Source organism: Dicentrarchus labrax, unplaced genomic scaffold (assembly GCF_905237075.1).
Source record: "Dicentrarchus labrax unplaced genomic scaffold, dlabrax2021, whole genome shotgun sequence".
NCBI lineage: Eukaryota > Metazoa > Chordata > Actinopteri > Moronidae > Dicentrarchus > Dicentrarchus labrax.
Window position 1 is genome coordinate 25,143,639 of NW_026136721.1, and position 288,358 is coordinate 25,431,996.

The 288,358-nt window shown below is 38.7% G+C and overlaps 16 protein-coding genes and 1 long non-coding RNA gene across 25 annotated transcripts; 9 read left to right on the forward strand and 8 right to left on the reverse strand.

Moving 5' to 3' along the window:
- Positions 1-18,030: 18,030 nt before the first annotated feature.
- Positions 18,031-20,008, reverse strand: helt (helt bHLH transcription factor). The gene is made up of 4 exons (XM_051386315.1): positions 19,823-20,008; positions 19,128-19,232; positions 18,878-18,974; positions 18,031-18,603 (listed from the first exon to the last, which is right to left on the reverse strand). Exons 1-4 carry the CDS (start codon positions 19,847-19,849, stop codon positions 18,128-18,130), a joined length of 705 nt encoding a protein of 234 aa, XP_051242275.1. The 5' UTR covers positions 19,850-20,008; the 3' UTR covers positions 18,031-18,127.
- A 7,235-nt stretch (positions 20,009-27,243) lies between these two features.
- Positions 27,244-48,032, forward strand: acsl1a (acyl-CoA synthetase long chain family member 1a). Of its 3 annotated transcripts, none has more exons than XM_051386299.1 (21): positions 27,244-27,364; positions 38,058-38,270; positions 39,903-40,017; positions 40,126-40,190; positions 40,299-40,400; positions 41,138-41,237; positions 41,364-41,539; positions 41,780-41,812; positions 42,043-42,094; positions 42,186-42,259; positions 42,899-42,976; positions 43,961-44,095; positions 44,264-44,398; positions 44,653-44,748; positions 44,854-44,926; positions 45,031-45,119; positions 45,523-45,639; positions 45,762-45,905; positions 46,036-46,137; positions 46,215-46,286; positions 46,641-48,032. In XM_051386299.1, the coding sequence occupies exons 2-21, from the start codon at positions 38,076-38,078 to the stop codon at positions 46,779-46,781; spliced, it is 2,094 nt and encodes a 697-aa protein (XP_051242259.1). In that variant the 5' UTR covers positions 27,244-27,364; positions 38,058-38,075; the 3' UTR covers positions 46,782-48,032. The 3 variants fall into 3 exon arrangements, with proteins under 3 accessions (XP_051242259.1, XP_051242258.1, XP_051242260.1); XM_051386298.1 differs by lacking the exon at positions 42,899-42,976 and adding an exon at positions 43,041-43,118; XM_051386300.1 differs by lacking the exons at positions 27,244-27,364; positions 42,899-42,976 and adding exons at positions 35,310-35,446; positions 43,041-43,118.
- On the reverse strand, positions 45,157-53,533 carry primpol (primase and polymerase (DNA-directed)). 2 transcript variants are annotated; one of them, XM_051386304.1, is made up of 14 exons: positions 53,238-53,533; positions 52,148-52,529; positions 51,956-52,050; positions 51,718-51,856; positions 50,937-51,084; positions 50,752-50,848; positions 50,513-50,661; positions 50,236-50,398; positions 50,035-50,132; positions 49,797-49,883; positions 49,179-49,287; positions 49,024-49,100; positions 48,847-48,893; positions 45,157-48,723 (listed from the first exon to the last, which is right to left on the reverse strand). In XM_051386304.1, exons 2-14 carry the CDS (start codon positions 52,319-52,321, stop codon positions 48,490-48,492), a joined length of 1,617 nt encoding a protein of 538 aa, XP_051242264.1. In that variant the 5' UTR covers positions 52,322-52,529; positions 53,238-53,533; the 3' UTR covers positions 45,157-48,489. The 2 variants fall into 2 exon arrangements, with proteins under 2 accessions (XP_051242264.1, XP_051242263.1); XM_051386303.1 differs by having other exon boundaries at positions 50,513-50,664.
- A 1,486-nt stretch (positions 53,534-55,019) lies between these two features.
- Positions 55,020-57,599, forward strand: si:ch211-145b13.6 (GPI-linked NAD(P)(+)--arginine ADP-ribosyltransferase 1). The gene is made up of 4 exons (XM_051386311.1): positions 55,020-55,166; positions 55,388-55,494; positions 55,577-56,277; positions 57,109-57,599. Exons 2-4 carry the CDS (start codon positions 55,435-55,437, stop codon positions 57,179-57,181), a joined length of 834 nt encoding a protein of 277 aa, XP_051242271.1. The 5' UTR covers positions 55,020-55,166; positions 55,388-55,434; the 3' UTR covers positions 57,182-57,599.
- Positions 57,600-60,069: 2,470 nt separating this feature from the next.
- On the reverse strand, positions 60,070-65,814 carry tacr3l (tachykinin receptor 3-like). Its single transcript, XM_051386308.1, has 5 exons — positions 65,044-65,814; positions 64,063-64,251; positions 63,705-63,855; positions 60,498-60,694; positions 60,070-60,416 (listed from the first exon to the last, which is right to left on the reverse strand). The coding sequence occupies exons 1-5, from the start codon at positions 65,409-65,411 to the stop codon at positions 60,194-60,196; spliced, it is 1,128 nt and encodes a 375-aa protein (XP_051242268.1). The 5' UTR covers positions 65,412-65,814; the 3' UTR covers positions 60,070-60,193.
- A 7,016-nt stretch (positions 65,815-72,830) lies between these two features.
- Positions 72,831-79,444, forward strand: LOC127354678 (N-acyl-aromatic-L-amino acid amidohydrolase (carboxylate-forming) B-like). Its single transcript, XM_051384750.1, has 7 exons — positions 72,831-73,006; positions 75,528-75,754; positions 75,839-76,031; positions 76,804-76,897; positions 77,025-77,132; positions 78,585-78,697; positions 78,917-79,444. The coding sequence occupies exons 2-7, from the start codon at positions 75,528-75,530 to the stop codon at positions 79,109-79,111; spliced, it is 930 nt and encodes a 309-aa protein (XP_051240710.1). The 5' UTR covers positions 72,831-73,006; the 3' UTR covers positions 79,112-79,444.
- Positions 79,445-80,016: 572 nt separating this feature from the next.
- cldnd1b (claudin domain containing 1b) lies at positions 80,017-85,136 on the reverse strand. The gene is made up of 5 exons (XM_051384751.1): positions 85,034-85,136; positions 83,816-84,695; positions 82,855-82,959; positions 82,329-82,466; positions 80,017-81,545 (listed from the first exon to the last, which is right to left on the reverse strand). Exons 2-5 carry the CDS (start codon positions 84,099-84,101, stop codon positions 81,325-81,327), a joined length of 750 nt encoding a protein of 249 aa, XP_051240711.1. The 5' UTR covers positions 84,102-84,695; positions 85,034-85,136; the 3' UTR covers positions 80,017-81,324.
- Positions 85,137-86,180: 1,044 nt separating this feature from the next.
- Positions 86,181-93,177, reverse strand: glb1 (galactosidase, beta 1). Its single transcript, XM_051385368.1, has 16 exons — positions 92,986-93,177; positions 92,124-92,293; positions 91,730-91,880; positions 90,854-90,914; positions 90,677-90,771; positions 90,389-90,569; positions 90,156-90,214; positions 89,946-90,067; positions 89,252-89,292; positions 89,011-89,123; positions 88,832-88,906; positions 88,598-88,687; positions 88,350-88,463; positions 87,809-87,940; positions 87,367-87,600; positions 86,181-86,912 (listed from the first exon to the last, which is right to left on the reverse strand). The coding sequence occupies exons 1-16, from the start codon at positions 93,034-93,036 to the stop codon at positions 86,658-86,660; spliced, it is 1,944 nt and encodes a 647-aa protein (XP_051241328.1). The 5' UTR covers positions 93,037-93,177; the 3' UTR covers positions 86,181-86,657.
- A 9,605-nt stretch (positions 93,178-102,782) lies between these two features.
- LOC127355078 (polyunsaturated fatty acid lipoxygenase ALOX15B-like) lies at positions 102,783-125,747 on the forward strand. Of its 3 annotated transcripts, none has more exons than XM_051385558.1 (15): positions 102,783-102,876; positions 103,691-103,832; positions 104,098-104,302; positions 104,442-104,523; positions 104,802-104,924; positions 105,007-105,110; positions 105,277-105,443; positions 105,611-105,754; positions 106,494-106,697; positions 106,917-107,003; positions 107,104-107,273; positions 108,578-108,699; positions 108,834-108,934; positions 109,718-109,888; positions 110,551-111,241. In XM_051385558.1, exons 2-15 carry the CDS (start codon positions 103,698-103,700, stop codon positions 110,728-110,730), a joined length of 1,995 nt encoding a protein of 664 aa, XP_051241518.1. In that variant the 5' UTR covers positions 102,783-102,876; positions 103,691-103,697; the 3' UTR covers positions 110,731-111,241. The 3 variants fall into 3 exon arrangements, with proteins under 3 accessions (XP_051241518.1, XP_051241516.1, XP_051241515.1); XM_051385556.1 differs by having other exon boundaries at positions 102,806-102,876; positions 103,674-103,832; XM_051385555.1 differs by lacking the exons at positions 105,277-105,443; positions 105,611-105,754; positions 106,494-106,697; ... (4 more) ...; positions 109,718-109,888; positions 110,551-111,241 and adding exons at positions 121,239-121,405; positions 121,536-121,679; positions 122,066-122,269; ... (4 more) ...; positions 125,187-125,357; positions 125,547-125,747 and having other exon boundaries at positions 102,814-102,876; positions 103,674-103,832.
- Positions 119,604-120,900, forward strand: LOC127354239 (polyunsaturated fatty acid lipoxygenase ALOX15B-like). The gene is made up of 5 exons (XM_051384017.1): positions 119,604-119,738; positions 119,860-120,064; positions 120,188-120,269; positions 120,511-120,633; positions 120,768-120,900. Exons 1-5 carry the CDS (start codon positions 119,604-119,606, stop codon positions 120,898-120,900), a joined length of 678 nt encoding a protein of 225 aa, XP_051239977.1.
- Positions 125,748-128,061: 2,314 nt separating the features above from the next.
- ccdc86 (coiled-coil domain containing 86) lies at positions 128,062-131,713 on the forward strand. The gene is made up of 4 exons (XM_051385480.1): positions 128,062-128,712; positions 130,013-130,142; positions 130,255-130,329; positions 131,526-131,713. The coding sequence occupies exons 1-4, from the start codon at positions 128,195-128,197 to the stop codon at positions 131,676-131,678; spliced, it is 876 nt and encodes a 291-aa protein (XP_051241440.1). The 5' UTR covers positions 128,062-128,194; the 3' UTR covers positions 131,679-131,713.
- A 2,930-nt stretch (positions 131,714-134,643) lies between these two features.
- Positions 134,644-135,769, forward strand: LOC127354619 (mucin-19-like). The gene is made up of 3 exons (XM_051384635.1): positions 134,644-134,782; positions 135,022-135,074; positions 135,173-135,769. The coding sequence occupies exons 1-3, from the start codon at positions 134,721-134,723 to the stop codon at positions 135,583-135,585; spliced, it is 528 nt and encodes a 175-aa protein (XP_051240595.1). The 5' UTR covers positions 134,644-134,720; the 3' UTR covers positions 135,586-135,769.
- A 2,403-nt stretch (positions 135,770-138,172) lies between these two features.
- On the reverse strand, positions 138,173-175,567 carry rnf24 (ring finger protein 24). 3 transcript variants are annotated; one of them, XM_051384456.1, is made up of 6 exons: positions 175,043-175,567; positions 153,068-153,217; positions 149,755-149,797; positions 148,836-148,877; positions 143,513-143,592; positions 138,173-142,524 (listed from the first exon to the last, which is right to left on the reverse strand). In XM_051384456.1, exons 2-6 carry the CDS (start codon positions 153,208-153,210, stop codon positions 142,383-142,385), a joined length of 450 nt encoding a protein of 149 aa, XP_051240416.1. In that variant the 5' UTR covers positions 153,211-153,217; positions 175,043-175,567; the 3' UTR covers positions 138,173-142,382. The 3 variants fall into 3 exon arrangements, with proteins under 3 accessions (XP_051240416.1, XP_051240417.1, XP_051240415.1); XM_051384457.1 differs by lacking the exon at positions 175,043-175,567 and adding an exon at positions 174,217-174,307; XM_051384455.1 differs by lacking the exon at positions 175,043-175,567 and adding an exon at positions 156,187-156,406.
- Positions 175,568-191,758: 16,191 nt separating this feature from the next.
- On the forward strand, positions 191,759-207,339 carry smox (spermine oxidase). Of its 2 annotated transcripts, XM_051385212.1 has the most exons (7): positions 191,759-191,877; positions 197,474-197,708; positions 199,264-199,490; positions 201,643-201,816; positions 203,337-204,069; positions 205,271-205,431; positions 206,788-207,339. In XM_051385212.1, the coding sequence occupies exons 2-7, from the start codon at positions 197,501-197,503 to the stop codon at positions 206,938-206,940; spliced, it is 1,656 nt and encodes a 551-aa protein (XP_051241172.1). In that variant the 5' UTR covers positions 191,759-191,877; positions 197,474-197,500; the 3' UTR covers positions 206,941-207,339. The 2 variants fall into 2 exon arrangements, with proteins under 2 accessions (XP_051241172.1, XP_051241173.1); XM_051385213.1 differs by lacking the exons at positions 205,271-205,431; positions 206,788-207,339 and adding an exon at positions 204,346-204,457.
- A 5,652-nt stretch (positions 207,340-212,991) lies between these two features.
- fbxo41 (F-box protein 41) lies at positions 212,992-263,351 on the reverse strand. Its single transcript, XM_051385156.1, has 14 exons — positions 263,252-263,351; positions 249,425-250,217; positions 248,280-248,509; positions 233,215-233,422; positions 228,415-228,488; positions 224,832-225,220; positions 221,199-221,434; positions 220,950-221,065; positions 220,240-220,392; positions 219,987-220,082; positions 219,748-219,866; positions 219,181-219,339; positions 218,860-218,975; positions 212,992-217,590 (listed from the first exon to the last, which is right to left on the reverse strand). Exons 2-14 carry the CDS (start codon positions 249,971-249,973, stop codon positions 217,528-217,530), a joined length of 2,508 nt encoding a protein of 835 aa, XP_051241116.1. The 5' UTR covers positions 249,974-250,217; positions 263,252-263,351; the 3' UTR covers positions 212,992-217,527.
- Positions 262,573-265,482, forward strand: LOC127354873 (uncharacterized). Its single transcript, XR_007881636.1, has 2 exons — positions 262,573-263,149; positions 263,346-265,482. It is a non-coding gene; the product is annotated as an uncharacterized LOC127354873 (long non-coding RNA).
- A 13,808-nt stretch (positions 265,483-279,290) lies between these two features.
- Positions 279,291-282,702, reverse strand: LOC127355153 (early growth response protein 1-B). The gene is made up of 2 exons (XM_051385664.1): positions 282,320-282,702; positions 279,291-282,059 (listed from the first exon to the last, which is right to left on the reverse strand). The coding sequence occupies exons 1-2, from the start codon at positions 282,474-282,476 to the stop codon at positions 280,729-280,731; spliced, it is 1,488 nt and encodes a 495-aa protein (XP_051241624.1). The 5' UTR covers positions 282,477-282,702; the 3' UTR covers positions 279,291-280,728.
- Between the last annotated feature and the right edge of the window lie 5,656 nt (positions 282,703-288,358).

Consider the following 288,358-nt stretch of genomic DNA (forward strand, 5'->3'; position numbering starts at 1 on the left):
TTTATAACACATATTGCTCAGAAAATATCATCATTATGTCTGTTATCATTAAGGTGTAATGACACTTAAAATGTGAATGCTACAAATACAGAAGGATCAAAACAATAATAACACGTTACTACACCCTCAACAATTATTATTTAGCTGAAAATGATCTGACAGTTTGTCGGTCATTGTAGTAGATAGCTTAAACCATAGCTGCTCTCATTAAATATATGTTGCACCAACAATTCAAGTCATCTATCAATAGAAATACCAAACATATTCTGGCTCCATTTGAGGATCTGCTGCTTTTCTTTTATATTATTTTAATAATATCTTCAGAGTTTGGACTGTCGATCGGACAAAACGAGCAATTTGAAGACTTTTTGGTGTGTGAAGATGTGACAGGTATTTTATTCAAATATTATTGAATAATCAAATATAATTGTCGGATTAATCAATAATGGTTAGTTTCAGTCCCAGATTGTTTCCCAAGTTAGGTACAAAAACTGTATTTATGTATTTCTATTTGGTTCTGTCCTTCACCTTTACACCCTAATAAATAATGCAAAACTGAACTGCAATGCAAAACACCATCTAAATGTCACACACATTTATCCAGATGAAATGTCTTTATACTCTTCTGGTCTCTGTTGAAACATGGTTAAAGATTATCTGAAAACCTTAAAAGTAGATTACTTTTAAAAAGTCTTAACGCCTTTGATAAATCAATTTGTTTTGATGTGTGTTTCTATGTCAGTGTGTGTGTGTGCTTGCGTGTTAGTGTGCCTGACAATGCATCACTGACCCTTTGATTGGGGGATAAGTCGCTGCTTGTGCGTCCATCTTGATTTGATGGCCGGTGAGAGGGCTGATTGACCCTGCGACCTTTCTGTATGGGGCAACGCTCCTCGGTGTCCGGAGCTCCTGTCAGCGGGTTAATGAGCGACGGCTGCTCAGGGCACGCAGGGCCGTGGCTAAGTGACCGGGCCGGATGACCACCCTCTGCTCTGACCCTTACAGCCATCGGCTGCCATCAGTTACAGATCCCCTCCTCCACCACCACCACCACAACCCTACATCCCACGTCCTGCCTGCCCCTCCCAGAGTAAATCTGGGACTCAGGACTTAATCTCAGGTTTGTTCAGCTGCTGCACAGGTTTGGGATGTACATCCTCCCAACACAGGCACACACGCAAATGCACGTTACTTTACTTGAGTAATAATGTGTTATAAAGCATTTATTAACTATTTATACACATAAACAAATCGTTGGCAGGTGTCTGTTAATTACATGTGTTCATACATATTGTAATTTGTTTTGTTATCAGACATGCATTATCTGTTTATGTACCAGTTATAGATGCTACATATGCACTAAAAAACACATGAAAAACATCCTATATTTCTTCTTACAACTACATTTATAGCGTGTTATAAACCATATACAAATTGTTCATATAGCCCTTACAAATGGTAAACAGATGGATGGTTTATGACCTATAGATATATTAATGGTTAATAAATCCTTTATTAATGTCTTATAGATCAGTAAGAACTTCTGGGTTGCCAGGTTGTAAGAAATCCATTTGGGAGTTGCATAATATCCTTCAAGATAACTTACTTTGTCTTATTGACATTTACAACTCAAGACTTAATGGATTATTTTAGGGATATAAGGAAAATCCATGACCCTTAATTACAGACTTTATAATGTTTATAACTGCTGACTTGATGGCTTATTAGAAGCGAATTAATCATTACTTAGAATGAAGAGTTTCTCACCTTATTAAGGCCATCAGGTATGCAAGTGTAAATGTTATAAACTCCACCTGATTTGTAATGTGGACAGTATTTTAATAGTTTAAAAAAAAATCATGTCCTGAGATTTACTCACTGCAAATGTTTCAGATTCCACAATGTAAATAAGGTAGAAAATTAAGATAGATATTTGAAAGATATTTAATCAGGAAAGTGACATGTAACATGTTTGACACATACATAATATCACACAGATAATGTAAGACTGATAAAATAATATAATTAAATAATATCAGTAAAATACCATAATAAGCAATACAATAGCAGATTTGCAGAAACAGAATTTACAGGTTGTCATCTGTTAAATGTTCTGCATCTTATACAAGTTTAAACTTTTGCTCTTATATTTTACTTTTCTAATCTCCAAATAGGTTCTAAACTTTTCCTGATTGAATTGAATCCTCTTCGGTCAGCAGATGTGGCCAGGCGATGCAACAGGCCTGTTTCTCGGAGCACGTGAAGTCTCGGGCCGCAGCTGAAAGCAGCCCATCCCAGTGTGGACGTTTGTTAAAGTGAACAGGGTAATGAATTTTAAACTGCTATAGTAACAGCTCTCAGACATGTGGTTTTAGTGTGCGAGCATGGGTGAGTGGGTGGGCGTGTGTGTGTGTGCGGTTGGGATTTGCAGTTGTGTCTGTGTCTATGTATTTTCTATGAATGTAGGGGATATGTGCATAAATGGGGGTGGGGGCTGGGAGTCAGTCCCTGTGTACGTGTGAGTGTATGTGCTGAGGATAAAGACCTAGAAAACCAGCCTGGCTTAGTTGACAGGTGACAAGGGTTGTTGTGAATGGGGATTTTGTAATACCAACAGTGAGGAAAAAGCCGGGGTACCAAGGGACTTCTGAAAAGAGAGAAAGAGGACTTTTCTTCTAGCAGTGACGGAAGAGAGAAAGGGCCGTGAAGGCTTCGAGGGACTTAGGGATCCCACTAATCAAACTGCTCCACCGTCTAGCGCACTCATTTTTATTCAAAACGTAGAAATGCTAAATCATTCCAATCGGATTGATCCCTGTGTCAGTGCCTGTGTGGTATTTTCATTCTCTTCTTTCCGCCGTGTCCTCAACTTTGACATATCAGTCAAGCAAGGACAGAGCTGTTATAAAGAGTGGTGATCCAGAGGCAGCCTAATGGTTAAGAAGTGGCATTTTAAATGTTGTTTGTAAATTTGCATAAATTAACAGGCCCTCTTGAAACGAGCTGCTTCAAATCGGTTCGTCTACAGAACATTTTCCTGAACGTTTTTTGGGGCTTGGCCTTCACATGGTACTTTTGTGTGTATTGTTTCCAAACAGTATTGTTACATCATAATTTCATAAACAATATTATATCATAAACTGCTTAATAAACAGTTATTACAGTCATAATATACATTATATAATGCTGCTGCTGTTTACACACCAACTGACGCTTCAACTATTAACAGTCCACACACGTAACACAACTAATATCCTTTTTACAGCAAAATTACAGCATATATATTTATATTTCAAACACGGGCAAACCCACTAAAACTAGGCAGTTGACTCCTTTCCCATTGCCAGAAGATGAGTTTGCCTTTCTGTTAATGTGTCACGTTCAATGTCAGTAACACATTTGTTACTCTCCTTGGGCTACGAGCAGTGCTCAGCATTTTTGATATGTTGTTGTATATATTGTCTACCACGGTGTCGGCTCTCTCGCATAGCCAGACCTATCACCACAGTGCTGTGTCAGCGTTGGAGAAACTGGCAGCAACCTAGCTCCTTGTTTCCTCCTCCCCTTAAATCAGGAGAAACTCTCTCACCTCGCTCAAGGTGTGAAGCATTTTGCACAATACAAAGAAGAGGATTGCTTTTGCAGGTTGTTCCCATAAACAAGAAATAATATAGAACTTGCTAGAAAAGGAGCGAAGATTTGCATGTCTGCAAAAATGTCAGGTGTCACATGTTTCCATCACTGCTAATCAGAGCTGGAGCTGGTAAATACTCATGACTATAGCAGAGTCATTTGACCCAGAAATGAATGCCGATTATATCCTTTCTCACTTAAGACAAAAGCCAGATGTTGGTTGGGTTTTTGTCCAGTGTAAAAGGGGCTTTATTTTTACTCTTCAACTGTCAGTTTAAACACTTCAATTGACATTTCAACCAGTCTCACTGCTGACATACCTACTGACACTTCAACTCCTTACAGTGCATTAATACTTCAACAAACATTTCAGCTGCTGCCATTACTAAATGTAAACTGATTACACTTCTACAATTCAAATCTTTCGAACTTCCACATATACTTCAAACCCATTCAGTGCTTCAGCTTCAGCTGACACTTTAGCTGCTTTAAGTGTTTCAACTTACCCTCACACACATCTCACATTCATATATTTAACATTTTAAGACATTTTTACTCGTTTGCAGCTTTTGCAGCATAAACAACCACACTTGTTTTCCTTGTTTCCTTTTCTAGTTAACTGATTCTGATTCTAAACATTTTATTACATAATGCACAATAGCAATAACAATAACTGCCTTTATATAAATAAACACACACTTTAATAAACTTAATTCCTAACACAAAAATTCTGCCAGACTTTTTAGCAGAATCTCAATTGTCTCATGAGTTAACTGAAACATCAATGAGTCTAGTCTTTGTTTTTAAGGATAATAAGATAATAATTAAATGAATGTATTGCAAAATTCATGTATCACATCAGACTGGAAAAAAGTAGTTTAAACAGTTTATGGGAAATGTGGTTCTAATTTTGAGATCCTGTCTGTCTTGTCTTGTCTTGTCTTGTCTTGTCTTGTCTTGTCTGTCTGTCTGTCTGTGTATATGTGTGGGGTATGTGGGAGGCATAATATCTGCATGATTAATCTCAGTGGGCGGTGCTCATGTTGTGGTGAGTTCTGTGACTTTTTTGCTACTGCATGTCTTCACACTGGACCTGTCTGCCTCTATCATCCCCTGTGCCACCACCAAAGATCTCAGTAAAGGTTCACACTCTGCTTCACACACATAGCTCAGTTTACCGGTCAGGTTTTCTGTGGCTCTGGAGGAACTTTGTCATGTCTGAGAAAAAAAAAAGAAACTTTACCACGCAGGGAGAGTCAAACAAAAAGATGCATTTGATTGCATTTTGGGCAATGTAAGCCCAGGCGTTTTTGGATATTGACTTATACTATGATTATATAGTCAGGATATTCCAGCTTCTGTTATATATTTCTGTCTCCTGTGATTTTATGCTATAAAATGTTAAAGTGCTTGTGGTTATTCCTTACAGGAGTTACTTACCACTATATCTGCCATGCAGGTATATATTTTATATAGTGAACAAACTTCCCCATGCTAACAATATGCTTACTTTGTTATTATTAATGAGTTAACTTTGTGATGAACAGGTGTGACCTCAGCTAAGTTTATACCTTACGTACTCTATCGCATGCTTGGATATTCTTTGAGCCTCTTTTAAGAACAATTGAGTGAGTAAATGATAACTAAATTTACAGTTTAATAATACAAAATACAAAAATAATACAAAATCTAATGTACAAAAGCTGATCAGTGCATAATACATATGATGTACATATCTAATAAGTAGCAGTAATTAATGCATAATTACTTTGTGCATAATATCATCACACTTAATGATTATATGTCACTTTAACTTGTGTTTGACTTCTGCTTTACCTCCTTATTGTTTGAGGTCCCCCAGACCTGTTTGTGTAATATATCAAATACTGTACATAGAAAATCAAAAAGCATTGAAGTGATAACCTTTCCATTTATCATTATCTGAGTTTCTATGGATAATGGCATCATTTTTTTTTTTTTTTTTTTTTTTTTGCCCAAAAGCCACGTCACTGACATATAACTTTAACTTAAATAAGCTTTCACAGTGACATTTCTATATTTCTAGATCTAACTCTCTGCTGTACCTCTTATGAACAAACTGTTATAAAACTTCAATAACAAAAGTAGTGCTGTGTCAGATCCACACCAATCACACACAGAGAGCATACAAAGATCCAATGTGTTTTACCATGTTTTATAGTTGGGATCTTTGAAAACCCAAACAGAAGTGACGCCTAATTTTCTGTAGCAGACTTCTAAAACATTTCACCACTTCAAAATCATGCTTATAAGCAATTCTTATTAGAAAAGGTCATGAATTATTGAGCTGATAAAACAATGTTTTTGAGCAGTTAAAGAGGGCTCTGTGTCTTCTGGAGTATGAGTTGCTCCATACTGTACACTCTAATCTGTTGGTTTTTCACAAATTGCATGTTATTGGTTTAATTATCCAATTGATGCACATTTCTTTACACTTGTTATTGCATCATACACACTTCGTGCATACTTCATGCATACAAGCTTATTATGCACAGTTGTTACACTCTAAGCTCCCTTGAGTGTGATCACCTCAGTAACTGGTCTAACATCAGAGTGGATTAGTGGCTGCAATGAACAGAGAAATTGGTAATTGTATTTAAAAGGGGCAAGTTTTTAGGGTTAAACACCCCTGCTGTGACCCAGCCTGTCCAACAGGGAACATTTACCCAGGCAAACAGTGGCCTCTCCCCCTAACCCACCCCCACCTCCACCTCAACACACCCACTATGGTGGCTTCTAGCAGCCCAGGAAAGAAAAGAGGAGCACTGACTCAACTCTCATCCTCTCCACCACCATCCGAGATTAAATCATGAAATCATTTAGTGTTTGTGTGGTCTTCCCTGGCTATGGAGAGAAAGGATGGACCGGGTAGAGACACAGAGAGGAGGGATCCAGCTCGAGTCAGTGTGTGGGAACCACATAGGGAGAAATCCCTGGCTGATCCTGGCCAAGACACTTTGTTTTTCTCCCCTCCACTCCCACCCTTTCCCTCCTTCTCTTTCTCTACATCCATTTTTGGGTTTTCATTTTTATTCATAGGGTGATTGGGGTGGAGGGAAGGGTGTCAAGAAAGCAGGGGGCAGTTTGTGTGTGTGTGTGTGTGTGTGTGTGTGTGTGTGTGTGTGTGTGTGTGTGTGTGTGTGTGTGTGTGTGTAGGAGGAAGGGATTGTTAGTCGGCTGATGCCAGTGGATGTAGGTGCAGGCCTCAGACCAGGCCTGCCAACAATAGCCACAGTGTTGTTTGGGTAGTTGCGTCCAGGACTCTTGGACATTCTTCCCATGTCAGTATAATCACTACTGGGAGGTAGCTCCATTACGGATTACCATATCATTAATAGTATCCATGACTTTTGTTCAAAGGCTACTTGTGTAATGTTGCCTTGTGGATGACGGCTAATCCGCTGAGCTGCAGCTGTAGGAAAGAAGAGGGGTAGATCCCACCATCAGTCTCTCTCTCTCTCTCTCTCTCTCTCCCTCACACACACACACACACACACATATAGACACACTCACTACACATGCAAACACATATAGAGGCATCTCTCTGTCCAGGCCCACGGGGATCAGGCCCCTGAAAGACAGATACAAACAACAGTCAAATACAAAGTTCCCCCATAGAGAAAAAGAAACATCCATTCTACACTTCCCAACTGATCCCCTCCTTAAAGCCAAAGACCAACCCCCCGCCTCCCCCCTTTCTCTCCCCTCTCCTCCCCTGTCCCTGAGTTGGCTCTCGTCCTCCCATTAAAGCCCCCCGCTCTTTAGCGCAACCCTCCTCTCAGATGGTGGGCCAGATTAGGAGGGGAACAATAACAGTTTTCAATGTAAAATGTGCATCTTGTTAGTCCTTTTTCTTTCCACTCCTATCTTATGATGGGGAGAGAAAAGGAGAAGCGTAAGCGGCCATTCAGAAAGTTATCTGTGGGTGTCTTCTCCCCACAAACGATGGCTTGTTCTGTGGCTGTTTTAATCCTCCTATTTCTCAGTCTACCGCTGAATTTTAGCAGAGAATACACAAGCGAAAACCTATAGACCAGCGTTTCCATAAGCATTTCAGCTCAGTGTTCAGAAGATAAAGTTTTAAATGAATTTATCTTTATGCATTTCTGTGCTGACACTGTTTTGGAATGACAAGAGAAATTTCTTGGCACTCCTTTGTTACGGTGTAACTGAAAATCTTTGAATTTGTTCATCCTTTATGATGATTTTAGAGCAAAAAATAATGTCTTCTTCAATTTCAGCAACAATATCACTTAGTTGCAATAGTATGTTAATGAAATCAAGCATTTGCTGTTATCTCTGTGTTAATAATACTGTAATTCAAATTTGCACAGAGCAGAGGGAGAATGTCTGTAAATCATGGTAGCATTTGTACCCATAGTTTATGTTTATTCTTTACTGAACAAATGTACTAAAATCATGTATACTATGTAGTGACATTCAGGACTTTCAAAGCATTGTTTAGATTATTGATACCAAAAAATGTTATTTTCCTCTGTTCTAGAGAATCACAGCAGTAGTTTGTTTGATTGTTGTTTGAATGGAGCCCAGCCCCACCCTGGGAAGCCTGAGAGTCACCCCCGATGTTGGCATGTTGGTAGGGAGAGCTGCCAACACTGAGAGCAGCAGATACCTCTGAATGATGCACTCTCAAGCCCTTGTTTGTTTTCCTAATGGGTATTAATGTTGGGTACAAAACAAGACTCCTTTGTCTGTATGTGTATGAGTTCAGAGGTCTCGGCAGGACTGATATTCTGCAGTAAAGACTAAACTCAATATACAATAATACCGTATGCAAACTTATATTCAAATTTTTTATTTGCTAATAAATGATGAGATTGGGTAAAAGGCTATACTAATTATTTTTGTCATACTACTGTTCATATGAATGAACTTTCCCACTCAAATAGGAAAAAACTGTTTGATTGAATTTATAGATTTACCTCTAAATATTTCTAGGAGATCACTGGGAACAATATGTAAGCATAAAGAACTCAAGTACCAATAAAATAGTCGATCAATAATAATCAATACAACTTTATGAGAACTGAAACCAGAGGATAAATTATTCTAATCTGTATTATCTTCTTAATGGTTAATGTTGGGCTGATACAACGTTAGGAACAATGTCAGTACCGGCGTCATGAAGTTTTAATGTCAGTCAGCTGAAAAATTGTGTTTTGTTAGGTGTTTAATTGGAAAAAAGGTAAATCAGAGTTAGTGTAGTATTTTTACTAAACTATACATTGGAGTTAACTGTGCGCAGTAAAATAAAACTACTGAAATGTTTTAATATACATCTAGATAAACCACACAAACAATACCGATAGGGTATATGTGGATAACAGTGCTGGCTGTGGTCATTTTAAAGCTTTAATTATTAAGGTTGTAAGCAATTTAACTTGGTAAACTGCAGCAAGACACTTTAACTCGCTGCTCACTGTATCCTGAAAATTGCTTGGAGATGAACAAGGACCAGGGATAGAGAACAGGCCCTGGCTCAGGTTCTTCTCATTATTACCAAGTTTCAGAATCATGAGTGCACCCTGGTGGCCTGAGATCTGTTTTACCATCACCATGTCCTCACAGTGTCCCCAATGTTGGCTCCATGTCAGCCTCACTCACAGCCTACTGCTAACTATATAAAAGCAAAAAATGCACAACAAATACTTAAAACAAACAATTCAGAATTATGGAGATTTGCCTTAGCATACTCAAACTCTCACATGCAGAATACAACATAAAACACAAAAACTTATGAGAATTTAGTTATATATATATATTATGATCAATATATTATATTATAAGCAATCTAAATCCGTGGAATTACATTAAAAAGGTTGTTTACTGGCAGCTCCATCTGTTTCATTGGATGAATGACTTGTGTTGTTTCAAACTGATTTACTGCCTTCTGTGGTCGCTGCTCCACAGTCTGTGTTGTGCTGCATCATGTTCTTGGTGTCGGACATGGGTGCCCTGCTGTGAAGGTCACTGTGAGGTCAGAAAGGGTATGACCGCTTCGCCCACCACCATGATGACCACTGCCATATTGGACCAATATGACTGTTTAAACACTGTAAAACCAAAGGAAACTTTAACTTTAACTTTCCTTTTACCATTCTCTTTATATCAGTCTCTCTCCTATCAGTGTGTCAATGTCTTCCTTTGGTTCAGCTTTATCCTGAATAATCCTAAAGCTGCCTCCTACGCACAAAAAAAATGCATCTGAATTAAAAGCATTCAGTCACACTTTGAAAATGTATTTGCTGGCTCTTATTCAGTTTGACCACATGCAGTCACTTGAGATGAAGTCTTCGACCCTCACTGGCTGCCAATCACATTTCTGCTTTATTTCATTCCCTGGATTGGTTACTCAGATCGTGACCTCAGAGGGTGACCTGTGGAGCCCTGGGGTCCCCCCTAGCTGGCCCTACGCTGGCCCCGGACGCAGCTAAACTCAGAGGAGTGGCCATCATCTTGCCGGACAAAAGGGTGAACATACCATGCTTGCCCCTCATGAGTCCAGCCAAGCGCACAGGGAGCACATTAGGACCTCTGGGTTTTATTTACCCTTTCTTTTTGCCCTGCAAAGAGTCGACTGGGGCGTCAAGTTTGTCAGGTGCCTCAGCTGTGACCGTCTGACCACATCACACACACACCCAGCCTTTCAGATGCCCAAAGGGCTTCATGTTGCATTCTCCCGATTCACATTGTCGGTTTTCATATTCTCCGTTCGCCACTGAAGCGTTATGTTTGAGAAAGATTTCTGGCAGGAATAAACCAGCTTCAGTACAACCTAAAGGCTTTCTCAAAGAAACCTTCACACGTGAATGCAGCCTCACAAGCACGAGAGTGATTGAAGCTGAAAAGACGGCTCTCCTCATTGAATCCCCAAGATGGGAAATTCCAGTGCTGCTAGAGATCTTGAGCTCTTCCTGCAGAATAGTGGAGAAAGAGGCAAGTTAAGTGTGTGATGCAAGGAAATAAAAAGTTAAGTAACTACAGAAATGAGAGCAGTTTACAGGATAATTGAATTATTTTCAAGCTGAAGTACAGATTAAAGCTCTGCTTCTAGTCGAGTCCTGATGCATATCAAATCTGTCCAAGAACATAGAAACAGTTTTTATGAGTAGGTGTTATATCATTTAAAGGGCTGGTTGACTCAGAACTCAGAACATGAGCAGATGAAAAATATGTAATAATCAGAATTAACACTAGATATATATTCATTAGTGCATTATTATAACAGATTGACATGTAAGCAGCATGTTATAGCTCATCAAAGGGAAGCTAATTTGACAGCTTTGTACTTGTTTGGGGGGTAATCTTTAATAAGACGTGTTTTATAAGTTCATCAGATGTTCTGTATGGAAAATATTAATCTGTGAAGTAACTTTAGCTGACAAAAAAAATGTAGTGGAGTAAAAAGTACAGTGTCTCTAAATGAATGGAGTTGAAGCATAAGTAGCATAAAAGTGTTGAAGTACCTCAGAACTTACTTACTTCTTACTTAAAGTTTTATTCTAGAGCAAATGGATTTAGTTACTTTCCATCATTGGGGATTTCTGCTTCTGTCCTGATACAGTGAAGGTGAATAAATGTCTGTTTGTGGTGTTCACAGCATTATTACATTTGACATATTAACATTACATGTTTGATTGGCAGAAATCTTTTTTAAGTTTCTCCTTCAGATTGAGACATTTGGAGTTTTTATTTGACTAAAAGCTATTTTTTTATTGTGTGTCCACTAGATTAATTTCACTTTTCAAGCAGCAGGGATGTACAGAATTTGCTGCTCTGCACTGAAAAACGGGAATTGATGGGTTAAGATTAAACTTATATATATGTATTATTTGTAAACATAAGTTTTCCATTAGCTTATTTTTTTCAGCCACCCTATTTTTGTATTATTGTATTTATTTAATTTGTAATTACATCGCCTGCACCAAAGCAAATGCCTGGTAAACGTGTACTTAAAGTCTGATTCGCATGACTGATCCTGAACTGTATATAACAGTGTCAGACATCACCATGATGAAGGCCAGGTAGCCCTATAACAGTTGGTAAATAAAGCATGGTGTAATGGAGATGAGTTATGTGACGTGTTTTTGTGTGCGAGAGTTAGAAATCACAGAGAGCAACCTGACATCACATTTGATAAAGAAATAAAGAGTCAGAACCTTGACTTCCCAAAAAAAAGCAAAATGTTGTAAGAAAAAAATTGAATTTTTATTTTTTCTAAAAGTAAAGGAAAAATGAATTTTGTCTAAATGTCTTTACTACGGGTTCTTTAATTTAACACATTCTTCTAAATCTGAATAATTTATTGATGTTGTCAAATTTAATGCCATTAGTTTTAAACAAAAAGCCTTTAAATCATAAATTATGCCACTCTATTGGAGACGTCTTGTGAAATTACTCACATGGTGTTATTATTTGCCTTCTCTTTACACATACTCTTTTTATAAACACACACAGGAACTGGAATGTATGGCGCTCTTTGTCTAACTACCATGCAAAATTACCTGATTTATCTCGAGCACTTTCCGATGTCACACTGTCTGTGCTCGTGACAAAAGTACCCCTTGTTGTGGCACACCAGATAACCAAACCCACCCTCATGAAACTCACAGCACCGATCTAAAACACGCTCTCTCAACCTTTTGTCCCCCAAAAACAAAGAACTGCACTTTCTCTTGGCAAATGATGCCTTAATTGTGCAAGTTAACAAGCTTGCTCTCTTTTTCCCATGAATAACAAAGAGTTTGGTTCCAGTTTGTTTCTTTTTGTTTGTTGTTTTTTTTGTTTTGTTTTGTTTCTTTAACTCAGAGCTCTTTTCTATAGTGTGTTGTTGCACGCTTGTTGGACTGTTCCCATGCTGCTTTCTGCCTCCATATTTCTCAGATCGTCTGCTGTGGCGGCGGCCGTGCTGCACACGAGAAAAAACATAACAAAACAACATAAAAAAGACAAAGAGCAAGAAAGGCGAGGGTGAAAAGATGGCCCCACAGTTGGATACTCTGTACAGTATTCATTATGTTATCATTTATATCAGAGATGTCTTTGACCTTTCCCTGCTCTCGCGCCTTTAAAACACTGCCTCTTTTATCGCTCTATTCATTTTTTGGCTCAAATATCTCAATCCTAAATGGAGGTAGTGTTGAATAGGACATCTCCATGGATTTGCATAATCTGATGGCATTGCTGGTGAGCACATAGAGGGTTGTGCCAAGTGCAAAAAGGTGAAGCCCCTTATCCCACTGCAGGGGGGCAGAGGAGACTATTAAAAATACTCGTACAGCAACTTTCATAGTTGATATGTTTGGCCCGAATGTAATCTTTGTTTTAGCCTGTATGAGCAAAAAACAAAAAGGTTGTCTAGAAAATGATCATATATGCATTTCTTTTCTGTTTCTCTCCAGAAATATAAACTGTTCTCCATATAAAACACTCATCATCAGATCAAATATTGTCACTTTTTACACTGCGTGTCAGCTCAGTGATGTGCTCTCACCAGACAATCAAAAGGCATTGATATGTGTTGTTTTTTTCCTCCTAACAGACTCCATTCATGTCTGCTCTCTTCTTACAGTGCCCGTCATTCTTCAGACATTGCCGGTGCCAAGGCAGTAGGATGGCTGCCTCTCTCTGATGGGAAACTGTTGCTGCTCATGTGCTGGGTTGGCTGCCAAGTTTTGGCATTATTGGTAAGAGGAGGGGGGAGTAGTGGGGGGAGGTGTACAGAAAGGGGGCCCTTTCAACCCTGTGAGATAGTGGTATCTGTTGTGGGAATGATCTTCATCCCTTTCCCCCCTTTTCTTTTCTTCACACTCGCTCTATCTCTCACTGTTTCTCTCCCTCTCGTCTTCTTTCTCTCTCTCTCTGTCTCCCCCTCCCTCCCCCCTCCCCGCTCTCTGTCTCTGTCTTTTCATGCTGGAGATCAGACGACCATCCTGAGGTGAGCCGATGGAGATCCAATGCCACTGGAGGACTTTGATTACCAACCAGCACTGACTGTTGGATTTCTCACAGCTTGTGTACTTCTTTGGCTTCACTCCCAAAGCTCGACTGTACCCCTCCTTCACACACACACACAAACACACAGAGAGAGAGAGAGAGAGAGAGAGAGAGAGAGAGAGAGAGAGAGAGAGAGAGAGAGAGAGGGGCGACACAAACACACTACACCATGGTAAAGGAAAGGAGATTTGCTGTTGTACTCTCAGAAGCTTAGCTAACCGTCTAAGCCTGACTTCGGTGCTCATGGGTTCAAAGATCAAAACAGGAGCTCTCAGACACTTATGGGTCCCTCTGTGGGCTACAGCAGAGTTTCCCAACCTTTTTGTCCCTTAAAGGAATAGGTTGACATTTTGAAAATACACTTAACTCTCTTTCTTGCAGAGAGATAGATAAGAGGATTGATACCACTCAGAATATGATAGGCTGGAAGCAGGGGTAAACACCTGTTCCGTCCAAAGGCATCAAACTCCACCGACCAACGCCTTTAACACTCACTAATTAACACATTATATTTCATTTATTTAATCTGTACAAAAACCTAAGTGTAAAAATTATAGTAAACAGTTTTACGACTATTTGCAGACACCAAAATGTTACTGTTCCCAGTCAAGAAATAATTAGACACATAAATGGTTGCTGTAACTCAAGATACAAGATACAACGTGATAATTAGTGAGATTTTGTTGTGCTGCTAGATCTTGTTACCTTTGGACAGAACTAGACTAGCTGGCCCCTGTTTCAAGATAAGCTGATCAGCTGTTGGCTTCAGACATCAAACTTTTGACTTTTCAAGTCTTTATTTGAAACTTAAATTAATAAGTAATTTCACAAAAATGTAGAACTATTCCTTTGAAATGAAGAGATGTCTCATCAAAGGTTATGACCTCAGAGTGGACATGAGTCAGGAGCAGTTTTCCTTCTAGATTGTTTCATTCGAGGATTTTTAAGAGGCCTGATAAGCTGAAATCACCTAGTCTTTAACAACAAAAACACAAAAAAAGGGATATGTTTTTCTTTCATATCCCTTTAAAAATTATTATTATTTATTTATATCTACAGTTGAGTCGAAAGACCCTACTTTTCTTAGCACAGGAACTAAAATCTGCAGGTACAGTGAGAATTCTGTTTTCACAGGATATCAAACTTTTCCAGAATGATTGTCTGTGTCTTGAAACAGAACGACTGCAGGTCGCTGCACTCGAATGAAGAATGAAATGAAAATACTTGAAAGAAACGGATTTACACTGGAAAAAAGAGGAAATATTGTCTCTGAAAACTTTCCCCTGATGTTTTAATAACATAGTCTGTACGATACAAGCTAAAGGGGTACTGTTTGCTTAATCTATAAAAATGCATCATATTTTATAAACTGGTGATATATTTTGTTGTAAAATCTTAATCTGCTGTAGTGGAGTAAAAAGTAAATTACTTTCCCTGTGAAATTTAGTGGAGGGCAAATTGCCTTACAATTGCGGAGTACTTGAATAAATGTAGTTAATTCATAGTCAGTAGTTAGTTTTTTGCTGAAACTTAAATAAGAAATTAACAAATCCGGGAAAATTAAACAAATTAAACCACCTTTAATAGACACAAAATTAACCCAATATTGCACTTGCTCAAAAAAACTATGTAGGTAAATATTTCATAGAGGCAAAATGCATTTTGCATTAAATGTAATTTATTTTTATTTTCTTGAAAAGCCCCTTCAGAACCTGTGAGATTAGATCAGCTTTATTGATCCTATGCTGGGAAATTCAAGTGTGACAGCAACAGAAGTACAAAAACAGATGCAAGTAGATTAAAAAACACTATATACATTATGAAAATCTATGCAAATGAATATACTGAATACCATGTATACATAAATAAATAGTAACAATAAAGTGTTTTGTCACAAATAAGAAGTGCAAGTTGCAACAAAGAATTAAATACAAAGATTTCTATTGAGGGAATTTAAGGTGTCTTAAAGGTGCAGAGAGAAATTCAGATTAAAATGTAGTTATTGCACATGTAGCAGCAAAACAACATGTGTAATGTGAATAAACAATAAAAAACAAATAAAATAACTGTTTAAAAAAACAGTTTATTGTTAAAAAAAACTGATGTTTTTGTTAATGGATGCACAGAGCTTCTCAAAATAGTTCAACATATTCAGCATTGCTCTTTTGTTTAGGTATATTGATAAAAATGTTCATATATCTATAAAATACTAACAAATCAAAGAACAATAATGCCTCGCCATTGTTCCTCTTTCCACATGTTGATGAAACTTGCTTTTTTCCCCTCAGAAACTTGCCTTCATGCTCAGAGTATAAATTCAGACGGTGATTTGTGTTTCCCTTTGATGTACCAGTGATGAATAATATTTCAAAAGAGCGGATTGTTAATGTTCAGCATGTGATATTAATGCGAAAGACAAACATTCTCAAACTAAAGCTTTAACACTGCAGCTCAGTTTACATGACAATAAATGGTTTGGAGTCCTTTTTTATCCGTGCTCAATTTATTATTATTCATGTGAGATGCTGCAGCTGAATCTTTCTCATCTGGCTGAACATGAGTCTTTGTTTCCCCTGTTTAGAGTCAGGATTTAAACCAATATTGAGGCTGTAGGGGATCCAAGTATTCCTTCAAAGGCTTTTACTCTTTTATCATATTGTCACTTTTTCCATCTGCATGGACACTGTCTTTCATTTCATTCATTTGCTCTCTTGTTGCTTGTCTTTTTGGTCAGGGGCTGGTTAATGTGGGTTTATCCATCCATCCAGGCGATTAATGTGAGCTTATCCATGCGTCTGTCATCTACCCATCCACCCAGAAACAATTCTTCCATCCATCATATGTGTCCATACATGTCAACAAACACCAACAACACACCTTGCTTGTTGTCTTTTAGTAATATACCCAGGTATTATCACCTAAGCTGACACAGGAGAGAGATATATGCAGTGATTTTAGCTTCGCTTCTTAAAGTAAAAGTGGGAAAAAACGTGTTTTCTTGAACTCCTCTCGGAGAGAAACTTTGATTTCATGGTGTTGATTATTTTTCTTTGCAATCACTCAAGGATAAAACACAAGGACGCAGAGATTGTTCCCCTTTCAGATGCACCACAATGGGGCTCCTTGGTTAAGAAACCAACAAGGAGTTCCCCCCCTGCACTCTTTTTTAACTTCTCTTTTTACAATCAAGCACTATACAGCTTACTTCGAGAAAGACAGAGGGAGCCTGGAAGCAGTTTAATGCATGTATTGAGACTCTGTGCTTCACATATAGCAGACACAAGCTTGGCAAAAACAATTCTCTTTTGATCAGAGTAATTCCTTATTCTGTGGGAGGAAAAAAGCCCTTTCTATCAGTAACTATTCCCAATATGGCTTTCTTTTAGAAAGTGAGAGGAAAGTTTAAAAGGCTTAGGAGCTCACAGATCTCACAGACTTAATATAATGCTGCTAGATTCAACGTTTGAATGAAGAAATAACAAAGTTTGCCTGCAAATAAGCACCAGCTTTTATTTTTCACCAGTCTTTCCTGCATAACACCCGTCCTGATGAATAGTCAGCCTCATTTCCCCAAACATATGGAAATAGTAACACTTCACTAAAGTCCAGAAGCAACATATCTTGTTTTCACACTTTCTACTGTAGAAATTAATTTTATACTGAACACATCACTATTACTTGTGTTAATTTCATTATATTATAATGTCTTCTGGTCCAAAATCAGTTTTGTATTCAGTGACAGATTTGAATTTTAAGGATGGGGGAGTGTTGGGTGAATCAATGGTTTTGTTAACTGCAGGTTTGTTTAAGTCAGGAGCGGGTGGCCCAGTGGGAATCAGGCTCATGTCTGCCCCCTGGAACCCACTGTGACACCCAGTAAACCCACAGATAAGCTCACAATCAAGTATGTGGACAAGCTGAAGAAATGTGTGAAATAATTTGCTTTTTATTTAAGCTTTTGGTAAAGTTTAAACCTAGTCAGCCTTGTCCAGGTAATTCACTTTACTAAGAAAAAAACATACTCCAGTACAGCACAATTTACCACTTTTGTTTCATTTTATATCATAAAAAGATAAGCTCTTGTTTAGCTGCTGGTTTTCTGTAGAATTCTACTCAGTAATAATGTGTAGGGCAAAAATCACTAATAATTCGCTGAAGATTTTTAACTCCTTTTCAGAAAAGTTGCACATGGAGATGTTTTTTTTTATCTCTTCTTATCGTTGTTGTTGCTTTACTAAGCACTGTATTCTCACCGGAAGGTTAAAGGATAATTGCTCATGGTGTTATTTGGATTTAGACTCCACCTAAACCTGAGCTTAAAGGATGTCAGAACAAGCTGCGTTTTAGTCAGAAATATTTATTCACATCATGTACAGGATTTATTTCCATCATTCACAAATATATAAATAAAAACAACAACAGAACATAGCAAAACTATTTACATGGCATGTTGCGCACTGTGCAAACTGAACGTGTTTGCGTGTGTGTGACCGATGAAGTTGAAATAGTGGTGATCGAGTCCCTGCACCGGTGACAAGTATCCACCGTGCTGCTGTGTGTGCGCAGAGAGAGGCACTGTTGGGTACGAGATGCCCGGGCTGCGCGCCGAGCTGTGCCAGGAGAAGTGTCCCGGTGGACTCTGCTGGTACACGGAGTCAGAGGGACTATGGCTTTGGTGCTCCGGTGACGAGTGCAACTGGCTGAGGTAGTCAGACGGTTCTGGCATCGAGCCGACGGAGCCGAACACAGGCTCGGTGACCACACGGGACTTGGACTGTAAGAAGGCGAGGATCCGTGCGTACTTGATGTCTTTGGTTTCAGCCCTGTCCTCTGTCGTCAGGTAGTGCACCAGGTTCTTCATACACTCGTGGTATCCGTAGTGGAAGTAGTTTGCAAACTCAGCCAGCAGTTCACCTGGAATGAATCAAAGTCAGCAGCAATTACAACCCTGCCGAGATGAAAAGATGAACAAGTCTGACGCAGCGCGTTTGTGGTCTGATTCCGGTGCGTGAAGCTGGATTTGCTACAAAATTCTTAAATAATATTGAGGTTAAACTAAAAATGACATATATACACAAATAACTCATATGTATACCTCATCCGCATTGTAGAAACTTTCACACAATTCATTAACAGAAATGTGGACTCGGGATGCGTAAAGAGTCAGTACTCTGAAAGGTTTACTCACCCTTTTCTCTCCCACGAGGGAAATCCGCTGAGTGGAGCGCGCGCAGGTACTGAACTGTCATTTCCAAGATTTCAGCCTTCTCCAGTTTTCCAGAGTTCTACCAAAAAATAAACAAAAAATCCAACATTATAAAATGTTACATATTATAATATTAAAGGACCAGATTCTTTGATACCAATTCAATTACCAATATTGTATAAAACATGAGATATCTATAACACAAAAATATACATTACAACTTTTACTGTACCTGCTTTGCCAGTGCCATTGGTACTGTTTTTCCTAATTCGTTAAGGCAGCGATTAATGCGGTCCCGTCTTCGTTTCTCAATGACTTTGTGAGAGATGGGAGTTCTCTGTGAAAACACGGAGAGCGAACATGAGCACACAAACATGATATTTTACACCTCATTCACAGCTATTTATCAGAAATACTCAAATAAAACTGCCAGTAAGGTTTGAATAAAAAAAATGTATGCAGGGACGAAATATTTGGGAAATCTGAGGATAAGATCTATAACTAGAGAGTTTGGCGCGCCGCGCGCCAAGCTCCTCCGGAGCGCGCGGTGGACATCTGCGCTCCGGACAGTTTCTACAACTCTGAAGCCTTTTTGGAAATTGTTGAAATCTCTTTCAGTAAATGTAGCATCCTATACGCGTGTGTAACCAAACTAATTACAATATAATTGCCAAATATTCCGTAAGTGTCAGACAGGCTATTTTACATCAGTAGCGCGCCGTAATTATCCTGTAACGCGTGCCACAGAGTGGGTGGACAATAGATTCCCCCTCCACTGGCATGGAAATTACTCCAAGTTGTAGTTAAACAATATTCGATGTAAATACTGAAACACAAACTTCCATAACGTAACTAAAAAGTGTCAAAAGTGCCGCGTTGCCAAAATAGTTCAGTCCTCATGTTGGAGAGCGCACAAGGAGCGCGTACCTTCCTGTCTTTCATTTTAGATGCCATCGACGAATTTCTGTCAAACGTCTTGAAATCTCAGTTCAGCTGGAAGTTGGAGAGATGTGTTGCTCTGGCAGGAGATGAAGCAGACTGAGATTTGAGGGGAAAGCTGGTCCTTATAAAGGGATCCTCCAAGGGACTCTGGCATTCATGGTGTAAATTATTCCATGGGATTAGAGCCATGCATTGGGTAAATGTGTGCATTTAGGATCAGTTAAAGAAATAGTAAAAATCTAAAGCCATGGGCTAGCAGGGGGGCAAACCTGCTTTGTTAATCCACGTGGCTGTTCAAAAGACACGTGATTACTTTTGGAATATTATTTGCATAGTAACAACCCAGGCGGGAAATAAGAAGTGAGCGTTGGGATCGCCTGATCCGGCGGGGCGCACTGTGCGCACTGAAAACAAAGCCGGCGAAAAAAGAAACCCTCTTTCTTCCAACTCGCGTTTCTCACACGATCGCCTGTTTACAAATCCCAGCAAGCGATCTTAACTCTCATCCAAGCCCGGTCCGAGTTTTAAGGCCTGTCCAGTGTCATTAGAGTAATTAAGTAAGCCTTTAATAGGCTGTTCCGCCAAGTTCAGGGGAGATCTTTTGGAGACCGAGTCCCCCCGTTTGTTCTCGGCGTTTCTCACACGACTTGGTGACACGTCCATCTTTTATGAGAGATGGCAAGCTTTTTGTTTACATTCTTTATTTTGTTGGACTCCTCGGCAGGTGTGTGATTAGCCCTGGCACACGAGCGTCGTCTGCGTCAAGGCCAGCGTCTCCAGCAGCCTCTGGCACACGAGGGTTACCCACCACTGGAGACTCTTTGGAGAGGCTCAATTTGTATCCTATTATCCTATAAGAAAATGTCTATTCAGTCGAATGAATAGTTTCATTGGCCTAAATTTTAATAATGCTGTGAAAGAAAGGGAGAAATAAAGAAGAATGCAGCTGGTGTGAACGCGCATTATTCCCCGTCACCTGCAAGATGGGTAGCCTGGAGACCCCTATTCATTTGCCTAATTTCGGTCAACTTAACAAACTTTGGGAGAAATTATACTGCCATTGTTATGAAGGGTGAAGCTTTCTGATCGAATTAACAGCATGTTTTGATCCGGTAAATGTCATTAGAAAGAAAGAAACAATCGCGTTTAAAGGGGCCTGGGTAATGCGCCAAGTGGAGACGCCAAAGCGCAAACTGCACAAAGGCTGCTAGTAAATGCCACAGGGGACTTTTGTACCCTCACATTGCTCAAGTTTTTCCCCCCAAACAAAGGGCATTATTTTATACTTGAATACATTTCATACAACAATTGGCTGTTTTCTTCAAACATATTTTCACAGCAAGGTTAACAACAGGTTTATTGTGTGCGCTCCTCACAGATTCAAACTGCTCTCATGCGCCAAAACAGTTTGCCCCGATTCTTTTTTTTTTCCACTGAGAACGTTTTAATCTCGAAACCTTCACCGTGCTTGGATATATTTGATCCTGTGAGCGATGTCGAAGAATAAAAAGCAGCGGAGATCGAGAAAGAAAGGCTCACAAGACATCTGAAGCGTTTGGAGAGTTTTTAGAGCACCATGGAGAGAAAAGCGCGAGCGAGCGGGACGGGGGCATAAAATCCAATTACTTGACTGTGCAGTTTTAACACTTTTTATGTGTTTGTCCTTTGAAATATGCAGGGACTTGTGTGCTGTTGCTTTTTTAAAAACTGAATGAAATACTGGAAGTTTTTGCTGACCGACTTTGTAACGCCAAGTGTTGCGTCAGTAGAGGCCAAATGATGCGTCAGGATTTGTTGATTTGTGCTACTGTGATGTGAAAATTGTATTTCCGTGTTAAAATATTTTGTTTAATGGTCTGACAACTATCTGATTTTATAAATAAATGTCTGCTATATTTATATTCATAGGCTCCTCTGAACAAAATATGTGTCAAGCCTCAACCTATCTACATTTTCACATGATATGTTTATACATATTTTTTGGCAGCCACAATATGAAATGCCATTATTGGTGTAATTTAAAGCTGCTTGTTGTTTAGAGTAGTTGTTTTATGAGCAATATTAACATATATACATATAAAATATATTACATTAGTGCTAGAATTTGACAGATTTATTCAGAAAGGCTGTAATCTTTGCGCACGTGTGGGACAAATTAGTATTCGCATTCTTCTTCTTCTTTTAATTCTTTTAATGTTTGTGTTGATTGCGTTGATCTAATTGGGGCTTATAGGTACTAATCTGCACTATAGTACAGTAGAAGATTTTTATAATGAGTCGCTGCTGTAAACACAACCTGATAACAAAGGGAAAGCACTACAATAATTTATAGGTGATTATATACAGAAATTACAGTATAACCACAAAAAAATCATTTTAGTAACAATATGATGCAACAGGACATAACTATACTGGCATGAGACCATATTAACTGTTATAGATCTGCTGTCAAGAGCACCTGATTGAATAAAACCGGGATATTTATACATTTTGTTATTTTTGACGCACTATTTTGTCTCTCTGCTACTAGACTGATCCCTATATCAGTGCGGGATGTCAGTTAGGTATTTAGTTTAAGGAAATATCTTACGTAAACCAAAACACAGCAGCCAGTTTAATGAATCAGTGTTTAATTATTTTCTATGCAGCACCGAGCAAGACATATATTAAAACTATTTGTATCCGTTTGAAGCACAAATTGAAATCAAAATAATTGCAAAACTGATGTCAGCACTGAGTTTTGCGTCAACATGAAACAACTATTGTTTGACACATCAGACCACTAGATTGTCCTCAATTGTGTGATATTTCACTGATGTTTGCGGTTCTAATAGGACGTAGCCTACTGTAATCCATAACTATTATTAGAATAAATGAACGCACATGTTTATATTGCTACAGTTTACTATTGTCGCCAAATCCTGCTGTGTTGGTTTAATAACTTTTGTCTCTGCATTAAAAAACAAAACAAACAAATAGAAGTTATTGGTAATTGTCTGTTGCAACAACAATACATAAAGACGAATTCCTCTAGAATATGACTATGGACTAATTGGTGTAAATGTGTGTTTCTTTCATGGGTTTATTTTTAATCTCCGGCGGTATGACTAACGTCTGTACACCGGTCCGTTACAGGAAAACACAAACACGCCTCCAGCCAAGCCTAATTTGTGACAGCAGCTCAGTGTTTTTAACAGCAGCAGCCTCTGTGGACTCTGTGTGTGTTGTCAGGCGCTGCGCTCTGACCCGTGGTGACCTCTGAGGGTCCCGGACACAATCCTTTGGCTTGGTGCGCCACCCTCAGCCTGAACTGCAGCAGTTCACACGGTCCCCATTGAGCCCGTGGAACTGATCTAAGCTGGTTCAGACAACATGGTTCAGCAGCTACAGGCCCCCTTTGAAAAACAAATACAGCAGCAATAGATGCTTAAGTTTTATTCATTAAAGCTCATACACATAAGTAAAAGTATGCAACCTTCTCACGAAATCTAAAGTATCAGGCAATTACAGAATCATAGTGATTGTCCAGAGGATAAAACTATTAGAAACCACTATAAGCTTCTTACATACTTACAGGAATATCCCAGGGATTTTGTATCTTGAGAGATGAAAAAAAGAACAATAAAACTTTGTATTACCCAGAGACTGGAATAATGATTTAAGACACTGAAATATATTTTAAAACTCACTATTTAATCACTGGCTCTTGATAAACTCATGTGTAGTGTATGTACAATATTTCAAATTGTCTGGAAGGATTTAAATGCTGTAAAAAGGGCATATAACTAAATGCCAGACCTATGAATCTCTAATATCTATTTTTAGAAGTGCAAAACTGCTCCCTCCGGTGGTACACTTTGGAAACTTCAGTGGCCTGTTCACTGGAAGATATTCTAGAGTTAAGAAGCTACAGTGAGACTTGTTGAATATAAACAGACTTTAGTTATCTAAAACTATAAACTATTAATCTCACAGAAATATTTATGCAAATATTAGAGCATGAATCTAAAGTGACAGACAACCAAAAGCATCTCTTACCAGAGAAAATCGAGGCAATAAAGTCCTATCGTAGATCAGGTAAATCATAGTCACCAGAAAACCATAACTGAGAATTAATTTTGTAATACTGTAAATATACCATCATTAATTGGTCTTGGTCTAAATCCAGACAAAGACTTCAGCTGATGTAGGTGTACTGACAGATGCTGTGTGAAGTTTTACAGCTAAACTGCCTGCTTAGGTTTAATCTATCAAACAGAACTTCCTCAGTAGTGATTAGTGATGCTTCCTCTTGGTTTGTTTTTTTCTTTATCTAGATAAGTCAATTGAATATCAATTCTAATTTACAACACAGATACAACTCTGTCTGCAATATTAGAAAGAGATTAAACAGCACACTATATACCGTATGTACACATCAGAGAACAAGTTAAGTGTTCCAGAGAGGCAGATTCAAAAGCAGGTGCAGTGATCATGAGTTAGTAAAGGAGGGTAACAAAATGAAGGTTAGTCACTAACTGAAATGAATGACAGCTGGAGGAGGTACGGACTTTAGGAGTGTCCACAGTAATGTATCTGCTAGAACTTAAACTGCTGTTACTGTTGTGGAGATTGCATAATGAGCGGAGGTTTGGAGGGGTTTTGCCAATGGCAGATGGGATTTTCAGTGGCATTTCTCACCTGTTGTGTTCCCCAAGGCTCCATTCTTGGCCCTCTTATTTTTCTGTGTATACATACTGCCACTGGGACATACTGTATCATACATAAACAAAAAAGTTTAAAGTTATTATTATTATATTATCTTGTCTGTCAGAAATAAATGTCCCAAAACTTTCTCCAGCTAATGAAAACAAATCAGAAACAATTATTATTTCTCCTCCAGAGTACTTTAAAAAGTGCTTTATAAATTAAGTTTATAGTGACTTTAGATTTGTGATTTGCCCTGACAATGAAAAAATAAAACAGAATGAGTGTTTCTGGCACTTTACTTTCAAGATACATTAAGAAAAGTACAGTCTGACAACGTCAACCCTCAACCACTAGTACAAAAAAACAACTTTATTTTGACAACTTTAATGTGTTGGTCTCACAATAAAATGTTACTTTATAATGGAACAAATCAAGGAAATTAAATATGTTTAATGTTCAGTGCTGCAAGATCAGATTCCTTTCTTAAGTGAAAGTAGCAACACTAAGACTAGCACTAAATACTGTTAGTGCTAGTCTTATATTAAAGATCCTGTGTGTAACATTTAGGAGGATCTATTGGCAGAAATGGAATATAATATTCACAGGTATGTTTCATTAGTGTATAATCTCCTGAATGAATCGTTATGTTTTCATGAAGAAGAAGAACAATGAAGGGTTTATATCTACAGATGCTGCAGGTCGCCTTCCATGGAGTTCGCCATGTTTCTACAGTAGCCCAGAATGGACAGACCAAACATTGGTTGTAAGGGCCTTTCATGTTTTTTTGGGAGTTTCACAGCCACTGTAGTTTCTCATACATTCTTCAGTGTTCGTCCTCATTCCCAAGTCATCAAGTACCCAACGGTGTTCAGTTGGTTGGAATCTGCAACTTCACTGCTAGATGCCACTAAATCCAACACATTGGTCTACTGAGGAAATACCTTTGGAAATCAGCAGCTGCTTATAAACTCACCACAACAAACTAAACTGTAAGCAAAAGTCAACTCAGTTCTTTGTCAAGATTACAGAGTCTTGCAGGAAATATTTTGGGAAATTAAAAAAGCCCACTCCACGCTGCCAGAAATAAAATTCTAATGGAAAATACTTTATTTATTTTGTTGTCTTGAAAAATAGTCAAATTCAAGAGTAACTTTATAACATTCTGTAGTCTAAATACTGTAATATCCACCATGTGTACATTTTTGTAACAGTAGAATATAAATATCCCTAGATTCCTGGATAAAGGACATGACCTCAGTGTCCTCAGTGGTTGCTACGGCCCTACAGGGTTGTTCAATCTTGAAAAAAAGCATCATATTTTCTTTCATTTTGTATGTATATAGTTTGGTAGGCATATACTCTTATCTGTTCTCCACTACATTACTTAGGGTATCATAAAATTGGATGTAAGTACAGCCCTTGAGTAAATGCACCTTGTTACTTTCTATTACTGAATGTGTAAAGTAACATTCAGTTTGTCTTCCTCCACTGCTCTACAGCAGTGCTTTCCAACCTTTCTTCTCAAAGGACCCCTTTTCTATCATTTAGTAAACTGACAACCACTGACTAAGTGACATATTTTGTGGATATTTCCTGTTATATTCAAAACTATACAATGAACCCAAGTAGTGAACTCAGTAATAATAATATGCAAGAAGTTTGTGTAAAACAAGTGATTTGGATGAAATTTGAGCATATTATTTCCTGTTTAGGGAACATTTTATGCATTTTTATGTCTGTATCAAGTATTTTTTAAATCATTTTTAACAGTCATACACTCACTAGGCTTCTTCTTTTTTTTTTTTTTTACAAATTCAGTGTTTTCATCTCTCTCACGCTTGGCCAATTGCTGAGATACAGGCCAAATGTGTATATTTATTTATTTATTTATTTATTTTTCTAGCACGCCTTAAAATCAAGAAGGCCTCGCAACCCCTCATGAAGCTTTGACAACCCCTAATGGGGGTCCCGACCCCCAGGTTGGGAACCACTGCTCTACAGGATGGTTGCTTGTTACTTTTAACCAGCACACAGAGTTATAATACACACATTGTAAGTGAGATACGTACAACCAAAGTGTGCTTAAGTATTAGAAGTACTTGTACTCCATTTTATGCTACTTTGTACATTTTACTCCATTACATTTGTCTGACAGCTTTAGTTACAAATTATGTTTTAGCCTATCTCCAAATTTTGGGGATTTTAATTTTTTTATAAACTGAAGGATTAAGTGTTCCTTTGCGGATTAAGAAAATTTTCTGACTTAATTCTCTGACTTAAACTAAACAAACAATCTAAAAAAAAACTTGGATTACCAGGAAAAAGCACTGTCACGAAGCTGAAAACAGGGCTGTATCTGAGCTCAAGTTGACTTTTAGAGATGTGGTTCTCACAAGACACTGACGATAGATATGATATGATTATCTTATAGAATATCATGCATTACTGATTAAACTGCCCAACAGCAGTAAAATGCAACACACATTAATGCACCCAGTAATCCAAAAACACCACAGATAATAGAGAGAGACCATTTTACTGCAGAATGAGCTATGACTAAATGTTGCTGATGATACTTCAGCAAGGTTTCTGAGTGCAGTTTGACTTATAATGGAGTATTTCCACAGTGTGGGTCAATCTGAATCCTTCTTCCGACCACTTCCCATTGACCAATAACAGCACACCTCTCAACACATAGGCAAAGCAACACGTGTGCTCGCCCGTGATTGGCGGAGAGCTGCACCAGCTGAACAACATGTAGACCGCTCCTGTTGCTGCTGCTGCTGCTGCTGCTGCTTGTTGAAGAATCAGATCCGGATCTGCCTCTGCTCCTCACAGGTTGGTGGAAACATGCTCACACACGCTCACACACACACACACACACACACACACACACACACACACACACACACACACACCGCCTTTTAAGTATAAGGGAGAAGATTGGCGTCGACTATCTTAGGTTAATAACAGAGGGTTATTACAAGCGTGATGCTTAGACGAGCCCTCAGGGAAAAACAAGCTGTTCTTCCCTTATTGTTGCCTTAAAATGGACCAGAGTCAAGCCACGTTTTGCGTCTTTTCTCCACATCATTTCTTCATTTCCGTTTTTATGTCATAATGTCCCCCATTGGGCGGCGTGTTCAGTCAGCAATTGTGCCTTTTTAATCAGAATAGTGCGTTCACCTCTCTTATCCGTCGTTATCACAGAGAAAAACCCGCGTACGCATGAAGCTGATGCTCTGAAATATAATCACGCGTATGGACACGTAGCATTAAACACCGTGTGTGAGATTCTACTTTGTTTTGGAAACTTCTTGTCTAATCTCCGCCTCGCCCGGTTTTTGTATGTGAGCTGCCCTGCCCACACTGTAAGTTATTAAGATACCGAGCGGTAAAAGAGGAACAGTGTAACCATTTTATCCAGCGTATGTCTTGGCATCCCCCGCCATATCTGTTTATTTCGGTCTGTGTGTCTGGTAACCTCAAACCAATCCTCCTCAGCACACAGAAATGAGGAAGTCAGAGTAGAAAACACTGAGCCGGAGACTACCGGTTGTTTTTCAGGCTGCAGCCCAGTCCATGCATTCATCTCTTATACAGTAACCAACATTATATCAGCAAACTTGTTTGAGGTGTATAATCCATCACAGTGACAGTGCAGTTTGGATTGAATTTTAAAAAAATAAAAATAAAAATCACGACACAGCTAAAAAATAAAAGTGCAACAGAGATGACACCAACCATCTTTTAGGGTGCAGCCCTACGGTGTTAATTAAAGGTCACCAAAAAACCTAATTATCAGAGTTGCCAAGCAACCAGCAGAGACTCCCAAGAAGTAACTGATCCCAACCAAGAATTAGTCTGGCACATGACATAACCACCTGTAAAACACCAAACTGGAGAGACAGAGAGAGAGAGAGAGAGAGAGAGAGAGAGAGAGAGAGAGAGAGAGAATATGTCATTTGTAGGTGACTTGCAAACACACTGGTATGATTCTTTAAACCTTACTGCATACATTAGAGAAACGGTTGTTATTTAGATCAATGGTTGGACCGTTTCCTCTTCATATAACCAAAACCGCGAAGTGACAGGGTGGCGGTCTCTTTTGTAACAAGTTCTAGGGCGCCGACCTGCTCTGAAATGAAGCAAAGGAGGGCAAAGCAGATCATAACTAAACACTTCAATGTGCAATATGTAGTGTCTACCGCTGTATATGTAGACACCCCCCCTCTCACATTAAAACAATAACAAAAGATGAAGTTTGATGACATTGTGAACTAGCATAGGATCATGGGAGTTGTCTTGACCACCACTGCCGTCATTGCAGTCAGTTTAGGATTCATTCAGTGGTCAACATTCAAGATTTCTACCGGGTGCCAAATTATCCGCAGAGGTCTCCTCCTCTCCAAAACAAACAGACGTGGTGATAATAACCAGTAAAGGACTGAATAAAGCAGTTTCACCTTGAGAAGCAACGTTCTCCAAACACTGTCCGGCGGAAAACCGTCGCCCCGGAGGAGAGGCGTGCCGAGCTGCTGCTAGCATTAACTCAGCTTGTCTCTCTGATAACTGAAGATCCAGACGTCCAATGACCAAAATCTTCCATCTGGTTAAAATATATAGTTACAGACGACCAAGATCTACTGATGCATGCACAAAGGGGATATGACACCATCGACTGGCGGCCGGTAAAACGCTGCATTACCTGAATAAAATGACAGATTTCTCTGGGTTTGAGTATTGTTGGAAACATTTGGGATAATGTTATTCCCCCGTCAACAATATACTGATATAACATAGGTCTAGTGGTTTGACTGGGGAAATGCATATTATAACTTTCAATCAGTTAGCACATCTGGAAACTTTCCTTGTTGGTACTGGCATCCATGAATGAAAAACCTGGGGGAGAAAGGTGTGTGTTGGTGCTGAATGATGGTGCCCTTTTCCGAGGGTTTGCTTGGTAACCATGTCCACATCCACTGGCAGATTTCCTCTAACAGGAATCTGTGGAATGTAGCTTGAGTGGGTGTTTTCCTCCCTGCTAAAGAAAATGTTTAAAACACTAGGTAATGCTCTTTGGGCCATGCTGTGCGGTCACATGAGCAGTTACGCTACTGACATGGGATGATAGTAAATTAACCGTGCCGACTCAGTCATGTGTTTTTGCCCTTGAATACAGGAGCAGCTTTTATTTGAGCCAAACAGAGCGACACTTTGTGGTTCTGTGATTCAAGAGCAGACTGCCACCCTCTTGTTGTCATTTGAGAATACCAGCATCAGCCTGTCGGACTGTTGACAGTTTTTGGGGCATACAAAAGCCTGAGATAGCTGGTGTTTACTCAACAATCAAGTGTGGCTCTGACGTGGGACCTTTTTTTTTTTTTCAAAGCAGGAATTTCAGCTCAGATTTAGAAAAGTCATCCTTTTTTTTTTTGTTCCTGATGTCACTAACTGACTAAATTCAATTCAGAAGGATCATGTGAGAGAAACAAGTTGACCATCTGGCTCTATAAACCACCCTCAAATTATCATGCTTCTGCATGGAGCTTTAAGAGAAGAATGAATTACTGTGAATGCTGTTTCTCACAAATGATTTTCAAATGGAACTTCTTGGAAAATATCAGCCAGTTACAAGAAATCCCATTCTGGGTGAATAATCTGCAGTTAAAAAAAGAAAGTCATTCATCCCAGTGTTTTTTAATTAGTTTTTAGTTGTTTGAGGCACTAAAACAATTAGTCAATTAACAAAATAATAATAATCAGCAGCCATAGTGATAACTGATTGTTGTTTTTCAGGCAAAAACATTCCCAAATTCCAGCTCAGTTGTGAAGATTTGCTGTGTTTGTTTGCATTATGTGATAGTAAAGTGAATATTTTGTGATTTTGGACGTAATACACCGTTATGCTAGGTTTAAGGTTCTGTGATTGTGGCATTTTTCAACATTTTCTGTTATTTAATAGACTAAAGGACTAAACAATTACACAAGATGGTAACGGTCTGTCTTATCTGTAATAAAAATAAGCAATACAGTGTGCTGGAGTTTATACTTTTTAGTCAAAATCACTGAAAATAACCTGAAAAGAAGAGCAAATGGCATAAAGGTACCCTTGATTAGTTTTTGACCAATAGTAGCGCCACGGAGCAATGTTTGTACGAGTGGGTCCCACCTCTTTCTTCATGCACACAGGAACATGATACATTCCTGCAGATGTTTTCACACTCAATTTCACTGATTTTCACTGACATATGACCTTAAGACCTTTAAGGATACACACAAATTTAAACATAAACAAAACAATCCAAAGGGCTCCTTTAAATTTGATTTGCCCAGATTTTACTGAGAGTAACTCATACATTAGGTTCAAACTGACGTGTGTGTGTTTTCTTTGACCTGCTGTGTAGAGGTCATGTGTCCTGATGCTGTATTGGTAGCTGTTAACGGGTGCGTGACCTTTGTTCCACTTCACAAATCCCATCCTCCACCCTCCCTTCCACCTATATTTCTCCACTGTGTGACCATGTGACTGGGAGTGTGTGGTTTCATCAGGGAGGTCAGGACCTGCAGTCTTGAGTGTGATTGTCTTGTGCAAGGTCAGCTTTTGTGTCCACAAAACCAGAGTTAAATGTGACTGGAGGAGGATGGACACGAGTCAGGGTTGAGGCTGATGTCACACCGAAAGCCACATGAGCTTCAACAACCATCCAGCTGCAGACAAACGGGCGTCAGATTATTTCTTAGTGAATTGTTTTACGCCAGCGCGCCCGCCAACACTCAGCGCATATGCACTGAGAGAGTTTAGGTTGTCTCTTCCTGTTCACACGTTTATCATTTGCCTTCAGAAGGTTCCTCTTTCTTGATACTAATCAAGACTTTGTGGTCTATCGGTTGCATTTGAGCACCATCACGCCATATTCCTGTAAACCCATATGTAAGTGGTTTTACACAAGAATATATTGACTCCTCCTTCCACTTCGATTACTTCCCTTTGGGCCCACTGTGCTATCGGTAAAACTGTTGAATTATCAATGAAGTATTGGCAGCCGGACTGCAGCAGATCCAACAACAAGATCCAATACGTCAATAACGCATGAATTTCACATGTCAACATTTTGCATTTTTAGAACAGAATCGATAGTGAACCACCACACGTACGTCTACTACAAATCAGTAAGTTGTACACAAGGTTGAAGAACCTGAAAGAACCAGCTTGTCATGTTGTAATGTGTCTGCATTAATAGTAGTTGTCTGAACATGTTGTAATGTGTCTGCATTAATAGTAGTTGTCTAAACATGTTGTAATGTGTCTGCGATAGGAGCTGTTGTCTCAGCTTGTTTTCGTGTCCTGACCTTTTTTGGTGAGATATATATTTTTTTCGTTTTGATATCTCTTTCACATTATAGCAAGACATTTCTCTTTATACAGAATCTTCTTAAAACATGTATGTATGTTATGACAATAAACTTCCCCATGTTTTATTTAAGAAAAATGTCCAGTTATTGCATGAAGACATCAGAATCAGAAGCAGGTTTATTGCCAAGTACGCTTTCACATATGAGCAATTTGCCTTGGTGCATCGGTGCATAAGAATCACAATCAAGCGTAAAAACACATAATTAAAAAGATAAAAAAATAAATAGAGACAATAAAAAGGAGCCACTTTATACAAATATAAAGAGAGAATATGTACAAAATGGCAGGGTACTTAAATAAATGAGTAGAGCTGTACAGAAATGTGCCAAAAATGAAAGAAATTGTCGCCTTCAGTGGCTAGAGAAAGTGATATTTTCTGGTTAATGTTATTTCATGCTTAGGCTGAGACACAGGCAAAGTGGCCATCCATTTTTTATATTTTATGATCCTGTGCAGGTTATTACCCAAAACCCAAAGATCCATTGTTAACAATCGCTTTATCTATACTTTAAAAAAACAATGGGTTGTTGTTTCAAACAGAATTAGACAAAAAAAAAAGCAGCTTCTCATTTCTAGCTGGTGACTGTTGATTTTGCCTGATAAAATGACAAATGTCGGGCAGATTTTACCACCTGTAGCTGGCTGAGTAAGGTCACGTTAGTTCCATGAGTTGAACTCATGAAAAAAACAGCTGTCTCTGGGTGTATCCAACTAATTGGTTTAAAATGGGAAATCTTGTAAAAGGCCCCTCAAATATATGTTCTTGATGGCTACATGCCTTACAGCATTTCACCATGTGTCATCACATGTAGAAGACAGCCCCATTCTTGTATTACAGTGCAGAGCTTGTTGGTCCTAGTAATATAAGTATGATAAGGCCGGACTGTGTTCCGACATATGATTTTTAGTAGTTACTTATGTATTAGCTGGACATGCTAACAATTGCATCTGACATTAAAGCAAACAAACAGTTTAATATATTAATTATTAATATATTTCTTGCATCTCTGTGTGGATGTCCGGTATCTCTTACTACAGACCCGTTTATCGATTAATCCAGTAATTGTTTCCGCTGTGCATTGACGTATACCGGTTTACGCGGATTCAGGTAGCAGCTGAGAGAAAGCTGCTTTTGAGATTTGGAAGCGAGCGTCTTGTCAAAATGGGATTAAGTTGAAGTTTGTTTAAAGACTCCACGTGTTAATCCTCCAGTGATATGGTCGTAATAATGAGCTTAAATCATCCGACCTGACGCTCAACACCCAAGCCGACTAGCTGCTTGGGGTCACGCTGCTAATGCTTTTCAGACGTCTCCATGAAGAGGAACATTTCTTAGAAAATAAAGTGTGACTGACCAACCATGTGGTTTTTTTTGTAACTTCCTGCCTGTGGTTTGGAGTGACTGTTTCAAAACTACAGCTGTAGTCTGCTCTAAGCTCCAGGCTGCTGCCAACCACTCTGGATGTTCTGTTATGTGTCAAATGAACCAGCTGCCCTCTCCCCCTCTTTTTTCCAATGTCTTGTGTGTGCTTGGGTGTGGGGTGACTGGTGAGCTGGCTCTGCCATTGGCTTGTCATCTTCCCAGGCCAAGTATGGAGAGTTGAGGTGGTGGCGGGGACACCAAGCAGGACACCAATGACATTTGCTTGCTGTTAGCCGTCTGACATAGAATAGAGCTGCAACTAAACCCTAGTTTAATTTTCACTTGATCTGTTAACTACTCTTTTGATTAATTATTTATTCTGTAAAATGTAAAACAAAACCTAGGACTAATGCCAAAAAACAGATCAAGTTGCGTGTGCCTAATTGCTAATGTTGTAGTGCTAAAGCTACACATCCTCAGGTTCTCAAACAGCTTCTCTTTGTCATATATAACAACAAACTGAATGTCTTTAGGTTTTGGACTTCATCGTGGGCTCTGCTAAGTTGTGATTGGCATTTTTTTCACTTTATTTTTTATATTTCATAGACATAATTAATAATAAAAATAAAGAAAATGAGTTTGATATCAAACAGAAAAACACAAGCAGATCCTGAAATTTCTAAAGCTGTAAGTATCCAATGTGGAATTTGATGAAGATTTGCAGGCTTTTTTTTTTGGGGGGCAGTTATTGTGGTCTTAAGCTTTTGTAAAAAAAAAAAATACAGTGCGTGTTGTGATGTTTTTAATGAAATTGTGGGAGAAAGTCAGAATTGATAGAATAGTTGCAATTTTTAATTATATTTTGGTATAATAGCACAATGGCATAATAGGCAACTTGTTCCAGGGGGACATCTGTGACGGGTGAAACTCAAGGAAACTACAATGAATTCAAGAAAAGTGGTGGTGTTTGGACAAAAGTGCAAGGTCGAGCAGAATTAGGTATTTGTTTAATTTGCGTTAATTGTTGTAATTGCAACCTTCCTGGAGGGACTGATCAATCACTTGGATGATTCATTTAACAAAAACTGATGGTTGTATTTTGGTTGAATTCAGTAGGGGGTGGGTGATATGATGTCGTCAGACATATCAGTTAATACCATGGGTATTATTAGGCTAGAATCAGTGAGCAGCACTGCTGTATGGTAAAAGTGAATTTTGGCATCAATCTAACGAAATACCTTGATTTAAATACAATCCAGATAATACCCAGAATATCATGACATAAAATTCCATATTCAATGATAGGATTTAAAATAGGTTTTGATACATACCAGACACCACTACGTTTCAGCATTGTTTCAGGGATACGTTTCTGTTACAGTGGCTACAGTCACAGCTGATTACTTGTTTTGCTCTCAGGCTTTCTACTTTTAACTCTGTAGGAGACAATTTTACCTGGCAATAAATCCACATGCAAAATATTGAGGCGTAGTTTGTCTCAACTGTGGTTAATTAACTTGAAATTATACTTATCCATCTTAGATTCCAGGGAATCTGCACATATGTTCAGGTTTGTGTGTATGTCACTCATGTGCTCACATACTCCGGGCTTTTAGCATGAAAATAAGGGAATTTGTCAACGTATCTATTGTGTAAAATAAACGAAACCCTCTTGTAATTGTTGTGTAATTCTTCGTTTGACTAGTTTCACCACATTGGATGCTGGGCAACACAAGAATTGCACACACTGTATCCAGATAATGTGCGATAAGATATTGGTAATTCGGTCTTGAATAAATACGACTGAAAAATTCTTAAATCGCTCCGATCAGCACTCATTCATTCTGAATCAGTCTTTTCACATGGAAAAAAAAGCTCATGGCAGTAGATGAAATTGAAAATCAACCTACTACTGGTATTGCGATCCAATAAGTGGCTAGCAGTGCCTCACACGTCTGTGTTTCTGTTTGAAAGGGGCGTGTCTCTGCTATTCATAGTTATGAGAACCTCAGAGGTCTATTAGAGGTCACTGTGAGTCCTTCTAATAGCAACTGCTGCAGCAAAAGGCCTTTCAGATACTATACCTCTCCGTCTCTGGACACAGTCTCCCTGCCTTTCTTCATATACACACTGTGGGACTGTGAGTATAGAGATTTATTGTGTCATAATTTGACAGTAATCATTGTTTTCTCTCTTTGAAAATCCATTTAGCTGCATTTAAGTTTGTCCTGGTGCGCAAGTACAAGTGGTGTGATTGTTGCTCGTATTTCATAGTGAGTAATAGTAACACCTGTAAGATTTAGTGGAGCATTTATGAGGTTTAATGAGTGTTTGATTATTTATGATTTATTTATTTTTATAGATGACAAATAGAACTAAACAGCTTTTAATGAATGAATGTTGTCTTTGTTTTGATATTTAAATATAAAAATGAAGGAGGGTTTCTTTGATCTCCTTTGAGCTTATCTCAGAATATACTGTTCTTTGTTGTAATTGAGTTGTCATTAAAAGTTTATTTAGGAAATGTTTGCTATTTGGTAGTTTTTCTACAGTACTTTGTCCCAGTTGGCACTGGTCCCAGGTCATGGGCTCTGTGTTAATAATAGAAGTAGGTGAGAAGTCAATTGTTACCTCTGTGATGGTAGTTCACTTGTTCGTTTACCTACAGAGCTGCTACCATTTAATCTAGAGGTCAAATGAGACCGCCCAGTCTGATAACAAATCTGAACTAAAATCAAAATAAAACAAAAAAAAGATTAAATGTTAAAAGAGGGAGTTATTAATTCATGTATTTCCATATTTGGATGTAATGATTAAAACATGATTCCTGGTTAGATATATTAGCGGGTGAGTTTAAATAGGTCTTTCTTGCCACAGGCTCATCTGATTTGCATTTTACATTAACATCAAGTTAGAAGGCACAGACAGTTCTGGCTATCATTTGACGGCTATATTCAAATTTTTAGAGGAACTAACATATATCCAGGACTTTGAAGTTTCGAAGATTTGAAACCCAGTGAGTTCATTTCTAAAACATCCAGACTGGAAATCCTCACTTCCCTTCAGGAACCAGTCGTGTAGTGTTCAGTTGTCTGAGTTCTTATGTCTGCATAGAGGCTTGTGATCTGAAAATGTGTGTGTGGAGTCATGTTTCCTTCCTGTGTCTTTTGTTTCCAAGTGCACAGCTGTTGAATAGGATAGCACATCTTCTTTTTGTATACAACACAAACGAAACCACGCAAGTGCTTGTCGCTCAGCGGCTGTATTTCTCAACCGTTTGAGTTCATGTTCGAGGTTTGACTTCAAAACAATTCAAGTTTTTTAGTTTTATGGATTTTAAACATCTCAAATTTTAAAAGCTCAAAGACGGCTTATTCAAGATCTTGTAAAATAGACTATGCACTCCATAAGTTCTTACGATGATCATCTTTATATCACGTATCTAATGGCTTAACAGAGTTTATGTAAAGGAAGGCGTAAAACAAGAATAGCTGAATGTAGAACGAGAAGGTAAAATGAGATTCTTTGAAAAAGGAAAATAAATTAATGATGTGTATCAAAATTAAGATGAATTAATAGCAAGATCAAAACAAATTAAATGAGTACTCTTAAAGTGTTTTAAGATGTGATTTCTGACCTATTTATATTAAAGGACATAGACTTAAGATCTTCAAAACTAAGGTTGGGAAGACCTAATAAAACAATGTTGGATTTGTTTTCATTATGTAGAGAAGATTTGAGACATTAAACACTTGATATATGTGAAATCTGAATGGCAGATCTTAAAATTGCCAGAGCCAAATAATCCAATATAGTAACGTTGTGTGCAGTGGATCATCACTGAATCACAGTGCTGAACGCTGTATGATTCACTGTGGATCAATCCTTGAAGCTTTAGTTTGGTTTTATACTCTATGTTACTTTTATTATCACATCATTGTGCCAGAAATATGTACCAGTGCTGTATTATGTTAAACTTTTCTTACTGTCAACTGCTTAACGGTGACCGGAAGAAATAAAAAATCTAAGATGAGAAATAATAAGACAATGTGACTTTTGATCAGAATCTGGCATGTGGCCTTAATTGACGATTTCTTCTTAAGAACTTATTCATATTTCATATATCTCATATTTCACACATTACAACCGATTAATCAATTATCAGAATAGTTGCCGATTAAATCTCTTATCGACTGACTAATCTGTTAATTGCCTAGACATTGCAGCTGTATTGTATGTTATCCCCCGTCTCTTCCTGTTCCCTGTCTGTACCGTCACCATCAAACAATCCATTTAAGACTAAAATAATCTTTGAAAATAAATCAGAATGCATTCATTTAAAAAAAGACATTTTTTGTATTACATTGGGTATTTTCAGTATTGCATGTACTTGTGAACATGTTGACACAGACAAACTGAATGGGACCACTGTTCTTATTCTTCAGTTGAAGAGGGCTCTCATGTTGCTGCGTAGTGGTCAAAAACAAGAGACCCATTGATAAAAAAGATAAACGGCATCCTGCTGTATCACCACATCCTTAAGGAACTCTGCAGGGACAGCATTATGGACTATTTCCTTTTTGAAATAAACATTGTAAATGGCACAAAACAAAGCAGTAAAATGAAAAGGTTTGTGATTACGATCATAATGGATGCAACAATGGTTAAATTATGTAAAATAAAACTGACATTTTCCAAATATATCTCTGAGAGTCTCCAAACGTAATAATGTGATCTCTGTTTCCCTGCAGGGTCAGTGCAGAACAGTCATGCAGGCTCAGGAAGTCCTGAGACAGCTGCGGATTCCCGAGCTGGACGATCTTCGGCAGTATTTTCGAGGTTTGCCCACCAACGCGCTCATGGGCATGGGTGCCTTCGCTGCCTTCACCACCTACTGGTTCGCCTCCCGGCCGAAAGCCCTGAAGGCACCCTGTGACCTCGGCATGCAGTCACTGGAAATGCCAGTAAGTGGGATCCTGCAACACAGAAATAACTTAAATGTCTGTCCACCCACTGTCCTGTAATACTTTGTGTTAGAGGAATAACTGAAACATGATCCAACCTCTGGAATGCAAAAGAAAGCTAGAGAGCAGATCTCATTCAGCAGGAATGTTAGCGGGATCCACTCCAAAAACTTTAATGACAGCTGAAGTTCTGTATCATCCTCACTGTTTGTCACATTTAAAGTGTTAAAAAAAGTCAATCTGAGACTAGTTTAAATTTTCTGTGCTGGTAAAGTGGACTTTATAGATATTTGTTTTTCATTATTCCAGTACCGCTTTCTAATAAGGGACCGTTTATTAGTTGGAATGAATTATTATACAGGTTGTGAATAATCCCTTTGGTTGATGTTTATCCTGCATTTTCAGACAACTGTTTGTAGACCTGATGGATTAAAAACCTTTTTATTAATGACTTATTAACATTAAGAAACCCATGAGTCACGGTTAACGAACATTTATTTTTTTCAGCAACTCAACTTTTATTCTTATGAATGGCTAATAACTGATCTATAAAGCATTAGTAAATAATGTGTTAACCATTAATAAAGGCATTAGTTGCAACTTCTAAACTTCTTATAAAGTGCTTCTTATTAAAAAATATTACCTTGTTCCCAACATATTGGTTCTTTGAAAATATTTCAGGAGACACACTCAATGGAAAGTCTGACCTAGTCCCTGAGTTTAACAACAGTTTAAGGTAGTTATTCAGTTCAATTTTATTTGTATAGGGCCAATTTATAACAAAAGTTATCTCAGGATACTTTTCAAATAGAGCAGGTCTAGACCGTACAATACAATAGTAGCTGTTTGTGTATGTGAACAAAAGACACACAATGATTGAGTCAGTAGGCATGAAACGTCAGCAAAGGTTGAAACTGTCATTTTTAAAAACAAATGGGAGAAAATAAAGAGCCTTTTAGTTTTTATTTGCTGTAACATTTTCTATCATACAACACATTGAAGCTGAAACTACAACTGCCGCATCGTGTACTGGTGATGTTTGTGAACGAGTCGGCTCTATTTGCTCCTTTAAGTGAACGATGGGAGCTGAAGCCTATCTCAGAGACGATTTCTTTCTTTCCTTCTTTTTTTTGTAAATTAGGGTAATAAATGACAGAATAACAGGATGATCATATAAAGTATTTGTTAAATAAGATCCAGAAAGTCTCTCTTTCGGTAATAACATTAGGCCCAAGCATGGTCAGATTTTTGCATGTTGCGACCAACATACAAAACATACCAATAAAACATCTAACACAAAATAGTTTTTTATGTCTTTACATTATTTAAGCATAAAGTAAACAGTGTAAAATTCTGGAAATTAATTAAACGGTTTAATAAGGTTTAGTATAATTTCATTGACTAATTACTTAATAATATATGAGCACACATACCAAATATAGGTCAAAACATGGTTAAATGTGTCTGAATTATGAAAGCTAAAAGTGGCTCTTATTGCTGAGCTGAGTCAGCTATCACTATCATGTACTGTTCAAGATCTGTGTTTGTGTTGAAATATCCCAGAGGAACAGTATTCCCTCCTCACACAGGTTTGGTCAGTACTGGTCATCACTGTGATTTTGTTTGTCGTAGGGTGCAGAACGCGCAAGGAGGTCAGCACTGAACGACAGCGACGAGCCACTGACGCACTACTACAGCGACGCACGCACGATGTATGAGGTGTTCCAGCGAGGGCTCAGAGTATCAAGTGAGTGTATCTCTGGTTCCTTTTAAATATGACACTCCCTAAAAACTTAAGTCTTATTATGATTTCTTCAGTGAATGTGGATAAAAGTAACCTATTTTTCTTCTGCAGATAATGGACCTTGTCTAGGATCGAGGAAACCAAACCAGCCATACGAATGGCAGTCTTATAAAGAGGTGAGACCACAGACTCAGGAAATCCAACAGTGCACTTGTCCACAATACATAACTAACAAAGTCACAGTACATTTTTAACAAAATAGACTTTTGTTTTGTTTTGCACAGGTGGCAGACAGAGCGGAGAACATCGGTTCTGCGCTCCTCCACAGAGGACATTCTCATACAGGAGACAAGTTCATTGGTATCTTTTCCCAGAACAGGCCGGAGGTACAACAAATGTCATAATTTTTAGCACTACCATGGCACAGTAAAGCAAAGCTATATTGTCTTGTAGGCCAATCTATAGTGTAATGTTAATGTGCCTTATATAATGGACTCAAATTATCCGACTGTGCAATGTAAAAAAAAAAAGGCATACAATCAATGGCCACTAACCAGAAGTGAACTGACATCATGAATTGCGAAGAAAAAGTCAATTTAGATGATGAGAGTAATGGGTCGTGCTGGGATTTTTTCAGTGAAACAGATTATCAAATAAATCCAGTCTAATAAATCAGTGTGCTGCTCCACTATAAAGACCTCGATACAGAATAAACAGGTATAACCAGTGCCTCCAGGAAATTGTAATGTTGCGATCATAACAACTGACGCAACTGCAATCAGTCGCTGAGAATTTTTCACCCCAGCTTCTCCACAATTTTGACCGATCAACGTAGTTTCCCGCAAGTTTTTCCCAATAGTCCAGTGAGGCATACGTCACCCCCATCCCGACTGTAGAGCAAATAGTAAATACAATTTCAGACACAGCCACTGTCTCCTGTCCTTCTCCTCTCAGTTTCCCTGTAGATTAAAACTCTTTTAAAATATTATCTTGTAAACTTTTTTCAATGGAGGGCTTATATAATCAGCCTACTTTCTATGAGTCAGACTATAAGGTCATTGACTTTTCATGAGTGATGAATGAGTGATGAGCTGATGTGTTTTCTCCGTTTTCTGTCTCTCAGTGGACCATATCGGAGCTGGCCTGTTACACATACTCCATGGTGGCAGTTCCACTCTATGACACACTTGGCACAGAGGCCATCGGCTACATTATTGACAAAGGTACACAAAAGGGCACCTTCAAACGCTAACCACACACCACCTGCAGTGTTATCGCAGCGCTCTAGCTCAAGGACACTGATACTGATACAAACCTAAGTGGTTAATGTGGTGCCGTCTGTTTTTCAGCTGCCATCTCAACAGTGATCTGCGACGTACCCGAAAAGGCTTGGATGATTCTGGACTGTGTCAGCGGAAAAGGGCGAACGGTGAAGACGATTGTGCTCATAGAGGCGTTTGACACTGACCTGGTGGCCCGTGGACAGGAGTGTGGCATAGATATTCTGAGTCTGAAGGAGTTTGAGGTGGGAATAATAATAGTAATAACTTAATCTTGCATTTTTTGTTGTTGATGTCAGGTGTTGAAAAAAGGTGCTGTCATACTTTAATATTTTTTGGTGTGCCTCACCATCACGTTGTTATTCAGTCGTAGAACTAAATGGAAATTAGGCCCTGCAGTGCTGTGTGTTTCAAGCATGATTATGATCAGCACTTCCTGCAGACACACTGTATCTCACTGTTGTAATGTTTTTTATGTTTTAAAGACCTTGGGGAAAGCCAACCACCAGAAACCAGTGGTGAGTATGAACAGCCCATTATGACCTGTTAATTACATGACAAAAAGCTCTTAATTCTTACCAAATTACTACAAGGAGAATCATCTTTTCAACTTAGACAATTCACTTACGTAATCAGCAGGACTGATTAGGTATTGCACTGTTCTAATATATAGCATCTTAAACATTTCTAGTGCAACAGCAATTCAGGCTTCTTGTGCATTAGTGTAGATCTGTGATCTTTATTACAGCTCCCTAATCCAGAGGACCTTGCAATTGTCTGCTTTACATCTGGAACCACAGGTAATCACACAGCTGGTCACAACTGTAACCTTCTGGCAATGTTATTTTTTTTTAACCTGGTGTATAATCATGATGATAATTTTCCTTTCAGGAAACCCAAAAGGTGCAATGCTTACTCATGGAAATGTAATCTCCAACACTGCAGCTTTCATTAAAATTACACAGGTAAATGAACACAGCAGCTAGGTTTGGAAGATGTCAAATTTAAGTATTGAAAATGTTTAATAATGTATGTTTCATTCTGGTCCCCTTGTTTTTAAGGTGGATGCTCTTTCTTTGATTTAGTCACTAAAATGGTGTTAATATTTCCCTAAAAAGACACTAGAACATCCAAGACAAAGCAGTAAGAACGATTCTCTAAACACATCTAACATAAAGTCCTAGTCTCCTATCAATAGACTAGTATGACTTTTGAATAGGATTGATATTGATCATCAGTGATGCAGCATTTTACAAAGCACATTTTTTATTTGTTTTATTGCTGCCACTGTTACAGAACGTGCAAGAAATTTCACAACAATTTGTTATTTGCTAGATAAATATGTAAAAATGCAAGAAATAGCATCCTCCCACTTTTCTTTTGTGCCGCCTCAACTTCTGACAACTTTGCATTCAGGAGATTTGGATCAAATGAAACGTCAGCATTGAGCTATTCAATGGAGCTTGCTTACATTCTAAAATCCCTGTCTTACTCAGGTTGACCCCCCTTCATATTTTCATGTCCGTCTCGTCTCTGTTCCTCTTCCATCTTCCTCTTGTGTCTGTTCCTTCCTCCCCCCGCATGTGTGTTGTGTTGTTGTCCAGGGCACACTGAAGGCCAACAATAAAGATGTGCTCATCTCCTTCCTTCCTTTGGCCCACATGTTTGAAAGGGTGGTGGAGGTACAGTACACCATGCTTGACCTGCGTACACGCATGTGTTTTGTTTTGTGTCCTCCCTCCGCAGGTACACTGCATGCTGGACCTTCATGACATTCATGTATCCTATCTACCCCTAGCTCACATGTTTGAGAGGGTTGTACAGGTATGTGTTGGGCTTGTTTACCTTTGGAAGAATTGCATAATGAAATTATAAGTGGAGTTTAAAGAGTCATAGTCATAATTATTAGAGTTATTAAAACTATAGTTGTGAGTCTCTGGTTTTTAATAATGTAGTTTGACTTTATAAGTAGGTTTTGTTTGTAGATTATAAAAAAATTCATGTGAGACATTCGGGAATATTGACCAGTGCTCTGCTACTTGCTTTTCATAACAGTATTTAGGCTTAGTTGCATGTTTTCATGATTTCCTTCTAACTTAACTTAGAGTTAAGGGCGGGGTATTGAATATTTTTGCAGTACCAACCGAAATGCAACTGTAGAACAGAGTATCTAAAAGTTGTGGCATTAAATTATTGATTATATGGTTTAATTATTCTTTGAGTGGATATTTCCATATTTATGTCATAACTTTATTAATTTTTGATTGGTATTTTAGCTGCTTTTTATTAAAACAAAATTAGAAACTGATGGGGTTTCGCAAATGTTTTGTCAAATTTATAAAGAGAAAACATTTTTTTATTATACCTAGCCCTCTGCAGCTTTAAACAGACTGAGAGACTGTGTGTGGTGTTATGAAGTGCTTCCAAAAATGCCAAGCATGTTGGTCAACTTCATGTATTTCTTAGCTGTTGTGATGAATTTTGTGATTAATATATTTCCAAGGAATTTTTAAGTAACAGCTTCTGAATTTGTAAAATACATCAGTGGGTTTTAAATACCAAACATTGGATCTGTGGTGAATTGTTAACAACACTGCCCCCTTGTGGATAAAACGCCACACTGATTTAACTTGCACAGTAGGAATAAGCAGATCTCTTTTCGTCAGGGAGTCGTCCTCATCCATGGGGCTCGAATCGGCTATTTCCAAGGGGACATTCGACTTTTGATGGATGATTTGAAGACTCTGCAGCCGACGGTCTTCCCTGTGGTCCCTCGTCTCCTCAACCGCATGTTTGATAAGGTCAGATAAAATATACAAGCCTACAAAAGACATGGCAAAGAGAAATGCCATCTGATTCATCTTCTTCTTACATTTTCCAGGAATTTTTCTCTGGTCCGCCACTTGTTTAATATAAGATGTGATTCTCTGTGGCAGACAGGCTCTTAAAATAATCTCCGTTCTCAACAGGTATTTAGTCAAGCAAACACACCGCTGAAGAAATGGGTGCTCGATTTTGCTTTCAGGAGGAAGGAGGCAGAGCTTAAAAGTGGTGTGGTCAGAAAGGACAGCATGTGGGACAAAATCATCTTCAAAAAAGTACAGGTAAACACGGCTGGCTCTGCAAAAGCATCTTATGTGTCTGTTCAATTCGCAACATTGAAACATGACATTACTGATATTGGGCATTCTTAGCTTTGAATGAGGCATGGTCTGTATTTGTACGTACGTTCCTAGTTATTATAGGTCAGATAAACACCAACAAAGTTCCTTACAGTAATTTTCATCATTCGTTTTTTATGATGCATCAGAAACAGTTTGAACATTGCAGGTCTTTCTGTTCGTTTCACTCTTTGCAGGCGAGTCTGGGTGGCCGTGTGAGACTCATGATCACAGGAGCAGCTCCAGTGTCTCCAACCATCCTGACGTTCCTACGAGCTGCACTGGGCTGTCAGGTGAGTCACATCCACACATGCCCCTCTCATTGATGAATAACTTTTGTTTTCATGACTCACTTAAAAAAAATAAATAAATAAAAAAACATGCCCTGCACTCCCCAGTTTTATGAAGGCTATGGCCAGACTGAATGTACAGCTGGGTGCACCATGTCAATGCCCGGGGATTGGACAGCAGGTAAAAAAGCTACGTCAACCTGCTGCTCATGTATTACGCCCTATGTGTGAAATGTACACAGTTATTTCTCTGAATCCTGAACAGTGATTCTTTTGTGGCTCCAGGTCACGTTGGGCCTCCTTTGCCCTGCAATGCTGTCAAACTGGTGGATGTGGCAGAAATGAACTACCTTGCAGCCAACGGAGAGGGAGAGGTAAGGAGAGGCTTCAGTGACAAACAAATACACACAGTGGGTGGGAAAATGTATTTATTTGCTTTGTATTCAAAAACAGAATTTCCTATAAATGCTTACTAAAATACTTAATAGTATTATTTTAACTTATTAATATAAACAAAGATTTCCCTTCAAAGACCAAAAAAAACAGTGAATTTATCCTACAAACAACAATTATTATTATTGTTGTTATATTATTAAAAGTAAAACACACTTGACTTCAGAGGAAACTAAAGAAGCCAATTTAAATCATGATGAACACAAGTAATACATTTTAAAGCCTGTAAAGTCAACCCACTAGCATAGATATAAATGTGATACCTTTACATGTGTGTTAATGTAGATGCAATTTTTTTTCCATCCATGTTATCTGTCCATCTAGGTGTGTATCAAAGGACCAAATGTATTCCAGGGATACCTGAAAGATCCCGAGAAAACAGAGGAGGCCATTGACAAGGACGGATGGCTGCACACAGGAGACATTGGGAAATGGCTTCCTGTAAGCAAAACAGACTGAAGGGCACTATTGATCTTTGATTATTGTTATTCTGGGTAGATCTATTAAGTCTAGTGGCAAATCATCAGTTGCAACCTTAATTTATAAAGTTGTGTTTGTTGCAGAATGGCACCCTGAAGATCACTGACAGAAAGAAACATATTTTCAAACTGGCACAAGGAGAATACATCGCCCCTGAGAAAATAGAAACTGTCTATAATCTCAGTGATCCAGTGGCCCAGATATTTGTTCACGGTGACAGTTTACAGGCAAGTTATTAATGTAAAACTGGTAACGCAGTGAATGTCAGATATTCTTATCATAAAACACAGTGCAGTTTGTAGTTTGTTAAAATTTGCACGGCACTGATCTTCCTGGTATCTGTGTTGTCTTTTTCAGGCATGCCTTGTGGGGATAGTGGTACCTGATCCAGACTTTTTACCTATTTGGATCAAGAAAAAGGGGATTGAAGGGTCCTACTCTGAACTGTGCAAAAATCAGGTGAGATTCATTAATATCAGCAGTCCAAACACACACAGTCCCACATGCTATGAATGCTAACACTTTTCTGTTTTTAGGATGTGAAGACTGCCATTCTGGAGGACATCTTGAGGTTGGGCAAAGAAGCAGGACTCAAGTCTTTTGAGCAGGTGATTGTTGCCGTGTTTGAAGTTTAAAGTTCTAAATTTTTCATTCTGCTGCATTTGATCTGGCAACAACATATTTGACTCAATAATGATTGAAATTAGAGCTAAAATATCTATTTTATTGACTGACTGAATAACTAACCAACTTCTTTGATAATCTATTAGTAATTTTTCAAGCAAAAAGCTTTTCTTCACTTCATTGGTTACACAAACAAGGAATTTTAAGCCAACACCGCGGGCATTTTTCACAAGTTTTGGACACAATGAAACAAATGATTAATCAGCAGATTAATCACAATTATACTCTTTGTTCATATATATATCATTAATTTTTTGTTATTTTTTTTTCGTCTGCAGGTGAGAGACATTGCATTACATCCTGAGATGTTTTCTGTCCAGAACGGCCTGCTGACACCAACCCTGAAGGCCAAGAGGACCGAGCTTCGGAGCCACTTCAGAGAACAAATTGATGAGCTCTATGCCAAAATTAAGATGTAAACTGGGATCGAGGAGTACTGTAGCACACAGCCAGAACCAAATAGTGTATCGAGGGGAAAGTCAATTTATTTTTCTACCAGTCACAGCCTTCACAATTCTGTGGGGATTGCTTTCAAACAAACTGAATAGTGGATATTTATCTGAAGTATGTATTGTTCCAGCTAAATCAAATAATTTTTCCACTGAATTTGCCCAGCTACACCTGGCTAATTAGTTCAGAATATCCCAGAACATGCCGTCATGTTACTGGTATAATTTATCCAAGGGTTAAAAAACACAAAAGAGGAAATGTGATTTGCTCAACTGCCATTAAGTCTGACTACTTCATGGTCAGAAAGATCCATCCCTTGAAAACATTTGTGCTAGTTCTTTTTTTAAAATTAATAATTATTATTATTTTATTATTATTATTATTATTATTATTATTGGGAGCTGCAGAGAAAATCCTATAAACATGCGTTCACACCGGTGACAAATATTGAGTATTTATATAGCAGACTATTTAATGTTTTGGTCACCTATTTAAGTTGATATTTAATGTAATCATTAAACCTGTAAATAGTGTATCTGCTAAAGAGTCTATTTGTATGCAGAGTATCGTGCCTTCCCTGCATTCCCATGTTTCTCAATGCTGTAGGCTAAAGGACAGATAAAACCGGTGTTAGTGCACAGTTTAGTTGATAGCATATTGGGAATCTTGTTGCTTGACGAACTTCTTGTGCCTTCTTGGTTGTTTTTGTTTTCCTTCAACATTGCATGGAAAGTATTTAATGTTACTATAATGTATACATGAATTTCCTCCTTTTTAGATAATCAGATTTCTGTGCCACAGGCTGTTGGATAAAAGCTGCATACTGTCATTTGTGTAATGCACAATTCTTCAGGGTTGATATTTGGAACACTGGTTTCTCAAGGATCATTTAAAGAAGCCGGTTTTTCAAAATGAATTAAATGTCCGTGCCAGCATTTGCCATTAACATTTCACTGATGGTCCATGAAAACCACCAGTCTTGTGTGAACCAGAGCAGCAATTCAGCTGTTTGACACAAAGTTTGGTTGAATTTAGATGTTTTGACTGAAATATGATCAATACACACTAATCATGTTGAGGCCACTTGACATTTCAAGCCATATTGTTCTTTTCTTTCTTTTTTTTTATGATATGAAAAGGGCAAAGGTGCAGTTTTGTGCTGGATTTAAGTACAGTAGCTTTGTTTGTCAAGTGTACCAAATAAATACTTTCTTCCAAAACTTTGGTATTCAGTTTCTGTCTTTTATAATGGGAAATTGTCAATAAAGTGCATTAATCTGTGTATCTTGGCAACACTTTAAGGGCCTATACTTATCATTTATAAGCACTATTGAAACGTTTAAGAAATGTTTTATAACGCTAATTTAGTAATATAAAGCTTAAATAATATTAAGTGTTAATGTACATAAATTGTTAACGAGTGACTTCTCATTATTACATATTTTATATTATTTATTACATAAATGTGTTAATATATTGTATTTTATTGTCTGGCTTCACTTATTTATGCCCACAGGAGAGTTATTGACAAATACATAAAATAAACTCTTGTAACTGCTTCCAACCAGTGTTATAAACCATTTGTTTTATGCTGCTTAAAAATTCTAAATAGGAGGACTTAATGGTAAAGGGTTACCATTTGCTGTACAGCCAGTGCAAAACATCAAACCTCACCGTCTACTTGGAATCAAAATCTTCCAAAGATTTGAGCAGAAGCTGATCAGAGACATCCCCGTTGTTTTGTTCAAAGTCGTCCAGGCTCTCCAAATAGTCCTGGTCATCCTGTCCGTCTCCCCACACATCAGCAGGTTCCTTCTCTGGACACACTGGGCTCTGTGGGACCAGGTTTGGTCTCTGGCTGGGTTCAATGTTGCCAGCATCGTCCATTAAGTAATCCTGGTCTTCATCATCCTGTCCGTGAACAGAAGACACAATAATACAACGCTGAATGTTGTGAAAACCACCATGTCTCGGAGCTTTTAAAGAAGACAAACAGGATTTTCTAGGACGCTAGTTAAAATAAATCAAACAAACCAGGGTCATGATGTAGCCGATACAGATCTCCTGGGGCAGTGGGTAACCTGTAACAGTAGAAATGTTCATCTCAGACCAACACTGTGTGATTTATTACCACACAGACTGCATCATTTGCCCTCAAGTGGTTTTAAATATTAAAAACTCTGATTGGCAGCTCGTAGGGTCATAACGTACTTGAGGACCTGAAGTTCTTGCATTCAGGATCGTGACACTTCTGGTACCACACTTCCTCTTTGAGATCCACAACGATCCTGCAGAGGAGGGAGAGACTAAATCACAAGAGTGAAGCACACTTGAAGACTGTCTATAAAACTTAAAAACATACGTACATGATGTTGTTGCTTTTATGAAACCGTTTCACGTTCTCACACCAGCGGTATTTTGCGATGTCGTAGACGAGCAGTTGTTCAGCAGCAAAGTAGTTCCATCGTCTGATGCCTGTTGAAGTAAACGTAACAGACAGTACTGACATTACTTATACTAACTGTTACAATCAAATCTGTCACATTTTTGACCATATACAATTTTTTGATATTTATTCATTATTTAGTAATAGTGAGTTTATTAGGTACACCAAGCTAAAACGCATGCAGTTGGCAATAAATCCTATATTAATGGCCTGTTGTATTAGGCTGTGTTCATTTAAGTCAGGTGTATCTAATAAACTGGCATCTGAGTGTATATTATGTGCCAATTTGCACATTAAAAAAAAGTGAAATCTGAGATATCTACAGTATTATCACATCCTGATGTCAGTATTAAATGGATACATTTATGAGCTCTTAAAAGCTTCAGGAAATCGTGACATGTTTTCTGAAATTTTATTTCTAATTGTCAACAGATTAATCGAGAATGAAGATGACCATTTCTTGCAGCCCTAGGTCCCAAACTAGACATGCAAATGCTTTGAAAGTGAAAGCATATCCTGTATCAGCCCCAACACTTACTTCCATGTATGCCGTCCTTTTTAACCACAGTTAATACAAAGCTGTCCACTTCTTGATGAGGGGACGACAGGCAGCCAGAAAGTGAGTCTGCCAGTGAAGGATGGGGAATAGTTACATAAATAAAAAGTAATTACATTGAAAATATTAATATTAAGATAAAATATTGATATGCTGACTGATTCTATAATACACTATGTGTATATGCACAATATAGAGAGAAGCCTCTGTTGTCTGTTACCTGGATTTGTGGATGATCCCTGCTGGCAAGGGGACCTCAATGTTTTGGCTTCTTTTGTTTCTGGTACGTCCCAAGTAAGAATTCTCTGACCTGTAAAACTGATGATACACAGACAAAAGATGCAATGCTGTGGCTTCACGAAGGTAATTCCTTTAACACACAGAAAAGTTGAGAGAAGAGTTAAAAGGTGTTCAATGTTACCTCAAATTACAGACCAAGGAAGCCAAGAATACACTCTCCTCCACAGAAATTCCCTTCTCAGGTTTGGCAATAAACTTGTTGTCGTCCGCCACCGTAAATGCAGCATTTTTCCCCACTTTTGAGGACTTGTAAAGGCGGAAATTTCTGTTCTTGGTGTAAACACCTGTTTTTGGAAATTATAACCATAATTACATACTGGCAAGATTTACAAAGGGGTCCAAGAATGTGCATGTGTCTGATATGAGGGTAAAAAAATACATTTTGTGGTTTCTCTTACCAAGATCAACAAAGAGACTGTCTTGGCCATCCTTGTTTTTCACCAGGAGGAACCCGAGGTCTCTCTCTTCCAACTTGCGTTTCTTGGTCTGTGGACTTTCAGGTACCTCACCGGCCTTGGCCGACTTCCCCCCAGAAACAGCATGCGTCCTGCTGACAGAACATAATTGTGTAAAATTACCCAAAGTGATGACAACAGATATATAAAAGCATTTATTTTCTCTGGTCTAAAAAACAAACCGTGTTTCACCGTTTTCTTCTAATGAATTCATTCCAACATCTGGGGAACTTCCACTTTTGCTCAGGACTGGTTGAAGTATTGCATGGATAAACCTACCTATTAAAATTTTTAAAAGTTGCATATGAAAACTGTATTGTTATATATGAAAACTGTATTTGTTGCCTCCACACAACAAGAAACATACCCATATGTATGTTGTCTTTGAAAGCTGCATTTCTGAGATTGAAGATGAGATGTCGACTGAACTTCTCTTCCGTGCTGGAGTCAAGATTGAGGACATTTTTTGTGGTGCATTCAACCCCATAAACTTCCATCAGCTTGTCACAAATATACTGTCAACACACAAAACACAGACAGGTAAATATACAAATTTTAGGTAAAAACGTAACAAGATATCTTCATATAATGCATCCAGATGTTCCTCTCATATAGGACAGATTCCAGAAGCAACTGTAACTCTGTCACTTTTTCACAGTTTAACATTTATGTCAATACCTCTAATCTAGAAGCAGACCCTTTACTAATTAGACTTGGCTCCTCTGAGTTAACCACAAACTTTACTATCCCTCATTAGAAAAAATACATATGCTCACATACCGAAAGAAAAGTACAGTCACCCATGTTTATCAAATGTGTTTGGAAGATTTAATTAATACCCTAAATTAAGAGAAGATTGCTTTAAAAACAAGCTCTTTCAATTTAATAGAATTTGGCAAACCCCTAACTGCAGAGGTACATCTTAACATTAAAATAATATAGGTGAATTATATACCAGAAATGGGTGGATTTCTTTCCTTTGGTTTACTTTTTTGTTATTACTGCTCCTATAATCTTACTTACCAGTTGCGTGTCAAGTGGATACTTCTTCTGCTTTATAAATGTTAAACTTAAGAACATCTGAATCATCAAGCAAGCTGCTCTTGTAGCAAGATACATTGTCAATGAAAATGCAAAAAGGATTTCACCTGGATAAGTGAAGACACCATTGTCTTCCCATCAGCTCCTTTGTTTGAGGGCTTGTGGAACTCCAAGTCAAAGTAAAGCTTACAAACAGCACCCTCTGGTATCACCTCATAGCAGTGCATCAAAGACTGTGTGTAAGTCCTGATAGAGACAAATCACCATCAATGGATTTCGATACGTTGTTTTCCAAACACACGTAAAAAGGTGCACCTTATTTTGCTATGTAGAACTGATATTTACCTGTAGTAATGCCACAGCTCACTGTAACTGGTAACCAGGTAGATCCTTTGCCCCAGGGGGGTCTTTTCTTTTTCAAGTGCAAACACATGTACGGCCTGTACACAGGACACAAATAATTTTTTTAAAGTTTTTTTCCTTAGGATGTAAAATTTGAAATACAGACTAATGAGTCCAGAATCAGAAATGTCTTACCTCTTTGCAGCTCTGTGCGAAGCTGATCGCCATAATTTGGCGAGGGAAAAGCTTCCATACGGAGGATGGCTGGCACGGCCACAGCCGAGGTTTGTAGTGCGAGGCCAGGGGATTCAGCTGGAACGACTGAGCAAGCTGCTCAATCTTCTTCAGTCTGTCGCCCCACTTCTTCATCCTCAAGAGCTTATAAACAACTTATACTGTTTGTGACCCTTTATTGCACCCACAGTAACATCTACTTCCAAACCAAGGTTGGAGGTCAGCTACAGTGCAGCGCCCAGGAGATGTTAGAAATTCAGTGACTTGCTCAAGGACACTTCACAGATGTATCACAGTGGATACTTGAACTGTGGTCCTCTTGACATCCTACACCTAGAAAAACCTGCATTAAGGAGAGAGTTATTTAGCCTCACTGACATAAATGGGGTAGAAAAAATGAAAGAAACGCCTTGTGTCAGTACAATTCAACAGCACAACAAACAGCTGAACCAACAACACTCTAACACAGTTTCAACAAAAACTGAACATTATAAGCTCCATGAAGGTAGGACTTATTGCAGGACTGTTGTATTAGACTGCATTAGTTTGTGCTAGGTGTAGCTAATAAATGACAATGTATCATCAATCAGTATATAAAATACTATGTAAAATATGATTATAAAACATAATTGATCCTTATAGATATCCTTAAACAGTATATAAATAAACTGGCTCTACTCTACTACTGGCTACAACATTTAAATGTTATTAACATTAGTAGAAATAATACAATAATATAACAGCTCTTGTCTGTGTTATATTATTATTATTAACTTACATATCATAATATTTCATGATGTTTTATATTTTTATTATAGGTTTTCAAATCTGCAAAGTAACTAACGTTAGCAACTATGCATTTAAAATAAAAGTAGAGAATATTTCCCACTGTCTTTAAGCATAAAACTGAACTTTTGAAGCACCTTAAAGATGTAACTTGAGTAATGAGGTCAATGTTAGACCCTAATAAACACAGCTGAAACATCAATGTGTCAGAGCTAACTCATTTAGAGCTAGAGTGTCTTTAAGAGTAACGTTGTCCATAACTCACCAGTAGTTCGGGTTAAAGAGTAAAACAGTCCAGAAGTAATGTTACATTCACGTTTGTGTTCTTATTCTCTCTCAGTGAACAGGAGGCTGTAACAGAAACAAACTTCAGTCTCGTTTTTCTTTTTGGCGCCTCTGGAACCGGAAATGCTGCTGTTTCCGGTCAAAAGTCGTACAGTCAGCAGACAAAATTATTGTCCCAGTTTAGATTAAAACCTGTATTGTTTATAAGAAATAACAGTGTGACCTAATGATAAAAGAAAGTTGACAAGCTGTTTAAAGTACAAGCAGTGTAAACATCAGTACGCAAGACCGGAGATCTCCGATTTACGACTTCCGGCTACATTTTTCAAAAATAAAAGCCTTTTACTATAATATGAGTGGATGTAACTTAAACTGTCAGTGACATAAACAGACAGTAAATACAAGAACAACAGCTGCTGTGGTTGCTTTCAGAGCCATTTAAATCTCAATGACTCTCTGGTTGCTCTCAAAATAGAAATATAAAAGCGCAGATATGACATATCTCATAGTGCTGCTTGCATATGTCATTGCATATGTCACAAATTCTATTAAATTGAAAATTGTAGGGTATTGATTTAATCTTCCAGACACATTTCAATGGTTGTGTTTTCTTTCAGTATGTGAGCATATATATGTCTTTAAGCATTAGTAGACGTGAACATTGCTGTTGGGTCTGCATTACACATTTTTCCGTGCAGTTAAAGTCGTGCATAATGGTGTTGGATGTGTTGAATTCTGTTTAATGTAAGCATACTGCTGTTTTGGCTACTTCACAAGTAAAACACACACTTGCAATAGTCTACCTGCTTGTTGTGATGTTTTACCTCCATGTAAAACACCTGCAACATAAATGAAATGTATCTCTACAAAATTGTACTGCACAAAATAAATTGAATCAGAATGGATATGTGTGGTTGCCTGTTTGGTCCCTGTGTATGCAAGTAGTAAATATATTTACATTTATTTATATATTTGTATAGGCCTACTATAGTGTTTTCTTCCAACCTATACTTGAATCAAACACCAAAAATGTTTATATTTAAGTCCATAAACTGTCCTCCTCTTGCAGAGCCTGGCACTGCTTGGATCTAGAGAGGATGGCATGTTGTCAATACTGCTCCACCCACTTAAACTCAACACTTATCAATGCTCTTCAGTGGGTTGTGTGCCAGCAAAAAGGGAAGGAAGTGAGAGGAAGTCAGGAGGTGGGGTATGACCTTGCAGACCTGCCCAATCTCTAAGGGACACCAAAGAAAACAACACCATATGTAGCATTTAGTCATTACCAGCACAAGGGCACATCCATTAAGTTGCTTTAATCAATGAAACTGGTAGAAAAAGTTTTGCCGGGATATTTTTTCTATGTTAAATATAGAATCTGTATCAAAGCATTTTTTTTCTGTACTTTACATGTATGTCACAATGTGTGACCAAAACCTGAAGACTGAAATATAATCCAAAGCATTGTTGGAATTTAAAGAAATGTGAAATTAATTGTCTGAAAGGTCCAAATGCACTGCACTGCACTGCTGAAGAACCTGGAAGGTGAAATATAAAACAATCAGAGTTGGAAGGTGAACTGCACGAGTCAGCATTCACAGTAATAAAGACACACACAAAAAAAGCAGCACAACACATTTATTGCTGGGCTGGACCATTTATGTTTATCTGGTTCGTAATAACATCTGTACAAAGCAGCAAGAGCTCACAGTAAATCAGTAGCTCTAGCAGAACATAATCTTGACATGAGGGGAATGTTATTTCCTTCCACAGGAAACGAAAAGGAGTTGCCTGGTGAGATTTTTGACTTCCTCAGTGGTAGCGTTCTGCAGAGAATGACCCCACCCCTGCAGTTTTACATATATGGACTTGATTTTTTGAGTTACTCCCAGAAATTTCTTTGCTTGAGGTATGTGCCTTTCAGTGTTTTCAACATTTCAACATTCATTTAAGTGTTTAATCATTTGTGTTTGTCTTTGCCATATTCCAATGAAGGAAAACTGATAATGTTAGCTTGAGGGCTTGTCTAAACAAAGTATCTGGGCAATAAACCAGATCATGCCATTTTTGGACTGCGTATGGCATTGTGGAACTTTTTATTCAAGTTTGGTCATGCAGATTTTATTTCAGTTTCAGCTGTTTGTGCCGATAGAAGACAAGAAGAAGAAACCTTCAAAATGTGGGACAAAATAAAACTGCTTCTAGCTGCAATCATTTTCACAGCTCTCTACTGCAAAGTAAGTATTGTTTCTCTTATGATGTTTTGATGTTAAAAACAAGTCTCTTCTCTTGAAACTATTTTAAATTCTACACTCAAAGGTGACTGCAGAGAGACCAATACTAATGGACATGGCCCCAGATTCTGTAGACAACCAGTACAAAGGATGTCATCAAGAGGCCTTGAAGAAGATCCAATCAGGCCTGTTACAACAAGAGCTCCGCGGCAATGAGTTATTCCAGAAAGCATGGAATGCAAGTATCCAGTGTACAAAGCTGATCCCTGGAGGAATAAAAGAACACACTGCTGCACTTTTGGCATATATCGATGGGGATGCACAGTTTATAAGTAACTTTAACAATGAAGTGAAGGCAATGGGCGTAAATGTTAGCACCTATGAAGACCGCTTCGCTTTCAAGTCTCTCCATTTCCTGCTGATGGATTCGATAAAGCTGCTGTATCCAAAGAAGTGCAAGACTCTGTATCTTCTCTCAGATGGACCATACACCGTAAAACAGGGCTCAAATGTGAGAGTTGGGGGGTTCACCAAAGTTCATTCAAACTATAAAGAGATGAAATCAATGGAAGATATGGATGGCCTGGTCATTTTTAACATCACTTCTTGCTTCTTTGCCAACCTTGGAGACAACATTTGCAAAGATGAAAATACTGCACTCTTATCTCCAGCTGAAGTGTTCACTGTGGAGTATTTAAATAAAACAACTGATCCAGATGAAGGGAAATACACAGAAGTTGTATTGAAACACTCAAAACTGGACAGCTCGCTCAATTGTTTTTCACGGTAAGACTCACATCCTCTTGATTTGAATATTTTGCTCAATCCAAAATAATAAATTTGGAATTATGAGAGTTATATATCAAAACTGTGTATGATCTTTGAATCTAACAGAATTAATGAGTAATTACTTAAAAGTGTCAAATATGTGAAATAGATACAAAGACCACATAGTTTAATGAAGAATAATATTTTAAAGTAATGAAGTCAGAGATCATCTAGCAAATAATAAAGTATAATTGAATTGGTTATCATGCTTTCCATTATAATATTAATCTACCAGAAATTTTAAATGTAGCCTATCTACAAACACATACAAAACATGTATGTTAGATTAATTTCTCCAGTGAGTGCCCTCGTCCAGAGACCTGTAGTTGGTACCCGGGTGCTGTACAGTGGCTGTAGAAGTTTTTCACCCCAAAAAGCAGAAGAGGAGCTGTGGGTTTTTTTTTTAGCCCTGAGTGTATTGCACCAACAACCTCAACCAAGAAGGCAGGACAGCTGTTGCCAAAAAAAAGTTACTACTGAGTGCACTGTAATACCTGAAGGAAACTCAGATGAGCATTTTAATGAACTTAAAGCTTTTGGATTTTGGTGGTTGGACAGAGGACACCGTTCACTTCTCTTTTTTTGAGCGGGGCAAAAATAGGAAAGAATGTGTGTGGGTGTGGTTTATTGACATTAAATCACTTTCATCAGATTTTGATTCAGATGTTAATTCCTGATTGGTGCATGGAAAAAGCAAAAATAAATTTTAAAAAGTTGATGGAGGAAATAGGTTTTCAGGGCATTTAAGATGTTTTGATGTTAATGATCTCTCTGTGTTTTTGTCTCTAGGTCCCCAGCTGATGTCTCCACCCAGTGGCTTGTGTTGGTGCTTGTGGCTTTCTCTCTTTTCTTCTTTCACTGAAAAAACAAAGAATTACTTCTACCGCATTTTTTTAATTATAGACTCTATCTATCTATCTATCTATCTATCTATCTATCTATCTATCTATCTATCTATCTATCTATCTATCTATCTATCTATCTATCTATCTATCTATCTATCTATCTATCTATCTATCTATCTAGTTTAGTTTAACATTTTCAGGGTAGTGAATGTATGTAGGTTAAACCAGCTTGCACTGATCTACAATGTAGTCACATTTATTTGCAGCTTGCAGAGTACTGACAGAGCATAAACCTGTCAACCTCACTGCTCACAGTCACAGCATCCAGCGGTTCTTGATAAAATACTGTACTTCAAGTGTTACTGCTTCTAAAACCACAATATCTTGATTTAATCTTTCTTTTTCCACCATGTTAAATAAAAACATGCAAAATGATTTATGATTGATTGATTTAAAGATACAGTGTGTAACATTTGGGAGGATCTACTGGGAGAAATGGAATAGAATATAATTTAAAAAATACGTCTTCATTAGTGTTTTCATTTGTTCATTATATATTTACTGAAACCTTTTGATTTATTTTGTTTCACATGAATATAAGAATCGTTGAGCCATTTTTATTTACAGAGTCTTCCATGGAGGCAGCATGTTGAACCTCTATGTTTCTACAGTAGCCCAGAATGGACAAACCAAACTTCACACCCATAGTTTCTCCAACACATTTGAAATGCTCGTGTAATCAAATGATTGCAATCTGCAACTTTACCACTATGAAGGCCACTGAATGCTACACTCTGGTCCTTCAATCAGACTCAGATCAGAGTAACAGAGTAATAGTACATCGGTGTGAACCGTTGTTGGTCAACGCCCCACAGAACAGCACTTTTAAGTTCACTTCCTGATCTGATAAACTATCATTGTAAGTAATTCAAATAAAATAAAACAATCTGGTTGATTACACACACACAGCCAATGTGATCTTTTATTGTCATTTTATGTCATAAAACAACAAAACAAAAACACAAATTCACCATAAAGGCAATAATTCATATAATTTGTGTCTATGTGTGTTCGGCACCAACATATTCTAACACATAGTACATACACTTAAACCACAAAATCATACTTACAGTAAAAACTAACTTTTAAACAGTCCAAAAATCATTGGAAAATGGCACATGTGTTCTTCAACTAACAGAAATTACAGCAGCAAGCACTTGTGAACTTACATTGTCATAAAATGCAGGTAACATTCAACCAGGATCATTTAATATCAGTGTCACTGTAATAGACTTTTCTGTTTTCTCTGGTAGAGCAGCATTAATACTGTTACTGCAGTTATTGTTGATGAAATCTACTTTAATCACCACTTTAATCAAATGCATATACTACTATGTTATATAATAGCACACTGAGTGTAACATCAAACAAATGTTATTACAAAATGTCAAAAGCAGCTTAAAGTATTTTATTCATGATGCTGACAAAGTATCTTAATTTCTTGTGGTGAACAAGATAATAAAGAGATTTATGACTTTGAGCTGTTTTACCAACAGATGTGAATAAGCAGTCACAAATATTTTTGTATTTGTTGTCTTAACAGAGAAGTCGATAAGAACCAGTGATTTATTGTGGACCATTGGTTTTTGACAAAAGTAAAAAAGATATAAATCATTTTAAATACTGTATATCAAAAACATATATATTTAAAATATACATATAACATTATCATACAGACATTTAAAATATCTTCAAAATGTATTCTACCATCAATCATGTTTTACAACAGAAACATCAATAGCTGTCAAATGATTAAACCCAAGAATGTACATAAACATGCAACATCCCTTCAGGCAAATATTCAATTAATTTAGTGAATATATCAAGGAAATGGCGAACACTTAATACCAATGTTAAAAATGTACATATACATTAATCAATTGTCTCTCACTGACTGGTTGAAATAATCCTTTTTTGCTAAATAAAATTTTGCCTCACATTATTTTGTCTATTTACACAAACAAGCCCACGAAGATACATTTTAGGATACTAAATAACTAAATAATAAATAAAAATAAATGTAAGATTGCACATAAAATGTTCAAACTAGTCGTCAGCAGCATTTTATCATTTAAAACAGTTGAACCTCTGAAATGAAATGTTCAAATTAATTAAATGAAAGGCATTAATGTCAAAAGAAATCAGATATGTTGCTGTATCTAATATAACAGGATAATTTGCAAAACTGAATCTTGATAAAGTGCTCCACCACTGCTGACATTACTCACTCAGCTACAGAGACAACCCCCAACCTTGTATTTGTTTACATTTTGGCAAATTGGCACTACTAAGATTATTAGCAGTTCTTGTTTGAAATGTACCCATCGATATAAAAACAACTATCACTGAAGTACTTTGATACTGAAAATGAAAAGTGAAATGGGTCAAACTACATGAACTAACGTCTCGTTAGAGCACCAACATATATCTGTCTCTTTCATGTCATGTATGCAGTATCTTTACTTCATGTTCTTCCTCAACTTTCACATTCCTCCGTTAAATTTGACAAATCAACGCTATGTCCAGATTTAAAAACGTTAATTTCCCCTTTCCTTTAATGTGTTATATAGCTTTTTTGTGCCTGTAGAAGGTCTGCAAAGTCCATGCAAAAGGGAGTTACTGTTTCCCACAGAGAGCACTGCTCCTCAACTTTTGACATGTCTCGTTTGTATTCTAGCTCTGAAAATATCCTTGTTAACAAAGCCCAGGGTGATGTTGTGTTTAGGGTTAGGGTTGTACTGAATTAGGGTACTGGCACCTTTTTGGGTCCAATTCAGGCACTGATGTAATATTTTAAAACTGTAATTATAGGTTTACACTCCCAACACAAGAATACGAATCTGAATAATATGGCCTCTTTAATTAACATTTATCAGCTCTATAAGTGAACAAAAAACAGGCCAATCAGCATTTGTCAGCTCAAAATAATGTGCCAAAGCACTAAGTTGGAGTGTGTCCAGTGGAGACAACTAATTGTCTTTATTATCGGGCTCAGAGTTGAGTCTTGACCTGTTTCCACGGGAACAAGTGCTCTTGTCTTTGCTGAGGATGCTGGTGTCGACCCGAGAGAGGGTGCACATGCTGCTCTGGTGACCCGGTCGAAGTCTTGTGTTTTGGAGCTCCAGCTCATCGTAGCTTGAGACATGGACAAAGGGACACCAGCGGAAAGCCCGCTTGAAGCCAGCCCGGAACCTGCAGCCAAATCAAATCATGTACATAGACAGTGCCTACATTTGTGTTTTGAGGTTGTGGGGGAGACTTAACTGTACTCACCTACTGTTGAGGCAGCAGTAGATTATGGGGTTGTACATGGTGGAGCTCATTGCCAGCCACAGCACTGACAGGTAAACCTGCTGGATGTATTTCCATTTGCTCAGATGCTTGTTGAGACCCGTCACAATGAAGTAGACATGATAGGGCAGCCAGCAGAGGGCAAAGGTCACCACAACGATGATCATCATCTTCACCACCTGCAAGTGAAAGGACAGAATAATTTAAAACTATTAGCAGGACAGCATTAGATACCTTTCTTCAGTGTTGCAGGGAAGCACAGGTGTGTTTTTGAACCCTAATGAAGTTCAACAATGTAGCCAATAGCAGCTGCCTAAACTGAATTTGGGTATGTTTTTTGGCACCTCTCATATCATAAAGTTGTTATGGTCAACATGGTAACAAGCTGTTTATTATTTACACATTATATTGCACACATTATTTCATTTTGCACACATTCATTTGGAGTTGAGCTTGTATGGACCTGATGGATGTAAATCCATTTTAGCTCTGTTTTTGGTCTCAACAAACAAAAAATATCAGACTCTAAATGCTTAACTATGGTAGCAAGTTGCTAACTTTGTATGCTGGCTGGTAGGGAACAGTGAGTTGGAAGCTGAAATGCGGTTGATTGAAGTGCTGAGACTGCTTGTCTATCGATCACAAAGGTTAGAGGTGAAGGTTCCTCTTAACTTTACTGGCAAATAACCTCTGATAATGCTCTGTTGGTTTGTTCTTATTCCATTTCTACCAATACATCCTCATAAATGTTGCATAAATTCAGCTTTTTTCCCACTGACTCATAAACCATTGTTTTATACTTCCAAACAATTCCATCCTGCATCGCGTCCACCCTCTGCAACGGAAAAAACCTCGAATTACGGAAGCAAAACATTGTCTAAAGGCTAATTAACTGTGATTTTGAACATCTGAAGCCATGGTAGCTCTTCGTATGCACATTCTCTTGAAAGTTACGAGTGTGTTGTCTGTTTTCCTTCTTTCTGATCACAATAATGTCCATTTTAATGAGTTCAGAATGACTGCCGTATGAAGAGAGGGAAAGGTCAGTGCTTACGCACCAGACCCAGCAGGTCCCAGATAGGACGGATGAGAGAGCGGCACAGACCTCATCAGCGTGTCGCAGCACAATGCAGAGCTGTGGGGGGTTAAAAGGAGCAGGCAACTATTATAACATCAGAAGAAGCTCATCTGCTAGACGGAGATGACAGAGACGACTTCCTCTTATCTCCGGCCCAGATGTCACCCTGTCAGCGCGGGCTTTTGAATCAAGCCTGACATTGTCTTGTAGCTTTGTTTCCTGACATTTATAAATCCCTTTTATCTCTCACAACTCAATTTTGCCAGCAATCTGAGCCTCTGATGATTTTTTGTTTTTCTAAAGCCCTCTAAAAGATTGTAAATGGCAAACCATCACCTGTCTCTATTTATGTGCACTGAATGGTTAGTGGTACCAAAAAAATAGGTCTAGGGGGAAAATCTATTTTCAAGTTTCTATTTCTGTTGTTTTGTTTTGTAGTTTATATTCACATTTCTTGTAAATATTAGTTTAATTGGACCATTGTTAAAAATAAGTTGCTCACTATGAAGGAAATGAATTCTTAAAATGTGATCCAAAATATCCTTTGACACTGAATACTTCCGCAGCCTAACCCTTTGACCCTTTAAATAATCCGACATGTTACCCTGCAGCATTTATGATGTATTTTGTGATATTTATCAATATTCTTTCGCGGTAATCTCAGGGTTGTCGTGATAGATGCTCTCCATGACAGCTGTGATGACCTTAATCCCTGGTTAACCCGACCTCGCTCTCCCTGAGTATCCGCGGCAAAGCACACTGTGTCTGACTGATGACGTCTAACTACATGGGAACAAGTGCCTCTGGATGCTGTTCTCTTCTTCTAGGCTGTAAAAGCCTGTATTAATACATGGCAACATAAAGTGCACTTAAACTAACTAAGGTGCATTTCTCTGTTTTCAGATAGTGAAGTGTGAATTCCCCTCACAGCACTGAACTAATGTGTTTTTGCAGCTCCGCATGACACATTTTATTGATCTAAGCTGTAAGTGGTCCACGGTGTGTTGTCACACCACAGAGACCTGATAGCATTTGTTTTAGCTCCCTGCATTATGTGTCTCGCTTCCTCTCCACCAGCAGAGGTCTTTCTAAAAAAGTCATCACTGACGTCATTGCTGTTGTGGACTGGTGTTCATGCTCCCGGGAGAGTACATTAGAGTACATTAAAGACCACTTAAGCTGGCAAGAGGTTCAGATACAACTGCAACAGAGCAGTTTTTGTCTTTTCTGTAACATTTTATGCTTTTCATTTTAAAAAAATGCTCTCAATGTGAAGATGCTTTCAAATAAATTGGCTTGAACCTCAATCATTTATCTCTCTATATGTTTGATTTATTCTGGTGACAATTTATAGTTTATTGAGTATTTGTAACAATTGAACTGTTTCGCTTTGTCTAGATGTTTAACAGATTACCTACAAAGTATTAAAGACAATTCATGAACCAACTTAACCAATTTATTTTTGGGCCTTAATTAAACATTAACCACAGTGGTGTAATATCAGAAACGGCTGTTGAATCTCAACTAATGAGGTGAAAATGTTACAAATACTCTACAAACTATCGGTAGATGGACTACACAAATATTCTTTCATAAAGTGGTTACTAGTCTTCCAGGGGTCCACACAAAGACAAGCAATAGAAATAAAGAACAATTTAAAACACAGCATAGATAAAACCATGAAAGGAAAACCAAAACAAAATGTCACAAATACACATAAACAAAAGGAAAATAAAAAACAAAAAGCACAACAATAACAAAATAACGTGAAATTCATCATATCAATTTTATTACACTTATATTCAATTATGTTTTTTACTTGTCTTTAGGCAAGTAAAGGTAAGTAGTTAAGTAGTTAAGTAGAAAAGTAGTAGAAGAAGAAATGTGTAATTATATCTGCCAGTTATACACAATTTTTTTGTCCTTTTAATAAAACTGTAAAAGAACAGAATCTTAACTTGATCCATAAATCACATTTGAAACCTCATGCACATGTGTACATAATCTGGTCACAAATACACCTCTCAGTTTCCCTTCTAAAGACACAAACTAAATCAAGAGAAAAAGTGTCAATATAGAAAGTAAATGTATTAAATAAAGGTGGTGTTTACCTTCCGTTTGGCCCTGAGCTGTCCGTGATAGTTATCAGATGAGTCTCCTGGGATCTCGCCTCCCCACAGTGTCACCCCCACGATGGTGTAAGTGATGCCCATCACCACTAAAGGTAGCACGTACACCAGAACTGTCACTATGATGTGATACCTGCAAATGTTGAGAAACATATGTATTTTAACTGGTGTGACTGAAGTAGTTCACCAACAAGTAGGATGAAGAGAGAGTGAACCAATGCATACAGTATAGAAATACATACTGTACAAGGAACAAGATTGCAGCCCAGTTTTGCAATGATAATGATGATGAGGTTTGACATAAACTATAAAAAAAAGGAGGGTTTGTCAGTGTTCTCACATGAAGGGGTCGTCGGCCATGCGGGGCCAGGCAACATAGCAGAGGGTCCTGCGGGGCAGAGCTCGGGTGGTGGAGAAGTAGCAGAGAGGGAAGGCCAGAACCACAGCTAGACTCCAGATACAGACGATGACTCCCATAGTGGCTTTCGCCGACAGACGAGGCTTCAGAGGATGGATGATAGCCATGTACCTGCAGGTCAAAGGTCACAACACTGGCATTTATGCTAGTAACATAACACAACAGTTTTGGTATGTTGCACTTAAAGCGACCCTGATACATGAACTTAAGGGGTTTATAAGCAGGGCCATTATCACAGCTGACATTTTGGAGAATGGGCTACTGTGACTCACTCACTGTATTGCTCAGATGAATATCTGTGTAAAGAAAGTTCAAAGCTGCTTAATAAAATGGGTCAATGGTTCAAGAAAATGTCTTCAGAACTGAAAAGACCATTAGTGATGATACAGTTCTTTTAGTCATCACTAATTTCCCACTAAGGTGTGCATCTTAACCTCTGAAGAGCACTAGATGATTCTTTTCATTAATAAAGTTAAATCAGAAAGTGACTGTTTTTTTTTTAAATGAGCATTGCCTCATTTAGTTTTACATTTTTCCATCTGAATATTAGACCAGATTCAAAGTAAAAACTCAGAGTTCCCCCCTAAGTAATTAGGGTCATACTGTATATATGCATTTGATCCTCTATATACAGAGGTAACAAATCCATTCATTTTCATTCAAAGCAATGCAATCTGCAATGCAACAACCATCTTCGGTAGAAAGATGGCTTCAAACTCATGTAGGCTATTCTTAAATAAGTAAAAGTAAACTGACTCAAATATCTGAGTTCATGAATTAATTATTGTAAAATGCAAAATATCTCACATTGTAAAATAAGTTATTAATATGTTAACTTGAAATAAATACTAATAACACTTCCCTGCCTGCTATATAATAACATCTTCCTCATACAGTCACTACCTGTCGATGGCTATCGCGCTCATGGAGTAGATGCTGGCGAACACCGCAGTGACAGGGAAGAAGTTGTGAAACCTGCAGTACACTTCTCCAAAGTACCACTCTCCGTGAGCCGCGTAGATGAAGTTGATGAGCGTGTTGAACGCGGCCATGGACACATCTGAGAAAGCTAAGTTCAGCAGGAAATAGTTGGTAACAGTTCTCATCCGCTTGTGCGCCAGAATAATCCAAATCACAATCAAGTTTCCAAAAACCGCCACAGCCAGCACGGTGCTGTAAGCCACCGACCACAGCGCGATGCGCCACGCCGGCTGCACGAACTGGTTGGTCAGATTTCTGGTTGTGTTGGATGCATCCCGTTCAGAGGCCATTCCTCACGTATCCTTAGTCGGGCTATGCTTCAGTCCGCAGCTGGAAGGGGACATAAATCACTTTGGCACCTCCGATGCACAACATACGCGCATGAGTGTTAACATGTGACCAGTGAGGCAGAGAGAGTCGTCCTGATGCAGCTGCTCCCTGTCACCACTCACACAGACGCAGTGGAGAATAAAATCTCATGAATTCAGGTTGAATCAGGTTTTAGCCTTGATCAGATACGTCTGTCAAAGGCTGCCAAGCTGATATGAGAAGGGCACGTAGGCTGTTTTAAAACAGCATTTTACTTTCTTCTGTTGTTATTTGATATTAGCAATTTCAAGATTTGTGTTTAAGCAGTTTTTGTCCACAACAGTGGTGGAGTGGAGGAGGTATTCAGATACTTTACTCAAGGAAAAGTAGTACTAATAGCCTTCCACACAGTAAAGATACTCTGTTAAGTAAAGTAAAAGTCCTGCATTGAAATGTTTTACTTGAGTAAAATACTTAAGTAGGTTATCAGGAATGACCACTGTGACAGTTATACTATATATTAGATTATTATTCATGCATTAATGTTAAAGTCGAATTTTAGTGTTGTAATTGGTTGAGGTGGAGCTCATTTTTTTGTATAGGACTGCAACTAATGATTATTTTCCATTATGGATTAATCAGCTGATTATTTCGATTATTCAATTGAATTAAATGGTTTTCTGAATTAAAAATGACTTCAAAATAGTTGCCAATTGAATTTTTGTCACTTGACAAATTGAGTAATCGATTAATTGTTTCAGCTCTACTTGTACATGTTTATACTGTTTGGTAGTTTTATTTATAACCAAGTATTTTATAAGCTCTTCACATGCTTTGTATGCATATACGATTTAGAAAGTAACTGTAATTAAAACTGTCCGATAAATGTAGACGTAGGAAGTGGCATAACATGAAAATACTCAAGTAAATACCCTTAAAATCTATACAAGTACAATACTGAATTGACTAAATTTGAGATTGCATTACATTACAGAACATCCATTTGGCAGTCCAAACGAAGTTACAATAAGTGCATTTACCCTCCTCCTTCAGCCTGATGCGAATCCAAACCTGATCAACAGGTGTGTATTGTGGTTGTTTCTTCTTGCCAGTCCAGTTCAAATGAATTTAATATAAATAATGGCTTTGACCTCAGAACCCTCGTAAATTTCCAAACCATTTCATTACAAAGGGCAGAAACTGCCCCGTCCTGTGTTTGAGCTGTCTAAGGCATTGGATGGGTCGGAGTGTGATACAGTTAATCCTTAATATCTGTGCCATCCAAATAAAGATTAGAGCTTTTATGTAAGTTGGACTGTATTATATAACCATAAGCTCAAAAAAGATCAAGTGTAAAGGCCATTAAGTATTTTGATGATATGACTCTCTCTGAATGTAAGTCAGACATCGCTTTATGTTGCACCTTCAACATTATCTGCAGAATATCCACAGTCTGATTTCTCACTGCGGGGTGAACAGACTCATAACAGACAGAGGAAAAAGGTGACCAGAGATCTGTTTCATTTAGGTTTCAGCACAACACTCTGTGCACACATTTAGTTAACTTTCTTTGTCAGCTTTGCTAATATTATAAGGTTTGTTAACTTTAACTTTAATTTTCATGAAATTAATTCAGTTTTCTTTGAGTTACCAGTTCCTGAAGGTTGCTGCTGGAAGTGTGTTGCCAACTAGGATTGATCTTGAGGAGTGATCTTGATTGCCAATTGGACTGCAACTTCCCCTCCACATGATGCAGGAGAACAAGTGTTTTCTAGTTTGAGTTTTGTTGTTATTTCTTTGACATCTATGCTTTTCATATGATTGTTTCATTATTTTTCCATTGTTAATATTAGGTTGCGTTACATTGACATGTTTAGTGTATTTTGTGGTTAGTTTAAAATGTTCTGCCTTAGTCTATTCCCTTGTGTGTCTGATAACTTAGTTTCCCCATATCTCAGTTTGTTTAGTCGGTTCAGTTCAGTGCAATTCACTTAATGTTAAGTTAACAACACCTGAGTTAAGTTCTGTTTAGTTTAACTTTATTGTATATTTGTATATTTCTGACTGCTGTCAAAATATAAGGGATTGATAAAGGTTTACCATGTGAGACATAAAAAAGGAAAGTTTTTAGTACACAGAAATGCTTCCAAAACCAACTTTTTTACTACCTTCCCAAAACTCTCAAGGGGAGTGCTAACATTGTTCCACAGCAGCCACAGACAAGACATTTTTTGTTTATCTGCCTTTCGAGACATCGGTTGATTATTTGTTCTATCACTACCAGAAATCCCAAATCAGATTCTGGTAGAGTTGTTATTCAAACTGAGAGCAGTGATGGCATCTGTCTCACAGAGGAAATACCCAGTTAGTATCTTTTTTCTCCTGCTGGGTACTTTACTGCCAATTAGCTTAAAATGTACCTGCTGTGCTTATTTTTATGAGCTGTTTGTTGTTTCATGTCCATGCTCATATTGTCACATCTGGTGTTTATGCTTTTTTTTTTTTTTTTTTGAGAACTGGGACTTATAAACTAGAGTTCATGGATCAGTCTCTTTAGAGCTCAGATCCAACACACAAACACACACAGTACAAGCTGTGGGCAAAGACCACAAGAAGATCAAAAAGTTGGTTTCCTCTCAGCAAGACCTCATTACCCACAGGCCACCTCTTTTGGGCCACTCCCTGTCTCAAATGTCACTGTTCAAACCTTTTCTAAACACGCCCTGTCCCCCATACTAAAAAGGTCACAAGCTATTAAGAAACAGCTTATAATATCATTAGCAGCATTAAAAACGATTTCCCCTCTATTTCATATGAATAATTCAGGCATCATTTGATCACAAGGGAGGCAACAGCAGGGGAGATGAGCGTGTCTCTTTGTCTGGGTCTGGTCTTTGTGTTATAGGATGACGTTTCATTCGTGTAAAGCAGTGAAATTGACTTGAATTGACGAGAGGAGTTTGATACAGCAGTGAAGTCCCGTCAATACAATCCTGTGGAGAAAACCTGTAAGGATGTTTGTATCATTTTATGTCCCTAATAACAACTGTGTAGAAATGTAGATAACATTCAATCTGTCCTGTCGAGGCTGAACTCATACACACCTCCACCAATAGCTGTCAAGGTCTGTCACGTACAGAGCGGTACATTTTCAAGACTGTTACAGAAATGACACGCTCCATATAAATATTTAGATTCTGTCCACTATGTATCTTGTTGTACATCCGAACTACATTTGTTCAGTGGAAATGTTTGTCTAAGCTCTCAGGGCACCTATGCTGTTAAATTGGATGGTTTGTCTCATCCTCTGTCTGCTCATCAGTGGCAGAAAAAGTTTCACAGTCATGCAGTTTTATTGTCAAAACCTTTTTTCTCTCCATTACACAAACCGGCATTAATAAAGTTAAATATAGTACTAAATTTCCAACCTATAGACAGAGAACTGCAGTGGTGGAAAACTTACTCAGATCCTTTAAAGGGACCAGTGCAACAATGTAAAAAGCTCTTACAAGTAAAAATCCTGCATTCGAGATCTTAGTAAAGTAAAAGTAGAAAAGTGTTATCAGCAAAATGTACAAGATTATAATCAATATATAATCAGCATTTTGCGGTTGAGGTGGAGCTAAACTAAACACTTTGTCCAGGGTCGGGCCCCTCATAATGGTCAAAACATGAATCTATGGGGTCATAAGACGATTAATGGGGTAGGGGGAAATAATTACACAAATATGTATTTCTGTTTTCATGAAATATTGGATAATTTTATAAACAGATTTAGATTTTGATAATTATAAAAACTTCTGAGACAGTAGAGTCTGCTTTTTGCGAGGTCACAAGCCAAAAAGGTTGTGAATCACTGGTTCAGCCTTTAACAATGAATTGTATATACAAGCCTATTATATGTTTTTCTTAATGTAAAAATAATGTAAAATGTCAAAATTGTACTGAAGTACTGTATTTGAGTGAATGTACTTTTCTACCACTGGAGAGCAGTGATGTCGCTTCCTGTTGCTATTTTCTTCTTGCTCACTAAATACACGTAATGTAAACACATTTTTGAACATATTTGAGAATAAAATGGCTAAGAAAACTTACAGACTGCACCAACTTTCTCCTATAATATCTATATAATCTATTTGTTTTACATCTGCTATCAGACAAAAGACCATATAATCACATAAATTATAGTAGCTTTAAATTCCTACATTTGTTATTCTATGCATGGAGATTTTCTGGACTCGATCTGTTAATCTTATCCTGGAATTCATGTCGATTCCGTAGTATCTGAGCTATAAATACATTGTAATGCATGAGATATGTTGATTTCCAGTATACAGTCAGCCAGGAACTCAAACCACCAAAACACATATATAGTTCAGTTTAAGGCATGAAATATGGTGCCGAAATAATAACAAAGTTTAGCCCACAAAGTGAATTTTTGTCGTGGAACATACTTTTCTACTTTATTCTGCACCTTAAATAACTTACAACCTACAATGTGTCAGTTTTTCTGTATGGCAAGAAGTGCATCTTCCAGTTTATTTCTCCCTCGTATCCAGAAAGAAATGACCACAGTGAAATGCAAAGGAAGTGCTGCATTACACTACAAATAACATGGCAAGCCATTAGTTCCTCCTCTCCCAACATTATGATTATTCCATTGGGGGAAATTATGCATTTTATGTTGGGCTTGAGAGCTTTTCCGTCATCTTCTGGCAGCAAACACAAAGACAAAATACCTGCTTGTGTGTATGAACACGTATATGAACACACCCACATTTTAAAACATAACATTTAAACTCACAATTAAAAAGGAACTGCTGAATGGTCTTCCAAAATAAAATACGGACAAAATGTGATTTTTAAAAATTAATTTAATCCTTTTAACTGTAGGGCTTTGTTATGTCTCATGATATTTAAATAAAGTTCAGATATCAAGGTTAAAAAGCTGAAAAAGCTAAAAAAAAACCAGAAATCAACAGAAGAAGTACCCTTTTCATTCATTGTTCTTAGTCGCTTTGGCAATATAGATTTCATGACTTTCATGCAGTGAAAGCTTGTTGGGTTTAACTGAACTGAAATGAATTGAATTAAGTCCACTGGATTTAATTGAACTGGCAGGGAGAATTAGAGGATGAGGGACTGACAGAGGGAGTGAATGAGTGAGAGGAAGCAGCTTATGATCAAGTGACTGATCCGACAGGATAACATGTCTAAATGGAGCCTAGGACTTCTCTTGAGAGAGAGAGAGAGAGAGAGAGAGAGAGAGAGAGAGAGAGAGAGAGAGAGAGAGACTGTAAGAAATTGAAGAGACCGGAAGGGTTATATGGAGGGGGAAGATATGAAAGATGTGAGGTAATCAACATTTTCACATTTATTAGATTAGTGATTCCCAGCGTAAGGTTCAGTATCCCTCCAATGGGTCAACAAGCTGTATCTGAGGGATCACAAGAAGGTTAATGGGACAGGAAAAAATAAGAAATTAAGTTCTTGTATACAATTTTAAATCAATTTAATTTGGACTGATTTTAATCTTTACTTTTAAGTAACATATTGGATAGCTTTGCCTCTGAAAGCCTTGAACATTTATTAAAATGACACAGTCTGAAATGTTAAGAGGTGAACACTACACTTGATTCCTGTGTGAGAAGGAGTCACATGTAGACACAGCTTTATTTTAAAGGGTCACAAAAGTGAAAGCTTGGAAACCATGGTGCTAGATTGCAAAAGACAACTAAAAAAGCAAGTAATGAGATAAGTGATACCTGAACTAAGTTGTGCAAGTGTAGCTAAACTTAAAGACAGCATGTACCATTCAACAAGTAGGAGAATATAACTGTAACCTCAACAGGACTTCTCTATACAATAAAGGCTATAGAAGTATAAAACATATTTTAATCCAATATGAATATTAATTTAATTATAACAAATAAGTACAATCAAGTAAATGTTTGGGATTACTGCTGACAATTTAAATAGCCAAACTGCTCTAAAGCTTAATATATTAGGATTCATGCATCTACACCAGTTTTCTCCCATAATTAATACATGTAATAGTCTTGTTAAGGTTTGTTTTCAGGCTTAGCTTCATTTGAAACTGAACCAGTGTTACAATCTTTACTTACTACCAAACTGGAACACATTTTACGACTGGTGCCTGTAGGGCAACAGGAATAGGACCCAAATGCAGACAACAGTGACGTAGCTGGTGCAGATCAATGACTTATTAACAAAAGGAGAAAAGGTTTATAGGATCATGAGGTGAACAAACAGGCAAACAGATCCAACTACAAATAGTGAAGCAGAAGGTCAAACAGGTCAGACAGGTCAGGCGGGCAGAAACAGGTACAGGGTCAGGTTTGGGTTCTGGCTTAAACACGAAGATGTGAGGTAAATAGCACCTTTGACAAATAGACTGGTGGAAATTAACCAGTACAGCTGGGTTGATGAGGGACAGTGGGAACAGGTGAGGATGTGGGCAGGGAAGGTCAGGTGACTGGGCTGCAGGGAAAGGGATTATTGCATGGGCAAACTCGCAACCCTGGTCTGGTATCACAAGATTAGGGCAGATGAGAGAAGGTAAAAGTCTGAGGGCATCTGGTGGATGGAAGGAGTATGGCAATGGTGACAAGAAATGCATGGGAACAGGAGGAGAGGAGGGACAGAGAGAAAAAATCTGCAGAAGTAGGACTAAGGCGAAAGATTTGACAACACAAGATGGTTCTCTAAAGTGCTGTACTGTGAATATAAGTCTGCTTGCAGAACACGTAATATTTATTTCACATACATGGGATTGTGATGAGCTCAAATCTTTTCAAAACATCTGCACAGTTGACTAGAATAGCCTTCCCCTGTGCTTTTAAATGCTCCACAATTAAAATGAAGCATACAGCCAAGTTTGACCCATGGCTGTAGACTCATGGAACAAATAATTTCTTTTTTTAAAATGAAATGTCAAAAACAATTCACCATATGAAGTCACATGTGAAACCAAGTAACATAACATAACTGATAGAGAACTTAAGTTCTTAAAAATGGTAATTATATAACTTTATATCTATGAAATAATTACATGGCTGGGGTCTATCTAATTCATCAAAGGTGTTTAACAGTGTGGGTTAGTATAGGTCGAATCCTTGAGGCTTTTCCCTATTATCAGTAAAGCAACTTAACATAACATGTTGTCTTGTTGTTGTTGTTGTTGTTGCACACTCAGAGCGGCTCCTGCTGGTTTGGTAGAAAATAATACAGCACAAGTTCTTGTTACATCACAAAATGTCTAACTACTTGAAATTTGATCTGAAGAACATAAAGAGGAGGGCCGCAGGAAGTAGAAACAAGGAAGTGGGAGGGTCGGATGTAAATTGAAGCAGTCTGTCTATGTGGACTGGTTTGTTGTGGACCTGGCATTCATTCATGTTTGTGCATGTGAACGGTTAATGTCTGACTGGAGAGCTTTTGCTTGTGCCTGTATTGCTTTGCTTGCAGGTTGTGAAATACTGCACTGCTGTCCTGATACAAGTTCCCTCTAACTTCAAAGGTTGCTGAAGTTCAGTGAGTGCCAAGAAGGGCAAAGGTAAGACATGCAGCAGTAAACATAGTGTCTTGCATATATTTGTATGAACATTTTGTTGGTGGAAGTTAATTTACACGTTAATGCTTTTCTCGCTGTACTGCTCTTGTTACTTACAGAACTGCACTTTGCTCCTGTGCAAGACATAAAAAGAGGCAGATAGTCATCTGGTTGCATATTAATTTTGTTCATCTGTCCTTGTACATTTTTTCTACGTTATGGGTGTTATTAACTCTATTAAGCCAGCCTGCTGTATCTGAGCTGGTCACACAAATTTCTAAAATAATATATGTTGGTTTGTCTCCAAACGGGCCTGTTTTGCAGGATGTTTTGATGAGCATACACTCAAGTGTTCCTCTTTTTGAATGCTTGTTTATTGATATTGTATTGTGTGTTGTCTAAACGAAACCATGAAAGGAGGTGCATGCAACAGAAAGTCAATCCTACACATTGTCATCAGAAATTAATTAGTTTTTAAACTTGGTGCACACTGTTAGGCATTTATAAGCAGCGTGTAAACATTTGTAAACATTTAACACACTATAATAAAGTTATAAGCAGTTATAAGGACATTTTAAGTGTACAGTATTTGTCAGCAAGCATCACTTCTGCTATGAAGACATATTCTATACAACAGTGTGTTACCGATGTCTATACTGTCATTCATTATCTGTCAATGGGTGCCCACAGAAGGAGTTGCAGTTGTTGACAACTACATTAATAAACAGTTATATCTGTTTACAACTACATCATAGTATGTGTATGTATGTATTGAGGAGGCTAAAGCTATGTTAATAATGCAGACACAATGGGCCCAAATCAGATTTTAATTTTTTTGCTCATACTCATAAACTACACTGTTTCTTTCATGACAGTGTGAACAGCACAACTGTTATATATATATATATATATATATATATATATATATATATATATATATATTTGGGCCACTTTCATATGTGGTCCAAATTAGACACAGCTCTGTGTTAGTCATACCAGAAAAATCTTTTTGCTTGTATAACAGTAGTTTTAGACAAGGCACGGGACATGACCTAGTTTGGGGCGTCTAACAGCAGATGTGCCCTGTGGTTTTTAGTGTTGACCTTGGAATGGCGAGTAGTGTAAAGAAATAGGATCTAAGAGGCCCTTTGATGACAGCAACATTTTCAAAATGTAGCAGCCGGACTACTGACTAAAACTCAAAAAAGGCACATTTTAAATCTGGCTCCTCTTCACTGGTTTCCCATTAAATACAGAATACAAAGACACTGATAACTCTTTGGGATGAATCGGTTTAGTTTTTTTCCTGGGGGATCAGTTACCTTGCCTCAGTTATTCTCTCAGAGTACAGTGAAGAGAATAAACAAGGCTCTCAAAACACTCACAGCACAAAGTAATATCACATGTTGAAAGTATCATGATGCTAAAACATTTGGGACAATTTTTTTTGTATCTTGTTTGCAAGCTTTAAATCTTACTTTGTTTTCCGAGTTGTGCATTTGTCTTGCAAGCAGCTGGTTGATTCTCACTTGGAAACTGCTAACCACATACAACCATTCAGCTCTGCAAAGTTACAGAGGAACAGCTGTGACTGCTAGGAGAGTTAGTAACAAAAACATCATTATGTAACAGCCTTTAAAGCAGTGTAGGGTTTCTTTTTTTGTTCTCACTCACAAATTAGGTGATTGTACAGCAACAAATTAGAAACCTTTATCCCTGTCAGTGATTAACTTGTGAATTATACAGCCGTAAGAAACACTTAACACATCCACTGGCAAACAAACAACTAAAGTCAGGTTATCTGTAAGTCAACAGCCTGTACCTAATTTACTGAACTGTCCTTCCTGTTAACAATAGGAAGGACAGTTCAAAAAATGAATGCTCAACAAAGAGTTCATGACCACAGAGGTCAGGGTGAAGGATCTGTAGTCATTAGTCCTGTGGTCCTTGGTTTCTTGGTGACCTGCTGAGCTTTCGGAGGTGGAGAGGAGGGCTTTACATTTGCAGTTGGTTATTTGCCTGCTCGGGGGAACCAGAATGACTGGCTGAGAACTGATGTTTCTCAGAGTACATTTATTTAGCTTCCCTCACTTCCTTGCTAAACCTGTACTTTGACCTGTACTAAAACAAATTTAACAGTTGACATCTTTTAACATTTGATTTTACATTTGCTTACAATATTTGTTTAAAGATTAACATCCCATCTACTGGGATTTCCTTCAATGTGACTGAGACTTAGAGGTTAGGTCACTTATTAATTTAAATGACTTACTGGCTGTCATCCAGTAATACTTTTCACCCCAGTTTCTAACCAGAGGCTGAACCTAATTTCACAATCCAGTCACAGGTTAATCTTGTCTGTCTGTGTATTAAATGTTTACATTTTAAATAGGTTTTGTCACTTCATGGATGTTTACATTAACTTTTAAACTTGTTTGCTTGCTGAGAGGTCAGCGTATTAAGGGTTATAAATAAATAAGACAGGACAACACTTATTGTACAACCACTTTCTTCCTGCCAACAGATGGAGCATGTCTCGCTCCCGCCACTGTCCCGTGTTGCCATTTGTGGCGGCACCCATGGAAATGAGATGTCAGGGGTGTACTTGGTGAGAGAAATGCAGAAACAGAAGGTAGATCAGGCCGGATCTGTTTCTATAACCACCGTTCTATCAAATCCACGGGCGGTGGATGCTTGTAGAAGATACACCGACACAGATCTGAATCGCTGTTTCACAAAAGGCCTGCTAAGGTAAGTTGAAGAGGAAAAGATGTACCAAAGGAACATTTAACATTTTTAACATTTCAAGTTTTTATTTGATCTTCTGGCTTTCAGTGCCCCCATAACAGACTCTACACCCTATGAGTTGAAGCGAGCCCAAGAGCTGAACTCTCAGCTTGGACCAAAAGGAAGCAAAGAGGCTGTGGATCTGCTCTGCGATGTCCACAACACCACTGCCAACATGGGCCTTTGCCTCATCTTTTACTCCATAGACTGGATCACCCTGCACATTTACAAATACATACAGGTATGAGCTTCATGGAGTCATCCAGACAAATGTATCTAATTAGTGGTACGTTTTAACTTAATGACATGAAGCATAAAAATACTGGAACTGCAGGTCTCATAAACAACTTCAACTTTAAACACTGACTTAAAAAAAACCACTGCATTAAATCTGTATGCAACATTAAGAATATCCTAGTTATCAATGTTGATATTTATGTTGAGGACAACATGAGAAGATAAATTACAGTCAGGCTATCTGGAGTTAGCAACACCAAGGGAAGATATAATGGTTATAGGAGTGTACATATAGCCTGACCGTAGTCCTTTTTAACATAAATGCACAACAAGAAATCTTTTTAGAAAGATCCCTTAAATTTTTTTAATGAATTATGACCAAAATACTATGTTCTTAGTCAGGACAGTTTACAGTCTACAGCCATGCGTACGACTCTGTGAGGCCGTGCAGCAATAGTTTGAACTAAATGCTAACACTGGGATGCAGACAAAATGAGAAATTTTACCTGATGGTGTTGCTCGTGGAAAGGTCAGGGGATCACCACAGTCATTAGTGTTCATCCTCTGGGGATCACAAACATCTGCACTAAATGACATGGCAATCCATCCAGTTGTTCTTGAAATATTTCATTTGGACCTCTGTTCAAGTTATCTTTGTTTAGTATTTTGTCATTATTGAGTTGTATATGTTGTTTGTTCTCCATACCAATTATGGTCTAAGGCAATACAAATCAGAATCTGAAGAGCTGTAAATCATGGAATAATCTGGTTTTCAGAGCAAGATGACCTCTACACCTGTGAGAGTAATCCAGCTGGATATACCTATTTCTGAAGCTTATTCCTTAGAGTCAGTGGGCAAACATGGCTTCGGTAAGTGTATTTCTTGCAAATGCAAAAATAGTTTAGTTTAATATATTAATATTAGTTAGTTAATATTAGTTTAATTTAATTGATTGCAAGTGCAAGATGTTGCACCTGTTTCTCTTGTTCTCTGCAGCAATAGAGGTAGGTCCTCAACCCAATGGTGTGCTCAGAGCTGATATCTTTAACATGGTGAAAGAGGCAGTGGATCTCACAATCGAATGGCTTCAAGGATTCAATTCCGGTAAGAAAATACCCCTGGTATTTAAAGGGACGCATCACCCAAATTACACACACAAAAACAAATCAGAATCAGAAATACTTTACTGATCCCTGGGAGGAAATTTGTTTGTTACAGTTCCTCAAGGTGCTCACACGATGTTAAAGAATAAAAATACTAATTATATTACAATATCTAATACAATATATATATATTAATAGAAAATGTATATATAGGTATATACATATAAGTAAAAAATAAAAAATAAAAATAGAAATATAATAAGTATGTACCTGAATGAAATGAGTAATAGTAGTGAATTTTAAACATTACAGTATGACAGAAGTTACAAAGTTACTAACAGAATAAGCCAGTGTATTGCACATTGACCCGAGTATTGCACCTCAATCAGATAGTTGCACATTAATCAGAGAACATTTCTAGTGCCAGTGTAATGACCAATGACTTAGAGTTTTGACACTCTGAGGGAGGAGTTGTATGTATTTGATGGCCACAGGCAGAAATGACTTCCTGCTGAAAGTACTCCTGTGTTTGACCAGCTCCCTTTGGAGTGGGTGAGAGACATTGTCCAAGATGACTTGACGTAGCTTGGACAGCATCCTCCTCTCTGACACTGCTGTCAAAGAGTGCAGCTCCACCCCAACAACGTCACTGACCTTGCGGATCTGTTTGTTAGCGTCCGTTACCCTCTACCTGCCACCCCAGCACACAACAGCCAACAGGATAGCACTGGCCACCACAGACTCAGATAAAACATCCTCAGCATTGTCTGGCAGATATTGAAGGACCTCAGCCTCCTCAGAAAATAGAGATGGCTCTGGCCCTTCCTGTAGAGGGCTTGAGTGTTCTTAGCCCAGTCCAGTTTATTGTCAGTATATAGATCAATGAACTCCAAGGTACTTGTATTCCTCTATAGTGTCTACACTGACCCCCTGGATGGAAACAGGGGTCAGTGAAGCTCATTGCAGCTCATTGTCACATTGAGCTGCAGATGGTTCTGCTCACACCCTTAGACAAAGTTACCCACCACCACCCTGTACTCAACCTCATCACCCTTGCTGATCCTGCCACAGGAACGAGGCAAGATGTCTTCCACAGCGGGGGGGCTCAAGCTGAAGACATGTTAAAGCACAGGCTTTAAGCAACCTGGGGCTGACAGGGCCTGCAGCCTTGCGTGAGTGGAGTTGCATCAGCTTTCTTCTCCCCTGGTCAGCAGAGAGGCACGCTGTAGAGGTTACAGGTAAGGGAGGGGGAGGGGAGGAGTTGTCAGACCAGAGAGGGCAGTTAGCCTGAAAGCCAAACCTCTCTCAACCTGGCCAAATCAAACCACAACCACCTGCATGGAAAAATATCACAAGGGATAAGTGATAAAGTGCTTTATAATTTGGCTGACCTTTTTAAATGACCTCTGTAAGTGTGACCAGTATTATTACTAACACTGTATTTTGCCAACAGGAAGTACATTTGAAGGAGGTGAAGTGGAAGCATACAATTTGGTGAAGAGTGTAGACTACCCAAGAGATCCTACAAGCAATGAGATTACTGCTGCCATACATCCCCAGCTGCAGGTACAATACACACATCTAGGAAAGATGCATGTACATATAAGCTTTCATCTAAAATGGCTATAATCCATATCTTTAAAATCAGTCATTGCAGGTCGAACTATTTCTTTAAAATAATGCTACATAGGGTAGTTCCATTCGCACATTTAAATGTACATGCATGAATCCATAAGCAAGGAACCTGATTTGACTCATCCGTTGGCTTTCTCTGTCTTTCCACAGGATAATGACTTCAAACTTCTCCGACCAGGAGACCCCATGTTCCAGTCATTTTCTGGGGAGATGGTGGAGTACGAGGGAGAAGAACTCTACCCTTTCTTTGTAAATGAATGTGCCTACTATGAGAAGAAGATTGCGTTCCATTTAGCCAAGAAGATCACTTTGACCTTCCCGCCCATAAGTGTGAAGAAAGACTGAGAGTGATACTAATATATACTGCAGAGATTTTGAAGTATAATCAAAGAAAAGAAATTGTGCACTACATTAATGATCATGTTTTAATCATCTCAAATTAGCTAATGCACAAACCTATGCAATAAATGACACAATAACATGATTACCTCCTCAGTTGAATACAGAAACACTGCAACAGTACTACCTCTGTGAGGCTCATGTGTAATGAGTTGCTTTTGTACTTGATTGAATAATATTGCACAGGTGCTGGAGTTATATTCTTCCATCCCCTGTATATTAACTGGCAATAATGCAAAACACTATGTTTGAATAAATTAAAAAATAGATCACATTGAACTATTATTTTGTGTGTTTTGACTTGACTTGAACCTTTATAGTCATACGGTTTTACAAAAACTGCTCAGCTGCTATAAAATGTGAATGTCAGTTGAAGAAAATAAATATTCCTGATATATACTAAAAAAAATTAACAGTAGAATGGTTTCCCATTGTCTTCATGAGGGTGGATATATGAAAGGACGAAATGATACAAAGTTTGCAATGGTATAAAATGAATATGATCCAATAAAATGGTAAAATTAAGAATGTTTCCACGCTAAGTTTAAGCAAGCTGTGAGGCTGTACTTATGTGCTTTGAGCTAAATGCTAAAATCATCAGGCTAACATGTACTCACAATGACAATACTAACATGCTGATGCACTTTAAAAAATTCCACTCTTCACTAATTTAGTTGAGCATGTTAGCATGATATTGGTTGCTAGTTAGCACTGGACACAAAGTACAGCTGAGGCTGACAGTAATGTCAATGTTTTGCAGGTATTTGGTCATAAACCGAAGTATGGCATTGCTATCTCCAGAGCCACGTTGCTAAAAAACAGTAAGAGCAAAGACAAGACAAATACAGAAGTAGGCAAATGGCAAATTTAATATTACAGGAACAGTGTGCTTCAGAACACATAAAAACATTTACAAAAGACAGAGTGTATACACTTCAGACGAGTAACAAAACATTGTGACACAAAAACATCACAATTTTTCTAAATGAGCAATTTTGGAATTTGAAACAGAGAAAAAAAAATTAATTCACTTTACACACAAATGTTAAGTGTAAAGAAAGATTTATGAGGATTTCCACTTCCAAGGGGAGATTTTGCAAATTCAACTGTGGAGTATCACCAACAGACATTTAAAAGGCTTTATTTGAAGCAGAAACCAATATTTAGCTGTCAAACCAGCCAGCTGGTTGATAAAACCGAGCTCTAAAGGAACAGAACACTGACTGCAACCAGGATTACAGTGAAACTTCACTGTAACAAATGTAAAATGGCAGTAGTATATTTTGGGGCTGAAACATTTGAATTTAAATGTTACAAAGAGGTCACAGGTTTGCTCGAGTGGCATCAAATCAATTCAGTTAACATTCAAATTAACTGCTTTAATAAATATTAGATCTATAAACACGGGTGACAATGGGAGATGAGTGGTTAAATTTTTAGTGAGTGACATTTACTGACATTTAGTAAACACATACCACAGACTGAAATCAACAATTACCACAGATGACGGAAATGTCAGCTTAAAAGGCATGCACAGCAAAGGCTCGATATTTAGGATTATACAAAAAAAAATCCAAACAAAAAAAAAATTAATTAAATTAAAAAATAAAAAGGCTTATGTTATATTTGTCATGCACTTATAGAGAGAGCTACCCTGTCTTTGATAACTACATGTCTAAAATTTGTGCAAGTTTATAATCTATAACTGATTTAAGGGCAATGTGGTGAGCAGCTTTAGAAGCAATGGCAACTAAATAAAAAAGGCATTTAAGTACTGCACGCCAACACAGTTAACACCAGAAATAACAAATCAGCCATAATATCAGGGTGTTAACATACATTAAAGAACATGCTTTTCACAATACAGGTTAGAGATGTGAAAAAAAACAAAGGTGAAATAATATAACGCAAAAGCATTAAACCCCTATTTATGAGCACTTATGATGATTAGCTGCAAACTGGTTTACTTGCCTCTAGGTCTGTGATGCCATGTTATTGTGTTTTCTAGTTAAAGAATGTTACAAAGGAAGTGAGAAGTTACAACCAGTAGCCTCTGGTCACTTCACTAAATGTACATCCTGTCTTAACCAGAAACTTATTTTTTAATAGTCCTCAGACCAGTAGGCTGTTTTAAGGTATGCTGTTGTAGTAATCTCTCTTTAAGCTACTCTGTAAGCAGTCATGCGGGTGTAGTTTTTGCGGTGACTCCTGGCCGCCCACAGGAACAAAGCAGCTGCCATCATCTGCAGAGGGAAGGAGATGAGGGCGAGGTAGAGGGACCAGCCCAGCGAGCCCTCCACCCCTTCTGGTGGTGAGGAATACTGGTGGAGCAAATCTACCCCGGCCAGGAAACAGCAGACGGTTCCCAGAGAGCACAGGCCTGATGAGCGGAGGAGAGACATAAACGATGAACGCCACGAAACACACACATAAACACAAAAACTGTATGTGCTGTGTCACTTCTGGAACAAACAACTAAACAAAAACCACATATTAAAGTGAAAGTCCCTTCACTGAATCTTCACTGAAAATACATGATTGTTTGTTCATGCAGCAAATTATAGCAGAGGCTTGGAAATAAAGACAACCATAGCAATGCCCCCTATATTTAATGAATGAGGCAATTGTTTATAAATAACTAATAACACTGTCTGATTAAGCTCATCAGATGATAATGATTAATACAATTAATATGTTTGCTTAACCGTAATTAATCAAAGCAAAAGAAAATCTTCTGACGTTTATAAGTTTGGGAAAGTTCAAGAAGTGGGGGATGTGTGAGGACAAACTCACCTAACAAGAAGAGGCCCACAATCAGCACTTCCAGGCTGACGTTAGTTTTAAGTTTGATAATCAGCAGCTTGAAACGTGTTCGCAAAAGGCGCTGGTAGCTTAAGACGTGCATGCTAACACCCACAACTGTTATTTTCTATGAAAGCTCACACACCAGTGTCTGCTCCTCAAAAACATACCGCGGTGAATTCAACATGTGAAAAAAGGATTGTGTACATTTAAGAATTTGAGATGGTTTTTGTTTGACTGACAGGAGTCTCTCACAATCAGACATGGTGGTTGCTACAGTTCTGCCGCCCCCAAAGTGTTTTCCTGTTTACATGCCATGCCATTGTTTTTGTTTTTTTCCACGTGCATGCATTTTTCTGACCTGCAAGTAGATGGAGCACTCCCACAACTAAGGTGGGGGTGAAGCTGCGGCACAGGCAGGCGCAGACCCCAACAAGGCTGCTGAGGAACACCAAGGCCAGAGACACCAAGGGCAGAAGAAACTGGCACCTCCACAAGTCTGCAAGAAGAAGAAGACATTATCCAAAAAAAAACCAAATTAAAACCTACATAGAAAAACATTCAAATCCAATATTCAAAAGGCGGCACGAGACCAGCCTGAAGCTTTCACTTCACCATAGAGTATTTTCTGAATCGTACAGAGTATTCATTTGATATTGGATAGGTTACACAAGATTTCCAATATTACATTTTAAAATGTCCATATTTCTATGTTTCAAATATTAAATTTCTGGGTATTTGTGACCACTAATACAGATAAATGACACTGTCACAAAGTGTGCTAGTGGCCTTTCAGTCTAGTACACGTGAGTTAAAACAGAATAAGAATACACTGAAAACCTAAACCCAACCTCATGTAATCTACAGGCGGTACAGGGTGGACTCACATGTTCTCAGCAGGTCTTCTTCGTTATTGTTTCCTGGGTATTTGTACTTTGGACTAAACTGCTGAGGAAGAGTGAAGCTCACACACTGCGTCTCCATCTTTGGATCTAAAGTCAGAAACAGAGAGCATCAATTCAACTGAGCTGTCATTGTTTACCAATACACAGGATGTGATGTACAGTTGGGAACATGATATACAGTTCACCACAAGACAACAGAAATCTAACCCAATAATGATTCCCATAGCTTAAGTCTGGGTATCTACAGACAACCGGTACTTATATACCATATAGTGACAATAAGTATTAAGATTCTGTGCCACCGAAAACTGAGTGAGAGGCTGTGACAGAATTAAAGTAATTAAGAGAGCAAACAGTGAGGTTTATAATGACAACTGTATATAACGTGGATTGGTCACATCTGGCCTATACCTGCTTCACTGTGCCCCTCTACTTAAGTGATTTCTGCATTAATGCCATTAATTAGTGTCTTATTTTATTTGATGGGTGAGACAAATATAGACACTTAAATCTATGTTTCCTATCAGTATTGAAATGTAAAATACTTATACTGTGACTATTTTACCCACATCTCTCATTACTTTAGTGATGTAACCAACTTAACCATGAACAACTTTTACGTTTCACCCTCAAGTAACTTTAAAAAGGTAAACAATTAGTTTTTCTTTACTGTATCTGCTTGATCACTGAAGCTCATTATACACATTTTCATTGCTTCCACATTTTATTAAATGGAAAACTCAAGTCAAATCATTATTTTAAATTGCATTTCCCTGCAATGCAAACAGTCACATTTGGTGTTTTAAAGAGTTTGTTATCTAAACTACACTCAAAGATAAAGAACTGCAGGCATAACATGACTTTATAGCAGGAGAGCTACCCAACTGTGTGTGATTGAAGATAGTAATATTCATTAATCAGCAGGATCACAGGAAGTCTTTACCTGGCTCTTTGAACCAGTGTGACTGGCCGGGCAGCCGGACGCACCTCCACCACAGTCCCAGAGTGCCATTCAGGCGGAACATGGTGTCGCTGTAGGCCTTCTCATCAAAATCTCCATTGATGAACTCCTCTCTGAGCTCCGAGGCGTTGCTCCCCTCATGTCTGATTGGTGGACAGCTGTACTGGTACCAGTGCTGAGTTCCCACAGCCACAGAGAGATACACTGTGGCCAGCAGGCTCAGCACCGAGCCAATGACCAGAGCTGTGGCATAGCGGTTGTCTACCATGGTCTTAGGTCGTTTTACAGTCCGTGTTTACAAGGAAAAAAAACCCTCCCTCTGATAAAGATAATAAAAGTTTGTATAAAAATACACATGCAGATTGGCTTTCACTGTGTGATGAAGCCTGGGTTGTATGCTTAAAAATTATATTTCCGCTTGGTGTTAAGGCACCACGGCATGTCTGTTAACTATTGTCAGGTAGTGTCACTGAGTCCGAGTAGCACAACATTGTACTCTAGTCAATCAATCATGTTCACGTTACTGTGTGTTCATGTTACTGTGTGTTTACGTTACTGTTACTGTGTGTTCACGTTACTGTGTGTTTACGTTACTGTTACTGTGTGTGTTAACGTTACTGTGTGTTAACGTTACTGTGTGTGTTTACGTTACTGTGTGTTTACGTTACTGTGTGTGTTAACGTTACTGTGTGTGTTTAGGTTACAGTGTGTTTACGTTACTGTTACTGTGTGTGTTAACGTTACTGTGTGTGTTAACGTTACTGTGTGTGTTTACGTTACTGTGTGTGTTTACGTTACTGTGTGTTTACGTTACTGTGCTGCATTTTGAGCCCAATGTCCGAAACAGAGAGGCGTTCACAACCTGTCGGAAGAATCAAAAGAAACACGCAGGTTAATGATGAAATACTTTGATACATCATGTTTACCTGGTTAACAACTTGACACATGACAACAGCTGTAGTTATGGTTAGGGATTATTAGTTAGTTAGTTAGTTAGTTAGTTAGTAAGAGATATAACAGCGAACTGTTTCACACAGCTGATAATAACAAAGGCAGTTTCCGCAACTGTGCAACTAAAAGCGAACATCTCAGCTAGCGGACGCTACTCATAGTTAGCTAACAGTGGTCTGCATCGAGACATTTAACTGACAAATAAATGTTAAATATTTCATCCAAGGTTGTTGGGTTTGTTTTTTTTACCTCATCGCTGCACAAAAACGTCCAAATATTCGCTTTATTTATTTTGCTCCTGAAATTACCAGCAGGCCTCCGCCCTCTTCTTCTACGTTAGTATTTGTTTAGTTTTAATGGCGGTTGGCAAACCAGCGTGTCGGTGCATTACCGCCACCTGCTGGACTGGAGTGTGGCGAGAGTGGGAACTTATTACTTATACTCTTTATCATTCCTGTAAATAATCACATTTGAATTAGAAATTGTTAGAAAATGTCGTTCTTTCGATTATGTTCTGTTCTTTTGAAAAGTGTTCACTTCGGTTGTGATATATATATAAATATAAAGCCAAAGATAATTTGAAAGAAGAAAGAAATTCTGCCTGTGCCAATTGAGACTATCAATATTGTCTTTATATTAAAATCCTGGTCTAGGGAGATATGAGCAGATAGCAGCTTATTGGAGATATATGAGTATGGGTCAGTAACAATATATTGCAATACAAAAAATGCCAAAGATTTGTTTCGAGTCATTTAGAGTGTCACTGTTTGTGATCCACCGAGCAGTGACAAGTTTATTTTTTTTATTCCTAAAATGTCCTGCTTACTACCTATTTTGGTTACAGTTATAACAACACATATAACTGGTCCTTATCAAAACATATCTGTTTATATTCTATATTTATGGGGGAAATGAATGCAGGCCAATATATTATTATGTTATAATACTAATAATAATTATTATAATATATAGAATGCCCAAGTCTTATTCTGTTAAAGTTGACTTTAGTTGATTTATGTATTTATAATTTATTTAATTATTAATTCATTATATATTAACCTTGTGTTATTTTTCTATTGTGACACATCTGTTGCTTTACTCCAAAAGATTGTTAGTAAGTTTTACAGGTTGGATGTTAAAAATGAATTGCTGCCATCTACTGTCAATGAAAACAATTCCACAAAGCCCATATTCACAGATCCAATGATGTAGACAAAGAATATAATCCTGAAGTCTTATCTTCTCTGCTTTCTGTTGAGAAATGTTTTTGTCCACATTGCAAACCAATTCCCTGCTGGTATAATAAGGTTCATCAAGTCACAGCAAGAATGTCTTATAATGATAAACACATACTTCCGACAAGCGTCTCGTCACAGAAGAATGGAGATCGTTGGAGTATTATTTAAATCATATTGTTTATTTTTTTGCTTTAAAAAGGCATATGCTTTATAAGCATTATATCAGACAGGTTTAGAGTGTATGCAAAATAAGTTTAAAATCAATATAAGCTACAGATCATCAGTCCCAATGTATCTGTAGTTGTATCATAATACATAATACATTTCCCCTGATGTGTTTTCCACATAAAAAAATAAAACATTCTCTGAAATACAGGCTGCTATGATGTTTTGGCAATGCTTCAATTGTCAATAATCCCTTTGTGAAGAGAAAAAAAAGGCTTCGAATGAAAATGTCCAGTGAGGTAGAGACACTCACATACCAATGTGATGGTTAAATACAGCATTTGGCTTTCATCACTTTTCATAAAGACACATTCAATCATTGATGCCATGTCCCAGATTCACATATTACAGCTTTTTAAAAATCAAACAAAGTGCAAATTGATTTTGTGCAGCAGTGAGTTCCCTTGTTATCAAAACAAATCGTCTTTAGCGAAGAGTCTCCGGTGCTGTTTGTAATCAGACTGGACTGTTGCATTCAGGATCGGGGTGGTAGTGAACTCCACACTACATGGCCCTGAGTCGCAGGGAGCCCCCTCCAGCTCCAGGACAGTCACATTGTTGGGTGCAGCCGTGCTGAGGATGTTGGCTGGGACGAAGACTGTTACCTGAGGGCCTCGGGACGGCCAGTAACGTCCCAAGTTGAAGCCATTAATCCAAACTTGCCCCTGAAAAAAATTTAATAAAATCACAAGGACTGATTAATTAGTCCACATTTTAGGTATAAAACAACAACAAACTTCACTGAAGAGATCATGCTAGGGAATATCTGGACAGGATACACTCAAACAGCATGTCATTTATGAGCACTTTTTCCACATTTAGAGTAGGGCTGCAGCTAAAGATTATTTTTAGATTTATTCTAGAAATTGGTGGAAAGTCATGCTGATATTTTCAATTATGGTCAACATATATATTTACAACATATTGATGTAAGTGTACAGTTTTCTTTTTGACTATATCATGTGCTATGTACATCATATAATGTGGATCCAAAGGTTTGGTTCTTGTGGCCATTGTGTGGTGATGGAAATGTTGGTGTTTATGTTGATCTTGAATTGAATATTGAATATTGAATAATCATAATTAAAAATAAAAAAAAGAGGGAAAAATGTGACATGCCTTCCTCCATTTGGGCAATTTGATGTAGGTGTCCTGGGGCAGATCTGGGATGCCGTCCGGAATGATAAAGCTTCCCTCGTAGAAGGCCGGAAGGGAAAGAGCAGCAGGCTGAGGAGCATCTGTTGGTTTAAGTTCACCGAGAAGTCCCTGACTGACCGCTTCATCGATACTGAGACTGTACATGGTCCAACCGAGGAGTGTGTCTTTCCCCAGAGTCAGATTGGACACCAGGCCCTGTGCAGCAAAGAAACCAAACAGGAAGAGGACAGAGGGAGCTCAAAACAGGTAAGAGGTAAGCAATGAAATCCATACTCACATACTAAAATTGTAATATTATCTTTGTAGGCTTGTAGAACTGGAAATCCAGTAAAGCCTTGTGATACTTATGCAGACACCTACTATATGTCAAAGCACACACTTTAAACTGTAGCTGGATAAAAACCTTAAAGTCGTTGATTTCTCTTCCGTAGTTGATTCGGCCCATGTTCTCCACCAGTATGTCAACCTGACTGCCAGCTTTCCCCGTCACGTTGACAGTTATGGCTTTGTTTCTCTCGAGAATCCCCACAGCCACCTTCAGAAGAATTCAGCATGGTTATGTTTTCTGCATTTTTAAATCGAACAAGGTATAATTTTAAAACTGTTTCTATAACTAGAGTGGATATGAAAACTAAGTTGCAGTACAGACACAAAAACAATATTTTCTTTTATACTTGACTATGAAAAATATGTTTTTCTACAAATCTTTTTTAGAAAAAGAAGCTAATGTTCTTTAATGTCCAATGTTGTCAGCCGCTGCTAATCTAAATTTGGGATAATGATAATCGTGCTGCAGACGGTTCCAGTGAAGCCAGACTGAGGTTTACCTGATCTAATGAATAATAATAATAATAATAATAATAATAATAATAATAACAAAATCTGTGAAAGACATCAACAAAGCATGTCGTGTGTAATACCTGCTAAGAAACAATCAGACTCACCCCGTCTACTGACACATACGCTCTGTCATGGACGCCGTTGAGTGGAGAGGACAGTGGCGTTGGTGTGCTGCAGTCAACAGGCAGAGCCGTCCTGTAGAGCACATAACCAAAGGCCTACAGGACAAAGAGGAAAGAGATACATTTTAAAACAAATCAACAACTAAAAAAGGAAAAGAATGAATTATATTATAAAATATTGCTGTTTTGTTTTTTTTTACTACATAAAAAAGAAGAACATTAAAGGATACCTGGTTGAGTTCAGTGAAAGTCTGAGGATAGATGCTTTTCACAGGTCCGGAGAACGACAGTTTTTCTAAGGCATCCGATATTGTCTGGAGCTGAGGTGGCAAAGGGCGGCTTTTTAGTATGTATTCTTCGTGTTTTAAATCAGGTGACAAGAAGACTTTCAGTGGTGAGTTGCAGTAAACCATAAGTAATTATTTAATCAACAAGATCAACGGTAGAGGCAACTGAGTGCATACCTTTTCCATCACGACAGTCCCATATGCATACTTTGGAGTTGTTGGTGGTATGGGTCCCTCTGGTATTTTACGGTACTGTTGACAATAAAATACATTAGTTCTTCTAGATAACATAACAACAACAGTTACTGTAACAACAGTTTAATACAAAACTACAGGCCTGCACTTTCAATTCTTACCATTTTGATCACCTCCCGAATAGCAAAGTACTTCTCTGTGAGGTCTCCTGCTTCCGTGAGCGGGGCATCGTAGTCGTAGCTTGTGGGCTGCGGGCCATAAGGAGCATTGGCACCTGACATATGAATAGGCAATCAGAGGGTGAGGTTTTTTCTTTTTTTGGCAACAACCATGTGGCTTTGCTGTGAGTCACTTAAAACGATGACATCATCTCATTAAACCAGTCTGTCGAAGTGCGCTCACCATTCCAGTATCCAAAGTTTGTTCCTCCTATGAACATGTACCTGCGAGGAGAGAAGTGAAACTGAAATGTTGACAGAAATGAAGTAATTTCTGGCATTGAAAGTGGATGCCACAGTCTTATGTTGAATCTGAAATCTGTTGTGCAACTTTATTTGCCTTTATTAATCTGCATTAGTGTGTCTGAAGCAGTGGTTCCCAACTTAGCAGTGGTCGCAAGGCCCTTTTGATTTTAAGGGTGTAGGAAAACTTAAAAAAATATACAGAGTAGGAATAAATCTCAATGTAGCTCAAGTCAAAGTCAAGATTATTTTTTAAGATCTAAACTTTGAAGACCTGAACACAAACTATCCTCACAGAGCCTTCACTCTAAACAGCCATGTCAAAGAGCTGAGAGCAAGAAGAAGAAAAAAACTGTCAAAAGAGTAGCCTATTAACCATGTATGATTATTAAAAATATAAAAAATCCATCCAAACCACTCATTTTACACAAACTTCCTGCAGTTATTGTGTTCACTATTTGGGTTAATTATACTGTTTATCAGTTGTTCTGTACTGTAATTGTTATGCATCGAATCAAGTATGAAATAGTCATAAAATATGTCAGTTAGTCAGGGGTCAAATCAGTTTAAGAGAAAAAATTATGGAAAAGGTTGGGAACCACTCGTCTAAAGCCACTTACTTACAAGCTACTTACAGGTTGACATTAGCTCCAACAGCCAGGATTTCGTTGAGGGACTTGGCCACTATGGTAGATGACACGACAGAGTGATGTGACCCCCAGTGGTCCAGCCAGCCAGTGTAAAATTCAGAGTTCACCTGTTAATACAGAAGTAAACCTTATGAGCATCTGAGAGAAAATGTAGTCACACAGAAACACACAAACTGCATCAAGGGAAAAACTTACCAAAGGTCCATGAGGCTCAGCGTGTCTCTGTGCATCAAATGCAGCGGTTACATTAGCACCTGACAGAATAAAAGCAAAGATAAGCTCACTGACTGACACTCTAAAATGTGACATTAAGTCAAGATTGAGAAAAACAGAAATCTCATCTCAAGTTGCTTTCACAATACATCCGTAATTTAAGACATGAACACATGACTTAACCTTTAACCAACAGTCAGACACCTGACACCTACCAGGCCCAAAGTCAACAGTGGCGTAGAGATCTTGTATCGAGCCACACTTTAGGTAACCTAGCCCGGCTCCATCTGTGGTGAAGAGCACCACCTCGTCGCCCAGGTGAGAGCGGAATAGCTTGGACAGGTGACGCAAGTAGTTGTAGTCACAGGCGAAATAACTGCCGTATTCATTCTCCACCTACCAAACACAGACATAGCAGGAGAGGGATGTTATTTCCTTTCTGAGTTAAGAGCTGTAATGGTACATGACACACAGAAACCTGCAGAAATAAGTCCAGAACTCACCTGCACAGTGATGATAGGACCACCATTCTGGTAGAGATAAGGCTTTAGAATTGGCAGTAACTTTCCCATCCACTTGTCTACAGCTGCAATGTAATCTGAAATACACAAATGATAGTGTTGCATGTACTGCACCCGGACTATGTGTCGCCATTCATCCTGTTTTGCTTTGATTCTCACCTGGATCTGAAGACCGCAGCACAATGTCTTTCTTGTTGAGAAGCCATGCAGGCAGCCCACCCTGGTTGACAGAATAACACAAACAGTGGCAGCAGGTTTTTGGTGCAACTTAAATGTTATTCCATAATAAAACAAAAATCCTGGAGGGACTGATTATCCCAAACATATTTGCACTGCTATCCAACAGCAGAGATATACAGCGATCAGCAATAACACCTGGGTGCCCTGGTGGTCATGATGTTACCCAGTTCCATAAACAACAAACTGTGATGCACTGTGTGTTCTGACACCTTTCTAACAGAACCAGCATTAACTTTTTCAGCAATTTGAGCTACAGTAGCTCATCTGTTGGATCAGACCAGATGGGCCAGCCTTCACTCCCTGAGTACACCAATGAGCCTTGGACGCCCATGACCCTGTCTCTGGTTCACCACTTTTCCTTCCTCGGACCACTTTTGATAGGTACTGACCACTGCAGACCGGGAACACCCCACAGGAGCTGCAGTTTTGGAGATGCTGTCGTCTAGCAATCACAATTTGGCTCAAAATCACTCAAATCCTCACGCTCCCCATTTTTCCTGCTTCTAACACATCAACTTTGAGGACAAAATGTTCACCTGCTGCCTACTATATCCCACCCACTGACAGGTGCCATGATAAAGAGATAATCAGTGTTATTCACTTCAGCAGTTAGTGGTCATAATGTTATGGCTGATCAGTTTAAATGCATTCTCACTATAAAGTCTCCACATTGTTTTGAAAAGCTAGATTTGATATATACCAAATAAAACTTAGAGTTGAATATGTTCAATATTTCCTAATTCTGAATACCATCAAAAATTAAAAATGTGTACATTTACTAACAAATTCACTCACCATGTCCCACTCGGCACATATGTAGGGTCCAGGCCGAAGGATGACCACTAAACCGATGTCTTGGGCCAGCTTAAGGAAATACTCCACATCCCTGTCTCCACTGAAATTGTACCGGCCTGGAGACTCCTCGTGGTAGTTCCAGGGGATGTACCTTCAATGTGAATGAAGTGTCAGTATTATCCGAACACACACTCACTATTTACGTAGGCTGTATGTAGTATCAGTACTGCTTTACAGGGATCCCTGGGTACATTCATATATAGAAAAATAAACTGAAAACAGCAGTAACAGTCAAGTAAGTCAATCACTGTCAAAACCAGCTATTTGAGGTTTGAGAGACTTTTTTTTTGTGATAGTACAGCGTACAAAAGAGTGAGAGAGGAGGTAAACCTACGTCTGGATGGCATTCAGTCCTGCCATGTACATCTTGAGCAGTCGATCCTTCCAGTAGACTCTGGGGATCCTGCTGTAATGGATGCTTCCTGATATGTAACGAAACTCTTTCCCGTCCTTCTGAAAGCAGTCATTCTTGTAGTCCACGCTGAATGAACGAGGTACCCCGAGCTGCAGGTCAGCACATCATAACTTGACCCACAGGTGAATTTACAGTGCACTTTTCATCATTTACAGACGGACAAGTTGGTTTATATTGTGGTTAAAGTTTCATGTTTTTATGGGGCAGGCCTAACATCTCAGCTGACTTGTGTCATTCTTGACTGCCTACTAAAGTTTGTGACTAATGCTTCAATGTGAGATACTGTACCTTCCAACCAACATGTATTAAAACATTCTCATTTTTTAAAGGCCTGGGAAGTATTTTAGACCATATGAGAGTCAACTTTATTGTCACTGCAGAGTACAAGTACTGATACAATGACATGCAGTTCAGCATCAAAATGAGAAATGTATTATGTATAGTGGTAATATATAGAATAAACAGCAAGGAGAAGATATGAATCCACTAAGTTATGTACAGTATGAACATGTGGCAGCCATTACAGGAGGCAAAACACTGCAGATATACAAACAAGTAATGACAATAGTAAGTAAAAAGTATGTGAGAGCATATAGCATAGTGCAGCTAAATGTATGAACAGTATATTAACTGAAAATATGAGCCTAATTTAACTCAATTATTACAAACATTACTCGTGTTTAGCACCACTAAAATCAGTTTTTCATAAGTTTTTAATGTTATTTGAACGAGGTTGCAGGTACAAGCAGAGAGCAGAGTATAAACACTCAGAGGTACTCACTGAATGTCCAAACAGCAGCAGCAGCACGCATCCAAATCTGAGCAGAGACATGATTGAGTCCTCACATCGGTTTCAAGTGCAGAATTCAATGAATGTACCTTTTCATGCAGTGTTTCCTTGAACACAGTCAGCTACGGCACTTACTTCCCTGTGATATTTTGAATGAGTGTTGGCATCATGAGTTGCGGAAGTAAAATCATGTGATGCTGTGTTGTTGAGGTGTAAGAGCGCTTTTTAATCGGTAGGTGGCAGTATTGCACGTTTTATTTAATGGGGCATGAGGTCAAATAATGTGTAAGGGCGTCGGTTTTAGCAGAATTTGAAGACTGGTAAGGGAACAGGTGAACCTCCAAAACTTCAAAACACACAATGTTTTGTAGGCTACATAAAAATATAGTCTAACAAAAAAAGTTGCAGGAAAGTTTCCAAGAAAAGAAGAGGAAATATTCTAACGTGAGTGTAATTTCTTACTTAGTAACATGTTTTTATGAGTGCACAAAAACATGAACATGAAATGTACACAAAAAAATGGCAATAGACACAGATAATACAGCATTTTTCATGCAATGATGACACTGGATATTCAATTCAATTTTATTTGTATAGCACCAATTCATAACAGAAGTTCTCTCAGGACACTTGGAGCAGGTCTAGACCGTATTCCTTATAAAATTATGTTCAGAGACCCAACAGTTCCCACCATGTAGCAGGAAGGAAAAACTTCCTTTTAAGAGGAAGAGAGGAGCTCAGTGCATCATGGGAAATCCTCCAATAGTCTAGGCCTATAGCAGCATAACTAAGGGATGGTTCAGGACTCACCTGAGCCAGCCTTAACTATAAGCTTTATCAAAGAGGAATGTCTTAAGCCTACGCTTGAATGTGGTGAGGGTGTCTGCCTCCCAAACCACAACTGGAAGTAGTCCATGAACCAGGGGGGTTGATCGGTATCATCGGGGGGACAAATGCTATCATTGTTTTTTGGCAAGGTATGCACCCCTAGTACTAGAAAAATCACGATAGCAGTGCAGGGGTGGTAGCGAAAACACTTTTTTCAGCTCATGAAGTTACTAACCCCTTAAGATAAATTCCGTTTTTGAAATCTGGTGTATATCTGGTTCATGGTAGGGATATTGTCAATATTCACTTAATACAATCCATTATTAACAGAAACAATGTACACAAGTCTAAACTATTTTAATGTTGCTGTGGGACAAAGTGAGACTAGCCTCCAGTCAAATGCCATGTATGTAGATATGTTTATATAGTGGATCGATACAAATAACACAATAGATGTTTTGGAACTTTTGATATTTATTGCCCCTCAACAGGCCACAACTGGGCAAAATTAAATTGTGCTTGTTAAGCACTATACCATAAATAAATAACAAATATATACACTCTTTGTAGTGCAAATAAAACAAAAAAAAACTTCAGACAATTGGTAGATATACTGTACTTCAACTATTTTCTTCCTTGAAAAAGTAGAACAGTGTAACAATATGAGGTGCTTTCGATCTAACATAATAATAATAATAATAGCATAATGTGCATTTCACGATTACATTCGTTCCTTTAATTTCTTGGAGGGAAAAGTAATGGCTATACTTCCATTTAGAGAAGGCTACTTTTGGATTATTTGGGCTCGCCATACCTGTCTCTCGTTGAGTGACTCGCTTGTGTTGTTGGTTGTGTGTGCGACTATGCGTGCTTTCGAACACCCGCCCAACTCTACCTCTGATTGGCTTACCATGAAATTTTACTCAACCTCAGCCAATCGTCAGCATTTATGCGCTTGTCTCGTGCACTGTCCACTAACCAAGGAAGAACAGGAAAAAAAAGTCTTTGCCTCTCGGCTCAGAGATCTAGTTGGTCTGATAAAAAAAACAGTGCCGCATTTTTTGGCAGTAACGGTAACGGCGTTATTAAGATGGGAAGAGTAATGAATTAGATTACTCGTTACTGAAAAAAGTAACACCGTTAGTAACGCCGTTATTTATAACGCCGTTATTTATAATGCCGTTATTCCCATCACTGGTTGGCTCAAGCTATCCTTGCACGGTGGGAGTTGATGACTCTCGATTTCACCTTTCCATCTGCTTCTTCTTGTTGACATTGAAGAGTTGACACCTCCTCACTTTCTTGATATGTGATTCTGTAACATTTGTCAATCACAGTTGCATATAGAATCTTCTCCTGTAGCTTTTCTCTGTATTCTGGCTTCCTCCATTCATTCACTATGAAGCTAATGAGACTAGTTTTGTTATTGACTTTGGTCAGGAAGCTCCTCCACTGCCTCACCATCTGTGTGCTTGTGATATCCTGCAACTCATGACCAGTCTCTTCACCCCGTAGAGATCTTTCACTATTCTTGATTGAGTTCTGCTTGTATGTGTCGAACACAACATCTATTCTTCTACTCTGACTGCCTTCCCTCAGAGCCTTACCCAGGATTGTTGTGGCAACATCTCTGAAAGTAACTTCATCACCTTTCACTCGTTGGACATCCAATCAACCACTGTGGCAGAGTTTTCTGGGTGTTTCTCCTGTAGTGCTACATTTTTCTGCAAGGCTATGGCCAAAGTAGCATTGTTTGTTTTTGTCAGCATTTATGCGCTTGTCTCGTGCACTGCCCACTAACCGAGGAAGAACAGGAAAAAAAAGTCTTTGCCTCTCGGCTCAGAGATCTAGTTGGTCTGATAAAAAAAACAGTGCCGCATTTTTTGGCAGTAACGGTAACGGCGTTATTAAGATGGGAAGAGTAATGAATTAGATTACTCGTTACTGAAAAAAGTAACACCGTTAGTAACGCCGTTATTTATAACGCCGTTATTTATAATGCCGTTATTCCCATCACTGGTTGGCTCAAGCTATCCTTGCACGGTGGGAGTTGATGACTCTCGATTTCACCTTTCTTTGCACAGAAAAGGTGGTACCTGAGCTTGTTGATCATGGTGGTTGATGCTTTTGGGGCATAGAGGACACATGTAAATGCCTCCAGTTTTTTGCTCAGTTCTGGTGAGAGGTCCCATTCTTGGCCCAACTTCAAGAATGTGTCTTGTGTTTCTTTGTTGTTCATCAGGAGTGTAAGTGCCCTTGTCTTCCCTTTGCCTGCAAAAGCGCTTACAGTGTCACATCCTGTGTAGGCATGCAACCCAATGAGAGCCCTACAAGTGTCCATGCCAACAGTGGCTGCAACCTTCCTGATAGCTACCAGCCTTGTACGGGTTCTTGTGACACACTTCAGGAACAATGGGGCCTCAATCTTGTCACAGAAGGCTAAAGACATGATAAAGACATCTGTGTCTTCTGAACAGATAACTATAGATTGGTATCCCTCTCTTGCGGCATGGGCGGCATGGAGAAGTAGTCGTCCATCTGCTTCTTCTTGTTGACATTGAAGAGTTGACACCTCCTCACTGTCTTGATATGTAGAGATCTTACACTATTCTTGATTGAGTTCTGCTTGTATGTGTCGAAGACAACATTTATTCTTCTACTCTGACTGCCTTCCCTCAGAGCCAGAGCTTTGTTTATTTGTTTTATTCACACTGAGAAAAACAAACAATGCTACTTTGGCCATAGCCTTGCAGAAAAATGTAGCACTACAGGAGAAACACCCAGAAAACTCTGCCACAGTGGTTGATTGGATGTCCAACGAGTGAAAGGTGATGAAGTTACTTTCAGAGATGTTGCCACAACAATCCTGGGTAAGGCTCTGAGGGAAGGCAGTCAGAGTAGAAGAATAGATGTTGTGTTCGACACATACAAGCAGAACTCAATCAAGAATAGTAAAAGATCTCTACGGGGTGAAGAGACTGGTCATGAGTTGCAGGATATCACAAGCACACAGATGGTGAGGCAGTGGAGGAGCTTCCTGACCAAAGTCAATAACAAAACTAGTTTCATTAGCTTCATAGTGAATGAATGGAGGAAGCCAGAATACAGAGAAAAGCTACAGGAGAAGATTCTATATGCAACTGTGATTGACAAATGTTACAGAATCACATATCAAGAAAGTGAGGAGGTGTCAACTTTTCAATGTCAACAAGAAGAAGCAGATGGAAAGGTGAAATCGAGAGTCATCAACTCCCACCGTGCAAGGATAGCTTGAGGCAACCAGTGATGGGAATAACGACGTTATAAATAACGGCGTTACTTTTTTCAGAAACGAGTAAACTAATTGATTACTCTTCCCATTTTAATAACACCATTACCATTACTGCCAAAAAATGCGGCGCGTTACTATAATTGAAGCTTTTTTTTTATCAGACCAACTAGATCTCTGAGCCGAGAGGCAAAGACTTTTTTTTACTGTTCTTCCTTGGTTAGTGGACAGTGCACGAGACAAGCACATAAATGCTGACGATTGGCTGAGGTTGAGTAAAATTTCATGGTAAGCCAATCAGAGGTAGAGTTGGGCGGGTGTTCGAAAGCACGCATAGTCGCACACACAACCAACAACACAAGCGAGTCACTCAACGAGAGACAGGTATGGCGAGCCCAAATAATCCAAAAGTAGCCTTCTCTAAATGGAAGTATAGCTATTACTGTTCCCTCCAAGAAATTAAAGGAACGAATGTAATCGTGAAATGCACATTATGCTATTATTATTATTATGTTAGATCGAAAGCACCTCATATTGTTACACTGTTCTACTTTTTCGAGGAAGAAAATACTTGAAGTACAGTATATCTACCAATTGTCTGAAGTTTTTTTTTGTTTTATTTGCACTACAAAGAGTGTATATATTTGTTATTTATTTATGGTATAGTGCTTAACAAGCACAATTTAATTTTGCCCAGCTGTGGCCTGTTGAGGGGCAATAAATATCAAAAGTTCCAAAACATCTATTGTGTTATTTGAATCGATCCACTATATAAACATAATATCTACATACATGGCATTTGACTGGAGGCTAGTCTCACTTTTTCCCACAGCAACATTAAAATAGTTTAGACTTGTGTACATTGTTTCTGTTAATAATGGATTGTATTAAGTGTCCATCTCATTATAATATTCAGATTTATCATAAATAATTGAACATGCACATGTATTTTAAGTTCAGTTAAAGAGGCGTGGAGGTGGGGTCACATCTGAGCATTTAAAAATGTACTTGAAAGTAACGCAATAGTTACTTTCTGAAGTAACTAGTTACTTTTATAATTTGTAACTGAGTAACTAATTTAGTTACTTTTTGGAAGAAGTAACTAGTAACTGTAACTAATTACTTTTTAAAAGTAACTTGCCCAACACTGGAGGCAACACACACTGCGAGCTAACTATCAGGCTGGTATTTGGAGAAGATGTTTAGAAAAGGCCCCACAAGTACCAAGCCCTGTTGGCAGAGGATGGGAGATGGAGACAGAGGAGGAAGGTGAACAGTTGGTGCTGCACTGGATGGAAGGCCGGCCATACAGTTTAGGCGGAAATTGTGAGAAAATGTGTATTATTTCTGGTTTAAAGAAGTCATGTGACCTCTGTGTTTGTCAGACAGATTCAGCACTGGGCTTAAATGAAAGCCTAAAAGGTCCCCTTTCCAACGATACCAAGCACCATATTATAGAATATTGACAATATCCCTACCATGAGCCTAAACCAGATATACACCAGATTTCAAAAACGGAATTTATCTTAAGGGGTTAGTAACTTCATGAGCTGAAAAAAGTGTTTTCGCTACCACCCCTGCACTGCTATCGTGATTTTTCTAGTACTAGGGGTGTATACCTTGCCAAAAATCACTATGAGACTTTGTCCCCCCAGATGATACCAATGGCTCAAATTTGGGGCCCTGGCTCATGGACTAAAGCTGGTTCCACAAGAGTGGAGCTTGGTAGCTGAAGGCTCTGGCTCCTGTTCTACTTTTACAGACTATAGGAACCACAAATAGCCCTGCATTCAGAGAACGTAGTGTTCTAGTGGGGTAATAGGGTACTATGAGCTCTTTAAGATATGAAGGGGCCTGACCATGAAGAGCTTTATAGGTGAGGAGGAGGATTTTAAATTATATTCTGAATTTTACAGGGAGCCAGTGCAGAGAAGCTAGTACAGGAGAGATATGATCTCTTTTTCTAGTTCCTGTCAGTACTCGTGCTGCAGCGTTCTGAATTAATTGGAGCGTCTTAATGGATGTATTGGGGCAGCCTGATAATAAAGAGTTGCAGTAATCCAGCCTAGAAGTAACAAATGCATGGATTGGTTTTTCTGCATCCATCTGTGACAGGATGTGTCTAATTTTTGTTGGAGTTAGAGAACATATCCTGATCAAAGATAAATCCAAGATTCCTGACAGTGGTGCTGGAGGCCAAGGTAATACCATCTAGAGTAACTATATCTTTAGAGAGTGAGTCTCGGAGAGATATCCACATTACAGAAAGTCTACGAGACAACAGATTATTTATCACAACACAACATAGAAATAATTAGATCCAGGGCCTTCCATATGATATTGTTCCATGGAGTGGCAATGTTGCTTTATTGATTGATTGATTGATTCATTGATATATCATAACATTTTAATAAAACATTTATGTGCAATTGTAAAAAAGAGAGAGATTATTTGTGTTTTTTAGATACGCTATTACAATAGAAACACAACACCTTGTGAAGGCAGTTCACCCACAGTCAGACCAGTAGTTGGCAACCTTTAAGAGCTGCGACAAAGCAAAACAAACACTGGTGCCCCTTTTTGCACACAGCTTCCCAGTTTTCTTCAAAGTTAAATTTTGAGTTAATAATTCTCCTAAAATATGTGTAAGACATTGCTCAATTTTTCTAAGGAAATGGCACACACTGACTGGCCCTTTTGAGACAGATAAGATTGCTTTCAGTAGAATTTACTTCAGCAAACGAAGTTTGAAGTTCAAAGTCTTTGAATTTATCTTTGTATTCTATCCCTATCTGGCAGGTGGGGTAGGAAGTTTCTTTGGAAATTGCGTTGGCATAACAGAGATTGAAAGTCACGGATTGCTTTCAGTGGAATTTACTTCAGATTTATGTACATTCACAAATTAAAAATTGAAAAAGACCAAAGAGATTCTTTTACAAATTCGCGAATCTGATTATGCACAGATGGACTGAGATACAGTTAAACAACTCTCCACTTACATTTGTAAATTGTTTTGCTACAATAATGGCCCCATAACTTTGCTGCATTTTTTTATTTATCTGGGAGGGCGGGTGATTGAAGAATTTGGGTGAGCTTTACAAAATGTCTCCCCAGATGGAGTGTACATTTAACTTTTGTAGGATTCCAGCAAACAAGGACATCATTTAAACAACATTTACCCAACTCCTAAACTCCCCATGCAAGGATCAATATCTTGTTCATGCAATGACGTAATTGATCGTAAACCTCACAGAGCCTCTGGTTACACTTACACATGGTGGTCTCACAGAGTTCCCTATCAAGGGTCATTATGTCATAATACCAACGTTCAGCTCCGCCTGGTACCAGTTCTATTGAAGCCTATGGGAGATGCGAAGCACACTAAACCCCAGCATATCTGTAATTATGACCTTAAAATGCCTCTTCCAAAAGAAAGAATACACAAGAACACAAATAATACTGACTGACCACTTTATTGTTGTGGTATGATCCCTTATGATCTTCTTCAAATAATTTAATTAATTAATCAATCAATCAATCAATCAATCAATCAATCAACATTGTTTTCATGGCATGACACAAATGATACCATCGATCATGCCATGTTACTTGATAGATTACAGAACTGGGTTGGCATTTCTGGTACATCCATAAACTGGTTTCATTCCTATGAATCCTTGACTAATAGATTCTTAATGTCTGCATAAATAATCATGTCTCTCTGCTCCCCTGCTGTGTGGTGTCCCTCAGGGGTCGGTTCTTGGTCCAGTTCTGTTCTCCTCTGGGTCATTTGTTGGGCCGCTTCCATGACATGTCATACCACTGTTATGCAGATCTACTTCTCTGCGAAACCCAATAAGCTGAATCAACTGTCCTTTCTCCATGAGTGCTTAGTTGCCACCAAAGACTGGATGTCTCTTAATTTTCTCTTAATAAAATCCTTACGAAAGTGAAATCATTTTATTTGGTCCTGAAAACCTTTTCACTGCAGTTGATCAGTTTATTGGACCATTACTCACAAATATCAAACCCACTGCTAAGAATCTGGGTATCATCTTTGACCAGTATATGACATTAGACCTTCATGTAACAACACTTGTGCAATCCTGTTTTCTGCAGCTACGTAATATAGCAAAAATCAGAAGCTTCTTGTCCTCCAGTGATCTTGAACAATTAATTGACAGCTTCATTTGCTCCTGTCAAGATTACTGTAACTCCTTCTACATGTGCCTCCGTCAAGCTTCCTTAAATCGTTTACAGTTAGCACAAAATGCAGCTGCCAGACTTTTAACCAGCTGTCGGTTCCACATTACTCCTGTTCTTGCATCCCTTCATTTGCTTCCTGTAAAATTCAGATTCAACTATAGGATCTTACTGATTACATATAATCTATATATGATCAAAAACCCAAGATCTAGCCCGAGCCTCAAAGTGGTTTGGAGGCTCGTTTGTACCATCAACCACCAGACTCCACAAGGCCAAAGCACCCAGTACCTCCCACCCCCGCTGACTACGACTGTTTTTTAATTCAACCAAACGTATATTATTTATCTTAAATTGCACAGTTTTTTTGTGATCAAATTTTTATTTTATTTTAAGAGAAAAAATACATATAGGTATATATATATATGTTACAAAAATAATGCTTAAAATATATATTCACATACATACCTATACATATGCATATATACAGACACATATGATTAAACTACTAAGATATAAATAATACAAATAAAAATAAACCCCAGATATAACCCACCCACCCCCTGGATCCAGAACTCCAAATCTCAGTTACATATTACACCTGAAACCCACGGAGGATAGTTAAAAGTGAATGCCAAGTCTCTATTGCGGACTCTTTTGCTTGTGTTGCATGTTTGATTGGGTATGGTTATGCATGTACATATTTATATGTATATATGCATGTATATAGTGCCATTATGTATGTTTGTTGTTTGTTAAGCACTTTGTAACTCCCTCCCTGAGAGTCCCTGTTTCAACTACACAGTCAAATCTGCTCCTCACAGCTGCTCCTTCCTACTCCCACCTGTGTACCTGCTTACCCTCACCTCTTAAAACACAAACAAAATCACAAATGCACACAAACTACATTTACAGACAAACAAACTCAACAGGCCTACAATACTAGCATCTCTCAGGAACACACCTTACTTTACCACTATCACTCACAAGGACAACCAATCTGTCACAATCAATTCTCGGTCACTCATGATGCTGTCCAACCTACTCAAAATAAAGTTATAACATACAAATCAAATTAGATGTACCCTAAAAACATTAGCAAAATAACAACACACTAAATACTGATTCCTCTATCTCCCAGACTGATAACCAGTGAAACTGGGAGGAGAGAGGTGAAGGAGTGGTGTGCCCATTCACCACTAAGCTAACTGTGCCGAGAGCTTTCAAGTGTGGCACCAATGCATGCATGTGCTCTATGACTTAATGACCCTTCCCTTCTTTATTCCTTTCCTTGTTCCCTGTAACTATATCAGTACAGAATATGTACAGAGACACATAATGGTTGAGTAAATCATTGATAAAAGTAAATTGCTTAATGTTCTTCCACATTCCCTCCTTTCTGTAATTTGTCAACCCACAAAAATGTATCTGCCTTCATCATGTGATTAGAAAGCTTTAAAATTGTAAAATGTGAACAATGTAGATAAATGTAGACACTCCCACAGAAATTCATGTACAAAAAGAGGGATCTGTGGTGATACCTTTCACCAAGAAAGCAGTTCTTCAAGGGACCTCATTAACAGGTAAGAGAGGTGGACAGTTGGACTGTAATAAATACATAGGAAAAGACAAATGTAATGGATCATTTGTTACAATATCAGTGTTTTGATGTTTCTTTGCATGAGGGTTCATTTAGTGCAGGAGTATGCAACCTCTGGCTCCGGAGCCGCATGTGCCTTTTTAACCTCTCTCCAGTGGTTCCCTGTGGCTTTGATGAAAAAATTGCATAGAAATGAACGTAATATTTTCATTTATCATTGTTGTAGGTCTAAAGTGATTCTTACATTCTCCGATTGCAAAAAATTTGAGATGAATGAGTATACCATTATCTGTATCTGCTAAACCAACTATCTGTATCTGTGTACTTGTGGGCGGGGCTTAAACTGGACATGGACAGGACTAGCCAGAAGTTGTTAATTTAAGCCTGAAATTGATATGGGTTGATCAGAAGTTGCTATATTTATTAGAAACTATTTGTAGAACAGCCTCAGAATTGAGCTTCAGAGCAATTTGTTTATTAAATAAAAGTTGTTCAAAAAAACAGATATTGACACATTTTACTCTGATGATACTCATAGAAGTAAAAAGTACATTATCCTACTGGATTGTTTACTTGTGGTGTAATTGCTCAACCCTCATCTTGGAGGAAAATAGAGAAATTATTTTGTTCAAATCTCTTGCTCCAGACAGATTATATATTTATTTATTTTGTGTTGGCAGAAACCAGCTCTTTTCATAGTAAAGGTTGCTGACCCCATATCAAGTGGAAGGTAACCTAATCAGTGCTAATAATATTTATTATTATTCTCTGCCCACCAAGATTCTTCTTCATTCCAGAGCGAAAATGGTGGATTATGAAGTGAGCATATTCACTGGCGATCTCGCCTTTGCCTGCACTCTGAACTTGGTCAGCGTTAAGCTGGTGGGCACAGATGGGGAGAGCGAACACAAAGGGGCCTCAGCCTTCACGTGTGGAGGAGTAAGTCTGACATTTTCTTCTCTAACTCAGACTCACATGCGTAGCAACAAGATATATGCTGTCCTGCAAATCTTTCCCTCAGAAAGGTTACCAAAGCAACAAAAAAAAACCAACATAATTAGCTCAATAAAATTGGCAATTTCTGCAGTTTTATTGTGTTGATTTCAGTAATTGTATGCCAATTATATTACAGTGATATATAGTGATATTACAGCTCAGTTCTTGGTTATCAAATACGCTTACTCTTCATCTCATTATTCTCCAGGTGTCTACTTTTACTGTGTCCTGCCCTGCCTCCATCGGAAAGCTGGTCCTGATAGAGCTAGACAAACAACCATTCTTATTTTTCCCTCAAGACGATTGGTTCCCTGCCAAGGTGGAAGTGAAATCCTCCGAGGGAGACACCTACAACTTTCCTATCTACCGCTGGATCATCGACAGTGAGGTGCACCGCTTCAGAGAGGGAACAGGTTTGTGGAAATTTGCTTGTCTGACATCCTGTACACAAGTTCTGAAAGCTAGACGATAAGGAGGCGTATGTGAAGCACTTTCATGCCTGCAAACTGTCTATATCATCAATTTAAAACTTGTTGTGGTTCCTTCTTTAAGCTCTGAGAGTCTTTGAAGACAAACATCATCTTGGCAGGTACAGTCGCGAGCTGGAACTGAAGCAGCGAGGGAAAGACTATTGGTGAGTGCTCAGAGTTTATACACAGTTCAGCTTAATGTTCCCCAAAACTAACATCATACAAACCTCCTCAACATTTGGTTGAATATAACTATGATAAATGAAGATAGATTAACCACCATATGACACTGTTACACCTGGATTTACTTACACTTAGGTTTATACAAGATTGAATATATAAAAATAAGTATTATGTTTGCATACTAAATGAAAACTGCAGATGCACTGACTCTAGACTTTCCAAAATTCCTCACCACTCTGCTCTTCTCTGTTTTTCCCAGCTGGGATGTGTATGTAGAGGGAATACCCCACTGCATAAAGGCAGAAGACCCATGTTCTCTGCCTTGTGAGATCCGCTTCTCCTTCACCAAGGCAATGGAGTTTGCCTTCACCGCAGTCACAGGGTGAAGTCTTTAAATCTATCCATCTAGCCATCTAGCCATCTATCCATCACGATAAACTTACTATTCTGATTTTATTTTCCAGGCTGACTGAGCTGCAACTGAAGGGCCTGGCTGATTGCAAGGAGAACTGGACTGATATTGATGCCATCAATCGGGTGTTCTGCTGCAAACGGACTGCTATATCAGGTACTGAACTGAATGATGGTTTTGTGAAGCAGCCTTTGAAACAATTGTAAGGAGTGTCCAGTCACGTATTTGAATTCCAAACTGAAACAGTGGTGGTGGTAGATAAAGACTTTCTGGCCCAAAGTTTGAAACTCATTGAAGTACAAGTACTCTGTTCTTCTTCCAGACTATGTCCATAAACATTGGAAGGAGGATGCTTTTTTCGGCTACCAGTTTCTAAATGGTATCAACCCCATTTTGATCCGACGTTGTTCAGCCCTGCCTGATAACTTTCCTGTCACTGATGGCATGGTCTTCCTCTGTGGTCAGTGTAGCTTGGAGGATGAAATGAAGGTGATTGTCTTGCGTTTGATTGATCTTAGTGTTAGAATTATCTTTTGCTCAATGACATTACATTTTGAATTGCACCTTGTACTCACATGTTCCCTTCATATATGTAATATAGTGACTGTATGCATGTGAGTCAAATCATTTCTCATCCTCACAAAAATTTCTAACAGAAAGGCAACATATTCCTGTGTGACTACAAGCGTTTGGATGGAGTGAAAGCAAACACCATCAATGGACAGAAGCAGTACTTGATGGCTCCTCTCGTCCTGCTCCACAAAACACCAGATGATCAGCTGATGCCAATTGCTATTCAGGTGAGGTTAGCACTCAAACAAAGCTAATAGCCAAGAGTAAAACTGTAAGTTATTGATATTACTCAAACTGTAAGATTGTCACAACCTCTGACACTATACAGGTGGACCCAAATGCACAACTCATGCACAGACGAAGTTGGAAAAAAAAAAAAAGTCACTCTCTACAAGGAGTTCAAAAATACAAACAAAAAAATCTAACTTTGAATTACAATACTCACTGACGGGGAACAAGACAAACTGACAAACACAAAAGGGAGAAAAGGACTATATATACCTTGTGAGAGTGGAACCAGGTGAAAGCAGTCAGGGCTGGGGCAGACAATTACAAAGGCAGGGAAACACACACAAAGGGAGGAAGTCAGGGTTGAACAGTGAGGGAAAAGGTGACTACAAAATAAAACAGGAAGGACTAACATGAAAAACACTTAACAAATTTGAACAAAGATCTAGATTTTCCTGCGACAATTGGATAGACCTACAGTCATTCAGAGCAACAAAATGTGTGCTGTAGCATAGTTGGGAAATTAAACTTACAACAACTGTTGTGTGACAAACACATCTCTCTTATTAGCAAAAGCTTATTTTAGAAAAATACATATCATCCTATAATATGTACTATAAGGTCAGACTCTGCCCCATATTTAGAGCAAACACACGCTGACAGATTTATCTGCTTCCCAGGTGACTTAATGGATTTAAATCAACTGAATAAACCACAACCCACTTTCTTCTCCTGCAGCTGAAGCAGACTCCAGCAGATGACAATCCCGTCTTCTTTCCTACTGATTCTGAGTACGACTGGTTGATGGCCAAGATTTTTGTGAGAAGTGCAGACTTCAACGAGCATCAACTCAATGTTCACCTGCTGCGCACTCACCTGCTGGCTGAAGTGTTTGCAGTGTCACTGCTGCGCAACGTTCCCATGGTGCATCCACTGTACAAGGTAACTGCAAGAAACAATAGCCTACTGAACTTACTGCAGTCATAGTTTTTTCAACTTGCAGATTTTTGTATCTTCCAATTTGGATGAACCATAATGTTTTAGTGTGAATATATTTGCAAGTACTTCAGTCTGTTGGTACAGAAGCATCATCATAGAAGCATTTTTTTTACTCTATTAACAAGTACTAGTGATACTAAAAGAGTTCCCTCTCTCCCTCAGCTCCTTATACCCCACACTCGCTACACTCTGCAGATCAACTACTTGGCTCGACTACTCCTAATATCTAAGGATGGAGTTTTCACACAGGTACATAAAGACCAACACACTCAGTAGGGCATTACCTAAACAATATCACGTACAGTATTTGTCTCTAACTATGTTTCTCACATATTTGACTGTTCTCTAGTTTGCAGCCTCTGGTGGAGAGGGTATGATCACAATCCTGAAGAGATCACTGTCCTCAATGACCTACAGCTCCCTCTGCATGCCAGATGACATTGCTGAGCGTGGGCTGGAGGGTGTCCCAAACTTCTACTACAGAGATGATGGACTCAAACTTTGGGATATCATCCACAGGTATTAAAGGGACTGTTTATAATAATATGATATTGGTGCAAAAAAAGTTGAATGTTTTAATGACATGTACAGTAGTTGCCATGTTATACTATATACTTACACCGTTTTAGGGTTAGAATGCATTTAAAGGCCATAAAGTAAACTCAAGGGTCTGACATCAGAGCAGGATTTGTTTTCCATTTCCACTTGCAGGGAGTTGTTAAGCAGAACTATCTTCCTTAATGTTACACACTGGATCTTTGCTCTAGCAGGGAGCACCAATCTCTGCTATAAAGCAACCTGAAAATAAATATGTAGGATTAGAGGGTATATTTTATTCCATTGAGTTAATCCACAAATTGTGCTCCATACTCTGGTAAATGATGCCTACAACAAGAGTCTAGCCTGTCACGTTCTAAAAGCCACCAAGCATTTTAAAAAGGTAGTAGTCACTGTAAACATTTGCTCCATGAGAAACATCTTGAAGAAACCTGTGCCACTTTCCATTGATCAAAATGTGGCCAATCTGGTTGGTAGTACAACCATCAAGTGACTTCCATGTGAGTGTTTGAATTGTTCTGTGTGGAAAATGGTACAATCAATGACATAGTCATCAAGACGTCCAAAATGAGCTCTATCACTCACTGTGTGTATTGATCATCGTGTGTAGTGCAGAATAAAGGAGCGTTGCTCATCACCTCGCATTCAGAGCCAGTCCTTCGGCATTCATTATCCCCAAAATGTCCAGCCTGTATCTTTATGTATCTATTATTATGACCGACATTAAAATATAGTAGCACAGGCCAACTGATGTTGAAAGAAAAATATTACTGGAAAGGTAAAAGATATTTTAAATTATTTCAATGATTTCAAAGTATGTAATAGTATGTTTTGTAATATTTTGACACATACCATAGTTTGAGAACCACAAGAAACAAAAGAGTTACAGTGTGTTCATTGGTAAATTTCAGAGGTGTTGTTTCATATTTGAATGTTGTTTCTCCCTGCTTCCAGTGTTTATGCTAAGCTAAGCTAGTTGCCACCTGGCTGTAGCTCCATACTTAACACACAGATATGAGAGTTGCATTGATCTTCTCATCTAACTCTCAGCAAGAAAGAGAATAGGCATGTTTCTGATAATGTAAAGTTTTATGATCCACTGTGTCCACATGTCAAATACTGCACCGAAAGTCTTAAACATAACAGAAGTGGTCATTCTAAAGAGATGCCCATTAAAATGTGTCTTACTACATCAGTGTGTAGTAAATAAAATGAAAAATTCATCTAGGAATGTGTTCTACCAAACCTATCCACATTTCTCAAAGGTTTGTGCAGGGAGTGCTCAGCTACTACTACAAGACTGACGCTGAAGTCCAACAAGACTCTGAACTCCAGAAGTGGATTCGGGACATTTTTGAACAGGGATTCCTTTCCAATGCAGACACAGGTAGGCTTAAAGAAAAGTTCCTCTTTATGATGATAAATGTGCTCATTTATATACCATTATATTATCATGATGCAAACATGTATCAAACTTTATTTTATTCTTTAAGTAACCCTGTTTATTCTGTCAAATCTCAGGAATTCCACAGAGCTTTACCACCGTGGCTGAGTTGGTGAAGTTTGTCACCATGGTGATCTTCACAAGCTCAGCACAGCACGCAGCTGTGAATGCTGGACAGGTGAATCCTTTTGATGCTGTTTTAATGCTGTTTTGTGGAATGGATTGATGAGATTTTGCAGTTTTCTCTGAACTGGAGAGATAGTATGCAAATTGTTTACCAGGTATGATGTTCACTAGGCCATAATCTTAGTCTACAGTTCCTAAATTGGCAGACAACAATACAGCTTAAACTGTTGTTGTTTTTCTGGTATTTGGTCATAAACTGAAGGATTGGATATAGATTTTGATATGATGATGGCAGTAAATGAAAAGTCAGAGGATCAATTCAATTTTCAATTCAATTCAATTTTATTTGTATAGCGCCAATTCATAACAGAAGTTATCTCAGGACACTTTTCAAATAGAGCAGGTCTAGACCGAACTCTTTAAACATTAATTACAGAGACCCAACAGTACCACCATGAGTTGTCACAGTTCATCCTGATGTCAACATGAATGCTGGAACCACATTTAATGGCAATCCAGCAGAAATATTAAGACATTCATTCAACACCGCAGATGTGAACTTCATGATGGCACTAGAGGAAGATTTAGGGAATCACCAAAGTCATGAAGAGTGATCCTCTGGGAACAATAAATATCTGTATAGATCATCCATTAGTTGCTAAGATATCTCAGTGTGGACTGGTGCAGTGGACTGACTGACCAACAGACTGACATAATGCTAACACTAATAAAAACAAGCAGCTTTTGGCTGGCTTAAACATAATAATTGTATCATGATCAAAGTGATGTGCTTCAAAAAGGTATTAATCAGAAATCTGTCAATCATTCATTGCAGTTTGACTATGGTGGCTGGATGCCCAACACTCCCATCTCCCTGCAACTTCCTCCACCAACCACAAAGGGGACAACAAGCGAGGCCACGATGCTGCAGACATTGCCTGCTGTCAACACAACAGTTCAGGGAATGGCCACTGTGTGGCTACTCAGCAGACAGTCCTCTGACTTCGTAAGTGACTTAATAAAAAATACAATTGTGTAAATTCAGTTATTACAACTTCCTACAACTGTAAATTAAAGGCACACTATGCAAGATTTTTACCTTAATATAACAGCTTCAAAGTCATTTCGATGGTCAAAGAACTCGTAGTATAGCAAATCATCCCGATAGCAAAGCAGGAGAGGGACGCCGTCGGCAGAACCAGGAATGCAAGTCTGAAAGGTGGCACCCTTCCAAATCTCGCGAGAATCACAAATTGCTTTATAGCGCGACGTCACATACATCAGCGACATAAGAAGCAGCCTCAATGGAAGACACTAGTAGGCATTCACTCAGATGTTACCTGGTCAGTAGACATCTTCGGAGTCTATCTTTGCCTGTTTGATGTCCGACGCTTCCATCCTACTGAACATGTACCGGTATACAGGGGGGAGGGGATCAGGCCGTGAGTGCAGAGACGCAGAGCCATATATAGAGACGACTCTGGTGAGTGGTATTTACGACAGTTAACGTTAAATACAAGTACTCCGCAGCGACTCTAGGGGTAGCTGTTTGACAAAACCGGAAAACTGCATAGTATGCCTTTGAGTTGTCAATAGCCTATTTTTGATAAATGTTTAAATGTTAGTGGAACATTTTATTTTTTTTAAATGTATTATTGATCTCATCAGGTCCCTCTTGGCCATTACCCAGAAGAACATTTCAGTGAGAAGATTCCCTGCAAGCTGATACAGGATTTTCAAGGAGAGCTTGAAGTGTTGCATGTAATCATCAAAGTCAGAAACAAGAGTCTGGAAGTTCCATACACATACATGGATCCATCAGAGGTAGAGAATAGTGTGGCCATTTGAATATCCGGTGGTGTGTTCTCAGTCGTGGGCCAAATTCAGCTTCATATTAACAAAAGTGAGAAAGGGAGGAACTGCATGTTGTTAACTGATACTATAGTGGAATCACTGCATGTGATCATTGTATGCCGATCTGTGTCTCTTTTTTTCAGCCTAATTAATTAACTGTGGTGAAAATATACTGCTTTTCTAATACACACTAACACACATGTTCTTTCATGAACAACAGCACTTATGCATATGATTACAGAATGAATGTGACTTATTCGTCATTTAATAAAACCCTCATTCAACACAGTGCCAAATTGATTTGCTTAGATTTTTTAAAATTTAATTTAAATAAGATGTTGTATTAGATGATTTGTCTCACTTATCATGTTGGGTGTAATGTTTCTGCATTTAATACTTTCTCTGTGTGGCAGTTGATTTCTGATCACTACTGTCCACTCACACTGAGGTCTACTATAAACTGAGACCACATTCACTCATCAAAATAAAACTTTGGTTGACATAATATTTCATTGTTAGTGTTATTATTTATAGTGAGGGACACTCACAAACAAAACAGTAAAATATGCTGTTTCACTGTATTCTCCTTTTTCAATCTTTGGAGCAAGACATAACTTAACAAGAGATTTAACAAAGCAAAGCTAACACAACAGAACATAAAGACACTGAGACAGTATTACATAACCGTCAGACAGACAGAATATAGTTATATATATATATATATATATATATATATATATATATATAGCCTACTGTATATAGACTATAGTTCACTTTTCTTTGAGCTTTTCTTGAACTTTGGCTTTGACCTCAACTAAGAGAAAAGACAGACCGTTTATATTGCATTCAGTCTGCTCTGTTTTTTTGACATTATCAACCAGTGTTGTGTGATAATTCTCTGTGTCACATTGACTGTATAAAGAATAACAGACACTCAACACACGACGGACTAACTCACTGTCGGCTGCAGTCGAGTTCAGAGGGGCAGTGTAGGAGCTTGTGTGTTACAGTCGCCACCCTGTGGTGTTCAGTGGATCAGGCACTTAAGGACTCCACTCAGTGTTGTGAGATATATTTATGAGATATTCAGAATTTCCCACTGATCAACAAACCCAGTTTCAGACCATATTTTTAAAGCATCTTTAAGTAGCCTATCTAACAAATGGACTAAAAACCTGTAAATGTTTAATATATGTATTTTCCTATACAGCCTCTATAGCCATCTATTTCTGTTTGTTACATTTACTTGCTAACAAAAAATTAGAGACCTCCTACAGCCTCTTAGCCCTCTAAACATGACCCAAAGCCCCTAACCCTTATTCTCCAGTCCTGAGTTCACCTCCAGCAGGCCTATGCAAACCTTTCTGACCCTTAGCCTTAACCCCATGTCCTCTGCTGGAAAACCCTGGGTACCATGCCCAGCGCAGAGTGCCTGTTCTCGGCTGTCTTCTCATGTCCATACCCCAACACCCAGGGATGTGACTCCATGACAAGCACACATCGTCCAGGTTCATACATATAAATTGTCTGGAGTAAAGAAGCCGTTTTCTCTGATAAATCCTGAACTTCATAAAATTTTTCAGCAGGCAAAGCTGATCTGCGCAGTTCCCTTCAGCATGGATTAAAAACACAGGATTGGGCACATACACCCTGGAACAATTTAGAAGCAATTAATAAAAATACTGCTGACCTAATGTTAGTGCATGTGTTTTATGATTGGAAATACAACTGTCCCTCCAGGTCTCACCTATTTTGCTGTATTCCTTAACTTTGGGTCACTGCTGCTTCTTTTGGTTAAATCCATCCATTGCTGAATTTCAAGGCCCATTATAGCCATCACTGGATAAGAGGTTACATTGCAAACAAGACATTGCTGTCCTCTAACCATTCCTACTAAGCTCAAAGGTACAAAAGAGGGAGAAATATTTGGCTGTGTTTTTTGGAGGGGGCTTGTACCCCTAATTTATCTTAATTGATCACAAAGAACTCCCTGTAGTCCACAAATCCTGCTGATTGTGGGTGGGTGCACAATGGTATTTTACTTGTATTTCCAAGGTATGTGTCATTTTTGTGATGATTTCATTTACAAAATGAGTTCCATTATCAGAATGAATCTTCTTTGGTATTCCAAATCCTGGTATTATTTCTCTACACAAGGCTTTTGCTACTGATATAGTGTCTGGGTGACCTACAGGAAATATTACTACCCAAGATGAAAATTTGCATATTTGCAAGAGCAAACTTTTTCCCTTCACATTTTGTCAATTCAATAAAATCAATTTTAATAAGTTCAAAAGGATATGGAGGTTTAGGAAAGGAGCCTGGTTTTGTCTTATAGTTACTCTGTGGATTGTTTGTTGCACATATTAGGCACTGGGAAGAAAACTTTTAAAAGTAATTTAATTCATATGCTGTGTATGTTTGTTCTACTAGCTTTACAATCCCCCCTGTGGAGACAAGGCAAGGCCCATGGCTCAATATAGCAGCAAATCTGTAAAAGGATGTAATCATACCTCTAGTTTTCCATTGTTGTGAAAAAACAAACAAGGTTAGAAATACATTTTGGCTGTCAGTATAGATAGTAACTTTCTTGTCTTTTTCTAACTTTCATGCTTCAGTTAAGGTTCAGTTCAGCAGCTGGTGCTGATATGTATGATGGTAGAGGATCTGCTTTCAATATTGATGTCAGAGTTACTACAGCATATCCTTTACTTGCAGAACCATCTAAAAACATGACAATGTCTGAGTCACTGAGGGGTGTGTCACCCAGGTCAGCTCTTCAAGGATAAAACTAAGGAGGAGGTTGGTTTAAACATGTCGATGCATTTTCTAATTTCTTGAGAAAATATAAAATAGCCTTGAGCTAATCATAATAATGATTTTTTTGCCTTTATAAGTGAATGCAAACCAGAATTGTGATTTAGAATTTTCTATCAGTCCTTTTATTATCATCTGCTTCAGGTCTTAATAGGTATGTTCTTACAAAAGGTCTGTAGTTATAATATAACTTTGTTGGTTTTGTTCATGGCTCTATAGCCGTATTTCCAGTTGCAGATAAGATGTTTACCTTTATTAATCCCGTAGGAGAAATTCAAATCAGACACAGCAGCATAGGGGAATGTAGTGCAAAAAAGTACTTAAATGTAAAAGTACAATAAAGAATCACAAAATAAGAATACTATAAAATATAATAAAAACTATAAGACTATGATGAAAAATATATACACTAGGCCTATATGCAATATGCAGTAAAATGGTATGCAAAACCTAGTGTATGAACTAAAAACTAAACTGTATATGAGCAATTTAAAGACAGTAGATACTAAACTTAATTTCTCTAATGATGCTTGTGAAATTCATCTTCTGATTCAGTGCCTGAGTTTGAATCAACATTGTCGTGTGAGCGTGCATGACCTGATTTTTCCGCGTCCCTGCACCGTGACGATCGTCCTCATCTCTGCGTTGAAAGTTTTCACGCTAACCCTCACACCTGCAGCCTCCACACCCGCATCCAGCCACCGGCAACAGGGCTTTGCAGTGATGAGAATTCCGGTTCTTTTTAGTGAGCCAGACCGTTTGGCTCAGCTCACCAAGAAGGGCCGGCTGTTTTCATACCAGACCCTCGTTTCTCTCTGAAACCACCCAATGAATGCATTAACTTGCTTATAGTGCCACTCTGCTACACAAAGCAGATAGAAAAACCTGTAAAAACTTAAGCATGAAAATCAATAAAAAAGACAGCTGTTGACATTTACATTTTTTATTTAAACACACATAAATACAGGACTCAAGTAAATGTGCTTTGTCAATGGCCACCACTGACATCTGGACAAATAAAACCAACTGCATGCATGGAGCACCCGTAAGACGGAGATCATCATATCGTTCTGCCTTGCATTACTTAACAACAAAAGCGGACGGGAGCCGTATACCTGTACAGGATGTTGGAGCAGAGGAGCACTCGGGACAACATTTGTATCATCGTTACTGTTTTCTTTCACTTTTTCCATACTCAAACCTTTCTGCTTGTTCAAGTCATATTTTGACATCTTCTAGCCCCCCTTTTTTCTCTTTTTTTCATCTCCCTTGCACACTTTCAAAATCTCTTCAATCAGTTTTTTACATCAGTCAACCTGTAGTGTACCTTCAAACCCATACCCTTTCTTCCATCTTTCAAGATATTGAACACATGAACTTTAAATCCCCAGTGAGATTCCCATTTTCTTCTTTTCTTTGACTTTTTCTCCTAACTTACTCTTTTATTTATAATTCTATTATTAGAAGTTATTGTGTATTATATTATTATTATATGTTTTAGTTTTTGGTAATATTATATTTTTTGTATTTTTGAAGTCTTATTTTTTGGGGTATTTTTACTAAGTGCAAACTTAGAATGCTACGACCATTTTCAGCAGGGAGTGCCACAAGAGTCAACACGCAAGGTCTTACACAACCCGATGCCTAGGACCATTTTCAGTGGGTCTTACACAACACTTCACTTCTTCACTCCCTCACGGAGCAGGGAAAGAAAGGCGCTCGGGACCTGGCTCAAAGGACCAAGTTGGTGGGTGAAGAATCACGGCCAAAGAGAGTATCTTAAAGTCAAAGCGTTTCTTTATTCAAACAGTGCACAGAATCTCACACAACCCAAAGAGTTATGGGAGAGGAGCTCCCCGAAGAGAGAAAAACATCAGTATTAAAGCACGATACAAGTTACACCCAGTATACGTCAACTGAGCCTAGCAACAGATAAGTTGTATCCAGTTATTAAGGTAGCATGGGAGAAACATCTTCTGGCCTTTACTGGTGTGGTATGTTGATAAGGCAACAGTCCTCGTAGGACATCTGGAAAAAGTAAAATTATTTTGACCACTATGACTATGATGATGGTGGCATTGTAAAATACATGTCAATACATGTAAATGCTTTTTTCTCACAAAATGTCACACGTAGATTGGAAGTAGCATTCACAGATAAGCAAACCTGCTCCAACTTGAGGTTTTAACTTCCTTGAACCAACGTTCGTTATTACATGGAATAATGTATTTACAGGTGGGACTGGAAAGTTCTTTGGAGCTTGGTTTCATATGACGGAAACTGGCAGAACAAATATGGTTGCTTTTAGTAGACTTTAATTCATGAAACCTGATCCATCTGGAAGCTTTCTGTTACTTAAACTTGATAAATCTTGTATTTTACACTTCAACTAAAATGGTAGTGAAGATGTAAAACATAATTATATAAAAATATAAAAGCATCAAATCAGCCTCAGCAGAGTCATCATCCACCACCACCAGTGTCTCGACTCCATGGGGGTACTTATCTTGCCACCGTTCTGGGAAGACGCTCCTTGATCACAAAAATATCTCTGTAAAGTCTAAGCACCAAAGACTTGAAGTAAATTTTTAATCACCACATGTGTGATGTTCTAATAAACAATTATCTTTACTTCATTCACTTGTCTCTCCTGATTGCAACAGGATTTGCACTTTCTCTAGTCATCCTGTTTGTATCTGATTGTCAGCTTATAAAGATTCATCTGTTTTAACCAATTCTGCACTACCTCTTCATCTTTGCTGTTTAATTACAGAAACAATGATGATGACCATGATGAAGTGCAGTCCAGTTTCGGCAGTCTGTGTTGTAGGTGCTGTGATAAATCACAGTGGTACCATTTGTCGGTGAAACAGTGGTTTAAAGGCACACTAAACTATGTGGGTGCAATCAATTAATTTTGGCTATGAAAATCGATTAATTATCAAAAGATAATAGAATATTACCTTAATTTAAGTTACAGATTCTCAGGACACCCCCCCTTAAATAAGGGAAACAATAGCCAATAACTGATTGATTCAGTCTCATTAAATACTCTAATAAAATATTTATTTAGAAATCAGATTAATCATTAAATTAATAAGTATAACCAAAATCACTATTAATAGTTTGAATAAAAGGATGTGGAGTTCTGCATAGAAGAGGCTGGTATCACCCACTTTTGTGAGAAATCAATAGGCCAGCATGTATGAACTAAAGCATTTATTAAAGAAATAATAAAAGCAGAAGAAAGGAAAATACACAATCTGAAATCTAGCTCAGAAGGAACTAAGCAATGGAAAAATGTGTGTGTGTGTGTGTGTGTGTGTGTGTGTGTGTGTGTGTGTGTGTGTGTGTGTGTGTGTGTGTGTGTGTGTGTGTGTGTGTGCACGTATGGGGGAGTTGTGCGCCAGAAAAGGTGTGTGTCCTTTTGTCCTTTGTTAAGAGAGACAAACAGACAGACTCCCCTGCTTTTGTTTTACCAGGTAAACAAAACTGGTTCTTTCAAGTTCATGGTCCAAGTCCTTGAGTGTATGCCAGGTCTCTAAAAAGCAATGATTCCTGCATCCAAATTCAGGTTCATACAGATAAATTGTCTGGCGTTAAGAAGCCGCTTTCTCTGATAAATCCTGAACTTCATAAAATTTTTCAGCAGGCAAAGCTGATCTGCGCAGTTCCCTTCAGCATGGATTAAAATCACAGGATTGGGCACATACACCCTGGAACAATTTAGAAGCAATTAATAAAAATACTGCTGACCTAATGTTAGTGCACGTGTTTTATGATTGGAAATACAACTGTCCCTCCAGGTCTCACCTATTTTGCTGTATTCCTTAACTTTGGGTCACTGCTGCTTCTTTTGGTTAAATCCATCCATTGCTGAATTTCAAGGCCCATTATAGCCATCACTGGATAAGAGGTTACATTGCAAACAAGACATTGCTGTCCTCTAACCATTCCTACTAAGCTCAAAGGTACAAAAGGGGAGAAATATTTGGCTGTGTTTTTTGGAGGGGGGCTTGTACCCCTAATTTATCTTAATTGATCACAAAGAACTCCCTGTAGTCCACAAATCCTGCTGATTGTGGGTGGGTGCACAATGGTATTTTACTTGTATTTCCAAGGTATGTGTCATTTTTGTGATGATTTCATTTACAAAATGAGTTCCATTATCAGAATGAATCTTCTTTGGTATTCCAAATCCTGGTATTATTTCTCTACACAAGGCTTTTGCTACTGATATAGTGTCTGGGTGACCTACAGGAAATATTACTACCCAAGATGAAAATTTGCATATTTGCAACAGCAAACTTTTTCCCTTCACATTTTGTCAATTCAATAAAATCAATTTTAATAAGTTCAAAAGGATATGTAGGTTTAGGAAAGGAGTCTGGTTTGTCTTATAGTTACTCTGTTGATTGTTTGTTGCACATATTAGGCACTGGGAACAAAACTTAAAAGTAATTTGTTAATTCATATGCTGTGTATGTTTGTTCTACTAGCTTCACAATCCCCCCTGTGGAGACAAGGCAAGGCCCATGGCTCAATATAGCAGCGAATCTGTAAAAGGATGTAATCATACCTCTAGTTTTCCATTGTTGTGCGAAAAGGTTGAAAATGGTGATGATGATTGATTCCTGCATCCAAATTCAAGCAAGTTGTATATTATGGGAAATTATATATTATGGACTATATATATTATATATATATATATATGTATGTATATTATGGGAATATATATCTTTTGGCTACACGATAGTTTAAACTTTTACATTGAATATTGTACAGACAGCTAATAATCATGACCAATATATTTAAATGTAGAATGTAGTTAAATGTCTGTGTACAAAAGAAGCTCTTTTGTGAAGATAAACAATACAATACCTGAGTATATCAGGTGAAGAGTGTCTTTGTGACAGGCAGTAGACTGCTGTCCAAAGAAAAACAAGTATTTTAACAAGTGGCAACTTTAACTAAGTTAAACAAGCCATTAATTTGGTAAGCTGACAAGAAGGTATTTTTCCTTAGCTTATGAAAAATGTAAGTTTTGAAGATGGGACAGTAACATCATGTATCTGTTGATGTGCGTAGAAATGTGATTCTTCAGCTGATTCTGGAGCCATCAGAATGTAAATACTCCTGGAGATAAGAACAGTCTTCGCTACAGTCACTCATTCCATCCTACTCGACTGCATGGAAAAAATCCTACAAAGTTCTGTTTTGGGCCCACTTTCATTTTGCATCTACATGCTCCTCATCGTTAGGGAATATTGGCTATGATGTCATTGTTATGCAGATACATCAACCAAGGCCGATGTGACTGACTCGTCCCTGACCATCTCTGGATGTAGCACAACTTCTTAAACGTACAATATGTAATATGATCTTCATTCACTAAAGTAATGCTGCCTTAAAGGTGGGGTATGTATTTCTGGAGAAATCCAATACCCCAACAATCATTTAGAGCTTGGTCAAAGCAAGGGCTGTATACAAACACTGTCAGTTCATATAGGCCAACAGAATAAACAGCGGACCATTAACAGATATTCACAGAATTTGATAAAAAAGTGTATTAGATTTAGATTAAACTTTAAGACCCCATTATCTGCATCATCTGCCTGTGGTTTTGCAATTCCATTGAATGTTTGTACACACACAGATATCCTTATCTGCGAGGCGGGTTGATTTGTGAGATTACTGGCTTGTCAGTTTATAACATTTCATCACCCGAGTTGATTATCACTATACTGACTGGACACTCCCACAAAACTTGGATGTATAAAAATAGCAATCAGTGGTGATATTTTACGAGAGCAGTTCATCATAAGAAAACATTAACAGGTAAGAGAGATGCTATATTAAATGATTTCAGTTACAATTGGACTATAATGGATAAATGGGAAAAGACACATTTAATATTAGTTGTTATAATGCCAGCATTTAAAAGTTTGTTTGGCAGTCTAGCTCATCTAGTGACAGGTAACCTAATCAGTGTTAATAATGGTTATTATAATTGTCTACCCACTAGGATTCTTCTTCATTCCAGAGTGAAAATGGTGGATTATGAAGTGAGCATATTCACTGGCAATCGGGCCTTTGCCTACACTTTTAACCATGTCTACATTAAGCTGGTGGGCACAGATGGGGAGAGCGAACGTGAAAGGGCTTTAGCCTTCACATCTGAAGAAGTAAGTCTGCAGTTTTATTTTGTCCACCCTTCTATATTAAATTATTGTATACTAATTATTGTGATTCTGCAGCTCAGTTCTAGGTTATCAAATACTTAATCTTCATCTCATTATTCTCCAGGTGTCTACTTTTACCATGTCCTGCCCTGCCTCCATCGGAAAGCTGGTTCTGATAGAGCTAGACAAACAGCCTCTCTTAATTTTCCCTCAAGACAATTGGTTCCCTGCCAAGGTGGAAGTGAAATCCCCAGAGGGAGACACCTACAACTTTCCCATCTACTGCTGGATCACCGACAGTGAGGTGCACCGCTTCAGAGAAGGAACAGGTTTGTTGAAATGTGCTTGTCTCAGAACCTGTACGCAAGTTTTGAAAGCTTCTATGGAGTATATTCATGCCTACAAACGGTATATATCCTCAATTTAAAACTTGTTGTGGTTCTTTCTTTAAGCTCTGAGAGTCTTTGAAGACAAACATGATCTTGGCAGGTACAGTAGGGAGCAGGAGCTTAAGCAGCGAGGGAAAGACTATTGGTGAGTGCTCAGAGTTTATACACAGTTCAGCTTAATGTTACCCAAAACTAAAATACCAAACCTCCCCCATGTTTGCTTGAATATAACTCTGATGAAAAAAATTAACTATCATATGTTATATATAAAGATATAATATATATAAAAATGTGTATTATGTTGCAAACTAAATTAAAACTGCAGATGCACTGACTCTAGACATTCCAAAGTTCCTCACCACTCTGCCCTTCTCTGTTTTTCCCAGCTGGGATGTGTATGTAGAGGGAATACCTCACTGCATGAAGGCAGAAGACCCATGTTCTCTGCCTTGTGAGATCCTCTTCTCCTTCACCAAGGCAGCAGAGTTTGCCTTTACCGCAGTCACAGGGTGAAGTCTTTAAATTCTGTCAGATATCTATCTATCTATCTATCTATCTATCTATCTATCTATCTATCTATCTATCTATCTATCTATCTATCTATCTATAATGATAAACTTACTATTCTGATATTATTTTCCAGGCTGATTGAGCTTAAATTGGAGCATGTGGCTGATTGCAAGGAGAACTGGACTGATATTGATGATATGAAACCGGTGCTCTGCTGCAAACGGATTGCTATGTCAAGTACTGAACTGAATTATGGTTTTGTGTGACAATTGATGCAGATTTTCAACTGTATTTGCTGGCTGAAACATGTTTTTAATCCTGAGATTAGATTTTACTGAATTCTATTGTCTATTGTTTAATTGGCTTATTAAATGCAAATACATTTACAGAAGGATGTGTATCTAAACCTGAAGCCTGTAGATTTTTCATGGGAAAAAATAGTATTTTATTGCGTAAAATCCATACCCCAGCCGTAGCCTTTGAAACAACTGTAAGCAGTGTCCAGTCATGTCTTTGAATTCCTCACTGAAACAGTGGTGGTGGTGGATAAAAACTTTCTGGCCCAAAGTTTGAAACTCATTGAAGTACTTTGTTTTTCTTCCAGACTATGTCCAGAAACATTGGAAGGAGGATGCTTTTTTCGGCTACCAGTTTCTAAATGGTGTCAACCCCATGTTGATCCGACGTTGTTCAGCCCTGCCTGATAACTTTCCTGTCACCGATGGCATGGTCGTCCTCCATGGTCAGTGTAGCTTGGAGGATGAAATGAAGGTGATTATCTTGACTTTAGCTAATCTTAGTTTTTTCATGCACCTTGTACTCACATGTTCCCTTCGTATATGTAATATAGTGACTGTATGCATGTGAGTCAAATCATTTCTCATCCTCACTAAAAAAACAGAAAGGCAACATATTCCTGTGTGACTACAAGCGTTTGGATGGAGTGAAAGCAAACACCATCAATGGGAAGAAGCAGTACTTGATGGCTCCTCTCGTCCTGCTCCACAAAACACCAGATGATGAGCTGATGCCAATTGCTATTCAGGTGAGATTAGCGCTCAAATATAGATAATAGCTACTAGTGAAGCTGTAAGTTATTGATATTACTCAAAATGTAAGAAGTATGTTTTCCTGCAACAGGAAGCATCCACCTTGCGGAAAGTGTACTTTAGTCAAGACTCAGTGGTAGTTTATTTCTTCCTTCTTCCCCCAAGGAATGTAGAAAAAAGTTCATCACATATCATATCATATCCAAGTATGAAAGCTAGTATAAAACTAGATAATGTAATTGGGAACCTGTCAGTTAATTTTTGATTGATGATGCATCTGTCAGAGCAAATAAAACATGAGCACTGAGATTCATCTGCTTCCCAGGTGACTTAATGGATTGAATGGACTGAATTAACCGTATCCCACTTTCTTCTCCTGCAGCTGAAGCAGACTCCAGCAGAGGACAATCCCATCTTCTTTCCTACTGATTCTGAGTACGACTGGTTGACGGCCAAGTTATTTGTGAGAAGTGCAGATTTCAGTGAGCATCAACTCAATGTTCACCTGCTGCGCACTCACCTGCTGGCTGAAGTGTTTGCAGTGTCACTGCTGCGCAACGTTCCCATGGTGCATCCACTGTACAAGGTAACTGCAAGAAACAATACTGAACTTACTGCAGTCATAGTTTTTTCAACTTGCTGATTTTTGTATCTTCCAATTTGGATGAAACATAATTTTTAAGTGTGTATATATTTACAAGTATTTCAGTCTGTTAAATGGTATAGAAGCATCATCATAGAAGCACTTTTTACTCTATTAACAAGTAATCGTGTTACTAAAAGAGTTCCCTCTATCCCTCAGCTCCTCATACCCCACACTCGCTACACTCTGCAGATCAACTTCTTGGCTCGACAACTCCTAATAGCTGAGGATGGAGTTTTCACACAGGTACATAAAGACCAACACACTCAGTAGAGCATTACCTAAACAATATCATGTACAGTATTCGTCTCTAACTATGTTTCTCACATATTTGACTGTTCTCTAGTTTGCAGCCTCTGGTGGAGAGGGTATGATCACAATCCTGAAGAGATCACTGTCCTCACTGACCTACAGTTCCCTCTGCATGCCAGATGACATTGCTGAGCGTGGGCTGGAGGGTGTCCCAAACTTCTACTACAGAGATGACGGACTCAAATTCTGGCATATTATCCACAGGTATTATAGGCGCTGTTTAGAATATATATGTTATTCAAAATCATAATGGTGTAGTGACATGTACAGTAGTTTTCATGTTATACTATACACTTCCACTGTTTTAGGGTTAGAATGTATTTAGAGGCCATAAAGTAAATTAAAGTGTCTCAGATTAGGTTAAGGTTGTGTTTTTTCCATTTCCACTTGCAGGGAGCAAAGTTGTTAAGCAGAACTAGTACAGTTGATTGCTAGAAACCAAGCAAAACTAATGAAAACAAAGTTTCTGCCAATAGATCCTCCGAAATGTTACACACTGGATCTTTAACAATAACCTGAAAATACAAATGTAGGATTAGAGGGTACATTTTATTCTATTGAGTTAATCCACAAATTCTGCTCAACTCTCTGATAAATGACGACTACAACAAGAGTCTAGCCTTATAGCCACCATGCATTTTAGAAGGTAGTAGTCACTGTTAACATTTGCTCCATGGCAAACTTAAACATCTTGAAGAAACCTGTGCCACTTTCCATTGATCAAGATGTGGCCATCTGGTTGGTAGTGCAACCATCAAGAGACTTCATGTGACTGTTTGGATTGTTCTGTGTGGAAAATGGTACAATCAATGACATAGTTGTTCTATCAAAAGTCATCAAGACGTTCAAAATGAGCTCTATCACTCTGTGTGTATTGATCATTGTGTGTAGTGCAGAATAACGTAGCGTTGCTCATCACTTGGCATTCAGAGTCACTCCATTGGCATTCACTAAAAATAAAATGTAAAAATGTCCAGCCTGTATCTTTATGTATCTATTATTATGACCGAAAAAATATAGTAGCACAGGCCGACTGATATTGAAACAAAAATATTACAGGAAATGTAAAAGATATTTTAAATTATTTCAATTATTTCAAAGTATGTAATAGTATGTTTTGTAATATTTTGACACATGCCATAGTTTGAGAACCAGTTTCTTAAACAAAAGAGTTACAATGTGTTAATTGGTAAATTTAAGAGGTGTTGGTTCATATTTGAATGTTGTTTCTCCCTGCTTCCAGTGTTTATGCTAAGCTAAGCTAGTTGCCACCTGGCACTTAACACACAGATATGAGAGTTGCATTGATCTTCTCATCTAACTCTCAGCAAGAAAGAGAATAGGCATGTTTCTGATAATGTCAACGTTTTATGATCCACTGTGGCAACATGTCAAATACTGCACCAAAAGTCTTAAACATAACAGAAGTGGTCATTCTAAAGAGATGTCCATTAAAATGTGTCTTACTACATCAGTGTGTATTACAAAAAAATGAAAAATTCAACTAGGAATGTGTTCTACCAAACCTATCCACATTTCTCAAAGGTTTGTGCAGGGAGTGCTCAGCTACTACTACAAGACTGATGCTGAAGTCCAACAAGACTATGAACTCCAGAAGTGGATTCGGGACATTTTTGAACAGGGATTCCTTTCCAACGCAGACACAGGTAGGCTTAAAGAAAAGTTCCTCTTTATGATGATAAATGTGCTCATTTATATACCATTATATTATCATGATGCAAACATGTATCAAACTTTATTTTATTCTTTAAGTAACCCTGTTTATTCTGTCAAATCTCAGGAATTCCACAGAGCTTTACCACCGTGGCTGAGTTGGTGAAGTTTGTCACCATGGTGATCTTCACAAGCTCAGCACAGCACGCAGCTGTGAATGCTGGACAGGTGAATCCTTTTAATGCTGTTTTAATGCTGTTTTGTGGAATGGATTGATGAGATTTTGCATTTTTCTCTGAACTGGAGAGATATTATGCAAATTGTTTACCAGGTATGATGTTCACTAGGCCATAATCTTAGTCTACAGTTGCTAAATTGGCAGACAACAATACATCTTAAACTGTTGTTGTTTTTCTGGTATTTGGTCATAAACTGAAGGATTGGACATAGATTTTGATATGATGATGGCAGTAAATGAAAAGTCAGAGGATCACCAAAGTTATCTCAGTTCATCCTGATGTCTACATGAATGCTGGAACCACATTTAATGGCAATCCAGCAGAAATATTAAGACATTCATTTAACACCACAGATGTGAACTTCATGATGGCACTAGAGGAAGAATTAGGGAATCACCAAAGTCATGAAGAGTGATCCTCTGGGAACAATAAATATCTGTATAGATCATCCATTAGTTGCTAAGATATCTCAGTGTGGACTGGTGCAGTGGACTGACTGACCAACAGACTGACATAATGCTAACACTAATAAAAACAAGCAGCTTTTGGCTGGCTTAAACATAATAATTGTATCATGATCAAAGTGATGTGCTTCAAAAGGTATTAATCAGACATCTGTCAATCATTCATTGCAGTTTGACTATGGTGGCTGGATGCCCAACACTCCCATCTCCCTGCAACGTCCTCCACCAACCACAAAGGGGACAACAAGCGAGGCCACGATGCTGCAGACATTGCCTGCTGTCAACACAACAGTTCATGGAATGGCCACCATGTGGCTACTCAGCAGGCAGTCCTCTGACTTCGTAAGTGACTTAATAAAAAATACATAAATTATATTTATGTCAAAGTTGTGTAGAGTACATTAATATCTCATTAGAGCAAAAATACCATCAACCAAAAAAATCCAACTGTAAGTTATGTTGTCAATAGTCTACGTTTGATAAATGTTAGTGGAGAAGTTTTATCTTTAAATGTATCATTGATCTTATCAGGTCCAACTTGGCCATTACCCAGAGGAACATTTCAGTGAGAAGATTCCCTGCAAGCTGATACGGGATTTTCAAGGAGAGCTTAAAGTGCTGCGTGTAATCATCGAAAACAGAAATGAGAGTCTGGAAGTCCCATACAAATACACATACCTGTATCCAGATGTGGTTGAAAATAGTGTGGCCATTTGAATATCCGGTGGTGTGTCCTCAGTCGTGGGCCAAATTCAGCTTTATACTAACGAAAGTGAGAAAGGGAGGAACTGCATGTTTTTAACTGATACTATAGTGGAAAGAAACTTCTGTATATGATCATTGTATGCTGATCTGTGTCTCTTTTTATTCAGCCTAATTAATTAACTGTGGTGAAAATATACTGCTTTTCTAATACACAAACACACATGTTCTTTCATGAACAACAGCACTTATGCATATGAATACAAAATGAATGTATGTGTTTAGCAAAACCCTCATTCAACACAGTGCCAAATTGATTTGATTAGATTTTTTAAAATTTAAATAAGATGTTGTATTAGATAATTTGTCTCACTTATCATGTTGTGTGTAATGTTTCTGCATTTAATACTTTCTGTGTGTGGCAGTTGATTTCTGATCACTACTGTCCACTCACACTGAGGTCTACTATAAACTGAGACCACATTCACTCATCAAAATAAAGCTTTGGTTGACATAATATTTCATTGTTAGTGTTATTATTTATTGTGAGGGACACTTACAAACAAAACAGTATGCTGTTTCACTGTATTCTCCTTTTTCAATCTTTGGAGCAAGACATAACTCAGCAAGAGATTTAACAAAGCAAAGCTAACACAACAGAACATAAACACACTCAGACAGTATTACATAACCTTCAGACAGACAGACAGACAGACAGACAGAATGATAGTTCTTTTTTCAACTTGGTGAACTTTGACCTCAACTAAGAGCAAACACTGCATTATATTGCATTCTGTCTGCTCTATTTTTTTTAGATTATCACCCAACACTGGTTGATAATAAGTGTCACATTGAATGTATCCAGAATAAAAAGACACATTTACCAAAAAAAGATTTTGACCCCTAATTCAATACAATAGAAAGAGTATAATTCTGTTTGTGCTTTGAAAAACAGTGAGAATCTGAACAACTCCACACTTTGTGTCTTTCCAGTAACATTTCCTGGTTACTTTGTATGATTCATAAACCTCACTGTCAAAGTAGAGAGTAGTTCAAAATGTCAGTAGATTATCCAAAGTGGGACACTGTTTCTGTGAAGAGAGAAATTACTTGAGTTTTCCTTTAATGCTAAAAAATTAAAGGAACATTTCTTTCACCTCCACTGCTAGTGGAGAAATCTCAGATATCCCAAAACCTCAATACATAAACCCACAACTCTGCTGCGTGGGCAGATACCACTAGAGATAAGATTGTAATGTAGTGGAAGTGACCTTGACGTTGTTCCACTGGTCAGCTTTGTTGTCCTTGTGTGGTTCATTGTATCCAAATAGTTATGAGGTCAGTAAAAGCTGCTCAAGGAGGATTTCCTGTCTCATCTGCCAAAATTCTGAGCAATAACCAATCCTTGACTTCATGGAGTAAGTAGGCAACCAGCAGAGATGAAGAAGCGATTGGAGGAAGGACAAGCTATTAGATGTATGGACACAATAAATGTACAAGATTTAACTTTTTTTTTTTTTTACAACTCTACTAACATTGGTTTTATTTCATTTTAGTTTTATTTTAGTTTTTCTTGTTTTTAATCTCTTTTGCTGCTCATATTGACTTTGACACATGTAGGTTTGACGGGAAATGAGAGAATTGACGAACAGGCGGCATTAAAGGAAGGAGAAATAAAAATGCTAATAACTATCAGCAAGGTAGAAGTTTAACAAATAATCTGGGACAAAAAACAAAACAAACACAAAAAAATAAGATGGGACAGAGAGGGGGAAGGGAAGCATCTTTATAACATTCAAAAGAGTGTTAAAGAAACTTGGGTACGCAATGGGAACAGGAGAGAGGAAATAATGATGGCAAGGTTAAGATTGGGGCACTGTGCACTTGAAAAAAAAAACACTGAAAATAGTAGGGAAACATCAGACAGGGTTGCGTGAGGGATGTCAGGAAGAGGAGTCGGTGGAACATGTAGTTCTGAGTTGTAAGAGGTATGGGACAGAGAGAGAGGTGATGAGAGACAAAATGGGAGAATTAGGGGTGCAGGAAGTCACATCACTGAGCATGGGTGAGTTCATCTTGTTGGCCTTTGAAAGGGATACAGGGGGTTTCTACAGGATATGATAGACAAACGTATAGCTTAGGTTGCGTGTGTGTTTGTCTGGTTCTTTTGTTGCTTTTATAGGGATTTAGATTATAAATCTATTTTTTGACTCACACTCCGGAACAGAAGATGGCGGTAATGCACCAAAAAGCTGGATGCCAACTGCGGTAAAATAAGAAAAAGAAGATGAAGAAGCATTTAAACGTGCAGTTCTCCCTCCAGACCAGGGGGCGGCGGTAGTGCGCCCCCACGTTGTTTACCATCCGCCACAGAAGCGGATGTAAAGCAACGTACACAACGCTGGCGTGAGCACACGTGGGTAAGCAAGTTTATCAGTGATACATGTAATGTGGTGTTGGTAGTTTTATTAGAAAACATGTCAAAGAGACAGAAAGCTATGTCAGAAGAAAAGACGGGTGCTGAAGTGGGACACGGGGAGGAGGAGATCCAGGAACCGCCGCCGGAGACCAGACGAACTCGCAGCGGCCGAAAAGTTCGCACTCCTGCCGCATTGCTGGACTCGGAAGCCCCGGTGAGGACTCCCACCCGGAGGACGAGGAGGTCCGTCCTCCGGGAGCTGCCGGCGGAGGAAGAGAAAAATACGGAGGTGACGGAGCGGAGACCCGAGAGTCTGCCCGAGGAGACGCTCAGCGTGTCCGCAGACCCGGTGCACACGGCGGCTGCGGCAGATACAGACAGAGCCGAGGTCAACGGGAGCGGAGACCTCCATCAGTCCGAGCCCGCACCAGCTGAAACCGTACCCGCGAGTACCGACACCATCCCAAAGAAGAAGCCTCGAGTGGAGTCGAGTGGAAAACCGAAGCCGGTGGTTCCGCTGGTTCCGCTGGGAAAACCCAAATCTGGGAGAGTGTGGAAGGACCGCAACAAGCAGAGGTGATCAGTGTGATAGTGGAACTACATACATTTACTTAACTACAGTTTTTAGGTACTTGTGATTTTCTTGAGTACTGTCGAGTATTCTCATTATTCTATTGTACACTTTTACATTTCAGAGAGAAACATTGGCTATTTTTTATATATATTATTATTTGTTATTTCATTTACAACTTTAATTACCTTATTATTACATTAGTTACCTCTCAGAAGTAGTGGTGCCTGTTTATATAAAGCGACAGTGACATGTAAAACTACTCTTGCATATTCAATTCACCCAATAAAGGGCCAATAGTATTCATCTGGCCCACAGATGGGTGAGACCACTACATATTTATGCACTATGAGTGAGGTATTCCCTTCTCCATTCACTCATGAAACTTGCACAACAATGTGATGCCTTCCCCATCCTAGTAAAAACATTCAGCTTGCAGAACACTATTAAATGATGCACATAAGAGAGGATTTAGAAGTGGGTGTACCCAGTGCTGACTGAACAGTAAGTCGGTTTACACCGTGTATATTTGTGGATACTCTGCACTACACCACTGGATTTAAGTACCATTTCCATATCAACACATCAGTAATAATGATCCAACAATATAACAGTCTACATAATGTTTACTTTTAATTCTACATTTAGTTGCTAATAGTTTTTACTAAAGTAAAGTTTTGACTTTTACTTGTAATTGAGTAGTTTTGTAGTCTAGTATGCCACTTTTACTTAAGTATATTGTTTGAATACTTTAACCGCTGGCAGTATGTACAGTAACCATTAGGCAGGTTTTCATCTCAACCAACAGGCCTCTATGTATTAACTGTATCCTTCTCAGCTTCAGGCAATAACCTGTTTTTTAGAAAATAGTAATATGGACACACAACTTAATTTTACATATTCAGAGAGAGAGAGAGAAACATTACGTTGACCTTAAGTATTAAATTCTGCTTCTTCAGATAATAAAGTCATTCATCTGTTACATTGCTGTTGAAGTATACATTACGGTTGAATATCAAACCTCATTACTTTGGGTAATGACAGCAAATATCTAATCTTTCATGTATTGCAAGATGGATTTTTATGACATGACCAATTCCCATCAAAAACTCAGCTCTTCTCTACGTCAGCAGTCCTGGAATTATGTTCTTGACATAAAAATTATAAAAACCGACATTTTCTCAGCATTGGAATTGAAAATGTTTGGTGTATCTCCACTATATGGGAAACTTTATGCATGAGATATACTGTTGGAATGTGTCTTGTATTATCTCTGAACCTCCTATATGTGATTGTGTCTCATAGGTTCTCAGCAATGGTGAGAGATAAACCGTTGTGCTCTTCGTGGGAAAAGAAGATGCAGGCCAAGCGGGAGAAGGATCAGTTGAAACAGTATTCTGTGCAGCTTAAAGATGAGAAAGCCAAACAGAAAGAGGTAGAGCTTATATCTCTGATGGTTTAACTCTTGTAATGTTAAAGGAATTGTGAATTTTCATTGATTAAAAAAAAAAAAAAAAAAGAATAATAATAATTTTCTGGCTTTATAGGAAAAGAGAAAAAGGAGAGAAGACAACTTGAAACGTCGTGCAGAGAACGAACGCAAAGCAGAGATTGTGCAAGTGGTACGTAAACTGTTGCTGTCCAGACGAAAAGGGCTGAACACCACGTCACACACCGTTTCCAATTCATGTTATACCGTCACTGTAACCACAATTTGTTCAAACACAGCATGCTTTTTGTTCAACCCATTTAAGTCGGAGTCATGGTACAGACGTGGCCACAGTTTGACTTTGACCGCGTGTCTTTTGTGAGAGCCGTCCACAGACGTTATGGCCCCTAAACTAATGATGGGCCCAGCTTCTGCCTACACGATTGAGGCTGATTTAGAGTTGTACGTGGAGCCTACACTGTAATGAGCGTTTACTGCTAACGACACCGCCAAAACGCGAGATGGTGGTGGGGTTCCTATGCTGCTGTGTTGAGTTTTGACAGGAACCGAAACTCTCTCCTTAACCAGTCTTGTGTTTTCCTCGTTTCATTTGCCCATGAAACGAAAGGACAAGGGGACAGACAAAAGCATGTTGTGCAGCGTTTGTCTCTGCGTGTATGAGGACACGTGTATGTTTGAAGAGGGATTCTCAAACATTCACTCATCTGGGTTTTGCATGAGTTGTTTCCCATTCTCAAACAATTCACACACGCACACCAAGCAGCCCAATCACAGTTGTTGCAGTTTGCGTCAGCGCGACATCTAGTTAAATTTCTAAGGAGGTGGATGTCGTGCTACAGTGTAGGGTACAAGGCTACGCTGTCAGTATAAATCAGGCTTTAGGGTGCTGTGCTGGGTTGAAATGGTTATCTGCAACTTCACCACTAGATGCCGCTAAATCAACACACCTGTTCTTTAAAAAAAGTGTAATGCAAGGCTCTATAAAACATTGTTTAAATATGACAATTCTGTTTTCTAAATTAATAATTCTAAATTATTATTTTTAAACAAAATTATACATTTTAGAAACAGTGGAACACAGCTAAGTATATTAAACTTTTTTTCGTTTTATTTGTGATTGTGCATATATAGAAATATCTGAAATGTATATATATTTTAATATCTTTTTAGTTACACAAGATAATTTTTTTAAATCTGTTTTCTAACACATTAGAGTTGCAATAAAGTTATGATTCAGAATTGAATTTGTGCAATAAAAAGGCAACCAACTGAAAAGAAAGTTGATAATTAGCAACATAAGCACACACATTTCTTTCTTTTTGGTGATTTGAGCCCAATTTATATTCCTCTGTCTCATTTGTATCACAGATCAAAAACACAGCAAAGATCAAGAGGATGAAGAAGAAACAACTAAGGAAAATTGAGAAGAGAGACACACTGGCTCTGCTGCAGAAGTCACAGAAGCAAAATGTAAAAGCCAAAACGCAAAAAAGTAATAAGGTGGACCAAGATCTCACCTAAAGACTGTAAGATAATAAACATGCATCTGTTCAGTACTTTGCCTTCATGTCTTATATTTGGATGTCTGAAATACAGCAAACACGCCCCTGTGGGAAGGTTTGCTGTTGTGCTTGCTGCTGGTCAGGACTGCTTTTTTTTATTTTATTTTTTTGCATTATATAGATATTATTAATTTGCTTATTGTCCTGTTTTATTCTCTTAAGAGCCTGTGTGCCTGTAAATAATCACGTGAAAAACTTTTTACTTACAGGATTTTATATGAAATAAAAACATATAATAAAATCAAACATTTTTACTGTTCATGAAATTGTGACACTAATTGATGGCTGGGAAAGGGGCACACAGGTTAAGAAACGGTACAGTGATGGCATGCTGAATTTCAGGTATGTACCATTGATAAGTGAAATATGTGCGTCTCCATTGTTAACTTGAGGTGCTCAGAGCAGAGTGTACACTTAATAAATAGTGCCAACAAAACCAGTAAAATGCAGAAGAAAAATTAGAGTGATGCTGCTTTTGTCTTCAGGGTATATTCTTAAAGTCTCCCTCCACTCAAAAATATGTTTTTCTTGTTCCTGCCGTTGGATGTTTGAGCGTCACTGTTCAGAATGATGTAGAGTTCGACACAAAAAGGATGGTGTCATCTGCTTAAAGTGGGAAGTTTCTTTGTGCTCACTGACTGTCTGATGGCCCTACGAGCGTGATTTGTAACCTCACAAATAGTTTACCATAGTCAACCCTGGTCAGCTTATACAACTTACCAATACACAATACACTGAGAATGGAGTTCACAGTGAACTAGGAGCCATCTTGTGTCTAGCAGGAAAATATAGATAAACATTTGAACAGGTAGAGGGAGAAGTCTTTTTAAGGATTTTAATGCGGAAATTATAAATTCTTTGCAGAAAAAACATGTCAGACACACATTATTACTTAAGCAGACTATTTGTCTAATACATGTCCACAGGGGATCCCACCCCATTAATCAGCTTACGTTTAATAAGTGTAAAAATTATTATATTCAATCAAGAGTACAGCCTTTAAATGATGATGTAGTTTTTCTGTAAAACCCAACTGATAAATTGGTCAGGGCGATATATATCGGTCGATATTGGGTAATTGCAGATCCATATATAGATACTGGTTCATATGTCATTTGATGGTAGTAGAGTAGTAGCATTTTCTTTCTAGCTTCGCACTGTCTGACCTGTTATGAATAAATGTGTAAGAATGTACTAAACTGGAGGAGTCCCTGTAACTTTAAGCTTCTTGAACTGTTATTTGGATCCTTGGATCCCTAGTTGTTGCGGTTGTATGTTAAAAAAAGTAACCTGACAAGTTAATATTCACTAAGCTAGATAAATTAATCAACAGCCAATTTTTTTAATTTTTCATCCAAATATGACAAATATTCACTGTTCACCAGCTTCTCAAATATTCAATGCTTTTCCTTCTCTTTTATGAAGGTGTCGACTTGGGCTATTAGGATATTATAATGGGCAACTAAACAACTTATTGATTAATCAAGACAATAATCTGTTTGAGGCATTTTTATGTGAGTGTGTGGAAGGTCACATTGTTTATTTTTCAAAGCGTTACGCAAGAGGCTGACAGGTGACTGCTTTGGCTACCGACAAGTTCACAGTATACAGTGCAGACAAAGGGCAGTAAACACTCTCACTGTACTCCAGAACATTGGATTTAAAAGTAAACAATGACTACTAGATTCAATTGAGGACCACGTAACTATTGAAAAAATAAATATTCATACAATATTCCTTTTACAAATTAAAAAATAATTCATAAGAAATAAAACACAACTTTGATCGAGTTTATGATGCTTTTAGCTAAAGTTTAGCAAACTAAAGATTATAGTTTATTAGGTATACCTAGCTAAAACTATTAGATTGCAGAGATATGAATGGGATGGACAAAATAACAGAAACACCTGTCCATATAACACAATATAAAGCATCATCATAGTAGCAGCAAAAACTGAACACTACAACATGTATGAAGGTAGGATTTATTGTAGGAAAGTTGTATTAGGCGGCATTAGTTTTATCTGGGTGAACCCAATAAACAAATGAGTGTATATTACTGTGTAAATGACACTACTGAGTCAGGTCCTGGCTTCATGACTCTTTTATACTTGTTCTACAGATACACTACATTTTAGCACATCACACAAAAAAGAAGTAAACACACTGTACCTCACTATAAATAAATTATATTCCATTATCCTATAATTACCATGTGACCACAGTGGCTGCTGTTCAGCAAAGGTCAAGTGTTGACATCCACATTAAACAATAGAATATGGGGACTCTACGAACTAATACCAACTTTATTAGTGAGTTAGTATTGGTAAGAAGTGGTTCACATGGAGTGCAATGTGACTTCTGTTATTTAGCAAATGAAATGAGGCATTTTGACACCAACTGAAACATGACATTAGAGGACAGATATTGGCCATTTTGCTTACTACTTGCCTCAGTAGTTGACCTCCAGCAACATACTGGTATTGATTGTGACACATAACTTTTTAACGCAGCATAAATTAATGCATCACGAGATGTGGTTTCAGTCAAAATACTTTGTATTGTATGTTGCACCTAAAATAGCTGAGTAAATCTGGAGAGCAGGTTGCACACAAAAGACACCCTGCTTTTTCCCCAGCTTTATTTTCATTCCATGGGCTTTACATGACACATTCATTGTTAAAGTACTGCATAAGCAGCCTATGCACAAATAACTCACAAATGTATACACACTGCAGCCTTTGTGTCACACGGCAAGGCAACTCCTTCAGTTCATCCACCTGTTTGCTTAATAAATTCTTTCAGTTGCAGTAGAATAACGTGACGTCCTTTAAAATGTGCGAATAAACAAAGCAACTTGTTAAACTGCAGTGACCGGTGTTGAAGGAATGATCATCCTTCAAACATACTCAAAGCTGGTGTCTTTTACATCATTTTTCATGTCTGTCATTCACCATATAAAGACAGTGACGAACACAGAGTTTATGTTAAAGGTGCACGTATGAGGGAAGAGAGGGACAGCTCAAGTCAGCTTTTTATAAGAGTACAATCCAGAGAAGCTTTGTAAGTACAATCTTTTTCTATCTTTTAGAGTAATTGTGCAGAAAATGGCTTACTGATTTTATGGCATTATTATGTATAAAATGTGTTATTCATGTATTTTCACAATTTTTTGTTTGTTTTATATTATATTTGTTAGAAATCTCTGAGAGACTTATTTACTCTTTACTTGTTAAGTGGCAGGAATTGTTTACTAAATCAATTAAGAAAACACAAAAAAACATTTGAATTTTTTCTTTTAGATGTAACAGATTTAAAATGCTTCTGGTGATTCTGATACAGCTCCTGATCATCGGTGAGTAAAACCTGTTTCTCCTGTCACGGTGTGTTGCAATTTTTTGGAAAAGGGATACAGTCCTCTCTTATACTGATGTTTTATTTATTGCTTAACAGCATCAGCAAATGGTCAGGTAACAACAACTGCACCAGCCACGACCGTCGCAGCCACGACGGTCGCAGCCACGACGGCCGCAGCCACGACGGCGGCAGCTACGACGGCCGCAGCCACGACCGTCGCAGCCACGACGGCGGCAGCTACGACTGCCGCAGCCACGACCGTCGCAGCCACGACCGTCGCAGCCACGACGGCGGCAGCTACGACGGCCGCAGCCACGACGGTCGCAGCCACGACGGCGGGAGCCACGACCGTCGCAGCCACGACCGTGGCAGCTACGACCGTCGCAGCCACGACAAACGCCACAACCACCAACACTGCTCCCGCTGCACAGGCTGGGATTATGTACATGAGCAGTCTGGTTGTGTGTTACTTCACTATTTTTCTCTACAAGCTCCTCTTTACTGTGTAACTTGGTTGTGTTGCCTTTATCTATTTTTACACAATACAGTCACTGTTACCCACTCAGAATGTAATTTATGTTCAAATATATAACCTTATAATCGTGTTATGAAGCACTCCTGTTGATGGGTTTCAAAAATCTAGATGATCCAGTGTGTTAAAATGTTATAATAAAAGGTTGGTGGGACTCAGAAGATCTAGGTTTGTGTCTTTTTATTGTCACCGGCTTTAAAGTTATTGTCATAAAACATTTGGCAGCTGGTTTTCAAGGCTTCTTCTGCACAGTTCACAGGTATTTTTCCCCTAAACTTTTTAGCTTGGTTAAAGTTTTTGAACTGTTTTCTCAAATTACTTTATGAAGTGATCAGTTTTCCTTGAAATGTTATGACATGGGCGCACCGAGGCTGAGTCCTTGCTGCAACGGCCCGCGGTTCGAATCCGACCTGCGGTCCTTTGCTGCGTGTCATCCCCTCTCTCTGCCCCCCTTTCCTGTCTATCTTCAGCTGTCACTATAATAAAGCCAATAAAAGCCCAAAAAAATATAGAAAAAAAAGAAATATTCTATATGTAATTCATATGAAGTAAATAATCAACTTTTATCTGAAGGCCATGATTTGGAGTTTTTAAGATATCAATTAATTTGTTTATTAATTAATTATTTGTTATTTTTTGTCTAAATACAAGAAGCAAAAAAATAAGTTGATAAGGACTCCAGAAAATAACTTTTAAAATGGTGTTCTGGACTTAAATATACGGCCCATCCTGCCTGCAAAGTCTCTGTTTTATATATATTTATATATATGTATATACACATTAGAAGGAATTACATATATATGTATACTTCCTTCTAATGTCAATTCAGTTAATCAGAAAGTGACAGAAAGTTCTGATTAATGACCTTAATGCAGGTCGCAGGGTGTGTGACCGGACATCAAAACATCAAAATGACAGGTTGAGAATGAGACTAGTTGTCGTACTGTTTAATATACAGGCCTCACCCACGTTAAAAAAATTAGTGAAGACATAAAAAAAAAAAAAAAAATGTGGTTATATGATGACACATGAATTTAGGAGATACTTTAAGATACTCTGACTGGAGTCCCAGAAACCAAACAGTAGTCCTGATGTTTGCTGTGTGTCAATTAGTTTCGGGTAATTTAATTAAGCTCACATTTATTTAGGAATGTGTACTGTGTTCCTAGCTCACTATAACTGGGGGGGGGGTGAATCATGGGAAGCTAGATTCTCACACAAAGAGCCTCTCTGCAAGACAAGGCCACAAGATTAGCCAACAATGCAAGATATGCTTTAAGGCACTCATTGTTTTAGGTGAACTTGCGGGGGGTGTTTTGTGTCCTGGGTCAGTCACACATTGATGTCACATTAGTGCATTGGGAAAAACAGTTAATGCATTAAATACTTTATAATGTTGATATCATATATACAGTAGAGGGAATGGCTTAAGACAAATCCTCTCAAACTGGGGGTCCGTGCTCTAATGTGCATCTATTGTGGGGGTCCTTGACATTAAAAAGGTTTGGGATACCCTGGTAACCTCTTATACATCCAGACTGCCAGCTTTAAAGTCTGTTTTAACAAAGAGCACATAAGGTAAAACCAGGGTAAAACTGGCATATTGTGGACTTCATAGTTGCGACCTCAGACCTGCAGTCACAGGAATCAGGGTGTGCATCTACCTGAACAGGTTCAGTACCAGGGCCTCCTCCTCGTGTGACACTGAGTGCCAACAGCCAACAGAAATGAAAAGGCTGTTTTATGTTTTCCATTTAGCACCTATTCTGGGGGAGAACTACTGCATGTGAGAAAAGTTGTATAAAGACCTTAATCACCACTTGAGGCTGAAGAGTTTGAAAATGAAACAAATGTGGGGATGTGAAAGAAAACAAGTGAGTTTACCAGACTTCTCCCCCCTCTCTGCTTGTGACTACATTAGCTGCTTGGTACTTGCACAACACCTGTAACTGCTGCATTGTGGGTAATGTAGGCGACAAGCAAAGAAGGAGAATGCATGGAATAAAATATCTTTTGTTCTACTGTGTTGGTTTTGATCTTTTGTTTGTGTCCATTATGAATCCAACATTATAGGTATAAATACTAAATACTCTATGTTTCAACACTAGTTTATCTATTGACTTCAATTATAATATATCCCCTCTAGATGTCCCTGTTGTGTCAATATTGTTCTTTTCATGAAGCTGATCCACTTTCACATTATATTCAATATAGAACTGAGCTGAGCAAGTAACTAATGCTATTTAACCACGGTGGTGGTATTACACAATATTTGAATTAGTCTGTGGTCAATATGACAACATTCAAGCTATCAGTTTTGAATAAAGTCAAAGTGCAAGATATTCATTAAACCACTGAGCATATCTCTTATCAGTCAATAAGTGAATCTGGACCACAATTATTACACTCTTACTCATGTAACTGTGAGATAGAAATATACAATAACATTTTTACATCAAATGTTGTCTATCTAAATCATTACATAGCTTTCACATATTCAGGGTAGACTTTTTTTTATTTTGCTGAAAGACATGTGGACTGTGTATACAAAGAAAAACACTTCATTCTTTTCCAAAACTTGGAAATTTTATTTACAGTTCAAGTCAGTCACATGCAATATTTTCTTAAAATGAATAAACATGAAATTAGCAAAAACAAGAAAAGAAAAAAAAAATGCATATTATTTTCTCCAAAATAGCAATATACAAAAATAGAGCTTACAAATACTGTACAGCAATTGTCTCCAAAAATATTCTGCTGCAGAATTCTTAGTTTTACAATGTCTGTGAGAGTCCACAAACATAATCAGTGTTAACAAAAAGGGGTGTGTAGATGGGGGAGGGTGTTCATGTACACTGGTAAAGGTGGGAGGGGAGTGATGTGTGAGTTGGGAGGGCATTACGAGAGCTACAGAGGAATAAATAACACACCATACAGACAAGAAGATAGTTTACTTTAGGGGAGGCAGTGATAGAGATTAAAAATCCTAAATGGTCTGGTCGCTAAAACCAACCATGGAAATATGATGAAACCCTCTTCTACAGAGGAAGTGTGTACTACATTTTTCTATTTTAGTTTTTTTAATAAAACAGTCATATTCTGCCAGAACACTGAGGGGACCATCACTTAAATGGTATTCTGTTGCCATCATTCAGATGCTTTCTACTCATTTTTTTATGTTAAAAGGTGTTTCTGACATCATCATCTGACTCATATTTCATCTAAGATTGTGTCTTGTGTATTTATAATGGAGTTACTCAGAAGCAGCACTGACGGCAATGGTGATTTAAATGGCAGGAAGCTATTTATTTATATATTCATGACTGGCTCAGTTTCCATTATTTTTTGGCCATAAACTGACAAGAGACTCACACCCATGTATTTTCTTTTCTTAATGTAGGAACTTCTTTCTGATTGGCTGACACTTTGACTCAACAGCTCATTTTGGGTTGGCACTTTGTTTTCAGTGGGAATAGGACGGCACACAGGAAGGAAACGGGAAAGTTCAGGTGGAAAGGCTAAAAGTGTTTACAATCGAACACAACACTTAAGATGGCCAAATGGCAGAAGTGTTCAGCTGCCATTTAGTTTATATTCAGGAGCATTATTTGTGCACCTTATGTATAAATACAACACTACTGATACTACTGTCTACATACATTTAACATTTGTGATATCAGTGGCAACTTCACTATGCAAAATAGCATGCTTTCACATTAAATCTCATCATATTCTTTGCTGCCTCTCGTAAACCTTACATTCTGAGACGACACCGTTAGCAGGAACAAAGCTTTAAGACTTAATATGTTATTAGCGCTGAGCTACAAAATATGTCGTCTGTCTGGGACAGTGGCAGAAGTACTAGCCGTGGTATAGTTTATGTAGTGAAGTTTTGGGGATAATGCTATGAAGGAAAAGTTGGTTCTCATACTGTAGCATTTGCAGTAAGATACAAGTTCAATGAAACAATCGCAGCCTCTTCAGAACCAAAGAAGCAAAAAGGTACCAAATACTGTACATCACACAACATACTGAAGAAGTTATGTTGCATCTTTTCCTCAACGTAAAACCACAACCTCTTTACTGACAGGCCAGGCAATAAAAATTATTGATAAACTGTAGACTGAAGAGGCTGTAAGATTACCAATTAACACAGCCCTTGTTTGTTTTTCTAATTGTGGCATTTTTTGTTCAATTAAGGCTAATGTGGACAACATTGAGATTGAGACATTTTAAAAATGTTATTAGTTTCTCATTAGTGGTGACATAGTGCTGCATTAATGTCAGAGGACTGGACTTTATTAAGTGCATGGAACAACTGACTAATGGGCTACACACTGGATAGAGAAAGCCTGCTTTTGCACTCATCTAACTGCTGACATTTTCACCTTGCTGCGTGCTCTGACCCAACCACAAAGGTCACACCTGTGGGGTGTGGGCAGACATTCAAACGAGATGAAACGTTCAAACCATAGAGATCAGAATAACAATGCTTTCCAGTTATAGAAGGTTAAATGCATTGCCACTTTTTAAAAACCACCCATGTGTTGGGAACTGTGTAACTCCATGCCCATGACAGTCTGTGGTGAATTTAGTCAAATTGGAAATGTGTTTTTAAAAACATAATCAGTATTTTTTGTTCTAATTTTTTTTATTTGAGTTTGTTGGAAAATGGATTTTGTTTCTTAATTAGAATTCAAAATATATGCCTGTTTAGTTTATTTTTCCATCAGCAAAACATTAAACATGTGAAGAAGCTTTTTACAGCCAATGACACATTGTAAAATCTGATTTAAATGTTGTCTAATTGTGTATATTTGGATCATGAATTGCACCTTTAAAGATAATTGTCTGATTATCATTTGACAATATCCAAGGTGAAAGACAATCACCATCTTATTTTACTCTGAAGCACAGCTTTTTTTAAGCCACCATTTGAGATCAGCACATTTACCCACAACACATTCACCAAATGCAGCTAACAAGGGACGAGGACAAAAAAAATGACCACAAAAGCCGGCAGGGCTCGGAGTTACTGTATGTGTGGCACAAAACAAAAAGCACCCCTGTACCGTACAGAAAGGGGGAGAGAGGCGAAAGCACCAGAATACTGCTGTCAAAAAGCAGTAACCCTGTCTGTATGTATGTGTGTGTGTGTGTGTATGTGTGTGAATGAAAATGCTGCTTCATTACAACCTGCTGACCACTGACTCTCTGGCAGTCCAGGCCGGGGGCTCAAGCCCCTCCCTGGGTGCATGCGTGTGTGTTTTACAAAGTAATGTGTATCTTGAGCAAAGATATGTTGATGATATGATGAGGGCAGTGATTCTGATGCAGGTGTCAGTCCGCTAACTTGTTTGATCAATGCAGCTGTACCAAGAAATTATAATAAATTAAAAAATAAATACAAATTATCTATTGGGGTACAAAAAATACTAAAAATAACTGGAACTGCTTCATCCTGGTATCCTACTATACTGAATTATCAATCATTTTCTAGCAGGATATGTGACGCTAGTTTAAGATAAATCACCATGACTGTTGTTGCTTTGTGTTGTGAAGCAAGCCACTGTAACATTCACACAGCTCGGCTTCAATAAAATAAAATGATGCAGCAGGAGAGCAAAATAAAACTGGAACATTTATGTTACATATTGTAGATCTTTTGTTTAATATTGCCTTGTTACTGGTGTTTGTTCTGTAAAACAGCTCCATAAATAAAGCACCAGTTTATATACACTAATACTGGTTTAGATAATCACAGTAGTTGAAGTAGTTAGTCGGATTTTCTGTTGGAGAGATCCTGAATTGTTTAATGTTTGGGGTAATATATATATAGCCTGCGCTTGTCTAACAGCACTCGTGTATATATATATATATAGGATGTTACCTGGTAAATTCCTTTAATGAAAATATAATTTGTTCACTATCAACTTCCTGTACTGACAGAATAATAATAAAATATATTAACAACAGTCACATTGTAATGAATGACAAACAGATGATGAGGGAACAAATTCTATAGGCTTAGTGTGAAAGATTCTGGGTTTCAACACATTCAAACCTTTCACATTTAGTCAGACATAAAGTCTCGAGGTTGCTTTGAGCTTAATTTCTTGTGTGTGTGTGTGTGTGTGCATTGTCCAAATTTCCTGACATCTACCAACATAGGTATTGTTGTCCCTTTGAGATACTTTTTTTTTTGTTTAGAAATCAAAGTTTACTAATTAAAAATGAAAACCCATTTGCTTTGTACTGTACATAGAAATAATAGTTAATGATAAAATATAAAACATGACCTTGCTACTACGATCACAAGCAATTAAAGTTCGACTTCTCGTAAAGTGCTTGTTAAAAAACAAAACAATTTATATTTTAGTGTATTGTAGTTCTTGGCTTTTTTTTTTTTTTTTTTTTTTCTCCTGGTCTTTAGCTGGTGTCCCCAGAAAAAGTGCTTTGGTTGTGAAAAAGTTATCGACCACGTCTTGGCCAAGAACAAAACTTCTTCTACATCAACTCTTCTTCATTGTCCGCGAAAAGAAAAACATGAAAACAGTTGATTATCAGTCAGAACTGATATCAGGAAATCCTTTTTGTGAACCAATGCATGGATAAGAGAGGTGCAGATTTGCGTTTTTTTTTATGAGTATCTGCGCAGTAACTCCAGTTTCTCCGGTCTGTCCACAGACTCATACCAAAGTGTACCTGTACAGGTGAGAGTATGAGTGATGGGATGTGTGACTGTAGTGTACTGTGAGAGAGGGTTTGAGCCCGCTACACCAGGTTCTCGATCCCGGGCAGAGGCTGCTGTATTGGCACAGGGGGATCCGTGCTGCCAGCCTGCTGGGCGAGCTGCAAGACAGGCATGTTGCACAGCGGGCACACTTTCCTCACCTCCAACCACTTAATGAGGCACCTGGAAGTCAGAAAAAGCAGTGAGCTTATGGTTAAGGCAAGTGAAGGCGTACAGAAAATGTAAGCCTATTCAAAGTCCCTATTGGAGACTCTATATGTGTCAAGACTTGTGCCTGCTTGTAAAGAATCATATTTTGCCATTATATAATGTATAATAGTATTATCTGTTATTTTCTAATTAATTTAGCTCATCAAAAACATCAGTAATGTGGCTGTTGTTGGAAGTTCATCAAATAAACTGACACTTCGGGTTGTCAGCAATAACTTGATATGAGCATTAAAAGTGGACCTTATATTATTCATGCATGTAATGTTTTTACCCTGATTTTGGCAGTTTACGGATTTAAAATGTTATGTTTATAAGAAGATAGCATGCTCTTCACCACTAAATGTTTTTGGTTGTGGTCTGCTTGGAATGTTAGTTTCCTCTGTAAAACAACACAATTTTACACACACACACACACACACACACACACACACACACACACACACACACACACACACACACACACACACACTAAAAGGGGTGTTTATACAGTGAATTCAGTGAGTGGTGGCCACTGGGGGAAAAAACTAGGCCAAGGGAGGTGTCATGCTGATATAAACAACTCAGTTGAAATGGTCAGGGCAAGGGGGGGAAGTGTGGGATAGAGTTGGCTCAAGCAATCCATCATGTCCTTCACTTCACACACACTTGGCTATAGTTGTGTGTACAAAAATATATGCTTATGAACTTTGTCAGGTGATTAACGTGCACTGGAACGACTTCAAACTTGGTCTCTGAGAATATTGTCTCTCTTTTTGGTTTTAAATATATTTGTTTACATCTATTCACTGTGGGTTAATATGCTTAAGAGCAGGCATGGAAATGTACTACTTTGTAAAGGAAATCTGTACTATCCATGTGTCCTTGACTCTGTATGTATGTGTGTGTGTGTGTGTGTGTGTGTGTGTGTGTCCATGAATGTCAACAAAACCCTAATACTTACTTCCTATGAAAGGCATGTTTGCATGGACAAATCCCCAGCTCGTCTTTCTGTTTAAACTCCTCCAAGCACACGGCACATATCTGAAAAGCAGAGGGGGAAGTTAGAGATATTTTCCGAGGAAGGCAATGCAACAACTTTGAATTTGTTGGTTGTTCTCTGGTGTTTGGTTCTTTCATTCTTAATCTGAGCTTTGCGTTGGCAGATTGGAAACAAACTATTCAAATGTCAGAGGTCAGAAACCCATGGAAAAAGACAACTTTGGCCAACATCTGCAAAACATTTGACACAAACAACAGAGAACTGACCAACTATGTTCTGTTATATAACTCTGACTTAACTCACACTGGGGACTTGTTCAGCCGGTTGCCGGAGGCAACCATTAGTGACAATGTTTTGTTTTTTCAAAAAAACTGCCAGAGATCACTGTGATTGAGAACCAACTTTTTTCAAGTTTTGTTTCTAAGATATGAGACTGCAAAGACTGAAAGATTTGTAACACATTTACTGATATATAAGCAGACCCACATCAAAGCATCATAGTGGACAGGAAAATGAGTACATAAACCTATTTTACTAACGGACAATAAGTTTATGATCTTTAAGGGTCACTGAGGCAATCCTGGGGTTGTTTGTCTTTTTCTGTATTTGTTTTACACACACACACACACACACACACACACACACACACACACACACACACACACACACACACACACACACGTGTTCAACAGGCAGGACACTAACAGATGACGACCTGCTAGCTAGCATTAGCTAACTGTTGGTTGTGTGTGACATGGTAATTCATTGTAAATCTAAATATTAACTTGAACTTTTTCAGTCAAATTCTGTACTTGCCTTCCTGGAGGATCCCAGGGTGTGCCCAGACCAGATGAGATATATAATCCCTCCAGCCTGTTCTCAGTCTGCCTAGTGTCTCCTACTATTTAGAGGTACCTGTTATGTACTGTAAATCCACAGGAATCTATAATAGGTGCCCAAGAGACACCATAATCTCATAAAAGGCAGAACCACCTCAACTTTCTCCTTTTTATGCAAAAAAATAGAGGTTATCCTCCAAGCAGTTGCCAGACTTCACTCAAATCTCATTTGGGCAGCATGTAATTACAATCATATGTTTTGCAGTCACAATCCAGGGCTACTGACCACAGATGAGGACTGGCTTAAATCCACTGGTAAATTCAGACACCATAGTCTTTAAACTCAACTTCCTCTTCACTTCTGAGTCTGATACTGACACTCACATAGCTGGTGACACACCTCCGCCCCTTTCACATACATTTCACTTGTCTTTACCAAACACAAGTCAACAATAATATAACATATATCAAGAGCGTTCTGTCAAATGCATCATTACCAACTGTAACTGCAATAGTGGACTCACTCCACCATGGTGCTCGACAAGGATGATAACTGTAGAGTCTGACAATAGACAAGAGTATAGGACAACTTCTGAATAAGGAAGTGCTAATGGATAGGATGGGGGTTGCTTGTAGCAAATCAAAAGGAAAAATATGCACAAATGTCACAGACACATAGAATTCCCATCATCAAACTTCATACAACCAGTGGGTAACTGTTTCATGAAAGAGGGTTTTAATTTGGCACACTGTCTAATCCTGCAACTATTACTCCTTCAGCCACACAGATTCTCTTTTTCTCAGCTATATGGGGGGTGGATGGACAAGGAAGGATGAAAAGAACAGCACGGGGGATCTTAGCTCTCTCTCTCCTGATGTTTCTTGGACACAGAACAATTCTCTGTTAAGATGTCTGCTTTGTTCTCTTTATTTGTGAACAGATCGATGTTTTTCTTCTCTTTAATGCCTTGTTCATGGTGTCACACTCACAGTCGGGATCTGGCACCCTTCGCCAACTTTTGACAGAACCTCTTTCTCCCCATTAAGTGAATAAATCCTATAAGTTTTAGTTACAAATTCTATGCAAAACATATGGACTTCATTTTGTGGAAAAACATTACCAGATCATGGATTTCAGAGAAAACCCCATTAACCTACGCCCGTCCAAACTGATGTGCTTCAAGGTTTATGATTGTGCTGAAGACAAATCAATATATTGCCCATGTCAACGACAAAATATGTGGTACAAATGAGTTACTTAACAAATATTAGGTTACAAATTAATGTACGATTTAAAAAAAGCTTGATCTGAGAGAGCCAAGCAACAGTGAAAAGAGGAGAAGGACGAAGGCTCAGAATAATCCTCAGAAGCAATTTGTGGCCAGAATAGGCACTAGTTAATTTAAGTGGGTATTTAGACCTCTCTTTCTAGATTTCTAGTGATGAGGACATGTTGCCCTTGTTTTCTTATCTCCTGCACCACTTTTTTTTTTTTACCATTATCACCCACTTTTTTGGAACCACTTTCTGTTGTGTAAATAACTATTAACAAGTGCTTCTAATTGTCTACATCTATAGATCTGCATCTATTTACTTCCATTTTTGTCTTTCCACCTGCTCATTAAAAGTTTGGAATCTGCAATAACTTTAGATTCTGGTCACTAATTTACAGTCACCTTAAAAACATTCAAATCCAGGTGGCAAAACACACAATGCTCTACACATAAAACCATATTGGTACTATGACATTCACACATGGACAAAAAACAATAAAAAACAAGCAATAAACTTTCCACAACCATCAATTTAAAAACAAATATTTAAAGTAGGGACTAATGTCAATATACAGCAGAGATATGGCTGTTACCAATTTCCTAACTATATTAATGCATAAATATTAACAGGCCTTCGATTTAATTTAATACCAAAAACACTGTCAACATGGAACCAGTTACATTATCAAAATGAAAACGTCAACGGTTACACTGAACTTTATAATGCCAGATATGATTCTATTAACATAAAAGTATAAAATGATCCCCTCTAGCCCATATGGATAGAAAAATAAAACAACGGGATACAATCCTACCCATTATTCTTGTGAAACATAACCTAAAATGTGATTCTTAAACAAAGCAGTATGTCATAGAAGGTTTGAGGCTAATCAAAGAAATCCTACACCAGGGCCACTGCAGGGAGCTTCACACCAACAACTTGTGCCAAATCAATTAAGTGCAATTCTATGCTATATGTAATTGTATTAAAATGAGGATTGCACAAATAACTGGAGAATATAAAGCAAGTGTGGTTGATTACAGACTTTACTAACCACATTTACATAGTGCTTTATGGTAAAATGAGATTTAGATGTCATTTTACGTAATTCTCGCACTCTTTTTCTTTTCCTTGAAACTTTGTTAAGTGTAATAGATACTGAAATTATTAAGTGTAATTAGTTAATGTGTAGTGGAATCGCAGCCTTGTTTGTTTTGGAATGCAATATTAGATTGTAAGCACAAACATTTAGTAAGACACACCACAATCTCACCCACAGAATCAGGTAGGCACCAATGTCATCCTATAAACGATAGATTTTACTTGGTTACTAGAGGGCTGGGGGAGGTTGTTTTAGCACCCACTGCACACGACACACACGTACATTTGTGTGTAACCGCAATTTGATACAGTAGGTGTTGCATAATGTTAATCTTCAAAAGTTCAGCAGCATACCGTAGCTTTACTTTCATTCCATATTGTATGACATGAATTCTTTACATCTGGGACCGCTAAATGGAGATACGGGTCAAAGCCATACTACAGAAAGGAAACTGCTCAAGTTACACATCAATCAAACCTGAACATGACTTGTCCAGTAAACTAATCCCATATTAGCACTCCTACTCTAGATATTCCTTTAAAATGCTGATATTGAATCCTTGCAACTCAGTCTATGCTTTTGTCTCCAGGGTGATCCTTTGGCGTGGGAGCATTTAAAACTGGGTCATCCACCCAGGCTAGTGTGTGGGTGTATATTTTTGTCCTTAAACAAATACAGCTTGGTTGTCACAGCCTTCAAATCACATGATAACTTCTGATGCTTTCTCGCAGTTTCTGATAAAAAAAACAATAAAAGCCTGAGCCCTGATGGAACAGTGGGAAATTCCAACACTGATGTCAAGAAACTGTGTTTAGCTCTGTGTCAAAGCACACATGAAGATGCTATTATTAACATTTCATTTGCACTACACTGTTAAAGGGATAGTGTTCCTGGCTGGGGACTACTACTGCAAAGCCAGTGCTGCTGCTTTACACACTTACTGTTGGTTGTAATTTTCCAACCAGGCTGAGATGACATACAGCATTACGTAATAATAATGCCAGGGAGAGCACTCATGACTTAACCACAAAGTGCTAGCTTTCACATGACAGTGTGTCAAGACAGACGTACTGAATGTTAAATAATATACAATGTGTCATCGCTGTTGCCAAACAAGACATATCCAGAAAACTGTCAAAAACACAAGCACAAACAAAATTCAAAAGTGTTCAATCCAACTGCAAACATTACTGTGTGTCCTGACACATTACCAAGGGCTCAACATAAGAACTGCCACTTTGGGCTAACAAATCTAGCAACTCACTTGCCGGAAGGGATACACAAGAATGAAACGTACTTCTTTCTCATCTTTGTTGTACAGCTGTTGTGCAGTATTGATTGGGCACTCGGAAAAAAATGGTAGTAAAGTTTATGAGCTGAGGAGCAAGCACTTAAATTATCCTGGAGATGGGAGGTTCAATAGGGCAAAACTTCAACTATGAATAGTGCAGTTTGCTGCAATCCTGAGTGAAAGGCGGTTAAAAAAAGGGGTCTTTTTTCAAGGCACGTCAAGTTTCTGAAAAAAGTGCCATAACAAGATATCTCACTTGCATGGCAGCTAAGAGTGTCTTTGTTGTTACCTAAAAAAGGGCAAATAAATAAAACAATTTGTATTGGGGCAAGTAAAACTTGACTTTGGGCAAGAAGGTTTCTGACACTCTTGCCTGACTGGAAAAGTGGAAAAAAACAACATAAACATTAAACCCTGCATTACCCAACAGGAGTTTGTACCATTTGGAACTGAGGACATTTATGTTCATAATGACAGCATAAATTGGACCTTCAGAGTCCTGGACCCTAGCCCTTTATTTCAAATCGATCAATGGCAAAATATGGGGTTTAAGTTAAAAGGATGACCTAAGTAAATGGAAGATACTGTGGCAGAAGCGTTGATAAAATTAAGTAGCAGATGACTGAATTAGCTGATATAACAGTACAATGTGTACTTGTCAGGTTACATTACAGAATGTTCTGCCCACTGGATAGTCCTGGTTGTTTATGGGGAGCAATGTTTGGTATTAAAGGGTCATCAACTGATAATAACTGAACAAAGAAGATGGGTGCTTACCTCATGCAAATTTAGCTCTTTGACTTTTTCCTTTTGAATGACCTGAGAGGCATAATAAGAGATGAGAAAAGATTAGTCACTGGTTGGCACTAACAATGTGTTACATTAAGAGTAACCTGTTCCTGTGTAAATACAATGAAATACTTAACAGCTAATGAGTGTGTGATGAAACATTTACCAGTCAGACTGACACAAATAAAATATGTATTGTAATATAGTTTCTGTTTTATACTAAATGCATGTACACAAACGTGTGTGGGCCTGTGTGTGTTTACTATATGAGCTTGGTAGCCTTACATAACCCACAAAGAAGCTGGACAAATGTATGTTTTTAGCTGGCAAGTATTAAGATAAGTAGGGTGACAAATTACAGAGTTAATGGTCACCATAGCATCTACTGTGCTAGTGTGTGTGTGTGCGCGTCTGTGTGCATGTGTTTAACTCTGACATGTTCGGGTGTTTTTGCATGTTGGTATTACATAATTGAAGGACACAAGAGTTATGTTTATGCCCTCCATCCTTCCCTCTCACTAGCTTTGCAGGCTATACTTTGCTGACACACTCCAGCTCACTGTGAACCTTACTTGATTTCCTTCAGCTCAATTTAAATTCATCATTTTTAGTACCCTCACCAAAAACCTTTAAATACTTTGAAATGGGCTAGATCCATTGAGCAGGAAACCCCTTGAAATACCTGCAGCTGCCAGAAGAGTCAGTAAATGAATTCCTGCGCCAGCTGACCGGATATTTAGGATCTTCTCTGCACAAGTACTAATACTCTGACACATTTCTGCTTGACAGTAGCTCGTATATGATTTAATTTGGAGTGAGTGAGTGTGTGTGTGTGTGTGTGTGTGTGTGTGTGTGTGTGTGTGTGTGTGTGTGTGTGTGTGTGTGTGTGTGTCAGTGGAGTGCTTACTTGTTTGTATGCATATAGCTCTTTGTGCGCCTGATGCCGTAACCTGGGGAGACGTAAAGACAAAACATCTTTTTGATTAGGAAGTGACCTTCTCCAACTGACTGCATTTAATAGAGACAAAGTAATCATACATCCTGGAAAAAAAGAGAGAAAAATGACAAACATGGAAGTAATTTCCTCATTAAATACTTGCCTTCTGACATCAGTCTATTCTAGTGTATCATTGCGGTATCGAATGGATGTTAGAAATACAAAGCAACTTCATACTGAATATAGTAATAATTTGGCATACATCTGGCTTCTATATTTTACGAATGATGTATTTCAAAAAGAGAAAAACAAAGGCAGAGCAGTGCACATTCTTAATAAAAACATTTGGGTTGTGCATGTTCTGCATAAGTGCATGCGTTTAAGAGATGTTTCTGCCTCGGGCATACATCAGGTGACACAAATCATGAGACTACTGACTGAATAAATATTAATTTGTTTAACCAATTACAGAAAGGAGTGAAAATGGTACCTTACTGAACTCTGTTAAATATGGTTTGCTTAGTCATGCAATAGTAAGCTAAGTTACATATTAACAGATATCATTCCTAAAAAACAAAACACCCAAAATACATTGGATCAGACATTAAAGGTATTACTGCAGGTTGTCGAGGCACTTTAAACAGGCTTGCAAAACTCCAGGTACAAAAGGATTGTACCCACAGATTCAACCAATGTTTAACTCTTAATAAACATTGCTCTTGTTAATGAGCACAAATAAAACAACTCAGTGAACAAGGAGAGGACAGTAAGAGCACTGGACAAGAAAAAGAATGTAGGTACTGAGAATAAGAATAAAAAATATGTAGAAAAAAAGCAAGAAAACAAGAGAGATAGGAGAAATTCATAGGTTTGTAAGATTTACCTCCATTACAAGTAACCTTAACCTCTCGCAGCAGAGTGAGAGGGATCTGTAAAACAAGCAGCACAGTCTAGGAGAGAAACTGACATTTTGAAAGAGGTCAGCAGGAAAAGGTGCAGATACTCCCAAGGGTAGGGGACAACTGGTCATGTGTGAGGGGGTCGTGGGTAACTGACTGGAGTTGCTCAATGGCCAAGTACAATGTCAAAGTGGGCAACGAGAATAACTCGATGAAAAATTGGTATCCAGATTGACTTTTCACTCAAAGCTATCATTATCATTGAGTGCAGTCAACGGGCAATTCAAAATGTAAAATATGTGTCAGACATCATTATTGTCAAGAATGTCCAAATGGTCTGGACTACCTTGTGGTATGTCACTTCACTGAACATTCATGAGCACTAAATATAAATGTTACAAAGTGCATGGGTTAACCAACTTATAGACTGATGTAGGTTCCTTCACACTGCACATTTATAAACCTTTAGGCCACGCTCATGACTTCAGCATGCCAGGCCTCCTGTCCCTTACTTTCACAAACACCCCATGCTCAGGAAATACTTGCTATATATACACTGCATTGCATATTTCACATATATGTGTGTGGAGTGAAGACTCACTGATAAGAGGTGGTTGAGTATTTCTGCAAGAGTCTGCCCTGTGTCAAACTATGTGTCTAACTATGTGTCAATGTTTATCTTTGTTGGAATAATGACCCGTCACATGTCAACTCTACCGTAAATTCCTTGTTCCCTTCATCCACCTGCCAGTGTAAACAAGAGCAACGATGCTTACTGCACAGAAACCATAAGAGTTCCCCCTTTATGGTGGCCTTTGAGGTTTAACTAAGCTGTGGACATAACATATTTGTAAAGGAAGTATATGTATATTCATGAGTGCATATAATCCAAGTCATTTTGGGCCAGTCCTTTGGGAGACTGCATCTTTAGACGCCTTTTATGGAGCAAAAATTTGCTCTTTTTGCCTTTACTGATTAAACCCGACAATCTTGACTTTCAGTATTGAATCATGGTACTGCATCAAAGTCATAAAGTATCTCTTTAAAGTTAGATAAGGAGTTGGTGGAACAAATGAGTTGTTAACCTACTTACCATTTGCCCTGCAAGATAGGATATGACAGGGTGACGTGGGGTGAATTTTGTTGGGAACTGCTGCTTCTCACTGTCTTAGATAAAAAATGTTGGAGATTATTTATTTTCAGTTGGTCGCTGGCAGGAGAAAATCCCTGCAGCAACAGCAGCCAGGACAATTTGATTACACCAGTGGGGTTAAAAGGGGGGGGAATGACTTGTAACCACCTCCACTTTTCCTTAATGAGAAATAATTGCTGGATCACACTCATGGCTAAACCCTTAAAATGGGAGCTTTAACAAGGAATATTTATGGTTACAAAGAGATTTAAACATCCAAATGCAAATTTAATAAATTAAAAATGGTTATAACCAGTTTCTTTGACGCCAAGTGCCATGATCATAATAATGTAGCCAAGCATCTTTGGATCTCAGCATAATATTACTGTTTTTCCTATCAATTCGGATGATACATTCACCAATTGTAGTATCATAGCTACCTTCTCCAAACTGTGCTGTTGAAACATTTTGCCCTTGTGTGAAATAACGATTAGCAATACAAAACCACATATTTCTAAAAGGGGAAAAAAAAAAAAAGATTAATTAATTCAGCCTCAACTAGGAGCAATTGTGACAAGTGCCATACAGTTTGTTGGACAGAAACTACATAATTATAAGATACTGTTTTGCATTTTAGGAACATAACAAATTCAGCGTGCAGATATGCTTTATGGTAGTGCTTTTTTTAGATTACTAGATATAATAGTGCCAATAGTATTAAGCAATAAGGATACAGCCACAGTGAAGTAGCACACAAGGGCACTTTTGAACAAATAATTAATGAGCCAAAGTGACCTGAAATGTACAAGGATGTGTTGCATAATGGCAGTCTCAGCATTCAGTTCTCATTATAATGTTCAAGTCTCACAAGTAGTGGTACTGCTAGAGGTACAGTATGTTCAAAACCATCTGTCTTCTAAGTCAGGTTACACAAAGCCCTTTCTGAATAAAGTTTAAAATGTACATTTAAAAAGTTGAGCTTGCAGGAATTTGCATTTTAAATTGAATGTGTAAATTATTTTTCAGTGTTGTTATATTTGTCGAGGTGTCAAAAGGTGAGGTGATGAAAACTTGTGTTGTAAAACCACTAGATTAATGACTTGTTGCACCCAGTAAATAGCCGATGCTGCCTAACCAAAGAGACCCCTGTATGACACTTATTGCCACAAAAATCACACAGCAAAGCAATATCAAACACAAGAAAAATTCAAAACAAAGCTAAAATCCAAAGCTAAGGGTGTGTTGGTCTTACCTTATTAAGTAGCAGCAGAAGAGGAGGCTGAGGATGAAGACAAAGATGGCTGTCCCAAACACCACAATGTAGATGTTAAGGGGAAGGTTCTGGAACCCTATATTTGGCATCCTGGAATTGTAGTGCGGGAAATCGGAGCTCATGGATATTCTGCATGGAGAGAGATAAATGACATAGTATATAAGCATTTTCATTTCTGTGAAAAGAAAAAAAAGCGACACTGACACAAATGAAACACAAACTGAAAACTTTAGTTTCACTTTCAATTTTTTTTACTTTCAATACTACAGGAACATATTTCAGGGTTTGGTTTTATTTAGCCTTTATCAGCCAATACAGAGTTTACACGTTTTCAACTGCTAGTGCAATAGTCTCTGTTGGCCTTATTCTGAAAACACATTGCTATATTTAGCTTTTTTTGGGTGGACTAAACCATGGCCATTCACATCGTGGTGTATTATGCAGTTAATGGGTCAGGATCAATGGGCATTAGTAACTGTAGTCATAGGCAAATAGGCAATTGTGTAGAGTGGTATTTAAGGAAGAGAGACACCGTGCGAAGTGAGTCCACTCCAAGAAATGTGTGTTTGTGCCCACTAACATGCAACAGAACACTCAAATCACAGCATATGCGATAGCTGTACAGCTGAATACAGACATGATTTAGATCTGAAAGCCAAATCCTTTCTAAAAAAATGGCTTATACATTAGACCATCATAACACATTTTTAAAATGTAACCTGTCACGACATGAGGCACAAAGATATCCTTGAGCCAAATGTGCAATACTGCCTCATTTATTTTATTTTTTATTTTCATTTTTTTTTATTACTCACAGTTCCTTGAGACTAAAAACCATTTGAATTATCCCATAATGTTAATAAACTGTATTTGTAATAGATATGAGGGGAAGCACGGTTCCTTCGTGCTCTGGCAGCTGGTGCATCAGTTCTGATAAAGGTTAACTGGTTCACAACAGATACAAACGTGATTTAGTTCCTAGAAACACACTGATACTAAAAACACAAGAGAAATTCAATAAAAAGCTACAGAAAGTTATTGAGAAATATGCACTTCAACCCTTTATCCCCTTCCTCCCCTAACTAATGAGCCAATGGCCATTCCTGCGCAGCTGATTTACAACTCAGAGCAAAGCCCTGTTGGTCTATAGGGTTTGTTTAAATTGGTCAGATGCCAAACTCTCAAATCTATACTGAAAGCCAACAGCAAAGAAAAGGCACAAAAAGTGATAAAAGCCCACTCAGAAAACCTACTGTGACATTAAAAGTCTAATTTATTTCCTATATGAATAACATACAGCTATACTAAAGTATTCTACCACTCTGCATTTTCCATAAACAAGGAAAGAAAAGGTTTTGTTATTTGACTTACACTTTTAAATACATGCTAGTAAACCGGTAACACAGCCTATTGTGTTTCAAATAGGCAAAAACAATGTTTATAAAGGCTATACATTAACATTTATTTGCTCACATTGTCTGTGCACAGTTAACAAATGATTCATAAAAGTCCGGCCACATCTACTGGTCAAGTGCTCTTACTCAATACACCATAGGGACATGACCAGACATGTCTACGCCTACCCAGAGAACAGGAGGAGAGGACAGGAATAACTTTGGCTCTTTTGGGAACCACGTCTTGTGCCCCTCCCTTTCACTAAACACCAAGAGCTTCATTCCTCTACACTCCTCTGGATAGTGGAAAGTTTTGCAGGTTTTGCTGAGGCCATTAACAATCCTTTCCTGCTTACGATTACACCATATATGTATCACAGTGACCCCCGAAACTTGCACTCTGTTACATAACTAAGGTCTATCTCAGTATGGGGAACACACTCACAGCAGTATCCCCAGAAGCCTCTATATAACATTACACCAGCCAGTATTTGCAGTCATGATGGGCAGTACCTCCGTGCTGAGACACTTGACAGAGTTGGTAAGACAACTGGCTCATGATATCAGAGAGCGGGGCTGACAGCGCTAGTAACTTGAAGTTCTCTTTCCAACATATGTTTCAAAGTCTCACAATGACTTCAATATTACCAGACAAGCTTATTTCAACAACTGACAACCAACGCACGACAAGTTGTCAAAACATATGAGGCCTGTCATAAGCTCCATGTTATATAAGAGTGGTCCTGTGTATGAACTGAACGTAAATATCTCCAGCATGTTTGTCTTGACATGAGGCCCGAACAAGTATTAAAAGACAGCATCATCGTGTCCATGGGAGTTAGTGGTTGGGAAAATTTGTTCAGCTAAAGTTGAAAGATTCATCTTTTAATGGGACAAAGAGCTGAGACAAGGGAAGGAGCAAGTGTTCTACTTTCATGAAATGGCAAACAAAAGGGTACTAAACCAAGAAGATAACAGGACTATCATTAAAACATTATCCAACAACTCCTACGAGGCGAGAGAATTGCTGACATAAGCCACAGGAATGAAATACCTGTGATTCTGGGCCACACTTGTTTAACGCCCACCTCTTCAAGACACTGTGGATGGGCCATGAAAGTAAACAGTGGTACTGAAATTACAGGGAAGCTCAACTGTGATCAAATTAAATGCCCATAAGCTGAGGCATTTTTAAAGGAGATGAAATATCAACCCCCAGGCCAGGGAAACTAGGTCCAGTCCAGGTGCTGCTGTGGTCGGGAATTGTGTGCATAGCTAAGGCTGAGTGAGTCATCAGTTTTATATTAAATAACCACTAAAGCAGGTGTCATTTCCAAACCCTGTAAGCCATTTTAGCCATGTTAACTGTTGCAGACTTTAATCAGCTGTAGATAAATGATGCAATTACGTCATTTTGATATTCTTCACCCAATTTCAAACTCAAGCCCTGCTTCGCTGTCTATTTATCATTCCCTCCAAACACAGCCCAGACAACCTCCTCTTGCTTATCTGAACACACAGACATGTTGCAGAGCTACATGTCTTTCACACAAAGCGACTAGCACCTCCGGAAATACATGAAACCAACACACAGACGCTTCATTCTTCACAGTTTGTAATTAAGTAACCTTATGGTTACATACTTTAATGCTGACTTCTCTACAGCTAGCTTAAATAAAGGACTGGTGGTGAACACACACGTACCCGAGTGGTGCCTTCATGCTGAAGAGCAGAAAAGTCTGCATAGATCTATAATACAGGTCCTTGAGAAGTGACATGAGTTGTACTTGTGAGCCTCGTCAGTGGGTTGCCGCCTGTTGACTTGTTTGGATCATGGCCCTTCTGTGCCCAGTTCATAAAAGCTCCATGCCAAGCCCTGCTTCACTCTCTGACTCCTTCTGGTGTCTCTGCCTAAACAGCCACAACAACCTCCCCCTGCTTATATGAACACACAAACATGCAGCAGAGGAACATGCTTTACACACACACACACACACACACACACACACACACAGAAATACCTCAGGAGGAATTTGAGACTAGCACTGAAAATCCATCCTACCGAATAGATAATTAGGTAAGAACAGAGGCCTCTAAGGAGAAGGTTGGTAGGTATGATTTTTAATAGATATTGATAACCCACAGTTTTGCGAACTTACAAAATACTATTCAAAGCATATGTGGATTTATTTAGTCCCAAATACATGAAAAACTGCTTCTCCTTTATACCCTTTTACAGATATATCATTATTTCCATTGTCATTAGAGTTTACAGCGACAGCTTCTGTACTGGCCAATGAGGTTAGTGACTGCTAATTCCCATGTGTGTAGAAGCAAGTCTATAATGACGTGTGGACATTTATAACACTTCTTTGTTAGCAGCTGAGTTTTAAATAATGAGCTGTGACTTCACCAGACCTCACATGCGCCCATAGAGAAATTCCAGTTTTCTCCTTCATGTTGCAGATAGTGGTAAACAATACTGACAGTGAAGACAACATCGAGGTGTAGAAAGGCTCAGTAATCTTCTCCTTTTTCAAAGCCATTTCCACCGCAATTGTTCTTTCAGAAAAATACAAAAATACTTTGAATCACCACTCAGATCTCCAATTAATTTGTTCAGTGATTCAAATAGGTCTAGTGTTGTACTAAATGAAAACTGTTTCCCTGACAGGAGAAACAATTTGCAGTCAGTTTTTTTGTGGGTGGGATTAAAAACGGGGACGTCATCTTTCTGAATAGCTAGCTGGCTTCCAGGCTAGGCTTTGGTATTTTAATTTGCCATGTTCTTTCTTTCTTTCTTTCTTTCTTTAATTCACTCACCTACCAGTATGATAAATATATTATTCACTCCTTGGGGGCTTTTCAAATGATGATTTGAATATTCAATGTTAATGAGGCGGCCCTAAGGAAATAGCACCAAAAATTTAAAAAAAGGCAATTATCAGGTTAAAGCAATCCTTTGCAAGTATTGCTCCATATTACAAAGTGAATAAAAGCATGTAAACACAATTATTTTGCATACAGTAATGGACATATGACATGGCCTAATAATCTATGACATATTCATCTAATGTTGTAGTGATGCCATCACCATCAACAGAGGCAGCTACAGTAGGACAGTTATAGGACAGACATGTGTCATTCAGCTGGCATGAGTTTAAGAGATGACAGCATGTCATTCAATGCAGGTTAGACTGAATGACAGATTTAAAAGGTCCCTCTTCAACTAAGTCTTTTGCTCTTGGGCTGTCCCCCTTCGCTCTGTGCGACACCCTTACAGTATCAAGATTCACTGACATAGAGGATCTTGGGTTCATCAAGTGATCTAGAAATCCAACTCCTTTGCAGTAAACAACCCACATGCCACAAAAATGCTTTTGGATGTTCGAGTCCTGCCCAGGCCCTTTTCTGCATCTCTCTCTCTCTCTCTCTCTCTCTCTCTCTCTCTCTCTCAAAATAAAAGCAAAATGCCAAAAAATAAATAAATAAATTAAGTATACCTGACTGTGTGAGTGGAGAAACAAAAGAAGTGCAAGTGCTTCCATACAGGCATCGGGGTTGTTCTGTCAAGTAGAGTTCAACAGACTGCTAGTCTATGTCAAGGCCCATTGAAACTCCTCTGGCAGCCAGTAGTGGGCCTGCAGCTTAATTTGTCACAAATCTGTGTTTCATCTTAAAGTCAAATATTTAAAGAATGTAAACATTAGCCATGACATTAAAAACTAACCATAGGCTAAGCACGTAGTCCTATATTCCCTCCTTGATGCTTCCTGTTTCTAAATAGCTTCCTGTGCATCTAAAAATACCTTGTTGCCCCTCTCCCTCCTTGAAACTGAAGGGCCCACTCAGGACAAAAGCCAAACTTGCACGCTTCACCGAGTAGAAAACTAGTTCACTAAAAATGTGAATGTACAGTGAGGCAGCACTGACAGAGCTAGCTCTACTGCACAACATCTGAAGCAGAGATGTACACCAGTAAATGCGATGTTATTGTGAACACATCTCCCAAAGAGGATAATCCTATGAAGGACCAAACAGCATTCAGAGTGAATCTTCCGACTTGGCAACAAATAGCGTCTTCAGGTTGGAAAGGGCAGATGTGATTTGCATCTGCTCTCCTCATCCCACCATTTCTGCCAACATCTGCCTCCCTCACTCAGACATTTTCAGATGCATTTACACATTCATTGTCCACTGTTTCCTGAGGATTGAAAGAGCCTAAAATCTGAACATTTGCAAACAACCCATGACAAAGCTAAGAAGTTTATAGTACACCCAAATTATACTTATTATTTTATCATATTTTCTCCCACCTGTAGTGGTGTCTGGTTTTATGCACCAAGGGCAATGCAAACATCTGGACAATAAAGGTAGCCACACATATGAATGCACACAGTGGCAACTTTTAGGCATCAACACAAAGCCTACAAATTATTATCTAGAATATTATTCACTAATAAGCAAGAAAAAAAATGATCAGATACAGGGCAAGAATTACGCATAAATATCACTTATCCCTTGAATGTTTGTTTACACTCAACTCTTTTGTATTTTGGGTATGGAAGAATTTAAACTGATAGTATGGTTTTTGCTTCTAGTGAAACTTTAATAGAATAAAACAATTTTATGAGCTCCTGTTCCCCATGTGTTGGGACTCTGAGCTTCGTCTGAGGATACCATTACTTGGTTAGCCAAGTGAAACAAAGACAACACCTTAGGTATTACACTTGACTTCTCTTGGCTAGAAGTGTCACTATTAACAGCCAATTCCTATTAAGTATTTACCCAGAATACAATCACAAACATTTTAAGGACTTTCCCCTTTCAACCAATGAGTCATCACTTATTATGGCATAGGTCACAATTGTGAATTTCATAAAACAATTTAAAAAAGTGTTCATCAAACATGAACATCACAGTTCAGTTTGATATGTGATACAAATTTCATAGTTTGTAAAGCATAGGAAAAGATATGTTTTTAAGGCATATTAAACCATAAGACAACCACATATTGTACATACCAAAGAAACTCTCTCACAACAAGCCAAGATTGTTCATAATCGGACCAGAGAACCCTCCCTTTCTCCTTGCTCAGTCTTTGCGCAACTAATTCATATGCAATGTGATATAGAGTTTAATCAAACATAGTGAGCAAATAACTCTTTCACCCATTAACCTCCCCAGCTGTCTTCCATACCATATTCATAATCAATAGTAGCTGAACCATTAGTAGACACATCACATGACCAAATTATGACATTTAGACCCATGATATTTCATAAATAAAAAAGTGCAGAACTCATGCAGCTGATGATTAATAGTGCCATTTGTTTTTTCCAAGAAATAAAATAGCAAAATCCTTGACCAAAATAGGTTAATTAAATGTACCCTTGTTCTTTGTTATTTTCCTAAAGGCTAGTAGTTATGAACTCTATGCGTCTTTACTGCGTTTCTTCTCTTAAATTTCCTTGTTTTATTGTCTTATTACATATCAAATTCCCTTCAAAGGCCAAAACCATAGCTCTGCTGTTCAGGAGATTCTTGTGATCAGCCCAACATTACATTCACGAGATGCTGCCCGAAAGAGAAGTGGAAATTTCCACTAGCGGCCACGGCTGGCCATGAGATTTGCACATCTGAAACTTAATATGCCAAAGGGCAGCAACAAACACCAGGGCCTCAGAGGCAGAGCAAGAGACTCTTCACAATGTGCTGGCTGTGGTAAGTGAAATACTCACATTGGCGATGATACCAAACTTACACACCACATTTTCATCAAAACGTAATTGGTCCTAGTTAAAATGTTTTATGACAAGAGTGGCTAGTTAAATTGTCCTTTTAGCCAGAGATGAGGGAAAACAGATCAGTCACAAAGCATACAAAATGCAGGATTAGAATACAGCTGTTAGTGAGGAGTGTAAAAAGCTTTAAAAAAGCTCCTTTCTCTGTTTAAACTGAAAGACAATGCACCGTTATGTTACTTCCTGAAAAGAATGAAAACGATGACACTAATGATCACGCACCCCATTAGTTATGAAACTAGCCAACAGTGTTTCTACTTCAAGCCCTGAAATATGCATTGCAAAAAGCTTGTTTTTCCAAAGTTGGGCCAAGTTCTACAGTAAGTAGGTCGCTGTAACTATAACTCCAGTTATGGAGATGTGGGAGGCACAGGACTTGAGTGGAGCTGACAAGGTCAACCTAATGTCAGCTGTTGATAGAATTCCAATTACTGGATTTACATCTAATGCCACTGCCACGTGCCATTTACAGCTAATGCCACCGTCCAACACGTGTATACATATATTCATTCAAGTTTCTTTTCCAGAAGTGCAACAAATACTCAGTGTTGTGCTGTTTGTTTACTGAAAGGTAACTGATCTTTTGTAATAGGTGTCAAGTGTTACGTTATAAGATGAATGACTATCTACTATCTACTAGAGAATGTTATCAAGCTGAGATTTACAAAGAGTCACACTGTCATGGACTATAGTATACACCCCTGTCTAACCCTGACCTAACTCTGTACAGTCAAAACCAAATTATACATAACTTCTAGCTGTCTGTGCTAAGCTAACACCAGTAGCTGCCAGCAATAACTAACACTCAAGACAATCTGTAGCTACTCGATAGAAGGGTCTCTTAGTGTTTTATGATCGATTAATATAAAGTATATATAAGAAATATAACAAAATGTATAAACAGTGGCATCAAATTTAGAGTGTAAGGAAATTATCTATAAATGAGACAAACAGAAAAGTAACATTTGTCATCAAAATCATCAATATGGTAGTAAACTAAGATTTGTTATGACATTTTCTTTATTTGCTTTTATTTTTTCCTCCCCCCAAAGCCAATCATTCCTCAGTGGACTCTGATAGTAACACAAGCTGACACAAACAAGAGGAACTGACACACACAGCTGTCTCATAGCACTCTTGTCTCCTTGTACCCAGTGCGACTTTTTCTAGGTTTTTTTTTTCTACTTTCAGTGTACCATGTCACCTCAATTACTGTCATAGTTTTACTTTCTCTTCTTCCTCATTTTAATCTATTTTTGTGAACCGTTTGTTGACTTTGATCTAGGCTTGCTTAGTAGCCACACACACCCCTTTAAATCAAGAATAGTGAGATATTTCATTTGAAAATAATCTTTTCAAAACAATATCACTGAACAATACAATATACCTCATTATCATATTCAATCCCCTTTCACAGCCACCTACTTTAAAGAAACAGGACCCTTGGTCTGCAAAGTGCAGGGTCACAGTCACTATAAATAAAACCTGGAGTCATGTGAGGTTGAGTAAGTCAAGCTGAAACATGAAAACAACCTATAAGTGATATCAGTTCTTGGGGTCATCAGCTACTGACCTACAGTAAATAAACAAATACACATACAAAAGGTGTCAAGTTCACAAACTGTGACTAAAATATTCTATTAAATTTAATTGTCAACTTTGTTTGCCTACTTGAACTTATTTTCAACTTCAGTGAAATAGCATAACTTCTATTTGAGAAGCTTGTGTTTGAGTTGGCGAAGTGCCTGGTCCTTGAGGCCAAGAGCAACAACAATTAAGATTATGATTAGTGGATGAAACTAAAGAGTAACACAAAAATAAGTATCTAGATGCTCTGCATCAAGATAACATGGAAGGGGACCATTCATCACCCTTCAATGCACATGCAGGCTTTATGTACAACTCCAACTGTCAAACAGATATTGCAACCTTTGCAATGTACCTGCTGTGGTCACTGACGTTAGAATATCAATATAAATTCAATATAGCGTAGCATTCAGCCTTTTTGACTCCCCTCCCCCCCTCCTTTTCTGACTTTTTTTTTTTTTTTTTGTGTTTAGAAGGACAATCCATTTGTATTGGTGGGTGTCACTCTGCATAACATGTATTGTCAAATTATGTAGCAAAAATCAGCAAGCAAGATTCAAGAGTCAAATATTGAGTTTAAGTGACAACATGGGTTTGTGCAGTTGTAGTTAGGGATGTCCTGATCCAATCCAAGTCATTTAATATTGAGTATCTGCCGATAGCCGAGCCCCGATCAGACACTTCTATTTTTTTTATTTAATTTTTTTTTTTCAAATCAATGCCCAGTGCACACTTTAACTACATTAAAGATATTAAAATATAGTAGTATAAAATAACAAACCCTCCGTGATCTTTTTGCGGTCTTGTTGCTGGCCTTGATAGATGCATCAGAAAACACACAGAGCTCTGTATGCACTGCCTTGGCTAGCGAAGCTGCTGTGTATGTCCGTGGTACGTGGAGGTGTCTCAGCTCCTGAAGCGAGTCTTGCCAAGCTTTCCATTTGCTGAATTTATCTTCCAGGTAGCAGTACGTCCCACTCCGGACAGCTCAGCGGTGAGTTCCCGGAGGAGGAGTCTTCCTTGAAGTGTTACGGGGGGCCAGGAAACCCAAGGGGTCGAAAACACTATTCACCGTGGAGAGGACACCACGGCGAGTAAATGGCTTGATGTCGTTTGCCACAGAGAAGGTGAATGTGTCGCTTGCTATCTCCCACAAGAGACCCAGACTGCGTTGAGTGGGTGCGGCCTCTCCACCTAAGTCCACATCTTTCACGACTGTAGCACAGTCATGTGGTTAATTTAGAAAAGCTTGTTGGGTTTTTTGTTTGTTTTGGGGAAGGTTGTGGTTTTTTTGGTTAAGTGGTGGTGGGGTTGTTTTTAGTAGGCCTAAGGCGGCCGCCCCCGTCCACATAGAAGGGGCCCCCCACCCAAGCCCGGGGTCCCCCCCCAGGGGCCCCCCCCCACCCCCCCTGTTTTCTCTCCCCCCTTCTTGGGTGCCCCCTCTTGTGGGTCGTTAAATCCCCAAAGTGGGGGTTGGGGGGTTCAGAATGTTTTGGTTTCTTTTGTTGGTTTTTTGTTTTTTTTTTTTGGTTTTTTTTGGTATATTGTTGGCTTTTCAGGTATTTTAAGTGGTTTTTTTGGCCCTCTAATATCCCCAAAAGCCTGTGCTCTTTTTCCTTCAGGACCGCCCCCTTTCCCCCCCGGAGGGGTTTGGAAGGGTAAGGGGGTTTTGGGGGGGGTATGGTGGGGGGAGGGGGTAGTTAGTTGGGACTGGTTTAGAATACCCCCCTTTTTTTGCCTGGTTTCCTTTTTTGGCCTGCTTTTGGTGGGTTGTGTACCCCGATCCTTCCCACCTCTCCTCGTTTTGCGGCCTCCTCTGGGTGGGCCTCCACCTTGGGCCCCTCCTGGGGCCACATTTTCTTATTTTATCCCTGTCTTGTTTTTTTATTTTTGTTTTTTTTTTGGTTTTTTTTTGGAGTTTTTTTGGGGTTGTTAGAGGTTTTTTGTGTTTGTTTTTGTAAGTTGGGTGGAGGTTTGTTTAGTTTTGTTAGATTTGGGTGGAGCTTTTTTTTTTTTTGGTTTATTTTTTTGGCCGTTTTTGTTTGGAAGGTTGTGGTTTTTGTTTTTTTTGATTGTGGGTGCCCGGTTGGGGCCCTGTTGAGTGTTTTTCACACTCGGTTTTTCCCGAAGTTTTTTTTGTTGCCTTTCCGGTTTGTTGGCCCTTTTCTCTTTGTTTGCCGTTTTGTTTTATGTTTTTGAGGGTGGGGGGGGGTTTTGTTGGGGGGGGGGGTTGGTGGGGGGGGGGTGGTGGGGGGTTGTTGGGGTGTTTAGGGTTGTTGGCGCGCCTGGCCCCCCTTTTGGGGCCTACCCCGGGCCGAGGGGTGGGGGTGGGGGAGGGTTGGGGTTGGGGGGGGGTTTGGGTTGTTTCCTAGCTCCCTACCTTTTTGCACGTGTCTTTCCCCGGTAGGGAGGGCCTCTGGGGGGTGGGGGGGAGGGTTGGGAGGGGGGGGGGGGTGTTGGGTTGATGTGGGGGGGGGGGTGTGGGGTTTGGGTTTGGGGTGTGGGTGGGGTTGGGGGGGGTGGTGTGGGGGGGTTGGAGGGGGGGGGGGGGGGGGGGTTTCCCCCAAGGTCTCGACCCCCGGCCCCCGGCGTTTCCCCGGTTGGGGGGGATGTTTTGGGGTATTTGGTTATGTTTTTAGGTTGTTTGTTTATGGTTTTAAAAGGCTGTAAAAGGTTGGAGTGGGGGGTGGTGGTTTTTTTTGGTGGTTGGGGGTGGTGTTGGCTTTTGTAGTTTGTTTTTTAGGTTTTGTTTTGGGGTGTTTTATTGTGGAAACTGGGGGGACGTTTTGGCCGGTGTCGCGGGGGTCGGGGCGGTGGGGGGGACCTGGGTTTATATTGGTTTTAATGTCCCCTTTCTCGGCCGCCGTCGGGTGTTGGGGGGGGAGGTTGTTGGGGTTGGTGGTGGGGGCGGGGGTGCAGGTGCGGAGCAGGGGTGGGTAGGATGCTATTAAAGGGTTTAACTACTTTTGTAAGGTTTTTTTTTATTGGGGTAGTTGGTGGACAGGTGATAATTAAAGTTCCTTCTTTTTTTGGAGGTTCTTTTTTTTTTCCGGTGTTTTTTTTTTTTTGGTTTTTTTTTGCTTGGGGGGGGTTGGTTGCGTTTTTTGTGGTTTGTTTTTTTTTGTGGTGGGGTGGTTTTTTTTTTTTTTTGTTTTTTGGTTTTTTTTGGGTTTGGGGGGGGGGTGGTTGTTTTTGGGTTAGTTTGTTTTTTTTGTGTTTTTGGGAGTTGGTTGGGGACCTCCCATACCACCGCTAAGGTCATTGCTTTGGTGTTTTTGTTGCCCTTTCTTTTACGCTGATTACCTAAAATTTTGGTAAAGTATTCTTTTTTTTCTTTTTTTTTTCTATTTTTTTAAATCTTTTTTAATCGTTTTTTTTTGGTTTTTTTTGGGCGGTTGTGGGGCTGTTTTTTGAAGTGGCTTGGAGGGGGCGTGGAGGGGGAGCCAGGGGGGGGCCGGGCGCGCCCCCCCTTTTGGTCCCCGCCTCTTCTTTTTCTTATTTTCCCTTGTTTTTTTCTTGGGTTTCTTTTGGGTTTTTCTGGCCCTTTTGGAAGGGTTTTTTTGGTTGTTTTAAGGTGTTTTTTTTTTTTTTCGGGGGTTTCCCTGCCCTTTCGTGGGGTGTGTGTGGGGTTTTTTTGTTTCTTTGGGGGGTTTTTTTTTGGCGTTTTTGGGGTTTGCCGCCAAGCCCTTTTGTCTTTAAGTCCCTTTCCTTCGGTTTTGGGTGGGGTCCCTCTCCTTTGGGGGTGTTGTGTGTATTCTTTGAGGCGGGGTAGGTTTATGTTTGGTCTTAAGGTTGATTTTATTTAGGCTTGACCGCCTCCGGGGGGTAAGGTTGAGGTGCCGGGGGGGGGGTCGGGGGGGGGGGGGGGGGGGGTTTGGTGGGGGGGGGGGGGTGGGAGGTTTGTGGTGTGCTGTGGGGTTGGGGGGGTTGTTGTTGCTTGTTTATGCCGTTTGGGTTCTTGGTGGGGCCCCTGGTTTTTTATTTTTTTTGTTGGTTGGAGTTGGGTTCTTGAGGTTGAGTGGGTTTGTTTGTTGCTTTGGTGGGTTTTTTGGGTGTTGGGTAGGTGGAAGGGTTGTTTTATTTTGTTTGTGGGTTTAAGGGTTGTTTTTTTTTTTTTTTTGTTTTTATTTTTAATTTTTTTTCCTTTTTGTCTTGCTCTTTTTATCCTCTCCTGGTTTTGTTTTCTTTTTCCTCCCCCCCCCCCTCCTCCTTCCCCTCCCCCCCTTCCCCCCTCCCCCCCCCCCTCCTTCCCCTTCTCCCCCCTCCCCCCCCCTTTTTTTTCCCTTTTTCAGTGTCTTTTTTTTTTCTCCCTTGTCTTTTTGTTTCTCTGCCCCCCTTTCTTTTTTTTTCTTTTTTTTTTTGCTTTTTTTTTTTTTTTAGTTTAAGCTTGTTTTTTTATTACCCCCTCTGCTTTTTCCTGGGGGCGTTTTTTTTGGGTTGTGGGGTTGGGCAAGTTAGCGTGGCCTTCTTTTACCCCCCACTACTTTTTTTGGCCTTTTGTTTCTTTTCCTTTTTTTTACGTTTCCCCCGCCCCCCGTTTTTACCCTTTCCCCTCTGTTTTTTCCCTCTATTTTCCCTCCACCGCCTTTAACAATACCTATCTTTAACCTTTTCCTTTCAATTTAAGGTTTTATTGGTTTTAATTTTTTTTTTTTTTTTTTTTTTTTTCCTTCTTTCTTTTAATAAAGAAGATAAAATAAAAACTAAAAAAAATAAAAAAAAAAATATTAAAAATTTTTAAAAGTTTTTTTTTTTTCAAGTAAATATTTATAAAAAATTTTTTTTTAAAATTAAATTAATTCAATTCTTTTTTTAATTAAAAAATTTTTTAACATATTATTTAAAAAAAAATATGTAAGTGGGTACCCTCCGGGGTTGCCTCTGTGGCGGTGAGCGGTTTTGAAACCATGGGTTTAAAAACGGAATGGTGGCTTTTAAAACCCCCCCCCCCCCCCAACCACCGCTTAAAACCACCCTGGCACCCGGACCCTCCCCCCCGAAAAAAAACCCCTTAAAAAAGGGTCTCCTCAAAAAAAAAGGTCATTTGAATTTAAGCCCGAAAGACAACACACCCTTCAATGCACATGCTCCAGAATGCTGGCTGTTGAGGCAAACTTGTGAAGCCTGAGGCTTGATTCGCCAGTGATGTCTGTGTTCTGCTTAACAGGTCGATGGCTTCAGCATCAGTCGACACAGAACGAAGGCCGTCTTTCATCTTTTGGGGGGCCTTTTTTAATTCCTTAAGTGGCCCTAACAGGGGCCGGGGGTGTTCGGATTTTTTCTTTTTATTTGTTTTTTGTTTTTTTTGTTTTGTGGTTTTTTGTCATATTATCATTGTAATTTGGGTTTTTTTTTTTTTTTTGTGGGCCTTTGCATTAAAAAGTGTTGTTTTTTTTTGTTTTGGTGGCCCTTTTTTACTTACGTTTTCGTAACAAACTCAAAAAAAAATTTGTTGAGGTAATTTTTTGTGAGAGGACCATATTAAAAAAACGGGAAGGTAATTGGTAATTTATTGGGTACTAGGGTTATATGCCAGTTTTATTGGATTGTTTTTTCAGGGGTTGACAATAAAAAGGTTGTTGGTCCTGTCTTTGGTGGGGGGCCTTTTCGTGGTGGTTCTACTTATTTTTCTTTTTCAAAACATTTTTTTTAGTAACTTTTTTTTGTTGTTTTTCCAACTTTTTTTTTAAAAAAACAAAATGTTGTGGTGGTTTGTTTGCGTTTTTAAAACAGGTTTTTTGTAGTTTGTTAAGGTGGGGGGGGGGCTTTTAATTGGGTGTTAACCAACCGATTTTTTTGTTAGATTAGGGTCTGGAAGGTACCTTGTTTTTAGAAAGGTGCCGGCTTGTGTTTATTTTGTTTGCATAAAGACGTTTTCCCCGAAAGTTTGTTCGGTTGGCTTCCTGGTTTCTTTGACTTGTTTGTTGTTTCCCCAAAATTTTTTTCGTTTTCTTAAGTGTGCAAAAAACTTGTTTTGGTTTGCATAGGGAGGTCCGGCGTTTGTTTAGGGGGGGGGTGTTTGTGGGGTGTTGGGGTGGGTTGGGGGGGTTTTGTCGGGGGGGTTTTCCGGGTGGTCCCCATGGTGGGTTTTTGGGTTGGCCCCCAAGGGGGGTTTTTGGGGGTAGTTAAATGGGTGGGTTTGGGGGTGGTTTTACTGGGTCTTGGTGGGGGGGCCATCAAATAGGTTCTCAACGGGGGGATAGTTTTTTGGGCGGGGTTGGGGGGCCTAAAGGGATGTGCATGGTGGGTTGGACTGGATGGGGAGTTGGGGTTCCGTTTTGTGGGTTGGGGATATGGGAGGGATTTTTGGGGTTGGGGTTGGGGGCTTTTGTGTTGGGGGGGTGGCTTGGGGCAGTGGTGTTGAGGATTGCACCCATAAATTTCTTTTATCCCGGGTATTTTTTTGGTTCCTAAGTGTGGGGTTTGCCTTTATTTTGAAGGAGTTTTTAAGGTGGTAAGGGTAGAGGGTTTTTGCTTTTGGTCATAGGGATGAAGTGGGTTTTTTTGGTTTTCTGGTTGTCGTTTGGGTTTTGGTGGCTGGGGGAGGTTTTTTTAATTTGTACGGGTTTTCTTTCAAAGGCGGGAAACATGGGCAAAGGTTAATTTTAACCCCGCTTTATTGGTGCTGCTTTATTTCTCGCGCGGTTTTAAGTTAAGTTCTGGTTGCCTTGCCTTGCGGTTGGGTCCCGGGGTGGGTGGGGGGTTGGTTTTGGGTGGGTTTAGGGGGGGAAAAAGGGTGATTTTAAAGTGTCATAAGCAAATATAAAAATTGAAACACAAAACTTTAATAGATTAGTTTTTTGTAAGGAAAACCTTTATATCCTCCATTTTTTTTGGTTTGAAGGTTTTGCTGCTTTTGTGTTTCTGGGGCTTGCAGGGTTTGGGGCGTTTGTGGTGTTGTGGGTTGCGGTTTTTTTTATTGCTAGGGTTTTGGTGGGGGGCGTTTTTTTTTGGGTTTTTGGGTTGTTTTGGGGATTTGAGTCTTGTTTTTCGGAGTTGGGAGGTGGGCCGGTTGCAAGAAAGATTTTAAAACTTGGGGCATTTTCTTTACCAGGTTTAGTAGCAAAAAAATTTGGTTAATTATAACATTTTTGAAAATTGTAAATTATTTTAATAGTTAAAATTGTAAAAAATTTACTTCCTTTTTCTTGGAACCCATAGGACATTTTTTTTTTTTTTGGTCCGAAAGCCGGGTGGGGAGTTAAGGAAGGAGGGGGGGGGGGGGTCTTGATAGTGGCCAGCTGGGGGGTCTCCTTTTGCCAGGTGCGCCCTTCCTCCCAATTACACTTTTTTTTTTACTTAGCCTCCCCTGTTATTCCCGAAATTTTTTAGGAAACTTTTTGGATAATTAAAAGGGCTTTTTAAGGTTCTTTGAGGGGTTCCATAGGGTTCGTGAGGGGGTTTCGAGGGGTTTGTTGTGTCCATTGGGGGTTTAGGTATGACCTGGGGCCTGGTTTCTGTCCGAAGCGATTGTGTGGTTTAATTCTATTCCTTTTTTGTTGTTAAGACTACCCCTTGAGTGGCTGGGAGGTCTTGCGCCTGGGGAGCAGGATAATTTTAAGGCTGCCCGGCAAATTTATATTTATTTGAATTATCAAGTTAAAAAAAAATAAAATTCACCGCCCGGGGTCCAGTGGGTTGGTCCCGCGGTGGGTGGTTGTTGGCGGGTTCGGGGGGTGGTGGGGTTGTGGGGCCCTGGAGAGAAGTTGGTGTGGGTCTGTGTGGGGGTGGCTTATGGTGGGGTCCCTCCGGGGGAGCCTTTCTTTTGGAGGTTGGTTTTTTTTGGGCGGGGTGGAGGGGGGGAGGTTTACTCGGGGGGGGGGTTGTTTTTATGGGTGCTTGTTTTTGGGGTGTTTGGGGTGGGGGGGTTTTAAAGGGTTGGTTTTTATATGGTGATTTAAAGTTTTTTTTTTTTTTTTTTTTTTTATCTTTTTTTATTTTGGGCTTTTTTGGTTTTCCCACTCGGGGTACGTGTTGGTTGTGTTGTTTGCCCCCTCCGTTTCCCCCGCTTGGGCGTTTGCTGGGTCTCCGCCTATTGGGGCGCTTGGGGGTTCGTGGTCCTTCTTTGTTTTTTCCTTTTTTTATTTTTTTTGTCTGTTTTTTTTTTTTTTTTTGGTGGTTTTCCTCTGCGCCCTTCCCTCTCTTTTTTTTTTTTTTTTGCTTTTTCTTCAAATACAGGAAAGTGTTTTCGCGGCCTCTCTTTTTGCGCTTGCACGTATTAATGAGCTAGTGGGTGCTGGGGTTGAGGGTGGAATTTTTCTTTTATTCACCAAAATATTTTTGTTTTTTTTTTTTTCCTCCTTCTCACCATGGTACGGGGCCCCCGTTTTTATTTTTTTTCATTATGTTGTCCTCCCTGCAGTGAAGCAGCTGCAGCTTACAAAACAATAAACTCTTCCCCTCAAATGAAGACTTGAGTCGTAGTAAGGTTTTGTGGCTCTTTACTGTGGCTCTTTTTCTCTTTTTAAAAGGTGAAAGAAAAAATTTTAAAAAAAAAAAAAAAAAAATTACCATTTTCCTTTTTAAAATGTTTTTTTTTTTTAAAAAAAAATGTAAAAAAAATTTTTTTAAAAAAAAATAAAAAAAATTTTTTTTTTTTAAAAAAAATTTTTTCCAACTAAATTTTAAAAATAAATATAAAATTTTTTTCTTTTGGGGGTTTCCTTTGGGGTTTTAAGGTTTTAAAACATTGGGGTTAAAACAAAAATTTTGGTTTTTAAATCCCGCTAACCCTCCTAAAACTTTTTTTAAAAACCACCTGAAAAACGAGAACTTTCCGAGGGAAACCAAACCCTTAAAAATAAGTCTCTTCAAAAAAAAAAATTTTTTTTTTTTTTTCCGTAAAAAACAACACCCTTCAATGCCTTACAAGGCTTTATGTACAACTCCAACTGTCAAACAGATATTGTGACGTTAGAATATCAATATAAATTCAATATAGCGTAGCATTCAGCCTTTTTACTAGGCAATCCATTTGTATTGGTGTGTCACTCTGCATAACATGTATTGTCAAATTATGTAGCAAAAATCAGCAAGCAAGATTAAGAGTCAAATATTGAGTTTAAGTGACAACATGGGTTTGTGCAGTTGTAGTTAGGGATGTCCTGATCCAATCCAAGTCATTTAATATTGAGTATCTGCCGATACCGAGCCCCGATCAGACACTTCTATTTTTTTTATTTAATTTTTTTTTTTAAATCAATGCCCAGTGCACACTTTAACTACATTAAAGATATTAAAATATAGTAGTATAAAATAACAAACCCTCCGTGATCTTTTTGGTCTTGTTGCTGTTGGGAGTTTCTCTCCAGTGTTTGTTGCATCAGTGCATTTTCTACCTGAGTTACCTGAATGAATCTAAAATATGTTCATCGTCTCAACATCTTTTGCAGAGATTACATTAATGAATCACTCTTATTGGTTTTTTATTGCACTTGCAGTGGCTGTTTCGGGTACCTACCACTCTCTTCTCTGAGCAGAGGCAGCCCCGCCCACTGACGTAAAACAAAGATCGAATCGGGACATCCCTAGTAGTAGTAGTTATGGTGGACTATCCTGTCAGCAAAGAGTTGGGTCTTATTTCTAGGGATGCCCCGATCCAATTTCAAAGATCAGTATCAGAGCTGATATCAGCTTTATTGAGCTACATTGATCTTTTGTTTTATGTCAGCTGTCATACAGGTGTTTTTAGTACAGCTGATTACATTTAGTCTCGAAAAGTTAAAGACTACCCTACTACTACTACGACTACACAAAAGGTATTTTAGTTTATTGCTACTACTGAAAGGAGTTAAAGGAAATACTGAATTATGTACAATAGATTCCCCTTACATTTTCCCCAACTCTTAATATTAATTCTCCATATTGTACCTTAATTATATGTGAGCACTGCAGGTTCTGAAGAATTCACTGAAGTCTCAAATGCTGCAGCAGTCAAGCATGTATTTTCCAGGCTGAGAAACGCGTATTTGGAACATGTTCAACCAGTTCCACATGTTTTAAAGGAGACATTATTCTCTGTTACGTAATGTGGGATTTGATGATTTTAACCTTTGCCCTCAAGTTCCATACACTTCATCAATGTCCGGTAATGCTCATTTCCTGTTAACTGGAATATTACACAACTGGCATTAATACAAAGACTGTGAGAAATTACATTCCCTATAGTGCCACTGACTATAAGGATTAGGGGTGTTTACAAGGCGCTCACAGTCAAAGTCATCTGAAGTAATCCCTATAATCACAGGAGTGTGATTTTATATTTGGCAATATTTGGTGTCAACACACACAGCTGACCCCCATTTCTCTCAGACTATCTAAAGATCCTTTACAAAGCTATCTAAATACCAAAACCTTACGGTTACAGAAGTACAGCAACTACATGATGCTTTGGGAAAGGTAAGGGAAAGGTAAGGAAAAGAGAAAGTAAATGAAGGAAGGCACAGGCTCCAGTTGTTCTCTATAGGTAATACAGGATTAGGCTGTACCAGCTATTCGTAGGTACAGAAGGTGAGCATTTCTAATAATGATGCAATTTCAGTTTTCTTTATACTGAAAATATTGGCCTAACCTCTATGGAAGTAACGTTATCATTACAATGATCTACTAATATTGCTAAATAGATGGTCCATGTAATACTAGGCAACTTCTTTGGCTCATTTTTTACCCTAAACGCTGCAGGTATTAGAGCTTTGTGTATCTAAGATCAGATACTACTAGAGGGCATTCACATTTGTGCAACACTTAGTGCAGTGCAATGTTTAACCACTCCAACTCATGTCAGGTGAGTGCTAATGCTCACACTGTCAAGCATCTCTGATCTCTACCAATACCCACTCTTTTAAAACACATTTTTCAGGAGTTTTTCTTGACAATACAGGACAGAACTCACTTACAAATGGTCACATAATTAACCGGTATTAGTATTAGTCGACCTAGTATTGACACATTTATTCCTCCTTTTTTAATGATGCAGGGTTCATACATTCATGCTCCCAGCTATCAGCCAATTAAAAGAAGGAGTAGAATTTACAACATAAATCACTTTGGGGATATTTAGTCATTTTAATCAATTTCCAGCCTCTACATTTCCCATTTTCCCAAGACGCGTGGGAACCCTCTGTACTGTCTCAAATTAAGCCTTTGGGACATGGTTGTTACATTTAAAGGATGGCATTGAGTTACAGAAGGTTTTCATCTGTACTCTGTGTGCTTTTAAAACAGAAGTCATCATACATTGTAACTTCTGTTTTAAAAATACAGTTTTTCTTGCTTGCTTTGCTTTTATAGAGTTTAGGAAATTAAGCGTGACAGTGTATCAATTTTCTTCCATTTTGGACAGTCATGTGTACAGTGAAGTCAATGGTATCACTCTCAGAGGTCATTGCACAGAAGGTTTATCAAATTTGAACTTTTGGTGCAGTCCCAAGTCCATCAACTGCATTGGTGCGAGGTTGTAGCCAGTCAAATAACATGAATTCAATGCACAGTTCAGTACTGTAATCTGTTATATTCTCTCAATAGATTCTAGAAAGGGACATTTAGGACATTGTGCAATGTGTTGTGATTATTTCACAGCTGCTTCCACAATAAGACGTCACTATGAACACATTTTCTGGCACCGTCATTGCTGCATTTGTAGGGTTGAGTAACAATACTACTTACATCCGTAGGAGCCTTTTCAGGAAGTTCAACACTGCCTCTATTCTGGACAGTCATGGGCACAGGGCCATTAATGATATCACTCTCAGATGTCAGTCAACATAAAGTTTAACAAATTTGAACTCTCGGTGCAGGCCACCATGCACCATAGGCATGATACAATAAAAAAGATTTCATGTCACGATTATCTTGGCCAAAATAATTGCGATACACAATATCACTGTGATAATCATGAAAATATACTTCACACCTTTAAAATGGCACCGTCCCCCTGTCTAAAATAAAATCAGGAAATCAACACAGGACTGTATGTTGGCAAGCAAAACAGCTTTCAAGTTTCACCAAGTGTCCATAATCCACCACAAGCGCAAGACTCAAGCGAGTCACCAAACAAACAAAATCACAAATCCTACATTTGCCTCAGAGGCTTAACAATATGTGGAAGATACTTAGAACAAAGGAAGCAAAATGGTGATACAAATTAATCAAAGTTGGGATTTGATGTATGTATAACATGCTATTAACAGGCCTGGTTTTGGGGAGGACATTGTACATGTAGTCTCTGGTTACTTGACAGCTTACTTCACACAGCCGCTGTACAAAAGAAAAAATATTAACATGATTTCTGTCACCATTTAATCAGCGTGGATACCATCAGCAACTCATTTTCTGCTCCACATACCTGTTTCTTCACAGAGCACACAACCTATGCAGTCTCATGCTTGCATCGCTGCCAGCCGTACCCCACGAAGGATTAGCGTGTTGGTTGCAACCCACACAATGCTGTCAGTGTTGACGGAAACACAGAGAAAGCCCCCACTGTTTCCCCAACCATGCTGTTTTCACAGCCTGGATAATAGTGAAGTGAGTTCAGGTTTAAACCATGGTGGCTGCTCTATCGGCACACCACTGTAAACCACTGACATGACCATAATCAGCGAAAAATGTGCAATTATCACGGTGATAAGACATCATTAATGCAGGCGACTTGTGGCCAGTCACTGAGCGCTATGAGAGCTAACTGAAATGATTTCACATCACGTTATCTTACATTAAGGCAAACTGGCATCTTTACGTTGTTAGTAATTAATCAATTATCGGTGGGTGTGGGTGTGTGTGTGTGTGTGTGTGGTTTTAACATTAGCTTTTATTACAGGACGGGAGATAACTGGGCGTAGGCTCGCTAGCTAGCAGCTTTAACGGCTAACCGTAGCTACAAATGACATAGCGTTACTTAACGTCAACCCGAAGCAGCCCGAATTAAATAAAAACAAATCATATTAAACAGTCAGCGCATAAACATTTTTCCACATGCCCTTGAAAAGTATGTGTCACATTACAAAATGACTCGCATGCTAAAGTTGTTACACGTTTTGACTGGTACTGAAGACGAAATATGACAATGCTCGTTGGCACATAACGTTACAACCCAACGGTTAATAACGGTTATCGGTTAAGTTAGCAGTTAACGATGAAGGGTTAAAACAAGAGGATTGGTGTCCACTCACTGGTAGTAGTAGTAGTAGCTCCTGTTGTGTATTTCTTCACACACTCCGCTGGAAGGCTTTTCTTTTTCTTTTCTTTTTTTTTTAAAAAAGAAGCGACCCAAAACTGAAAGACTTTGTTAAGAAAAAAAACAAAACAAAAAAACGCCTTATCTTAACATAAGCAAACCAGTGCTGCTGGGCGACCTCATCACACACCCTGAGATATTGACGATGGTTGGCGGTTGTGGTAGAAAAAAAACACAAACAAACCGATAAATAAATAAAGCCGCAGGCAGCGGTGGATGAATGTATGTCGTTGTCAGGGAGGGGGGGGATCCCGAGATGGGCTTACTCGTCGTGATTTCCCTATAATAAAATTTAAAAAAAGCCCCAGTCGTTGGTAATGGGAATCGTGGTTGACAATCTGCACGGTAAACGTCTGTTAGCCCACTACCACCAGTAGCTAGATCCCACCTCCTCCTCCCTGTCGGCTCAGCATACACAGACCGATGCGTTCAATGCCGCTGGAGGTTTTGAGGACAGCGTGTACGAGGGGAGTGATGCTGAGAGAGAGAGAGAGAGAGAGAGAGGGAGAGGGAGGTAAGGAGGGAGGGAGGAGATGCTGCACATGGTCACGTAGCTGATTGCAAGTGATCCTTGACAAATAAATGGTTCAAGCTAGAACCAATAGTGGTTCTTCAGTGGCAGGGTTGGGGGGGGTAACTTTGAAAAAATATCCAATATAGTCACTAATTAATATCCTGATTAAAAATGTAGTCAGAAATAATCCAAGTAACCTATAACAATTTTAGAGTAACTTGATTACTCTCTGTTACTTTTGGATTACCTCAACACCAAATATGCAAGTAAAAAAAATGTCATTAAGAAGACAAGACCACAGAGCAATAACCTTGGAAAAGAGAATGGAAACGGAAACATTTTTAGCATCAAAAGTCCTCTGCTCAGTTTATTTTTACAGACAAACTGTTGTAATCCTGCTAAATAATCCCCATTTGTACTAAACGTAACAATAATCTGATTACCACTTTATTTCTGTAACTGTAATGGATTACAGGTACTTTTTTTGTATCCTAAATACTTTACTCAGTTGCATGTAATCCGTTACTCCCCAAGCCTGTTTGACTGTGATGCCATTAAGTAAATTCGCCGTTTACCTCCTGTTTGTTTAAGTTATAAGTAGAAAAAGCATGTTAATAAAAATATGCTTTTAAAGTGTGGGATAATTTAAACTTTTTGGATTTTGTCTTTGTGCATGTTAGGCTTTATGTACATAACAGTTTTATTGCACATAATGGTTGTATTGCGCATTCTGGGAACAATATGCTAATAATGTGAATAATAGCCTACACTTATTTAGCTACAGCATGTTTTGCCATTTCATAACTTCTGTAGGTTTGTTGTTTTATTTTGAATAGGCAATGACGTTTGCAAGAACTGCAAGTAGAAGTTCCTCATTCAAAATATTACTCATGTAAAAGGTATTATCACCAAAATGCATTTAAAGTGTCAAGAGTAATCGTTATGCAAAATGTTATCAGCATTGTAGTGTTGTAGCCAGTGAATATGGAGTTTTTAACTAATTTAAATGCTGTTGGTTAGTGTGATCTAGATGTGATACAATGCATCAACCTTTTAAAGGATGTCTTACTAGAAAGTAGAAGACCTATAGAAGGTTGTGATGATAATGAAAATACCTTAAATATGTGAGTTTAAAACACTTGTTATTTTAAGCACTTAACACAAAAAGGATAAAGGTTTTCCTTACTTAAAGATTTCTTCACCACTAAGAACCATCACTGGCTCTACATTGGACCTTTATTTTTAAGGGTAGTTTTCTGCAATACCAGCAAGCAGTGTTTATTCATGTCTGCCTACTGTAGTGAACTGTACGCTGTTGGTCTTTCTCAATGACGGTGATGGTGATGATGATAATGGTGATGTCTCTTTCAGTAAGGGGTGGATCGGGCTGAAAGACAGTCACACGTGGCGATAATAACTCAAAATTGCCTCATGAAATGTTTTTGGACGTCATGGCTATTTTTAAAGCTGTTTTTCTTCTTGTGATTTTGTTCTGAAACATGTCATATGTGCGAAAGGAACAAAGTAAGCCTGAACAACAAAGACAAACAGTATGTCCCCGAATATAAAATAATCTGAGATGTTTTAGAGATTGTTCTGGTGGACAATTCAGACTCCAACAAATGACCAATTTGTCATTTATTCTGCCATTAAGGGACAAAGGCAGGCAGTTTGAACATTGGACATTCAGCATATAAGGCTATTCTCTTAGATTTTTATCCAAAACACTCTTTTAATTTACTATTACATTCATTCTCTGTTGTAGATGACCGTTTCATTCAGCTTATTTCATATAATTATGTAGACAACATTTTGCCTCCTTTTATGGTATTAGATATAAAAATGTCTAGATTAAAGTTGTCCTTTGAGTCCAAATTAGTTTGAGCACCCAAACAGCTGTGAATGAATAATCTGCTTGGCCCATGTAGGCAGTGCAGTATCATTTATCAGCTCACAGGTAACAAGATTACCACTAACAGGCTGAGAGCTGCAAACTCACCTCTGATTTTACCAACGGAGAGCAGCACTCGTCTGGAACAAGAGGTAGGTTTAATCTACACGTTTTAGCAATAATTCATAAAACTTTGAGATGAGAGGCCTATAATTACTATAAAGTATATTCCAAGTGTTGTTATCAGGCCTTCATGGGGATATTGTCAATTCTCACGTCTCATTAACATTATACATTTCTATAGCCTGATAGTAATAAAAAAGTGTGGAACCAAGTTGGAATTTCTATATTGATGATCAATTTCACTTGTCTTTTATTGTATCTCTCACATTAAAAAGATTTGGGGTTTTCACATAATACTTGCCACCTATCACTAACACTTAAATATAACTATCCATTATAGCATCAGTCATCCCTAGCATTGTAACACATGATGTTAATCAGACTATTGGTGTATAATAATATAACAATCATTTTCTCATGGTAACTGACAGCTAAAGGTGTGGGAGGTTGATGTGACACATTTGCTGAAACTCACTGCCAACTCTCAACACACACACACACACACACGTTTCAGCACTTCCTCCTAAGAAATATGAATACCGTATCCAGGAAGCCACACTTTGGCCACCCAGCCCGGCACTTCATTTCCTTTGAAACTAGTGGAGGAGCACGGCCATTCCCCAATGCACATCACTATGAGCGCATGTCAATGAGGTGCAAATGACAGGGCTGCATTGTGAGATGGGCGCAGAGTGGGAGTGCCATGTGACACTCCTGAATGGGCTGCCGGGGGTCGTCCGGGGGGGAAGGATGGCAGCATCCACAAAGGCCCATTGAAGGATTGCAGACTAGGTACAAGACTGGCACTAGTCCTCCTTCCCTTCCATGGGATGGCAGGAGGAGGCTGCTGCTTGGTACTGACTGAATGGAGGTATTATTTCAGAAGAATTGGAGAGAGAAGGTTTATTATCACTGTGTTACACTTCCTTCAGTCTGTTGATGACCATTATGTTCACTTCTGCATTGCATATACACTACTGTCTTGTGCGATTTACCACCGCAAGTCTAGAATAGCCTGTTGTGTTTAAAAAATGAGAGTCATGGAGAGATACGATTTTTACTCTGTCATGGGTCAAAGTAATAACTGACTAATTTAATTCAGTTACAAAAAGTAATGGTCAGAAGAAGTAAAACCTGATGACAATGTATGTTTTCACCAATACTTTCTATTATCTTGCACCTCTAAAATGATAGCTGTTGTTTTCCCTCACTGGGATCCAACACACTGGTTACAGTCACTGAGAATCATCTTGTTTCATGTTAAGAACAATATTAGATTGTAATAAATGTGTGTTATCAGTCCTAAATAAAGAATGGTTGCCAAACTTATTAGACTATAAAAATCACATGTTGATGTCCACGGTTTCAGGGAAGAAAAATGCTGTTACACACAGAATTACAATACACAACATGTCTATCTAGTCCTGGAGATGATTTAGTGAGATATTGGCTTTTGTCTATGTCCAAACTCTTTGTAAAATGTTAGCTTGTAGAAGATGACTTGTGTTTCAGCATGAGATGACTATGATAAAATTGCATTCAATCTCCAAAAGAGCAGGACTATATTCAGTATACTCTTCAGGTGCACTTACTCTAACAGCACTATAACACAAGTGCAGTGCAGTTACTGTAAAACCAATCAATAGTGCAGATTATACACCATACATCTATTATATATGATTTCCTTTACACTAAACAGAGACTGTGACATATTATGTTGCTGGTTAGCTTACAGCTTCTAACCACCACTATATATACATAAACATATATATTTCAGTGACATCCTTTTGTGTGGTCAATATTTTAAGTAGACTGTTTATGTAGAATTAGAAACTTGAACAAATTGACAAACCTTAAATCACTTTGTTTCATTTCCAGTGTAATGTTTGACTGGTGCATTTGTACTAAGACACATTGCACCGATGTGTATTTGCTGTCCTCTAGTGGTGATTATAGTGCATTACAATTTTAAATCATATGCTTCAAATTCTGAAATAGGACAATGCAAAGGTACAGTATAAAACTTACATTGTACAGTCAACTAATGTGAAACAGATGAGGCAACATTATTAGGTAGGAAGGCTATATTTATAAACATAAAGTGCAACATTTGAGGTGTTCTGTGTGATTTTAAAAGCATATATTATGCTTACATGGTATATTTCCTGCCATATGGCTCGTAATAAGTCTTCTGCATGCCAAATAATCTTATATATGAAGCATTTCTTATATCATTTCTCATGTCTTCACCAAATCGGTTCAGTATGTTTTGTTTTACTGTTTTTATGTTTATTATTTATCTGTATGTTTTTCTATTTAATGGAAGTAGGCTTTAGAAGGTGATTCATGTGGATCATGCCCTGTGGGCTAAGATGCCCTGTATTAGACTATAATATATTACGTATTATTATGTTTGAAATGCACAGTCTGCAGCCTGGCCTGTAGAGGCCAGAGTGGTGCTTTTTTTAGCCCACTGTGGAGTCTCCGGAAAATTAGATCTACTCAGCAGCATTTACTGTATTACAGATGTCATGATTATGTTACAGGTATTGCACTAGTGTATTTGTGTCCAGGGTGGTTCAGTATAGCATTCAGGTAGTGTAGCTCAGTGAGTCTCACTGCTGTTAGAGTAAAAAAAAAAGCTGCTGAGTGTTAAAGAGTTGATTTTAAATTGCTTAGCTATAAATATTTAACCAAATGTTTTATCTCTCTGGTCTCAGGTCCCTGGGACTTTGCTGACAGGAATAAAACAAAACATTATGGTCTAGCCTTTTGTTTCTAAACAAGATATCTGAAACATGTTTCCAGAAGATATTAAGTCTTTACTATCTTTAAAGTTGTTTATATCATCAAAACTTACTACATTTATTAATTAATTAATTAAAACCTATTCTACTTATTTCTGCAATCTTAACTGAGCTGAAACTGCTCTTTAACTTTGATTTATTTTATGTATTTTGTTTCATTTTAATGGTCTTTTGAATTTTATTTTCAACTTCATTATATTTTATTTTTTGATATTTTTTGATATATTAAGTTGCACTTGTGTTTCAACTGTGCTATATGTAAACTTTAATTACTTATAGAGAATGAAACTGTGTGTAACTCATTTATTGAAATGTGGTACTAAATAAATTGTGTGTATATTTCTCAGATAGTGGATTTCTCAGAGAAGAATATTACCACCAAATAGTCACATTTCAAATCCACAAATCATGTAAACAAAAACAAGTTTGTGCTCAAGTGATTTACGCAAGAGGAAAGGATAAGTTGCATAATGGGGTCACTGTGTACAATATCTAGAATTGATGACATTCTTTATTGTAAAAATCATTATAGGATACACCTTTCATATATGTGACCTACAGAATATGCAGATTGTAAACTGATGTTTGTATTTTTTGCAGCACATATGCCAAGCTAATTTAGCATAGAAGAGCTATTTAGCTCTTTCAGTTATCAATACCCTTGATTACCCAGAAGTTTGAACTCTGAAATGTTTGATCGTGTTGCTGGATATGCAGTAAATAAAGTAAAGGTTTGTATTCTTAAAACATTGTTGCCTTTTATTTTTATTTTCCTCTCTACTTTTCCCCAGAGACATTAAATCGTGGTTGATTTTCCTGCCATACATTGTGTATCACTGAATTGTCTGTGTTGTGAAGACAGAGAATTACTTGTACTTGTACAGGCAGTTGCGTTTGCATCAGCTGATCGGTTATCAGCTGTTTCATTCCTGCTTTACCATCAGTGGCTCCTTGACGTGATAATGTACCTCGCCCTGATTGGCTTTCAGCTATCTAGTAACAACAAATAAATCCTGTTGAGCCAACAGCCATCTCTGACTTTTTCTATGCTAATCTGTGCTAACTGAGCAGAGGGCAGTGAATAATTATGGCAGACACAGAACAATGAGTTTATTGACCTTTTTCAGATGTATTATTGGCCCCAAGCTACTACTTTGGCTGTCTTTTTTATTTTATATGAGCTTTTAGAGATGCAACATGTCATTGTCTCTTATAACATAGTATAACATTGTGCTAATTGTTATTAATTAACTTTAACACAGAGACCCATTGGAGTCAACATTATATCCACTACAAATCTGCTGATGCAGTTACAGATAAGCCACGGACGGGACTTTGTACAATGTTTACAAGCCTGCCAGCTTGAATTCGAAATTAGACGAACATCCTCTGAGAGAGTCAACTTCTCCTGCAGTCTGTGTGACATTTAGAATCAGCGAGGTTGTGCGGCTGCAGTGTATGTTTTGTAACAGGAGATGTCCACGGTCACATAACTCCCCCAGCTCTCCCACTGAGACACACATAGCCTGTGACGAGGCTGCATATCAAGTGACAAACACAGGCAAGATGTGTTTGCTGATCTCACATGGAGCAAAGTGGGCTGTAGTACTGCTGCAAGCTATGCACAACTGTGTGTAAATGAGGAAAGGATTTGTCAAACAACTGCAAATTTATTTTAGAAGCAACACTACGAGTGATTTTTGCATTGTGTCATGATATTGTAATTTGCCCATCTGTAATGGAGACCGTATTCAAATTCATAATTCTGCAGAATGTGAGTCCTCTAGAAACATTTGTCAGTAATCTTCTAAAACAACGTGAGTTTTCATAAGATCCCCTGACAATTAGGCATTTCACTTCAACACTTCAAGCTTACATTAATCAATATTTTTATATTAACAAAGGATCAGATAACCATGTGTGATAGAAGCGGTCGCTCTAAATGATAACCCTGTACAAAATTATCAACCAACTCAGCGGTTCCCATCAGCATTTTAGCTTTGTTTTGGTTTCATTTAACTGTTTTGGTTTCTTCTCATCTGCGTTGTTTTGGTTTTCTGTTGTTTTCTCTGGTTGTTTTCAGCACCACACATTAAACAGAAACAGTTAGTGATTAGCTGGTGAACATAGTGGAGCATTTAACAGCTCATGTATTACTCAGGAGTTGGTGGAGACCAACAGAGTAAACAGAAGAGTGAATATTGAACTTATATTTGTCAGGGGTCCTGAAATACGAATCCAAATGAATGATAATGTTGCTTTATATGGCATTATTTCAGTGTCAGCTTGTTGCGCTTCCAATAATTTATTAATGCTGCTTTAAATAAGATCATTAATAAATGTTACTGGCCTTTGATATGTAACATCCTGCTTCTTCCAAACCTTTAGTCTGGGTAAGCTTTGTTACTAAAACTTCAGAGGGGTTGTGAGCACCTTAAAATGATTGCGTCAGGGTGCTGGTCTCTCATCCCTTTCCTGGACTTCTAAAATAACCTCCATGTGCACGGGTCAGGTCAAAGGGTTATCACACACTTCCCATTCATGTCCTCCCTGTCGGACCACCGGATGAGACACCCAAAGGGACAATAATGTAATTATCATGCGTCATTTTTTTTTACTTTTTTTGTTCTTCAGGCCAAAGGTAATGCAGGAAGCTGATATCATTATTTATCATCCTGCTCCTCCCTTTTGTCTATCTTCATCTGCTTCCTATACCTACTAAAAACTCAACATTCATCTTACTGCCTCTTTTTCCTTTGCTGTGTCTATTGAAAGTACTAACTTATACTTTGAGTTAGTTGAGTAAATCACAAATTGAATGAGACTGAAGTGAAGAGTATATGGGAGAGTCCGTGGACGCGTGGTGCCAAGGCAGACTTAAATCATCACAAATATCAGCGACACAAAAGAAAAAGTGTACAGTTTAATTTCTTATATTACTGTTTATGGTAACCTGATTACGAATACCATCTACATGTTTTTACTGCAAATTGATGAAGACCTTACTTCCTTTGTGTTTAATAAAGGCTCCTTCCTGGAGTCTTCTCATCACTGTGACGTTGCCAGGCAACCAGTGTAGACTGCAGGAAGCCACTGTACCCCGGAAAGAAATAGCCAGGCACATAATCCCATGAAACTACAATGTGCTTCTATACTTTGGTGTTTGTATGACTTGAAGAGCTTTAGAGGTGTTGGAAGGAGGGCTTTGTTACCCTTGTACAGAGCCAGGCTAGCTGTTTCGCCCATTTCCAGGGTTTGTGCTAAGCTAAGCTAACTGGCTGTATCTTCATGTTTACTACACAGATGTCAGAGTGGAATTGAACTTCTTATGTAACTCTCAGCAAGATTGTGAGAAAATGTATTTTGAACTATTAATCTAAAGCCTGCCTTAATTTGATAAATAAATCCAGCAACATATTTCAGCCTGTAGCAATTTTAAGTTGCTCAGGAGAAGCTCCTCCCAATCACTTTATTATTTTATTTCTTTGAATCATATTAAACACTTTTTGTGTGTACGTGGAATTGCAGAAAACATATTCAAGTGAATTCAATTAGAGCTATGTATATTGTGGTGGATTTACTCACAGGTTAATCTATGTGTATAAAAATAAGATTTAAAACAATTAAGTTTGACTAGAAGACAGAGCGACTTTTTCCGTGTGTGTTTCCTTGAATACATGTTTAATATCTTCAAGAAGAGATTTTGAATAATTTCCCCAACAATAGTTGGAATACGCTGAGTGCACACAAAAAAGACAAAAGTCATAAGTACATGTGATGTTCTTGCTGTAAGCTAAAATAACTTTTTGTTGACTGGGATAAAAGGGTTGGCCTTGAAGTGCCTCTGTCAGTGTCTTTGTCCTGTTTGCAGGTTTGTGTTCCTCCATCAAACCAGACAGCACTAGTTTAGACAACGGTGTACAAGGAGGATTGCAGCCTGTTTTGCTGATTCAGACAGTGAAAGTGGAAATGGACCAAGGAATTTAATATGCTGAGTCAAACATACATCCAGTCAAACAAATAACAGATTTGACACTGACAGTAAGAAAGTAAGTAAGTAAGAAAGAGTGAGTTTTGACAATATAGTTTTGATTTGATTTAGCTGTAAAAATACAAAATGGTGCAAAAATGTAACAGAGTGGAACCCTCCTACAAAAGCCTAAATAAACCATATAACAATAAAAATACTCATAAGTAGATAAAGGAGCAAATCTGTTGCAATTTGATGAGAAAAGTAAAAACGTTTTGGCCCAATCCTTTAGTTGTTGATTAATAACATTCAAAAATAGATTTTCTATTCATTTAGATTACAAATAATTCTCTTTTACACAGCGTAACACAAAGGAATTTGTTTTTCTATGTTTTTTTTTCTATTAAATTTGAAGAAAGTTCACTGAATTATATTTATCAGCCGTAAAGCCAGTTTTTGATTAAGATTTTGGGCAGTTTCAATTTCTTGAGACAGACGTGAACAAAGGTTTGTTATTGTAATTAAGAAGTCATTGTCTTGAAAATAAAGAAACTAATTGTTCTATGAATGACTCATTTGTTTTACCCTGCCCAGCCACATCTCAACATTTCTCACGCCTTTTGTTTTATTCTCATGCTGAAATCCTGGAGGAGATTTATGTAGGTGGTATGTAGACTCTAATAATCCTTGTTAAATTCTGCAGCAATGGCTCTAAAACCAGGTAATACAGTATTTCAGAACTTTATCTTTAATGATTTATCAAACATGTAATTCAGTCTAAAAGAGAATTCTTGTCTTTGCTCAAGTTGGTCTTATATTTAATTGACTATGGCTTGGAAAGCAGAGGTCTATAAAGCTAAATTTGGCGAGAATGTCAATGTAGTGTGGCCAAAATATTCACAATTGTACCACTGTGGTACATCAAGGGGAAAAGTCTTATTTTTGAAATGGATGGATACGCTTTTACGTAGATAATCACAGACATGCTAAAAGTAAATTGTGTTTGGAGAACAATTACAGTTTCCCTTTTTTTAACGAATATAAAGGAGGCAGGAGATTGTTTTATATGCCTGTGTATCCACATTTATACCACTCCTCAGCCTTAAAATAAGCTGCTTTGTCCTTTGGGTCATTCTCTGAGAAAGGCAATGTACTAGTTAACCGGTGTGATGGAGAGAGACTTGAGAGTGGGTGGAGTGGGGGGGGGATTTGGCCAAAACACATGTGACAGGGCTCCTTGTTACACTACAACAACAGAAAACTCAGACCTCTGGCCAAGACCTGTTGCGAAACCAGTGGTGTGAGTGTACACAAAAGGGAGTGAAATAGAGTAAGGGGCAACGTGGGTGAGGGGAGAAGTGAGAAAAAGACCTGAGAATGATAGTGAAATCCAGCGTTATTTGATGTGTTTGCTGAAAGAAGTTAACAATTTAAGTGATATAACAATTCATCATACCACACATTGTGAGTCTGGCCATCATACAACTCATGGAGCTAACATCAGCTTACTTAGGTACAGCCGATACAAGCAACAGTAACCAAGGGGAGCAGGGCTTAGCAACCCGTCAATGAGACTTGGGCTTGACCTCAATATTTATAAATCCTGGCTACAGCCCTGTTCTGCTTAATGGAGACAACATTTATTTTAACTATCAATGGTTTTTATTTGCTCCAGACAACTCTTACATAAGTAAGAATGGTCATTGTCCTGCACTGAACTCTACGGCTGATTCCCTTAACCTCCGAAGTGGATGTTCTTTTCCACTCATGGAAGACCTTGAAGTCTGACCAAGTAAGTTACACTATAACAATAAAGCTGCCATTAAGGAGTGCACTCTGATTGGTCCTTCATGGTGGTGGGGGTAATGAGTCACTCTGTAGCTTTCATGCAGGTTGCTGGTTGCTGGGGAATGACTCAGGATCATGAAAGGCAGTTGTAGCCAGCTGACTGACTCCCCTCTTCTCTGAGTTCCTGTGCATGCTCTGACTGACCCATCAATGAAAAGCCACTTTCTTCCCCCTCTCTGGTGCGTGGCTGTGCAGGAGAGCGAAAGGGAGGTGGGAAAACGATGGACAATACAGTAACCCAACGCTGGCCGGGCTCACAATGTGACGTCTCTGTGCCCTGGTGGACCAACAAACAGAGAGGCCTTTCTCATGATCCAACTGCTTCACCAATCCCACGCCAGCATTCCTCTGCACTTTAATTATGCAGCAAACACTTGCAAATTCATGTGCGAATCACGTCACCTCGGCTGGGACACCCTGTAAAGTAATTAAGATAGCAAATGAACATGTGATCGAAGTGGACCAATACGTGGAGAGGACATAACTGTCTTGCGATTGCATAATCCTGTCAATAAAAGACTGAGGCTGATTGTTTTATCAGTCTTGATGCATCTTGTAGGGGCCCCACGGGTTTCCTGCTGTGCCCATACAATTTTAGCTTCAATGAGCACAGTATGGCTCCATCCCATGTCAAAACAATAATCCTATTAATAAAAATATTCTACTTTTTTTCTGGGCAAGTGTTGAATATATCTTTATATTATTTTCACAGCTTTTTATGAAATTTAGTTTGGCTATTTATTTATATCTTGCACTGTACTGTAACTCTTTATTCTGCTTTTGTTAATTCAGTTAATTTCTGTTTCATTAATTTCTTCTTTTAAAATCCTTTTTATGTGTCTTTTTATCTTGCCTCATATCTCTGCTATTCTGTGTTTGTAGGTTGTATGTCCTATGTAAAGCATGAATTGCTTTGGTGATGAAAGGTACTAAACATATACACGTACTGAACAAATAAACTTCAAACAAACTACAAGTTGCCTTGACTTGCCTTGACATATATAGGATACCAATTAATGTACGATGGCACACAGGTGATATATAAGCATGAGTGTAGAAAAATATACCATGATATACTTAACTGACGTATTTAAGTGCTTGTATTTCATGCATTAGAGTGTTCTGCCACAGAGTTGTGCACAGGTTAATGAACTCTAATGAGCTCTTTGCACTGAACACTATAAATGCAGTACAAGCAAGTTTCCACGTGTGTGCTCAGTCCATCAGATAGGGCTCTTCCAACTATAAGGGCCTTTCACAACGGTGCACCTACTGTGACGCCAAAGAGAGCCATTCCAAAGAATGAAAGAAAAATGTGGTTACTGCAGTCTTTTTTCTTTCCTTTGCACGATCCTCAGCCAGTCAGTGGATGCTGGTACGAAATGTAAATTACATAAATTATTATGTAATTTCATGTTTATTCCAAACAAAAGCTAAGCTAGGGAAGTCGTATGGAACCAATTAATTCAAAGCATGACGATGAAGCTGAAGTAACTATATGAAGATCAGTATCTTAACACAACAACTTGAAAAGACATTGGAGAATCAGAACAACATCTCTGCCAAAAAGGTAAAGCCAATTGAACAATGAGCAACAGTTGAAAAATAAAAACTGTGGCCTCACTTGGAGAACCACAAAACTAAACTCTAACAGGGCCAAACAACACATGAATTTTGCTCTGTTGAGAAATGGAAGGCAATGTTTGTTTTTTTAAAATTGTAAATTGTAAAGTTTGGGTGCTTATATGAGAAGATGCCTACTTGGTGTATGTAAAATAATCATAATATGATTGAATTCAGCTTCCTGCAGAGGTTCAAACTGTTTTGTTTGTTAAGTTGGTACGTGGAAATCACATTGCAGGTGTGATATGCTTGCCGGATCTTTTAGATCATTAATCATATGAAAGCCGTGACACTGGACATCATATCAAAACCTACTGAGCTCATGAGTCCACGATTCCCTATCCTCAGATCCAAAGGAATATGGGACTAAATGTTGAGATTATTTTTAACTGAACTGTTTTGTGAACATCACATTTTAAGTTTATTTCGCAAACTTGTTAGCCAATAGTTGCATATTGACACAGTCATCAGCAACATTATAATTCATTTGGAGTCGTGTTTCTGGTAACTGATATTCCAATATTCAGTCTGCTGTTTGCTCTGATTTTGGTCTCCACCAACTCCTGAAAAATGTGTCTCTTTAGCTTTTAAATGCTCCACTATGTTCACCAGATAGGCACTAATGGTGTCTGTTTGCTATTTGGTGCTGAGCAGTTTCTGAGTCTTGCTTAAAAATTATGTTATATTATAAAAATATCAATTATAGCCACTTTAAGAGTCAAATTTAAAGATATCAACAACCTAGTATACTGAAACACTGTAGCTGTAGTGACACTGTCCTCAGTGGCTCGACTTGATAAAGTGACTTGTGCTATTCTTCCTTAATTTGCTCTAACTGAAGTAACAATATGATATCATACAAACACATGGGAAATTGGTCATAAAGCTGTCATTTATTTTAATATTGCCACTATTGTTTTGCTTTGGTGTAATGGTTTGTGTAAAGATCCGTAGGTTTCTATAGCAGCTTGTGCCATTCTCTGCTGATTATTCAAATGATTGTCTGACAAACATCCTTCTTTTAACAAAGCACAGACAAAGGCGCAGAACAGGAAGGGAGGCAACCTGCAAGATGAACTTCAGCAATTATTGGCCCGTACACAGACAAACGCTGATGATATCCAGGAGGTTCGCCTTACCACTGAATCATCCACATGACTTCCTGTTGATTTATGGGTTTGGACCTGTAGACAAAACAGCTGGGGATGGCCTTTCGGACAAGTTAAAGGGCCAACCCACCAAAACAAACAATGCCTGCTTCCTGACAGATTTCCTGCTCAGCAACATGAAGCAAATCAACCACAGGCACCATCATCAATTTAAAAATACTGTCTTGTCATTGAGAAGACGCCTTTTGCCCAGACTACTATCTAAACAATTCTGATTGTTATGTTTTCTGATTGATATATCGTTTGTTTTGATTAATATTTTAGTTTTTGTGTGTAACCTGTAACGAGTGGGGGTGGAGTTGAGGTCTGGTCAAATCCAAGGATTTGTCTCCAACCAACAGGATAGTGTTTATCCGTGGTTTAAAGTGACTATATATTAACCTAAGAAGTTACATACAATGTTGAGGTACTTGTACTTACTTGAATATCTATGGTTTGTTATTTTATATTATACTCCACAAAATTTCAGACATTATTGTACTTTTTATTACAGTGAATTTAGTTGACAGCTATAGGTAATAGTCCATTTCATGATCAGGATTTTACCTCCAAAATGTATGATCAGATGACAAAATATGAATGATATACCCAACAGCAAGTAGTTAAAGGCACACCAGCCTCAGTTGCACCAATAAAATGCCTCATATACACAAAAAAAGCATCATTAATAATAATAATACAATAATGCAATTCAACACTCTAAAAAGGGCAATTTTCCTATCTAATAAATACTTTTACTTTGGATGTTTTAAGTATATATTGCTAATAATACCTCTGTACTAAACTTTAGTTTTTGTGAAAAATAATTGTAATCATGTAACCATTAGTTTATCATTAATATGATATTGCAGTATTAGTTCTATGTATTTCTCTTTTTTTTCTCCTTTGAAAAATTATTTTCAGAATCAGTTTTACTGGCCAGGTGTGTGTACACATAAAAGGAGTCTTACAAGGTTTTCCAATTCTCTCAAGGTTGCACACAGTTCCAAGAATAATTTTCAGGAAAATGGAAATAGACATAGGAGAAAAAAGCTGAACAAAGACAGGTGAAACTAAAGATAGAACAATTATGTTCATAAAAGAGGGTGAAAAAATAGATGAGTATGTAAACATGTATAAAAAGCAACAATGGACAACATACATTGTCTATTGCACTAATCAAACTGTTTCTGTATATTGTAAACATGAACACAATAGTGCAAAGAGGGCTGGAATAAATATTGAATTATTAATGTAAGAGGTTACTTTATCTACATGAAGTAGTATTAGCATCACAATATCAAAAACACAAATTTTGCTGAATGGCCCATTTCAGAATGATGTATATGATATTTTTGGATTATAATAATTGATCCATTAATGTGCACATCATTTAATGTTGCAGGTAAAGTTAAAGGCGAGGATAATTTTAATTAATTTATATACTGCTGGGTAACTTGTGAATTTACACTGGGGATGAATACAATTTTATCTTATACTATAATAATAGATCATAGCATTGTTCATCTTAAGCCGCAAAGCAGCTTAAGTTGTCAGATAAATGTAGTGTAGTAAATGTGCTATATATTTTCCCTCTTTAGTGGAGTAGAAGTATAAAGTAGCAGAAAGTAATATACTCAGGTACACGCAGTGGTTGAAGAAGTACACTCAGATCTTTTACTTACATATAGGGTAAGTAGCAGTACCACAAGTACAAAGTGTCATGCATTCAAATATATAAAAGTCTGACACATCAGAATATACTTAATTTGATCTTTTGCACATCCCTACACAAACAGCTTCCATTTAAAATAACTGTCGTATCTTATTAACTATCTATTATGGTCTTAATAATATTTTTTTAAATATAGTATTGTCAATTATGCTTCCATCTTTATTCAGAATTTACTTAAGTTTATTATTATGTACCAACATACCAAGGCAGATCCCTTGTATGTGAAAACCTACTTGGCAATAAACCTTTGACTTATAAAAAGTGAAAGTAAGTATTATGCAAATGATGAATTACATTATTGGGTTATAAATGGTGAGTAAGCATCACTTGAACTTTGAAGCTGGCAAAGGTCAGGCTGATTCATTACAGATTACTGGTTAACTAACAGTAGCTAACAGTAATTTAGTAGTCGATAACATTGTGTACTATTCTACATATAACCAGTATCTGAAAAGTAACATAAGCTTTCAAATAAATGTAATAGAGTAAAAAGTACATTATTTAACTCTAACATGTAGTAAAGAAAAAACATAAAGTAGCATAAAATACAAGTACAAGTACCCCTAAAACTGCACTGAAATACAGTACTTGAGTAGATCTAGGCTATACTTACTTTCCACCAAGGATGTATACATACACAATATATATATAGTTTGTTTGTATATAAGTAAGAAGCACTGTATTATTTCCCTTTGTAGTGGAGTAAGCCTATAAAGTGGCATGTAATGAATACACTCAATTAAGAACAATGGTGATAAAATGTTAAAAACAGTGTGTAGCCTATCTATTGAGTATAACCTATAATTTACAGTGGATGTTTATATAGCACAGAGGGTGCGTCTGCGCGTGTGTGTGTGTGTGTGTGTGTGTGTGTGCAGCAGCAGCAGCAGCAGGGAGAAGCTCAGTGACAGCAGGCTGACTCAGTGGTGGGCTGGTCTTTTGTCGTCACCGCTGCTCATATTTAATTAATGAGGAGGCAGCGGCCACGGAGAAAAACTGGCTGCTTCTGGTTTCCAGGCATAAATACAAAGCGGAGCCGGTCTGAGGGAAAAACGGCACAAAGGAAAGCGGAGCACTCTGAGGTTTTAAAGCTGAAGACCAAGAGAGTCAGGTAACAGCTCTACTATAAAAAATAACAGAATTATTGTTTGTGGGACGGTGATGGTGGCGGTGATTTGTTTTTGTTTGTTTTTTGGGGGGAAATGTTGACCGGGCTGTATCAGTAAATATCGCTGGGAAATACTGTGAGAACTGCTTATTTTCTAGAGTTATCGGCGCCGTGAGCGACCGTGGAGACATTAGACTAAATGTCAGCCAGTTGCTTGTGCTGATAAAACAGGAAAACACTGCTATAAAAACAACCTGTGTAACCACACCACCGGCACATCAGATGTTAGTTACACTGATGCATTGTAGGTCGCTGCGTGTGTGTGTGTCTGTGTGTGTAACGGGACAAGCTGCTCCATAAACCGCCTGGAACAAGGTGGATTAATGTTTTTTTCGCTTGATTTTGTCCACTCTGAAATGTGTTGGGATTGTTGTTGTGTCCCCCCGCCGCCTGTTGTCTCTCACAGACAATCAGTCAGAGTAACTCAGTGAAGTTGTTTGCTTTGTTTCAAACTGCTGCCACTTTGGCATCTCAGCTTATACGTGGCAGCAATACAGCTTTCCAGCCAGGCAAGCATATAGGATGATGACATCAAGCACTTTGATCTTCAGGGTCTCTTTTCTTTTGTCTTCTCTCTTTCTTCAGTCAGATTTCTCTCATCTGTTCAAAGTTTGTGTTGTTTTTTTTTTTATTTTGGCACCACGTTCAAATAAGCCACCGTTTTTAAAGCTGGAACTAATGGCTGCATTAATCATTAATGAATCATTTACTAATGTTTTAAAGATCACTTATGAGCTAATAAAAGCTCAAGAAAGGTCAGGTTAGGTCAAGAAAAGTTCATTTCGCTGGTGTCTCATCAGTGCCTCACTTTTACGAATGAGCCCCACTTATAAATGTCATTAACAAAGGCTTTTTAATCTGTCAAGTCTGCATAACTGTTAACAAGTTGATAAAAAAAAAAGATTTTGGTTCAAGCAAGTGGTCAAACCATCCAAACAAAATTTTATAAACCTGGAAACCCAAACGTTGCCCATATTACTGGCTCAAAACAGATCTATAAACGTTTGCAAACTATTTATTAACTCCTAATAAAGACAGCTATTAGACAGTGGCCTTATTTAAAAGTGGTACCCGCATTTTATACTTCAAGGCTTCAATTCTGTGTAAAAGTTAATTTTCTCTGTCATCTTTGTGGTGATAATTTACCTGCTTTATTGTGTAATGTATGTGTTGTATAAATGAATGTATTGAGGCTTTTCTCTCAGTATGAACTTCTGTAATTGGATGTATCTTCGGGAATACTACAACAGGCTCAGGGCACTCTTTCTGAATCCAGTGTGGCGTACAGTAGCACAGCAGTGCAGTGCGTGTGTGTGTGTGTGTGTGTGTGTGTGTGTGTATGGTGTCTCCACTCCATCATCCCAGCTTGGGAAAATCAGAGCTGGGATAGAAGTGTGGAATGTCTGGCCTTTGGCACGAAGCCCCCAGGCCACACTGCAATTTTTTTTTAATGTAGGGATGCATAAATGTTTGTTACCATGCTTATCCTCACATGGGACCGATACAGGAAATACAGATGTGCGTGTAGACACAGCTGGAGAGAGCAATTTCCACAATTAAAGGAGACAGGAAAGCAGTAAAGATGAGAGGCCGGAGCTCAGACGCAGTCATTTAAGATATTCCTGCTCAAGGCCGGTCCTGCTCTTGAAAAGGCCACTGGCAGACTCTGCTGTACTGTAGATTGCCATTTCTAGGTCAGTGGTAGCCCCCTCCCTCCCTCACTCCCTCCCTCCTCACTCCACCCCACCCTGAGCCGCCTATCTACCCAAGGCCAGCCCACACAATAATCTGCAGTGGTGGTTGTGTAAAGCGTGGAATGGTGGCATGTGGTGAGTGTATTATCCAGCTGTAGAATTACAAGCAACCAGGGAGGGATGTACAATCTGTCAAAGAGGCCAGAGTGTGAAGTGATCAGCCCTGTCATTCATTGAAAATATTATGTTTCTATTAAATCAGAAGAATTTTATACTGACTTTAGAGTCTTTAAGTTTATAGGTAAAGCCCAACATTTACACATTCATTCTGAGTGACCACTGAATCTTTAAAGCTATAATAGGGAGTTTTCCCTTTAATATTCTTCAAAATGTTGTTTCCTGTATGACACAATCTTCTGACCTTATTTAACTTTAATGAACAGTAAGAGCTTGGTCATCCTGTTTTCTGGAAGCAGAAGAGGGGTTTCTGGCACAACCTCGACTACAGCCAATGTGCATAAAGACCTAAAGAGGTCCACATTATGATGGGTTTCATGATGATCCATGTTGGCAGAGTTATGTGTCCATAACTACGATGATATTTGGCATTGTCAGGAAGAGTGCCTGCAGATTGGTGAACTGTGTCTTTGCTAAAGTTTCATGATCAGACAGAGAAGAGGCTGAGATATTTATACAAATATATTAAAAATAGTGCACCGTCACAGTGATTTGACATGTTTGCACTGCATGGAAATAGTCAGATGAGCAGGAAACTCAAAGCTTACATTATCATAGAAACATAAATTAGATACACATCTTTCCATATGCAGGATTTCTATAAAAATAATTTGCCTCTAATTCAAATGATCCCAAATAGCTGCTAAAAGGTTTTATGAGGAAAAGTATGTGTTAAATGTGTTAGCAGCTGTGGAAAACTAGCAGCTGCTCCCTCGGGTCCTCCTGGCTGTAAATATTTTCACGCCATATATATTTGCATTTTGTACCTTAGAGTAATTATATAACTTCACTTACAGTACACTGGCTTTCATCAGAGCTGATTTGAATGGCTACAGGTTATAAAATCATTATTATTCGTAATAGCTGCTGCCAGTGTAAATATGTAACACATGTAATACACTTCAAATCATGGGCTTACTGTCCAGGTTGTGGATAGTGACTAGGATGCCAAAAGCAAACAAACGCAACAACAAAACAGCCAACTAAGCACAACAAATATAGTATATTACAGCAAACAGGACAATTACATCAACCACTTTATCCAGTTTTTGTCAGATATGTTGTCTACGTTTGTGGTTTGCCACAAAAAGTGTCCTTCTGTGACCCTCATCTCTAACAGCTGCAGAATATAAAAGGGCAGCTATAATGAAAGTACTGAAAACACACACTGAAAAGAAACCACAATTGATAGCATCTATCCTTTAACTAACTGCTCATGTGGCAGCACAGGAAACAAACATGTTCGTCAATTCAAGACCCCAGATTCAATATAACATGTACCACCCAACAATCTCAGAAAGGCCTTTTGTTGGACATTTGTTTGTGTGACTTTGTAAATAAGATTAATTTTACAATCAATAACCAATATCACCCTTCACTTTTCTTCGAAGCCAAAGAATTCATGTTGATGTTGGGTTAATATTTCAGGTCAGATCCGGGGAAGCAAACTGATGATTAACATCGTCCTGTGTGAAAAGATTTAATGCAAAGCATTCATGGCAGAGATCAGTTTCAGAGAAAGAAACAGAATTGAAACTCGGCTTTATGTGGTTTTTACTAAGACATGATTCAGTGTAAATCTGTTGTTTAGTGATGATGGGAAGTAGAACTTCAGTTTTAGGATTGTGCAATATTGAAAAATTATGCTATGGTTACATATCATTTTAAAAATATTTTCATGTATTATTTATATAACACATTTTGGAAAATCAATTCACAAACTGTTAAAGACGTCTGTTCAGTAAATCTGTGCCATGTCCGACCCACATTCAGGACAGGGCTCAGGGAGTCAGATCAAATCAAATGTGGTGTGCTGACCCGTCCAGATTAGGAGGTTAAATCCACATCTGTGTTGGAGGTCAGCTGAACGCTGACCAAGGCTCTGGTCGACTTTGAAAGAGGAACTTATAGAGATCCCTGTATATGTCCTCTTTAGTTTGACATCACAGTCTTGTTCTTATTTCAGCATACTTTATCCACACATCTTTCCTCGCAGAGCTGACCAGTTGTTTCCTCTTTGACTCTCTTGCTGTCAGCTCAAGTGACATTACCAAGATTGACAAGTTGCTTACAACGCAGTTTCTCAAGGTCTAACCAAGGTTCAGAATAAAGGAAGATAACCCCTATATCCTCCGTCACGGTGATCTATATTTGTAGTGCACATACTTTATGTACTTGTGGAGTTCTGATCAATCAGAGGAAGATGAATGACCTCATATAATTTAAGATAAACAGATAAGCAGTGTGTCACACAAGTGAGAGTTTGATATTCACATCCACTGAAATCTTTCTGCTGTGTGATCTCAACCTGTGAGAGAAACTCAGTGTGTCTTCTCTACATAGTACCATATATACTGTCCTGTGTCTAGCGTTGCTCTTGTAACAAAGCAGGGAGTATGTGTGCATGTGTATGTGTGTGTATTGTGTTAAATAAATAAAGTTAAATAACAGGTATAACAATATACGTCTTTCATTAAAAACTGACACTGTTTGTACTTTGTAAATCTCTGTTGGGTTAACAGGATTGTCTTATGAATAGACTCCCACTGTGTTATTCTCACACACAGCTGTCCATTCTGTACATTCACAGCAAACAGCATGTGTACTGGAGTAACAAGGTCGCTTGTGTATTCTTCACTCTGAATGTTAGCGTCCCTGAGCAATTTCGACACAATTAGACAAATCCAATTTTTGTTTGAGTGTTGTCCATTCTCTGAAATAATAGGGTTGTGTCAGGACTTCTAACTTGGCCTTCTGCTCAATAAACAGTGTCGGACAACACAGCAGCTAGAAGGAATAATGTAATCATGTCATGGAAAAAGACTCTAAATTAAATTAATTTGTTACAAATACAGCTGTAAATTCTGGTTATATTAGGGGGGATGCTTATAAGCAGCACTTATCAGCTGTAAAAGAGATCTGTGTAGTCAGCAGTTAATTAAAAACAAGACAACTGAGCTCCAAAGAGGCCAAATAATCTGCTCCAAAACTGTGCATTGGTTGATTTTTTAAAATCTGTTCAGCCAAATTATAGGGGAAAAAAGATCTCTGTTATATCTAGTCATGTCACGTTTTTAGATATCTGTCTCTGAGATTTCTGAAAATATATTTTTTATCTTAACATGTTTATATAAGTTAATTATATAACTTGTGCTCACAAGATGGATCTGATATCACGCCTGCACAAGTTATTATCACATAGTTAACATATTTCACACACAAGGCCGTAAGCAAACAAGATCCATATCTTGTGGACACAATAGAAAAATGTTTCAAACTAACCCTTACGCTGAGATTGATACATTAATTCATACCCATGACACCACAGACAAACTATGATCAGCGGCTGAAAATACTCAGCAGGGATATGATACAGGAGTGCATAGGAGGTATCATACTGTCTGCCATGCAACCCAAGATGACCTAGCCAACAGCAGAGTTTACAGTCATGAGTTAGCTACTAAGTTTATTATTTTTTTATGTGTCATTTAAAGAACAAAAATCTCTTTCTTTCACTCAATATTATCTTCTGCTGTATGAGTGTCGCCTGCTGAGTGTTATAATGGTGCCATTTTTAACTTGGGTCCTTTGCTTTAATTTGTCCTCAGACTCAATCGAAGAGGAGCTTGGACGGCATGCAAAGTTGTGAAATTTCCTCAGACAGCACTGATGATCCTCTTAGTAGCGACCTACGCACTCATCGGCAGGCTCGAATAGTAGTGATTGGTGCTGGCTTGGCCGGCCTTGCTGCAACTAAGATCCTACTGAAAAACGGCTTCACGGATGTCACTGTCCTAGAGGCATCAGACCACATCGGCGGGAGAGTTCAAAGTGTTCAGCAGGGTGAGAAGTCTGTTAAACTTTGTGTTAACCTCATTTATTAATTAAACCTAAACACTGAAACTGTGTAAAATAAGTCAGTATTAGACACCTACAATACATATAAATGCAACACATTTATTTGGTACAATACAGCTGTCTGTACATGTGTTTCTGATTTTGCAAAATGTACACGTTTCAAGTTGAATCATAAAGTGCTAACGCAGATTCCCAGTTGACCTTCTACACAGAAAATTATCTTTCCTCTGCTTTTTAATTTTTTTTCTATATACAGCAATTTCATGGGTTATTATGGATTTTCCTCTTTCACCAACCCATATTTAAATTTTATTTTAGCTCACATCTTAAAATTCCTCACGAGAAAGCAACAATAAAGTGGTCACAAACAACAACAACAACAGTGGAACTCGACACAGCTGCACACTCTTTGATTTCTTGCCGAAGGTTAAATGAGAAGATTGATACCTTTGTGGTTATATGACACTAGAACCAGTGGGTGGCTAGACTAGCTTAGGGGAAACAGGGGAAACAGCCAGCATCCAGCATATTTAGTGTACAGACATGAGAGTGGTCAAACATTTTCTTCCATCAATATGTGGGTTTATAGAAATAATTTCTTATTAGTTTCTTTGTAACTGGGGAACTGTACAATAGCTGTGGTATGCTCACAGAATAACTGATTATTTTAATAACAGGTTTTTGTTTTTGTGGGCACAACATGAATCAGAAATGTGTATCACAGACAATTTTACAATTTGCTCAATTAGATCCATATAAAGCACCGCTTTAAAGATGCTCGTCATACAAGTTGGAGTTATACATTTTAGAGCCATGCAGCAGAAACAGTATCATGGAGGCCTCTTTAATATCAAAGCACAGTACATCTTGTAAGTACTTAGAAAACAGTCCAATCAACCAGCCATACAATCACGTAATCAACTTTGTTTCCCTAAATAACCTGAATTATCAGCTGCATGTTGAGTTCCAAGAAAAATAATGGTGCTTTTCACTTGACCTGTTTGAGCAGCTTTTCCCAACAAAGTTGCCTGTCACTTACTTCCTTCAAAACAATTTCTTTAAGCTGATAAAAACAAACAGGGAACAGCATCTTCTCATGGCGCTGATACTGTATGCGTATAAAAGAGGTCACATTTAAAAACACACATATGTGAGGCATACGGATAAATGTGTCTGTTATGTAAATGCATGTTTATGCGCTTAGACGTTACGTAATCATAGAAGCATTCACCCAATTCTGTCTTTGCACTGGCCCGTATTTATTATATAAATTAATAAAAATGTACAGTGTATGATGCCATCAGCCTCAGAAAAAATACAAAATTAATGGTGCTCCAGTGGGCTTCGGCCAGTGCGGTATATTAATTGAGTTGACAATCTTCTTGAACTGTCCAGTTATTTAACACTCAAGTGTGATTGTGCCTTAACAAAGCAGACTTTTATGCCGTTTTATTTAAAGCCATGCAGGAGATGTTGAGTTCAAAGAGATCCATTTTGTGTTTTTTTCTTTCACACTGACCTGTGTTATTTTTTTTTGTAGGTAAAGCAACTTTGGAACTTGGAGCCACCTGGATCCATGGTGCCAATGGGAACCCAGTGTACCACCTGGCAGAGGACAACGGGCTGCTGGAGCACACCACAGATGGGGAGAGGAGCGTGGGACGCATCAGCCTGTATACCAAGAATGGTGTGGCTCACTACCAGACCAACAACGGGAAGAGGATCCCCAAAGACCTGGTGGAGGAGTTCAGTGACCTTTACAACGAGGTGAGGGGACACGTAAAAGCAAAGGCGCACATGTGAATTCACACTTGTATGCACAATGGATGTATGCATGTACAAGAGCACAGAGTGTTCAGCCTGCCTAACATCAAAATATGTTCATGCAAGTTAAATAATGTTGCATCGTAACCAATGGTAACCCCTAAAAAACGAAGGCTCTGCAGCCAAATATTGTTCGAACCTACAAAACTTTATTTTAAATGCTAGTGGAGATCTGAATGTTTCCAAAGATACAAAACATGTTGGGCTGAATTTGGATAAATGTGTACATAATAGCATAAAAGAGGACTTTGAATATTTTACTATAAACATTATGCAGTTTTAATAAAGAATTGGAACAGGCTGATAGAGAATATATAAGATAGTGTCAGATTGTGTAGATTAAGATGATTTTAAAAACCTCAAAGCTACTTCTACTCAGGTGGAATTACGAAAACTGGATACTACAGAAAGGTACAGAACATCCATGATCGAAATTATTAAATATATCTTTATCCATCTTGAGTTGAACCAGTAAAATGTCCACCAAAGTATGTTCAATTTAACAAGGAAAGGCTATTTTCTGTAGTCCAATTCTCTGGTCGGTAGCAGCTCCTGTTAGAGCACGATTATTACAGTGTAAGTAGGTCATGTCTGGAAAAGCAGTTACAAAGGGGAGGTATAGAACACATTTTGTTTTCGTTAACCCTTGTACATCTGTGTTTTCTGCGTAACCTCCGGGTCCACGTGCTGTCTCCTTGTCATAGATATTCTTAATGGAATTTGACGCTCCAAAGCCTAACACCTTTAGAGATACAGTTTCAGCATCCTAAAGACTGGAGATATTCTTGCCTCTCCTACATTCAGCAGCCCAGTGCAGCCAGTCATCTTCCTCCAGTTTTTTTTTCAGCCTTTGTCTTCATCATACTTTCTTTACATGTTGTATAGATTGGAAAGCTCTGTGGGACAAGTTTGCTACTTTGGGGTATATAAATAAAAAGAACGTCAGTAGACTAACAGACCGCAAGCTGACATCTCCAGCATGTGTTTTCAATAGCTCGTGTAATGAATAGAGGAAAATGAGCTTCAGGGTCACCTTACCTTCATCTTTGTGATGTCATTCAGCCATTCACATTGATGGTCTTAATGGCCAGCATCACATAAAAATGAGTCATAGTGCTCTGGGCTTTTGCCTTCATCTTCTTGTTGAGGGAATTTTCTGTCACATGACCTCAATAACTGTAACTGTTGTCTGCTGCTGCCGCTATTGCACTGCAGCTGTTATACAATCTGCCTACTTGATCTACCAGAGTGTTTTTATATGTACAGATAAAAGTTATTTATTAAGAATGCCAGTCAGAAGCCCATGTTGTAGTAGAAATTCTGATCTTTTTTTTTACACTGACCAACAGCTCAAAACCCAAAACCACATCAGACAACCTGAGGCCCGTGAAATTATGATAATTAATGATTAATCTATGATCAAAATTGTTGCAGATACATTTTCTGACATTCCAAATTTGCTATATCACCAAGTGCTATGTCAACAAGAAGCAAATTCCAAGAGCACAATGAATTATATCAGTTATGCTTCATTATCAAGGGTTATGATTCCAAAACAAACAACAACAACAGACCTTATCTTTAGCTAATGCTCCACTTTACAAACATACCACTCAAACTGAGTACATCAAGCACTTATAGTACTAACTTTTTTTTAGTTAAAGTCCAACTTCATTCACTTAAAGTAAACACAGTCACGAATCATACTGTTAATGTTTTGACTTGATGCATGTTGATACATAACTGGTGTTGTTTGACTTGATACTTTTCAGCTTTACATAAATACAACCCAGAATTTGTGTAGCATCTTGTCGGTGAAACAACATTTCTTCAAAGTCTTTTTTCCTTCTATTTTCTTCTCCTTTACAAGGCACTGCTCTTGTAGCGGCTGGCAGCACTTCCCTTTAACGTGTGGTATTTCTTCATCATGCTGCAGTTTGCCTTTTGAAACAGTCAAGTACTGATCCACCCTGAACTGAAATAAACTTGTTTCTCTGCCTTCTCTCGTTCAACCTCCTCTGCTTTCTTTACATCACACTTCCTCATTCCTCTTCCTCCTGATAAACTCCGTCTCTGACCTTTCCCCCTCCTTTAGGTGTACGAGCTGACTCAGGAGTTCTTCCAGAATGGGAAGCCAGTTTGTGCTGAGAGCCAGAACAGCGTTGGCGTCTTTACACGGGACGTGGTGCGCAAGAAGATCATGTTGGATCCTGATGATTCTGAGAGCACCAAGAAGCTCAAACTGTCCATGCTTCAACAGTACCTCAAGGTGTGTGTGTTCTCTTCTACAGTGTTCTCTTCTAGAGAGTAATACTGTATCACCTCCTGGGCTTTCTTTCTCATGCACACACACACACACACACACACACACACACACACACACACACACACACATATATGTATATACACAGCACATTTGTGAATTTGAAAGCACTTTTGCCATAACATCCACACTATAAGGACAAATCAAACATGTAGTTAGTTTATAAGCCTACACATCCCTTGGAATGAGATAGCAGATATTATCTAATCTGTATGCCTGCTGGCACTAGCTAGCTAGGGTTAATTAGACAATAATTAGCTATTAATTACATAAAGATCCGTTTGCAAATTAGATCAGCTAATTAACAGCAGGACTTTTTCTCTGAGAGCATGAATACACTCTAAAAACATCCTGCTTATATCATGATTGTGTCATCATAGAAAAACTTGCAGGCTTAACATCAGGATAAGCAATGAATAAATTATTATAGGGATGCAACTAAAGATTATCATCAGTTGACTGTTTAGCCTGTTGCTCGTTTAGTGTATAAAATGTCTTAAAATTTATAAAATAGTGAAAAATATCTGGCAGAAATTCCCGGAGCCCGCAGTGATGTGTACAAACCACTTATTTTGTCCAACCCACCATGACATTTTCAATTTTATAAAACAGAGACATTTTTTTGAACTAATAGTTTGACATTTTGGAGGTTGGGCTTATTCTTTTTCTGGGGTAGAGTTGGATAAGAAGATTGACACCACTCTCATAATATAAAGCTGTAGCTACATTAGCTTAGCTTAGCACAAAGACTAGAAACAGGGGGGACAAGCATCTCTTAAACTCACTGATTAACATGGTATATCTGATTTATTTAATTTGTACAAAAGCTGCATTTGAAATAGTACATTTCTAAAAATGTCCCAAAAAGTATTGGTTTTAATGATTCATGTATAAAGAATAAGTAATGGTGATTTTGCCCTTGCTTTGAAAGTCGTTGGTTTTGGAGTTTGGAGATCCAAGAAAAATGTTCACCCTTCATGTTTACTGTAGGCTTGAAACAATCCACAGCCATTTAATATATTTATGTGAGAGCTATATTCACTTGAGTGCTCCGCCATACGCTCCCGCCCACACACAAAGTGAAAAAATGTTGTGAAATACGGCAGTGAAGAGACATTATGGCACATGAGCCACCAGGTAACCTCAAGCATGCTGGCTCGCTATCAAATGGGGCAGAAGCAGTAACATATTTTTGCTTTTAACATATTCAATATTTTTGCTAATCACGCACCACCAGTATGGGCCCTCTAAATAAAGCATATGTGTTTGCAGCTGATGTTGAATCAGTTTAATCATGCGGATTTGTTCAGATCTGAGTTGTTCACATACATATAGTATTCATTCAGTGGGTTTAAAGAGTTGATTCAAAATCCCAAATTTGAGATTTGTGTTCACGTTTATTAGGCAGCAGGTAAAAAGGCTGCAGATATTAGGTGGAAATATAACTCTGCATGCTCTTGTTTCAGGTGGAGAGTTGTGAAAGCAGCTCTCCCAGTATGGATGAGGTGTCTCTGAGTGAGTTTGGCGAGTGGACGGAGATCCCTGGTGCACATTACGTCATTCCTGAAGGGTTCATGAAGATCGTGCAGCTCCTGGCCCAGGACATCCCCTCCCGCACCATCTGCCTTAGCAAACCGGTCCGCTGCATCCACTGGAACTACTCAGCCCAGCATCAGGAGGGGATCGCCAAGAGCAGCGACACCAACCAGGACAACAACCACAACGAAAACAACCACGGCTGCCAACCTCTGATCCTGGGTCACCCCATTTATGTGGAGTGCGAGGACGAGGAGTGGATCACAGCCGACCATGTGATCATAACAGCATCTCTGGGCGTCCTAAAGCAGAACCACGAGGCCATGTTCTCCCCGTCTCTGCCTGAGGACAAAGTGCTCGCCATCGAGAAGCTGGGCATCAGCACCACCGATAAAATATTCTTAGAGTATGAGGAGCCCTTCTGGAGCCCCGAGTGCAACAGCATCCAGTTTGTGTGGGAGGATGAGGCTCAGCTAGAACAGCTGGTCTACCCTGAGGAGCTGTGGTACAAGAAGATCTGCAGCTTTGACGTCCTCTACCCGCCAGAGCGCTACGGCTACATGCTGAGTGGCTGGATCTGTGGGCAGGAGGCGCTGCACATGGAGCGCTGTGATGACGAAACAGTCGCTGAGACCTGCACCGAGCTGCTGAGGCGGTTTACAGGTAAGGACATGCACACAGAAGGAAACAGAGCTGTGCATTGTGGACAAATGTTACCCCTCACACATCCTGTTTACCTGATTGTTATCTACACATTTCAACTTTTAGATACTTTACTTCTCTGACTGTTTTTATTTAATCGTAACCTAACCACAGAAGATATCTTGTGGAAAAAAATATTCTTTATAAAAGATACCACTGCGTTTATTATCTACCTTTTGTAGACTTCTATGACAGAAAACATACTAAATCAACTTCTGTCTTCCAACTCTTCCCCAGTTTAGCTTTCTCAAAGAATCAGTAATCTAAAACTAACACAATAGCCTTGGAAGGCTGAGACTGTCAGCTCAGTGACTCATACGAACCATGACTCGGGTTGGGTCATTCGTTAAGCTTCAGCTGTGACGTAAGTAGCTCTTTTCATGACAAAAAGGTTGACAGATAATACAGCTGAATGACTCAGGTGTCTGATTTTGTGTCCAGTGAGCAGCAGCAAACTGGTCTAGTGTCAGCACTCCAAAAGAATAAAAACACTGAGTATAAGGACTGATAATTTGTTAGATAAGGTAAAGAGGCCTTTATTTTGATTTGATCAATCCCCCTCTTTTTTCATAGGGCGCAAACACACACATACAAATGGCACGGGTACCACGTTTTCTCTGTGGCTTATTTAATGTTGTGCTACTAGTTCTTGTGAAACAGAAACATTTTCCTGGAAAAAGAAGACGTAGCTGCTTCAAGGTGATTGCAACATTAAGTGGAAATTTTCATGACTTGACTTATAGACTGACTCATTGTTTATGAATTTGGGGATGTGCAGATAGAAAATAATTTCTTGGTAGTAACGGTGACTGTCACTTCATGATGAGGTCAGTGGACTTCCTATAGATAAAAACTGTCAATCACACAGAGAAACTGCACACACACACACACACACACACACACTCACACACACACTCACACTTTGCTCATATAGGTCAGTGTGGTTTAATCCCCTCAGCTGTTGCTTAATTACATATAGACTCACTGGTGCCTCTCAGCTCACGGAAGGTCGCGAGTTGATTGGAGTTGGGCAGATTGGACATCCTTAGTTTGAACTGGTTTGGTTCCATAATGTACTGAATTGTGATTAAGTCTCTCTCTCTCTCTCTCTGCTATCTGTACTAACCTGCCTCTCTCTGTCTCTTCATCTGTCTGTCCCCAGGGAACCCAGACATTCCAAAGCCCTGGCGAGTCCTGCGCTCCTCTTGGGGCAGTAACCCCTTCATCCGAGGCTCCTACTCCTTCACCAGGGTGGGATCCAGCGGTGAGGACTGTGAGAGACTGGCCATGCCGCTACCTTATGCCAACAGCACCAAGGCTTCGGTAAGACAGCCACAAGACAGCAGAGGGGGGTGGACACAATAATAATAATAAAAACACCTCTGCTATATAATAGTGGAAAAACGCACGCTTGTTACGTTTATAATGTTGTGTGACTGTTAAAGTGAAGTTTTGTACTGCGTTAAGTCATGTCCATTACAGATCCTGATAAACTGTGTGACAATGGAGCAGAAGGTGTTAAATCACCAGCTTCAGCAGGGAAGAAGCTGCTGGCGTGTACAGAAATGCACAATATGCAGTAAAGTTAAGGCAGACATTGTTATGGGTTGTTATGGTTAGCATTGTTGTATCTGTGCATAGTTAAAAAAAAGGGTGCATCTACCTTAATTAATCACTGATTTCATGCACCAGTCAGCAAGCATGCTAAGTGGCACAACATGTGCATGCTGGGTCTGGCTAACACGCTAACGCTCATGGCGGATCTTCTACAGTCAGTGAGGTGTGAGACACTTCTGTTTATGACAGCAATCCCTGTCACATTAATGTTGGACATCAGGGCTCTGTGACATGATGTGGTTCCACTAGTGTGTACGTTGACATTTAATGTAATTTGTTTTATAACCTATAGGTGTTCTAAAGAGCCGACGCCCCCTGTTAAGAAACGTGACTCATTATTTACTCTATTTATTAGAGTACATTTAACCTGACCTGCTTGTTACTTTTACTTAAGTATTTCACATATGTACTTTTACTTGAACTTGAATTAACATTTATTTAAAGCTGTCTGAATTTCCTCTAGAGTTAGTACCAGTTTTTGATGAATTTACAGTTAGATATCAGTTCCTTTGTAGGAAATTATAGAAAACTAAGTGACCTGTAACATGAAGTCGTATGAAACATTACATATTTTATGCATTATTTTCATTAACTGCACATTTGGTTGTTTACAATTCTTGCAAACACTCTGCGAGCATCTGGCTAATGCGGCGGTGTCATCACTACCATGTCACATCGCAGCACATGCAGAGCAAATACAGCTGGTGTCAGGGGTGTTATGAAGGCTGATTCTTGGCCAGAAGTCTAGACCATGAAACCTGATGCGTTCTGGGTACAGGAGGGGGGACGCAGGAAGGGGGTGGATTGTGTGCTCACTTGACACTCCTGAAGGAACGGCATGACCCCTCCGCTGAAGTCTTGTCAAACAGGAATCTTAAGCCCTCAGGAAAGTTACTGTAGCCTCCTACACGTAGAGCACTAACAAGGGTATCAGTGATGGAAATAGAAAATATGTCAAGATGACATTAACAGATCTTGAATCTGGTTTTCACTAAGAATCTTTTTTTCTCCTTTCCTCTGCTTATTTTCCCATTTCTCCCCCACCCCCTCCTCCTTCCTCAGCCTCTACAGGTCCTGTTTGCTGGAGAGGCCACCCACAGAAAATACTATTCCACTACCCATGGTGCTTTGCTGTCGGGACAGAGAGAGGCCACTCGCCTAATAGAGATGTACCAGGACTTGCACAGAGCTGAAACCACAAAGCCTAATATGTAAAATAAAATGAACCTCTGACTAGTGAAAAAACATACAAAACTGTTGAGTTCTAAGCTTTTTATCTTGATGATTAAGTTATACTCAAAAGCATAGCTCGGGCATTATTACATTGATAACAAATGAGTATTGTTTATATTGTACTGTAGATTCGAATCATGCTAAATTTTATTTGAGATGTACTGTTCAAAAGTTGCCAATGGTGCTGTCATTTCTTGTCTTTATCATTCTGTCATGTTTTTTTAATCAGTAATTTAATGTTTATAATAACAGCATCTGTAATTTAACTTGTTTTTGTAAGTGCCTTCTGTACGTAACTTTATGTTATTTCAAAAATAATGGAAACACTAAATAAAAATTGAGAAAGTTTTAACAAAATAAAAGTTCTATCATCTAACAAAACTGCTTTTGTCTTCTTAATTCATTAAAATAGTTCACACACTGGCACTAGCCATCAGATATCTCCTCTTCATCCATTTCTCTCCACATGAATATTTTCCAGGAAAGTACAACCACAGACGAGCTGTTTCCATACTATCACCATTCAAATATCCTTTTAAATCTATGAGAGCAAAGCAGAAAGTCAGTGCACATGGAAAGAAGAGAAAAAGGCTCCAAAGCCGTAATGCCTTGCCAAAGTGACAGATGGTGTTAGAACAGACCTCAACCCAGTCCTCACTTCTGTTGGACAACAGTGTTAATCCTCTACTTCAGTGACAAACACAATCGGAGGCTGAAAAGAATTGCAAAAGTTAAAATTGGCAACAGAAAAACGGGAATGAGTTTTAAAAACCTGTATTTCCTCCCTACTTATTAGCCCCTCCTTTGATGGTTATATGGTTATAAGCAGCTTCAAGAGACATTTGTTAAGTCAAATTCTGTGAAACATCTTTTGACAGGTTTTTCTGTCAGAGGAGCAAAGTCCTGAAACTCGCTACCTGATCACCCGAAATTTGCTACAAACTTCATCACTTTACCGAGAATGTGTTTTTTCTACCTTCCTCTTTTAATATCTTATTTTCTTAAAAGTCCTTCTAGGGAAGGGTGTTGCAAATTAGCATCTGCTATAAACACTATGATACTGGCATTGCATAGCTGTTTTCAGCCTGTGTATGTTCACTGTGTCTGTCCCTATCAAATAAACCATCAATAAATTATTGCAAATTATATTACACATATTCTTAGTGAATTAGACTGTATTTGACATGTGCCAGTGGCAAAATAATGAAAAAGACTTTCCTACATTTATCATAAATAAATAATTTATCTGTCCCATGGTGCTTCTCTGTAGAGTCCGCAAGAAAAATCAAACTTTCTCCACTCATGTGACAGAGCACTCCATGTCATGAAACTGCTTACAGGGGTACTCAAGCATTTATTATGGCATTCCCATAAAGTTGGAAGATGGCAACATAAAAAATACATTAAATTAAATGTAAAAGAATGTGAGTTTCTGGTCCCCAGTATGGGCTTAGTCCTACACCGGTCCTTAATTTCCCATAATGCAACTGGATGGTGTCATTTGTCAGACCCCCCTTCCCTCCACAGCCCATGTCTGCAGACTTTCTGTTAGAAATTTCCAAGCTGAGATAACTTTCATGATGTTATCAGGGTTATTCTCAACAAGTAAATATTATGATATAACATACATATTACATATTATAGGCTCCTTTAAAGCCACATATATACACATACATACATATTATATATATGACCAGTCATTTGTTTAGCTGATGCTGAGGTGGTGATTGATCAGCATATAAATTAATCAAATCAAATAATGTTGAGGAACAGATTATTCCTATTATGTCTGATAAAGATCTCTATCGAACAAAGTTAACTGTTGCTGCAGCAAAACCTTGGTAATCCACTGTAAGAGGTAACAAGAGCTTCATTTCCTTCATCTCAAAGGGTCAAGGGCACAGAGACAGGAGATCCTGCCAACAAATTAATCTCATAGTCAGTAAGAACTCATGTTACATTTCATAGCAGAGTCTCCCCCATGAGCTCTGAATAAAGACATGAACTCATGGCCATAGCTGTGCTTTGTTACCTTGTGTTTCCCTGTTTTCCTATTTCCTTGTGTCTCGTTTCCCCCTGTTTGTGTGTGTTTGTGTGTGGTCTCTCGGGTTCCTGACTCTGCTCTGTCTGCTCTGCTCACCTGGCTGCCATCAAGCAAACTATAAGAACTCTCATAGTCAGTCCCTTCTGGATCATAGCTCCAGTTACGGTTTGCTCAAGTGCTTCGCTTCTTGTTTAGTATATTTTGGATCAGTCTAGTTAGTTTTTCTTGTCTGTTGGTGTTTTTTCCTCCAAATTAACTCTGGTTCTTGTTCAAGATTCTTGGAACCTTGTTGATTCAGCCCGTTTCAACCAGTTTTGTGTAGAACAATTGTAATCAGACGCTTCATCCACAGACATCTGCGACCTGTAGAATATGACACACCCACTTTGGTTCCCAAGGAAAACCTGCTAACTTTACAGGTTCTGACCCAGTACATTTTTGGTCGTAATGCTCTGAACGGTTCAAAACTATAGGTGGTTGAACTGGAAGGGAGTCAGTATGTCCTGTCAGTAGAGAAGGCCTAGACTTACACCAGTTTTCTCTGTCTTCAGGATTTACCTGCTTGCCTTCCCATCTCGCCATCTAAAGCCTGTCAGATCTTATCTCTGGAAATCCCTCTGCCAAGCCTCCACTCGGATTCCTTCCTCCTCAATTCCTGGCAGAAAGTCCAGCCAACCAGCATCTCACCTATCCTGCCGGTGTTACAATAAAAGACTTGTTTTCACTTTACCTGCTTGTCTAGAGTCTACATTTGGGTTCAGCTTAAACACATTAAGACAGTTAACATGGTGAGGAAGAAAATTCACATTCTCATATTTGCTATTACCAAACCCCCATACCTACCTTTCCTGCCCTTTGTCTCCATCACATTTGGTCTGATCACTAGCTTTTGTATTACTTCCCTCTGACTTCGATGTTAATCATGTAACGTCTGGTGACTGCCTGATCAATGGCTACCATTAACATACTGTCTATTGTATTGGTCCATGTATAAAAGTACCTTATTTAATTTGCTCTGGGTCCACTTACCGACTCAGACCTGCTCTGTGTATGTGAGTTCACCAGGATGCCGGCATGCTTTATTAAACTGACACCACCACAGCAAACCTGAACTGGACTTGAATGATTTTTCTTCAACAATGGGAAAAACACATACTGCTTGTATATAAGTGCATTAAACATCTAGCAGACATTAAACAAGCATCCATTCAGACTAATGTGTCTGACCACCTGATGAATGAACTTTTCATTTAGTTCTGGACTTGTCTCCACTAATTTTGATTCAACAAAATATCTGGATTTTCTATTTTTATTTTTTTTGTTGCTAAGAACATTTGTCTGAAGCAAAAAGTGGGTTGTAGAGTATTTGTGAGCTGTAGAACCAAAAAAAAATCTGTATAGAGCTGCAGACTTTCATATCATCACTGTGAGTAAGCCCATTCATATGACCCTAACACTGGAGTCATTGTTAATATAAAGATATTGATTAGTGTGGCTGTAAAACATTCATTGTTTTCATTGAGAACAGTTATGAAATCAACTGGGCTGGGGGCAGGGGGGGTTGTTGTGCATTGTGATTGTGTGTACAAGGATTTAAAAGTGAGACCTTGTTTTCTGTGGGCAGTGAATTCACCCTCCTCCTTCATTCAGACAGTTGGAAAGAAGAGAGGGAAACACAGGGACAAAGTTCTGGCAAGGGTCCCGGTCTAGCAGGGGAACACGAGAGGCTCCAGAGGACTTAACCATTCAACTACTACAGCTATCACCAGAAAGTGAAGTCATCTGTTGTCATACTGTTTTGGTGAAACGGGCAGATCCTTACATAGGGAAACAATGATTTAAAGGATGTATTTTAATTAAAAATCTAATCAGGACTTGATGGTGCTTTCAGATGGTTGTTGTCAGTTTAAGATACAGATGAGTTTCCCATAAGGAAGTTGAACTCAAACAGCCCACAAAGACATTCATTTCACAAATTCCATCATACAGTTTACATACATACAGTTGATACAGTGACATTTTATAACTTACAAGCCTTTTATGAACTAATCATTTATAAGTTGTTGTTTAAAGATGTAATTGACATATTTCTTATTTGATTATCATTAGAAGTAATTATCAAACCATTTGTAAATCATTTTTAATTAGCTAAATTTACACATTGACGAATTACTTACTTATATCTTTTGTTTCCCCAAATAAAAAGAAACCAAATCAAACAAAAACAAACTTACCTCTAGTGTCTCTTTTCATTGGGCCTTTTTTTTTGGTATTAAGTAGTTCAGAGAAGTCTGTAGATTCTTAGTTTGACTGAAAATATGTTGCTAGTTGAGTTTTTATATTATTCTTTAATTCTTCGAGCACCACTCATAAATTCCAGATATTTATTTATTTATTTGGGTAGATATTTAAAACAAAACAAAAAAATCCGTCCAAATAAAACCAAAGCTCTCTGTACAGCTCCATAAGTAGAAAAGCTGAAAATGTGTTAAGTTTGAGTAAACCAACCATTTACGTTGATAAATGATTTAAGAAAAAGGCATGAAGAAAAGCTTTGTTGTGGCTTGTAAATACAACTTAAGTTCCTCAAAATGTTTCCAGTAAGACAAGACAACAAATGGCACCTATGTGTGAGACAGAAAACAGGTCACTTGCGTCAATTTACCTGTTTGATGTTTCAAGTCACTGCACTTTTTATTTGGAACGCTGTTCCTCCATTAATTTACTTTCTGTCAGGTGTGACTCAACACTCAGTGCTGACCAAACAAACAGATATATTCGTAGGCCTAAACAAACAGGATATTGAGAAAAAAGCAATGTAGTCATGACCACACAGTTATGATTAAGTAATTTTAAGATATAAGTTAACACTATTTTTATTTAGTGTGTCTTTCATGTATGTGTACATACAATATATAAAAACATTAATTATAGATTATTTTAAGCAATGAATAAGATATAAAGCTGCATTAATCAATATCTGGCCACTAGAGGACAGACCAACTCCAAAACAAACCACAGGCTCTCAGCCCTCCATCATTATAAACCCATGTGAGTAGTGTTTCACTTTCCTTTTACCTCTCTAGCTTTCACTAGGTGCTAATTTTGTGCTAAGCAGCTAGCATAAAGTGAATTTAGCTCAGTATTTTCCTAACGGCTGCCTATAGAGGTTGATGAAATCTGCATACAGAGACAATAAACCTTTTCACCGCAGACATTTTGACTCGTCAGGGCGGCAAAAGGACAGGTGTAATCAAAACAACTGCTTTCCGTTTAAGTGAGCCAGTTTCAGGGTCCTGGTATTGTGCTTGCTGGCTCACCATCATGGCTCACTGGAGCACTTGATAGGATAACTTGAGTTATTGGTAACAAAATGTGTTTCACCTGTACCTTTCCTGCTGAGACAAGGCAAAATGTGTGGCACGAAAAAGGTCTATATAAACATGTCAAGGTTAAACCAAAGCAGTGAGCAAAAACTTGTTGCCGCTGCTACAGAGTTGGGTAATACTTTTCAGAGGGTTTGGGCTTAATCAAGTAAACACTTTAAACTTATCTCTAGTGATATCTGTCATATAGACAGTTTTGGTCTTACAGGTTTTGAGACATCTTTCTCTGAGATATCTGCTGCCACCCAAATACAGTGGAGGTGACTTAAATGTTATTTATGTTGTTTCCAGCATTCACAGCTTTATTTAATTCAACCTTATTGCATTCAACCTCAGTGTGTAAAGGCTTTCTTTCACCATATGTTATGTCTTTGGCCTTCTTGCAACTTAGCATTGTGTTATGAGTGCAGAGACTTTCTCAGAAGGTGCTGCACTGAACATTTATATTAAAGATAAACAGCATCTTGTCTTTAAAGACACAATGTCAGACCTCGCTGTGAACTGGTGCTTCTGAAACTAAGAAATAGCCCAGGAAATAAATTTGATTTTAAAATTATTTTTCAAATCATTTAAAGAAAAAGTAGCTGTAAGTATGAGCGAATATAATTTAAAGCAATTTTTATTGATGACAACAAATGAGTGAAAATGAGTTGTAAAACATTTCCATCTATTGCAGTCATCGTAGAAGGCTGATCATCTTTTGGGAACGGTTTTTCAGCAATGGTATCCATTTTGTCGTTGTAGCAACATGGATGAAGTTCGTGGATCAACTGGCGTACCTGTCGATGGCGGTCAAAAATGAAAAAAGTACAAAGACAAACTGCACACTTAATTGCCCAGATAAGTGTTGAGGTAATGTGTAAAATACTATTCAGATGAATGGGCAGAGTACAATCATTCATACATAAAATATGTACAGAGAGGTACATGAACACTCAGACACTGTTTTTCAATTGCACAGTATGATAAATGGGTGTAACTGCAACAGAGGAGGAATGAAGCCTGATTTCAAACTTTCAAATGATGAAGCACCGTGGTTTATAAGTGATGCTTCAGTTCTGAATCAAAAAATAAATTATTCTGCTTTATATTTGGAGAGGCAGAGAATGGAGATGTAAGCCAAAGATTATTCTGGCGTACTTGGCACCTCTAATCTGCAGTTTCAGAGTACACAGGCTCTGTAACGTCTTCAGCAGGTCCATTTTCACAATAAAGCAAATGCACTGTTAGTATGAGCATGAAATCTACAGTAATAATGCAAAAGCTAAAACAAAGACGGTAAAGAATACACAGGTGAGCATAAGGTCATATTGGCAATGAACCTAAAAAGCACTTCAATGTAGTTGAATCAGTTTCAATCTTTAACTTCCCAAGCGATGAGATACGAGAGATGGTGCAAGAGTAGAGAGGCTAACTGTACGTCTGTTCACGCATAGAAGTTCATATGTAATCGTTGTATTTCTGAAATCTTCTTGCCATGAGACCGAACTTGTGAGTGAACAGCCGGTTTCATACCACACCACAAAACGCCGCCAGGCATCCCGCGGACAGAAACCTGTGTGGTTTCTGACGTAACTGACGACCAAAGTGTTCAGGAAAAAAGTGCATCATATTTTGTCAAATACTGAGAAATAGCTGAACATTAAAAACAACACTCTTATAATAAACATCTGAAATATCTTCTTTTTTTTTCACTAGTGCAACAACAGACTGGATCAAATGAAGAGAAACGTTATTAACCTGCAGGCAATCAAAGCTCTTTAAACATCTAATAATTTTCTTGTCACAGTAGCAGAACAGTTAAGAAGGCAACTTAATGATTGATGCTTGAACACAAACATGCCAACATTATACACATCGCTCTTTTTTATATAGAAATAAATAGCTGAATTATCATCTTTATCCTCTTCTTAAATAATTTCCATCTCTATATGACTCTGATGCACATTTAATATAAAGTATCTAATACACAACTGCAATTTCAACACTAATGTTATACATAATATAATTCTCTATGTTTATCTTTCATTCACCTTTGGAGAGAAAATGCTTACAGAATGAAGAACTGTAAACTTCAACTTTTTCCACTCATAGTTATGACCTTAATATTATATAACATCAAATGTTGGTCCTTTTTTTTCTGGCTTTTGTTGTTGTTGTTTTTTACAAACATTATGTACAGAGTAGCTGATAGCGAAGGCAGGATTGTCTAAAACTCAAAATCAACAAGTGCTTTGTGTTTTTCTCTGTTGTGTCAGCAAAGTTTTACACCTTTCCCACAAACACATCTCCCCCAATGAAAACCGAGCAGACAATCAGTCCCAGTGTAGGATAATAATACGCAGTACTGGAAGAACATGAAGAAATGCACATCCACAACTGTTCTCACACACTGACCTGCAACATCATCACTACAATATGCAGCTACACAAGTCCTCATAAACATTTTTTTGACAATGAAGCAGAGACCACAAACAGCAGCTCATAGCTCTCCTCGTCAGTGAGTTTTTGAATTTTAGAGCCCACATGACACCTCCTCAGCATTCCTGGAAACTGTCACCTTGCTCTGTTGAAATCACCGCCCACGAATGTTAAGATGTGTTGCAGAGACAAGGCTAGTTGCCTTGTGACAAATGAAGTGTGCCAGGTAAAAACGAACAACTTGTTAAAGGACCAGTGTGTAGGATTTAGTGGCTTCTATCAGTGAAGTTGCAGATTGCAACCAACTAAAGGGCGCTCGCCTTCCAAGCATGTAGGAGAGACTACAGTGGTTGCAACATTAGTGAAAACATAAAAGGCCCTTTCTACAGCCAGTGTTTGGTTTGTCCTTTCTGGCCTACTGTAGAAACAAGGTGGTTCACATGGCGGTCTCCGTAGAGGAAGACCTGCTCCTACTGTAGATAAAAACAGCTCATTCTAAGGTAACAAAAAGACAATGATTCTTATTTTCAGGTAATTTTACATTAATGAAAACATACCTATGAATATTATATTCCCTTTCTGCCAATAGATCCTCCTAAATGTTACACATTGGACCTTTAAGCAACCTATGGTAGGCGTGTCGCGAGGGGAAGAGACGTAAATTTCTGCCTTATGTGTGAATCATTTTTCAACCTGTTTCAAAACGGTGTGCATGATTTCTTTGAATCAATGTGATTGTAAGCGTCTAACACGAGCTCTGTTTAAAGGGGTACTCCAGTGATTTTGTATTGCACTTTCATAAAGTGACTGATTTTTAAAAAACGGTGCATCAGAGGCAGAAAAATCTTGACTTTTGGTCCCTAGTGTGGGTCAAGCTACAAACATTCTGGATCCTTCCCTTCCTACTGAGTCTTTTCTATCGACCTTCTACGCCTTGTAAACACATTTTTCAAACATGTCGCTAGCTTGTAATGCAGGTTTCTGTGTTGCAAATTTGTAATTTCAAAGCTGAGATAAGACTGATATTATGAAGATTATTTTCAGACTTGACAAAGCTCCTCCAGAGCCCATAGAAGACATTTACAGCTGTTCACAGACTGAGTAGTACTCTTTATATATTTAAACTGATCTTGATTGTTGGATCTCCCCTTTAAGTTGTCTGCAGCACGAGAAGTGAACAATATGTGTCGCCATGGTAAGTATTGCTACTTATACTTATTGAGATTTTCTGCAACGTACCCTGAACTAAACTGTCGCCATGAATTGCACCAAATCAAACTCCTAATTTGAAGGTGATACTGAAGAGCTGATCCCTTGGCTTTGAGTTCTGCAAAATAGTAAAAGGTAACACATGTTCCATGCTGCAAAGAGTACAAAGTGTTATATCACACCAGCTGGTCATTGGCTGTGTAAGTGCTCAGAAAACCCAGCAGAGGGAGCCAGAGGATGACAGCTGAAAGTTGTTCAGGGCTTCAGCCATGGCAAGCACTACTTATAGGAATGGCACTGTTTAGTATGATATATAAACACTGTAACACCTGTATACACCTGGAGACCATGTTCCATATGAAACACAACAACCCTTATGTTCAGTAAGAGCTGCTTCCACTCAAGTCAAATTCCAATAATGTAAGTTAATTTTGATTTGAAGAGATTAAACCGCTTACATGGTCCCTCCTCCCTCACAAATGGCACATTGGAGAAAACTCACTGGAATGAGGACAGACACTGTTACAAATGGCACCAGTTTTTTGAGAGAAATGCATTATGGATCATCTTCCGTCTAAAGATACTACAACCATCGAAAAGTCTAGGTTTGTGACACGATGCTGTTCACATGAGGAAGCAGAGGACGGTAGAAGAGGCTAAATGCATCGCTGCCATGCAGTGGCTAAAAGACTGTCAAGGTCTGCGTGTTACAGGGAGTGCTGTCCTTGCTCTCTCCACTGGAGCTGGTGCAGCATGTTTCTGTTCTGGGTGGGAAGCAGTAAGTGTTGAAAGTTGTCCGTTGTCCTGCTCCAACACATAGTAGTTCGGGTCAGGCAGGTTTGAAAACCATTTATTAAATCCTCAGCTGTATGCATTCACACATCCGCACGCACACAAACACAAAGCGCCTGTCTCAAGACTCTTAATCTTGTACTTCTGCGGAAAGTATGTATGCTTTATAATGTGCTCCTGCCCACACGAGCTGATGGTGTTGAAGGTAGTCTTAAGTATATGTCAAGCACAATGTAGATGCAGACAGTTAAATACAGCGCTGTCACCTGGCTCCAGGCGTTTCAAGAAATGGATCTGGCTCTGTGCGACGACACGATCCATTTTTACGGTGAAAGCAAAAAAGGACTGAGAAAGAGGAATCGGATAGTTTTGTTGGGCTATTTGAGTCTGTGAAGTATTAGACGGGCCTTTTGTGTGATATATAAGTGCCATTGTTAGCCTAAATAAGCCTCCTGACTGGTTTCAGTCAACATGAGGGAGATACTGATTTCCCCTTACTGGAATAGTGAATTAGTTTTTTCTGTTTGAAGGTTGTACTTGAGGATTATGCACATTGAGCCTCGGCCCCCTGTTCATCATGGCGATCTTCTGTTGTTTCTGTCGGTGCTGCAGACGTATTCAAACCCAGCGGAGTGGGCTCAAAACAGCTGGATCTTTTTGATTGACTGGAGCCAAGATGGCGCCTTTCCAAGAGTCGAAGAATCTGCACAAAAGATGTTAGCAGAGACTGTCTGCTTTCACGTGGAGGATTTTGGAGAAGCCGGGTCTCTTCTTCAGAGCCTGGAAGAAAAAGGCAGGAAGGGATATCAGAATCAACATTTTTTTAAAAGCAATCTGACAGTGGTCCATTTCCCTGTTGCCTTCATGCCTTGAGGTTTGCCTCCATTAGCAGAAAGTGTGTACAGTGACTGATGTATGACAGAAAGCTATAAAAAAACTGTAAAGCATTGAGGTGCAGCAGGTTAAGGATGACTGTCTTGCTTCATAAGCTTCGCCTCTGCAGAACCCGCTTCAAAAAATGGATGATTAAACATGAGAGGGGAACTTTGGTTGCCTTTTCACAGCAAACTTAAAACAGGGAGGGATAAAAATAAATCGTAGTTGTTTGCAGCTTTTGGAGAGGTTACCTAACTGCTGTGAGCAAGCCCACCATCTTGAGTGTAATATCCAAGACGAACACACTGTAAACTGACTCATAAAAACAAAACACAAATAAAAGCTGGGATTTCACAGCTTTTATATCTCCGTTTGTGTGTGGTCAGCTATAAGGATGACCCAAACCTCTCACAGTAAGCCTCTGCTCGAGTGAGTTAGCACAACCAGCCATCAGTGGGACTTCACGGATTGAGTCACGGTTTAAATGGTGTGTAGTTCTGATAAATATAGATGTGTTTTATCCTCTGAACAACTATCGGCCACGCTGTTAGTCATGTGCATACAGTGGTGCAAAACCCATGTTGACATGTTGGCTGAAAAAAGACACTTAATTCACATGAGAGTGCTTAACAGAAAGGAGACCTCTGCTAACAGAGCTAACATCCCTGTTACCGTCACAAAGTCAACACTAGTAGTTTTTTCAGGTATTTGTCCTTTATTTTCCTGACAACGTTTTATTTTCCCCCTTTATTCCGCATTACTGCACACCTTCCCGACCTCAAGGCCGGTGCACGCATGACAGACATAACATGACGAAAAACAACATAACGAGGAGATGAGAGGGAGACTCGTCCCTTTTTGAACTTTCAGTTAGCTTTGCACCAAAACAGCGGGTAGAAATGTCCTTCAGAGAAACCAAGAGAGCACTTTTACTTGATTGAAGAAATTGAACCTTGAGTCTGTATCAGAATTCAACCTCTGGTTATACAGTAAAAGAAAGTGTGGCCCTAATGGTGGCACTGAGGGAGTTGGGAGTTGGGACTATGTGTGCACAGAAAATATTATTTTTTAATGTGAGGACATATGCTTTATCTGTGAATTGCTTTATATGTTGACATGTGTGTAAAACTGAAGTGTGTGAGTGCTACAGGTGCTGTAGGTGACAGGTGTTACCTGCAGCTTATTAACCATCTCATCAAAGAGTTTTCTAGCTTCAGGGCTGTTGGGGTCCTCAAAGTAGTCTTCTATACCGATCTGAACCACGATGGACTTCAGGTTGCGGCAAACACCTATGTGAGTAGAAGGACGATTTAGGCAGCATTAATTATCTGGGTTTCAACAGGGTGTTCCCATAATAAATTTGTTTTTTATTTCTATTCTTAGAAAACATAACCAAAAGGCATAGCTGCCTACATGTAACCTTATCATACATTGTTTTCAGGGGATTTCAGACAGTATGTCTTATGTAGTCAATAAAGCAGCATTCAAACTCACTATTGAAGTGGAGCAGGGCTTTGGGGGTAACTGGTGTGGAGGTGAGCACCAGCATCTCCAGACCTTTCAAGCCCTCTCTGCAAACCTCTGCTGCCACCTCCTGGTTGATCTCGCTCACATGATCCAACTCCAGCACCTGCAGGCGCATGCAGTTCCTCGCTGGGGTTGAGGGGGATGAATGGAAGTAAGGAAATGCACAGGTAGGGACGATAAGTAGGCGCGTGTCAATATAATAATTGCGAAGATCACAGTAGTACAGTCAGGCTTGTTTAAGGTCTCAACCAATAGTGCTTAAATTTCTCATTATTATAAGGAATATATGAATAGATTTACTTGAGTATGAACAAGACATTGGTTAAATGCAGTTTCTGTGCTGTCCCACTTTATGACAATAATATCTTGTCATCATCTTACCACCGTGTTTCTGTTCCTGCATATGAGATTGCAGTTGTGATGAAATACTTTAGAAATGTCTTATGTTTTAAGTAAGTAAATAAGTTTTGTAGCTAAAACCACAGAGAGGAATTACATTAGAAATGGAATAGTCCTTTTACAAGCAATATTTACCTAGAGAGGCCAGGCCCTGAATGCCACATCCAGCCCCGCCCACACCAAGAGCGCGGAGGTGTGGCCAACATCTTCCAATTGTCTGCAGGCATCGGTTACTGAAACGAGCAGGTTGTTGGCTAAAAGAGACACAATGTAGTCCACGGTCATTCATTTAATAACCCACAGTATTGATGTCATAAAATAGAATATTTGGGATTAATCAAAAGTTGCAGAGGTACAGTATTTTTCTCTTTTACCATGGGTGTAGTGGCGCCACCTGTAGGGAGATGATGTCTCTACAACCTGCTCCGAGGGCCCAGATCACCTCCTGACCAACTGGGTCTGTGGCACTCCTGGAGAACAACAAGTGCACACAATTAGTGTGTATATGTAATATGTGACACTGAATGTCTACAGCATGAGAGTGCAGACTTATGGACTCATTAAAGCAAAGTCACTGTGGTAAAACTAAAATATTTGTGCATAATACAGTGGACCGAGAAATTTTACCTATAGGTGACAGCCTGCAGAGCTCGGCAGTAGCAGCTGGCCAACCAGAGGGAGCGATCTGTCAGCAGGTTGGGGCAGTGTGAAATCTTCAATATCAGCAGGTTACTTCCTGTGGCCTTTAACAACGCCTCCAGACCTTCCTCCAGACAGCCACTTAGATGGAAACATAAGGGAAGGTCAACAAAAAAAAAAAGAAAACAGACAGACAGAGTGGAAGTAAGTCTCCTGTCCTTCACAACAGCACTTCTACAATTTCTAGCACATAACAAAATGTTCCTGCTATGTTTGAAGCAATAGATGCAGGAAGCAGTATGTCTTTGCATTGTCCACACAATTTGATGATCTTTCTTTCACACAAAACTTTAGACACAAACAACTTTACTTCTACCAATCATATCAAACTTCTACTTATCTATCTATCTTTAGGAAATGAAAGCTAGTATTTGTCATGCTGATCATAATCAAACGGCATAAAAATGTCAGCATTCAATCACTTATGTTCCTCTTGGTGGCATTCGCTCATCAATGACAAGGATGTCACTCAGTTCAATAGTTTGCAAAGCAATCTGCTCATTGAAGCCAAAATAAACAATGTAGTAGTAGTAGTACACAATAAGTATATATATATACAATAGGCATTTTGTGGGAAACTGTGTGCAGCTGTAACATCCTATTATATGTATATCTATGTCTCTGTTTGTGTGTCTCACCGTGTGCTTTTCACATAGTCCTCCTTGGTTTCCTTCTTTCCCCGCTGTCTTGGTTTGAGGTTTTGCAGGATGAGGGAGTGCGTCTGAGTGCACCACTGAGACATTATACTTAGGAACTAAGGGACAAACGTGGAGATCGGTGAAAATATTCATTATACAAAGCAAAAGGCAATACAACTAAATGCACCACATGCTACTGCTTTGATAATGCTACTGACTATTGACTGCATGCAGTATCCAAATGGGCACCTTGGAAGAAATGCGAGCATTCTCTAGCAGCACTCTGGTCCACACGGCTGGGTGACGGGCCACAAACTTCCAGTCACGGCAGACCTCAGCAGCTCTCAGCAGGGTTTTAGTATCCAGGTAGGTGAAGATACAGAAGAGAGCTGCACGCATCTTCAGGATCTCTGGACTGATCACTTCGTTGGATTTAGACGGGCTCTTTTCATGGCGGCATGGCTTGTAGACCCCATCAGACCGACCTGTGGTAAGAAAACTGTTGTTTAACCCTTTAACACAATGTGGGTTGGTTGGGACTATTATGACCTCTGCATTGAATTTGCACTTTTCAGGGTTTTACTACCATTGTGGAGCACCACACTGCTTTGATGATACCATATTTTATAATGTATATTCTGCTGTGTACTGTATTGTTCCTTGATTATTTGACTGAGTGCAAGTTCTTTCTTATGATCACCATGGGAGATAATCCAAGAGTCTGATCCATATATTCACACTCATGTAACTTTTCACACTAGCAGCCTATTCCACAGGCCCTGATCATCGACACCAACAAATCCAGTTTTCACTTGGTCCACTACCTAAACATCTTAGTTCTGTCAGAAACCCAGATGTAATGTTTGTTTTCAGCCTCAATCATGAATTTCATATTAGAAAAGTCCTCCAACCTAGTGACTACCATCTCTGGGATATTGCTATATTGTGTTCAATTTTGAGTTTCAAAAGATACTAAATCTATCACCCATGCTTTCATTTCCTCACATTTGGACTACTGCAGTTGTCTTAACTAGTATAAATCGGAAAACAATTTGCAGAATTCAAATTGTGCAGAATGCCCCGCAGCTATTCAGCTAAAACTAAGAGTAGAGAACATACTGTGTTACTCCCCTTCAAATGTCCTAAGCCTGAATGCCAGTGTGTTTTAGAATTCATTTTAGACTTTCTACTTATCAACCTGCATGCATTTTGACGTCTTCAGTAGGAACGTATTGGAACCTATTATATTTGTTTTGTTTTCTTCACCTTATTATTATTATTATTATTATCACTAGTATTATCCTTTTCCTGATTTTGTTATTTTTGCTTGATTGTCCTTAATTTTTTTATTGTTTCATGTTTTCTGTTTGTAAATTACCCATTTATTATTACTGCTACATAAATAAACTTTACTATGGTTATCATTATATATGTTGAAAACATACATTTAATAAAAGACCAAATGAATGTAACTTCGTAACCCTGAGCTTGGAGAGATGGTCTTTATTTCACTTCTATTTCTGTTAACATGCTAATTTTCTAAAGAACGAATACCAGTAAATGCCACTTAAACAGTGTTAAACAGATATTCTGTCACATGGTGGCGCCATACTTCAACAAGACACTAAATGAGATTACATAATTTTTTTTTCTTGTTTCCATCTTTTCATTCTCTCCATTGCTATCTATTGGCTGATACCATGTGTCCAATCCAAGCCTGTCTTATTCCTCTCAGCAAGATTGCTCCTAGATGACTCATTTCATCTTTGGCCTTGGAAGGCGTCTGCTCGAAACCATCGGGGCTATGAACCATTACTTACACTCTTACTCTCTCTTCCTCTTTCTCTCTTTCTTTCTTTCTCTCTCACACACACACCACCTACGCTCAAGACTGCTAAATGAACTAAAAAAGCCAAGCTGTGTGTTACATGCTGAGAAAAAACTGTGCTTGTAGATACATACCATCTGATAAAACCTGGCAGAGACTCTCCCAATAAGGAGAACTACGTCAGAGCAGAGGAATGCCAGAAACATGTTGAGCGTTACGTGAGAAAAGTCTTTGATTTAATGGTGCAGTCATAGCAGTTCATTCGAATTTGTCAGAGGGCTCTGGCCCAGTTTTGTTCCTTCCCAGACTGCCTCAGTCCACCTGGTATTTTAAAAGAAACCTGACAGCAGTTGGAGAAAAATGGAGGGCAGCAGCAGTGAGTTTAAGGATCTTGGCAGGATAGGAAGTTAACAGAGAGATGTACAATCTGTGGTGGATCTGAAGAAATGTGCGGGCATGATTGGCGGTCTCACTTGGCTCGGTCGTAGAAGCAAAGCTTAGTATGAGACGAAGAACTGAGATGATACAACGGGCAAACACTGCTCTCGTAAATACAGTCACACAGAGAAAGTGTATAGCAACAACATCAATGTATGACTTGGTTTACTCATCATCTATAACAGATGTACTGGTGGTAAACAAAACTGTGTAAAAACCTCATGAAAAAAGGACTTCATTGACTTCGTTCACTGCAACCAAGATGGATCATATTGGGTTGCATGCGTACACCCTGACCTGTATGTCTTCATCTTGTCCCTGATGGATTGTTGGTTTTGGTTGTTTGTTTCTCTAATGAGAGTTTATTACAAAACCAAAAAATCTAATTTGTTCTACTTAAGTCAATTTTATTCTCCTTTTTCTGTTTTTAAATATTGTTTTACTGCATTTATTTGACATAAAGCACTTTTTTGCCTCTGAATTTTAAAAATGCTATACTAATAAACTGTGCCTACATAAAATACAAATACTACCTAATTGTTAAGAACAGACATAATAAAATTTTTTGTTCTATCACAAACTATGAACTATACTATTTATATAAATAGTATGAGTAGTATATGTCATCATGAACACAAATATTACTTTTTCATACTGCACTTTGATTGACATTAAAGGTCCAGTGTGTAACATTTAGGAGGATCTACTGGCAGAAATGGAATATAATATTCACAGGTATGTTTTCATTAGTGTATAATCACCTGAATATAGGAATCGCTGTCTTTTTGTTACCTTACAATGAGCCTCTTTTAGCTGGACCTATTATCGTCTTTCATGGAGTCCGCCATGTTGTTTCTACAGTTGCTGTAGATAGGGATTTTTGCTTTTTCTTTGCAGCCACTGTAGTTTCTCATAAATACTTCCCAGCCTGTTCTCATTCCCAGGTCGTGAAAATACAGACGCAAGCAGTGTTCAGTTTGTTGCAATCTGCAACTTCACCGCTAGATGCCACTAAATCCTACATACTGGTCCTTTAACTCAATTATCTGCATCTATCATTCTATGCATAAAATCCCAAAACGTATTCCCTTACCTGTTGGTTATTATCAGCTTAAAACTGAAGTTCTTTTTGACATATTTTTGACCATTTATTTGCCTCATCATGCTATAAAAATCATATATGTGAGTGTTGACTGTAGAGGGCTGTAACACCCTCTATCCTTAGATGATTTGTATAACAATAACCTCCAAACATTTGTGTTAATGTTTGCGATCGTGATTAAATTACTTCAGAGTTGAAGTGTTTACACTGTTGTGTCTACACACTGCAGCAGATATGGGGCCTCTTTCCTCCATGTTTACCATATATGCTCATGGCTAATGCACACTCAGTTTGTAGAATGAGCCTTGGTCAGTGACACAGCTCCAGCAACATTACAGCGACTGCAACTCAACCTGACCTAGATCCACATCAGTGACTTATCTCATGGGAGTCATTTTATGGCCTTTATTCTGTGATTCCTGGCTCCCATGTGTCTGAGCTGCTGACTGGATCTCAGATTGGAGAGAGCGTTTGACATTTCTAAGAATAACGGGTCTGAACAGAGAGCTTTTACCTGTGTTAGGGCGATATCCCGCCCTGCCGTGGTGAGGATAGGGAGCGGCTGACTGCTGGACTTCAGCCACAGCTCTCCTCTCTTGTTCCCACATCTCCACCTCAGACTCGGTGGTCCGGGAGCCCACGTCTGACACGTCTCCTTCCTCGCCTTCAGTGCTGTTCCTGTAAGGTCGCCGCTGCCAGTTCTGGATAGCCTGTTTACGAAGCCCCCAGTTCCTTGATCCACCACCGCCACATCCAGGGGAGCGCTCATAACCCCCCTCACCCAGCCGGCATTGCATGTGATAGTACTGAGCCTCGGGACACTCCTCCATGGGATGCATCTCCACGCTGTCACTGTCATAACCTCCAGAGCCCTGTGAGACGGACTTGATCCGCCCTGATGCTCTGCAGGAAAAGAGAAGGAAGTGTACTGTTGTTACTATAAGCGATGATTTAATGCTATGTCGCTTTCTTGCAGAGAGTTAGATGAGAAGATCCATACCACTCTCACATCTAAATATAAAGGTGTTTAGCTTAAGACTGGAAACGGCCAACTTGGCTCTGTCTAAGGGTAACAAAATGCCCCTTTATAAAGTACCTTTTACAACTAATTCATTAATATGTCAAAAACTTAACTTATAAATTTACATGTTGTGGATTTACCAGGGGATACGAAATATTGGCCAGGCGACCAGTGGAGACTCCAGGAAGTCCCTGGCCAAAAAAACAGTCCTCCCCTTTAACTTTGGCAAAATCACAACCTTTTCATTTTTACACTTGCTTTCTTCTTGCACCTTTTTTTTAAAGTGGCATCGATCTTTTCACCTAAGTCTCAGAAAAAGAGTGAATAAGCATATTTGACAAAATGTTGAATCTATTCATGATGCACCATCAGCTCTGCTTTTAACAGACAAAATATCAATATGTCAGACCAGAAGAGGTCTATTATTTTTAATTTAGAAAACGCTAAACATTTTACACAGCCTCATGGAGATCAGTTTGATTCTGTTGTACCATCAATTCCACTCATATGCTTTTTACTTTTATGTATTATATTGTATTACTTGAATACATTTACACAACAATTACTGGATAGACTGACAATCAGATATTTGTATTTTATAATTTTGTTTCTGATTATCATGCATGTTTTCAGAGAGTTAAATTATATCTAATCATGCAGAAGATGAAACTCATACAACAGATGAACTGAACATAAGTATCATAACCTACTGGCACACTCACGCATACACACAATACACATAAAAAAGCACCAAAATCCTTGGCGAGTGCTTGATTGTTCCGATTATTCGTCTCTGTAGAGACTTCTGTCTCTTCAGCACAAAGTAACAAAGTAAGGTCCACTGAGGCAAACAGCAGTATTGGTATTTAATTTGACAGTAGTGGATGCACTTCTGGAACCATAATTAACCACAAATAGATACTGCATGACTGAAGGAACAGCTGCATTTCAGAAGATTTATAGTAGAATGAGGGCAGTTTTTGTACATACGTACTGCTACAGTACTTAAAATAACCTCCCAGCAAATACAAGTAATGAGCAGTTACAAATATCAGCCTCTCAAAAAGTAGGACATTTTTCATTCTTTTCTCCATTTCTTCCTACTCAGTACTCCCCCCTCTTTCTTACAGTATAATATGAAGAGTGGATGCTTCTGCATACATAATTTTAGGAATAAAAATGAAAAACAGACGATACTGCAGGTACCCCTTATCAGTACTTGCAAGGGAATAGGAGGCACAGAAGATGAAGATTCATGTCATGCCACATACTTTGAATGAACTGAGATTGTGTAAAAACAAAACATTGCTGTGTGTTTGAGGTTTCAAAAATCTAAACTGGGTCAGCGACAAAACTATGATTCATTACAGTCGAATGAGCTGGCTGTATAGCCTAATCAAACCTGTTCTAATTTTTTGTCAACATTAAAATCAATAATAAGACATAATTTGAGACAATCACAAGAAGCTCAAAATTACCAATTGCTGATTAATGTTTTCAGAGTGTGTATCCAGAATGCAAAGTGGCATCAGAGAGTAAATATAAAACAGCTTCATAATCAGAGGAAGAAACACAGTTGCACTCAGGCATTTTGGTATAAAATTGACCCGTGTTGACTAATGACTGTTGCACAAATATTTGGTGACGTCAATATCTATAAATCACTAAAACTGTTCCACGCTTAAGGTTACGACCTTTTTTATATCTAGTGGCAAAAATATTTTGTCCCTGATGAAGAGCAATAAATAACCATAAGACAGAAGGATTAGAGGGTTGTTGTTGGGTCACTTTCTGTACGTGTCGTGCCATCAATGATTCAATGGGGAAGGCCTGACAGGATCTGCGTGACGTCACATAAGGAAACACATTCACATACCAACTGGGAATGACAGTTGTGTTAGTCAGAGCACAGCCATGTGTCTGAAATCTCCAGCAGGGACCCAGAAATACTTCAGTCACACCTCATGCAGAGAGACGTCCAACCTGCACCTCACTGCTTCTTCTGAACAAGAGTCTGACTAAAAATGGGATCTATTCCATTTCATATCACACTGTTCAATACTATACGACATATGAATGTTGTAATGTGGATGTGTGAGTATGAAACAAGATGCAAGGGGACAAGACACTCAATTCTCGGTTTTAACACAAACTGCATGTAGCAAACCTGTTTTTCTGTAAGTGCCGTAGGGCTGCAACTTAAGATTAATTAATCAATTTATCAGTCACAAAATGGCGCAAAAATGTCCATCACAAGTCCTCAGAGCCAAGGGTAAAGTCTTTAATTAGCTTGTTTTGTCCACCCAACACTCTATAGTCAAAATATATTGAAAGCAGAAAATCCTCACATTTGAGAGACTGGAACACGGCAAATGATTTTGCTTGATAAATAACTAGCAATTATTATCGATTATGAAAATACATTATTTCTATGTCAACTAATAGCTTAACCTAGAAATCTAAAAAGTGCTTTAGCATAAAGTTTAGCTTTTTGCACAATGAATGAATGTAACAGAAACCTTATTTTATATTATCTGAATCTACAATTTAACTGCAGTATAATCTCTCTCTCTTACATGGATTTTGAGAGACAAAAACAATAAAACAGGTTGTAACCATGAACATTTCCACTGTTTTCATTGTTTTTTCTGCAGTGCTGTAACCAAAGGTCCAAAGGCCCAAAGGCCAGGGACAGTGAGCACAGTAGATGGTGGTTAAAAGCTTTGGGACTCCAGAGGTTCTGTTATATTTCCACATAACTGACAGATTGTGTTTTACTACAGCACCAAATTCACTTGACAGCAAAAAGACAGAAAATCTCCAGCTGGACCAGAAAACCAGTTTTCTTTCCAAACACATAGACAGAAAGTCTTCCTGATGCAATGATTTCTAATTAAACCACGTGTAACATGGCGATTATGAGCTCATCTAATCCTCTTTTTACTTCTGAATGGTTAAGTGTACCATACAACTTATACCATAAATCTGATTATGGTTCAGTGGTGGTTTATGCTACATTTCAGAGGTGTGAAGTAATCTGTAAATGTGGATTAGGAGCATCAGTGTGCTGACTTACCCTGTGCTGGGGGAGGAACGCCGGTCTGACACTTGGTACATGCCTCTTGTGCTCCCAGAGAGGCTGGAGTTTCTCTGCAGAGACACAAACATGCAGATTGGAGGGAAACAAAGAAAAGCGTTATTAGTAAAATTACTCAGTACCCTTAAGTGTCCTTAGACATGCCCTTGGCTCAAATGTTGTGATTCTGTATTCCTAAACTCTTGTGAGAGTGGATGACAGACCTGATGCTCTGGATGCAGAGGATTGTTTATCGTGATATATGAGGACATTTTCTAAAATATAATAAAGATAATACATTCAGAACTACAGCATGAGATATACAGAATTTAATTTCAAAGCAGCTGTCAAAATAAGTCAGCACTGCTATAAATATGAAAAGGGTACAGAAGGCCCAGTGAAAAGACAATAAAATCAAATGTAAATCAAAAAGTAGCCTATTTGCTGTTATCATCTAGCCTATATGTATTTCAAAAAAGGTGTGATCGCGCAGATGCTTAGCAGATAAAACTGAAACACAGCAACACAAATGATGTTCAAATTAAATAAATATGTATATTAGTTTGATCTCTCTTCAGCTTACATATTTGAGCATTGACATTATGACTGGTGACAGCATCAGCCATAAATCATCAATGGGCAAATATTTTCCCCAAACAATAATATTAACCGCTGATCATAGATCATAGATAAGTTAGGCAATAGCAATAAAGTAATAGATTACTGGGGTAATTTCATCCTGAGGGCGGTACAAAAGTAAAGCTCAAGTGATTGTAAAATGGGAAGCGTTTATTCTCTGGGGAGAATTCATATAATGAATACATTTGTCTATTTTATTGTGATATTTCTCTTTGAAAAAAATGGCCCTTCGGTGGCAGTACAAGACAGGAAGAACAGGAATTCCCACAGAAAATGTCATGGAAATCCAGTGATTAAGGTGTGACCAATAATAGCCACAAACATTTTCATACAAATGCCTACACATCAATATCTTGTGTCCAATGTTGACAATTTGTCTTAAAGGTAGCAATACAGGACAGGCCATGGATTCTGTTCTCTTGACCAAAGTGTTGGAATAACAGACTCTAAACCCTCATTCTAGCAACACAAAAACCCTCATCATCTTTCCAACATCTTCCTTTGGTTGTAGCTCTAAAAGCAGGTGAGAATTTGTCAAGTGTATTTAGTTGTGGGTGTGCAGCCTGACTCTCACTCTCTCTATTTGCCTGAGAGCTAAATCCTCCCAGTCACTCTTTCATACACCACTCAAAGCTGCCTGTGCACTAAAGTATGCTGTGTGTAGTGTTTGTACGTGTGTGTGTGTGTGTGTGTGTGTGTGTGTGTGTGTGTGTGTGTGTGTGTGAAGTAGTGCCAGGTGGGACTCTGTGTACCAGACTGGCGACGTGCCACAGAGGGAAAGCGTGCACAAACACAGACACTGTCACTCTCTCTCTCCTTCTCTCTCTCTCTCTTTCTTCTTTCGCTGCTTCTACTCACACAGCTTGTTTTTGGCCTTGTGCCACTGAAAATGGACCGTGGAAGAAACAGGCAGACACCATCCATGGCTCTCATTCCTGGCCAGCCTGCAACCAGTGAAGGCACAACAGGGACAAATCTCCCAGAAATTGTTGGAACAAAATGCATTCATCAGAAGGTAAAAACTAAATCTGGTGACCTAAGTTTGATCTTAACTCTTAACTCTTGTTGCTAAAAGACCAAAGATTTATAAAACACTACGATTGAAATAAAGCTATCTTCACCTTGCAATTCCTGTGAATAAATGCATTAGATTCAGCTTGCATTGAACTAGAGAGAGCAGGAAACGAGTCATCCATCCCTTTTCTCACTGTCAGTCCTAAAATACCTCTGTGGCTCAAAAAACCTGTCTCCTAGGAGATGAGGGCAACCTCGCTGATGCTGTGACAGAAGGATGTAGAGTGAGGTTGTGAGGGTGTGTGGTTGGTTTGGATGGGTGACATCTCTGGGCTTCCCTTGACAGTGTAACAAGGTGCCAACCACCCTGTGATTCCACACTTGTACTTGTCACGTTGATTATTCACAGTCCTACAATGCACAAGCATGAAACTGACTGATGTTTAAATCCAAGGAGAGGACTTCTAAATTTAGGTAGCAGCGTTTCAGGTCAGTCACAGGTCAAATGGGTCTCTAATTTAGCTTAAGGAAGAGAAAAAAGGTATGTATCTTTTCATCATTCTGCAACAGGTTACTTACAGGATTATAAAAGAGGTATCACTCACATTATTCACTGTACAGTATGACTATATAAAGTGACTGATCCGAGGATGTCAACAACATCTTTGCACTTAGGAGGAGAAGATTTTTTACTGAGAATCTCTCAAATAATGAGCGAAATTGAAACAGTCAGTTTCTCTCAAGCAGATCTGTGCCACATGATTCAAAATCATGTTGGAACCTTCAGCAAGAGCAAGAACTGGTTTCCATGGCAGCACACAGATTTGTGCAATGAAACGGGTCGCCTCTTTTTCCAAGAGGTGTTGGATATTAATTTGAATAAGTGACATTTTTAAGAACAGAAAGTGTCTGCTTTTACATTTTTATCCTCGTGTAATAAGGCAAAGTAAAGGGGGGGGGGATGCCACAATGGAAGCTGTGGAGAGCCTGAAGACAAAGAGCTGATCTCCAGTTTCCGGAGCACAAGGCAGCTTTTCATGCAAGTACACTCTCTGGTCAGGATGTCGTCTGCTTCAGGGCTTCACTGTTTTCCACTGTTTTGTTGCTGAATGCAAATCAGTCGGGGATCAGGCCCCTATTTTCACTTTGCTACGACCATCAGTACTAACTTTATGATGCTCTGGTGGGTAAGCATCACTTCATTACAAAACAAAATGCTGAAACTGCAACTGCCAGATCTTATCAAACAATATCAATGTGCCAATCTTAAAATTCCTGCATCTATGTGCCAAAATAATTTAAAAAGCTTTCTCAGATGATCACCAAAGAGATGTTTAACATCACATATCCCTTATATCATGTGTGATTGTCCACATACTTTTGGCCAGGTAGTGTTCAGCCAGTTTCTCAAACTTTGTTACTGGGTATTAAAAATGTTACACTGGAAATCTGATTAACTAAATGAGAGGAACTTAGATCCTTTGTTAAGTTTAGGAAAATATTAAAATCACACATTTCACATCCATGCTTTGTAACTTCAAGTCATTGATTAGTTTCCGGTTAAAAAAAACATCTCTACGAGATTTAATTAAAGTCATGCTAATACAGTCAATGAGAAGTTAACGACTTACTGATTCCTAAAACAGGAGGAACAACAAATGAGCTAAATGACTTTAAAGACCACAAACACACATTCACAATACACTTACACTCTCACGAGCTTCTGTTCTACTAACAAACCCTGAGCTTGTAGGTTTAATTTAAAGTCTCAAATTAGGCACAAACTCATGAAATGATCTCATTTTATTTTCCTTCTTCAACCAGATTTGTCTTGTCTTGTATGTGTGCAGATTTTGAGGTGATTCTAGTTTATTACATTTCACATGTATGACTAGTGCTGGGTGGCATAACCAAAGATTTCTATCCTGATTCTGGCATTTTTATGTTATATCACAGTATTATTAATTTTAAAAAATATATATTTTGAATATAAAAAATTTTAAAGTCATCATGCATGTACTGAAGGCTTTTCTTGGCCCCATAAACTGATAAAATATATGAAGGAATCAAAATGCATGAAACAGTTGCACAATGTAAACAATTTTTATTGTGCAACCTGCAACTTATAAATTAAGTAAATACAGCTTAAAAATGAAATAGATATGACATGTTTTCCTTTTCAAAACAAAATATTTTAAAGTAGTTGTATAAACACAACTGACATTAAATAATCCAAATATTTAAGTATTCAAAGAGATATTTCTCAAATGTTCTATTGCACAAGAAACGAATGAGTTACAGCAGTTGTTTAACTATGCAGTGGTATGGCGGTATATGAAATATCACATGGGAAATAAAAAACAGTGTACAGGTTCATCCGGTATATCGCCCAGCACTATGTATGAGTAAATGGAAAGGTCCTAGACAGTTACTGCCCTTCAGCTCTGTAAAGAGGAGTAGACTTGTTGTCTCTGGGGTTTTAAAGTCTATTATGGGTTTGACCTGTGGCACTTTACAGGGACATTACTCAATATAATCAATGCTTATGCACTATTCAAAAGCAAAGTAGCACTCTGAAGTGGAGTCTTTAAGTGGGGTCTTGGGTTAAAAAAGAAAATCCAAATACTGAATCACAGTGTTATGAAATCATATTGAAGGTCCAGTGTGTAACATTTAGGAGGAACTACTGGCAGAAATGAAAGACAATATTCATAGGTATGTTTTCATTAATACAGTATAACCTGAATATAGGAATCGTTGTGTTTTCGTTTCCTTAGAAAAGACGTTTTTATCTGGACCTATTATCGTCTTCCATGGAGTCTGCCATGTTGTCTCTACCGTATCTGTAGAATTGTTTTTTTCGTGAGTTTTGCAGCCACTGTAGTTTCTCGTAAACACTTCACAGCCTGTTCTAAATCCTACACACTGTTCCTTCAAGGTATTGTGATACACAGTCAGTCTACAAATGTCACACAAAATTTTATCTAAAGAGCACACTTCAACTTTCTGGATTATCATGCAGTTTAATGAGGATGAATTAAGTATTTTAAAGCTATTTGTATGTTAGAAGATATCATTATTTATGGTTGTGTGTTCTGAGCAGTGATCCAGTGGTGCAACAAAAGATAGAAGTCACGATATCCTCACCTGGCGTCCGTTGCCTTTTGAGGCCTGGAGGCTGCAGCGTCCCAGGCTGCCGTTCGGTGTGGTGCCGCAGCTGCTGATGATCTGCAGCTGTTTTTCGGCGCGGTCCGCTCGGTCCAGGAGCTCCTCAATGAACTGCTGCAGCCGCACTTTGGCATTGGCTTCACGTGCCGCCGTCTCCTGAAGGAACTGGTCAATCTGGGCGACTTCCCTGAGGGCAGAGAGGGGAACGGCAGTATTAATGGGACATTCTTTAAACCCCGTGGTACGCTCTCTTATAGTTTATTTGTAAATCTCATCAAGTCTCATCAGGGGGCAAACGACAGATCTGCTGAACCAATGAACAAATGGTCCTTGTTTGACTACAGGACACATTTTTTAAAAAAAACTCTCTCACATTCACACCAGCTGCCGTCCTGCCCTTTTTGCATGGGGACTACACACACCAAGGGTTGGTGACAGAGATAAATACACTATACAGACACAAAGGGAGGGAGAAAGAAAGAGAGAGCGAGAGAGAGAGGAGGAATTGAGGGTGAGAGAGCAGCTGGATATTTATACAACCGCAGGCACAGCAGGGCCAAGTTCCCGTCATTTTAAGGGACAGTGTGTTACTCAGATGTAGAGGCAAACAAACCAGGAATTCAGACAGTGTTAGTAGTTGTCTGCAGCCCGCTCGGCGAACTTTATATGTCTGGCGTTCCCTGCAGTGATTTTTTTTCAGTGTCATCTGATCAGAAATGGTCTGGTGATTAAAATTCCTAAACGTTCAGATGTAATTAGTCAGATCATATTAACTCAATAAGTTCAAGCTTGGATTATGAATTATATAAGTAGAATCTAATGTCCAGCACCATTAAGCGGTCTCTGCATTGATGGGAACTGGCCTTGACTTGTCCAAATCCGCCACAAGGAAGTGAAACCAAAAAGATAATGTCAATGGAATATGTTACTGATTACTTTAGTGATAGCTGCCACAATGAAACAGACAAATACACTTGATGAATGTCACTTCTGTCCTCATCACATCACTGTTTATCCTTTAAACCTGCAATAACTGATTTTTCTTTTTTATTTGGCCACTTGGGGGCAGCGGAAACAAGTTACGAATACAACACTGAAATAATAACACCTTTTAAGTTGATATGGCAAACAGCTGCTTATTTACACATCCAGCAGTTACTAATGTTCACATCCAGACAAACCTTTTCATATCTGAATATCTTGTCACCAGCCAAGCTAACATCCCACACACTCCTCTACAGAACTTTCCTTTTTCTTTTTATGCTTGTTAATGCGGAACTGTCTCCATATGGGACTTCTATAATTCCCAGAACCTGTAGACATCCTCCAGGCGTTTTTTCTCTCTAATGTATCTCTGTTTGTGTCCTCATAAACAGCCTAAGCCTTTACTCTCTAAACAGTGCAGTAAGGAGAGCTTAACAAGGCAATTCAGACATCTGACCTTGACAAAGCCAAAGGAACCATTAAAAGGTTCAGACCGTCACTGCAGACAGTGAACTGGGACATAAAATCTATGTCCCTCCAGTTTAAATAGGTTTGTGCTCATGAAACAGACCAAGCCGCTCATCAGGATGGATACTTTTATGTTCCACTAATGTCAAACATCCACTACTACTAACCACTATACAGTGCAGAGTCCATCCAAAAACAGTAACAGCACTCAAAGGGAATTTTCTTGAAATGGGGGCATTCTATGATAAAAATAGTTTAGCGTCTGGCACAGTTAACTCTTCTTATCTTCAGGCAAAGATTACAAAAATATGACTCCAAAATTAGTCTAGGTGTTTGACCGTAGGGCAGAAAGGAAAGCACACAAATATGTGAGTAAACAGTCAGTGAATCAGTAACTGATATCAAAATGAAATGGCCACAGCTTCTTCTGTGATCAATCCCGTTTAGAGTTTGTCTCTTGGTAATTGCTTATAATGTGGGATAACATGATTTTTATCACCCAAATACAATTGGCTGGAAAGTGATTGAAAGAGGCCTTTTACTGTACACTGTCTCCACTGCTGGATAAGGCACTTCTCCCTGTGGAAACTTGCAGAGAAAACATGAAGGATTTGTGTGTTTGTTTGTTATAAACTGACTCAGCTCCAAGCTCTTCCATCCAACTCATCCTCATCAAACTATGAACTCTCGTCTCTACTTCTGGCAAAAAGAAAAGGGGAATTTCAACACCCAGCCAACACATCAGAAAGACTGTATCAACAGGGTTCTCTCAGGGACAAAGTGAAGATACAGACAGGAGGCAGGGGTCTGGTTTTAACCACCTGAAGGGGCATAATGGGCAGTATCAATCAAGGCCACCGAAGCCAGAACCAACTTCGAGAACACCTGTCATACCCACCAAAAAGAGTGAAGTGAACTGAAATAATGAGCTTCAAAATGCAACAATGCTTCATAGAGCTGAGGGAAAGAGTTGAGTGATAATTGAGTGATAATTATCTTTGGGTTCATCACAATGAAAAACCATTTTCACTATAGTAATTTGATCCATTGTTAGCATAAACATATTATAGAATACAGCTTTAAGCTCTCATCATTATCCACTTTACACTTACCTCTTGTGCATTTATCATCTTTTTTAATTCATTTGAAATAAGTTTCTCTAATTTCAATGTTTGTTTCCTGTTTTTTTTCTTTTGTGTATTAAATGTTCTACACAAATAAACTAGCCTAAATGAGGGATAGAATGAAGGATAGTTGAACTTGGCACTGATAATAATTTACATGCTTTGTGCAATATAAATGCAATATTAGCTCTAATTGATAATCAGATTTACATTTACAAAACTCAAAGTCAATATCAAAACTGACACAGGATTGCAGAGATAAAACATATGAACTTCCTGCAAAAAGTTCACGCAAATTTTAAGCACTTTTTGGTGAATTGTTGTAGAGTTGAGGCTTGTGAGACTATTATGCACATTATAGGTGTTGAAGTTGTCATGTCAACATAACATGCATTAGCAAACTTCGCTGCAGGTTAAACCATTGATTCATCCTACTGTATATGATGCATCTCGTTACAGCGCAATATTAATTAGCACGAGTATCATTTATTTTGACTTAATGATTGGAGCTGTACCTAATGTATGATTAAGCAGCCTGAAGCTAAAGTTCTGCTCTCATTATTCAAGTTAATAAACGGGGAACAGTGAGACTGAGCACTGTTTTAAGTTCACCCTCTGGTATAATAACATATAGCTACCTCACAACTGCTATAAATAGAGTAGCTTGTAGGTTTGTATGTACTGTACACTAAGCCATTAGTGTTTTGGCATGCAAATTGTAAAGCATCTGCAATTTGTCTTCGCTAATTACTCAACTGTATCAGATTTTTCTTGTTACAGGAGAAAGATCCCAAGAGGAGGAACATGAAGGAACACAGGAAAGCCTTTTCTTCTCTTTCTTTGTGTAAGGAAGAAATTCACAGATACACCAGACTGCCTGGAAGCCTAACCACTCATCCTTAAGAAGAGGGAAGGGAATCAGGAATTGGATCGAAAGACCGAAATATATGTGTTGGAGGGTGGGCAGAGGGGGAGAGAAGAGAAAAAAAAATATCTCCACCAGATCCCAGGAGACATAAGAGGAGAATGATAGAAATAAAGAGGAGAGAAAAAAACAGAGGACTGAAGCTGATAAAAGCCCATGAAGAGCGGAGAACGGGCACAGAGAAGCGAAAACACTGCAGAGGCTAAAGCAACAGACAGCAAACAGAAAATCTGCAGTCATGTTGAAGCAGAAAGCACAGGAGGTTTGACAGAGGAGGGGAGAGAAATGGGATGTGGCTGCTTCCTGTTGTCAATCCTAATTTCCACACACACACAGATGGATACACACACACACATACCTCGCTCTCACAGCGTGACTCACTCCCTTACTCCGACACCTCTGAAATAAAGCCTCAAGGTGACAAACATGCCTGTTTGTTTACCCGGACGCTGAGGAAGCGAGGAAAGGCAGACCGCCATCTTTTCTGGGTGATGAACATGCAGGTTGTTAGTCCGGGGCATGATTCAGAGAAAATGACTCGGCGGTGGTTCCACGCTCATCGACACCGATCATGTTCGTGGGTGAGGGGAAACCACATATTTGTGACCCTCGTGCTTACAGTTTGCTGATGGGGCCCACAGAGTTTTGTTTCCTCTCTATTTTTGTTTCCATCTCACACACACCCACACACACACTCAACATTCAGATACTGACTTTATAATCCACACATAAACTTCGCTGTGAAGTTGTTCAGAGGCAACAGCACACAAATTCATATTTTCTAAAAACAAACCTAGCTTCAAAAGTTTGGGACCTTGTAACAAAACTATAAATATGTGGCTGGAGAAAGCAGCTTAGCATTAAAACTAGAAACAGTGGGAAACAGCAAGCCTGGCTCTGTCCAAAGGTAACAGAATAATATTATAATAATTGTATTTATATAACACTTTCAAGCAGTAAGCTTTCCAAGGTCGATTAAAACATAAGCAAGCACCTACCAACACCTCACTAATTAACACGTACTGACTGTTTAACAAGTATAAAAATGACAGTTCACCAATTAATGCAGGGTTATGTGCTGAGTAAAGTACACCAGATGCAGTGTTAAGCCATTAATTCCTTGCAGATATCAAATGTGTGTACAACAAGACTTTGGTCAACAAGGGTTGTTTTAAATGTGCTTTATACATAAATATGATTTGATTGCACAGAGGAAGCAGGTCCTCTTCCACGGAGTCTGTGTTGTTTCTACAGTAGGCCAGAATAGACAAACCAAACACTGGCTCGAGATAGGATTGTGTTTTTTCAACCACTGTAGTTTCCCCTACATGCTCGAACCGCGGAGGGGCGCTAGATGCCACCTACACCTACTAGACCTACTATTGCACAACCTACCAACTCCCCATTATCATCATCACCTCCAGGATGTTCAGGAGTTTCCATCATCCCCCTGCTGCCTTCATTCCACCACCAGCATCGGGACTCCTGGGAGATCCTGTCCTATCTCCTATCTTAATATTATTACACACTTCCAATTGATCTGTCTGTATTGGATTAAATATCATATACAAGAACTAAGCTCCAATGCAAACAATGTGCCTCACTAAATCCTCACATGAACACTAACACACAACAGTTGAGATACAATCAATGCCACTGATTAAAAAGAATAAGGTCATAGCACTACATTATAGTTTTACCGCACATTCCCCCTCAGCGCCCAAACAACTAACACAGGTCCTGATCTCAGCTGCTTTTCCCTGTGAGACTGGAATAAAGGGCTTGTTTGCCTGATATGCATTTAAAATCTGATGCCTTCTTGTCCCTTTAAGCTCTTGGAAATAAAAAAAAGTCTAGTCTTGCTAAATTTAGGCCTTGAGAGCTTGCAAACAACATTCTAAGCTACATTTTTCTATCAAACAAATTGAGCTTTGAAGACCTCAATAAATGTCCAATGCTGCTGCATGCGCTCAGAAGAAATAATGAATTACTAAGCCGGCCATGTTTCATTTCCCTACCGCTTAACAGCCATAACAAATACTCTATATAGCAAAGACATCCAGCTGTAACAGACATGATTAATAAGGAATGATCTTCTGAAGGATTCTGCTTAAATGTTAATTACAATCACTGGTCAGCCTCCTTTCACAGTTGTCATCATCTCTGGCCATTAATTCAAAATTATTCCTCATTAATATTTAAGAGCAGAGATGATTGACTGAAAGGCCTGTATGAGGAAGACGTGGCTGTTGTATGAATGCAAGCTTTCTCTGCTGTAACAAAGGACAGCTGCCCATGTGTCGTTCTGTTTTGACGCCTGGTTTTTTTCCAGACAGATTCAGTAGGCTACATTGTGTCATCATGTCATAATGTGACACATTTGTATGCATTACACACAAACACACAAAGAGAAAGGCAGCATGAGGAGATGTGTAGGGAAGTATGGCTACATGAGAGGGAGAGATGTGAGACAGACCCTTGAAAGGGTGAAAAAAAGGAATGATGAAAGAGCTCCAGACTGAAATGCACGTTTTCAAAGCAACTCGAAAAAAAAAAAAGGGAAGAGCATGACTGGTTTCCCAAGAGACCACTAATCCAGGTCTTGGCTCTGATTAATCAGGGGAAAGTACATTTTTTGTTTGTTTTTATTTTTTGTGGCTCGACCAGTCAAAATCTAAACTCCAGTTACAAATCGCAGATGTCTGAGTCACCTGGTCATACAACAGCAAGGTGGTGATGTGGAGCATTTCAACACGGATGACAGAAATTGATTCATTATGGGAGAAAAGGCAACCTGAAATTCAGCTGTCAGATTTTCAAAAAAATATCTGTTTGCAAATGATGACAATTGACATTGAGGGTTTTGTACTTGTGAATGGTATCATTTTCTGAAAAACAGACATGCAACTCGAGAAAAAATTGGTCATTAAATCTATTCAGTGTCAGAAAATAGTGGAAAAATGTGCATCATAAGTTCCCAGAAGCCAAGGTGGCGTCCTGAAATTGCTTATTTTGTCTTTACCAACAGTCGAACACTCTGGGATAACAGCAGCAAATGTTCACATTTGAGAACCTGGAACTAGATACTTTTTGGCATTTATTCTTGAAAAATGTTGCTGATTCATTTTCTGTCTGCTTACTAATACATGAATCTGCCAAATGTTTCTGCTCTAGCGTACTTTTGTCTTCATACAGGAATTTCACCGTATACACACCAGCAGCACTCATTCAACTCTATGACAGCTTGACAGCTCAAAAAAGAGAAAATAAATCATGGCAACATCGTCTAAATATCATTTCCAATAAAGAACCACCCCAGTTCCTCCTCCAAGTATCTTACACCCGTGTAATAAAAGTCCATCTGTTGACAGTGTAACACGCAATGCTTACTTCAACCTTTTATGTCAGTATTAACAAAATGAGAGAGAAGAGAACATGTCCACTGAAAGATCGGTTGTTGCAGCATCCTTCCTGTTTTTTTCTGTGTTCAAAGCGTTTCATCCAGCCTCAAGGACACACACGTCAGTTTCTTCCATTTAATGATGGACATGAACAGCCCTCCGCTCATAAATCCTGCTCTAACTGAGGGTTAACATCCACTGGATCACCCACACACTACAATCTGAGTTATCTAACATCATGCATCAACCCTTTCTTGTTATAAGCCACTTCAGATCGCTGCTGGAAAATCTGGATATCTGAATGCAGTGTCTACGTATATGTGTTTGGTATACATTGAGCATAAGCTTGTCTTATTAGAGCTCTACAATATACGTTATACCCTTAATATATTGAACTGCAGACTCTCAGTCCTAGCAAATAAGCTCTGTAAGTATGTCACATTGCAGATAGTACTTGCCTACTAATAATTGTGCCGATTTCTAGGAAATCTTCTGTTAATAAAAATATTTCACATAAAAAGGTGCATACAGTGCATTCTGTGAAAGTGTTAGGGAAGATACAGTGCCGCAATGTTTCTCTGTCATTCAAACAAATTGCTGGCGTACATGAGCTCCGTTACAACAACAAATATTACTGTCAAACTGAATTTCAGCTCCAAAACCTAAACATTCTTAGATGTATTGCAGATCACTTTCTCACTCTGATTTATTTTCATTAGAAAGCATTCAGAAGTCTTCCCATGCTAATACTACATGGCCCTCTCTCTCTGCCGTTAATGAGGTGAGTTCTCTGACAGCTTCACTCTGCATTCAAGATTTCTGCTCAGTGAAAAATTAGCTTGTTTTTTATTATAGTATATTATTTTTTTTGCGGGAGACACAGTGACAGAAACTAGCAAAACTCCTCCATGTTCTGTGGCACCTTTAAAGCCTTCAGCTTTCTTATGCTGCACAGGGTAGTCTTACTTTATCATAGCTGGTTGTAGGAATAAATCAAGCCTCAGGGTTGAGGCCTAATGCAGCAACTGTGTGTGTGCTGAATATGATATGAAAATGAGTTTTCTCTGTACTGCTCTTCTCCCTTTTCTATACAGAGATCATGAACACCTGCACAAGCTTATACAAACAAAACAACTGCAATACTGCAACATTCAGTCCATCCCCTGCTTGTACAGTATATGATGTGGGTACAATGCAAATTACGATATAATAATATAATCTGACACAACAATGCAAAAATGTACGGCTATAATAATCACCTTTCTACAAAATGGGAACATCACAAGCTTCATTATTTGTCGTGGGGCTGCAACTAATAATTATTTAAATGATCTGTTTGCTGATTATTTTCTCAGTTAATTGGTTTGGTTTGGTTTTTAAAATGTCAGAAAATTGTGAAAATTACCTATCAAAATGTCTTAAAACCAAAGTTGATCAAACATTAGTACAGTATGTAGAGTTTTAATTAAAGGCCTTTATTATTATTATTTAGTGTCCTGAGATAACTTCTGTTATGAATTGGCGCTATACAAATAAAATTGAATTGAATTGAATTGAATTTATTAGTTACATCGCTTGTTTAAGAAAATTGGAAAACCGACCAGGTTTGACCTTGGCAGGTCTTCATCTGGGTTCCAACTACATTATGACAGTATCTGGCCAATCTCCCGGTTGGCCTGCCATTAAGAATGTTTTAAACAAAACTACATGAACCAATAAATCAGACACAGAAAATAAGGTTGATTGAAATGAAAAGCATACTATACATTTTTGCACCTTTCATAGAAACATGCAGCCCAGAATGCTTCACAGAGCATGATTAAAACAAAAATAGACAATAATTAGTGTCTAATGATGCAGCACAATGTTGTTTTATTTAGTCCATATTACCTTTAGCATTAATAATCCCAATGTCATTGCTTTGCATGTCTTGTATTATGTGCTTCGAACAAATCAATGATTGGATGTGCCAAAATTCCCTCCGGTTAAACAAAGATAGAACCGAAATGACAATTAAAAGCTCGTGCTCAGCTTCAGTCGCTAACATAAACCAGGCCAGAAATCTCTGTGCAGTCATGGACTACATTTTAGCATTCACATAAAACAATTATAAATTTAGCCTATAACCTTAATAATATATCAAGAATTAAAGGGCTTGTCCGTGTGTTTATCTTCAGTAGGCACCACTACTGTAACACCGTCTTTACAGGTCTCTCTAAAAAGCAGATAAGACAGCTGCAGCTGATTCAGAATGCAGGAGAGTGGATCCCTCCAGTTCTCAGATCTTTACATTGGCTTCCTGCTTGTCAGAGAATTGAGGTTAAAATACTTATGGGTTATGAAGCACTGAATGGTTTAGGGCCACATTACATTTCTAAAGTGCTTCTCCGTTATGAACCGTCCAGACCTCTCAGATCATCTGGGACAGGTCTGCTTACTGTCCCCAGAGTTAAAACTAAACATGGAGAAGCAGCATTCAGTTTTTAAGAAATTTAAACAGTTATTTTAAATCAAGGCTTAAAAGGCATAATAAGCAGTTTTCCGGTTTTGTCAAACAGCTACCCCTAGAGTCGCTGCGGAGTACTTGTATTTAACGTTAACTGTCGTAAATACCACGTACCAGAGTTGTCTCTATATACGGCTCTGCGTCCCTGCACTCACGGCCTGATCCCCTCCCCCCTGTATACCGGTACATGTTCAGTAGGATGGAAGCGTCGGACATCGAACAGGCAAAGAGAGACTCCGAAGATGTCTACTGACCAGGTAACATCTGAGTGAATGCCTACTAGTGTCTTCCATTGAGGCTGCTTCTTATATCGCTGATGTATGCGACGTTGCGCCGTAAAGCAATTCGTGATTCTTGCGAGATTTGGCGGAGCGCCACCTTTCAAACTTGCATTGCTGGTTCTGCCAACGGCGTCCCTCTCTTGCTTTGCTATCGGGATGATTCGCTATACTATGAGTTTGTTTACCATCGAAATGACTTCGAAGCTGTTATATTAAGGTAAAAATCTTGCATAGTGTGCCTTTAAGACGTTACGTTTTTTAGGTTAAATTCTGGATTATTTATTGATATCTTGCACTGCACATGTTTTAAACAGTACCTGACAATGTAGTATAATGGTGTCCTGTATGATGTTTATTAATATTCTATATTCATATTTTAATATTACTCTGCATGCTTGAATCATTGAAATGATCTCAATAACTTTGTGATTTTAATTTAATATTCTTTAGAGTAACATCTATCCAGGGACTACAGATGAAAACTAACTGTGGCACATTTACAGCAGTGTTTATTAATGTGCGCTGCCCCTGTTAAATAAACCAATAAATAAATAAATTCTTAAATAATCAATTGCTCTAGTTTGCCTTCTAAATGATGTCTTCAAATTGCTTGTTTTGTATGACCGACAGTCCAATACCTTAATATAACAGTTTATATATACTAGTACACTATAAATACTAGTATACTATACTGTACACTATACTATACTGTCTTTTACTGTACGATACTATACTATACTGTCTTTTACTTTTCTATACTATTCTCAGTCTATAGGGACTGCACCACAGTACAGAGTGTGGTCCAGGTGTGGACTGGCAGCTGGAGAGGTGCCAGTTCCACCTCCTGTGCACCGCCGAGGTGAGCTTGAGCAAGGCCTAACCCCTAACTGCTCCCGGAGCGCCACTACGTGGCAGCCCGTCACTCCACCATCTGTCCACATTTGCATGTCTATAAGCTCTGTGTGTACATGATTGTATTTATGTGTAAAAACATTGGGTGAAAATAATTTCCCCATCTGGGATTAATAGAGTAATTCTTCTGTCTGTTTCTTTGTTTAAGTTATTTATTAATAATAAATATTCCTTTGACTAATTGTGTAATTAATAATCAATAATTTTAACTAAATTTTTTTAACTGGCTGGAGTATTGGATTGTAAATCATAAAAAATAAAAACTGTAAATACTACAAAGGTGTAAATGATACTGTGTCAACCCCTGCACATCTCATACTAGCTTTTCCCACGAGAAGAGAAACAATTAAGTATTAAAAGAACAGCGGCTGATAATCTGGCTGCCACTGGAGCGCAAAGCATTATGTCCTCCTGCAGGAACACTGAGTGAGGCCAGCTATCATTTCCAATGTATGACACGGATCACAAACCGAACTGCAGTATTAAATGTTACTGACAAGATCAAAGTTAATTAGAAATAGCTCTTCAAAATGATGTACTGGAACAATAATAAGACAATTGGCATATAAGTGATTGTAATAATTTCAGAAACTAAATAAACCTTGCCGTATGTCATCAAGCAGTGATTAATATCTGGAAAGATTATGGCAATGTTGGACATACTTCTGCCGCAGACACAAAATGAGGCAGTTTTTCTAATGTGAGTGAATCTGTAGCACGCTGAAATGATGGAGATAACCGTCCCAACATTTTTCATTTCTCCTCAGGCTCCAGTTTTCTGCTGATTACAGCTGCTTTCATTTATTCCAGCTGCTATTAAACCACTTAGCAGCCATGCTTGAGGAACTCTGTTATTCATTCAGTTTTGAGTGATGTTTATCGTTATGTATTTTCAGTGACTGTTACAGAACATGCGGTGTGTTTTGTTGTTTGTGAATTAATTTTGCTACAAACTGAACTGCACTGCTGAGATTACAATGAAGACCAACTGTACCTGAGGCATGCTGTATTCTTGTCCTAATTATTTACAGCATTTTGTAAGTGCAGAATAAATTATTAGGATGTTATATTTTTATGCATAGCACTGCTGGTAGCAGAAGCCAGTTCGTGGGAGTTTCCTCTGGTTGCATAGCAACAAACAGTGAGGTGACTCGCATATTTTAGCATTTGACACCACTGATGTACAATGTGATGCATATCTCCTTGAAGGAGTTCCACAGACTCTCCAAAGTCACTCGTGAGTGAATAAGGTTGTTAGGCAGCCATGTTTGAGCCAATAAGCTGCTCTGTGTCTGTTAACTACTGCTTAGTCATCAACCCTGCTGAACATTCACCGACTGTGATGCTCTTTTTCCACCTCAGACCGACTTTGTATTTTAGAGTCTGAATGAGCTTACTGTTTGACTGCCAGCTTCCCCTCAGAGAGACAGAGACAGAAAATGTATGTGTGTGTGTGTGTGTGTGTGTGTGTGCGTGTGTGTGTGTGTGTGTAAGAGAGAGAGAGAGAGAGACAGAGAGAGAGAGAGAGAGACAGAGGGCTGCTGGCATAACTAGGAGGCAGTCACACAGTACAGGCAGGGATTTTAAGAAAGTATCAGTGTTAGAATGACCTTCCCAGTCTGATGCTGCCAGGTTTGGGGAACATGACCACTTCTGTGACCTTTACGACAGAGGCAGTGTAAATAGAAGAAAAGCACAGTTGTCTTCTGCTCATTCAACCCAATGAAACACTGTTTTGTATCACTCTATCACAAGATCAGTCATGACAACTTCTCTTACATGTTTAGCTGTCACTGTCTGACTGGAAGAATACAGTAACTTTGTGATGATAACAGATAACAAAGAAATTGATCTAGATGACCTACTACATATGTAGATATTTAAACAACATTGCTAAATACACACGAATTGAGGAGGACTGCAGTGCAATGGATGACTCAAGTGTTAAAATAGTCAAAGATTTGATTAGTTGACCGACAACAATTTTTATCAATTGATTACTCTTTTAAGTAATCAAAATCTTTGCTTGATAAAAATGTAAAATCTAAGAGTGCACTCTAAAAAGTACTTAACTGTGAGGAATGCTACATCTGTGAAGCAGAAAAGGACTCCAGACAAGAGACTGAATGAACCCTGGAGACAGACAACATGAATTTTCTGTGGACATCAGACCAGAACCAAACATAGACTTGGAACCGGTCAAAGTATTCAACAAGGTCCAGAGAAAGATCAAGGAGGACTTAACCCACCGCCAGGCATCCTTGAACAGAAGCAGTGGTTATGAGCTTCCCCCACATATACTACAACTACCTGTTAACAACTAAACCACCTGCATGACACTGATGAAGGCTTTCATAAAAAAACATGCAAATGGACCTTGTGATAAGAATTTTTTGATAAACTTACAGTAATTACAGTGGGTATTTTTACTACTCTTGAACAACTTAAAGACTAAACTATACTAACGATTGTTAGTTGCAGCCATACCTGGCACACATAATAATGCTTCACTATTAATACCCATGAATAAGCCGAAACATTGATATGTATTTTAGCTTTGTGACATTTGTTGCTGCTTTTACTAAGAATAAATTCACATTCACGTACACACGCAGTGACATGTGCAGTTGTGTGTTTGTACTGAGATTAGAGGCCTTGGAAAGCGCCTTTCTGTCTCTGACCTACTGTTGACACTCGGACCTGATAAAGACACTGAAGAGAAGTGATAAGACGAGGCTGGCTGTCCTGTCAGATAAAGACACGGTGCAGACACCAGATGACTTTAATATGAGCCTTGAATGACACTTATCAAAACGGCACTTTAACAAAGAATATATGAGCAAACACCTTGTGTTTGTGGCTGCAGAGGCTATTATGCCTTTATCTATACAAGTGGGCAGAAACGAAATGAAAAGATTTTAAAAACCTTCTCTTGACACTTTTATAGCCTAAAATCAGATGCTTCACTTAACACAAAATAACCAATTTTTTGCATTCGGCTGTTTCCAGAACCTCCTTTTCTAATTAGACTGGTTTTGTGCCTCAGTTTCCTTTTGTAAACACTAATTAAAAATAAAAAAGAAACAGTGTGACTCTTTGACATTGGTAGAATATTAAAATAGGAAATAACACATTTTATGCATTGCTTCTAGCCCGTCAAACTAAAAATAGCAACAATGTTTGGAGCACACACTAAATTACGCTGGGATTAATTTTGATGAAAGCTCTGCAGATCAGAAAAAGAAAAGCCTGGTCAGTCTTTGTGCCATGTTGTTGGAGAGCTCCAAATCATGTTCATCAGATTCAGAGCCAGCAATAACTTGCATCACCCCTCTGTGATTTATATCCAAGCGCTCCTTCTATTTACAGCAGCCGTGGTTTTAACTAGTTCATGAAGCAGCATGGCAGCTTTATGGAGGGGCTGGCCTGAGAGAGCTGCTGCTCCCAGCTGCTCCTGTCTAACTCTCCATTCAGCATGAGGAGCTAACCTGCCCCGGAGGGCACTGGTATACGGGGACAGCAGCGGGACAGATGCTGACCACATCTGGTGGGCGGATACGACTGAGAATTACACTATCAACAGAGAGGCAGAGGTGAAGGAGAACAGAGGAGTGTGTGTGTGTGTGTGTGTGTGTGTGTGTGTGTGAGTGTGTGTGAGTGTTTGTATGCATGACAATGTGTTTTCTAAAAGGCAGAGAAAGGAATAGTTACGAGCTATCTGTATTGAGGTCAAGGGTGGAAAAATTGGTATTCAAGGATGTTCATTTTTTACTTATTTCCTGATGCTACTTTTCATTCCACCACAGGCCCTGTGGACGATAACCTTAGTATAAAAAAAGAGATTTGGAGGCACAATGAAAATCAGGGCTGCAACTAAGGATCGCTTTATGGATTGAAGGAGTTTTGTGTGACATTTAGTGGCATCTAGCGGTGAAGTTGCAGATTGTAACCACTTGCATCTGTATTTGATGAACTAGGAATAAGAACGGGCTTTGAAGTGTGGAGGAGAAACTACGGTGGCCACAAAACTCGCAAAAAACACAAAACCCCTATCTACTGCCAGTGTTTGGTTTGTCCGTTCTGGGCTACTGTATTAACATGATGGTCTCATTGGAACACGTCATCCGTAGACAAAACGTCTCTCAATGATTTCTATATACAGGTGATTATACACCAATGAAAACCTATGAATATTATATTCCGTTTCTGCCAATAGGTCCTCCTAAATGTTACACACTGGACCTTTAAGGTCAGATTTCTTCTTTTGTCCAACAAACAGTCCAAAAACCAATATTCAATTTACTATTATAGGACAAAGAAAACAAATAGTCACATTTAAAAAGCTGCAACAAGTGACTTTTTGCCATCTTGGCTAGATAAATATCAAAAAATGAAATGAATTACCTGTCAATAAAGCAATGAAACACTCAGTATCTCACTTACTGTTGTTTATGAGTAAGCTCCTCCTCCTTGTTCACCAGGTCCTGTTTGAGGTTGGCTAGCATTTCCACAGAGACATCCACCTGCCGAGAGAGCTCGGAGGCCTTGTCCTCCAGGTCTTGTTTCTCCTGGCTCAGCTGCTCGCTCTCCTGCTTGGCCCGCTCAAGCTCAGAGCTCTTCCTCTCCAGCTCTGCCTGAAGACGACCTACGCGGGCCGCTATTTTCTGCTCCACCTACAAGACATTATAAGAGAATTTAGCTAAATCAGAAATTGTTATGCTGGCCTTGACAATATACCAATATTAAAAGTAATCAAATTATAAAACAGCTTGTTTTTTTATGTATGTCGGAGTGTGAAAAAAACATGACAAATCAGTGGTGCTGTCGTGCCTATTCTAACCCAGAAAAAAGAAGAAAAGTGAAAGAAAAAAAGAAAGAAAAGCCTTCATTCCTTGATTAATGTTATTCACACTATATGCTCATTTTGGTCAGCATATAACTTCCTGATTATAATTATGCAGCTGCTAAGCTCCTTACAGGCAACATGTTATTCCCATTTTTAGCTATTCTCCATTGGTTACTGATAAAATGTAAGATTTTTTAAGTGTAACTGATCAGATTCGGTGCATGCCTGAGACGAGCTCATTAATTTTCGCTCTGCCGCTGAGCTCGATGTTCTCAAAGCAGACTGAGGATATCAGGAAGAGAGTGGCTTGTTGTTTAATGTCTGACCTATTAGACAGCGCCGTTTTTCCTTCACTGGGCAACAACCCTGTGGAAATCAAACTGGCAACAAGGAACAACCTATGTATATAGTGTTACAATCTTTGTGTGTCAGTGCTATCTAAGTATTGTATTTTCTATATTTTTCTTTTAAAGCAACTATGTTGCTAAACATGATTTAGCATCACTCTGTTTTTAGACAGGTGTGTTGCTTTAATTTTGCTCATACAACCACTAGTGTACTAAAGTGGGAAATGTTCAAATTAAAGGTAAAGCTTTGTAAATAAAAAGTAAAATCATTTTAAATTTCCCTTCATCACAACTCTGTAGATACAGAACATAGTGACAATCTAAACTGTAACTACATGTATAGTTTGCCTAACTAAGTATATTTAGCCATATTTCTGTATAATGACCCTATTTACCTCTTCAGACAGCTTCTCCAGCCTTTCATCCAGCTCCAGCCGCTCAAACGCCCGTGCCTTCAGCCTGGCCAGGCCTTCCTCATAGGCTGCCTCCACTGCACTGGCCGCTACATTGGCTGCCACTGCTACAGCTGTGCTGGGGTTTCCATGAGGACCTGGGTCTGCGGATGTCATGGCTTTCTTCATAAAAATCTCCCCCAGGGGGAACTCCACATTGGGAATATACCTGGCTGCAGTGTTTGAGTTAGCCGGGGTCAAACTAAGGTCGTCCGCACAGGGAAGCTCACGGCAAGGGAAGCGACGTTCCTTTAAAGCCGAAGGCCGAAGGGGTTCAAAGGGGTCGTTGTTGTTGGCAGGTGTGAGGAGGGCTCCCTCAGCCACTAGTGGCAGCAGAGCAGCAGCATCACACACACTGTTGGATTTGGAGAGGACGTAGAGGGTCTCGTACGTGTGGTTGTACTCCAGGTGGGCACGTAAGGACGACAGGCTTCGGAAGCGCTTGTGCTCCCCGCAGCGAGGACAGCGGTATGGCAGGTCCAGAGAGGCCATTCCGTGCAGTAACTGCCGGAGGAGAGGGGGCGCTCACGCGGCACAACAATGGTGCCAGTATGAGGGCACAGAGGTCAAGCACCTGACAGATCGTCTCATGGTGAAATTGGGGCAACTACGGCAAGTCAGTAGGAGGAAGAGAGATCCCATGTGGAGGAGCCCAGCTCAATCACACGACCACACATAGTGGCAACATTCAACTGGTCGTTTCACTTCATCTTTCATGGTTCCCCAGCCTGAGGTCCTAAAAACAGAGCAAGAAAAATACAAGTGAGTTACAGTACTTTATACTGTGAATTTTGGTATAGCTGGAACATAATTAAGTTAAAACAAAGTTGATGACGAAGAATAATCCTAGTGCAACTGCAAAACAGATTCTTCTTTTCTGCTTCTACTTTTACGGACTCTTATGATTAAAACTTTCTTCTTTCATTTGAGCAGAAAAGTTGAAAAACTGACATGCAGGGAACCATTAAGTCAGTGAAAGAAAGCATACATATTCACACATTTTTATGCAACTGTCATCCAACTGTGAAGAGAAATCTTTCATAAAATGAATTGCGTGATATTAGCATTCTAACACATTTGTAAAATGTGATTATTGGAAGTCCATCACTACATGTTTACTACTCCAGCTGTCTGAACACAGCAGACATCACAGTCTGCTGAGTCCGAGCTCTCTAAGTAGGAATATTGATCTATAAGTTCAGTGGTCAAGAAACATGAAACCTGTATTTCACAAAGGGTTAAAAAGTACCCTCACGTGTACCCTGAAATACTCAGGGAGGAAGTGTGTGGAAAAGGAAATGGCTCCATTAGTGAGAGTGCTTGAAAGCACCAACATCCATATTCTAGTCTGAAGTCTACGAGGTCAGCTGGACAATACTCTCTAAGTCCTTTACAAGAGGATCTGGTAACTCACTCTAGGAAAAAACACATTCTGCTATCTGAATTGTGTCCTCTTCGTCCAGCCTTTGCCTCTCAAGTTTCTTGTAAATCTTAAACGCTGCCTTATATTTTTAAAAGTGTGCCAGTAGAAAAGTGAAGAAAGTTTACATACCAAAAATTAAATAAAGACAAATAAAGCATGTAATTCCGCTATTTCCCTTGGAGAAGTTTCTCAATAACAATGGTCCTTGCTTTCATAATTCACTCATAAGACAGGAGTTTGGTGGCAAAAAATATATTTTTTAAATATATCGTCATACAATTTAGCGTTTCCATCTGCTACTCATATGCTGAGTAGAGTACAGCAAGAACATTGCATCACTGTTTATCCAATTACCCAGCCCTTGATGCCACTGGTGTAATAAAAAATGCATCATGCCAGCCACAGTTAATTCCATTGCACCAGGCCCTCTAATTAAAGTGAAATTATCTGATCGAGTAAATATTTTTGATATATCTGGCTAAAAAATTAGAAGAAAACTGCTGAAAACTTGGTGAATAAGTAGCAGTAGCACACCAGCAAAGGTTGGTTAATATCAATACAACATCCTCACACGCTTTTATCACATTATACTCAACAGCAGCTTTATGTTCTGATTGAAAAACGCCTCTTCTGAGAACAGATTCTTTTTATTGTTTAAATGAGAACAATTTAATATGGGCTGCTGTTATATGATATATGTTACAAGGTAAAAGAGCCAGGTCATGTCATGTGGCCTTGACCATTTCTAGCAGTTTGTTCATCTGCCAAACTCATCATACATCATGTTTAGTGTTGCTCAGCCCAATGAAATGAAGATCCTGACTCTCAAGTACTGTTGAATATCGAACATACCTCACCTAACAAATGACAACACTATTTGCCTCTTTTTATATATATATATATATCAGCAGCCTAAACCCTTGCACTACAACGCCACGTGGTCTGATTATCAAGTGCAGCCCAAATAGTAGAGTGAGCACAGTCTGTGTTTCAACATGGACCATTTGCGATCTTACAGCTGTGGCGTTGTACAATCCAGGACTAAAGCTTGAACCAGAACAGACTTTCTATCAGAACTTTGTACAGCAGCTATTGATGAGAGAAGCAGCGGGCACAGGCACTGGCGGTGTAATCACAAATCACAGCAGATGCAGCCCCTTCTTCACAGAGGGCTTATACACTGGAAATCCCCAGAAGTCACTGAGACTGTTATTAGACGTCTGGTGAGGCTGGAACAGGGAGTGTACTGGCAAGCCGTGCCCACTTATTAAAGAAGGAGGATCTCACAGACGCAGTCACTACACTGCAGACAGCAGGCGTTCCCATCTGCTTAAAATTACTATGTGAGGTATTTAACCGTGCAGGAAATGGAAGGAAGTGAGGCTGTTTGGTAGCCACATGTCACATCCTGCCAATGGAGCTCAGCTGAGGCATCCCAGAGGGCTGCCTTCAGTGTTTTGTTGTGATTAGTGAATAGTGGACGTGTGTGTAGCACATAAAACACAAAGATTCAGATTCCGCTACATCTGCTGCATATACAATATTTAGGGCTTATAATTTTGGAGCTGACATTTTCTGTATTTATTTTGAATATTTAAAAAAAATCCAGGTTAAAATCACATTACAAAAATAACAGTGCAGTGCAACTAGCAATGTGGTTTTATATTGCAGTCATTTTTCAAGCAGCTATTTACTGTTTTTTCCAATATTGTGTTTACTTTCTATTAAAGGAAACTATTATTATAAACTAGTATATTTCACCATGAGAAGATGCTGTAAACTGCAGTGAACAGTGTTCAGACAAGCAAACAACAATTTTTTGATCCATGGGAACACGCAAAAGAAAAAATTACTGCATACTGATAGAGTTTATACGAGATACAACAATTTGGTCATGGGCGGCTGCAACTACAGTAACTATTATTTCAATATTGATTAAACTGGTTATTCAAAGTTATTCCTTCAAACCCAAAGGTATGAAACCTGAGAACTTGTGGCACTTTTTACTTTGCTTAAAAAATGACTAAAACAATCAATTGATTATTAAAATAGTTGCAAATTTCTGACGAAATTATTCTTACTTATCAGTTCAGCTCAACTTTGAACCAAAAACATCTTTATACTTAAAAGACCAGTTTAGGAGGATCTATTGGCAGAAATAAAACATAAAATTCATAGCTATGTATTCATTTATGTATAATCACCTGAAAATAAGAATCGTTGTGTTTTTGTTACCTAAGAATGAGCTGTTTTTATCTACAGAGGAAGCTGGTCCACTTCTACATAGTCTGCCATCTTGAACCGCTATGTTTCTACAGTAGCCCAGAACGGACAAACCAATCATTGACTCTAGATAGGGCTTTTGACGCTTTTTCTGTGGCCACTGTAGTTTCTCCTACACACTTGGAATGAGAGCGTTGTAATCTGCAACTACACTGCTAGATGCCACTACATCTTACACACTGGTCCTTTAAGCGACAGGCTGCAACAACCAATAAAACAGTGACGCAAATCACAAATGCGAAGCAAAATAAATACAGCAGATCAGATAATAACCTATATAAAACATATAGACAACCCTTGGTTTGATACTTGGTAACAAGAACTTTTTCATCAGTAACAATCAAAAACCATTAGCCTTACCAAACCGAATGTCCCATCTGCCTCCAAGACACCGTGGTCTCTACCTTTTAACTGCCAACTGATAAGCTGTATGAATTAACACTGATCAGACATACAAGAGGTTCTTTAAGTACAGGCAGTTGGTTTGGAAACAGGAAACTCTCAGTAGAAGCGCATCTGCCACAATCCCAAGGCCACATATTGTGAGTCGAGGCACTATTTTAGCTCTGTAATAATGTCTCTACATAGCAGCCACCTGGTGCTATGGCACAATATCACAGAGAATGGCATAGTATTTAGTATTTAATTATAGTATTTAAAAACGTTTTTAATGCTTAATACGAATATAGAAAATACTGTATTAGTACTGATGCTTAAAGGTTTGTCTTTTTAACAAGCTCACATGCACTGTTGAACACTTCAAATATATATGTACTGTCTATAGTTCTCTCTGACTTATATAAGTTAGGGGCTGATGGGAAAACACAGTCATTAGTAAAGATCTGAATACTGTTACTGCTATAGACCACATTCTTGACTGACATGACAGGCCATTAGAAATGTCACCCTAATTGGTTGTTTTATTCCTGTTTCGTAAGTAACCCTATTGTACAGGATTTTAAGGGAAAGCTATCTTTTAATGGCTCTTCGCTTGGAAACAATCTCATTTTCATTGTCTGTCAATCCAATGCAAGCTTTCAGATGGTAAAATAAGGCATTAAAGTCAGTCCAACATAAAACAGAAAAGGGGCTTCAATTGGACCGTGGCTCTTGGTCATGGTCATGAGTGAAAGGTATGTGAAGGTATCAGGAATAAAAGATTCTTCATATATTGCTGTTTCCATCGGTGCAGTAACCAGAAGTCAAGGGGTGTTTAAAGATAGAGGTTGATCTATAGAGTTGCCAACCCCCACAGTCAATTTCTATTGCACAGAAGGAAGGCTTCAGAACATAAAGTCAAGAGGAGAGTCACAGGAGAATATTCCTAAACAGCCAGAGAGACTAAAGCTATAGAAAGGTGATGAGAAAGAGCAAGAGTGGAGAGGTGGGGCAGAGGTGTGAGTGGGAGGAATTTGCATGAATGGGAAAGACAGACAGTGAAAGTGTTTCACAGAGATGGGTAGAAGTGTATAGATACTGCAAGAGTTTTACAAATCGTAAAAAAGTAATCGATGGCCCGGAGAGGATAGACGCCACTCCAATATAAGTTTTCAAATTGTATGTATTTTGCAAGAGTAAAGCTGGGAAATAATACAGTGTCATAATTTATTATAGGGCCCCTGTTGACTATCTGACCACTGGAAGGGGTGTGGAGCTATGAGTGGGTTACTGTTTTGTTAGTTTCTCATGCATGTACGAGCACAGTTTCAGGCTTTTACACTGATCTTCAGTTGGTGGCAGTAACATACCAAGACGATTTGCAATGCACTTAGTATGTTATTGTTTATATATGATTTATGATTATATGATTTAGTTTTACATATTTTGATATTGACACTTGAAATGATAAAGACACTGATTACATGGCAGCTGATGGCTAGGCTAGTACCTTGCATTACAGCTCCAATACCAGTGGTGTGTGTGTGTGTGTGTGTGTGTGTGTGTGTGTGTGTGTGTGTGTGTGTGTGTGTGTGTGTGTGTGTGTGTGTGTGTGTGTGTGTGTTTGTGACTGAGAGGTACATTGTAAAGAGCTGTAGTATAAAAAGCACTATATAAATTCTGTCAGTTTACCATTTGATTACATCCATCGCCCAGGACTAATCAAGAACGAATAAGCGCAAAATCATAGTTTTGAGACATAAATATGCTGATATGGTTTTCATATAGTGTAACTGAGGTCCTGTATCAGCCTTCAGAGTCAGAGAAGTGTTGTTACACAGCTGGAAACCTTTCCCACAGTAATTTCAAGGTATTAACTCTTTATCAGAATAAAGCACTTTTTTTTATCCAAATGATTACATCCACACATTCATACTCATTCTCTCCCTCTCCCTGTATCACAGCACTACAGGTATATTGTCACTGGCTAATAGTTTCTACACACAGTAGCGTTTTAAGCAGTTTTAATTAAATGGGATGCTCCATCGCAGCTCTGCATACAAACACCCTGATTGTGCCTGCTGTGCTGCTGTGTCCAGCACAGCAGCTTTTTATCTGATAAATAGTACAAGACAGAAGCTAACACAAGTAACATCTGTTTAAAACCACAAGCTTTGCAGATCAATGCTACTCAATGTTTTAATATTTTACCCCAACACTCACTGCAAGCTCAACCATCCCAGTGGGTGATCGCTCTCTGACTCAGCCCATTCAAGGTCACTCTCTTTTTAAGTTTCTTCCTACTCAGTGCAGTCTTCTCCTTAGTCTTTCAAAAAGGTTTTTTGTCACACCATCCACGGTCAAAAAGTGGAAAGTACAGATAATCTACAGGATATCTCCTTGTGTTCTCTGTTCTTGAATGCTGTACTATAGAAAATAAATATGTCCGTCGAAGAACCATAAGATATTTATTTAAATGTTTCTCTTTGGTTTGTGTTGTGCATCTATTTGCCTTTACAATCACTGTAAATAGAGATGGTTTTGCCTAGTTTTCGCAGACCATTGCTTACTGAATAGAGGGAGATGATTACTGAAAATATTCCAGATTAATTTAGCATTACTAGAACTAGCCAATGACTGTCAACTCGAGGAACTGACATGACAAATACAGTAGTGTTAGTTCCGACACAGCACTGAAGTCGGCCTTGCATTAGCCAATTGGCGTCAGTTGCTACGTTGAGGCTTCATAATCACTGTCTTATTCCCAGCTGTGTGAACATCAGCTGACTAGTAAAGCCCAGTCATATTCATGCAGATGTACAGCGCAACAGTCCTCCCTACTTCTCTGCTGCTATGATCATGCCAACACTATTTACTGTCACAGCTCCCTCCAAAGCCCCAACTTCCTTATGTGCTATATTACTGGCATTGTTGATTTCATTAAGATTTAATGTCCATTTACATGTTCATTAACAGGGTTTTATTGTCCCAACAGAATCTTTGTTGCTGACTGGATCCTTTTTCTGCCAATTTAACCCTATAAATGTTTTCTAGAAATGTTCAATTCCCTGACCTAAGTGTCGGACTCAAATGTGCTTGTGTGAAAAAACTAGGCTTTAACATCATCGGGATCAGCTGATATTACCAGAGCACAGTAACTCCAGTTGCAATAATATCTCATTTAATTTGAACTCCTTACAATATCTGTGTAAAGATATATGTTGCCAGTGCTGCAGTCATTGCAACAGAATTCTTAAACTCTGCACCATGTGCATAAAACATCAGCTGGCCCTCAGGCTACACTAATGACGTGACTTTTAAAAGTTCAGCTCTAAAGGATGAACACCAACTGATCAAATTGGTCTAAATTCATTCATAAATAATAAAAGTATCCAGCTACAAGCAAAATGTCACTCAGCCTCACACAATTTTGGTTCACCAGACCGGCTCTGGAGTTCTATCTCACAGTCAGGTGAGATTTATTCCTGTGCGCCTGTGCTCTCTGATAAAGATTTGTTTTGCTTGGAGGTGTGAAGAGCAGAGTGAGTCAAGGTGTATCACAGCAGTCATGCCAGTCCTCTGCAAAAGCCTCACCCAAAGATGATGCGACACTGAACTCGAAGTAGCAGTTAGCAGTACGGTATTGTACATAATACTGGAGGTGCCAAGACTGTATGAGAGGTGTGACACGAGCATCAACCTACACTTCAACACTTGAGCTGTTTTCACTGCTGGTATGTCTCATGTGTAAGCAGCTCCACCCACTGCCACATTATTATTATTATTTTCACAGTCAGTGCCATGATAAAACTGAATATCCAAGAAAATAAAGCATGTCAAAGTGTGTTAGTAAGAGTAAGCCATGGGACTCCCATGATGGGACAACCTGGAGGTCCTCGCCTGACAGTAAAGGGCAAACATAACCACTTATGTTGGAAAAGATTCTGCACACTTTGGTTCTTATACAGAGACCCACCTTTTTTGAAGAGGACCAGGCTAAAACATTAAATCCCATGTGACAGTATTACCCAGACACTCTCTTCTTTTGTAACATCTGCTTTTGGATGTTTGACGAACACCTCGCAGACAGGCAGATACACTGAATCAAATCAATGAAAACAAAATAAGCAATAAAAATAACCTCCTATCTTCCATTTTACCATCTTAGAATCAGAATTAACCAGCAGATTCAGCTTTGGGGTCATTTACAAAGCTTTGACTTGACTAATGCTCTGATTAGAGCTCAGCCGTGTTCAAGACACACTGCTTCATAACAGTGTTAATCATAGCAGCTTTGTCCTGCTCTTAGTTGGAGTTGAAGCAGTTTATTGCGATACATCTGCCAAGCTATTCAGTTTGTCCTCATGCTTAAAGTCTTGTCTACTGTAAAAGGCTTTTGAAAGTACTTCTACTAGAGCATCCAAACATTTCACATATGTTTGGTATTCTTTCATTACGTTGTTTAGTTGCATACTAACACACTTCTGTCAAGCTGAAGTTGTTTGACTGGCAGGCTGTCTTGCAGACTTGCCACCTTCTAACATTAGATTCTGTGACGCTGTATTTGGCAGAATTGTATGCGGAGATGCTTTCCTCTCCTTTTCACTCTTCACAACTTAACATGAACTGAAAGGTAACTCCTGTGCCCACTAGACATTTTCTGGCCTGTCTAACCTTAACAGACACCATAGAGATGGATGAGTTGAAACCGGCTGAAACTCGCTTGCCTAGAAACATTAAGGCTACAAACAACCCATAATGCAACACTAAAATTATTATCAGCGCAGCCATAATGAAAAGCAAATAACAACTTAAAGCAGCTTTAATCAATATTCCTGTAACGTGCATCAGATTGCAACATAAAAACTGTGAGAGGAGTCACCAACTGATCAAATTGGTCTGAATTCATTCATAAATAATAAAAGTCACCAGCTGCAAGCAAAATGTCACTCAGCCTCACACAATTTTGGTTCACCAGACCGGCTCTGGAGCTCTATCTCACAGTCAGGTGAGATTTATTCCTGTGCGCCTGTGCTCTCTGATAAAGATTTGTTTTGCTTGGAGGTGTAAAGACCAGAGTGAGTCAAGGTGTATCACAGCAGTTATGCCAGTCCTCTGCAAAAGCTTCAACCAGAGATGCTGTGGCAGTGAACTGGAACTATCTTAACATGTATCAAATTACAACATGAAAAATGTCCCTCATCGTGATGAACCAATAGAGAATTATCACCAAAACCTTGAGAGCCCCACAACTTTATGAAACTTTAAAGCCAATGTCTCTCACCGCTGTCATATCGTGTTTAGCCTGTGCACTGTACACTACCTGCTCAGCAACAAACAGCACACAGACACATTTAGTAACCAGCTGATGAACATAGTAGAGCATTTAGCAAGGAAAGAGACAGATATTTCACTGAGGAGTTTGGCAGAGCCCAAAAATCATAGCTGAAAGTAGGGATGGCTCGATACCACAATCTTGAGTGTCTGCCGATATTGAGACCGGTCTTTTTCCCTCTCCCTCTCTCAACAACTAAGCTGTTACAAATAATACATTTAATTAGATGCGCTTTGCTTAATCCCTCAAAAAGTATCAATTGTAATTGTTTCTTCACTTCATTGAAATTGCTCTCATCATTGTTACCTTTCTTTGACTATAAAATACACGGAGGAGGAATTGAGTAAACCAGCACAGCATTCAACAAATATTCCACTCCAATGAAGGAAAAAAGCATTTATAATAGATTGAATTGATTCAAACATTAAAAATGGAATTTAAATAAACTGATCTTTTTTGGTTTTTTTCTTCCTTTATTTCAAGACAGCTGACATGATGACAGCACTGACAAGTCTCACTCACTCTTCCAGCTCAATCAATAGTTGTCGATGACTAATGGACGGTAACTATCTGTCATTTTCGCCATTACTTTGTCAAAACCTGGACAAAGGAAGCCAAAATATAGATGCGTTTTCAGATGTTGTGACATAGCCTCAGCTAGCATCCACTGAAGCAGTATTAACAGTCAGATAACACAGTGAGACTGAACACAACAAGAAAGCTAAAGCTGCACAGCTCTCACTGCAGTGACACCAAATGAGCACCATTATTGGAGCTGAGGTCAGGACAAGGCTGGGATAGGGAATGAGACGGCTAGGCTTTCACAAATGTGAGCTGATGGACAGACGCATTCCACGACTCACCACTGTCTACTATTGATCCACACGGCTGTTCACAGAAATAATTATCCTCCAGTATACATAGATCAAGAATGCATCACAGGAGAATGTTGTTAAACCCAGCACTGCTTCCTGCAGTGATCACTGTGTATGGTGGTACGTACACTTACAGTAAGGATCCCTTGCTAATCAAACTGATTGATCTTACAGTGTCCTCAACAGGTAATAAGGTCCATTAATAAGTCATACCAAGTGTTTACCTAGTATTTAGTTGAATTAATCTAAGCTACTGCTGGCAGTGCAGATAGCCCTCTCATATATGCTCACACATTTGTCACCTCCATCAAGGAGTGGTACAATATCTTATCGAATCAGAGCTGTAAAAGATACTGTACCTTCTCAGTATCTCATATCCTCTTTAAAGAACACAAGTAAGCTTCTTATGTACGTACGTTAAGCCCCCTGTGTTAGCCAAAACAAGACTGAGGATGTAGCTTCTATAGAGGACGTTTGTGGGAAATGATGCAGAAAATGGGTTCGGTGATTTGTGGCTGCATTTTGACTGTCTCTGAGGTCCTCTTATACTCATTAATCCTGAGCCTGTGTTGGCATGATATTCATGTAGCTGGTAGAGGAGCGAGGAATTCGGTGCAGATTAAATATTTCCTATTTCAACTGGGCAGATATATGGCACTCAGTCTAACAAGGGCTGGAGACTCCAAATGAGAGAGCATTTAATCAAATTTGGTAACATGTCAATCAAAAATGCATATGTCGTTATTCAGTGGTTCAAAACCCTTTCAAATAATAACAAAGAATTAGTAAATACTGCATAAGTGCAATTTACACGTTGGGGTTTGTATTTTTCCACCGTCAGTCTTTGGCCATCACAAAGCTGTCAGAGAAGTTTAAAGGCCCGAATCATGAGCCTGATCTTAATCTTTAAGTGATGTTTGGATGAACACCATTTTACAGGCAGCTACAATAATAACACAACGGTCTGGAGATGCCTGAGCCAGCTGTGCATGGTCACACACACACAGTCTAAAGTAAATTAATGATTAGCTGAAGGGAAAAATTGTCTGATCACAAGAGAATTGATACTTAAGGCATTAAACTAGATAACATTGAAATAACAAGTTTCAAATTAGGCACAAAACTGTCTGGATTTGTCAGAGGAGAGGGTTTATGAAGGATAAGGCTGGCGATATATTTTTCTTTAGAGCTAAAATTATCAATTAATCATCAACTATTTAGATGTTAGTATAATTGTTTGAGTTTTTCATTTTTCAAATATTCTGTTACCACCTTCTCTAATGTATGGATTTGCTGCTTTCCTGTGTTTCATATCTAGATCTCTTTGGATTGTGGGCTGTTGGTCAGACAAAGACATTTAAAGACATTTCTGAAAGTTTATTTACAAAAGGATTAATCAATTAATGCCTGATTTAGTTTATTCACCTGACCACAGACCAGCTATTTTAGGAAATTACTTTAATAACGTTATTATTAATTACCTTATTTTAATGAAACTATATATTTGTGAGCCTTTGTCTTGAAGATTAACATTTTAAGCAGGAGAGATTTAAGCTTGTAGAGACAGATTGAGGAAGCCAGAAAGTTTGGAGAGACAAACTTATGAATTGTTTGTTTTGGTGTTTTCAAAGATATAGAATATCACCAGTCTTATCCTTTAATACCTGTGGGATATGTGAGTTTTAGTGTGCTAGCTCGTATGCATGAACTGACTGACAACATCCTGACAGGTAGATCTGCATCCCTCCTTCACATCCAGCGGTAACGGCCAATCAGTCGATAGATAGATAGATAGATAGATAGATAGATAGATAGATAGATAGATAGATAGATAGATGGTGAGCATGAGAAGGTTAACAGAAAATATATGGTACATGCAACAGAGACAATCTTCGGAATCAGTATTAATGTAAACAAAACTTTCCTTACTGCCCCAAAACGGCGCAAATACAATATTCACACAGTCATATATTTTCTAACAATGGAGGATTTCTATCTGCTGTGGGATCATGGGTAATGAATATGCGCACATGCTTACTGAATGAAAACACACACAAAGTAACATAACCATACACACACACCAGTAGGAATATCCACAGATAGACAGTAAAATATTCTGCATCAGTATGAATTCCTGCCTCACATGTGATCATTTGGGAAAACATCTGTCTGCAGTGACATTTACATGACTGCTGAAAACTGCAGGTGTGCTATCACAAAATCAGGTCTTAGACCAGTGAATGAAGAAGTCATGGGGTTTGCACATTGGCATGTAGCATGTGTATTCACATTGTTGCTGCAGTGCAGATACAGAACACAACTCTTTCTTGAATAAAAGAGCAGCCAGGGGCTTGATAGCTCAGTTATCTTATGACACGTAAATCTAATCTGATTCTACGAAAACATCCCATCAAACATGTTCATTTTCTGCTGCAGCTATTCCTCCTCTTTTTCAGCATGGCTGCTCCAAGTTTTGTCACATCTGACTTCTACAAACACAGCAGCATACAGGCTAAGGCCCACTGACTGTGAGTCAGATTTCTCATGCACTGTGGTCACATGACAGTTTCCCAAACTCTAGTAGCCCTGGCTGTTTGTCACTTCAGCAGTGTGCTGCCTCAGGGGTTGAGGCACACCGAGAGAGTTTGAGGCGTCCCATGGGAACGTTATTATTAGAGAGCGAATATTATATAGTCATGATTCCCTTGGACACTTCCCTCTTGAAGCCAAGTGTGCTCAGTGGAATATTAAATGTGCACAAGGATTCCTGACTGGGAACACAACTGCAAGAAGATAATAGATGCATGTATGTTGTATATGAAATAATGGCGCATTTATGCATAAAAAGAACAGGTTTGTAAGCAGACACGTTTAACTTGTAATGGAGCACATCTAAATACAGCAATTAGCAGGTACAATCCTCACACATCCAGGCCAAACAGGCCGGCCAAAGTCTCCTGTCGCTCTGAAAAGCTGATTCCGGCTCTCGACTGACAACCGCTTTAACGACGTGACAGTAAACACTGGCGCTAAAAAACAACAACAACATAATTGATCGGACCTCATATCTGCACTGCACATGGATCAGTCGCACGCAGCATATCATGTGGGTGTGGACGAGCGGCATCACCAAAATGTCATCATAGAGAAATGAACGCCACCGTAAATGAGTTAAATGCACGAACGGGCCCGGAGTCACGCCGATGCTGATGGCAGCAAACTGTCGCCCTCTCGGGAGGACAGGGCGACAGCTTTAGGGCATGTACCCGAATTTTTCTCCCGTTTTCACAGCAGCACTGGCTCATCGCTGGAGCCGGACTCCCCGACGTTGCATAAAATGTGTTGCACACGGGAGCAGCGGCGTCAATGAAGCGGTAATCGTAAACACACACATACACACACACACACACACACACACACAGCGACGCAAATGTGCTCGGAAGACGAAAATAATAGAAAATGTGCGTCTCACTCACCTCGCCATCTTCTCCCCATTTTTTTTATTTTATTTTCTCTCTCTCTCTCTCTCTCTCTCTCTCTCTCTCTCTCTCTCTCTCTCTCCAAACCAAGGAACCGCTCCAGCCTTCACTGACGTCACGCAGCCCCTCTCTGCAGCAGAGAGCAGCAGGCCTGCAGAGGAGGACCAGGGAGGAGAGAGGGAGAGAGAGAGAGAGGAGGAGGAGGAGGGAGGAGAGAGAGAGTGAGAGACAATGCTTGAACAGATGCAAAAACATGAATCATAAAAAAAAAAAAAAAAAAAAACACACTCATCCCTCCCATCTTCTGATGGGGGGGCAGACAGACAGACAGACAGACAGACAAGCATGTCTCATTCATCGAGTCCAACATTAAAAGCTGTTAGGACAATTTGGTTCTGCCAGCTGCTGCTTTGCTTTGTGAATTTCGTTACTATTTAGCATCCTGTCAATCATCCAACCAGTCAGTCAGTCTTTATACAAAGAGTGGAAGAGTCATGGAATTCATGGGGACCTGAGGCTGTTTTTGTTCCTGGAGGTCCTCAAAGTAAAGTAGTTTAAGGTGGGAACATTTTTGCTGTGTTGTTTGAATCGTTTAAAGTTTTGTTATAATGAACAGGGATCGGACACTTTAACAAAAAGATTATAAAAGGATTATAAAACTTTTGCTGAACAGCGAGTGATGGTGATCTTACGAAGTGTACCAGTAGCACAAGTTCTTCAAGAAAGCAAACTAGTTAGAATTAGTTACAATCTAAAGGTTGCTACCATAAAATACCAAGTAAGGAGGTTGCAGCAAAATTCTTGAGCGTAGTGGATTGGGTGAGGGTACGTTTTTGCTTCTGATGAATTAAAATTAAATATTTAGGTATATAATCAAGCATAAATTCTCTGGGTGCAGCTTCTGCAGTCTGGGAATTTGTTGCTTTTATCTGTTTTATACAAGCCAAGATTACGCAAGTGGGCAACTTCCCCAGAGAACCAAAAGCCCCAAATGCCTCAATGTTCACTGGGTGTCAGACGCTTTTTGGTAATATAATTACTTGCAGATTTGTTTGAGACTTTTGGGCACCACTGAAGAACAACATCAACTGAGTGCTGCATTGTTAAGCGGCCATTTGAAGAAGGGCGCTGTGTAAAACTCTAGTTCTGAGACCTGCATTACTTTATATTCCATTTAGTTTATATCATATGCTGCATTTTCCTAAGTATAATAGCCAGGAATGTATTAGTATTGCAAAATATAAGGGAGTCGCTATAGTGTAAAGAGAATATATTTGGGTCTTTGACTTTTTTGACATTTACTGGACCAGATTGATAAATGAAGAAAATAATGATCATTAGTAGTAGTTCACAGTGTTGTAGCCTTGTTGTTTTAGATTTTTAGTATGTCTACAATCCTGGCTATTGCCCTGAGGTTTCGTTAGTGGTGGTCGTTGATGAGCTAGAAATGACCATGGAGTAGATCAACTTAAAATTTCATAGGATTGGGTATTGGGTTGGATCATGGTAGATTTTACAGGAGTCTATTTTGGTTCTCCTGATACAAGTTTTTAGATTTTATTGCAGATTTAATCCATTTTACAGTCACCTTTCCTACTATAATTACTAGCTGTAGTCATGACAACTGCAAAACACTTGTCAGATATGGTATCAGCAGCACACTGTTTATTTTTTTGTGGGTCCTTGGCATCATAAAGTTTGAGAACACTGCAGACCTTTCTAAGCTGGGTGTTAGTGTGGGGGTCATAACTCTTGCAACAAATCATACGTTACGTTGTTATGTGGTGACAGAAAAAGAGGAGAAAATAGAAACAAGACCGCACTAGAAATCTGCTTCCAGGGCTTCATTCTCCAGCTGATGTTTTGTTCCCATGCTTCACAGCCCGGGGATATTTTCTGTATCTGTGTGATTAAAAATAGTTGTGTATTTACAGCAACTAGAATTTGCCTTTGTCATTTACTTTATCACTTTAAATTCCATACCCATGCTACTACATGATACAAATGTAATCCTTGAGTTTGACTGAATGATTCTCTTACAGACCTAGGTGTCGTTGTATACCATCCTCCTAGTGAACTTTATATAGGATGTGTAAGTGTGCCTGCAAGGAAAACTGAGTTGCAATTTAAATCTGTGTGAACCAACCAGTAATATTTTTGTACAATAAAACAACGTACTGCAACAATGATTTTAAAGGTTGTGAAATGATAAATCTCATGTAATTTGACTTTTCTTTTGTTGGACTCCTGTTATTAAACACATCATCACACATAGATGTTAATGTGGCCACTTGGATGACATTATACAGAATATCTTATTTGAGGAGCATATAAGGGGCAGGGAAGTGAAGATTTGAAATATGCTTTCTGACAATAACTCACTAAAAGGGTGTGTTTAAATATGATGTATTGATGTATGAATTAATATAAATTGAGGTGGAAGACACTAAATGCCTCTTTATATGGTAAAAGGTTCAGCTTTAACAACATGAAGCTGGAGACCTCAGAGTGAATGTACAGTGTAAAGTTTGATTTTACTGTAGCTTTAGCCAAAACCAGAAGGTGTGTTTGTGTGTGTGTGTGTGTGTGTGTGTGTGTGTGTGTGTGTGTGTGTGTGAGAGAGAGAGAGAGAGAGAGAGAGAGGAGGGCGGAGAGAGCGAGAGAGAGAGAGTTGTAGGATCCCATTTAGGAGCTCAAGCACCACTTACTGGTCAAAGATTAGAAGTACACTATGTACAGGCTGCCATTTGAAAATATTGTGATTGTACATATCACAATTTAACAACTGAACTATATTAGTTACCATTAAAAAACAGTAACACTGGCCCTGCCAGCTCTCCATAACGTTGTGATGTATTGTACAGTATATGTTTACTGTGCAACACACAACTCCCTCTACTAAGCGAAATTAGATTTATTTAGTATTAATCACTTTTAAACACACAGCTGTGTAGAAAACATTTACTCTTTGGCATTCTTTTAGATTCAGTTTGTAAACTAGCATTAAATTAGCTGTAAGAGATCATTACACAGAAACACTCAAAGCTATCAGTCATGTCATACATTAGAATTAGTAAAAAACTCTGTAACATTACCATTGAAACACATGCCAGAATTATAGTTTTAAAACATAAAGTCACACAAATACAATGTCGAGTACAAGTCAAGTCGTCAACAGACCCTTTTTGTTGTGGTGTTCTACATCAGAAGGCCAAATAAACAATGATAAAATAACAAATGTATTGATGTATGTATGTATATGATGTATCAGATGTAGTCTAAAGACCTTATTCCATGGTGATGTCTAAAATGTATGAACGCCAGCTTCATTTTGAAGCTGCAATTAAAAAGTCTAACTAAGAATTCATTTTCGTCGTCCACTCAACTTTAGATTATTCTGAGCAAGTACACAGAACATTAAGGTGTCAAATGGGCCATAATTCATCACACTCCTGTGACTGTCAAATTATTCATGCCAAATGTCAACATTTTCCTCACTAATTTTCTCAGTAAAACTAAAGAGACCAGTGTGTTCTTTGTGGCCAATTAGTATTCATTTAAAAGTTTTCCTTCCTGTGGTAAATATAGTGCTATTATTATGTAGTTAGCAGCAAGCTGATGATATAGAGAGGGAAGGTTTTATACATAGAAAGCCTGGTTTACCCATTATGTATTTATGTGATGAACGTAGCCATTCTTGTCTTGTTTTTTAGAATTATATAAACTAACGTCAGGTTAAGTGTTGAAAATCTTTGGTTAGCTAACGCACAATGTCAATACTGCACATAACAATAATCATTTGAATATAACTTAATGATTTAGCATGCAATGTTTTTTAAATATATGTGTGCTTTGTTTTTGACTACACCTGCTGTTATGAAACCAACCAAACGCTTTTTTTGTGAATTTGTGACGCAGAACATTGATTATAATCAAGCCTACTTTGGTGACAGTGATAGTACTCTCCATGGATGCTCAGAGATGAATATGCCGCAGTATAAGAGGTGATTTTATTATATACCATTAATATTTAAATCAACGAGACAATAAAACAATCCCAGACGTATCTTTCTGTTTGATATAGCTGTACTGTCTGCTATATCCTTGATATCTTCATGTATTTCACAGTAACAGATGACACCTTCAGGCTGTTTCTAACAAAATATAACCTCTTTTATAATAAAAAAAAAGTGAAAAACCAAACCTGTTACATCAATCTCTACCCCTCTACGCCCTCTACATGCCGCACTCATCCAGTCATGACAGGGAAAGACTGACACACAAAAGCTTAAAAACTCTCTCCCTCAGGAGATTTTGATAGGATGAATATGATGCTGGGCCGTTTTCTCGTTCTCACGTCAAAAACCGTGGCAAATTTAGACCGAACACCTTTATCCATCCCTCCTTATTCATATTTATGAGAAGTGAGTGACAAACTCATTGTCTGGTAATTACAGTGTGGTGAACCTTCATTGTCTTTAGATTGGTAGAGACTGAGACACGCTGTGCTTTGGCTTGCTGCACTAATGCAAACCTCTTCCATGTAGATATTATTAGTCACTGTTTGCTTAGCAACCACAACACATGTCTGACATTTTTGTACAATGAAAATGTTTGCCCAGAGTTTATTTTATTTTGGCTTGCAAGGATTTTTAAAAAAGGTGAAAAGAAGATGAGGACTGAAAGGACAAGGCAAGGTCTGTTATTACTGTTACCATGCAGGACACTCAGCATTATGCATGTTGAAGTTATTTAACACCATATTTTTAAGAGACGTCAACGTCAAATGTGAAATCAATGAAAGAGACAAATATCTAGAGGGAACTGTGGTGATCACATGTTTAATTCATCATAAAGGAAGACTTATTTTACACTACTACTTACTTGCACACCACTTACAACCCCACCAAGGTAGTTATTATTATATTCTCATAGGAACTGTCTATCTGACCTTAAAATCAATTGAATTCAATAGGTCATGTTAGGCTAAATAACCCACTCCTAAACACATCAATAAGTCATGGCTGTATGTTATAGCAATAATAATATGTTGAGAAAAAAAGAGAGAAAAAGCATTTAAAGCTTTGAACAGCAGGGGGCACCAGTAATATGCAAGGATTAACTGATGAACAGTTACTGAGATAAATATGACAGTACTTTATAGTCGTCAGAACAAGATCAATATCACCACATATTAGAAATGTCTGTAATTGTTTGTGCAGACATTGTGTCTTGAAGGTTACCTTGTTGTCAGCCTGTTGTCTGTATTTGTATTATTGCTGCTATACATAATGCTCAAAATGACTAGCTGAACAGTGTAATATATATAAATAGGATCTGACTGCCAAATCTTCTGTTAACACTGAGGAGAAATTTCACACAGCTATATAGTCATTGATCAGGGAGACCACACAGTGCAAAATGCACCTCTGCAAAATCCTCAAAGGATAAGGAATTCATGCTACATCACTAAGTCAAATGGGCTTTAGCCGTCTGTTAACACTCAAGATAACACAATAGTACAACATACAATCCTGTGGGAGCTCAGCCAGTATCAATATATCACCTCAAGTGCCAATTATACTCATTAAAGGGATAAATTGTGATGAAACTGCAGGCTAACAGCTTGAAAATCATTATCACATTCACTGCACAACAATGTAACTCAAATGTAAGTATACAGTTTATTATCAAGCGGTCCAGCTATGAAAATGAGTGTGTGCACAGACACTTTAGGGAGAGAGGCCAAATAACGGGTAAATATAAAACATTTGGAAATCACTTGAAGATGTATTCAAGTCATTTTGGCAAACAGTGCTGCTATTACTTACAGTTGGCGCTTAACAAATGTATCAGTGTTCTGCAGAAATGTTATAACAAAGCCAGCTACTGAGGAATTATTATCTAATTTCTTATACAAAGGTATGTTTTTTTAATGCTTTCCAATGGTTTGTTTCAAGGATCATTAAATAGTTTCTAAGTGTTGCGTTCAGTGCCAGCTTTCATTTTCACTTAAAGATCAAAACTGGAAATAGATGTTTTATCGGCTATTTAAGTTTTTAATGCATAACCAAACATGAGCAAATCAAAAACTTTAGAATGTGGAGTTCTGTGATTTGTTTGCACTGTGTTCCTTCCTTAACATGCATACTGATAGACCCATAAACACTATTTAATAAAGTACATACATATAAACAAATAAATGCATTAGTTTTATATCATACATCTTACATTCAACCGACTTATATAATTTCTGCAGGATGTCCAACGAATGTTTTGTCAAGAAAACATAAAAAAGGAATACATTTAAAATGATTCTTCATTTTGTGTTAACTGCCACAATATTGTGATTTTAATTTGTGCAATGTACAACACATATCTGTACAGGAATAAGTATATAGTGTATGTTAATATTGAAACCTGAGGTATAATGATGGGCAGAGGCTTTTGTGTTGCAGGCAGCTCAGTGTATGTAGCCATTGTTGAAATGATTTCTGAATGGAAACTGATCTTGCTGACTGCAAACGCATTAATGTCCTAATATAGTAATACACGGATCTTATAGCAAAACCCCATGTATCACAATGACAACGATTATCCAGATCTCTGAATTCTTAGCTTGAGCCATGGATGTTGCCATAGTAACACGAGTATGTCTTATCAAGTACGGCCCTTGTGATTTTTCACTGCAACTTATTTAGGCTGTTCACTGTAGGTATGACAACAGGCTATTGAGTTGTTGCATTCATTTCCATGTTAATAGAGTTAACAGCCATTGTGTGTTAGCTTAACCTTTGATCTTGCCTTGTCACATTGTTGTCAGCTAATATTAAATTAGGCTAGTAATAGAGGCTTTTTATGTAAATGATGTAAAACGCTTCAAACCTATAAATAGGCATAATTCAGCTGAGAGCTAATACGATGGTCACTGTGATATCAAAACATTGCTGCTGTGCTTTAATGATCAGATTGTGAAAAGCAGGATATTCAGACATGCTGATGTTGAAGGTTAATCTTATCCTTCATAATCACAGTATATTGGATTTAATACTAAGATGGTTCAGCATGCATAAAGAAGATTTCTGCAGCTTTGTTGCTGAAGAAGATAAAACATTAGGGCTCTTGATTTCACATAATTTCCTACCAAATTCTATGTAAATAGTGAAAGCAGTGACTTAAAGCTCGAATGTCACCAGTTTGGAGAAACACTTTAATCTCTGCAGCATTTTGCTTGCATAGCATAACCACAAAGTGCAGATTTTATTTGAACTTGGTAGTCACTTTGTAGCTCCAACTCGTCACACACTTGCGCTTCCTCCCTCGATGAAAATAATGAGGCTGTTTGATGTGAGACCACTATGGGCCATAATGAGAGGAGTAGACTGTTCAGGACACATGAAAGCTCTTCAGTCCATTTGGACCATGAGCGGCCATTACTGCACGGGACCGAGACACCATGGAGGTCTGCTGACTTTATGAAGGGGTACAGGATTTAATGATGGAGGCAAAAGCTAAATCTGTCACCCTTTTAACTTCTTGTGGAAGGAGGGAGAAAATGTTCCAGAGGTGTTAAACACAGGGAGACCTACAACATTCAAGGGCACAGTGAATGGGCCATATGAACAGAAACATGGCCACATTAAAAATGACTGTGTACTGCACAGGTGCTGTAGGAGACCACAAATGAAGAGAATCTGCTACATAAATTAAAGCCCTTGATTGTACCAGCTCTACGACTGTTTAAGTGATTGTTCAAGTTCAATCATACTTCTGTATTCGTTCATAATGATAATTTCTTTGAGGGTTATTCTTTGTTAGAAAAAAAAAAACAGTTTTCACGACCCGCAAAGTGATGAGTCCATAAATTATGTCTTTCTCGTCCAGAGGCAGGAAGCAGCACATCTACCTCTCACCATATCAATCTTTTCCTCCTTCACAAGATGCCACCGTCAGTGGTGCCAGAAGAGACACAAACACAGAGAGTGGATGAGTAGGAGGAAGGACAAGCTGATGGTGATGGAAGGATCAGCATCTCTTCATTTATCTGCAGGATGATAGAGGAAGAGCCCCGGCTGAGATGGGGTTAATATTTCTCCAGCCTAAGTTCTGGGGGACATTGTGATTTGTCACCTCAGTAGTAAGCCAAAGTGCCAAGACTCTAGTTAATGGTTAGACACAGCATCCTGCCACTGGGCACCATTTTGGCTCCATAACAAAGGAAGGCCTGCCTCAGCCACCAAGTGCTGTGGAGGACCGGGGGCCCTGTCACTATCTGTCTCCCCAAAGATGGCAGTTCCTGATTAGTTAATAGTTAACGGACATGTGGATGCATCAATCCTGAGGAGTGACAAGGGGTATAAATGCACAAATACACAGACGGTGGGAGCCCAATGCTGATGCTGTAAACATATCTTGTTAACAGGAAGCGGACCCTATGCCGCCACAGCATTGAGTGACAGGATCACAGATGACTAACAACAACAGAGCAGAGTCTTTTTTTTTCTCTTCTGTGTCCTTGCTAAGCATTTGTGCTGCTAATTTTTCAACGTTGAATGTAGTGTTATTCCCTTTATTTGTTCTTTGTAATTTATGATGATGATTTGCTCCTTTGTCAGAAAGTATGCATTTATGCCCTAATGGAACAGAGGATTGTGAAAGTATACATACATGACTTACATATAATGATTTATACATTTCTATAGTATTATTTATCCTTCTCTAGTGTGCTACAGTATAAATCACAATTTAAAAGTCCCTCAATTTCCAAATTTTCAGCTATAACTGGCCATAACGTTTTCTCCAAAGTTACAAAAGCAATTACAAAAACTACAACCTAAATCACATTGTTAATTCACATGGTGATTGCTTACAACATACGACAAGAGACTTTAGGGCCTGCAGTGAGAGAAAGTGTTTTGATTTTTAAATGTGTACTGCTGATCTGACTCATACATATGAAAGCCACCATTTAAAGCGGTAAGAATCACAGGAGGGGGACGAAAGACGTCTCTTTAGGTTTCCAACACTCTACAGGTTTGAGATCAGAGGCAGCTTCTGTCTGATATATGGCTGAGGCTTTAAGGCTTGGGAAACATACTGTACTGTATACGCCCCTGTGTGACCCCAGCATGGCTCCTATACACTCAGACAGGGAGAGACGTCACTCTCTGTGCACTCCCCTCTGTGGAAGTGACGGTCCATCACAGCTCAAAGCCACTGGGCGGGGGGCAGAGCAAGCCTTTATGCACTGCTGAGGGGGAACAGTGAGGAATAAAGAGGGGAGGGGACAGCTCTGCTATGCTGCTAATCAGACACCCCCCTCTACAGCAAATACAAGCAGGCAGTGGTGGAAGCAGTATTACAATCCTTTACTTTAAGTAAGAATAGTGATACAACAATGTAAAAATACTCCATTAGAAGCAAAAGTCCTGTATTCAGAATTCTACTTCATATAATGCAGCAGAAGGCCCTTGTCAAAGTAATGTTATTAAAAAAAATTTTTTTTAGATTATTATTACTGATAGTATAAGTAACAGTGCTGCAGATGGATGGAGTGAAGGACATTTTAACTACTTTCAGGATCAGATATTTTGTACATATAATCTCAATTTGCAAAGTAAGTATAGCTGTCAAATGAACATATTGGGGTCAAATGCACATAATTTTCCTCTGAAATGTAGTGGAGTATGAAGCAGCAATGATAATACTCAAGTAAAGTACAAGTACCCCAAAATGGTACTTCGGTATAGTACTTTTAAATTTGTGCACAGCAGTGTTACAAGAGATCCTCACTGACCCACATGGAAACCAGCAGTGGAAAGTAACTAAGTGCATTTACTCAAATACTGTGCTTTTACACATAGCTCTGAGGTACTTGCACTTCACTTGAGTATTTCTACTCCAAGTTGCTTTATACCCTATACTTGTATATTCTATATATAGACTCTATATGATACGATTGAATAAATAATCCTGCAGCTATAAAGCTGTAGAATAAAGAACAAATAAAACAAACTGAGGCCAGTCATCCTGTCAATCCAACTAAACGTTGGAGTAAGTAAGGTAAGTAATCTACAGTAACTCGTAAAACAGAATAGAACATAACAGAAACAGACAGAAAAGGACAAGACAGGACGGGATAGAACAGAACAGAACAGAACACAAAAGAACAGAACAGAACAGAACAGAAAAAATAGAATAGAATAGAATAGCACAAAAGAAAGAATAAATAATGCAAAGAACAATAGCACTCCTAATTTTAAAATAAAGGAAAAAATACACTTAAACATAATTGAAATGATCTTAACCTTTAAAACCAACCACTGTCTGTTTCTATCTGTATGGTTTACGTCACTCATGTTCCAGTCCAGAAAATAATGAGGCTCTGTGCTCTCTGTTATTCTTTACTAATGGCTCCAATTCACAGCTATCAGAATTCAGTGGGCATTAAAACAACTGTTGCAGCGGAGAAAGCAAGCCGCTAATGCTGAAGTAGCCACATTTTGCATACATTTCATGGAGCTCCAAAGAGCGACGCTTGATTTGGATGGTTAATTTAGATGCAGAATACATACTGTAGTTGGCGTTGAGGCTGGTGTGCACATGCAAATCGTCGCCCTGCTTGACGGGAGGGTGCACTGCATGAGCCGAGCATGTTCAGCCCACTCATTTTTATAGTACTAGTCTTTATGTCCTAGCCCAGCCTCCTCTCCCAGTCTCTGATTCCATCTTGGCAATGACAGACATGCATATACACATACACACACAAACACACTAATACACTATACTCTCAATCGGCCTCCCTCACTCAATTCTTTCTCTCACTGAAACACACATGCGCACAGTTTCCTCAGACTTCGACACATTCTCTTTGCTTCTCTATGGGTGAGCCATCATTATCTAGAGAGAGTGCCAGTGTTTGGCCACAGTATGCCTCCTTCCCAGCGTTGAACTGAACAGCCGAGACATAGGCTGCTGGTAGTGACACAGCTGTCACAGACATGCCTCATTACTGCTGTTGCAAATGTCAAAGCACTAAAGTAATCACTCACAGCTCTACTGGACACATGGTCACACCGTAATTTATTTTATGGGAAGAGGGGTTAACAGTTGTGTGTATATGGTGATGTTGTATAGATGAGTGTTTTTTTTTTTATTTGAGATACTTTGTGAGATGGCTGCATGCTAATGTGACAGCAGGTTTCTAGATATTTGCAACAAGTAATAGCATGATAGACATTTTCTTACACAAGCACAAACTTCCTTCAGAGTCATTACTGTCAATCCAGGACGCTTCCAGCTATGTTTGTCTCATGGAGTTCATGATATATGGGCACCCGAAGCTTATTTCCTCCACAGACGTCAGAGTATTTTTGCTGGCCACTTCATTGTTAAGGGGTAATACCCAGCTTTGCCCAAGCAACGAAGTGATGAGAGCATAGGTGGACCTTGCCACACAGACATGGCCACTGACATATATCATGACTGATTTGACTGATCATTCACTGTTAGAGGAAGCCGTAGTACTCCGCCACCAGCTGATCGGGTTAATGGTTAACATTTCATCCCGTTGTCACTACAAGCTGCTGTCACAGCCGTCCAAACTGTCCTGGACCACAGTCAGTGTGGTATTGTTATGAGTTGTTATATAAGTTGCCTTGTAGTGTTGCAGTAGCTATTTTAAATATCTTCTATATGAAAATTATAAAGGAAAATGGTCAGAATAAATATCAAGCTAATCAAAACTGAGAACATATTGTGTAAGCACACCTACTATCCTGAGCAACATGTCACCTTTAACCTGAGCACAGCTCAGAGGTCTATTTGTGCTCAGTAAAGACCTTGCATTCAGCCTCTGACTGTGGAAACCGCACGCTTCCTTTCAGTCCCAGAGGGGGATGGAGAGTGTCACCTGTGTGAATGATACGCATTTTATATTCTACTGTCCTTTTTATCATGATGTTTGACATTTTGACACAGCTCAGTTTTTATGTATTAACATATAAGAGTGTTGTACTTTCATTACAGTATATTTTATCTGATGTTACGTACTTGACACAGCACAGTTTATTGGTTTGCTTTCTTTTTGTTTTCTCTTGCCTCTCAAGGTCGTCTTATCGTCTTGTATGTGGGCTGGATACCTTTAGGTGTATGACACTTGAATAATGCATATCCATTCATTCATAATCGTTCTTAATGGAACAAGAGAAGCTAATCAAGAACATGGAGAGGTTGTTGAAAACCTGTGATAGCATTTCCTTTTTTCTTCTAACTCTAAAGGTTACATTTTTCTTGTATAAATTTAGCTTTAAACTCCTACATCCTTAAAACATTTTTGGGAACTTGGAGGTGGTGGAAACAAGCTGTGACCACAACACAGACATATTATTACTGTATAAAGTTTTTATGGCAAACTTCCAATAAGTCTAATATTCACTCTCATTTTAGCTCTTCACCAACTCCACCTGGTAAATATTTGTCTCATTAGCTGCTAAATGCTTTATGCTTTATTATCACTAGCTAGTGGCTAACTGTGTCACTAAGAGTGAACCAAAACATTAAAGTTGCAGGTTGTGAAACCAAAACATTGAGCTGAAAGATGCTACAATGCTCCACAGAGCTGAGAGGAACTACAGAATCAGGCAATAATTCTCTGTGGGTTCAGCACTACAAGCCCCCTTTTCCATTTGTCATTTGATTTATTGTTCTTATAAAAATATTGATTATGGGAGCTTTAAATTATTATAATTTATGTTATGTTACCGAAGAGCATACTGTTCTTATACTACCCTGAAGGAACAAGCATCTAACACGCAGGGATTTCAGACCAACAGTTTACAAAGAACATGAATCTATGGTTACAAAGCTGTTTGTATGGACTGAAATTATTATTTCCATTGGGTGTTCAGATTCCTGGACGTTGCCACAGTATACATGCAGCTGCACTACTGAGCTGCTGCAGTATTATAAAAGCTTCAACCTGGAATGTTCCAAGGGCAGCTGTAAATTTTCCCGAGTAACTGAATTGCTATGAAGTCATTCAGCTAGCAATGATATGTTCACCGTCTTCCATTTTCTTGAGGTGCAGCATATACTGTAAGTCCTTTGAAGTAGTTACCATAGAGATGTTGTGTCCTGGACAAACATGATAGACTGGACTCCTTGACCCTGGAATTGACTTGTAGTTTATGAAGGAGCAAGGAAAAAGTTCGCCTCTCAGTCTTGTGCATTGCCTGGTTAGTAATACAAATGAAGAATTTGGGAGCCAGAACAATGGAAAGAATTAGGCACTTTAAAATGTTTGCATAACGAGCTCCTTCTCGCCGCAATGGTTCTCTTCTTTTTAATCACCTGCACTCTCCAGACCACCTACACCCTTCTTCATGATCAGATACAGGACCGACGGGTTGATGTATGATCCGAGGAATTAATCTGCTAAGCCTGATTGCCATTACTGCCATGCGATTATGCACCTTGATTACTGAGCCCACCCCAAGGACCATGACGTGCCCCGGTGCACATTTTAAAGGTGCGCATAAAATTATGTGGTGATTACCCCACAATAGATCAATCCACGAGCGAATGAGACTGTGTGGCCATATAGACCGTCTCAAGTAGGACTGTGATTATTAATAGGTACTTGAGGTGACCTGATACCTGAAGCTTGAACCACCGAAACTGCCTCAGATCCTTCATATAAGCAAATAAATTCATTTTCATACATTCTGAAAGTCATTATTGGATTATTGTTGTAGAGGTAGAATTGTTTGGAGTTCAAGCATGGATAAAAGGGATGTTGGGCTCTTCAGAGACGACTGGGGCTGTACTTGTCCCTCTTGAGATAGACTTCAGGCATTTATGGCAGCACAGATGTGGATAGGATTGACACTGATGAGGGTGGCATCATCCAGTATTCAGGCTATATAATATAGATTCATTGGATCAATATTTGCTTGTGTATGAAGAAATTAAAAAATAGACTTTGCAGGAAAAACAAACTTTTGTGTGCCAATCAGGGCAAAGAGAAAGCTTACGCTTATAAGTAATAAACATGTAAGTACATATCATTCTGCATTGACACTTATCCTCAGAATTTGGGCCTATCTAATCCTTCACTGTCATTTTAAGGATTTTTTTTATTTAATCCTGAGCCAAAGTACTCATTTGGTACAGCAGATAAATAGTCCCATTGACTTATCCAGAAGCAATCCTACATCAAGCGATTAATTGGATGAGACAATGAAGAAGTGAAATCACATCTGTTCATGGTTTTCTCCCTGGTTACATATGGAATATGTTAGTCACACAGAGAATATTACCTTGGATAAACTCCCCCAATGCAACAGTCCTAATGTTAACATATTTGCATTAGTAATATCCTGGCAAGGATTTAATGGACTTGATGTGCTACCATTCACAGCAGAGGTCCGCGTTCTGAGAAAGCATGGTTCTCAGTGGCGGTCATGTGCCCTCCCTGCACAATTACTTAATGGCTTCAGCAATTACGCACATTGACAGGAGTAAAAATCATAAATGTCAGTCAGTGGAAAAGAACTGATTTATTTCTTTTGTCTATATGAAAGCATGAGTTAGGAAGGTTTATGACATTGTAAACGTATTCGATAAAGACAACACAGCTGAAACTGTACGCACATGCTGTAGATATATCAAGGACCATTTACAGTATGCAAATGTGAATTTGAGCTTCCAAATGCACAAATGCAGAAATTCCATCACTGGCCAGAGTTCAATAACTCTTCAGTCTTCAAGTGACTGGATAATGGTCACTGTGACTGCACATCACTGCAATTCAAAACCTCAACTATCCATCACTGGACAATGTTTGCCACTAAATCAACATGGATAGGGGAGTGCGTGTTGATGCTGGTTGGGCTCTGTGCTATTGTAAGTGATGATGAGTGATGGACAGGAGAGGATGGGTACATACTATTCACAGTGCTCCATGTGGCAGCTTGCATTTTCACACTGGTACAGTATGTTTGTCAGCTACAGACAACGCAGGCACTTACGCACTGCCGTGGGCAAGCAAAGTAGTGTTCTGCCAGCCCACTGCGTCATGGGCACATGCATGCCCTACGTACCACCGCGGAGTCCCTGGTACATGGCTGCATGGCTTGCAGTGACAGATTGTAACATCTTGGCATCCTTGAAAGATGCACAAGGCATCTTGAAATCCCAGTTTAAGTTTAGAAACAACAGTCATCTCCCCATAATCTCTTGCATGTACACTTTGCACTATAAATGAGACACATTTGCTTACCTTAGCCATTATTTGTACTATGCTTCAAGTGTTAACTTCAATTGAAAGTGCACTGCAATTTGGGTCTGTTCTTTGTAGTGACATACACATTTTGTATGTCCTCCCTATCACAAAAAGAAGCAATGGCTCGCACCAATGTTTTTTTTCTTTTCTTTTTTTATTCTAGTGGAGAGGCTTCAAGGCACAGAGACCATTAACTGCGTTTACAAGAATGCACAGGCAGTTTTGACAAGAGGAGACTTCAGTACCACCATTCGAGAGAAAAAAATATGTGATAATAGACCATAATCGCGTTCAGCAATTGAGTGGAAATTAATATCCTTTTATTGCAAAAATGGATGAGTGAATGAACAAAGGAATGAATGAACTGGGAGCATCAGATCATGTCACTGACATGGCAAGAAAATGTCCTGTTTAACAGGTTTCCTGTAGCGATTACCATGGTGCCCATGGTGTTCATCTCCACATTTACAACATGAGAAAAGTGTTCTTTGAAGTCAAGGGGATTCAGAATCACAGCGCTGAGTAATAGGGTATTCACTTTAATGTGTTTGAGTCACAGGGCAGAACTGTGATGTCTTATGTTAGGGCTACAGTGTGGTGCCACGGGTGGACTGTCATAATGTATATTTTGGGAAGAGATACACTCATCCGAAGGCTCTGATGGGGGTTCCAATGCTGTATGAAACAGATGGGCAAAGTGAGAATGAGAAAGTAGTCGTTTTGTTCATTCTAAACCATGCACAAGAAACTTGCTGCTTCCAGAAAATGTTTATTTTGTTCATAAACTTTTCATAAAAATAACAACATCAATATTAATTTAAAGTATTGTAGAAACTGTATATGTACAAAATCTTTACTTGAACAGTTAATATAACTTAAGGCGAGTTAAATTACTTTTTTGCAGTACCCTGTTGGTGACAATCTCACCAAACTCTCAACATTGTTTTTTTTTTTTTTGCTAAAGTGAACATTTCAGCATACAGTATCTCCAGCAAAAGATACCAGGAGTCAAAACCCTTTCATCACCAAGGTAAAGTCCACAGAAACTCGCAGCAATGTGTGCTACCTGATTACTCAAAAGCAATGTTTATATGATTTGCTAGTCATTTTCTAGCTTGATTAAACATACTTCTGTACATACTGTAAAATCATTTTTGTTGAAAAGCCGTACCACAACTAGTTAACATACTGGTCCCTGTTAAATCTAGATCAGCAGTTCAATGAAATAACTCTTATCATACCAACAATGGGATGAAGTGTGAAAATGTTTCTGATATCAAATTGTAACATTTAAAATATTGTGTTACTAAACAATAGCCCTCGAAAACCAAGACATTATTAATGATTTAGAATACATTTCACCTTGATAAATGATGCTCAAATGTGATAAATGTAAAATATACAGTTAGCTATAAAAATACAAAGAAGTACAGTAATACAAATATATTTATTTCCCATTTATGATATATCTTTCACAATTGTAATAATCCAAACAATTGTAACACAACACAAAGACCAATGACAAAAAAACACTGACAGCCAAATGATAAGAAGTTAAACAAACACTAAATTTGATCAAAGATGGACAGCTTTATGGTCAAAGCCATAAATATGTTAGCCTACATTCATGTCAATAACCCTCACTGTGCAGTGAAGGAGTACCTTGACAGAGGTTGATATTCCAGTTAAAGGAAAAAAAACATTGACATAAACATGCATTTTAAGAAACATAGTCCAAACCATTGCTCTAAGAATGCTAAAAGCAGAAAATAAGAATCTTAAATGGAGATATTAATAATCTGTAAGTGCAATCCGTCCAGGCTCAGAGGCGATGGAGGTTGGAGCTGTCCAGATGAAGAGGTGCTGAACAGCAGTCATGCAATGCCGCAGCAGAGAGGTTTTGGCTCTACTGACAGTAACAGCAACAAGTCACTGTTGATCTGTTTACCGACTTTTACAACTTATGCATATTTGCATAAAGTCAGCAGCATCAGCAGCAGGCAATAAGGCCGAAGCAGACCTCTTTCTCCCTTTCTGCTCCTAAAAAAAACTGCAATATATTCGCAAAACCTCTGCTGTCAGGCATTGGCTTGCCAGGCAAACCAACTCAGACATCAACTTGTAGTCAGCTGGCTTATCTTCCAAGACGGAAAGATCCTAATATTGTATGTGTGGACACATAGCCTTGTCTTCAAATTCCCTCGGGAAGAGTGAATGGCCATGCTCCGGTGGTAACCTGTGGCTTTATTTCCATTTTCTCCTTCTGTTTCAGGTGTACGCGTCCGTGTCGTTTCCTCTCGTCGCTGCGGGCGAACCGTTTGCCGCAGACGTCGCAGGAAAAGGGCTTCTCTCCGGTGTGAGTCCTGGTGTGGGTGGTAAGGTGATCGCTACGGCTGAAACTGCGCAAACAGATGCGGCACTGGAAAGGTTTGTGGCCCGTGTGGATACGGATGTGCCGGTTGAGCTCATCCGAGCGGGAGAAGCGCCGGTCGCAGCTCTCCATGGGGCAGGCGAAGGGTTTCTCTTTGGCTGGGCCGTGAGAGGCGGCGGGGCTTTTTCTGGCCCTGGGGGGCTTCGTCGCACGGGTGGTGTAACTTTGGGCAAAAGAATCTGGCAACAAGGAAGAGTACAGGATGGAGTCTATGGTGCTCGGTAAAGCTGGTGATGTGTATAAGGAATCGCACTGATTAGATGGCTGTGGGGGTTCGGGGAAGGGTTTCAGGTTAGAGGAGAGGCCCATTGGAGGTGGTGGGAGGTAATTATTGTACAGGGGGCTGGAGTAGCTCTGAGAACAAGTGTCAGAGAAACACGGTTCCTGTTTGATACCTCCCTCCACTTTAAACTCCATCTCTGGGTTGGGGCAAATTGGGGGAAACGTGTCTAAAAGTTCCTTAACATCCATTTGCTGGTCAGGGGGGAAATCGCTTGACATCGGGAAGGTTTCTGTCTGGAAATTCGTCTCCAAACACTCCGACTTGTTAAATGTCCCCCACTCGTAGCAGCTGCTTTCAAACTCATTCTTGACTACGACAGGGAAAGAAGCGGCCTCTGACTTTGGTTCATCCTTCTTCTGGTTCGGAGCTCGGGAGGAGCCGAAGCTCAGCTGGGAAGTGGACGGGTCTTGGGTCTGGCTGCCGGCCTGATCATCAGCATACCTCGGGCACGTTTGGTCTGGAGAGTATACGGGGGGAGAAGATCCGGAGCAGGTGTAGGATTGCCTCTTGATGCCGGGGTCTCCAAAATTGCCATTGCTGCTGTCCATCGGCGCAGGTGATGGATAAGTTCCCCGACTGTTGCCGCTCTGTTGCACTTCTGAAAGTGGCAGTGTAGATATACCCACGATCTCAGTGATCATATTTAGGAGTGTTTCGGTACTGCACGGCGCTCCCTGAGATGCCTCAACATAGAAACTGCCAGAGTAGGCGAGCGAGGAGGGGGTGTAGGTGTCTTTTGGGCACTCGCATGGGTTAAAAGCAAATTCCGAGTTGGAAGCTTCGGTTTTGAGGGTTGCAGGGGTTCCTTCTGTTGAATAAGAAAGAGAGAAAACTTTGTCATCGCGAGTGTTTTTCTATGCGAGAATCAGTGCAAATGAAACGAGGAGGAAAATCAGCGTTACATAAACACTCATGCGTATTTTGGCACAGGGATGCCTTGACAATACGCCTTCATGTACACGACTGCACGAAAAGAGTTATCGTTTTTCTGCGGTGCTCATATTTAACACATTTATATTTCTAATGCATGCACATTTCATCGACTGTTGTGCAAAGATGCGAACTCACCGTGGCCAAATTGGGCAGGTACCCCCCGCTCTGCATCGACATACACCTCCTGGTTATCTTTCCGCACGCTGTTGTCCATTCCCAGGGAAGAACTGTTGCAGTTCTCAAACTGAGGGTAAAAAGAATCTTTCGCGTTCAAATCCATATTGTTCAACATAATGATGCACTTAGAAGTCCGCCTCTCCCAGGGAAAAAGGTAAAAGGGAAAATGTAAAAAAAACAATTATGCAGATGACTGTTTTCTTTCAACCCCCCTTTTGATGGCTTTCAACAAATGATCCAAAGTGGTGTGTCAAAAGGTGTAAAAAGCAATTAAAGGTATTCCTTTTCGTCTCTCTGCTCCTCGGTAGGTATTTGCTTGCTGTGGATTTCACATCAGCGACTTCCCCTCTCTCTCCTTATATACACTTTGGCAGCTCCCTCGGCCCTCCTCCCCATTCATCAGCTCCAGTGAGAGGATTCCCCGCTGCGTGTAAACTTCATGCCCATATATGGACAGAGGATGTGACGGGGTCCCCCCCCCCATCCCCTCCCCCCTCTGATCCTCCCTCCTCCCATACCGGAGAGATGGAGTCTGACGTTGCAACAAGTGGCGACCAGTGTTGGGTGGTAAAACGTTGAAATGATGGTCTTTCTTTCCACAGTAACGATCATTTCGATTAACATGAATATTAAAGAAAAGCCGGTCCTTTCTCTTGGTGATTCCCCCCCCCCCAAATCACACTCGTGGCATATCTCAAGCGGCATAGCTACATGCACAATCCGCCGATTAGTTTTGACCGTCCTCTCGGGGTATGAGAGATGAAACATGGTAGAAAAAGTGGACACCTGAGCTGTTTCACTTACCTGATAACTAACAGGGTTTTGGAGGTAAGAAGGCATGCAGCCGCCAATACCAGGGGTGTAATGGGAAGGTAACCTAGCGAGTAATGTGGCAGATAACCTACAACAGAAATTATAATAAAGGTTATTAAGAGAATCTTGGAATTTAATTATCAAATTTCAGGATATGCAATACATAATTGATAAAATAGATATACCAGGATACAGCCCATACATCATAGGTCAACGACACTTTTCTTTTTTGGAAACAACTTCACCAAACAGCAAAAGTTTCTTCCACTTCTGTATTATGTATCATGAGCTATGAAAAAATAGGTTATAGTAATTCTATGACATGTTTTAAAGAGATATTGAGGCCCATAGTTGTTTCTGCAAATTCAACTGGAACTATTAAGGGAATATTACAAAAAGTCTTTATAGGGAGTATCAGGCTATAGTTTTGGGGTCGTGTTTGTTCACTGAATGCAAACCAGCACGACACATAACCACAGAACTGTAACAATAGTACATATTTCAAAAAGGTTTTTGGCTGACAGGTAGGACTACCTGTTCTTTGCAGACCTGACAGCCGACATTGTTGATCTGTGCGATTCAAGGACACGCAAGAGCTAACTGGAGCTAATGTAATGTAACAAATGTGCAAAAGCAAAAAGCAATACACTAAAGTACGATTAATTCAACAACTTAAGGCAAAACTTTGGGAATATGAACATATAATAAGATACTATGCTATAAATCTCAGTATAATTATTAAAAACCAATACTAGATCAATCTGCAGACCAGTTGAACTTATTTCTATTCCAGACTGCATGGCCTAGATGTTTTCTAATAGTTCAACTGAACAACTCTAACTGGCAGTCCACAGCTTAGATTCACTTTCACAAATTCATTCCCCTCTCGTGTGGTCCCTGGAAATTGTGGTCGCGTACACCATCAGGGCGAATAACAGCAAAGCCCGGTCTAAACGAACCCCTGGCCTTTAAAAGCATTGAAGGGAGTCGATAACACCCCTGAGGTGTTCAGTGGTTGAACCCAACTGTTCACATGACATTTCAACCCCCAAAGCATTTTTTTCTGTTTCGCATCTGTTGCTGGGTGCACTCCGTGGTCACACTTCCTATTACAAAAAGTCGATACTCTTTCATAGGACGTTGCAGTCTGCAGCCGACCTCTGGCACCGGTTGGAGGTTCAGGACCATGGATAGCGACGGTGCGGCATTCAGCCGTGTAATCACACATGAACTGGCTACACAGGAACACTTTACTTTTCACTTTACACTCAGTGGTTCCTCCTGTGGTTCTGCATTCACATGAATGGCATTCTTTTGCATAAAATCGACCCAATCACATCCCGAAAGGACTCTTCTTTCAGTCACTACTAACACAATTATTTTGCATTAATCCTGTGGTGTATGTCGTTCTACAGAAAAAAACAGGTAAACAGAAGCAGTCTTTTGGTAATACCAAGGTGATTTATTCCCTTGTTACAGAGATGCAATGCATGTATAACAGTGGTTCACAGTGGTGGAATTTAACTCAGTATATTTACTAGTTTACACTTCTTTGCTACTTATAATAATAATGCACTTGTTTTTTTTTATTGAAAATCGACAAATATAAACATATTATCATTTTTATCATCACAGTTTGTAACATATCCAGTATTACTATAGATTAAAAAATCCAGGAACCTATATAAATGTTAAAATTTACTCCATCTTTACAATATAAGTACTGCTTGTATGTCAATGTATGAAATATAATTATAACAATATAACACTGCAGGAGAAATTTTGCATGTTTTATTTTTGATACTTAAGTAGTTTTGTTGCTTATACGTCTGTATTTTTACTTGAGTCAAGTTTTGACTTATTCAAGTAAATTATCTGAGTACTTCATCCACATCATCTCAACCTGATGGTTGAGACAAATTTTGCTTTTGAAACAATCTAAACCCAACAATCTTGTGAGACTTTTATTGGCACCGACATGTGACAAGGGGTCATAAGTGCAATGGCTGAACACAAGGGTTTGAAACCACAGCTGTATGAAATAAATGGTTAAAGGAGAAAATCATACCTTCACACCACTACAGACGGCATTTTACCAATAACCACAGGATTTCTTTTACTTTAATGAAAGGGTTCCTGTGAGCTCAAAACTCAGGCTGTTTCAATAGTATCCAAGTGCGATTTGCTATGCACAACATTAACTGAGGATGAAAAACTTGTGGGCAATATGGAATAAAATATACTGTGTCTGCAGCACAACTGCAAAGAGACTAATAAACATAATACACAGTCTGCTTATACTAGACTACTCAAATTTTATGTTATCTCCCTCAATACTGAGCGGTGTAAAATGTATCAAAGGATCTCTGAGTCGCTGCCCTGTCATCTTTTTAAGGTAGTGTATGATAATAGCGTATAAGCTCTTTCATTGCAGCAGTGACATTCTCCCGAACAAATCGTTTTCACCTCAGATGTGCACTCTAATTCTAGGCACAGAGATGTTTAGCTTTGAGGAACTGCCTCCAAGTAATCCAGAGTCTATTAAAACCAATCTGATCACACAGAGTTCAGATCACGGGATGCTGTTATGATAACTGCAGTGTGGCTAACCTCTCTCCTCCATAAAATGCCACAGCACAGGGACTAAGTAATGGATTTATGTAATGTTAGCACTTACTGACATTATAGCGCAGGGGTAACTCCATACCGGCGAAAGTTAAATGAAAGCCTTTGTTTTATTCCCTCGCATCTGAGCACTGTGATACAAAATGCTCCTGTTTCTTAGGCAATGCTATGGTATAGGTTGAGAAAGAATATAGAGCATCACAAAGTTGCTTCCATGTTTTAACAAGGATATTGACTTCAAAAGAGGTTCAAAGTAGTGGCTATGGAAAGAAGATGAAACGTTGCTTTAATGAAAGGATATCTTGGTACTTCTAGTGAATGGGTCATTTCAGTAAAGCACAAGTAGAACATGCTTTAATATAGTGCTGACCTAAAATGTATTTGTCTATCTTTTTCTATTCTATCTATCTATCTATCTATCTATCTATCTATCTATCTATCTATCTATCTATCTATCTATCTATCTATCTATCTATCTATCTATCTATCTATCTATCTATATGTCTATCTGTCTATCAATCTCTCTTAATTGATTGAGTGCTACCAAAATCCTAATTGGAACTTCAAAATAAATTTCCCATGTGCATATGACACTTATATGAACTGGATGTATATGCAACTTAATGTATATTTAAACAAGACCCAGAGTCTATAGCCATGGTTGAGATTTGAGCTAAATTCTAACATCAGCATGCTAACATGCTCACAATGGCAATGCTAGCATGCTGAAATTTAGCAGGTATAATATTTACCATGTTCACAATCTTAGTTTTAGCATGTTAGCATATGAACATTTGCTTTAACATTAGAAATAAACAGAACTAGAGTACAGCTAATGGTGATTCATTAATTAGGCTGGTATTTGGACATAAACCAAACTATTGGACAAATTGAAATCTTGACCCAATGGTGCGAGAGGAAAAGTCAGGTGATGGTCACCAGAGTCATTACAGTTTATTCTGAAGGGGGGTTTGAATAAGTGCAGCAAATTTCATGACAATCCATTCTACAGGTGTAGAGAGATTTCAGTCCCTCCAAAAACGTCAACCTCATGGTGGCGCTAGAAGAAAGCATCAAAAGGAAAGTCATTAAGATCAATCATCTAGAAAGCATTAATGTCTGTACAGAAGTTTTTAATATTCTAATATTTTACAGGATATGTAAAAACTTTGATCTGCTGGTAGTGCTAGAGGAAAAGTCTGATCATGACCATGAATATGTGCACACAATTTTATCATAATCCATCTGATGGTTGTTATTATCATATAAACTGTCATTATATTTCAGTCTGGACCAAAGTGGTAGAGTGACTGACTGACAGACCAACATTGCCATCCCTAATGCCCCTGCAGCAAAAGCACAGCTCATTTTACATAAAATAAACTCCGTATTTATAGTTGTTCAGACTCTACATGCTTAAAGTTATCAATGTCCTGACCTACTCTGATTTAAACTGTCAAACAGAACAATCTCCAGTCTCGTTTTATTAAATTGTTTATTACGCTCCTCTCGCTTTATTGATTGTGCGTGTGATGCCCAATATTACCTTCATAACTGAAGTGAAAGCTTTGTGCCCCAGGGAAAGGCAAATACTTTTCTTCTTACTGTATATGTAACCCCCAGGACGAGTTATTTTCAGGTTCTGTCCTGGACAGGGTGTGGGAGTTTTGCTTGCAGGTGGGTGCCTGATAGAGTTGAAGAGGCAGTGAGGAGTGACTGCCCTCTGAGATCACTGCCTGCAAGATGAAGGATAGGGTGGACAGTAATGTCTGTTCTATATTTTCTTATTTTAACTCTTGATATTATTCTTCAGTGTTCATAAGTGGTATAATAAGAAAAAGAGCTGCTATGCTGACAACAGTAAACTAATCTAACCAGGTTATACAGACAAACTTGGTTGCCTCTTACAGTATTGAACTCTTATGAAACATAATCACCATCATACAAACATAAAAGCATTACCTTAAAGGAGATAATACACTACGGCTCAGACAACTTGAATACCCATCTAAGGACAAAACCTACAAGCTATGCCATATTGCTGATTTTGTAAAACTGTGCAGTAGTCAAGCTATTGACAAGAACTATTTGCACATTAATGGATCGTATTACATGTAATTTGGGTTCTGTCCATGTTAGTTTTATTCATTATTAATTCAGCATGAGACCTCAAGCCTCAGCGTGGACCAGAGGCCATTCAGCCGTAATGCCAGCAAAAATACTGTTATCACTTGTTATTCTTATTCATATCATAATTGCTTTTATTCTGAAAAGCACATTGTAATCCTGGTGGAAGCCGAATCAGATAAGTGGAGGACTTTAACCCGTTATTGAAAATCAGTAGTCAGTTTCTGTTCATCTATGGATTTGCAAAGGGAATTCTAAATTTAGTGGACATACAGCTCCACTGTGTTTTTTCTACATACTCAGACTGTAACAGTATAAAACCCAGACTAACTCTTGTTTCAAGACCATAAGAACTGAAATGTTTCCATATTCCAATGCCACATCCACGTTATTACCTGACAGCATGAAAGTCTATCATTTAGCACTTATAAT

Coding starts and splice junctions, on each gene's coding strand:
- helt (XM_051386315.1), bottom strand. CDS start 19,849: ATGGCATCTAAAATGAAAGACAGGAAG. Junction 18,975..19,127: donor CAATGGCACTGGCAAAGCAG/GTACAGTAAAAG, acceptor ATTTTTTGGTAG/AACTCTGGAAAACTGGAGAA. Junction 18,604..18,877: donor CCCTCGTGGGAGAGAAAAGG/GTGAGTAAACCT, acceptor GATTCATTCCAG/GTGAACTGCTGGCTGAGTTT.
- acsl1a (XM_051386299.1), top strand. CDS start 38,076: ATGCAGGCTCAGGAAGTCCTGAGACAGCTGCGGATTCCCGAGCTGGAC. Junction 44,399..44,652: donor TCATCTTCAAAAAAGTACAG/GTAAACACGGCT, acceptor CACTCTTTGCAG/GCGAGTCTGGGTGGCCGTGT. Junction 45,120..45,522: donor CAGCCAACGGAGAGGGAGAG/GTAAGGAGAGGC, acceptor CTGTCCATCTAG/GTGTGTATCAAAGGACCAAA.
- primpol (XM_051386303.1), bottom strand. CDS start 52,321: ATGAAGAAGTGGGGCGACAGACTGAAGAAGATTGAGCAGCTTGCTCAG. Junction 51,857..51,955: donor GAGCTGTGGCATTACTACAG/GTAAATATCAGT, acceptor TGTCTCTATCAG/GACTTACACACAGTCTTTGA. Junction 50,399..50,512: donor CAGTCTCTTTGTTGATCTTG/GTAAGAGAAACC, acceptor TTCCAAAAACAG/GTGTTTACACCAAGAACAGA.
- si:ch211-145b13.6 (XM_051386311.1), top strand. CDS start 55,435: ATGTGGGACAAAATAAAACTGCTTCTAGCTGCAATCATTTTCACAGCT. Junction 55,495..55,576: donor TCACAGCTCTCTACTGCAAA/GTAAGTATTGTT, acceptor CTACACTCAAAG/GTGACTGCAGAGAGACCAAT. Junction 56,278..57,108: donor TCGCTCAATTGTTTTTCACG/GTAAGACTCACA, acceptor TTTTGTCTCTAG/GTCCCCAGCTGATGTCTCCA.
- tacr3l (XM_051386308.1), bottom strand. CDS start 65,411: ATGGCCTCTGAACGGGATGCATCCAACACAACCAGAAATCTGACCAAC. Junction 64,252..65,043: donor AGCGCGATAGCCATCGACAG/GTAGTGACTGTA, acceptor TTTGACCTGCAG/GTACATGGCTATCATCCATC. Junction 60,417..60,497: donor TACTGCTGCCTCAACAGTAG/GTGAGTACAGTT, acceptor ATTTGGCTGCAG/GTTCCGGGCTGGCTTCAAGC.
- LOC127354678 (XM_051384750.1), top strand. CDS start 75,528: ATGGAGCATGTCTCGCTCCCGCCACTGTCCCGTGTTGCCATTTGTGGC. Junction 76,032..76,803: donor ACATTTACAAATACATACAG/GTATGAGCTTCA, acceptor TCTGGTTTTCAG/AGCAAGATGACCTCTACACC. Junction 76,898..77,024: donor AGTGGGCAAACATGGCTTCG/GTAAGTGTATTT, acceptor TGTTCTCTGCAG/CAATAGAGGTAGGTCCTCAA.
- cldnd1b (XM_051384751.1), bottom strand. CDS start 84,101: ATGGTAGACAACCGCTATGCCACAGCTCTGGTCATTGGCTCGGTGCTG. Junction 82,960..83,815: donor ACACTGGTTCAAAGAGCCAG/GTAAAGACTTCC, acceptor TTCTGACTTTAG/ATCCAAAGATGGAGACGCAG. Junction 81,546..82,328: donor AGTGCTCCATCTACTTGCAG/GTCAGAAAAATG, acceptor TCCGCTCATCAG/GCCTGTGCTCTCTGGGAACC.
- glb1 (XM_051385368.1), bottom strand. CDS start 93,036: ATGTCTCTGCTCAGATTTGGATGCGTGCTGCTGCTGCTGTTTGGACAT. Junction 91,881..92,123: donor GGACTGAATGCCATCCAGAC/GTAGGTTTACCT, acceptor TTCACATTGAAG/GTACATCCCCTGGAACTACC. Junction 88,907..89,010: donor TTCGGGAGGTGATCAAAATG/GTAAGAATTGAA, acceptor TATTGTCAACAG/TACCGTAAAATACCAGAGGG.
- LOC127355078 (XM_051385555.1), top strand. CDS start 103,698: ATGGTGGATTATGAAGTGAGCATATTCACTGGCGATCTCGCCTTTGCC. Junction 104,303..104,441: donor CCGCTTCAGAGAGGGAACAG/GTTTGTGGAAAT, acceptor TCCTTCTTTAAG/CTCTGAGAGTCTTTGAAGAC. Junction 124,306..124,439: donor CCTTTCCAACGCAGACACAG/GTAGGCTTAAAG, acceptor GTCAAATCTCAG/GAATTCCACAGAGCTTTACC.
- LOC127354239 (XM_051384017.1), top strand. CDS start 119,604: ATGGTGGATTATGAAGTGAGCATATTCACTGGCAATCGGGCCTTTGCC. Junction 119,739..119,859: donor TAGCCTTCACATCTGAAGAA/GTAAGTCTGCAG, acceptor ATTATTCTCCAG/GTGTCTACTTTTACCATGTC. Junction 120,065..120,187: donor CCGCTTCAGAGAAGGAACAG/GTTTGTTGAAAT, acceptor TCTTTCTTTAAG/CTCTGAGAGTCTTTGAAGAC.
- ccdc86 (XM_051385480.1), top strand. CDS start 128,195: ATGTCAAAGAGACAGAAAGCTATGTCAGAAGAAAAGACGGGTGCTGAA. Junction 128,713..130,012: donor AAGGACCGCAACAAGCAGAG/GTGATCAGTGTG, acceptor TGTGTCTCATAG/GTTCTCAGCAATGGTGAGAG. Junction 130,143..130,254: donor AGAAAGCCAAACAGAAAGAG/GTAGAGCTTATA, acceptor CTGGCTTTATAG/GAAAAGAGAAAAAGGAGAGA.
- LOC127354619 (XM_051384635.1), top strand. CDS start 134,721: ATGAGGGAAGAGAGGGACAGCTCAAGTCAGCTTTTTATAAGAGTACAA. Junction 134,783..135,021: donor GTACAATCCAGAGAAGCTTT/GTAAGTACAATC, acceptor TTTTTCTTTTAG/ATGTAACAGATTTAAAATGC. Junction 135,075..135,172: donor GATACAGCTCCTGATCATCG/GTGAGTAAAACC, acceptor ATTGCTTAACAG/CATCAGCAAATGGTCAGGTA.
- rnf24 (XM_051384455.1), bottom strand. CDS start 156,260: ATGTCACTTCTCAAGGACCTGTATTATAGATCTATGCAGACTTTTCTG. Junction 149,798..153,067: donor TTCTGCTGCTACTTAATAAG/GTAAGACCAACA, acceptor ACGTCTCCCCAG/GTTACGGCATCAGGCGCACA. Junction 148,878..149,754: donor AGCTATATGCATACAAACAA/GTAAGCACTCCA, acceptor TATGCCTCTCAG/GTCATTCAAAAGGAAAAAGT.
- smox (XM_051385212.1), top strand. CDS start 197,501: ATGCAAAGTTGTGAAATTTCCTCAGACAGCACTGATGATCCTCTTAGT. Junction 197,709..199,263: donor AGTTCAAAGTGTTCAGCAGG/GTGAGAAGTCTG, acceptor TTTTTTTTGTAG/GTAAAGCAACTTTGGAACTT. Junction 205,432..206,787: donor CCAACAGCACCAAGGCTTCG/GTAAGACAGCCA, acceptor CTCCTTCCTCAG/CCTCTACAGGTCCTGTTTGC.
- fbxo41 (XM_051385156.1), bottom strand. CDS start 249,973: ATGGCCTCTCTGGACCTGCCATACCGCTGTCCTCGCTGCGGGGAGCAC. Junction 221,435..224,831: donor GGGATATCGCCCTAACACAG/GTAAAAGCTCTC, acceptor TTCTTACCACAG/GTCGGTCTGATGGGGTCTAC. Junction 219,867..219,986: donor GTGGCGCCACTACACCCATG/GTAAAAGAGAAA, acceptor TGTCTCTTTTAG/CCAACAACCTGCTCGTTTCA.
- LOC127355153 (XM_051385664.1), bottom strand. CDS start 282,476: ATGTTGAACAATATGGATTTGAACGCGAAAGATTCTTTTTACCCTCAG. Junction 282,060..282,319: donor ACCTGCCCAATTTGGCCACG/GTGAGTTCGCAT, acceptor CTTATTCAACAG/AAGGAACCCCTGCAACCCTC.